The 288,358-nt window shown below is 42.3% G+C and overlaps 1 protein-coding gene across 1 annotated transcript; it reads right to left on the reverse strand.

Annotated features, from left to right (window-relative positions):
• Nucleotides 1-28,182: 28,182 nt before the first annotated feature.
• LOC124774229 (neprilysin-2-like) lies at nucleotides 28,183-227,901 on the reverse strand. Its single transcript, XM_047249464.1, has 15 exons — nucleotides 227,578-227,901; nucleotides 171,480-171,613; nucleotides 164,802-164,882; nucleotides 157,219-157,467; nucleotides 148,940-149,154; nucleotides 147,420-147,596; nucleotides 140,052-140,269; nucleotides 122,658-122,816; nucleotides 116,049-116,192; nucleotides 96,144-96,240; nucleotides 65,588-65,753; nucleotides 61,351-61,469; nucleotides 34,318-34,449; nucleotides 30,764-30,945; nucleotides 28,183-28,669 (listed from the first exon to the last, which is right to left on the reverse strand). The coding sequence occupies exons 1-15, from the start codon at nucleotides 227,607-227,609 to the stop codon at nucleotides 28,507-28,509; spliced, it is 2,268 nt and encodes a 755-aa protein (XP_047105420.1). The 5' UTR covers nucleotides 227,610-227,901; the 3' UTR covers nucleotides 28,183-28,506.
• Nucleotides 227,902-288,358: the final 60,457 nt, after the last annotated feature.

Raw genomic sequence — 288,358 nt, forward strand, 5'->3', positions numbered from 1 at the left:
GCTCGCGTTGGTTGAGATCCAATGACTGTTACCAAAATATGGAATCTGTGGGTTCAGGAGAGTTATACGGAACGCCGTGCTGGATCCCAACGGCCTCGTACCACTAGCAGTCAAGATGACAGGCATCTTATCCACATGGCTGTAACGAATCGTGCAGTCACGTCTCGATCCCTGAGTCAACAGATGGGGACGTTTGCAAGAAAACAACCATCTGCACGAACTATCGACTATCAGCTCGGAGACCATGGCTGCGGTTACCGTTGACGCTGAATCACAGACAGGAGCGCCTGCGATGGTGTACTCTGCGACGAACCTCGGTGCGCGAATGGCAAAACGTCATTTTTTCGGATGAATCCAGGTTCTGTTTACAGCATCATGGTGGTCGCATCCGTATTTGACGACATCGCGGTGAACGCACATTGGAAGCGTGTATTCGTCATCGCCATACTGGCGTATCTCCCGTCGTGATGGTATGGGGTGCCATTGGTTGCACGTCTCGTTCGCATTGACGGCACTTTGAATAGTGGACGTTACATTTCAGATGTATTACGACCCGTGGCTCTACCCATCATCTGATCCCCGCGAAACCCTACATTTCAGCAGGATAATGCACGACCGCATGTTGCAGGTCCTGTACAGGCCTTTCTGGATACAGAAAATGTTCGACTGCTGCCCTGACCAACACATTCTCCAGATCTCTCACCAACTGAAAACGTTTGGTCAATGGTGGCCGAGCAACTGGCTCGTCACAATACTCCAGTCACTACTCTTGATGAACTGTGGTAACGTGTTGAAGCTGCATGGACAGCTGTACCTGTACACGTCATCCAAGCTCTGTTTGACTCAATACCCAGGCGTATCAAGGCCGTTATTACGGCTAGAGGTGGTTGTTCTGGGTACTGATTTCTCAGGACCTATGCACCCAAATTGCGTGAAAATGTAATCACATGTCAGTTCTGGTACAATATATTTGTCCAGTGAATACCCGTTTATCATCTGCATTTCTTCTTGGTGTAGAAATTTTAATGGCCAGTAGTGTACTTAGGAGTGTTGCGCGGACTTGTATGTGTTGGATGAAGAAAGGATAGCAAGGATATTTACGACGAGTACATTGAAAATGAAAGGGATTTTGAAAACTGTCGTTATTTTTGGAGAGAAGAAGTTTCTAGGTAAGACTGCAGCATTGCGCAGACATCAGTAACTATTTTCAGCTATTTAACTTGCTCAGAGCTGAGAGAAAGGTCACACTACCTCCCTGAGTCATGTATTTGATAGCAACTACATAATCTTTGTCGTTCTTTTTATAGAAATTCTCTGTTAACTACGTATCTTTTTCAGAATCATTGTTCACAATGTTAAGCGTGGTACTGTTGAGACGAGTGTTGTGTCTAAAGATAATTCAAAGTATTATTCAGTATTTTTGGATATATATTTCATTCTAAAATCGTTATCTCGGCATATCATTTTGTTGGAACAGTTACTCTCCCCACCCCACTGTTCATCATTACGCATTACCACAAGCAACAGTCTGACTATGTATTTTGAAACAGGAATCTAACTTAGCCGCCGACAGCTTGCTGTCTGCTGTTGTGCTTTCGACAAATCTGCAACAATGTTGTGAAGACGCGAGGTAAGTGGAAATTTTATTTAGGACCAGATAATTGTTTTAATTCCGTTACGCATTTAATGCAGAGTCAAGCTACATTCAGATCAGTGACAGTTCAGTTCAAATTAGGTTCTGTAAAGTTGGTCTAAACATCAAAGAGCAACAAAATGTAGGGAGCTACTTAGTAAGGGAAAATTACTCAAACAGCCAAAGAAATAATTAAATTAAAAACAGGAGAAAAATAATAAAGTAATAAATTGTCGACCTATCTTCCAGGATAGTTCTTTTGATAATACGTAGTCAGATACTGGTCGATTTCTCGAAAGCAAAAACGTCGCGTCACTAATTTTACTAATATTCTACTTTTTTCAGGCAATTAGCTTAAAATTTTGTTTTCAGTTACTGTAATTTTGTATCGTGCGACGGTTACTGATTACTTTATTGCATAAACAGCTGGCATAATAGTGCAGGTTCTGTGTGGATTTCTTTCATTATTGAGTATCTGCATGCACAATAGTTAAGTTTTTATTTTTTGGTGGTCTGGTCGCCGTAGCAATTTTGTTTTTCCAAGAAATAGTGTTTCATCATGTTTAGTGCAACAGAAAGCAACATTAAAGTCTGTCGTAGCAAAAGACAACAGTGGGTGTTGCAAAATAAAGAGTCGGCACAGGATGAGATAAACCACCTTGAGCAGTTAGCAAATACCAGTAGCTTACGTGAGATTGCAGGAAATCCCCAATTATTAATCAGTTTAGCGTCCGTCCCCGGTAGCTGAGTGGTCAGCGCGACAGACTGTCAATCCTAAGCACCCGGGTTCGATTCCCGGCTGGCTCGGAGATTTTCTCAGCTCAGGGACTGGGTGTTGTATTGTCCTAATCATCATCATTTCATTCCCATCGGCGCGCAAGTCGCCGAAGTGGCGTCAAGTCGAAAGACTTGCACCAGGCGAGCGGTCTACCCGACGGGAGGCCCTCGTCACACGACATTTATTTATTTAAGCAGTTTAGCGATCAATAATGAAACAGAACAAACGATGGGTAGTGAACACGGAAATTCTGAAGAGACGTCGGTTGGTGATAAGTCGCCACAGTCTAGAGAAAGCTTACAAAAGTTTCCACAGCTGTGCGGAAGCTAACAACAATTGGTAACAGACACGCCAGCATCAGGTTTTTGTTAATGTCTTTCGAACGAACACAACACACATTACCTTCAGTGAACAATTATATAGAACCATACTGCGCCCATCCTACAAATTTTCTAGAACTAATTCACCAGATGGCTAAGGAAACGGAAGAGGAAAATAGAAAATCGCCTAGGGGAGAAATAATAAAATCACAGGACGAGAATAGGAAATCACAGGAAGAAAACAGTAAATCACCTAGGGAAGAAATTAAAAATGGTGTTCAATCAACAATCAGCAGTTTTGCCACTAGATTACGTGATCTTGAAACAGAACACGAAAACTTGAAAACAAATCAGCGTATTATTAGCTAAATTCAATACTAATTCCGAGTGCGATAGTTACACAGATAAAAGAGAAGAACAAACATCTTAATACAACGGTAAAAGAAATTAGCGAACAAGTGGAAACTTTGACACTAAATTCTGAAGAACGAAAAGAACAGTTAAGCACAATTAAAGAAAAAGTTGATGACCTGAGAACGCAAATGGAACATGGCAAATGACACAATGCCAGTACAGTTTTCACACAGAGCAGAATATCAGTCACTAATAAATTTTATAGAAAACCAAGAGAAAGTTAATCGGGACAATTAACGTTACAGGAACATTATTAATGAAAAAACGGACGAACGTCTTCAAATAAGATTAACCGCGACCATGAAAATGATGTATTTCACCGTGTACATCTTCATAAAACTTCTATCGCATACAAACGTATGTCATTTAGGCGATTTCTCACGAGAACAGTATCACACATCCAGATACGACAATGAATCGCCGATGTGGTGCATTAGAGAACAATCTGGTTCCCACAGAGATGGTAATTTCGATTAAAAACACTTTCTGACAGTAAGTAAATTCTAAGTTTTCAGGAATTATATCAACAAAATTCACACCAAAGCTCGGATTGGTCAGTTTCTATTTTCTTTACCACCAAATTGGCCACTTGAACACAAATTACAATTTCTCTGCGGTTACTTGAAAAATTAACATGCGGCAAGAATGCTCTCAATAGTGAGAGATTGCCAAAGTGTAATTGATTTCTATCGAGCATTTTTGTCAGCCCACTGGCAGCGGGCCACACAAGATCGAGTAAAGCATAACATTATAACGTTACGGAAGTTTCTGACTTCTCGTGCCCAGCAAAATACTTTGAAGACACGGTACGTATACATTAGTACTTATTAAAACCATAGAGTCCGTCAGAGCTAATTCGCATTTGTTTAACAGTTACGTACACATTTGAGACATGCGATTTTGGCCAGCAGATATAAATATGACTTAGAAGTATTTCATATATTGCTCCAGGAATTGGAATTGGACAATGATAACGTCTTAACGAAAAGGCACAATAAGAATCACAACAGGAAGTATGATAAGCTTGACGCTTGTGTACCGTGTGAAAACCAAAATTATGAGAAGCCGTACAACAAACACAAACACAGAAACTATTACAAACGTGATAACTGACATCGTCCGTATGACGAATAATTCTTGCTGTTGAATAATGAACTCTGTGATAGAAGTAATTTCCGGATCTCTATGTACGCAATACCAGTCATCACAGAAACTACGGTAATAAGAACAGCCATAACCATGCACATGATAACAACCGAAATAGTCGGAGACAGTACCCTCACTCAGTTGGTAATCACACAAATTTTGAGTACACTTCGGGCAGATCGAATCCGCAAAATGCATGGCACAACTACAGTTCAAATGGCTCTGAGCACTGTGGGACTTAACATCTGAGGTCATCAGTCCCCTAGAACTTAGAACTACTTAAACCTAACTAACCTAAGGACATCACACACATCCATGCCCGAAGCAGTACTCGAACCTGAGACCGTAGCGGTCGCGCGGTACCAGACTGAAGAGCCTAGAACCGCTCGGCCACACCGGCCGGAGCACAACTACAGTTATGACTACAGTTATCCAAAAAGCAACCAACATAGTCAACACAATCACAGTAATTAATGTCATAAATCACAATCGGCGACGGATAGAAATAGGTGAAATTAGATCACCAAATCCACGAGATAATCAATGACGGGGAATAAATACAAGGGAATGACTCGCAACTCCGTCAGCAAGCAATTCCGTAGATCACACAAAACACGTCGCTGCCTAAACTTTGAACTTCGTGTGTTTTGAAGACGTTAGAGACATGTTACTGGAAGAAACTGATGAAAAACGAAACTCTGTAGTACATCCAATAATAAACATTTCCGTAGGCGACACTATACTTTCCGCTGTCCTTGACTCTGGTAGCCCTATTCCTGCGGTCAGTGACATTATATTTCACAAATTAATGACAACAACAGACTGTCCGACTCTACTTTTACGTAAGATAGAAATATAAGGAGCGATTTCCGGAACAAGTGTTCACGTGATGCATCAAACCAATTTAGGCTTTTTGTGTTAAGGCTATAAATTTTCGATGAATTTCTTGATTGTTCCTCCTTTGTCCGCTGAAGTAATACTTGGAGTAGATTTTCTAAACAAATATGAAGCTGTTTTGAATTTCAATGACGCCGAAGTAGGAATGGAAGTGGAAGGTAAGTCAGTATCATAAACATTTCAAGACTGGATCTTGAAACAAGATGATGAAATAAACTGTTTATGTTTTTTAATAGGTAAGGAATCGAAAATTCCATCCGAGTACTTTCATAATGACGCAAGTCGTGCACATACATTTCACGAGGAAGTGAACCTGGAAACCGATGTACATAGGCTCATTCAGGAAAAGGTGGACAGAGTAGAGCAATGTTCAGAATCTGAAAGAAAGGATCTTCTTGACTTTTGCGCACACATTCCATTATCTATACACGTCGTACATGAACAATTAAGGGTTTTCAATATAAATTCCAGGTCAACGAGCAGAATAAGTTTTACATTAAACCATACATCATTCCAGCTTGCAACGGAGAAAAGAGGAAGACAGAAACTCAGTCTATGCTTGAACAGGAAATCATAGAATCTGTGGTCAGTTTATATAACAGTCCCCTTACATATTGTGGAGAACAAAGATAGCTCGATTAGATTTGTATTAGATTATAGGCAGATTAACACTATCATTTCAACAGAAACAGGCAGATCACAAACTTTAGAAGAATTCTTGCAAAATTTCTATGGTGTGCAAATTTTAATTTCTGTAGACCTCATTGTATGTTTGTGGCAAGTACAGTTACACCCAAATTGTAGAAAAAATACTCATATCTTACGTTTTGGTGAGCGCTGCTAGTTTCGCAAATTACCTTTTGGCCTCAATATATCGTCAGCTGCCTTTATTCGTCGTTTGAACACTATTTTTCCTGACTACTTGAAAAGACACATAACATTCTATGTTGATTATATTCTTATAGCTTAAAAGCCTTGGTCAAAACATAACCGTATTGTGAGAAACTTTCCTTAGTTTAGCAAATTTTTGTCGCCGTTTTATAAATATGAAAATTCTGGCGGCTCCTAATTATGCTCTTTTACTGGAGAAAACACCATACCTCCCTGGGATTCAGAATTTGAAAGATGCACTTCTTAATGCTCCAATACTTGCTCGTCCTGACTTATCATGAAGCTTTTGCTTATCAACGGACTCATCAAAAATTGGACTTGGCGTCACCTATTCCAAGAATTTGAAGAGAATGGTGTAACTGAACTGAAAAGTATTGTTCCGGTATAACTACAAGTGCCAGCACGACGATGAAGAACGGAAGAGCAGAGGAGGCTGCGAGACGACGTCAGCCAATAGCACGCTGAATAGGACGACACTAAAACGGGGGAGGCATCTATACGAGAGGATATAAGCACCGCGCCGCGTAGCCGCGGCCGCAGTTGAAGACGAACAGACATACAACGCAACAGCAGTGACGTATGAACTTATGTTTTGTTTGCATTGAAATTGTATGTACCAAAAGACATTGATTATTTACATGTCACCATTTGCTTGCGACACTCTTTCGTGAATACGCGAAGTTAAGTATTGCCAATTTAACTTACTGTAGTAAACTCCATTGATATGATATAATTTAATTGTTGTCTAGCGATCTGATAAAACAGCTTCCTAGGCATCCTGTATTAGACGAGTGGGCAAGATACTACAAGTATAGCTTTTGGCAGTCGTGTCTCGTCTAAATCTGAAAGAAATTATTCATTAACCGAGTTGGAAGCATTGACAGTTATTTGGGCATTTTTTAAATTTCGGTTCTTCGAGTACTCCAGTTTTTAATTGCATCCAAACTAAACCGTGATCGTTTGAAACGATGGGCTTTGTATTTACAAGAGGTTAACTTCTCTGTTGTTCACATTCCTAGTACTCAAAATGTTAATGAAGTGACTCTAGATACGTTTGTACAGAAGTAATGCATCTTTACCTATGAATTTTTGTTTCGAAAGCTACCACTCATTGAAGTTTTACTAATGTAGTAACTTAAGTACTTTTTCATTCTAATAAAGCACTGTTTTGAAAAGATGGTTCAAATGGCTCTGAGCACTATGGGACTTAACTTCTGAAGTCATCAGTCCCCTAGAACTTAGAACTATTTAAACCTAACTAACCAACGGACATCACACACATCCATGCCTGAGGTAGGATTAGAACCTGCGACCGTTGCGGTGGCGCGGCTCCGGACTGTAGCGCCTAGAACCGCTCGGTGACTCAGGCCGGCACCGTTTTGAAAATATCTATAAAGATTAAAGAAAGACACAATTTAATGGTATAATGCTGCATTTTGCGTCTTAATCTTTTCTTAGTAATAACGGTAAATTGCCACTGTCGTATACATATACGTCACTTCAAAATTTCGCGCATTTGGCAGGTGGCTGCTCAGACAGAATGCGCAGTGAAGAGGTTAATTATGGATACGCTATGCATCTACCGGGAAGTAAACCTTTTCTGTTTTCATTTTATATATCATGTTCCTTATGATCAAATTTAGGAGCAAGTCTCCACGGTCATGGAGCGAGTCAGTGCATGAAATTATAACAAAAAAATCACTCTGAGCACTATAGGACTTAACTGCTGAGGTCATCAGTCCCCTAGAACTTAGAACTTCTTAAACCTAACCAACCTAAGGACATCACACACATCCATACCCGAGGCAGGATTCGAACCTGCGACCGTAGTGGTCGCGCGGTTCCAGACTGTAGCGCCTAGAACCGCTCGGCCACAACGGCCGTCAAATTATAACAAAAGAGTAGTAATAGATGACATGAAACGTATGATAATTATGAATCCTATGGAGACGACAAGACACAAGTTTAAATAAATAAAATCAACGACTTAACACAACATTTAGCTTAATTTTTTTGTATTTTTCCTGGAGTTCCTTGACAGAAAAGGAAGTGATTCAGGAGGAAAGTCTACAATATAAAAATGTAAGTACGTGGATTATTGCTAAGTATTTTTGAATTCCTGGTGCAGCTTACTGAAAATGGATGCAACAGCATACTGCACACCTTTCTGCTCAAGAGTCAATGAGTTCTCTTCCAAATGCAGATTGGATTTCTGCTTAGTGTTAACTGAGTGAAAGCGCTTGACTCTTGGGAATAATCTGAAATTGTTAACAAACATACAACACAGAAAATATGCGTTCAGAGGCCAATGTCAGAATTTTCATACTACAGAACAGGAATCGAGAGAGGTTCCCGAACTTACACCAGATATTGGTCGAACCGCCCTTTTTCTGAGATAAAAATATCCTTTTTGAATCAGAAGAGTTACCCCAAAAAAGAATACCTTGCTTGAGCTGCCACTTATTTCAGAAAATGTTCTAATGGTAAATGAAGAAGTATATGATTTTTGAAGAAGTTCCTGAACATGGGCTTTCCAGGACACCTTATTATCTGTCGTACCTCAAGGAGTTTGAATTGTTCAGTCTCACTAATCATATGCCCATTCCATGTAACCACAATGTCAGTTTTTGTTGAATTGTGTGTAAGAATCTGTAACACTGATTTTTTCTGTGATTATCATCAATTTATCTTCTGCAGGCCACGAACTTACTTAATTTCTTGGATATTCACTGTGATTCGGTGTCCTCTTGTGGAAGCGGGTGTAATCCCGGCAGTCTGCGTCTTGCCAACACAATATTCCGATGTCTTAACTCGGCGTCTTCATCAAGTGTTCACCTGCGGCTGGTCTACAAGCGGACGTGAACCATAAGTATGCCTGGACGGTGTCTGGTGTTCCCTACCCCGTCCGCGACCGCTGCGGCCGTTCCTGGTGGTGCTGTTTACCTCTAGGCGTTCCGTCTTTCATCCTTGCCCATTTCCGCTGTTTTCCTCGGTGGCGGCCGTGCCAAGGCGTTCCCCACGAGGTCTGCGCCCGCTAGGCACGTTCCCAGTACTATCGACAAGCTGCAGACGTTTCTTATGCCGATGGCGACCGCTCCGGCATTCTGCCGTGCCGCTGTCATGCCCCTGGCCTTTTGGCTTGGGCGCGCCCCTACAAGGTGCGCTTCCCGCCGAATCAAGCTGCTGTGGGAATTGCATACTCTGTCCGCGCACACCGCAGCAGTCTCTCGCTGTGGTGGCCGCCGTCTGCAGTTCTGTACTGTGTCTGCTCCCAGGTTGTGTGGTGTCTGAGGTTGCGGGTTGTTGATGTTGTCCTCTCTCTTGTCCTTGAGAGCTACAGTTAGTTGCCGCCTGGGGCTGCATAAGATCCCGTCCATAACGCCCAAGGTTGTCTGAGGTTCGTTACCAGAGAGGGGAACTTTTTCTGTTGCTTCTTTAGTAATTCTACATCCGGATTCAGCGCCGTCCTGAGCTGGTATACTGCTTCTCCGTTGGTCATGTTTTCTGTCATCTAGATTTCAATAGATTCAGTAATTCGGCACGAAGAGCCAGAGGTAGGAGTAGTCTAAAGTAATCAGGATCACAGAACTCTAGACACAGAAAGCTAATTAAAATCCTAAATTGATCTCAGAGATGTTTGGGGAAAATATAAGTGTATATCGGAAGAATAGGCAGTATAGTAGTCGCTGAAGACAGGAAATTCATATTAGCTGAGATACAAATTTCCTACCTCTGGACCGAGCGAGGTGGCGCAGTGATTAGACATTGGACTCGCATTCGGGAGGACGACAGTTCAATCCCGCGTCCGGCCATCCTGATTTAGCTTTTCCGTGATTTCCCTAAATCACTCCAGGCAAATGCCGGGATCGTTCCTCTGAAAGGGCACGGCCGACTTCCTTCCCCATCCTTCCCTACTCCGATGAGACCGATGACCACGCTGTCTGGTCTCCTTCCCAAGCAACCAACCAACCACCAACCTACCTCTGGCTTTTCGTTGTGAATACTTCGGCAGTTAACCACTAGGATATTAATACTCTCGTCTGTGGGGCGTTCCTTTGGATGTTACACTAACAGTTCCTCGCCTCCTACAATTTTCGTTCTCTGTACTGTATGGGGAGTCGCTTTATCTTGTGTGCACTCCCCACACACAGTCAAGTACATGGGTAGCAGCCGCTGATGCGCAGTGCATGCCAGACTCTCTTAGGAGGGCTGTTGAGTTCTCAACTCTTTGGTGCAAGTGTAGCGCCTAGCATCCCAGAATGTCATAGAATTTTCATAGTTTCTGGTCCTATTGCGTTTGCCTACTCCTGACACAGTACAAAACAGGTTTCTCAAAATGTGAAGTGAATCTCACTGGCCCATTTTCACTTTCAGTGGAAGACAGACCTTCGAACTTTCTGGTTATGAGGCTGGGCATACAGCGCTGAGTTCTTCGTGTTCCCCGTTTCCCTTCACACGCCACTCACAGTCAAGTGGAGGAGTGGTGGTACACTATGTGATGAAGAGTGTCCGGACACCACCAACACCATATGTTTTTCGTATTAAGTGCACAGTGCTGCACCTGCTACCAGGTACTCCATATCAGCGACCTCAGTAGCCATTAGACAACGAGAGAGAGCGGAATGGGGCACTCCGTGGAACTCACGGACATCGAATGTGATCAGGTGATGGGTGTGACTTGTGTCATACGTCTGTACGCGAGATTTCCACACTACTAAACATCCTTAGGTCCACCGTTTCCGATGTGACAGTGAAGTGGAAACATGAAGGGACACGTACAGCACAAAAGCGAACAGGTCGACCTCGTCTGTTGACTGATTGAGAGCGCCTGCCTTTGAAGAGGATCGTAATGTGTAATAGCTAGACATCTGTCGAGACCATCACACAGGAATTCCAAACTGCATCAGGATCGACAGCAAGTACTGTGACAGTTAGGCGGGAGGTGAGAATAGTTAGATTTCATGGTCGAGTGGCTGCTCATAAGCCACACATCATGCCGGTAAATGCCAAAGGACGCCTCGCTTGCTCTAAGCACTGCATGACTGAACAGTGTAAAAACGTTGTGTGGAGTAACGAATCACGGTACACAATGTGGCGATCCGATGGCAGGGCGTGGGTATCGCGAATTCCCGGTGAACGTCATCTGCCAGACTGTGTAGTGCTAACAGTAAAATTCTGAGGCAGCGGTGTTATGGTGTGGTCGTGTTTTACATGGAGGGGACTTGCACCTCTTGTTTTGCGTGGCACTATCACTGCACTGACGTTTTAAGCACCTTCTTGCTTCCCACTGTTGAAGATCAATTCGGGGATGGCGATTGCATCTTTCAGCACGATCGAGTACCTGTTCGTAATGCACGGCCTGTGGACCAGATGTTACACAACAACAACATGCCTTTAATGGACTGGCCTCCACAATGTCCTCATCTGAATTCTACAGAACACCTTTGAGATGTTTTGAAACGCCGACTTCGTCCCAGGCCTCACTGATCCTCATCGATACCCCTCCTCAGTGCAGGACTGTAAAGAATGGGCTGCCATTCCCAAAGAAACCTTCCAGCACCTGCTTGAACGTATTCCTGCGAGAGTGGAAGCTGTGATCAAGGCTAAGGGTGGCCCAACACCATATTGAATTCCAGCGTTACCGATGGAGGGTCCCACGAACTTGTAATTCATTTTCAGCCAGGTGTCCGGGTACTATTGATCGCTTAGTGTACATCCCCACTTCCTGTAGGTGAGACCTTATCCACAGTACGTGAGGTATCTTTGGTATATCCGATACATTAGCGTCGGGCGCTCTTCGAGCACATCCATTCGCAGCAGCTTGTAACGGTTTAACAGTAGTCAGCGCGAATTCTAGCTGTTCATGGACGTCAACCGACTCATCCACAGCATCCACAGTGGAGCTGCATTTTGGCTGGTGCAATGTCTCACAGAACAATAATACTGAAATATTCGCCAGAAGATGATGGGAACGAAATTCATCGAAACGTTGCGACAAGACGACGCCACCACTCGGCTGATAAGCTGAGAAGAATTCATCAGTGGAATACGCCGAGAAAGACTACAATCGCAAATATTGAAATAAGCCCGCTAATTCTCTTTTCATTCCTAAATCACTTAAGCTAAAAGTGCTGCTAATTACCGTTAAAATCTGAAGCTGTTAGAAAAACTTGAGTTAAAAGTCGCTAATTTTCTGATTTTTTTTTAGATGATAGTCGCTAAAAGCTCCAAAATACCGTTAATTTACGATAAAAGGAGATAAAATGCACTCCTGTTGAGGCAGAAAGGTAATTATTATCCTGTATGTTAGTTATAGTGAGTACAACAGTAAATCACAGAAATAGACTTGCTACGAAATACGTTATACGCTACAGCCATAATTTCCGAAAATTCTCATAAATTGACAGTCGCTTGTGTTTCTGTACATAGAAATCCGGAATGAACAATTCTTTGAACGAGGATACTATATTTAAAATTGCATAAACTACAAATGTTGAGTACTACTGATGCTATAGGATGAAATACGTTTTCCGCAGTACAAATCGTACGAAAATACAGAACTTATCGCTACAACAGCACGAGGTTTGATATAATCAACACGAAAAACATTTCTAAATTTTTCTTGATGTTTCTGCACCTACGTTTTAGGGGTGAAACTATCTGACATGTCATTTCTATCAGGACACAAAGCAATTAAGGTAAATTCGTTTGTTTATGTAAATATATGATAATAAACCTGCGAATAGGTCAGATTTTGCCCTCATCTGGTTTCGAGTAACCTTTTACACTAGCGTTCCGAAGCTGAACACAGTAATGTTGGTATGTCCCACAAAATCTTCGCAAAATGTGGGACACAACACAGTACGTCGTCAGCTGTAGGCGGCTAACAGTGTGCTAGTAAATATTGCTGAAAATCGTATGGCTCACCAGTCAGACTAATATTATCGCTCTAATGATCTATGTGTCCAACAGCTACATAAACAGAATTGGAACTAGTGCATTCTGTAAAACCGACAGCAATGATAGACTGAAACTGAATTATGTTGCAAGGTTCAACCATTATAACTGTGCCGGCACTGAGTGGTCACGAGTTGCGGCGACTCGAGTTGCCGCGCCGCCTCGTTAGGACCTGCTGCGGCGCCTCTGCTGCCGGGCGCCCCCCGCCGCTGCCGTCTGCGGGATGTCGGCGAGTTGGCTCGCCTTGCCGCAGCACGCCGCTCGCCGCACCGCCCTGTCAACGTCTTGGTCGGTATCGGTGTCGACGACGCTGCCATTCAACTTGGATATGTTTTTATAAGTCTTTGAGAAACATTTCCTGTTGGTAGTGGAACCTGTTGGGCGCTGCTGAAAGACTAGGCCGATTTACTTTAGTGGGAGCTGGGTCTGCTTATTGTATCGGTGCTACTTAATGCAAGCAAATTTGTGGCAGATAGTCGTTCAAAAGAATGTCACACCCACTTCCTCCCAGCCCTTCTACTCACTAGTTGTGTTACGTTACCCTCACCAAATCCGCCGTGAAATACCACACAACCATCATCTCCATGAATTTGTACTTTGAATAGTCTGAAAACGTCCATCTCCATTAAACAATTGAGAATCAGTTTTTTGAAACCAAAAAGGTACATTCTATAGTGATGTCATTGAACGTAATGAATACACAAACCTGCAATTTCATTCGCTTTGATCTGCTCCCAAGTACGCTCAAGATACGGCAGTTTTACACCGGTAAAGTTGTTATGTCTATATCCTTTCTACCTTTACTTAACAAATTTATTGTTATTCAATGTCCCTTTATCTAGTGCAAAGGACACTATGACATTGCCTATTTTTGCCGTTAAGTGTGTCCGACGTACGCCGCAAGTGGTTATGGAAGGCAGCGGTAATGCACCCATGTTGTTGTTGTGCAGCTCTCCATGCTACCCAATCCTGTGCAAGCTTCTTCATCTCTCAGCAACTACTGCAACCTACATCCTTCTGAATCTGCTTAGTGTATTCATCTCTTGGTCTCCCTCTACGATTTTTACCCTCCACGCTGCCCTCCAATACTAAATTGGTGATCCCTTGATGCCTCAGAACATGTCCTACCAACCGATCCCTTCTTCTAGTCAAGTTGTGCCACAAACTTCTCTTCTCCCCAATCCTATTCAAGACCTCCTCGTTACTTATGTGATCTACCCATCTAATCTTCAGCATTCTTCTGTACCACCACATTTCTAAAGCTTCTATTCTCTTCTTGTCCAAACTAGTTATCGTCCATGTTTCACTTCCATACATGGCTACACTCCATACACATATTTTCAGAAACGACTTCCTGACATTAAATCTTTACTCGATGTTAACAAATTTCTCTTCTTCAGAAACGCTTTCCTTGCCATTGCCAGTCTACATTTTATATCCTCTCTACTTCGACCATCATCAGTTACTTTGCTCCCCAAATAGCAAAACTCCTTTACTACTTTAAGTGTCTCATTTCCTAATCTAATTCCCTCAGCATTACCCGATATCCAGGTCCCATCTCCTTAAATTCCCAACTTTTTGCACTTTCTTCAGTTTTAATCTACAGTTCATAACCAACAGATTGTGGTAAGAGTCCACATCTGCCCCTGGAAACGTCTTACAATTTAAAACCTGGTTTCTAACTCTCTGTCTTACCATTATATAATCTATCTGAAACCTGTCAGTATCTCCAGGCTTATTCCATGTATACAACCTTCTTTAATGATTCTTGAACCAAGTGTTAGCTATGATTGAGTTGTGCTCTGTGCAAAATTCTACCAGGCGGCTTCCTCTTTCATTCCTCCCCCCCCCCCCCCCCCCAATCTATATTCATCTACTACGCTTCCATCTCTCCCTTTTCCTACTACCGAATTCCAGTCACCCATGACTATTAAATTTTCGTCTGCCTTCACTATCTGAATAATTCCTTTTATTTCATCCTACATTGTACTACTGTAGTAGGCGTGGGATTCGTGTCTGTCTTGGCCACAATAATGCGTTCACTATGCTGTTTGTAGTAGCTTACCCGCACTCCTATTTTTTATTCATTATTAAACCTACTCCTGCATTACCCCTATTTGATTTTGTATTTATAACCCTGTATTCACCTGACCAAAAGTCTTGTTCCTCCTGCCACCGAACTTCACTAATTCCCACTATATCTAACTTTAACCTATCCATTTCTCTTTTTAAATTTTCTAACCTACCTGCCCGATTAAGGGATCTGACATTTCACGCTCCGATCCGTAGAACGCCAGTTTTCTTTCTCCTGATACCGACGTCCTCTTGAGTAGTCCCCGCCCGGAGATCCGAATGAGCGACTATTTTACCTCCGGAATATTTTACCCAAGAGGATGCCATCATCATTTAACCATACAGTAAAGCTGCATGCCCTCGGGAAATATTACGGCTGTAGTATCCCCTTGCTTTCAGCCGTTCGCAGTACCAGCACAGCAAGGTTGGTGTTACAAGACCAGATCAGTCAATCATCCAGACTGTTGCCCCTGCAACTACTGAAAAGGCTGCTGCCCCTCTTCAGGAACCACACGTTTGTCTGGCCTCTCAATAGATACCCCTCCGTTGTGGTTGCACCTACGGTACGGCTATCTCTATCGCTGAGGCACTCAAGCATCCCCATCAACAGCAAGGTCCATGGTTTATGGGGGGCGGGGGTATATATGCAACCATATCGGCAGCATATTGGCGAGGCATTCGTCTTCATGGACGACAATTCGCGCCCCCATCGTGCACATCTTGTGAATGACTTCCTTCAGGATGACGACCTCGCTCGACTAGTTCTACGCCGGCCGGAGTGGCCGTGCGGTTCTGGGCGCTACAGTCTGGAGCCGAGCGACCACTACGGTCGCAGGTTCGAATCCTGCCTCGGGCATGGATGTGTGTGATGTCCTTAGGTTAGTTAGGTTTAATTAGTTCTCAGTTCTAGGCGACTAATGACCTCAGAAGTTGAGTCGCATAGTGCTCAGAACCATTTGAACCATTTGACTAGTTCTACAGACACGAACCCTATCGAACATGTCTGGGACAGATTGAAAAGGACTGTTTATGGACGACGTGACCCACCAACCACTCTGAGGGATCTACTCCGATTCGCCGTTGAGGAATGGAACAATATGGACCAACAGTGCCTTGATGAACTTCTGGATAGTATGCCACGAAGAATAGAGGCATGCATAATGCAAGAGGACGTGCTACTAGGTATTAGAGGTACCGGTGTGTACGGCAATCTGGACCACCACCTCTGAAGGTATCGCTGTATGGTGGTAAAACATGGAATATGTGGTTTTCACGAGCAATAAAAAAGGCGGAAATGATGTTTATGTTGACCTCTATTCCAGTTGTCTGTATAGGTTCCGGAACTCTCGGAACCGAGGTGATACAAAACTTTTTTTGATGTGTGTAGATAAAATAATTTCTTCTGATCGTGTCGCATCCATAAGGCATCGTATTCGTGGTGTAAGGTTTTCGTAGTAGGAGTCTTAGTAGAGGTAGTTTTCTCTCCTACTAAATAAAACCCCACTCCGACCCTGTACTGAAAGCATTTTGATACAAGTTTACATTTTTATCACTCAAAGGTGGAGCATCTCCATAAAACATCTTGCCATGGAGGCGTCCGAAAGAAGAGAAGTGATTAGTAAAAAACTGTTAACAAATGTTCAGTAAACGAATTGAAATTACTGACATCATATTGATTGTATACCAAATAATCTATTATTCCGTTAGGTTTATCTTCCTAAAAGTCATGAGGAAGACAGAGACAATTTAAAAGAAAAATCAGTTTTGGTACGCTACGACTTGTGGTTCCGGTAATGGCGTCAGGTATCCGGAGAGTGAGACCTGAAATGCCGCATTGCGTACCACTTATTAGCACTGCCTGACTGTAGCTCTATGCTCTGGGCGCTACCGAATGGTCCTTGATCTTAGCAAGAGGAAATTATTGCTATCGGATTTGGAACTCTACAGCCACTGTGACCTGTCTTCTGCAAAAACTCGATTGCACTCGTGATGTGTTTCCTGGGACAGTTAGTTGCTAGCTTCTTGAGTGAAAGAAAGTGTGATGGCATTACTCATGAAAGGTGTATATTTGCTTTCTGGGGCAAATAGCGACCTACCAGCTTCTTCACAGTAGTGGGTCTGCCGATGTGAACAGAGCTTGGGACTTACCGTCGTGTGACATACCAGTAGTATTTCTTGTAACCATAGAGACAAAAATTTCGGTACAGTTGCCCAAGCTATTGGACAAACGTGGATGGTGAAGCACTTGGATCGACAATCTTCCCAGGTCAACAGCATCTGTATCCTCACTCTCAATCTCGTTCGTGCTTGTGAACTGGCTACACTGGCCATCCGGTATTAGAATGGTAAAACCTCCTCACATTCAGATCTTTCACACACTACATTGCCTCCTACAACAACTATTACAATGAAGCTCCAGCTTTAGAGTTTCACTTCAAATTTTGTCCACATATACTCATTCATTCTCACTTATTACCAACTTACGATCTACCTGCTTATCTGTTTCTATAGCATTTATATTTTACATAAAACAATTTTATTCCCATTACATACGCTACTGTTCTATTAATAGTTTTGTCTAACCTACCGCTATACACAAATATTCTTCGTGAACATGTAACCTCCCTCTTCCCAATCGGGCTACTGGTCTGCTATATAATTGATCGTGATCGCGTATGCCTAATTTAATTTTACAGTCAGCAAGGCTATCGTTACTGAAGGAAAATAATACCTGTCGGTGGGGAAACGGTAATGAGACCCCTCTGGAGGAAGAATCTATTCTAAAACTAAAGTAAATACTGATGATAATTTTGAAAAGGGTGAAAATAGTGCAGTCGCTCATGAACCACACGGGGGAAAAGGATACCGCGTAATATTTTTATTCCACAGTACAACAGTTCAACAGAAAATCAATGAATCAGAAAGCACTGAGTTTGCAGTTACTTATTCTGAAATACTAAATTTTGAAGGTAAGGTTAAATGAAGTTACTGGTTAAATAAATGACTGGCTAACTGAAACTTTGTTTCGTAAAAAGTGACTTTCAGTAACGTCCATGCAAAATTATGAAAAATGCAAGCACTTTGCTTTTGATTACTGAACGACTGAATACACAATTACATCGATTACTTATTAAATATAGTTTTTGTAATACAACTTACAGCTTCAGAATCATAAGTACAGTACAAGTTATCAACGGATATTAAACGTCGAAAATTTTTGGAAGCTGCAGAAGATATTTTATCTGAATTTTCGCTACTACAACCCTTTCTCATGTAAGTAACGCAACGTAAAGATGAACATGACGTATTACTGATCGGTAATTACAAACATTCAGCTCGTGTCTCGTACTTAAGGTGTGTGGATGTGTTGGACCGATCTCAGGTACGTTCTGCGTCACTGGCTTACTTCTACCGTTCCTTCTTCTGCTTTCTTTACCCAGTTCTATTGCCCCTCCGGAATGGCTGCTGGAAAGTGAGACAGTGCTTCCGGTTCACCTTGAAATGGCCGGATTCTGCTTATGTGGACAACAGTGTTTCAGGTGAGGAGTTGTATTGGAACGTTACCTGCTATAGTTGTTTCGACTTCCTGTCATGATCCATGGTATTCATGGTACCGCCGAATGAACTTCTTTGTTTTCCCTTTCGGAACGTAACGGTTACATAACATAACCCGCCGTCCAGTGCGATAGCTTGCTAATTTCGGTTTTTTATTGTGAGTATTTTCCTGTGTTCCTGTTTTTTTCACTTAATCTCATATCGCTTGTAGCCTTTTAGCAATGTTCCCAACAGAGGATACACTCTCAGATGGAGTAGGTCGACATAATTAAAAAGCTGAGACCATTTTTCTACCCAAAACAACCTTGTAAGGTGAAATACCTGCGTTCTAAAGGATTGTTGTATTTTACACACTTATGAAATATTGTAATATTGTGTCCCAGTTACTGTGGCTACTATTCACACCGTAGCTCAACGTTCTATGCGCCCTCCCTCTTCTTATGTTTACTTACGTCCGAAGAGCATTGGTACGTAACTTCTTGACACGGCTTAGTCAACATAACTACTTTAACAGTTCAGAAACAAAAACTGTGCCTTGGTCGGTTGTTATGGCTTTGCTGTGAAGAATTCCAACAGCCAACGGTTAACGAAAGAGTGAGCCACCGTATCCGCTTGTTTGTTTGTTAGCTCGGCCAGGGCATTGTGACCATCAAACTGCTATCGATATAAACCTGTTCCGGCAATGGCAGCGTCTGCTGGCGAGGAATGACTGCTACTCAAACACACGCGCGGTTCATGTAGTGTATCAGTGAGCGTGCTGACCGTGTGTAGAATGGGGAAGGCACGCGATCTATCTGAGTTTGACATGGCATATTGCGATGGCCTGGAGATTCAGCACGAGCGTCTCATCAGGTGTTCGAGGAGTGCTGTGAGGAGTGTCTCCAACATGTGACGAAACCACGTCCAGAAGTTTTGGGGTTGGGCAGCCACCCCTCATAACAGATGTCAGACATCGTAGTCTGGGCAGACTGGCAAACCAGGACAGGCAGCGAACTGTGACGGAGCTAACACCAGCCTTTATGCTGGGCACAGTACAAGTGTGTCTGAACAAACAGTGCACCGAACACTCCTAATGATGGGCCTCCATAGCCGACGACTCATGCATGTGCCAACGTTAACACTATGAAATCGGCTGCTACAGCTGAAATGGGCACATGACCATCGGCACTGAACGTTGGATGGTGCAGTGGAGAGAGTTGCATAGTCCGGTCAATCCCGATACCTTCTTCATCAAGCCAATGGGAGGGCGCGAATCCGTCGTCTCCCAAGGCAACAACTCCTTGATACCTATATTGCGGGACGGAGACAAGCTGGTGGCCACACCATTGTGCTCTGGAGTACATTCGCATGGGCGTCCATGAGATCAGTGGAGCTCGTAGAGCTGGTGCAGGACACCATGACGGCTAAGCAGTATCACACGCTGGTTGTAGACCACGTACACCTCTGCATGACGATCATGTTTCCCGACGGCAGTGGTCAGTGGCGTTTTCTCAGCAAGATAATGCACCATGTCACATGTGCAGGAATGTGATGGAGGGGTTGAAGAAACACATTGGCGAGTTATAATTGATGTGCTCCCACCGCCCCTCCCCCCCCCCCTCGCTCCAAATGTCCATATGTGGACTCGATCGAACACATGTGGGATGTGACTGAACTTGGCATCAGAGCTCATCGCCCTTCTCCCCGTAACTTACGGGACTTAGGTAACTTGTGTGTGCAGATTTGGTGCCATCTCCCTTCAGCGACCTACCATTGCTTCTATGCCACGACGCGTCGTCAGTGTGACCCGTGCCAAAGGTGGACGTACCGGCTACTAGGTAACTGGTCATAATGTTCAGTGTATACTATTCGGACCATCAGTTTCATGACGTGCTCCGTCTCTGAAAATTTACGACAAAGTGCTTCTTGCTGTGCGACACAATGAATTCCTTACAAATTGTCTGTTGATCACTGTAGTTTACTGTGCAACAGTTCTACAGGCCTATTTGTGCCCTGGCACCTCTCGTCCTTTCTCAGTGGTAATGAGACTAACATCTTCCAATGCCTGCCAACGGCTTCAGTCGCTTCTTCAACAGTTCTCAGTAAGTAGATCCCTCATGTTGCGTCTTTCATTGCCACCGTATCTAATGCTTCTTCTGTCACATTCAAACTGCAGTCGATACCACGAATATAAATCACAAATTGTGTGGTGTCGGAAATGTCGATCGACATGTCCAAAGAAATCGAGAATGCAAGGAACTTGCTGGCATTGTCAATTAATTGCCATGATAGATATGCGGCAAGTTATTCTTTGTCAAGATTGACTAATTTTGGAAAACTTCTCTACCTCCAAGGACGTTACAATTTCCGCTGCCCCAACAATCCAATCTTTAACCAACTCGCCATCGCTGAAAGGTTTACTATATCTGTCAACTTCGAGCTGTATTTTGTAGCTTGCTTTCAATACCGTGGCGCTACGTTTGTTGCCGGATAAAAATAAGAAACAGTAGAAGGAACTGTAAACACAATGGAGTTCTACAAGCAAATACGTAAATATACAAACAGCATGAAGACAATGATTTTCACCTTGATATCGGCTCGCTGTGCAGCAATGCACCTTCTTATTTCCGCCAACTAGTTTTCTCCTTCATCGTTAGGAATATCTCTAAATTCCTTGTGCATTGTGTTTTAATCCCGTTGTATAGCATATCTGCGGTTACTTGTGATTATGTGGCTGCATATTAGACGCTAAGAGCTTTCATCCCTCTCTTTGGAAAAGCACTGTAATTCCCGATACGTCGCTAGACTGCCTCTTTTTGAGTGTATTTGACAGTGCAACCGCAACTGTTCTTTTACATTTCGTTTAAACCACAATCAAAAAGCGAGGAATACACAGAAATGGGACTTCGAAAAGTACCACACCGTATGGCAGAAGAAACAGTACCGCATCGCTGTACTGCGTCAAACGCCACGTGGTACCAAGTACCTCCACGAAGGACCGCCCAGTGCCGAGACAGACCGAGCCTTGGCCCACACATCGTGCAAGAGTGCCGTTTGCCAGGCCGTGGCGGGTCCTGTTATAAAAGCTCTATTGCGTGTTTAAAGACTGCGTCGTCATATGTATCCTGATCTGCATCAGTACATTAACAGAAATAGAAAAAAAATCACACAAACGGCATGAATAAAATTAACCAATACTCTGACAGCCCATGGGCATGGGTGTGTGTGTTGTTTTTAGCATAATTTAGTGTAAGTAGTTTGTAAGTCTAGGGACCGATGACCTCAGTAGTTTGGTCCCTTACGAATTCAAAAGCACACACTCTGCCACATGTAGATAGAACAGTGTAGCTCACCTACACACCAGAAGAATATCATAGCTACATGCAGAATGAAAAGTATTTTGATAAGAAATATGTAAGTAGCAGTAATCCATGTATGTGTATTCATATTTATTCATCTACATAATATGGATTTTGATATGTCTACCATAATAACCTATTACAGTAGTAATTACATTTATATTTTCCATTAAAAATTAAATGTTTCGTTAGGAATCCACACTAGTATAGCATGCATCTACTTCATAAACACAGTTGTCGGTTAATAGATCCTCTACATACCTCTCAAAGAAATTGTACGGTAGATATCTCACTGACAAGAGTACATTATTTCGAGTATATAGATTTATACCGGTATGTTTGAAGCTATTTTTGGACTTAATTTATCTAGCACATTCTAAGTCTATATTATTCTTGTTAATATTTTTAATTCTTTAAAATGTGGCTGCAACGACTCTCTGTAATTACTGTTGTTACTACTCTTGTCTCCGCATATACACTGTTTTCACATCATTTGAGTTGCCAGACAGGATATGCCCTTAATTTAAGTGAGAGTGGAAGAAAGCATAAAATGAAGACTCAAGCCGTCCCTTAGTGACACACCATTTTAATTTGTGTAGCATCTAAATCATATGTGATAGTTTAATTCACCACAGGTGCATGTGTGCATCCCATTTCAGTTGAGGGTCCAAACGAATGCTTAGCAGTGTGACAGATACACACTCATTTACTTTTTCACTTAGGCCCAGTTTGTGGAGAAGAAACTGTATTGTTCAGTTTTTTTATTTCACCCACTGTCTCACTGTCCACCTCATCCCCTCACCTCTGTGTGTACACCTCCTCCTCCCCCCCCCTTTCTGCTTGTCCATCTCCTGTGCAAGCAACCACCCTCAGGGCATGTCTTCCTCCCCCCTTCCTTCAGCCCATATCATCCCACTCCTATCTCTGTCCATCTCCCCCTTCCCTCTAATCTGTCCATTCTGCCGACTTAAAACTCTTCAATTACTATAGAGATTCATTGGGGAGACATATTGTAGCAGCACATACACATATACAGATGACCATCCAGCAGTTTTGTGCTGGTGACGGAAAGGAATCCCCTTACCACCTATCGACCTTATGACCAGAATGGGGCACATTGTAGAGCACGCATTGCTGTCTGTGGTGATCATACACTCTATTAAGAACCGTTTCCCCCATTTGTATTATCCAGGGCACAATCATAAATTGTACTGGCGTTAGTGTAATTATTTTTTTTATAATCAAAGGAGTCAGTTCTAATCGTCTTATTGCGTAATTCTTGCAGTTACTTTGTGTACTATACCGTAGCAATCCTTTTTACGTACGGACCAAGTTTCATCGAGCCACGTAACTTGGCAGTGTCACATCATAGTAAGGTTTTACACACCATTATAGTTACAGGAACACTGCACAAATACAACTTCACACAGTCATCCCTCTAAAAACTATTAAGGCCAACTGGCAATTTCTTAAAATATGTTAATCATGGGGAAACACACTTTCTAGACATGGAATTAGTGCAAAGGAAATGATTCACAAGGCTCGGTATGCTTTTACGTATTCGTGGTAGAATGTTCCTAAGCTCTAAAATAAAACAAATTATTGAAATTATGTGCGCAATTTTATGTTAACTTCATAAAACGGTGAGGCCACTGCATCAGTAATGGAAATACCAACAATACTATCAGGAGAAGCACCACCAGCACTAGCGACAGCAGTACTTGAACTACAGGCTGGAACCAAGGAGCACAAGAGGGGGGGACCAGAAATAAGATCGCAGCTCACTCCGTCCACAGATCCACAGGTACGGCGTGAGAATTCTTTGTTCACAGACCAAAAGAGTGAACTCCCTCTGCATAATTACTCTTCAACAAATCAGTTAGCCAAGGAAAAGGGACCAATCAGAAGCAAAGAGTTTCAAGGAAAAAACTGGATCTGAAGATAACAAACAGGATGAAAATGCCCTACTTACTTAAAAAGGAAAAAGGAGAAGAAGAAGTGTTCGTAACCTGAGTTTCAAGAAATTCGTTTCACTAATAGAACACTACATAATGTAGGTTTCTTGAATACTGATATAGAGTCTCTCAACTACTAATCAATAAACTTGAACATTGGCTGGAATACTTAAACCACAGTATGCTTTCAGTAAATGAGCACTGGTCTAGCCATGAAGAACTAAATTCAAGTAGCCACATCATTATGACTGGCAACCAGCTACAGTAGAACAAGTGCTTAACATGATGGCTATCTGCCTATGTCAAAAATCAAAGATCGTTAATGCAAAATTTGAAGCTGCACCTGCAACGTTGCCGAAATAGTAAATTATATTGTTTCGGTAAACTACCACCTGAATTACAAAGATATTTGTTTGTGGAACTGCTGGAGGAACCAGTCCTCTTGGTACTCAAAGATTACACAATATTTAGTAGTGCAAATATGAACTTAGGGCTTATGAACAGAAATGGGAACCATTTGCTAAATACGTTAAGGCTTCTTAACTTCTGCCGTGTAGTTGACAAATCCAAAAAGCAGATGATACGCCTAGATAATATATTATGTAATTTCTTCGAAGTTCTCTGTTGCACTTCTCTATAGAGGTTGCTAGTATATTATGATTCTGGAAACATGTCTCCCGATATCTCTTGACATATGCCGTCATACCTGCGAGATAAGGAGTACTCCAGACATGGACGCAATAGTGTCTTACATGTGCTGTCCATTACCAATACATTACTCATCAGCAGAACTGTCACAGTAAATCACAGTTTTCCATTTGACAACCCCGTTACTGGTATCATGATTTTGTCCCCCTTCATACCTACTGCTAGTATCACCATTAAGTACTTTAATGACATAACATGGTCCTGAAGTTTATGGCTGATAATTAAATATGATATTACTGGGCTTTTGTACAAATGCCTTATCTTGCCTAGATAATAATGATAGTCGTGGACAGCACGACGACGTTTTCTGTCTATTCATGAAGCGTATCTAACACATCAGCCCCAGTGACAAGTGACATTCCATTAACGAAGTGAAAATATGGTTATGCCTTCTGAGGATTATCTTCAACGAGACCAGCAGATGGGAATATATGGTATGATCAAATCCCTCACTAATTACAGGCAATACTGATTACATCACACATTTAAAAATATTCCAGCGTCTTCATGATGCATTAGCTACTCTCGAATATGGCAAAATTCCTAACTGGACAGTTTTCACCTTCCTGAAGAATGAACGTCTCGTACTTAAATTTTCACACAAGTCCTCCTGCCACATACCTGGAGAGTGACTGATATATCTGTAATCTCATAATTGTTGCGCAGCCTCCCCACATAATTCATACACATAGTACCGAAAAACTGAGATGGTATACGGTGTAAGCTTTTTTGTTCATTGCATATGAAAGGTAGCAAAAACTGTCATTTATTGATATATAATTCTGTCTGCTCTCTGGTGAAATGCTCGAATAACACATGCAGAGAAAATAAATGCCTATGGAAATTTCACACACTGGTACTATCCTTGGTTTTCGCTGCCGGCTCTCAAAATCGACTTGACTCAATATTTTGTGGACCCACTGTCTCTCATTTTCAGGAAAGCAGCTGCTGAGTCTCAGTGAAAACTAATCCTGAGGCCGGACTTATACACAGCGCATGCGTCATGCACCACAGTTGCTTACCCCCCTGACTGGCTCTTTATGCCGCCCCTAGTACCACTCCGACGCCATTCGTATATGGCAGTGCAGTAGTATTCTTAAACTCTCGGGCCGGCGGAACCTAAGATCTCTGTGTTTTGATGCTAGGTAAAACAGGGTTCCACTTCCTGCTAAGACAAAATCCCTTGTCACCATTGATCAAATTGTCTGTGAACATAGACTCAACCAAATCCTTACAAACACTGTTCCCAAAAACGTATCGTTGAATTTCATCCCATGTATCTGGTTTAAATAACTTTCCGCTACTGTCGACTTCTCCAGCTGTTGACCCCCTTGTGACGGCGATTTTCTTTGCACATATCCGGAACAGCAAAAATACACAGGTCTACGTAAGCTTTCCCCATTCACACAGAATTTTGTGTGTGCAATACCTACTAAGTCTCAAATCATCCTTAATAGAGTCAAGCAGTGCCCTAACCTTGACGGGTGGACGGTACACACACTTAATGTAAAATCTCCTCAAAATTATTTCAGTGTTAAAGGATAGCCTATACTTGCATCACAAAGGAACAAAGCCCACAGATCTACGCTCCGCTGCAGGCATTTCTGGCGGTGGTCCAGACACCATATTTGCATCTCACGGTACACATTTTCCTTTACACAGCCACAAGTCTCAAACTTCTTGTGTTAGACTGTCTGTGTCGGAAATAATATACGCTCTGCGTACTAGAGTTCTAAACACGCTATGGCATTGGTACGATGGGTGGAAATTCTTTGTATGCAGTTAACTATCAGTATTCGTCGGTTTTTAGTAGACACTATGTCCCAGAGTATAACCATGATTTTTGTAAACGAGTATGTCCCAAAACGATACCTTCTCGTCAGTTCCGGGCTCCATGACCTATTTAGTTCTTGTATGGAGACAGTTGAATTGTCCATAAATCGGTTACAGCATCACGTCCGTGGGGCTAGTCCAAAAATTAACTATCATACTGTCTCCTCGAGCACATTTGTTGCAAAGCTCATTGTCCTATCCTCGAAACCACCCATAGACATTTAGGATTTACTTATAAATTTCCATGTGGTAGCTCTATTCACATATGTCACTTTGGAAGAGTGCTAGAGTGTGATTAGGGAACACTCGATGAGCAATTAGTGCAGCTTTGTAGTCATGTGTTGACATCGACATGTTTTTCATTAAATGGTACTGTTCAGAATGACAGGGTTGCTACAGGTAGTCCTTAATCTTCTATAGGTCAAAATTTATTTATGGAATACTTCAAGGATACGGCATAGGGGACTTCAGCTTTGCAACCAGTGCACATCTTGAGGTACGTTGACGATATCTTTATCGTCTTGCCCCAAAGACACGATGTTCTTAGATGATTTGTCTTCAGTCTACCTCCCAGCATTAAATTTAAAACGGAGTTTGAAGGTGACGGGAAGCATCGATTTTTTGGACGTGTGGGTTTAACCGAAAACATGATGGTACTCTGTCACGTAGCGTTTATCATAAATCGACAAATTCTGATCGTTATCTCCATAAAATGACACTTCCACCAGCCGTACCAACGCCGTGGTGTCCTTAAAACTCTAGTACGCAGAGCATACGGCGTTCTCGAGTCACCAGTTTTAACCTAGGAATTTGCAGCATTTGGCGGCTGTGTTTAAATAAAATGGATACTCTGAGAAGAAGGTTCATCAGGCTATGCAGTTTGAGCCATCCCTGGAGATGAATGAGGAGGAAGACAGATGTGTGGCACATATTCAGTATGCCTCGACATAGATCTCACTTTAAGGATATCTCATATTATGAATGTGTTCCGCCTACCTATCAAGATTGGGGCACTACTCGGCTTTATAAAGGATGATTTAGGACTTTGAAATCCTGGCAAACCCAAAATTCTGGGTCATTTGGGGAAAGCTTACATCGGCCGGTCGATTTGCACAGTTAAGGAGAGTGGAGAATTGTTGAAATGAAAGATTTAGGAAGAATACTGAGATACCCTGATATTTTATGGTACGTCTGTATTTTGAAGAGTGTTCATAAAAAGGTAATTGAAATTAGGTCAACAGAAAATTTCATTAATTGAAACAAAGGTTTTCTCTTAGCGGGATGTGGAACGCTATGATATCCAGCATCGAAACACAATGTTCTTTGGTGTGATCGGCTTGAGTGTTTGAGGTTCGTCTTCGAGTGCAACGTATTTTTGGCGCCAGTGTTACACTAAGGGTGGCGCCAAAAGTCCGGTCTTGAGAGCATCGCTTGTGGTGGGCGATGCGTGCCTCGTGTAGAGTTCGGGGACGACATTTGCGGGTTTAGCACTAGTTTTCAACTGTTCTCAGGAGCAGCAGCGTCTCACCTGAAGATGGCGGTCATTAAACCGTATGTGTGACAACACATTGTTATTGGTGTAGTTTTTCCACTGATATAATTCCACTAAATGAATGTGGAGTATTAGTAAGATAGACTGCAGTAGCTACAATAATTGATTAACACTTAGGATAAAACTAATGGCTTCTGCACACAGGTTTATTTATCTACTCCAAACAGGAGCAGGTAATTATGGTGTAAACACGCAGACACACACAGACGGAAATTCGATTGAGCGTGTGCTGAAACCATAGGATCTGGACGATCCTATTTCAGTGCAGCTGCTCCTCTCTTTCGAGTCTGCTATCTCACAGGCCCCACACAGTGAAGGCCCCACAGACAGTTCTGCAGCTGGGGTGTGAGCCAATAGATTTCCTCTCGCTCTGTTGTTATTCGTGTGTGGCTGGCAGCGGCTCCAGCCGGTTGTCAGCATCAGGCTTCCGACAGTCCGGCACCTCTGCTGGACTCTTCACCACACCTGGCACTTCTCCAGCGGGTTCATGCGGGAGCCGAGAGGACATGCAAAGTCCTCGGCAAACTCGGGCCGGTTGCTGAGTGGACCCAGTACTCGGAAGTTGTCTGGGGAGTGAACTCCAGTGGTGATGAACTCTATCATCGTCTTAGTACGGTACCTGTGAACGGAACGAAGAGGACACTGTCACTTATTTTCTTTTATTAGTGTTTTCTTACTCCTAATTTGGGATGTGAGTTACCACTCTTTAAGTGAGAGACGTGATACGCCAAGTACAGGCAAAAAAAATTAAAATTAAGCTACAACTTCATTAATTAAGAGGAATTTAACTATAACTTTTGTTAAAAAGATATTTACACAACTAAATTCATTTATATATAAATATTTTTTGAATACTGTCACTCTGCATAACAAAACAGCTATTCCATTAGTGTACGAGCTCGTAGATGGCGTACATACATTACACAAGCGTAAATTCACACTGCTCGTACTTATGAATTCAAAGGCAAAAAATGTGTATTGCACAAAAACACAGACACGCTGGTGAACATACATAAATACCATGAAAACACACATGCACACAGCAGTCTAAGGACTGGTCTGTTGGAACTCTCCACACTAATGTATCCTGTGCAAGCCTATTCATTTCATCTCTGAATAACGTCCACAGCCTACAGTCCCTGAACCGACTTGCTTAATGGACCATTGGTCTCTGTGTGAAATATTTACCACCCACCGTGGTACGATATACACAGTTATTATTAAGTATCTTCTGTGAATGACTGTGAGAAAACTGCAAGACACACGGGAAAATGACGCGTAACGTTAGATAGAGCATCTTTGCCAAGTTTTGACTTGTAGAAGGTGCCATAGAGCAGGTATATCAGAACAGGTAGATAATTTATCCACTTCATGTTGTCGCATTAAGTTAGTTCGCACCTACAGACAGGCAACCCACTGAAGAGATTTCCAGAACAAGGTCCTGTCGCGCCATCGAGTACAATTCGTGTAAGGGACTCGAACTAACTTCAGGCATATACTGAAGTTATCTGCATCGTAAATGATGCTCATATTGAGCACCTGTCCACTGAAACGTGTCTGTTTCCCTGCGCCTGGTAGTTTTCATGCAGGCGTCCTCTGAAACCGCGGCGGTGTTTATCAGTAACTCATTATTGTACGCCAATACTCTGTAATGCACTGTGATGAGTGTGGCAGAGAGTACATACACACCATACCATGAGTTAGGGTTACTTTCCGTTCCATTCACGTTTCGATTGTGTACAGAATTGAATAGAATGACAGCTTAAACGGTTCTGTCAACACTGCATTCAGTCTAATCTTATTTTGTGTGTCCTTATGGGACTGATGCATGAAGCTGCATTCTGGCAGTACTGCATTATTGATAATGGCATTATCCTTGCAAAGATTGAGTTTACTATTAATGTCACAACGTCACTGATATACAACACGAACTGAATGGGCCCCAACACAGTCCCCTGGTGCGTAACTCAGACTAGTTCTACTTCTGTTGACGACCCTCCACCCAAGATAGCTTGCTGCATCCTCGCTAGCTACTGAAGCTGCTTTAATCATGTGGAGTGACTCCACAATTCGTTGCCCCACAGCGCCAGTGCTGTCTAACTACATCTACATCTACATCTACATCGATACTCCGCAAGCCACCCAACGGTGTGTGGCGGAGGGCACTTCACGTGCCACTGTCATTACCTCCCTTTCCTGTTCCAATCGCGTATGGTTCGTGGCAAGAACGACTGTCTGAAAGCCTCCGTGCGCGCTCTAATCTCTCTAATTTTACATTCGTGATCTCCTCGGGAGGTATAAGTAGGGGGAAGCAATATATTCGATACCTCATCCAGAAACGCACCCTCTCGAAACCTGGCGAGCAAGCTACACCGCGATGCAGAGCGCCTCTCTTGCAGAGTCTGCCACTTGAGTTTATTAAACATCTCCGTAACGCTATCACGGTTACCAAATAACCCGGTGACGAAACGCGCCGCTCTTCTTTGGATCTTCTCTATCTCCTCCGTCAACCCGACCTGGTACGGATCCCACACTGATGAGCAATACTCAAGTATAGGTCGAACGAGTGTTTTGTAAGCCACCTCCTTCGTTGATGGACTACATTTTCTAAGCACTCTCCCAATGAATCTCAACCTGGTACCCGCCTTACCAACAACTAAAAGAGACACGGTACACACAGAGTGAGTTTGAGGTCGGGGTACCCTATACTGACTTGCAGCACCAGTTCTGTGCGGCAGACACCCAAAACATCTGCCGCGGGGAGAGTCCGGACAGCGCGGGCAGGCGCGGCTCCGGGCGGCCGCTGCGGCGCTCCAGCGCGAGGTAGGCGCCGTACGCCAGCACAAGGCCGCCGTTGTCCGCAGTGTTCCGCTCCAGCGTGTTGACCCCGTTCAGCTGCAAGCAAAGCGTCACGTCACGTGTGTCATCTGCTCCTGCTCCTCATCTTTCGATGCGCCAAAGAAACTGGTATAGGTATGCATACTCAAATACAGAGATATGTAAATAGGCAGAATACGGCACTGCGGTCGCCAACGCCTATTGAAGCCAACAAGTGTCTGAGACTGTTGCTTAATCGGTTACTGCTGCTACAATGGCAGGGTGTCGAAAATTACGTGAGACTGAACGTCGTGGTTTAGTCGGCGCATGAGCGATGGGACACAGCGTCTCCGAGGTAGCGATGAAATGGGGATTTTCCCGTGCGACCATTTCACAAGTGTGCCGTGAATATCAGGAATCCGGCAAATCATCAAGTCTCCGACATCGCTGCGGCCGGAAAAAGATCGTGCATGAACAGGACCACGAGAACTGAATAGAATCGTTCAACGTGACAGAAGTGCAACCCTTCGGCAAACTGCTACAGATTTCAGTACTTGGCCATCAACAAGTGTCAGCGTGTGAACCATTCAACCGAACACCATCGATATGGGCTTTCGGAACCGAAGACCCACTCGTGTACCCTTGATGACTCTACGACACATAGTTCACGCCTCGCCTCGGCCCGTCAAAACTTACATTGGACTGTTGATGACTGGAAACATGTTGCCGGGTCGGACGAGTCTCGTCTCGTATTGAATCGAGCGGATGAACGTGTACGGGTATGGAGACAACCTCACGAATCCAATGACCCTGCATGTCAGCAGGGGACTATTCAAGCAGGTGGAGGTTCTGTATTGTTGTGGAGCGTGTTTAGTTGGGGTGATATGGGACCTCTGATACTTCTTGATACGACTCTGACAGGTGACACGTACGTAAGCATCCTGTCTGATCATCTGCATCCACTCGTGTCCATTGAGCATTCCAACAGTTCAATGCGAGACCCCACACGTCCGGAATACCTGCAGACTGTCTCCAGGAACATTATTCTGAGATAAAACACTTCCGCTGGCCACCAGACTCCCCACACATGAACATTATTGAGCATATCTGGGATGCCTTGCAATGTGCTGTTCAGAAGAGCTCTCCAACCCACCGTAATCTTACGGACAAGTCTGCAGGATTCATGGTGTCAACTCCCTCCAGCACTACTTCAGACATTAGTCGAGTCCTTGCCACATCGTGTTTCGGCACTTCTGCGTGCTCGCCGGGGACCTACATAATATGAGGCAGGTTTTGCAGTTTCTTCAGCTTTTCAGTGTATATATTTTTTCTAGTCAGGAATCCGTCTCTGCAGTCGCAGGGTGAATCTTAATGCAAGCTGCTAACTGCAGAGACGGATTCCTGACTAGAAATGGAGCAAAAACGTCCTATGAACATGTGTCCATAAATGCAACGTAGCAACGGTGGAGGGTGCTGACCACGGACGTGAGTTCCTTGTGTGTTGCAGGCTGTGGACTGACGCAGCGTTCTGCAAGCAGCAGAATGGTGCGATATTTATGTGGGAAACAAGCAGAGGTGGTGTCCGGGTATCGCCAAGTAGATGGAAATGGTCGAGAAACAGCACAGCTATACTGAACCAAGTACCTCATAGACACCAACAATATCACACAACATTTAAAGCCCCTTTTGAGCGTTTGTGTGATCATACGTCCTTTCACACAGACGAACGTGTGGCGAACGGGCAGACTGTGCATAAACTAGATTTGCACGACAGGGTTCTACAGAATATTGAGATAAACCCCTGGCAACAAGCTGTAAATCAAAGTACTATTACGTATATACTGCATGACAACCGCCACTGTCCCTATCCCCCGCAACAAGTGCAAGGATGCATTTCCCTCTACAGGAAGGATATTGTCGGTGTTTTTTCCACTAGACCATCCCAATTATGGAATTTCTGTCATCAGCCCTCGTTACCGACGAACCAACCTTACGAGAACTAGCATCATTTGGCCGCGCAATCATCATCTGTGGGCTACAGATAATCCTCGAGTATGCAGCTCTGTACTGTGTACTGTGAGACCTTGTGTCATTGCACGCACACCGTCCATTTCCAGACACCTGTTCACGTGACCTCACCTTTTCTCCTCAATTTCCAGTCAGGATTCTGTCCCTGCTGTTTGTCGTTTTACTGACGTTCGCCTCGTATATTTAAGAACGGACTGTTACTCAGTTAAATGCTGCAGTACTACAGGATGTACAATAGCCACATCATGTGAGATTCATAAAGTAGAATGTCTCATATGAGATCCAGCTTCATCAGCACAAGGATTAGTTAAATGGAGAGAATGAATCATGTTAGATGAAATGCATCTCCGCAAGTGATTAATCATATTGGTCAGCTATAGGGTGGGTAAAATACATCTTCATTGAAGTGGAGATTAGTCAAATAGTGCAGACAAATGAGCCAAGTCACAATGATCTTCCCCAAAGTTGTCTGTGAAATGGTGCAGTCAATGCAACACAAAAAAATTCATACTCACCACATGGAAGTCAGTGAAATGGGGGCTATCACATGACCTAAATGAGAAGCATCTTCATCAGGAAGGTGATTAGTCGAATGGTATTAGTGAAATGTGCCACTTCTTCTGAATGATAGTTGATCAAGTAGGGCAAACAGATGTGCCAGTTAAAATTACTTCTCACTGTAATGATTAGTCAAATTGCGAAGTCAGCTGTGGAAGATAAGGTACATCTCCGCCAGAATGGTGATTACCTAAAAGAGATAGTCAAATACGCTAGGTAAGTTGCACATTCATGGTGTTAAGTCCAGATTGGGAATCGAATGTGTCAGATGAAATCCAGATTCATTAAAATCATTAATCAAATGAGACAATCATTTGTGGTACATAAAATGTGTCGTTACCAGATGGTGATTAGTCAAACTGTGCCAGTCAATACTGCAAGTCAAGGTCACTGGCTAAATGAAGCACTCGGCTGTGCCAGATGACATATATCTTCATTTGTATGGCAATTAGTCTAATGAAAGTAGTCAGATGTGCCAGATGAGGTCCATCTTCATCAAAATGTAGTTAATACAATGGAGTAGCCAGCTGTGCCAAGTGAAATCCATTTTCATTGAAATGATTTGTCAAATGGGGCACACAAATCAGGGTCCTACTGCATCCTCACCAAAATTGTTATTAGCGAAATGGGACTCTTTGCTGTCTCACTTTAGATGTACATTCATCAGAATGGTGATTAGTCAAAAGTGCAACATTATCTGAATTTTCATCACAATGCCAATTCGTCAAACAGGGGCAACTAAGATTTACAAAATTTATTTCAAGAATGAGAGCAGTATGGCTATTTCTTTCCTGAAAAGACGATGGATAGTAAGATTTTTAGAGAATGAAGGAAGTAGGAGGAAACAGCAAAAGTAATACTCACATGTAAGCCTGTTTGCTCTTCGGTATAGTTCCCATACTGTGAGATCAAGCACTCAGCTTTCTTGAGGAACTTGTCGCGGGTCACAGGGTCCCACCAGTCCACCAGGTTGCCATTCTTGTCAAACTGACGACCCTGAAAATTGTTGAAACATTAAAGATATTTAAAAATGCTTATAACATACCATTTTTTCCGATTTTTAGACAGTTGCATTACTTCATCCCCTTCTCCCTTCCTGTTCCTCTTTCTGGCTCGTGCACTGGAGAATCGACTGGAAAACCTCGATATCATCTCGAACCTCTTTGATTTTGTTTTCATGGTTGTTCTGTGAGGTATACATAAGACGAAGAAGTATAATTGTTGACATTTATAGAAAAATACAGCTGCGGAGTCTTGACTGCATGCTGCACAAAGTCTCTACTGTAACATAGGCCACTGGAGCTGTCTGAGAATATCCACAGTTCTTTCCCACTTTCTAAGACAACCTGTGAGAAAACACACTGCTCTCCTATCGATCTTCTCCATTTTGTCTATCTGTCCTATTTGGTATGGGTCCCAGACAGAAGCAGCATTACTATATTACGTCACTGGTCAAATATGGGTTTTATAAGCTACGTGCATGGATGGACTGTACTTCTTGAGGACATCTTAAAGTGTATCCCAGTGTCGTCCACTGTGACAGCGTCTTTGACTGTTAACCAAAAATATCGTGGGTCCAAGTTCCATTTCGGCCACGTTTTAAGGTTTGGGTAAAAACCATTAGCAATGGGGACTGAAGGTTTCTTGCATAAAGGGTCACCCTCGTTCTATCACCAGCCTCGTCAAAGTGGGCAGAGGAGCTTGCAGTATTTGAGGGAATCCTCCTGTCCTTCGGATGGGAAACTGCCCTTAGAAGACTGAGCAATGAACAGCAGCATTAGGATGCAGAAGACAATGCTGAATAACAATCGAGAAGGTAACATTCTAAGATCTTGAGCCCGGGATGTCAGAAGTATGAATACGGTATAAAAGATAGAAAATTAGAAAATGTATTTGCAGAAGCGCAATACAGATAAAGAGATGGCCAGTAATGTGAAATGAAAGAAGTTAATGATTTCTGGTCAGACGAATGTAAGGTAATATCAAAAACAGTAGAAAAAGGTGTAACTCGAGTAGCATTTGCTATGAGTAGGAAAGCAGGCCAGAGAATGAGTAACTGTGAAAAATCCTGGGGATTATTCTCATTAGAGTATACAGGAAACCATCGCGAACAGTACTCGTGCAGGTACAAACGCCAATGTCACAAACAGGAGACACAGAGATGGAGAAAGTATATGATGGAATTTAAAAGGTACCGGTGGCTCAGATGGTTGTCTAATAATGTAGGATGGTTCAAATGGCTCTGAGCACTATGGGACCTAACATCTATGGTCATCAGTCCGCTAGAACTTAGAACTACTTAAACCTAAGGTCAGCACACAACACCCAGTCATCACGAGGCAGGGAAAATCCCTGACCCCGCCGGGAATCGAACCCGGGAACCCGGCCGCGGGAAGCGAAAACGCTACCGCACGACCACGAGCTGCGGATGTAGGATGATTGGTGCACTTTGGTAGAGGAAGGAACTGAAGACAAAGTTATGAGAGAGTATGGGGTAAGTAGTAGAAATAGAAGAGTGGAAAGACGTAGATTTCTGAAGTAAACTTCCCTTAGTAATAGCGAAAATACTGTTTAAAACTCAGAAGAGGAGGTTGTGTTCCTGGAAAAGACATAGGGACACAGAGGACATCGAGAGATACCAGCCGAAGTACAGACAGCATAGTGAGAAACAGATTCCAGATTCAGATATGCTACTGTACGGTGTATCCAAGAGCAAACACAGACTGAGACCAGAACTTAGTAACGACGAAACGTAGGCTTAAGTTTAAGGAAGAATCAGCATTAAAATAAGTGTGTACTTAAGCATTATTATGAGTGTTTGAAGTTCTCTAAGTCTGAAGATACTGCGATAACGAGTACCACAATATGCAGATACGTAGAAGAGAAATAGACGTCTCTAGAGACAACAATCACGGAGTTTGAATAGGAACAAGGAAGGTAACTGAGGAGAAACCTTGAGTAACAGAAAAAAATGCTTCAGTTGATCAGGGAAAGAAGGAAGTACATAAATGCTCAGGAGAAGAAAGGAATAGAGCAGTGTAAGTCCTTCAGAGTGAAATAAATGGAAGTGTCTGGAAGCTAAGGGGAAATGACAGCAGGAAAAACATGAAGCATTAGTCCTCGGATGGACAGTTGCATCATACAGAAAAATCAAAATAACCTCTTGTAAGATTAAAAGCAAAGGAGTCAAGATTGCAACTACACGAGGAATCCCACTGTTAAACGCAGAGCGAGAAACGCAAAACTAAACAACTATTAAAGTTATTGTGTAGAATGTATGAGACTGGAGACATACCATCAGACGTTCAGAAAAATATCATCAATGCAATTCTAAAGATACCAACGGCAAATAAATGCTAGAATTATTGCACAGACAGCCTAACAACCCATTCATTCAAACTTCACACAAGAATAATACACAGAAGAATGGAAGTGAACACAGGATCTCTTATGTCACAGCCAGTTTGGCATTAGAAAACTTGATTAGTTAGTTACAGTACTTGTTTCATAGATCAGATTCAAGACAAACGTTATGATGAGCTATGTGTCAACAGAACAAACGGAGGACACTTATACACATCTTCCAAATAAAATAAAAACAGTAGCAGTTGTATGGCTATAGGATTGCACTTTAAATTTCATTTCCCTCTTTGGTACAGAAGCAGTAGTCAAGGGGAAACATGTTTAATTTACATTTTAATCGCTACTCCCATGTGTTAGACATTTTGTTTCCATGTATAGACTGGCAAAGCGTTATGTAGCTCCATATTTCACCCCTTTTTGTGCTGAAGCTTGATTTATTAAAGGGTAACGCGCATCTCTTCTTCTTCTAATATTATTCTCAACCTTAGATGGATTGTTGATAACAAACTTCCTATGTGAAGAAATTTACTGCGAGGCTGCAGTTAACACTCGCTGCTGCTTTAAAAGATACCTGCAAGATGTGTGTGAACTCTGCTTAATTCTAATTACTTTCTTCTACACAACACTTCTTACCTAAGCAAAGAGTTACCTCACAATATCACCTCATAAAATATCAATGAACGGAAATATGCAAAATATGTTAACTTATTGACTTTGATATTCCAAAAGTTGACAGTGATTCTAATGGAAAAAGTAGCCAAACGTGAAAGTTTTTGCAGGTCTGCTACATGGTTTTTCCAGTTTAAGTTTTCATCAATACGCACACAGAAAAACCTTCAATTTTCTAGCCTGTTTGGTATTCGTTTTGGTTTACTATGGTAAAAAGAGGTGGGGTATTTTTGGAGGTAGAAATCTCGATGAACCGAGTTTTCGAAATTTAACGCTTGCCTGTTAGTGCAAAGCCATTTAGTAACCTTCATAGAAACATTATTTACTATTTTTTCTGTTGGTTCTTCTTCGCTCAGTTTCACAATAATACTTGTATCATTTGCAAATAGGACTAATTCTTTCTCCTGATCCAAATAAAGTGACAGATCAATAACACTCGCAGAGCAAGAAGAGTACTGGGCTGGTGATCGAACCTGTGGATTCCCTTTGTATTTCTCCCCCTGTAGGTGATATGGGGTCGTCGTCGTCGGCTGATACTCTTATCCGAGTTTTCATCTCCCTCCTGAGATTTCCTTTGTCACGGTTGAGCCGTGAAAATGGTGGACTGGTTACTCGGAGCGACGATCAAGGTTTATAGATTTTTCTTATACTGATCCTTCTAGCGTTTAAGAGGGGCATCTCGCGACATTTTACCTGTGCTGACTTCACTGTACATCATTTGACATGGAAGTTTGTCAGCTCTCATCTGCTGCACATGCCCAAACCATCTTAGTTGGTGCCCAATAATGAAAGCTTCTATACTATTCATTTTCGCTTTCTCAAGAACGGTGGTATTCGATATTTCATGATGTATCTCAGGTTCTGTTGGTTGAAGCGTTCTAGTTTCTTCAGATCGCGAAGGTCTAATGTCGAGGTTTCGCAACCATAGAGCAGCGCTGAGATGGCAAATGTTTTATACATCATCAATTTGGAGTATAGTGTTAGGTCTTTATTCAGGAAGACTCGTTATCTGAGACGACCGAATGCTACGTGGGCAGCACGTATTCTATTCTCCACGTCTTTTTCAGATGAGCAATTAGATGACAATAGGCTTCCTAGATAAAGGATATGGGCCACTTGTTCCAAGGGTGTATCAGAAATAGATATGCTGAAATCGGAAAGGGACGAGCCAGGAGCTGGCTGTGCGAGCACCTTTGTCTTTTGAATATTGATGGAAAGACCAAATCTTCTGCTGAAACAATTAACAGACTGCGCCATCTCTGCAGGTGAATGAGCTGGAAAGACATTGTCATTCGCATACTGCAGCTCTGCTACGCGAGTGGTACTTGTGAATTTTTCTGAATGGAGTCTGGACTGGTTAAATAATCCTCCATCCAACCCGTACTTTAGTTGTATCCCAGCGTTGTTCACAGATGTCTCATAAAGCGTAGCTGCCACGTACAAGGCAAATAATGCTGGTGCAAGAACGCATGTTTGTTTGAGGCCAGTCGTTATTGGGAATTCATTAGACGTTTCATTCTGGCAGATGAAATATCCAGTGATGTCTTCATGGAGAGCTTTAATCAGGCCAACAAAACGTTCAGAGCTGCCGAAACATTTTAAGACCATCCACATGGCTTCTCTGGGAACTGTATCAAAGGCCTTTTCTAGACCGTAAAAAAACGATAGTAAAGGCTTTTGTTGGTATCTGCACTTCTCCTGCAGTTGTTGTGCACAGAAAATCACGTCAATCGTCCCTCTTGATGGGCGAAACCCGCATTGAGACTCAGGAAGCACAGTCTCTGAAAGGTTCTGAAGGCGATTAGGAAGGATACTGGCAAAAATTTTACCAGCGACAGAGAGCAAGGGTAATCCAGTAGTTACCACAGATGCTTCTATTGCCTTTCTTGAAGATAGTGACAATTGTGGAATTCTTCATGTCGGCTGGTATCTTGAGGGTTTCCCACACTAATAGTATGAGTGAGAAGAGCCTAGTTTTAAGAGGCAAGCCGCCACCCTGAATAAGTTCCAACGGGATGTTGTCAGGCCCACGAGCTTTTCCTGGTTTCATACTATCGAGTGCCTTGCTGAATTCTTGAAAAGTTGGAGGATCAACCATTCAGGGTTGTGGAGGATGCTGTAGGACATGTTTGAGAAGGTCTCCAGTGGCAGTAGAAGTGCGGTTAAGCAGTGAGCTAAGTGCTCTTTCCAACGATTTAAGATGTCCTGACTTTCAGTGAGCATGGTGGTGTTGTCAGCAGCTTTCAGTTTCCTGATGAGGAGTGGATGGATCCATAAAGCTCTTTAATTCCAGTATAGAAGCCACGCAGGTTCCTGTCATCGCTGCAGTCTCTTTGATGATGTTCTTTAATGCTGCCTATTGTTCGACATCATCTGTGATTGCTGTAGATTTATAGAGTTGTTCTGACAGCTCGTCTTGGAAGTGTGAGCGAACGTCTTTGTTCTGCAGGTTATTGATGCTGAATTTTCTGCGCTGTGGGTTTTAGAAGCGAGATCGTAGCTTGCGGTACTTTGGTAGCCTCAGATGGCTAACTAAGAGTTTATGATCAGTCCAGCAATCATCGATATTTCGAGCTGTTTTTGTGATGAGAATGCCCTTCTTGTCACGCTATCGAGGGATGACATAGTCCATAAGATGCCATTGTTTGGAGCGTAGGTGTATCCATGTGGTCTTATAGCGGTTAGGCGAGCGGAATTGCGTATTGCTGATGAAGAACTCGTGCTCAGCACATAGACCAAGAAGTAATAGCCCATTTGCATTGCAGTTTCCGACCCCTTGTTTACCCATCATGTCTCTCCAAAAACGATTGTCCTTTCTCACTCTGCTGTTGAAGTCCCCCAGTAGGATTAATTATCTTTACCAGGTATCTTAGAGAGAGTAATGTTCGACTGGTGTTGGAACTGATTCTTCGAATCTTCATCGCTATCTAAAGTAGGAGAATATGCAAAGACGAAGGTGATGAAGCTGTCTGAACCAAGGGGTATTCTAAGAGTGATGAGCCTTTCTTTAATTGAAACAGGTGTAAGTCGATGTGCATTCACTATTTTTGTTTTTACAGCAAGTCCTACACCGTGGCTGCGTGGCTCTCCTGATCCTTCCCTTTCCAGAAGACGGTGTACCCTGAACTTGCCTCACTGATATGTCCTTCACCTGTTAGTCTAATCTCACTCAAGGCAGCTAAATCTATATCTAGCCTAGCAAATTCATGGCTGATAAGAGCGGTTCTTCTTTCTTGCCTGCCATTGTTCACGTCCAGTAGGGTCTTGACATTCCATGTTCCTATTGTCATTATCATTTCATTCTTCTTTGGTTTTCGTCTGCAATATAGGGAGTGATCTTCTGGGTGTAGATTTCCAGTCCGGTTCAAGTGTGAGTTCCGATGTTTAGCCCACATTTTCTAGGGCCTTCCCCATTCAGAGTGGACAGCGGTCGTCCTAAATAGGCCTCCCCAGTCGCAGATGCAGGACCGAATCCCCGAGTACTCGCACGGGTTCTCAGAGAGGCGACAATCACACACCTGCCGCCAATGTGCAGGTCCAGACTAGTAGCTTTCAGCCTCACTCAAAGCCTGCTACCACCGTCCTTACCCCATCGACATTGTAAAGAAAATGTCTGGAGAAATTGCCATTTGTGTGGTTTTTTTGAAGGAGGATTACAGCTTGCGAGGAAGTGACCCACACTCTATGATTCTGTGACAGTTCATCACGGAACATATGTATGAGACATGTGACTTCCGGTACCAGAACTGCAACGGACTGCCGCGAGCTTAATGACGGCTGAGCGGTGCCTTTTCAGCCAGTCCATCTGGGATGACCTCTTCCGTCTCCACGATCGTTGAGAGCCTGGGAGATAAAAGATCCTTCTTCCGCTCGCTCCGCCGTTGGGTCGAGGGCAGGATAGTAGAGGGAAAAGTGAAAGACACCCTTGGACCTCGAAACCAAATACCGCTGGGGTCGGAAGAACCAAGAGTTGGCCATGGGAGGCCCATAGGAAAGAAAACAGAAGAACCTGACACAAGTAAGTGAAGTAGTGCCAGCCTTAGCTAAGGGTCCATGTGGTTACCGCCCACATACACCCAAGACGGGAGTCCCTTGGGGAATACGCCTTGCCTGGAATCTCACGAACTAATCCGTCTGGCATGGGTGACCCAACCAGGAGAGTAGCTCCCGCCAGCTTAGCTCAGTGGATCACTGAGACACGCAAACCTCCCCACCAACGTTAAGGTGGTAGTCCATGGAGAGGTCACTCCTTATATTATTCGGTCAGCGTGGAGTGACTCTTTGCATACAGTTTTTTAAAATAAGATCTAAACTAGGCATTCGCTGAACAATATGTTCCTTAAACACTTAACTTCTTTAATAGATTGTCATGACATTTGGAAGCGTTTGATAAGTCATAGGTGTTTCCAGTTGCTAATATTTCATCATTTAAATTTCTTTATGTGCTCAGAAAATTTATCAACAGCTTACTCACTATAATGGCACTTCCGAATTCCAGAGTGTGACTAGCAAAGTACCCCAGTATTACACATGTTAATGACAACCTTGAAATATATTACCTTCTCAAAAATTTGAGAAGGAGATGTTGAGAGTGACAATTGGTGGTATTTATTGACACCTGTGAAGTCATCCTTTTTATGGAGAGATTTAACAGTGGGGTACTCCTTCTTTCTGTGTGAGCACCCTGCAATTTTAATGATTATTTGCGTAAGTGAAGGCAAATGAAGGTAAGGGCAGCAGAAGAGTATTTCTGACGTCACACTTTTTAATTGAAGCAAAACTTAAGAGAAATGACGACCACGTCATATGATTGTTAGACCTAGAAAAACTGCCCGACAATGTAAAATAATGCAAGAAGTTCAAAATTCTGATGAAATTAAGAGTAAGCTAAACCGAAAAAAGAGTAAATGGATGGCCAAGAACCAAGTACTCACATTAAAACGGGTTTAAGAAAGAGATGAAGTAGTTCTCCCTTTCTGTTCAACCTAAATCGAAGAACAATGACGGAAACGGCATGGCTCTAGGAGTAGAATTAAAATTGAGGGCGAAAGAGTATCAGCTATCAGGTTCACTGGCGACACTTCCAGACTCTGTGGAAGCATGGGAGAATTATACGGCATACTGCATGGAAGCAACACTCACTTAGCACAGAACTGAAATTGAGAGTATACTTCAGAAGGACGAGAGTGATGAGGAGTAACTGAAATGAGATCAGAAAAAAACACCAAAATTAGGGCCCAGAAAGTGGACGAAATTAAGGAACTCTGCTACCGTGGAAGCAAATAAAGGCACGCCAGACGAAGCAATGAGGACATAGGCAGCAAACTAGGCACGCAAAGATGGCGTTCCTGACCACATCAGCCTTAATTTAAGGAAGAAAGTTTTAAGAATATACATTTGGAGCACAGAATTGTATGAAAGGAAATAATGTACTGTGGAAAAACGGGAAAAGAAGTCAATCGAAACGTTTTAAATGTGATGCCGCAGAACGATGTTGAAAGTTAGGTGGACTGGTGAGATATGAAATGGAAATATATAATGACGTCGAATAACTTTTCACATGAATGACGTAAGTGCAAATGACAGCCCCACCAATGAACTGCCTTTTCATACCTTGTATTCGTGATACTACCGCCATCTTTATATGTACATGTCGCTATCCCATGAGTTCTGCCACCTCAGCGGATACTGAATGGCTAAAAGAAGTTAAGCGAAATATAGAGCAGCCTGTCAGTGTTTTAGAGTCTGGGTCATACGTCAGTAAAAGTGTGGCTGTGGAAAATATTCTGGTTAAACGTAGAAGGTTTTGCTACATCCAGTACTGGTGACTAATCAGATGACAGTACGGAGTTAGAAACAAAAGATTCTAGGATTGGGAGCCACTGTATGGAGTCGAAGCAATAATGATAAAAAAAACTGCTTTTAGCTGCAAAGAAAAATAAAAGTGTGAGGCTTGTCACTGACTCTCGAAAAAAGGATGAAATTATAGTGACATAGAGTGATATGCCAGGAAATAAGGAAGAACTATTGAAATGTTTGAGTGGAGTTAAGTTCTTATTCTCACTACATGTAACTTATGCACATCACAATATTCCTCCGGAGAGGTACGCTAGAAAATACACAGCATTTTTATATGAGGTACAGGGTTATTAGTTTGTGTAGTCCTCTTTGGCTTCAATATTTCTGTTTCTCTGTTCACCAGAGCCATGGACCATGTATTAGGAGGAGCGCTTTCCTATAAAATTACGGTCCACGTAGAAGACATTCTTCTGACCAGCTGATATGGGGAAGAACATTGTGATTCAATAGAAGAGGTAGAGCAGGCAATAGATTAGGGCGTAATGAAAGTAAACTTAACAAAATAAGAAACTCTGAAGAAGTAAATAAGATTTTTGAGTCAAGTAATAAGTGAGAAAGAAATGGTATGATTATTTGGATTTTATCGAAAAATTTTCCCAGATCTAGGACTCAATGTTGTCTCTTTAACGCAGCTGTTGAAAATGAATGAACCGTGGGTCTGCACAAGGGATTCCAAGGATGCATTCAATAACGTGAAAAATAGGCTACTGAGTAGTGAAGGAATTGGCACATTTCATCAAAATATTAGAGGCATTAGAGATAAAGTAAGTGAACTACTAATAGATGTTGACTCTGAAATCATTTGTATGTCAGAGCACTACTTAAATAATTTGACAATTCAGAGGCTTTCTTTACCCGGATATATATTAGCTGCCTGATTTTCAAGGAGTTTCTTGTGGGGTGGAGGAGTGGCTATGTATATAAAAAACAGTATGCTATTTGAGTCCGTAGACGTATCACGGCACTGCACTGAACAGATATTTGAATGTTGTGTAGGGGCAATTAAATTTAGTGAAACTAAACTTTTAATTGTTGTTGTTTATAGGTCCACTTACTCTGACTTCAGAGCATTTCTGCTCAAGCTACAGATGGTTCTTGATTCACTTTGTAGCAAGTACCAGAAATTAGTTATATGTGGTGACTTCACTGTAAATTCTTTGCATGATGGTGCAAGAAAAAGAATGTTGGTAGATCTCCTAAATTCGTATGATCAGATGCAGACTGTGTTTTTTCCAACTAGGGTGCAGTGTAACAGTAGCACAGCGGTATACAATATTTTTAATCATTCTTCATTACTAGATCGGCATTCTGTTAGTAAAAGGGTGAATGGCCTGTAACGACAATTATACGTATAATAATTTTTTTCTTTATGAATTTAGATAAATTAATAATAGCAATGTGTTGAATTTCTTTTTCGATTCTTTTCGTGTCATGTTAAAGAAACTGTGAGTAACTTTTGAAACGAATATTATTATTTATGTTAGATTTCAAATAATGTGGTAATCAAAGGAAAGTGTATTTAATGTTAAAACTATTGTAAGATGTGAAAATTGTAATTTATACACTTGGTCCATACGTAGGTAATGCATTAGGATATGTGTAGTAGAAAACCTGTGGTGAATACCCTACCTGTAGGGGAGCGGGAAAAGGTGGAGGTAGGCGAGGCGGGAAAACGCACACTGGGCGCGGTTCGGCACAACGGGCACAATAACAGTCGGAGGCGAGCAACAGTCGGAAGTACACGTATTGTACCGAGGAGGCTACCCAGGAAAAGTGGATTCCATTGAGCCTCGGATGGACCGATTCCGACGACTACTTGGCATGGCTATATTCTGAGGCACAAAATTGGAAAAATTGCGACGCTAAGAAGATGGAAAGTGCCGATGTTGTGTGAGCCTTAGCCGTGCTTGTATGTGTGCCGTGCTGCCCGCTATCTCGCTGCCCGCCATCCGCCGCACCGACTTGCACAGGTCAAACATTTATTTCATCTTTAGAAGTGTATCTGTGTGGACCAGTGTCGAAACTGTTTCTAACGGTTCAATAATAATGTGACTTTTACCAGAATTGCTTTAGCCATGACTTATCCTGATCACTGACCTAGACAGGATCCTTACCTCGTATTGTGCAATCCGAGTATCCTAAACTGAAAGTTTAATGTTAAAGTTAATGAGAATTATCAGCAGATTAATCTATGCCAAAAAGGGATCTAAAGTTCTGTGTGTTGTTGCAAATGTTGGTAAAGAACAAAAGAGTTTTTTTTTTTAATTGAGTTAGCGATGTTATTTAATTAATTTGAGACAGAAATAATGACAGTTAAATTATTCAGAAGTAAGACAAGAGAATAGTTATCCATAGGTTGGTAATTTTGAGTGTTAATTTGCCTTCAGTACTTAACAGTTTCAGTATAACGACTATAACAGTTTCAGGGCCCCCCCCCCTTTTTGCTCTTGTCTATTCGTTCAAACCTTGATGTGTACTGATCAAATTTAACCAGTAAAGCTAAATTCTATATTAATCCTAAATGTATTAGTGTTTTTCCATTATTCATAGTGATATTGTGTGTGTACTTTTAAGATTGTCGACGCTAGGGCAATCTATGCCCGATTTCAGTCTGCTCAACATACAAAATGTAGTTCGTAGTAATCATTGCTGTGGGGTGTTGTGTAAATGTAGCTCGTCCAAATTAGTACCAAAAAGAGAAAACTTTAGTTCAGTGGATTTTTCGGGTTCCAAACTTTGCCATATAACGCATCATTACTACGTGTTACTATGCTTGTACATGCACCCACTTGTACAAGGAAAAACTCACTAATTGCCTAAGTAGGCTGGCGACCGAATTGTTAATTATAGGTAGTATCTACTGTGTGTACTTCTTGTCCATGCGAAAGAGCAATTATACTTTACATTTGCTTGATGCTTCACTGTAGTTATTGACTGAAGATAAGTCCGATCTTGCTTCTATTAGGTACACGCGGTCAACTAATGTACTAAAATCCTTATTTATAAGGTGAAGCCCGTGAACTTATTACAGTACAGGCTTTATATAGCTAACCTACGTCCGATTAGGGCGGTAGTGTTACAGGCCTTTCAGACCATGGTGCACAAATTTTAACACTAAAAGGCTTTTGTACTCAAACAAATGTCGCATGTAATTACAAACTATGTAGCAAATTTGATCCGACGGCAATAGCGAGTTTTTTAAACTTTGTCAAGGAACAAGAGTGGCAGGATGTTTAACTGTGTGCCTGACTAGAGGAATAAGAATATCATGTAGAACAAAGTGGGAATTATATCAAAATGTTAGAAGTAGCCACAATCACACTACAGTAGCCCATTACAAACATTACAAACAGTATTCTAAGGTGCTTAAAAATGTTATTAGTAAGTCAAAGAGTATGTGGTATGCAAATAGAATAGCTACTTCACAGGATAAAGTTAAAACCATATGGTCTGTTGTGAAGGAAGTATCTGGTCAGCAGCACAAGATCGACGATATCAAGTAACTTCGTAGTAAAAATATTTCTGTTACTGATAAATCAGGTATATGTGCAGTATTTAACAATCATTTTCTGAGCATTGCTGCTCAATTAAATAAAAATTAAGATTCTACAGGGAATCATACAACTTTCTTGGCAAATGCCTTTCCGAGATTGATGTCTGAATACTCCTCTGTGATATAGACAAGGGGGAGATTGAGTCAATAATTAAGTCCTTGAAGACTAAGGACTCTCATGGTTATGATGGAGTGCCTAGCAGAATAATAAAGTACTGTGCTGCACATGTTAGCCCCGTATTTAGCCATATTTGTAATTTTTCCTTTAGGAATGCTCAGTTTCCTGAACGATTAAAGTACTCAGTAGTAAAGCCGCGTTATAAAAAGGGAGAAAGGGATAATGTATACGATTTTAGATCTGTTTCTATGCCATCAGTGTTTGCTAAGGTTATTGAAAAGGCTGTGTATATAAGGATAATGGATAATTTTATGTCACACAATTTGCTGTCAAAAGTACAGGTCGGCTTTAGAGGTCGTTGAACAAAAGAATATGCCATATTCTCTTTTATCTATGAGATAATGGATGAGTTAAACAAAAGGTTTCTAATGCTAGCCATATTTTTTGATTTAAGTAAGGTGTTTGATTCTGTTGATCACAAAACATTGCTCCATAAATTGGACTATTATGGAAAACGGGGAGTAACTCACAATTGGTTCACCTCTTTCTTCAGCAACAGACAGCAAAAGGTCATTATTTACAATGTTGAGAATGTGATTCTTGAGTTTCTCCCGGCGTATTTGATAATCAAAATATCCACGGGTATGCTGCCGGTCTATAGTGTCCAACGGGCACAATATTTCGGCGATCATACATGTCGCCATCAACAGGTGAACTGACGGACTGAGCTCCTGTGAACGTGCCGGCACGGAGATCCGTACGCTATGGCTGCTCAGAGGGAACTGCGTTCGGTCGCGGCGGCGGCCGATTTAAATAACCTTCGCCCGCGGCGCGCTCCCTCCGCCGTCCGCGCCCCGCGCCACGGTCGCGCGGTGGAACAGATTGCGACGGCGTCTGAGATGACGTCGGTGTGATGGCTCTGTCCGCCGTGGTCGTCACAACTATACGTTTGCTCGATTTACTCTTGATTAACCCAATCGCTGGTTCCCAAGCCTTGCTAAGATTATAGCCACAGTCACGGTTTATGAGGTCGTCATTGGTGCGAATTTCGATGGCCTCTCTAACAACGCTGTCCCAGTATCTCGACGTCTGTACCAGAATCCTCGTGCGGTCATACTCCATGGCGTGATTTTCCGACAAACAATGTTCAGCGACCGCCGACTTGCTCGGATACATCAGTCGGGTTTGTCTCTGGTGTTCACGGCATCGATCCTCGACGGTACGCATCGTCTGACCAATATACGACTTGCCACATTGACACGGAATCTGGTACACGCCGGCCTTCCTCAAACCGAGGTCATCTTTGGCGCACCCCACCAGTGCACGAGTTTTATTTGGAGGACAAAATACAGTTCCGACCCGGTGTTTCTTCAGAATGCGGGCGATTTTCACCGAGAGTGCGCCTGTGTATGGAATAAATGCAGTGCCTACCTCCTCCCTCGTGACTTCATCCATCTCAACAGGTTGTGCTGCAATGGTTGGGCGGAGAGCACGTTGAATCTGCCACTCTGAGTACCCATTTTTTCGAAATACAGTTCTCAGATGTTCCAATTCCTGGGGTAGACTCTCTGCGTCAGAGATAGTGCGCGCCCTATGTACTAGAGTTTTAAGTACCCCATTCCTCTGTGAAGGGTGGTGGCAGTGTGTGTAGTCTTCCGATACACCCCATGACCTAGGGTGCCGTCAGCCCTTCTCTTGACCAAGACGTCATCTGGCCACATGGTATGGATAAACTCCTTGACTTCCTTACACGTCTACACTCCATACACCCCAACATCAAATTCACTATGGAGACTGAATCGGAGGGTAAATTACCTTTCCTTGAAGTCTTGGTCATGAGAAGGGCTGACGGCACCCTAGGTCATGGGGTGTATCGGAGGACTACGCACACTGATCTGTATTTGCACGCAGACAGCTGCCACCACCCTTGGCTGTTGTGTGGGAATTCTAAAAATTTGAGTTATACTTGTTGGGCTGTAAGCCCTCAATATATACTGATCAGAAGACATTGGGGTTCTTGGAGTGTTGTGGATTGAGACATAGCTGACTGACAACAATTTGGCACCAGCATTATGTACATAAAGGTGGAGGAGAATGTAGTGGCAGATTCCTTGCCAAAGGTATTGAAGAGGCTTATAATCATAGTAAGGGAACAGACAAGGATTTACACATGTTTTATTTATAGGGAGATCCGGTTTGGAAACTGACATAGATACGGCTACGAGAGCGGTGTGCTGACCACATGCACCTCCATATCCGCATCCAGTGACGTCTACGGGCTGAGGATGACACGGCGGTCGGTCAGTGCCGTTGGTCCTTCACGGCCTGTTAGAGAGGAGTTTAGTTCAGCTTTTTTATTTACAGGGAATAAAGAAGGTGTTCATGAGAGAAATTTCCACGTATATCATAAGGGAACAGAATGCCAATGATAATTTGAGGATGGCGAAGAGATATTAGAACCATCCAAAGGTTAAAACATATTGTGAGCTGCACAGTTGGATATTATTTAGGTGGATCTGAGAGGATGTAGAAGATCTGTGCTTGTGTTTCCTGATGAGTATATGGGCCAAATGATTGATTATGTACATGAGAGTCATGGAAATTATACATTACATGGCTAAAATGTGTATAGTTAAACGACTAGAACTTGTTATTTTTAATAACTTATTGATGTGGGTGAAGAGTCGTTAGAGACGTGTGACCAGTGCCAGTGATGTAAATCATAAATCATGCCTACACAAGGTCTAAGTCACAGTGTAATGTCTCCTGGGCCTAATTAACTATTAGCAGTCGATGTGTTCGTTCACGTACGGGTATCATGTGGGGTGGTACTTGTCTTAGTTATTATAGATTCATTTTCAAAGTAGGTAAGGTAATATGTTATAAACAAGGAACTGGTAAACAAGTTACGACATGAATGCATTCACTCAGTAGGAAAGTGCGTGGCATTGTTGTCTGACTAGGGAATACAGTTCGTCTGGAAAATGTTTAAGGATAGCTTGGAAAGAAATTAGTAAGACATATCGTAATTTTGGCATAATTTGCACATTGGAACGTGTGTTAAGCAATAATGAGGGAATTAAACCAATTATGCAGAACATACCATCATAAAAAGCATTCAGTCCTGGCCAGCTATTTTCCTGTCTTTGAGAAACCCGTTAATAACCTGTGGCACAAAGCTACAGGATTTGTGCCATCTGAACTTATTTTAAAAGAGAATCCAAGTAATGTCTTTGTGGAGAAAGCAGACATTAGCTAAGAAAAGGAGGAAAAATGAAGCAAGAAAGAGAAAAGGAGACGTGACGGGAAGGTAAAGTCTGTCTCTACTGAAGCCGGAGACTTGGGTTTGGTAAAGAGCAACTAAATATGCAAGTCAGTAGATGGTGAAGTAAAGAAATTCTAGGTGATTTACCGAAGTCACTTTGAGGTAGTAAGTAAATCAGATGACAGTGGTTATACAGGCTGAAAAGTATTTAAACCGACAAACTCTGGGAGCTTGCAGGGGACACAAAACAAATATTTTTTCCCTAATGTCATTTTTTCCTGTGAGGATTATTTAAACCGGTGGAGGGCGTATTGCGCTCTTCAGTTGTTAGAGGCCGTATTACTATCTTCAATTGTAGGCAACTGCTGTTCACAAATGTAGCAGTGCATCGTCTCTGTTTACTAATGGAGCGATACACCTGGAGTGAGTAGACTGATATGGTTGGTGCGTACTGCATAGCGCACCACAACGGACGAGCTGCCCAGCGGGTTTATCAACAACAATACGTATCCCGGATAATACGACCTTTGCTGCTGTGTACCAACGTCTGCTTGAGACCGAGTCATTTAGCAGATTACCTGGACAAGGACTCCGTCGCACGGTAAGAACGCTGCAATTTGAGGAAGCTGTCTTGCAGCATGTGGAACGCGATCTTTCAATCAGCACTCGTGCAATTGCACGTAACATGGGGACGAATCAGACGAATGTAAGAACAGACCTTCGAGAGCAGTTGTTACGTGCATTTCACTTACAGTGTGTCCTCAACCTGGAACCAGTTGATTGTCCACCCAGAGCGCAGTTCCTCTACCGGTTTAAATACTCCTCATAGGAAAAAATGACATTAGAGGAAAATATTTGTTTTGATGTCCCCCTACAATCTCCCAGAGTTTGTCGGTTTAAATACTTTTCACCCTGTAGGTCGAAATACACTGAAGAGACACATGTCATGGGATAGCGATATCCACATATACAGATTGCAGTGTATCACGGTCACAAGGTATGAAAGGGCAGCGCATTGGTGGATCTGTCAATTGTACTCAGGTAATTCACAAGAAAAGATTTCTGACGTCATTAAGGCCGCACGACGGGAGTTCACAAACTTTGAATTCAAAACAGTTGTGGAGCTAGGCGCATGGAACATTTCATTTCGGAAATCGTTAGGGAATTCAGTCTTCAGAGATCCAAAGCGTCAAGGATGCGCCGAGAATATCAAATTTCAGCCACTACTTCTCAACACAGTTAACACAGTGACCGATGACCTTCTTTTAGCGACTGAGGGCAGCGACGTTTGTCCAGAGTTTCCAGTGCTAAATAGACACGCAACATTACGTGAAATAACCGCAGACTGTGGTACGTACGACGAATGTATCAGTTAGGACAGTAGGGCGAAATTTCAGTTGACTGGGCTATGTCAGCAGACGACTGACGCGAGTCCCTTTCCTAACAGTACGATATTGCCTGCAGCGCCTCTCCTGGCCTTGTGAACATATCGGTTAGAATCTCGACGACTTGTGACCTGATCAGTTAAGATGCGATTTCAGTTGGTAAAAGCTGCCAGTACGGTTTAGTGTGGAACAGACACCATGAAACGATGGGGGCAAGTTATTAACAAGGCACTGTGCTAGCTGGTTGTGGCTCCATAATAGCGTCGAATGTGTTTACATGAAATGTACTGGGTCCTCTAGTCCTCTGAAGCGATCGTAGACTGGAGACGTTCATGTTCCGCTACTTGAAGACCATTTGCATCCATTCATGGACTTGTCATGTCACCAGGCCACAATAGTTCATGATTGATCTGAAGAACGTTCTGCACAATTCGAGCCAATGATATGCCACCCAGATTGCCCAGCCCGAATCCCATCAAACATTTATGGGACAAAATCAAGCGGTCAGTTTGTGCACCAAATCCTGCACTGGCAACACCTTCGCGATTATGGACATCTGTAGAGCCAGCATGGTTCAATATTCTTGCAGGGGACTTCTAACACTTGTTGAGACCATGCCACGTCGAATCGCTGCACTATACCAGGCGGAATATCCAACACAATATTAGGAGGTATTCCTTGACTCTTGTCACCTCATTATATCCGTCATCAGGGAAAGAGCTCTGGCTCAGAAAGATAATGGACTTCAAGACTCATACACAGACAGTTAGAATTTCTAGAGAATCTGCCACTCTATAGTAAATAAGCTGCTAGCCATCCAAAATGAAACACAAAGAAGGACTGAAGATATCATGACCAACTTGATTTTGGAGACAATAGGTTGTACAAAGATCACATGACTGAAAATACAGCCCCATGTGGAGTGAGGAGAATGATGAAATCAGCATTGAGTGTTGCCGACATCGCTAGCTGTAACTGCTGCTACGCTCCACGGCTGCATGATCACATATGGCGCGCAATGTTCAAGACTTCTTCGTCACCTATTGGGTAGCACTGGAAAAGTATCTGTATTATGGAACACTGATCAGTCAAAAAATTTCTAGAACGGGGCATTCTAGTGTGCTTATGTCGTCAAGCAGCGAAGGTATGGGAGGACAACAGGCTCCACCACTTCAGAGACGTAACGCTGGCTGATCTTGTGTACTAGCAATCCGTACTCGGGGCGGAGGTTGCAGGAATGGAATCCAATAGCACCCCAAACCATAACACTGGGTGCAGGGCCAGTATGACGATCCATAAGGCAACAGTTCAACAGTCTCTCACCATTTTATCTCCAGACTCTAATCCGAGCATCTTGGTGGTGCAAGGAGAATCGGGATTCATCGGTAAAAACAATGTCGTTCCATTCGGTTGTCCACGTCCGTCGTTCATCGCACCATTGCCGGTTCAGAAGCCTGTGGCTTTGACTTGGTGGCAACCGCAGCAACGGACCTCGCGAACAGTCCACTCCGCTACAAACGACCTCGAATGATACTCGTGGCCACTGTTTTCTGCACAAGACCGAGTTTGTTGTGATATGGTCCGTGATGTGGCAGAGTGGCAGAGGGACCCATCACTGCCATACGCACAATATGCCTGTTACCCCGTGTAGCCGTGTAGTGGGGCAACGACGTGGGTGCAGTCGGTCCCTTCGGTCCGTCGTTCCCTCCTGCATCCAGCGGTTACGGATCCGCTTTGCGGTCAGTTCATCGGATGCTTGCAATGTACACAGCTGCTTGATCCCGTCCGACAAGATCATCGATTTCTCTGAAGGGTAATCCGCAATTCCTGTAGCCAACTTTTCTCCCTCAGTCGAACTCGAAACGTGCGCCGCGCGGGGTAGCCGTGCGGTCTCGGGCGCCTTGACACTGTTCGCGCAGCTCCCCCGTTGGAGATTCGAGTCCTCCCTCGGGTATGGATGTATGTGTTGTCCTTAGCGTGTGTTACTTTAAGTTAGTTTAATTAGTGTGTAAGCCTAGGGACCGATGACCTCAGCACTTTGGTCCCATAGAACCTTAACAAAAATTTCCATTTTCCGAAACGTGCTCGAAAGGCGCCTGCTGTCTTCTACGAGAAATAATGAAGCTGCTCAAGCAAACCAACAGCACGAAAGAACAATTCCGGTACGTTCACATTTCAGTCAGTTGCCCCTTTACATAGCGCTTGCAGGTGGTGCTACTGGCGCCCGTGATGTGCGCCTGCGCTTAAATGCTAATTACGTGCATCTCTTGTCGCCGCAATAGCATGCCGCGAATTTTACTTGTCTTGGATGATTCCTTCGGGGTGTTGTATTCTAGGTGGCCAGCATTGCACGTACTAAGCAAATAAAGATGAGGTGTTTCGAACGTTCTAGACACACGATTTAGAGATACTTCTGTCGAAATTAGAAAGCGAGACGCAGTTTGAGTGGAAAGAAACCCGTTGGTAACAGAGGGCTGGACCTGACAGCGAAGGAGGAAAGACGTAGTGATTTTGGAAAAGTATCTGTATTATGGAACACAGATCAGTCACAAAATTTCTACAACGGGGCATTCGAGTGTGCTTATGTGTGTCCTACTGGTGTGACTCTAAGTTATGAATATTCAGAAAAGTGAAGTGTCTGACATCACAGTCAGAGAAAATGTTACTAATGGGGATAGCGTCCCCATGTTCGAGGCAGATCACGACGGGTGTACACTGGGACATAACACGGTGGCAGCTCAACTTCAGCGGCGCAATAAGCTTTGCGGTCAGTTCATCGGATGTTTGCAATGTACAAGTATGTACACTCACTCACAATTGATTATAATTGGTGCTAAAAAGTTAAATGAAGTATGGTTGTTACTATGGATTCACATGTAGTTAGTTCAGAGCAAAGCTTATGTCGTGGTACTGCATCAAGTCTCGAATTCATACTGGTAAGTAGGTCTACACTATTTACCTTACTGTGTATACACTCAGTATTGTGGCAGATAATCGCAGATGGTCTCCTGACCACGACTGAGTGTGGAAATTTAACAGTAGTGGGGAATATTGGAGGATCGATGTTCTCTGCAGTATTAGAACTATGCTGGTGCTAATAGTATTAAGTCCCAAGTGGCAGCATATTTTCTTTGATATCCCATGGATTCGCTAATTCATCAGAGTAATGTTGGGAAGACACATACTTTGAACTGATGACTTCTGTGAAGGCTCTGTATATTCTGATGTGATGCATATTTATCATTGATCTGGAATTGATATTTATGTAGACCAGCTTTATTTGAGGGCACTGTTCCTCAACAGTGTAGTACGTTTTTTACAAGGTACGTCAGGTACTTATTTTCCGGTCGTCCAACTTATTCCCAGGCCCATAAATTAGCTCAGAGGTGGCGTATGCATTAGTAGGTGGACAGCGATGGCAGGCCAGGTGAGGTGAGTGAGTGAGTTTTAGGAGGCTGCAGCACCGAGGAAGCTGACCGAGCAGAGAAACTCAAAGGGGCGTCTGTGGCAGTACGCACTGGGCCAGACGCTGCTGCTTTTTGTACTTTTCAGCTCTCTTGGAACAAACCCGATGCACAATGATTCACTGACTGATGAATTACGTCACAGGTTGTCATGCAGCCAGCAACAGCAGAGCACCACAGTCAGCACAAGCCACAACAGCAATTCTCGAAACCATTTTCGTGTTAATTCACTCTGTTCTTTCAAAATTGTTTATGCGGCTCGATTTATGTGGGTAAATTGGGTAAATATTTCATGGATCTTCTGTATGTTCAGTCATGTTTCTTCTAGGCTCTGTGCAACACTTCCATGCTTTCACTCCCGACCTACCTTGAGACTGCATTTTTAAATGTGTCGTCAGTGCACCACCACTCCCATCCGAGGACAGCGTCCTAAACCTTGTCACTTACTTCCTTCTAGTTTGTCTTATGTAAAGCTATTGATAATCATTCCAGTTCACGTAATACACTCTTTAGTCACGTCAGTTGTCGCATGTCTTTTGCAGTTCCGTGGTGTAACCAGTTTCGAAAAGTACCCACAGACTGAAAGCCAATACTAACAGTAGCTATCCTGAAGCGGTGTCACTGTTTTCGGAATGCACGCCACTAAACGTTAACGACCCAATTCTTTTATTATTCTGATGCATCACTGGTCGATTACTTTTTCTGTATTTAATTTCCTTCTACATATTGATGATGTAACTGTTTCCGTACCCGTTTGCTCGATCTGTCAGCATGATCACTTGAATTTCTTTCTCAATCTATTCCTCATTAAAGGGTAACTTTAACATTCTTTATATCGTAGACCAGAAACTCCTTCTTCAGGGATCATATGATTCAGCATTTGTGACAACGTCAGTATTGAATGGTATCCTGTGTGTAGCTGTTTTGTGTCCCTGGTCGTTGTTAGTAATCACAGGGTCCAGCAGGGTTACGCTTTTCTCTCTTTCAAGCTCGACAGTCAAGTCAGTCGAAAGCTGTAAGGCGCCTATATCCTAGCAATTTTTTGTATTTTACTCACAATAAATCGGTATAACAGAATAACGTCATTTCACTCACAATAAACCTGTATAATAGAATAATGTCATTGACGTATCTTTCATAATACATGTGCGGTTTCCTGTTTTTTGTCGTGATTTACGCTAAAAAATTCGTTCTCCAAGTATTTATAAACATTTCTGCTATTGATATGTGCTGTCCGTTCTGTCGGACATGTGTTGTCTGTTCTGTAGAGCATGTTCGCCAGAACGGACGTCACAGCAGCAAAAAAAGTATATTACAAGAAATTAGGACTTCAGCCATTGAAATAACTCAGTGGTGAAGTTGAAAATTTGTGCCGGACCGGGACTCGAACCCAGATGCCCCACTTCTCTAGAACATTTGCTCGTATATATACATATATTCTGTTAAAAATTATTTTTATGAACTAGGCATATCTGAAAAATATCTGTGTGCTGTGGATGTAGTCTTCATCGTACATGAGTATGATTGAATCGCCTTTGTCTGCCTTGGTGATAATTGCTATATGAGTAATACCTTGTTAACGTTAGCAGCTATTTTTATCTTCCCACTTCTATTAAGCTTTGCCAAGTCAAACTTGCTTTGAACTTCCTCAGTCATGTTATTAACTAATTTTGCGTTCATTTCTGGAATGATATTATACTGTACCCATTTATGTTGCAAAGCCAACTCAACACTCTTCCAGTTCATGCTAGTTAGCTCCAAAACACTTTTGAAGAATTGGTGTACCTCGTTTTGTATGTTTCCCGATGTCCTATGATTAGTGCGCTAATACCGCCCAGAACTGTTCTCCATGCCATTTCCTAATATTATTCTCTTCTTCAATCAACATTTACTCAATATTTTGGAAACTGATAACATATGTAAAAATGTCGTTAATTACCTAACTGAAACTGTAGTCTAAATGCTTTCTGATTGCAAAAGGATTTACGTTTTTTCACGAATCTTGCACATGTTGAATAGTATATATGAAAGTAACGTCATAAGCTGAACACCTGTCATTGAATTTAGTGTTCAAAACACTTTGTATAAGAATACTTTCAATTTAAAAATAATTGTCAACTCATGCTCAGCGTTACCTGGAAGCAACTCATTAACAAACGGAATATACTGAAGTACAGATTTATATCAGGAAAAAATATGGGAGGAATATCTGAAGTATATTTAGCGATAAAACAGAACATCATAAAAGCTACAGAGCGAAATATACCAGTTTTCTGAGAAAGTAGTGAACCTTATTAACATAAACTTGAGGAAATCTGAGTCAGCGTTGCTACATAAAAGATTAAAATCTAAAAAGATACCGAAAATGGTGAATCCATCTTTATTATGCTGATGGAACCAGTTTTTATATCCTGTCACAGTACTCAGAAAAATATCGTGCGTCATGTCGAAATTTCTGATGAAGACGTTGGGTGACAATTCTTGTCTGAACTTTGAGGAGTTCGAGTAATAAAAAGAAATCCAAGACGGCCAGATCCTAATGTCTCCATATCTGACGAATTTCAGGTAAATATTTTGCTGCTTAAGAAATTAATTCCATGACAGCAAGTCGTTGAATTTCGATGGTGGCCATATTGCAGAACTATCTTGTGGTAATGCGATAGAATTTAATATCACAACGTACAATATACAGTCTAAATATTATGGTACAGCAGTCGTTTTTATTATCTTATTTGCTTCTTTTATATTTGGGAAGCATCTGATGATTCCAGACACTTACATCTACGTCTACATCGTGCAGCTCATTGCAAAATGCTTGGTAGATGGTACTTTGCATTCTACCACGTATCTGCCTTTCTTCTTCCTCCATTAGCATATGGAGTGCGGCAAGAATGACTGCTTCAACGCTTATACGCGCACTGCATAGTTTTAATCTCGGCTCTACAATCTCTACGAGAGTGATACATAAGGAGTTCCATTACATTCCTAGATTTATGGCGTAATGCTGCTTCTCGAAACTTTGCAAGTATCGTAAGTCTCTTCAGATGTTACGGGATCTCTGTGGGTCAGACAAACCTGTGATCGCCTGTGCTGCCCTTCTTTGTATACGACCAATATCCCCTGTTAGTCCTATCTGGAATGAGTCCTTACACATTTGAGTGATATTCTAGGATGGGTCACGGAAATGTTTTGTAAATAATCTGTAGACTTACTTCATTTCTCTATTATTCTGTTAATGAACAGAAGTCTATCACCTTCTTTAACCGTGCGGTTAAAGGCGCTGCAGTCTGGAACCGCAAGACCGCTACGGTCGCAGGTTCGAATCCTGCCTCGGGCATGGATGTTTGTGATGTCCTTAGGTTAGTTAGGTTTAACTAGTTCTAAGTTCTAGGGGACTAATGACCTCAGAAGTTGAGTCCCATAGTGCTCAGAGCCATTTGAGCCACCTTCTTTACCTACAACTGAGCGTATATGACCATTCGTTGTCACATTTTCAGAAACTGTCGCATCTAGGTATTTGTATGTGGTGAATGATTCCAACTGATAATGTAGTCACTGTTTACGATATTTCTACGGTTTCTGAACTTTTTTTTTCACTCGCTGTTATTCTTTTTGACCCACCATCCAATTCTTAGGACGGGTGTTTATTTGCCTCTTGTCCCCCGGCTCCACAACCTCCCGCCACACCGCTGCCTGTGTACCGCCCCGTGGAGGCGGTTTCAAAGTTTTTGTTCTTATTCTCTTTCTTTGTTTTTCATTTATTTGATTTATTTTTTGTTTCTTTTCTCTCATTACTTTTCTCTGTTACATCTTTGTATTTTATTTTTCTTGTAGCCTTTTGTCTGCAGCAATGGAGATAAATTTTCTAATTAACAATGTTTAGAAAATGAAATATAATAGATTGTGTTGGGATAGAAAAGAAAAATAGAAAGATAGGAAAGATAATAGAAAGAGAAACGTCCTTCACCTAATGTTTGTGGCAGTGAGTGCCTTGGAATTTAATTTAAGCCGCTGACCGCCGTTCACATCACAGTAAGTAATCACTAATGCCATTTACTGTGAAATCTATCTAACACCTAAAACATTTACAGTACTTCTCGACGTTAATATAGGTGGTAGACCTTGTTGTGACAGATTTGTGCTTATAGGTTTAAGTACTGTTAATTATTTATATTGTATTATCTTTTTCACGATATCAGAAGCTATATCTGACTCGTTTCCAGCCGTATCATGATCAGAGTTGTCATCGGTTTCCCTGTTAGGGTCTTGATTTACCGTGTCGATATCAACCTGTTGTCACACATAGGCTCTTTTTCTGTACTGTCTAGTTATGATACATTCAGTTTAAGTAGCTTTTGACATTTCGTCAGTGAGTGCCTTAATTTTTGTCCATTGGTCTTTGTCTGTGAGCATTACATGTGTGCAGTGTTCTATATCTGTGAGATCCGTGTGTCACATTTGTCAATCATCCGCGGAAAAAGACGACGTCTTCTAGGAGACCTTCTTCTCAACATGTTGTCTGCCACAGTCTGACAAGGTTTAAGTACGTGGTTTAAGTATGTGGGATAAGGGCAGCGTCCTGTTACATAATGTACCATACCGCGGCTGCCATTGATATGTTTGAATGTTAGCCTATCCCTTATATTCGGAGAGAGGTAATATGGTCTTCCCACTCAGCTTGCCATGTGACCAGCGACGAATTTTGAAATTGGCGTTAGGTGTTAATCGGTACACCAGTGATCCTCACCTGGTCATGCCTTCTCGTCTGCCCTGTATCTTACTGCAACGTCTGTCGGGTTGATTCCCAGCACCACATACGGTGTTATCACTTAAGAAGTGCCGCAAATATCAGACAGTCTGCATAGGACGCTCCAGCCGATGTCCCGTTCGTTGACAGGCTTTGCCTATGGGCCCAAGTAATGGCAGCAAAACTGAATACTTAGTCGAAGAAAGCAATGTGGTATATCCGTGTGACTAACAGTGGATGTCTGCGATGTTCTGAGTTTAGCCTTGTCCACTAATGCAGTATTTTTTCTGCTTTCCTTGTGATAGTTATATGTTCATGGAGATTTAGCTTTTCATCTATGTGAACCCAAAGATAGCTTGCACTGAATGCCTGATATAGGTTTGCGTCCCATATTTTAACTATTGGGTTCCTTTGTAGGGATCCTTTCAGTAACGTGTACGTTGTTTTACTGTCAGTTATCTTGAGTTTGTTATGTTGCAGCTCTGTGCTATTGTTCTCAGTGTTCCATTTTGATCTTTCTTCTAACTGGGACCTGGTGTTAGCAGATACAACGATCAACAAGTCATCTACGTGTGTGACAAGTCCATCTGTCACGCCAGTCTGCCTCCATAATTGGAGGAGGGGCCCTATCGTGATGGACCAGAGCCACAGATCGACCCTTGTGGGCAGCCTTTGGTAAATCGTTTGATTAGTTTCCGGCTGTACATCTGCCATTCGACCACTCTGTTATTACTGTAGTATAGTAGACTGTGGTGGAGTGTGTTGGGTACCTCCAGATGTCTTAGTCTCTGAAACGTGGCAGGCCACCAAAGATTATGAGAGGCGCCTGCAATGTCGATCATAACTGCTATTGCATACTGTGCTCTGGTGACATAATCAATTTGTAGTGCCTTGTTAATGGCGTCATCAGTTGATTTCCCACCTCTGAAACCAATCTGTGTTGAGCGTGTCAGTGTCTACGACGTCGTCAGTTAGGAGCTTGTGCATCAGAAATTCTGCTGTGTGTCTACATCCCTTTGTCATCGCGTCGTCACCCTGTCGTAGCGTTCCCAGAACTAATAGGATCTTGATTTTTTTCAGTGATGAATTTATATGGTTCCCTCCCCATGTTTCATTGTAACTGTCACGCTGCTTGTCGGTCCTAATGTTGCCTCCGTGACTTAAATTGTTTCTGTTTGTATCGGTCCTTTGCGAGCTTATACGCCTCTAGTCTTACATGCCTGTCTCTACCTGTTACGGATCGTTGATATAGCCGTCTCGTTCTTCTGGTCTCCCGTTTTAGTGTTGTTAGTTCATTTGACCGTGGTGCTAGTGTAGGATATGTGTAGTGAGTTCCATAAGTGTGTGCACTCTGTAGTCTGTACTCCCATCAATGTTCTGTATGTTTTGTCAACTGCACTATTTTACGTTTCAAAACATTGAAGCAACGCTTGTTGTACGCACCTAGTATTAAAGGAATTTAGGAAGTAGTTACCTCTCCGATGAAGCCGGCTGTGATCCTGTCGCCAATTAGGATGCCGATGGCGCCGTAGTTCATGTACTTGGGACGGTCAGCGCTGAAGAAGACACCCTGGAGGATACCCGCAGGAATCTCTGTGGAACCCACACATACTCTCGTCATTACACATACTGCCGGTCTCTGCAAAGTCTCGTACACTAGCAACTGGTAATTAATCACTAAGACTTAATTCCCAAGCCCAGATGTTGCTCATGGAAGTAGATTGCAGACTTTTTAGGGGAAAATCATTCGAAAACTGATTATTGCTCAACAAGCGATGAAGACATGCATGTTGGTATCTGCTGGGGGAGACTGGGAGACAAATAGATTGATCAAGGGACTGGCTAGAGTGGCAGACGTGGTATGATAACCTGCAATGACGCGAATGAAATGGAGGAAGAAGTGTGGTTGAAGATGTGGCCAGGAAGGGGTATCAGATGCAGTTCTTCAGTACTCCTTCTTCTACTTAAAAGTCTGGATTCCTTGTATCTATGGGCCTCACTGGTGATTCCAGTATGATGATTCGTCGTGGGAATCTCCTTTTTTTAACATCTATTTTCGTATGTCCATAATATATGGGTTGTTTTCCTTCCACAGTAATGGAACATAAGGCATCCATTACCTTGCTGATGACATCATTTCGTACGCTTTTCTACTTGGATATCCCTGCATACTGCCTCCAAAAGTTCGTTTCAGTTGCCACCAATTTTTTCAGTAATTGTGTTTAAACTGTCCGTACTTCTGATTCATACGTCATAAAGCTTTTAATAATTCTATTGAAGTTGTTTTTCTTTTACTCCATTTCTGATCTGTTGATCGCATAAAATACCATTTAATGTTATAATAATAAAATTCTCAGCATTTATTCTAGTCTACCACCTGACGTGATTGTTACTCTTATATGTTTGCATTTTCCAGTATAAGTACTTGCCCTCTTCCTTCTTCCAGTGTCAATTCTTGAATTCTACCTTTTACTACCATGTAGTTTGTTTGATTCATGTTGACCTGAATGTCCTATTTTTTAACACTTCTTTTAATTTCGTGGTGATATATTCAAAACCTTCCTCATCTTATCCCAAAATTAGCTGGTCATCAGCAAATAGTTGTGTATATATGCTACTACCATTTATTGTGAATCCCACGTTCTTACGATTCCTCTTCCAATTTTCCAACACTTTCTCTCTACATATTTCATAAAGTGTCTGTGACAGGTTGCATTCCTGATGTGATCCCTTTGTAACATTAAATACAGGTCAGAGAAAGTTTTATAATTTTATTCTTACTGTAGAATTTTCATATACGTTTTCAATTGCTTTAATTACGGCATGATTAATACTAGATGATTTTAAAACCTTCGACAAACTGCATAAATGTGACGTTTACTATGTCTACAGATACTAATTGAAGAGGCTAATTCCGAATATGTTTCTTTTCAAGTGTTTGTTGCAAATAAAATATATCGTCTATAGTGAATCTTACAGGTCTTAAGCTAGCTTGTTCTTCGGCCTCCATTTCCTTAACTTCTATTTCTCGCGCATTGCCCTTAGCCCTAATATGTGTCAGTTGTACACTGCTGACAATTAAAACTGCTACACCTCGAAGATGACGTGCTACAGACGCGAAATTTAACCGACAGGAAGAAGCTGCTGTGATATGCAAACGATTAGTTTTTCAGAGCATTCACACAAGGTTGGCGCCGGTGGCGACACCTACAACGTGCTGACATGAGGAAAGTTTCCAACCGATTTCTCATACACAAACACCAGTTGACCGGCGTTGCCTGCTGAAACGTTGTTGTGATGCCTCGTGTAGGGAGGAGAAATGCGTACCATCACGTTTCCGACTTTGATAAAGGTCGAATTGTAACCTATCGCGATTGCGGTTTATCATATCGCAACATTGCTGCTCGCGTTGGTCGATATCCAATGACTGTTAGCAGAAAATGAAATCGGTGGGTTCAGGAGGGTAATACGGAACGCCGTGTTGGATCCCAACGGCCTCGTATCACTAGCAGTCGAGATGACAGGCATCTTATCCGCATGGCTGTAACGGATCGTGCAGCCACGTCTCCATCCCAGAGTCAGCAGATGGGGAGGTTTGCAATAGTACAATCATCTGCACGAACAGTTCGACGACGTTTGCAGCAGCATGGACTGTCAGCTCGGAGACCACGGCTGCGGTTACCCTTGACGCTGCATCACAGACAGGAGCGCCTGCGATGGTGTACTCAACGACGAACCTGGGTGCAAGAATGGCAAAACGTCATTTTTCGGATGAATCCAGGTTCTGTTTACAGCATCATGATGGTCGCATCCGTGTATGGCGACATCGCGGTGAACGCTCATTGGAAGCGTGTATTCGTCATCGTCATACTGGCGTATTACGCGGCGTGATGGTATGGGGTGCCATTGGTTACACGTCTCGGTCACCTCTTGTTAGCATTGACGGCACTTTGAACAGTGGACGTTACATTTCAGATGTGTTACGACCCGTGGCTCTACCCTTCATTCGATCCCTGCGAAATCCTACATTTCAGCAGGATAATGCACGGACGCATGTTGCAGGTCCTGTACGGGCCTTTCTGGATACAGAAAATGTTCGACTGCTGCCCTGGCCAGCACATTCTCCAGCTCACCAATTGAAAACGTCTGGTCAATGGTGGCCGAGCGACAGGTTCGTCACAATACGCCAGTCACTACTCTTGATGAACTGTGGTATCGTGTTGAAGCTGCATGAGCAGCTGTAACGGTACACGCCTGCAAGCTCTATTTGGCTCAATGCCCAGGCGTATCAAGGCCGTTATTAAGGCCAGAGGTGGTTGTTGTGGGTACTGATTTCTCAGGGTCTATGCACTCAAATTGCGTGAAAATGTAATCACATGTCAGTTCGAGTATAATATATTTGTCCAATGAATACCCGTTTATCATCTGCATTTCTACTTGGTGTAGCAATTTTAATGGCCAGTTGTGCATATCTGCGTATTCCTCGTTACTGTAGTGATGAAGTTACGTCCAAAACTCGTGTATCACAACAGTCGTGAGTGGCGCTCTGACTCAAGTGTGTTTTCGTGTCCTTTCTGATTACAACTCAACGTCTCGATAATGTAAATAAGGTCCACACCACGGCCCAGCACAGGACGTTCACACAGAATCACATCAGTAGTGGCTGGTAGCCGTATACTCATAAGTGTCTCGCAAACGTTTCGTTTGGAGACCTATGATTAATCAGTCTTTTCTGCTTCTAGTATCACTTACTTTCAGTTCTGTGCGATTACGCCATTAATTATGACATACCTTGTACATTACCAAGTGGAGAACACAGAACAAAAAACCATAAAAGCTGAAGCCCACCATGAGACATCAAACATCAAAATTCAGCAAAGTAAGTTGAACAGTGATTTGGGAGTGAAGATAATTTGTTGGGAATCATTGAGGAAAAAAGAGAATGAAAGTTGACGTTTATCTCACATTGCCACTGAGTAACAAAAGCTGGCTCAGCAGGGAAAGGAAGTAATATTGTGGTCTACAGCAATGCAGTACATGAAAGTTGTTTGTGATAATACGAATCTGCCTGACTAGAGCACAGGGCACAAAAAGAGTTTCAAAAGGAGTTTCTATAGAGGGAATGATTACAAATCTTTGGTTTGGAAACATGACATATTGCAGTAGTAATATTTGTACACTCACACCTTACGTCGGTATGATACTGTAAATGTTGCAACAAATTAAATGTATGTCAACACTTTGGATAAAGTGATGTTATTTTAATCGTACCGTATTCCGTGAGCTCTTTGGTAGTTAATAATTGTTGGTTAATAACGCTACCTTCCGCTTTTTTAAACTGTTTCATTTCAGTGTCAGGCCCATCATCAGAAAACTAACTTTCGCAATTACGTCAATGTTCTCATCAGAAGCATACCGTCAGCTCCAGAAACATGTTCCAGTGAACGGTACTTTGTCTTATTGTAGTAAGTATGCTTTTCCTGACGCTCTGTAAGCTGTTGTAATGCAAGCACCAGACGTATTCAAAATAAATCAGTGTGGCTCGTAAAGTATTTTATTACCATTCTTCATGTCACCCACTTCAGTAGGTAACGAAAGATGTAAACTAAAAGTTAGATGTGATCTAATTCTGAACTCCGGCTTAGAGCTAGAACCGTCAGATTTTGGCACCACTCCTTTAGTTCTGTCGGCAATTGAAGCACCTCACTCACCTATGGAGTTCTCGGCGGGGTCGTACGCGGCGTTGACGTCCGTCGTCTTGTGGATGATCCACTCGGTCTTGTTGATGGGCTGCCGCAGCTGGCTGAAGGTGTAGTTGGTCAGAAACTTGGTCACGTTGAGCATGCTCTCCAGGTACAAGGTCGGGTTGATCTCCAGCTACAAAGGTACATTCGTGGACAAAACATACGGCGAGGCACTAAGAAAATACTATCTCACAATGAGAGAGGTGTGCACACTGGTCGAAGGAAGAAAATGGGACTGCCCACTTTCTGGAAATCCTACACGGAAACCTCAGTGTAGGGCCTGAGAGGAACATTGTTAGCGAAAGTTCATTCTGGTAGCATTCCGCATGGTCTATGGCACGTTTATGACACAGTCTTAGAATTCACCAAATTACTTAATCAGAAAGTTTTCTAGAGTGTATAGGGAAACCATGATGGTTACAGAGTCAGTCCCAGGCAGCTCTCTAGGAATCTCCGTGTGTATGGGATGTGAAAACTGTACGGCCACATCTGAAAATGGCAAAGTTTACGAATGAAAGATGGTAGGGTTCTGACTACAGAAAGACTGGGAATTTATAAGAGTACCCAATACAAATTTTTCCTACTGTATCCAGGGCTACCGTAATGCCCAGACGGAGGATTGGAAATGTTATTCCCCAATTCACCAATCTCTCGACTGAAAAGTTCTAAGTAAACTTGTCTAAGAGACTGGTGCTCCATTTCCATGTGAACACATAATAAATTAACACTTTGGACCTGACGGTTATGAGACTTTATTAAATAGTGGGCAGACGTGGAGCATCGTGTGTCCAGCTTACGTAAGTAACACCAGTCCCATAGCCTTTCCACACAAAACACTCACCTGCAGTGTACTGGTCAGGCTTTTCCTGTCCATTGACCGGACTTGTCACCTGGTTAGCTCAGCAGTAAGGGTAAAAAACTTTCATTGAGAAGTTCCTCAGTACTGGAGGTCTAGTGCGATATTTTGAAACCCAGAGTTCAATGGCACATCATTAGACCTCGAGCAGAGGAGGTTAGAACAGCAAACTGGAAAGATGCAGGAATTTGTGGTCAGTAAAAGAGGAGGGGGTGGCGGTAATATTTGTGCTCACCTTTTGAAAATATTGTAATCTAGTAAGGTACTTCATATTTGAAAAAATTGAAATAATATTTTTATCGTTAATTCTTTTGCAGATTCCTTAAATATTTTAAAATTTTCAGTTAAACTTAAGCCATAAATGTAAGTCTCAATAGTAGGTGTGACTTTTCGCAGTCAATGTCATATTCAATGTTTTCAGCTTAAGGCTTAACTTACACATCAGTACCTCTTTAAAACTATGTTGTGAATAAAAATAATTAAGGATATTTGTAATTTTAAATTTTTTGTGGTGGTCATAAAGTATCACCCCTTTAGCAACACGCGTTCCTGAGAGTTCGTTGGCAACGCTTAGAGTGTGCTAAAAGGTATTTTCAAGTTCTGGACCCTTGTGTTGAACCAGTGGTGGACATAAAGAATACGCTTCTGTCGACTGACCATGTGAGGGTGTGGGAGGCTGACAAAAGTACCCTAGAAATCACAAGAGAAGACAAAATTCAAAAGCGTGTTACAGCCCATGCCAACAGACAGTTGCAGTTTATCTAATTCTGTGTATCGGCTTCGTACTGCAGCGTCGGTATTACTCCCCTGCTGATTGCAACATAATGTCGAAGTACAGGAGGCGCGTTACACTGACGCATGAGAAAGACCGAAAAAGCGCAAGGTCTCATTTATCAATAAGCACTACATAAACAACACATCGAGAAGCGAGGAATATTTAATTTTGTGTGCGAAATCTTTAAAATCTTGTTTGTTACGATAGACGAAAACGATATAACCTAAGTGAAGGCGAAGATATTTGTGCTAGAAAGAAAAATCAGTTACTCAGGCTCTGGAAGGAGCTCGCAACGAAAGTTAAAGCTACTTTCATTGAATAGTAAGTTATATAGCGGAAAATGAAGAGATTATTGCGCAGGTAAGAAGCAGTTGAGCCGATACATAGCAGAGTACGAAAATAGCAGGGAGCGGTAATTTAGATCAATGATAACGAACAACATATACAGCTAATCCGTATTTGAAATGAAGTAGAACAGGAATATGAGCTGTTAATATCGGCAATAGTAGACGCTCAGAAGATTGTTCTTGAACTGCATCTCTTCAGTCCACTTTAGACTGTAAAGCACGTATACCTAATAGAGGACGACGTCACGCAGAGGAGGTTCCTGTCGCCCTTACATCAGACAGTGGTTGTCAACTAGTGAGAACCATTTATCTGGATATTTTCAGTGCCAGGAACTTCTTAAGCTATGTGCTAAGCGGCCCATTAGTAGAAGATAATGTACCTAAGCTGTACTGGATAATACAGCTGCTGTCGAATGTGGACGGGACTAAGCATTTGATTGTGTACATTGCAACTGACAAGAAGCTACTTGTAACAGTTGACCTAAGACGTCAGGAGTTTGGTATCACGTAATATAAATTTAAGAGTTAAGAAGCCCTTTCTGAAGGTATTTGTTTGGAGTGGAGCATAGTATGGAAGTAAAATGTGGACCACAGTGAGTTCAGACAAGAAGAGAGTAGAAAGTCTGAAATGTGATGCTCTAGAGAACTAACACATGAGGAGGTACTGAATGCAGTTGGGGAGAAAAGAAACTGATGGCACTGTTTGCCTAAAAGAAGGGACACATTCCGAAGTATCAAGGAACCGTAAATATGTAATCGAAGAAAGTGTGGGAAGTAAAAATTGCAGAGGGAGACAAAAGCTTGAATACAGTAAACAAGTTCACTTGTATTAAGACTGTGTTAACTATGCAGAGAGGAAGACTCTTGTAGAGGACTAACTAGGTTGAAGAGCTGCATGAAACTAGTCTTTAGACTGTAGAAAACAACGAGAACAACATCTAGAACAACATATGTCCACCTCTATGTTGCCTGCATTATTGTTCTACAACAGTACAAAATAAGTGTAACTAAAATAATTTGCTAAGCAGACACTGCAGAGTCAACTAACTGTAGCAAACACATAAATTAACGTTCATACCTCAAATAATATTCTAATATCAGGAGCTGACAGTGTATGTGCCACAAATTGACAGCTCAAATTAAGTGCCACTAGGCTATTTCTGCGACTAAATTGTCTGTATTATTGTTATATAAAAGCAGAAAACACATGTGACTAAAATAAATTTCTAGCAGGCAAATCAGTATTTGGCTTAAATGAGGCTTTCATCACCTAACCAAGAACTTTTCTAGGGGTGAAGAAGACAGTGCATCATGTTCTACACTAGAAACATTTTGAATTTACTGAATGGCTAATACACCCACGTTGTTTGCTTGTTCCTACTACTGTTTCAACTTACATTTCAAGGGGAACTTGGCATCAACAATAGTTCTCACTTCATTCGACTGTGCAAGGCATAATCGATCCTCAAATTAAAATTCACAGTGTTACTTCCTGATTTAAATTGTCTGTACTCTCTGCCAAAATTAAAGTCTCGCTTACTGTCGCTACTGATCTCACTTGCACATTATGCTGCACCTGGCTGCGAGCTAACATCCGAAAGATGTTCGGGCTCACATGCGGTTCCTCTTCGTCGAAATGTCTTGGATCAAACTCGTCTAGGGGTTGAACCGTACGTGTCACATTACACGCCCCAAATTAGACACTTGTGATCCTTTTTTAAAATTGTCGGGCTGATGGCAAGTTTGCAAAATACAAAGTTAACATATAATAACAGTAATAATAATATGGGGAACCAAATTAACGACCCATAAATGATGTAGGCCACACAGTTGCGATTTGGTTAGAATAATGTTTGTTCAGAAAGCAAACTAATAACGAAAGTGGTCGTATTTAGAGTCACTGTTACACTCGAGCGCATATCCATTTGACACAGTTCGATTATTCGCAATCTCATCGCGAAAAACAAGTTATCTACGCGAAAAGTTAGAGTTGACATCAGGTGCGCGGCTGCTCACTACTCAAAAGTCCCGCGATACCACATAGCGCGAAATTTTCTAAGTCGTTTCACTTTCTAACTGCCTAAAGACCGACTGTCCGCTTTCGCGTCTCAATCCGAACTGTACCCTTTGATGTCTCCAGTTGAAAAGTTCGCTTTCGCGTCTGCACCATCACTCCCTCTGCCCTTCTCCGGCTTCGTTTCCCCGCGCGCCGAATATCCTCGCTCAACTGACTAGGGCAGTTCCCTTTCCTGAAGCCGTCCATCTGACTGGCTGCAGCGTATTGTACGTCATTTTACATTTTAACCTATTTAAATAATCAAAGCTTGACCACTTTCACGTTCTAAATAATGTAACAATAATATTCATTGTTAAATTCTTTTACATAAAATCAATACAATTTGCTTCTTAACTTTGAATGTCACGGCCAGTAGCCTTGGACTAATGTGCTTTCTGATAAATAAATAAAGAACAAAAGTAACTATTATGCACTAAATTTCACAACAAATATTCTATTCCCTAATGATTCAATAAGATGTCATACTGTCATCGTTCAATGTGTTTCGTGTAGAGGAAATGATGAGCTGACGCTTAACTGTAAGTACTTGTAATTTAAATTTGCTATATCTTTTAAACAAATAAATTATAGAGTTGATATTTACAACTTTTGTCATTTTAATGATGCACTTCTATATGAAATGTCGATCATTAAGATCAACCAAAGCGTTCAGACTTTAGCACTCAGGTCTTTATCACAAAACCTGTTAATTTCACTTTAACAGTAAATCCTAAACTATTATAGAAATGATCAATATTTAAGTTTTATTGGAATCACCATGAAAATTTATGGAGGACGTCAGATTAAAGTTGCTGTGGCTTCATTCCCTACATTACTACAGAATTAAATAGTTTTCATAAATGTTTCACTTTATGGCCGATCTTAGATCCGCCGTATTTAACGCTTCTACGTCTCCTCGGCCACAAGCGCCGTCTACTGGATTTGCCTATGACGTAGGTTCTTGTCTGTCTCACCCGCACACTACAATGCTTATACCTCAACAGGCAATAGACGCCTGTGAGTTTCCCCGTCTCGTGGTGAACCTGCGCCCTTTGTGGCATGCAGTCCTGGACGACAGGGTTCGTTTCACAATTCCTGTAGGCTTTCTCTTTCGGCCATATAATTAAATGAGAGCGCCATGCTCGTTAAATCACATGGCGTTGTCAGCAGTTTGATCTTTGTTCACCCTTTGGTGATAGGCACAGTGAAACCAAAAATTAAATATTCTCTAGTATGTACTTTCTTCATTATTGTTCTTTGTCAGTTCAGATACATTTGGCTCACTTATTGGCACTACAGTTGTAACATAGGGGTTGATTTACACTTTGCATCGGTAACAGTTCGATCTTTGTTCCACACCTCACCGAAGGCTCAAGTGACCACTAAATGAAATATAATAATGTTATACTCACATCTATACTCTCTGCATTATTCACCATAATTCACGTGACTCGCTTATTGACACTATAGGTTTAACTTACAAGTTAAGCTGCACTTGATTTCCACGATAGTTCGGTCTTCCTACTCACCTTGGTGAAAGATACAAAGGACCCTAAAATTAAATATGGCACTGCTACTTACACACTTTACAAACAATATCAAATACTTCTGATATAATTGCAACTAATGTGCATAGGTGGTTTGGCAATTCGACTTACCTGGATCTTGTCGAAATTTGACATGCTTGAAGACTGCATCATGTATTCCTTGAAAATACAAGTCTCGACTTTTCAGAGAGGTTGCACATGCATTTATGTCGCCTCCGTGAAATATGACACTCTTGGAGATTGCATCAATTCACATGCAGACATCAGCAATTGCATTGTTCACAAAGACTTTGCTTTTTCCTTGGTAGTCTTGTTGGGCACATACGACTAAATGTGATGCTAGGTAATCACATATCTCATTTTTATTAAAAATTCCAGCAAATTCTTGCATTACAACCATATAAAGCAGCTAAAACTGTGTACCTAATTTTGCTGCAGTATCCCAGGCAGTTAATTTTAGGGAACTTACTACACAGGAAATTAATAAATATGAATGTCAAATACACTGCACATTTGCTTCATCAATATTATAGACCGTCCTCCTTCCTAACTATTCCTGGCAGTCCACAAGCACACAGTTGCCTCCCACCCTCCTCCCTGACAGCTACCTGATACACGTACAGTGTGGGGCGGCGGGTGGAAAATTAGTTGCATTATTTCTATTTGTTACCGTTCACAGCACAGGCTCTCTACTACAATGTTGGCAACCAGAAAGTGATTAGCAAAAACGTGATTAGAGTTCACTGTGCCCACATTGATGGAGAATAAAAGTTGTTGATTATTTAAGTTCATTATTCTGAGGATTTAGGATGATGTCTGGGATTTATAGAAAATGCAGTTTACTATAATAATTATCACTGTATTCTGAAAACGATAAAGCGTAAAATTCCAGACAAATGATTACCCATATCAGCTATTGCACTATCGGAGTTGTTCAGAGTCTATTGCGCGGATCCTATTGTCCCTAGATAACGAACCTGTTCAATAATCGTTATCGATGTAAATGTTCAAAGTGAATGCTCGGCAAAATCTGATGTTAACACCCATCAAACGCCACACTAGTAATGGCAGAAAATTTGCCCTGCAGCGACACGTGAAAATACGACATGCGCAAACAGAGATTAAATCACTGGATTCGTTCCGTTATTAACTCTTTACCCCAAAGCGAACTCATTGTTAAGTGCATATTGAGTTACGTAATAGGGCCTCCAAGGCTGTTCCTGCCAACTGTACCAACGCGACGCGGCTTGCGACACGGAGTGCGTTCTGATATGAATCTCGAAGAGAACTGGGGCCTTCAACTCGCACGCTCTTTTTTATATAGCCACGGTGCGGACCGCTGAAGGCGCAGCCGACAAAATTTGCCTTTTTGACTAGCCGCTGGGCTAACAAAACACCACTTCAAGTTAATAAATAAGGCCAATGAAGCTCTCGATTTAATTGTGCGATCAACACTCAGTTAAGTATCTAGAATAAATTTCTAATGTGGCTAGGTTAAATACTTTTGGCGAGAGAATTATTTTAGTCGCGCTGCACGCAATAGATGGGCTCTGAACTTGCCATTTGGAGAGATGCTACAGCTATAGTTTTATAGCTACCTTTTGGAAACTTCTCAAATCTTAGTTATTATAGCGAATCTCCATTCTACCTAAATCTAAACATCCTAGCTTTATCTAATCACTTACTTAATCTATCTTGCTTCCGAACTTTTAGGACACAAAAACAGAAAATCATGAATTTCAACCAAAATATGACTTTATGAGATCCAGCATGCAGTGCCCATTAAATTACAATTAAAAAGGAATCGAAATATAAATTTTGAAGTTTCTAGCTCCTTCCTGTTGCGCCGATGATTTTTAGATAAAACGTCGAAATTTCGAAAAAGTTACTAAACTGAAACTTAACACATTATCATTTTAGCATCATTCCTGACATGCTATTAACTTTTCAGATTGTTTATTTTATTTTTAAGGTATTGTGCAACATTCGTGACGTCATAGCTAGTTACAGCGGAATAGGCTGGCACACAATGGAAAGCATATGAATTCTATATGGCGTGAGTAATCTGCTTCCCTACAACAGCCCACACCTTTTTAATAGGACAAATAAGACATGTGTAATGTTCAGTGCATCACCAAGTCTCGAATTATCGAACACTTCGACGACCAAACATATGTACAAATCTCAGCACAAATCACCAGTTACGTAACAAGGTCACCTCCCATTATGTCTCTTAAATTTAGAAAAGGTCTCAACTCATCCATCAGTTGTCTGGATGAGCATACCTACACGTCTTAGCATAGTCTGCCTGACATCACATGCATTTGCTCCACCGTCCAACCCGCCTCACACTCCTCGCCACATCCAAGTGATATCATTGGTACTATGCTAACGTAAGTCTGTGTGCTTAGCTGGCGAGGTGCCAGAAGACTGAGAACTCGTTGACACCTTCAAACTTGCACTTGTCTTACTTCTCATATTAAAGACAAGTGAGCAGCTTGTAAAGGGTGCCCATAAAGTAAGTACCCATTTTGCGGAAAACGTTCATGTGGGTTATTTCTGTTGCAGGTACCGTGAAGAGACAGCACAATGTTAACAGTTGCCGAAATAATCACAATTCTGGAACATCGTTTACGAGGCGAAACCAATGCTGAGGTCCAGAGACTGTTTGAGAGAAAGTATCGAAAGGATGCCCCTACAGGACTTACCACTCGGAAGCTCGTTAACAAATTCCGGCGTATAGGATCTGTAGCTGATGAGAGGTCAGCCCACAATCTGTGCAGCGTGTGAGGGAAGCTATCGAAAGAAGTCGAACGGCATCTACCTGCCGGCTGAGTTGTGAGCTATCCATGCCGAAATCCACAGTGGGAAAAATGCACCCTTAAAAAGAAGGCGTATCATATCTATGTGCTTCACCAGCTAGAGTATGAAGACGATGCGGCACAAGTAGCCATGTGTCATCATCTGTTCAAGGCTGTAGCTGAGGAGGACCTGATTAATAATGTTATGTTCAGCGACGAGGCAACATTTCATGTCTGTGGCGTCGTCAACAAGCACAGTTGCCAGATCTGGGCAGAGGAGCAACCCCCTGAATTCACTGATTGGCAAAGGGATGTGTGGCTTGGTCTCATGAAAGATAAGATCTATAGGCCGTTTATGTTTGCTGGAAGGACGATTACCGGAGCAAACCAATTGGTCATGCTGCTACTGTTGTTCTTGGAGCCACAGTTGCAACAGGATGGTATCACTGCCTCTGTCATGTGTCGAAAAAATGGGGCTCCACCCCACTATGCAAACATTGTTTGGGACTACCTGAACGAGTCCTTTCCTAACAGGTAGATGGCAAGAGTTGCAGGTCGCATGTGGGCTGTTCGCTCCCTGGATCTCAATCCCGTGGACTTTTTTGCGTGGGTTTCATCAAGAGCTGAGTTTATGCTACCAGGTTGCCACATTTGAATAAACTGAAACGGTGAATACGAGATGCACGCTTGCTAATAACCCCTCAAATGTTACAGCGCGTATTCCACGCAACTACAAGGCGATGGGAACAGTGTGTTGCGAATGAAGGTGGACACGTTGAATAGTATTACCTACTCTTTATTTTGTTGTAGCATATCTGGAAAATGAATAGGGATACTCACATTATGGGTACCCTATGTCTGAAGTTGATGGCAGATGGTGGAGGAGGCAGCTGTGTACTAGTGTCCCGCCAAAATTAATTAGAAAACTGTGTGTCAGTAATATTAAGGAGGGAAATGTGTGATGTCTTTAACAGTTATCTACGTGGTAAATTCTCCATAATGAGCTGCCAGGATACGGTAGCAACTTTATGAAGATAACTCTTATATTCAATGTAAGGTCTTGCAGGGATTATTAACAAATGAGATCTATGATTAGGTAATGTCAACCCATGACTTCTGTGTGCAAGAAGACTATCAAGGAAAGAGGAATGTGGTTGTAAACAAAAGACATGCTGATATCTGTGCATGTGCACTGATCCAATCTCCAAGTGTGTCGTTTTCCATTGGGTTGATACAGATGAAGTGTTATTTCTCACACAAGTCTACACTTGCGCATGCAAAGAATAGCTGATGAAACCTCGAAGGCTGTCTTATTACGCTGTGTGCACTCAAATGAATCTGCGCTTTCCCAGACAAGTCGAGACTGCCACATTGAAGGAATAGATGATGCAATCTCCAAATGTGCCAATTTCTCCAACACTGGTGTAAGTCAAAGTATGAGACGAAGTGTGTAAGTCATTTTTAATAATATTAAAATTTTTGTATTAATTTTCAGGTGAACTTAGCGTGTAAGTTACATCAATAGTGCTAATAGATAAGCTACAGTTGTTTTGTACTGATACAGAAAAGTAATAATTGCAGCTTAGATGTGGACAATACATTTTCATATTTAAATTGAAAGTCCATACAGTATTGTGCCAAGAGTGAACTAAGGAGAGTTTAATGTCTATGTTGCAACAGTAGTGCTGATAAGGGAGCCATGTGTGTACGTACTGGAACAGAACCATAATACAACAACTAAGATGCGGAAATACTTAATTTGAGGGTTCATTGTGACTTACAGCAAGTGGGGGTACAAGGATCGATATTGGCTTGCATGCCTCAGCGATACAGATAGCCGTACCGTAGGTGCGACCACAACGGAGGGGTATCTGTTGAGAGGCCAGACAAACGTGTGGTTCCTGAAGAGGGGCAGCAGCCTTTTCAGTAGTTGCAAGGGCAACAGTCTGGATGATTGACTGATCTGGACTTGTAACAATAACCAAAACAGCCTTGCTGCGTTGGTACTGCGAACGGCTGAAAGCAAGGGGAAACTACAGCCGTAATTTTTCCCGAGGGCATGCAGCTTTACTGTATGATTACATGATGATGGCGTCCTCTTGGGTAAAATATTCTGGAGGTAAAATAGTCCCCCATTCGGATCTCCGGGCGGGGACTAATCAAGAGGATGTCGTTATCAGGAGTAAGAAAACTGGCGTTCTACGGATCGGAGCGTGGAATGTCAGATCCCTTAATCGGGCAGGTAGGTTAGAAAATTTAAAAAGAGGAAATGGAGAGGTTGAAGTTAGATATAGTGGGAATTAGTGAAGTTCGGTGGCAGGAGGAACAAGACTTCTGGTCAGGTGACTACAGGGTTATAAACACAAAATCAAATAGGGGTAATGCAGGAGTAGGTTTAATAATGAATAGGAAAATAGGAATGCGGGTAAGATATTACAAACAGCATAGTGAACGCATTATTGTGGCCAAGGTAGATACGAAGCCCACACCTACTACAGTAGTACAAGTTTATAGGCCAACTAGCTCTGCAGATGACGAAGAAATCGAAGAAATGTATGATGAAATAAAAGAAATTATTCAGATTGTGAAGGGAGACGAAAATTTATTAGTCGTGGGTGACTCGAATTCGAGTGTAGGAAAAGGGAGAGAAGGAAACGTTGTAGGTGTATATGGATTGGGGGACAGAAATGAAAGAGGAAGCCGACTGGTAGAATTTTGCACAGAGCACAACTTAGTCATAGCTGACACTTGGTTTAAGAATCATCAGAGAAGGTTGTATACATGGAAGAACCCTGGAGATACTAAAAGGTATCAGATAGATTATATAACGGTAAGACAGAGATTTAGGATCCAGGTTTTAAATTGTAAGACATTTCCAGGGGCAGATGTGGACTCTGATCACAATCTATTGGTTATGACCTGTAGATTAAAACTGAAGAAACTGCAAAAAGGTGGGAATTTAAGGAGATGGGACCTGGATAAACTGAAAGAACCAGAGGTTGTACTGAGTTTCAGGGAGAGCATAAGGGAACAACTGACAGGAACGGGGGAAAGAAATACAGTAGAAGAAGAATGGGTAGCTTTGAGGAATGAAGTAGTGAAGGCAGCAGAGGATGAAGTAGGTAAAAAGAGGAGGGCTAGTAGAAATCCTTGGGTAACAGAAGAAATATTGAATTTAATTGATGAAAGGAGAAAATATAAAAATGCAGTAAATGAAGCAGACAAAAAGGAATACAAACGTCTCAAAAATGATAGTGGCAGGAAGTGCAAAATGGCTATGCAGGGATGGCTAGAGGACAAATGTAAGGATGTAGAGGCTTATCTCACTAGGGGTAAGATAGATACTGCCTACAGGAAAATTAAAGAGACCTTTGGACATAAGTGAACCACTTGTGTGAATATCAAGAGCTCAGACGGAAACCCAGTTCTAAGCAAAGAAGGGAAAGCAGAAAGGTGGAAGGAGTATATAGAGGGTCTATACAAGGGCGATGTACTTGAGGACAATATTATGGAAATGGAAGAGGATGTAGATGAAGATGAAATGGGAGATACGATACTGCGTGAAGAGTTTGACAGAGCACTAAAAGACCTAAGTCGAAACAAGGCCCCGGGAGTAGACAACATTCCATTGGAACTACTGACAGCCTTGGGTGAGCCAGTCCTGACAAAACTCTACCATCTAGTGAGCAAGATGTATGAAACAGGCGAAATACCCTCAGACTTCAAGATGAATATAACAATTCCAATCCCAAAGAAAGCAGGTGTTGACAGATGTGAAAATTACCGAACAATCAGTTTAATAAGCCACAGCTGCAAAATACTAACACGAATTCTTTACAGACGAATGGAAAAACTAGTAGAAGCTGACCTCGGGGAAGATCAGTTTGGATTCCATAGAAACACTGGAACACGTGAGGCAATACTGACCTTACGACTTATCTTAGAACAAAGATTAAGGAAAGGCAAACCTACGTTTCTAGCATTTGTAGACTTAGAGAAAGCTTTTGACAATGTTGACTGGAATACTCTCTTTCAAATTCTAAAGGTGGCAGGGGTAAAATACAGGGAGCGAAATGCTATTTACAATTTGTACAGAAACCAGATGGCAGTTATAAGAGTCGAGGGACATGAAAGGGAAGCAGTGGTTTGGAAGGGAGTAAGACAGGGTTGTAGCCTCTCCCCGATATTATTCAAGCTGTATATTGAGCAAGCAGTAAAGGAAACAAAACAAAAATTCGGAGTAGGAATTAAAATCCACGGAGAAGAAATAAAAACTTTAAGGTTCGCCGATGATATTGTAATTCTGTCAGAGACAGCAAAGGACTTGGAAGAGCAGTTGAATGCAATGGACAGTGTCTTGAAAGGAGGATATAAGATGAACATCAACAAAAGCAAAACGTGGATAATGGAATGTAGTCGAATAAGTTGGGTGATGCTGAGGGAATTAGATTAGGAAATGAGACACTTAAAGTAGTAAAGGAGTTTTACTATTTGGGGAACAAAATAACTGATGATGGTCGAAGTAGAGAGGATATAAAATGTAGACTGGCAATGGCAAGGAAAGCGTTTCTGAAGAAGAGAAATTTGTTAACATCGAGTATAGATTTAAGTGTCAGGAAGTCATTTCTGAAAGTATTTGTATGGAGTGTAGCCATGTATGGAAGTGAAACATGGACGATAAATAGTTTGGACAAGAAGAGAATAGAAGCTTTCGAAATGTGGTGGTACAGAAGAATGCTGAAGATTAGATGGGTAGATCACATAACTAATGAGGAAGTATTGAATAGGATTGGGGAGAAGAGAAGTTTGTGGCACAACTTGACCAGAAGAAGGGATCGGTTGGTAGGACATGTTCTGAGGCATCAAGGGATCACCAATTGAGTATTGGAGGGCAGCGTGGAGGGTAAAAATCGCAGAGGGAGACCAAGAAATGAATACACTAAGCAGATTTAGAAGGATGTAGGTTGCAGTAGGTACTGGGAGATGAAGAGGCTTGCACAGGATAGAGTAGCATGAAGAGCTGCATCAAACCAGTCTCAGGACTGAAGACCACAACAACAACAACAACAACAAATCAACAGTGCCAATAAGCAAGTCATGTGTATTTTGATAAATAATTTTGACAATTTAGCTGTGGAAATAACACTGTGTTAGTTATTTTGAGGATTCGTTTTGTCTTGTGTCTATACGAAATTGGTACTACTGTTGACGCCAAATGTTCATTAATGTGTAAATTACAGCAATAACGCCAATAAGCCAGCCAAGGTTCCATGATTGCTCTGCTGTCCAGTTAGTAACATATCCTACAAGGTCCTAGTGTATAACGTGACTGATTCCTTTCTTCACCTCTAAAATTGCCTCATTTGTGCTTAGGGAAACTTCTGGCTTGCTTAGCATATTACTTTAGCAACATGTGTTTTTGTTGTTACAGAACGTTAATATAAACAAACTAGGATGTGGTAATAGTACTGTGGCATTCAGTATCAGGGTCCATTGTGCCTAATAGCCAATCGGGCTTACATACTGAACTTTACCTATCGCCAAGGAGGTTACAGAGAAAGATATGGTCACATTTGGAGTGTATAATTATCGGCTGTTGGTAAAACCTGGGTTATGATTGGCTGTTTCATTAGCTTGTTTCTGGGTGATCTGTGTGTGTGTGTGTGTGTGTGTGTGTGTGTGTGTGTGTGTATGTGTGTGCGTGTGTGTGTGTGTGTGTGTGTGTGTGTGTGTGTGTGTTTGTGTGTGTGTGTGTGTGTTTTCTGCTGATGAAATTGTGTAACTGCTGACTAGGTAGTGGATATTGGGTACATACTGGTTAGTTTTCTTTTTTTATTGCCAGTAAAATACTGGGCTATCATTGGCGAACAAGGGAGGGAAGGGGTGGGGAAGGGGAAGCGTCCAAGGTTTGGAGGGCATAAGATGCGAGGCGAACTAACAGTTTAATAAGTCATGGCTGCAAAATACTAACGCGAATTCTTTACAGATGAATGGAAAAGCTAGTGGAAGCCGACCTCGGAGAAGATCAGTTTGGATTCCGTAGAGATATTGGAACACGTGAGGCAATACTGACCCTACGACTTATCTTAGAAGCTAGATTAAGGAAAGGCAAACCTACGTTTCTAGCATCTGTAGACTGAAAGCTTTTGACAACGCCGACTCGCACACTCTCTTTCAAATTCTGAAGGTGTCAGGGGTGAAATACAGGAAGTGAAAGGCTATTTACAATTTGTACAGAAACCAGATGGCAGTTATAAGAGTCGAGGGGCATGAAAGGGAAGCAGTGGCAGGGAAGGGAGTGAGACAGGGCTGTAGCCTCTCCCTGATGTTATTCAATCTGTATATTGAGCAAGCAGCGAAGGAAACAAATGAAAATTTCGGAGCAGATATTAAAATCTATGGAGAAGAAATAAAAGCTTTGAGCTTCGCCGATGAGATTGTAATTCTGTCAGAGACAGCAAAGGACTCGGAAGAGCAGTTGAACGAAATGGATAGTGTCTTGAAAGGAGGATATAAGATAAACATCAACAAAAGCAAAACGAGGCTAATGGAATGTAGTCGAATTAAGTCCAGTGATGCTGAGGGAATTAGATTACGAAATGGTACTTAAAGTATTAACGAAGTTTTGCTATTTGGGGAGCAAAATAACTGATGATGGTCGAAGTAGCGTGGATATAAAATGTAGACCGGCAATGGCAAGGATAGCGTCTCTGAAGAAGAGAAATTTGTTAACGTCAAGTATAGATAGTGTCAGGAAGTCGTTTCTGAAAGTGTTTGTATGGAGCGTAGCCATGTATGGAAGTGAAACATGGACGATAAATAGTTTGGACAAGAAGAGAATTGAAGCTTTCGAAATGTGGTGCTACAGAAGAGTGCTGAAGATTAGATGGGTAGATCACATAACTAATGAGGAGGTATTGAATAGGGTTGAAAAGAAGAGAAGTTGGGAGCACAACTAGAAGAAGGGATCGGTTGGTAGGACATGTTTTGAGGCATCAAGGGATCACCAATTTAGTATTGGAGGCCAGCGTGGAGGGTAAAAACCGTAGACGGAGACCAAGAGAGGAATACACTAAGCAGATTCAGAAGGATGTAGGTTGCAGTAGGTACTGCGAGATGACGAAGCTTGCACAGGATAGAGTGGGATGGAGGGCTGCATCAAACCAGTCTCAGGACTGAAGACCAAAACAACAGCAAAGATGCGAGGGAGGAGAGGATGGAAGCCATTCAGAGATCGGAATTTCTTGATGTCGGTGCCTGAGACTAAACTAGCAGAATAAGATGGCATCCAGCTGCACAACCGCCCAACAGAGGCTTTCTTGCTGTGGTGGCGGAGAACTGCCGTGCCACCAAGCGGTGACTGCTTCAACTCAACGCAATTTCACGTGCGCCTCCTCCTCTAAGCAGACCACCCAATATTCAAAGGTCAAATGTGTCCTTGTAAGTACACTGCTCTCCTGCGAATATCACGAAATTCCAAACTTTCGTTCGTTGTGAAAGCACAATGAATCGGAAACTGGAGAAGATGTGGTGATGCACAAGGGAAAAACTGCATCACGTAATTGAAGATGTTGGAACCCATACAGAAGGAATTCAATGTTTTAGAATTTGACACCTGTTGTTCGGCCGTCACACTGCAGAGAAGATTTTGCCAGCCACACATATAAGCTCCCGAAATGCCGGCGTCTTTCGTAAATGACATTGACGGTTTGAAAAAAATAGAATGTTTATTCAAAGTAAAAGTGCTTGCCAGCAGTGTCAATCAGCACAAAAACCGTGCGAAAATTTTCTTGTATAACTCGTCAAGTAGTGAAAATATTTGCACTGCATGACAAGTTTTATAAGAGACATAATAATGAAATTAATAGGTTGGTCAGAAAGTAATGTAGCTAATATGATAGCTGAGAAGAAAACGGTGTGTAGACAAATGAAAATGACATGCGTTGCAGAAGCAGAGATATTAGTCAACCAAAAAAGACACTGTAATTAAATACGGAGGAATGGTAAACTTATAGCAACCCATAATTGTAACTTAAAACATAAGAATAACAATAAGCGATGAAATGTAGTACTTGGGTCGTAGCTACTGAACACGGTTACAGTACAAAATTACTACATTTTGCTGTAGCGAATGACGTAATTATTGATAGAGACCCAAGCAAATCATTTCAAGCCACCCTTAAGAAAAAATTGACAGGGCACTGTTTTCGTTACTTCCACATAAGAAACCAAGACTAATTAGGTTGAATCCCCAACTACCACCAGTCAGTGTCCTAATAAAACTCCACAAAAAGAGCAAAAGGATGCGTATTGTTATTGATATAAGAGTGGGTCAAATGTAACAGTTAAATAGATTTTGTATGAAAGAAACTATCGAGGTCATTCATATTTCCAATTAACTATAACTCATAAAGTAGTGATCTTTTGCGAGTGAAACTAAAGTTATGATGATCAATGAAGGCGTACTACTAGCATCATTTGTCGTAGTAAATCTATAGACTAATGTGCCAATAGATGTAACTTTTAAAGTAATGAGAAGAAAATTTAAAATGCAATGGCAGCATGGGTGTGAGTGAACTAATAGAGTTAGTGTTAATTAATAGAATTAATAGAAAACTAATAGAATTAGTGTGAATAATAGAATTTATTGAACTATTGGAATTCAGCCTAAGTTTTAATTACTTTGAATCTGATTAGAAAGTGAACCAGCCGAAGCATGATTTGGCAATCTATTGCCTCTCTGGATTATTAGCGGACGTATTCATCAATAATATATAGAGAGAGAGGTGCTTCAGAACATACAACATACCTTTATAGTAATAAAAGTTAAGGAGGAGGATCTGCATCCCCTGCGCATGACTTTTATTCCGCAGCATCTCAGTATTAAACACACTTTAGCGAAAAAGTACGAAAGGAAAACTAACATCTTGGGCTTAACAGTAAGAAGAGAAAAGAATAAGTTGAAATTTTCAATTTATCTTAAGCCAATACACTCAGATGCAGTAATAAGGTACGACTCCAACCACCCACCACAACATAAAAAGACGTATTTCTCAACTGTAGCAGCAGGTTTTTTTCCCACGGCACGAGCGTTGGCACTTTTTTCCCTCTTCTCTTCAAATTGCTACCCTCATTGGCGTTTCGTCCACTATCACCTGATGGATCGTGTTAGTGCGTAGTCTTACCCAGACGTACGGATAACATCACAGCCCAGCATCCTGTGATCCACTTACTAGATAACTAACATGTTGACGGAGGTGACACTAGAACTTTTGGTCTGGTCACCACGTTGGTGCGGGCGTGGAGGGGTCCCATCTCTTTTTTTTTTTTTAAAAAAAAAAAAAACGCTCACTTACGTTAGCTCCAGATATCAGAAGGGGGTCGTGTTTTCTAGAGAATGTGTGAGTGTGTATGCTAACGTGTTTTTACTGTTAAAGCCTAATTCTATATTGTTTTTACGGAACGTTTGCGCGACTCTGTAAGAGATAGGACCTAATTGCTTTCATTCCGGGAAAGAGTAATTTCGTGCACTAAATTGGACTTCTTTTTGAGAATTTTACTATAAATGTCATCAATAATTTCACGTTTGTATCCATTTTTACCGCTATATCTTTTAGCATGCTCTTTTCTTTTTCGATTTCAACATTTGCTAACGGAATTTTACTCATTCGGCTAACCATGCTGTCAAAGAAAGAGGTTTTGTACCTATTGAAATGCATAGAACCAATGGATATAATAGCATCAGAAGTTGTAGTTTTTCTAAAAATGTCGAAACAATGCCTGCCATTCATATTTTTTACAGTTATATCTAGACGATCAATTATGTCCTACTTTGTTGCCCATTTGTGAACACTATTTTATGATGGAGGTTATTGAAAATACTTAACAGTGTAGCTAACCTATTATTCCTTTCTTTGCATGATATGATGGTGTCGTCTACGTATCGAAAGTAGTAAAGGATTAAGTCATTTAGCTCTGGGCGTTGTGTAAAGGCCAAAATTTCAATGTGGTTCAAAAAGATATTAGATAGTGTCCCTGATAAGCAACATCCCATGGCTAACCCGTCTTGTTGTTGGAAGATCTCACTCTAGAATTGAAAGTAATTGTAAGAGAGAACCAACTTGAGCTACTGGATGAACTCTTCAATTTCTCTTACTGACATTCGTTTAGACTTGAGGAAATTCTTCTTGACAATGTTAATAGTTTCTGTAATAGGTACATTGGTGTACAAATTAGTAACGTCCAGGCATACCCATTTATAACCCTCGGGAATTTTTATGTCTTTGCTTCTGTCTACTAAATAATATTTCTTCGCAGAGAAGCATTTCTCTAAACTACAATTAGTGACCAAGATTTCATTTAGTTTAGCACATAACCTATAGACAGCGGTACCAATATAGCTAACAATAGGTCTAATAGGAACATTATCTTTTTTTATTTTAGGTCGTCCTCTTAGTGTTGGGGCATGGGGGTTCATGATTTTAAAGGTTTTGGACGTTCTATCATCAAATAAAACGAAAGACTCTTGTACATTACGTTTGATCACTTTGGCAAAATATTTAGTGGGGTCGTGATTCATCTTAGAAATGCCCCCATAGCTTGATTTGTAATGGGTCGTCCTCACTAGAGTTCCACTAGAATCGAATTTACTATTATCGATTCTTACCAGCAACGCTTCCTATAACCTTTGACTCTATGGTTTCATCTTTGACCACACGTCGATGTTTGCAAATCGCCCCAGTCTGTGTCGCCTGCGCACCATGAGCTGTTGCATAACGGTATATCGAGCATAAAACGTAGTGTGTTGATGTCTTCTTGAAATTCCATCATTTAACCCATTGATTTGTATTTTAGATTTGATTCACGGATCCAGTTATATGGCTCCTTCCGTGTATAGTGATTTTATTACTATGACGTATGATGAGTGATATATTTTACTCTATAACACCCAAATTATGATCCTTCTCGATTATGCATCATATTGTAGTAATATATTAGAGAAGTGCTTGAAAAGTTATAGATAGCGTGAGAGTTAGACTCTAGTGTATAAATATCTCACCCAATACAAAAAAATTGTGATTCTTCATAAAGGTTTTTCATACTGTTCACTGTGTCCAAATACTTCCGACACCTCTCTGGCATATTGGGCAGCAAGGTGACGCATTATTTGCATTTCGTCTGTCAACCTCTTCCTATATGGATCGTAGTAGATGTGTGTATTAACTGTTAATATCACGGCAACGCCCGATGTAGATACAAGTGATAGGATGGGCAATACTTAGTAGTTTACACTAAGGTGTAGGTAGTCATCGACACCTATGTTACGGGGTTGTTATCTGAAGTTCATATATTTTATATCTTTAGTTTTGACTCGTATATGTTGAGTATTTGTGCTTGGTTCGCATCAGATTTTTATTATTTGAACTTAATCTAACCACTGTGTCCCCGTAGAATTGGCCTCTGATACATTTGAGCCCAGTGAGTCTTTACACCTATATGGTAACGTCGGAGATGTCTTAGACTTACTTCTGATAACATTTTCCTGTTAGTTGTTCGTATAAACTGACTACACTTAAGTTATAAGGGGGCGTCTACCACAGTGAGTATGCGGTTAGCTGGTACTTGTTGTTGTTGTTGTGGTCTTCAGTCCTGAGACTGGTTTGATGCAGCTCTTCATGCTACTCTATCCTGTGCAAGCTTTTTCATCTCCCAGTACCTACTGCAACCTACATCCTTCTGAATCTGCTTAGTGTATTCATCTCTTGGTCTCCCTCTACGATTTTTACCCTCCACGCTGCCCTCCAATACTAAATTGGTGATCCCTTGATGCCTCAGAACATGTCCTACCAACCGATCCCTTCTTCTGGTCAAGTTGTGCCACAAACTTCTCTTCTCCCCAATCCTATTCAATACTTCCTCATTAGTTATGTGATCTACCCATCTAATCTTCAGCATTCTTCTGTACCACCACATTTCGAAAGCTTCTATTCTCTTCTTGTCCAAACTATTTATCGTCCATGTTTCACTTCCATACATGGCTACACTCCATACAAATACTTTCAGAAAAGACTTCCTGACACTTAAATCTATACTCGATGTTAACAAATTTCTCTTCTTCAGAAACGCTTTCCTTGCCATTGCCAGTCTACATTTTATATCCTCTCTACTTCGACCATTATCAGTTATTTTGCTCCCCGAATACCAAAACTCCTTTACTACTTTAAGTGTCTCATTTCCTAATCTAATTCCCTCAGCATCACCCAACTTGATTCGACTACATTCCATTATCCTCGTTTTGCTTTTGTTGATGTTCATCTTATATCCTCCTTTCAAGACACTGTCCATTGCATTCAACTGCTCTTCCAAGTCCTTTGCTGTCTCTGACAGAATTACAATGTCATCGGCGAACCTCAAAGTTTTTATTTCTTCTCCATGAATTTTAATACCTACTCCGAATTTTTCTTTTGTTTCCTTTACTGCTTGCTCAATATACAGATTGAACAACATTGGGGAGAGGCTACAACCCTGTCTTATTCCCTTCCCAACCACTGCTTCCCTTTCATGTCCCTCGACTCTTATAACTGCCATCTGGTTTCTGTACAAATTGTAAATAGCCTTTCGCTCCCTGTATTTTACCCTTGCCACCTTTAGAATTTGAAAGAGAGTATTCCAGTCAACATTGTCAAAAGCTTTCTACAAATGCTAGAAATCTTTCTTCTAAGATAAGTCGTAAGGTCAGTATTGCCTCACGTGTTCCAGTGTTTCTACGGAATCCAAACTGATCTTCCCCGAGGTTGGCTTCTACTAGCTTTTCCATTCGTCTGTAAAGAATTCGTGTTAGTATTTTGCAGCTGTGGCTTATTAAACTGATTGTTCGGTAATTTTCACATCTGTCAACACCTGCTTTCTTTGGGATTGGAATTATTATATTCTTCTTGAAGTCTGAGGGTATTTCGCCTGTTTCATACATCTTGCTCACCAGATGGTAGAGTTTTGTCAGGACTGGCTCTCCCACTGCCGTCAGTAGTTCCAATGGAATATTGTCTACTCCGGGGGCCTTGTTTCGACTCAGGTCTTTCAGTGCTCTGTCAAACTCTTCACGCAGTATCATATATCCCATTTCATCTTCATCTACATCCTCTTCCATTTCCATAATATTGTCCTCAAGTACATCGCCCTTGTATAGACCCTCTATGTACTCCTTCCACCTTTCTGCTTTCCCTTCTTTGCTTAGAACTGGGTTTCCATCTGAGCTCTTGATATTCATACAAGTTGTTCTCTTATCTCCAAAGGTCTCTTTAATTTTCCTGTAGGCGGTATCTATCTTACCCCTAGTGAGATAGGCCTCTACATCCTTGCATTTGTCCTCTAGCCATCCCTGCTTAGCCATTTTGCACTTCCTGCCACTATCATTTTTGAGACGTTTGTATTCCTTTTTGCCTGTTTCACTTACTGCATTTTTATATTTTCTCCTTTCATCAATTAAATTCAATATTTCTTCTGTTACCCAAGGATTTCTACTAGCCCTCGTCTTTTTACCTACTTGATCCTCTGCTGCCTTCACTACTTCATCCCTCAAAGCTACCCCTTCTTCTTCTACTGTATTTATTTCCCCCATTCCTGTCAATTGCTCCCTTATGCTCTCCCTGAATCTCTGTACAACCTCTGGTTCTTTTAGTTTATCCAGGTCCCATCTCCTTAAATTCCCACATTTTTGCAGTTTCTTCAGTTTTAATCTACAGGTCATAACCAATAGATTGTGATCAGAGTCCACATCTGCCCCTGGAAATGTCTTACAATTTAAAACCTGGTTCCTAAATCTCTGTCTTACCATTATATAATCTATCTGATACCTTTTAGTATCTCCAGGGTTCTTCCATGTATATAACCTTCTTTCATGATTCTTAAACCAAGTGTTAGTTATGATTATGTTGTGCTCTGTGCAAAATTCTACCAGGCGGCTTCCTCTTTCATTTCTGTCCCCCAATCCATATTCACCTACTATGTTTCCTTCTCTCCCTTTTCCTACACTCGAATTCCAGTCACCCATGACTATTAAATTTTCGTCTCCCTTCAAAATCTGAATAATTTCTTTTATTTCATCATACATTTCTTCAATTTCTTCATCATCTGCAGAGTTAGTTGGCATATAAACTTGTACTACTGTAGTAGGTGTGGGCTTCGTATCTATCTTGGCCACAATAATGCGTTCACTATGCTGTTTGTAGTAGCTTACCCGCATTCCTATTTTCCTATTCATTATTAAACCTACTCCTGCATTACCCCTATTTGATTTTGTGTTTATAACCCTGTAGTCACCTGACCAGAAGTCTTGTTCCTCCTGCCACCGAACTTCACTAATTCCCACTATATCTAACTTCAACCTATCCATTTCCCTTTTTAAATTATCTAACCTACCTGTCCGATTAAGGGATCTGACATTCCACGCTCCAATCCGTAGAACGCCGGTTTTCTTTCTCCTGATAACGACATCCTCTTGAGTAGTCCCCGCCCGGAGATCCGAATGGGGGACTATTTTACCTCCGGAATATTTTACCCAAGAGGACGCCATCATCATGTAATCATACAGTAAAGCTGCATGCCCTCGGGAAAAATTACGGCTGTAGTTTCCCCTTGCTTTCAGCCGTTCGCAGTACCAGCACAGCAAGGCCGTTTTGGTTATTTTTACAAGGCCACATCAGTCAATCATCCAGACTGTTGCCGTTGCAACTACTGAAAAGGCTGCTGCCCCTCTTCAGGAACCACACGTTTGTCTGGCCTCTCAACAGATACCCCTCCGTTGTGGTTGCACCTACGGTACGGCTATCTGTATCGCTGAGGCACGCAAGCCTCCCCACCAACGGCAAGGTCCATGGTTCATGGGGGGGGGGGGGGGAGCTGGTACTTAGGATGGATGATACAGTTTACAACACAGCGCTATAGGTGTAACCCTGTCAAGATTTAATGATATCATTATGCATAAAAAGGCAGTGACATATTTTTAACTTGTTGGTCCAGGTCATCAGTGGTGTACCAGCAAAATTATACTCTCATTGATATTGTTAGGTCAATGTTGCCATGCATCTTCAAATGAGATACTTACAATACTTGAATACTGATGATCAGAAGGTCTCTAATATTGCACTTTGGAATTTTGCGTACTATACTTAGATGGTATTTTGATATTTGCCAATATGTCACATTTGGGTCAATACATTTTTTCCTCTCCTGTGGAGGTTGTCCACTTTCATAACTTGCAAATGTGTTCAACATCATTTTCTAACCCCTTTGGATTATTGTAATGTTGATCTGTTGTTGTTGCACTCTTGAATTGCCAATTAACCAATTTTTACTTGATGTAACATTGCGTTTCCTTGACATTTAGCTGATGGGTATAAATTCGTTATTGTTTGATTTTAGCTAGTTAAATATTTTGAAAAGGCTTTAGGTACTGTGACATTTAGACCCATGCAGACAGTTCCCAACTCACTAAGGTCATTAGACAGAATATGACACTGGATGATGTACTTAAGATCCTACACTCGGCCTTAATGCAACCTTGAGATTGGTTTGACATGGTTATAGGTGGTATCCTTAATCAGGGATGGTATACCTTTCATTTTGAGGTTTATCTTCGGACTTATAGGTGGCCTCCTAAATTTTTCTTTTTCTCCTTTTTATTCGTTCGATTCCACTTGGAATAAAGCTACATAATTGTATAGGACTTATATGTAGGGAGGTAGACATTTTTTGATATACAGAGTTCGAGAATCTTCTTTGTCACTATGACTATATGAGGCAGCTACTGTCATTGCATTAATCCAATCAGTATAGTGCGAAGGGGTCTTACATAGGGGTTCTAATGTAGTACCCACGGGACCAGTTGTTTGATTTTTATAGTACGATTGTATTGGTTTAATTCGTGAATGCAATTGGGTTTTAAGACAAACTTTTTTATGCTTATCGTTAACATTATGGCAGCTATTTATCGTACCACACAACACGACCTACGCTACACATACGTAACTTATGTATCCTGACATGATTATGTCACACTTTATTGTATTTTATTTTATTATTTATTTATATCAGTTAATTATTTAAAAAAATATTCTTCCAGTGGGCATATGATTGAATGCAGTACATTTGATTGTTGTATTGCATGGCCTATTACAATTGTGTGGTACGGATTTACGAATAATAGCGTATACATATGTTCATCTATTATGCTATATTAGAGTAAAACAGTGAAAACTATTAACATGACAGTGGCAGAAACATATTTGCCCTAATATCACATGTACTTTTAATGATATACAATATGTTCTTTTGAGCCACTTACATAGTTAACATGATACCTGTCAATTGTTAACGTATTTCTATATTTTTATAATAGTACATTTGTTCCACTCGTTGTACAGGGGCCTGAAGATGGCATCAATGTAATGGCGAAACGGGTAGCACATAACAGGTTCATAAAATAAATTTCTACAATACATACGGCTGTTGGTAAATTATTGCATCAATAAATTTAGTGGATTACTCCTACTGCCTTTCTTGAATTTAGGCGTGACCTGTACAACTCTCCAGTCTCTGGGTACGGATCTTTCGTCGAGCGAGTGGTTGTGTATGGTTGTTACGTATGGAGCCATTGCATCAGCAGACTCTGAAACCTACCTAAATGGTATACAATCTGGACCTGAAGCCTTGCTTTTATTAAGTAATTCCAGTTGGTTCACTACTCTGATAATATCTACTTCTAAGTTAATGATGTTGACAGCTGTTCTTGATTCGAATTCTGAATTATTTGCTTCGCCTTCTTTGATGAAGGAATTTCGGAAGACTGTTTAGTAACTCTGCTTTAGCAGTGCAGTCATGGATAGTACTTCCACTGTTATCGCAGAGAGAGGGCATTGTGTCTTACCGCTGTGTTTCCAGAAAACGTTTCGTTGTGAAAACGTTATAAGCATGCATTGAAGTCCGAGCTAAATTTGGTGCTTTTGTAAAATATCACCAACCTTGGAGCTTTCGCGTTCGTTTAAATTTAGCATGGTTATTTCGTTATTTTTGCAAGAGTCTACGGACCTGTTTTATGAAAAGCCTACCCGTCCCCTTTCTCACCAGACAGCCATGGTATGGTATTAACTTGATACATGAATGTGGTGGTCGGGGGGGGGGGGCGGGGTGCCACCGAGGACATTGCCGAAATGGGGGTCTTAGCCGCAGCAGTTTCGTGCTCGCACTACATGACGGCTTGAAAAAGGAGAACTGAAAAAGCATAAGGTACCTGCGCTGCTTCGGATCACCTTCAAATTCCGTTCGGTGGATTTGAACGGTCCTTAGTGGTTCCACCTTGTACACAAGAGCAAACATAGCTGTCGCACTGCATTCCAGAGGAGTGAAATCATGTTCAATGTGGTTGCTAGCGCACGATTGCTACATAGAAGGAGACAAGGGTAGAACAGTCAGGGAGACGTCAGCAACACCTACGAACGTGAAGAATGCCTTATTGTTGCTCACTGCACTTCAAACGGTCGTTTTCGACCGCTAAATGTGTGCAAATCAACGTCCCAAGAAAAGCGGTGGTTTCATTGACGCCATTTTTGCCACCCCTTGAGACATTTTCGTGTCGATTCTGAGCGGCGGTGGATCTGAAATGTTTTCCTCGGCTCTTTTCTTTTTTAGTCATCAGTCTTCTGTTTTGTCTGATGCGGCCCGCCACCCTCTCTAATGTGAACCTCTTCATCTCAGCCTAGAAATTGCAACCTACGTACTCAATTATTTGCTGGATGCATGAAAATCTCTGACTTCTTCTACAGTTTTTGCCCTTTACAGTTCCCTCTAGTACCATGGAAGTCATTCACTCATGTCTTAACACATGCCCTATCATCCTGTCCCTACTCCTTATCAGTGTTTTCCAAATGTTCCTTTCCTCCCCGATTCTGCGCAGAACCTCATTCCTTACCTTATCAGTCCACCTAATTTTCAACATTCGCCTATAGCACCACATCTCAAATTCTTCGATTCTCTTCTGTTCCGGTTTCCCGACAGTCCATGTTTCACTACCATACAATGCTGTACTCCAAACGTACATTCTCAGAAATTTCTTCCTGAAATAAAGGCCGATATTTGCTATTAATAGACATCTGTTGGCCAGGAATGCCATTTTTACCATTACTTGTATGCTTTTGATGTCCTCCTTGCTCCGCCCATCACTCGTCATTGTACTGCCTAGGTAGCAGAATTCCTTAACTTCATCTATTTTGTGACCATGATTCCTGATGTTAAGTGGCTTGCTGTACTCATTTCTACTACTACTCATTAGCTTCGTCTTTCTTCGATTTACTCTCAATCCACACTCTGCACTCATTAGGCAGATCATTCCGTTCAGCAGATCATATAATTCTTCATCACTTGCACTCAAGATAGCAAAATGATCAGTGAATGTATCACTGATACCGTTTCAACTTCAATTTTAATTTCACTCCTGAATCTTTCTTTTATTTCCATCATTGTTTCCTCGATGTACAGATTGAACAGTAGGGGCGACAGGCTATATCCTTGTCTTACCCCCTATTTAATACCAGCACTTCGTTCTTGGTTGCCCACTCTTTTTATTGCCTCTTGTCTGTTGTACATAGTGTACATGACCCGATAAATCGACTCCTGTTTCTTCTGTCACATCAGACAAATCTTGCCCGTCATAGAGGCTCTCCGTGTATTCTTTCCACCTATCCGCTCTCTCCTCTGCATTTAATAGTCGAATTCCCGTTTCACTCTTAATGTTATCACCATTGCTTTCAATGTCACGGAAATTGTTTTGACTTTCCTGTAAGCGGAGTTTGTCCTTCCGACAGTCATTTCTTTTTCAATGTCTCCACATTTTTCCTGCAGCCATTCCGTCTTAGCTTCCCTGTACTTCCTGTTTATTTCATTCCTTAGCAACTTGTATTTCTGTATTCCTCAGTTTCCCGGAGCATTTTAGTACTTCCTCCTTTCATCGATCAATTGAAGCATTTCTTCCGTTACCCATGGTTTCTTCGCAGTTACCTTCTTTGTACTTACGTTTACCTTCTCAAATTCTGTGGTGGCCCGTTTTAGAGATGTCCATTCCTCTTCAACTGCCTACTGAGCTGTTCCTTGTTGGTGTATCTATAACCTTAGAGAACTTCAATCGTATCTCGTCATTCCTTAGTACTTCTTTGCGTATTGATTCATCCTGGCTAATGCCGCAAACTTCAGCCTACTCCTCATCATTACTATATTGTGATCTGAGCCTAGATCTGCTCCTGGGTACACCTTACAATTTACTATCTGATTTCGAAATCTCTATCTCACCATGATGTAATCTAACAGAAATCTTGCCTTATCACCCGGTCTTTTTCAAGTATACCTACTCCTCTTGTGATTCTTAAACAGATTATTCGCTGTTAGCAGCTGAAACGTGTTGCAGAACTCAATTATCTTTCCTCCTCTCTCATTCCTTGTCCCAAGCCTCTATTCTCCTGTAAACTTTTTCCCTACTCCTTCCCATAAAACAGCATTCCAGTCTCCCATGACTATTATATTTTCATCCCCATTTACATACTGTATTACCCTTTTAGTATCCTCATATACGTCCTCTATCTCTTCATCTTCAGCTTGCGACGTCGGCATGTATACCTGAACTATCGTTGTCTGTGCTGGTTTGCTGTCGATTATGATAAAAACCACCCTGTCACTGTACTGTTCACAGTAACACACTCTCTCCCTTCCCCTACCTTCGTATTCATAACGAATCCTAATCCCTTTATACCCTCTACTCGTTTGGCCAGAAATCCTCGTCTTCTTTCCAATTCACTTCACTGACCTCTTCTGTATCTAGATTGAGCCCTTGCATTTCCCTTTTCAGATTTTCTAGTTTCCTTACCACATTCAGGCTTCTGACATTCCACGCCACGACTCGTGAAACGTTATCATTTCGTTGATTATTCAGTATTTTTCTCATGGTAACCTCTCCCATAGTAGTCCCCTCCCGGAGATCCGAATGGGGGACTACTCCGGAATCTTTTGCCAATGAAGAGATCATCATGACAGTTCTTCGATTACAGGCCACATGTCCTGTGAATACACGTTACGTGTCTTTAATGCAGTGGTTTCCATTGCCTTCTGCATCCTCATGCCGTTATCGATGCTGATTCTTCCACCTTTAGGGGCAGTTTCCCACCCCTAGGACAAGAGAGTGCCCTGAACCTCTGTCTGCTCCTCCTCCTTCATTGTCAATGCCGTCGGCAGAATGGGGTGACTTCTTATGCCTGAAGTCTTAGGCCACCAATGCTGATTATTAAACAAAACTTAAGTAGCGGCGGGATTCGAACCCGGGTCACATGAGAAAACTGCGTGATTTGAAGGCTGGGCATCACGATCCTGTAACTCCATCGCAGAGTCGTCAAAATAATGGGTGAATGTGCGTAAGAGGGGCTGTGGCGACCTTCCACCGTGTGACACGTCCACGGCGGCGTTGGCCAGCAATGTGGGGAAATTTCGTGACAGTGGGACATCGTCAACCCATTTTACACGTTACATGAGCGTCTGAGCTCTAGCTCTTTTATCGCAGATGTCGACACGTTGTTGTTTGAAGCGTCTTCGATCTCTAGGGTCCGTCGCAGGACGCCACGCTTTTCCATCACCAAGGAGGTAGTCTGTACATACCTTTGAACACAATTTGAGACTCATGCATCACAGTGGAAGAATATTTCCGGGTTTAAAAAAAGTAACTTGTTAATTCTGCTGTGCAGTGTACTTCACAGTGATTGGTTTGTAATGGATAGGCGAAGGAGGGGTGGGGAGATGGCAAAGAAGAGGAAACTAGGAGCATGACTACAGCATTAGTCAAGGCAAGATCAAAGTTCAAAGGGAACTGATCCCTGCCCCTTAATGTTGACATCGCAAAGGCTAAAGGTCATACTTTTCCCAGAATCCTCATTACCTTCCTGCTGCTACAAGAACCGAATAAATGCTGCAAATCGTGAGACACATTAAATATTATGTATACTCGTTTCGAAGAAGGCTGTCAAGACTTTAAATATGACGACAGCCTTCGATTCCGCAGCACATTATCAACTGATGAAACTGTGCAAAAAGTGAATGAACTGATTATATTACAAAAATATTGAATTTCGAACAAAAAGCGCAGCGAATGCAAGTTGCTCAGAAGTAGTTATATGTAGTCAACTACAAGTCTGAACTACTGTAACGTGTCATAACAGGTGACAAAACGTGTTTACAGAGATGACGCATTCTGTGTCACTAAGAACGAAAAAGCTTCGACAAGTGCAGTCAGATGTGAAGGTTATGCCCGATGTGTTCTTGGATTTTTATGTCAAAGTACAACACGAGTTCGTGCCATAGTGTCTAACGATATGTAGTACTGCCGATAACTTTAACGACATAAGCGTGAATGAATCCAAAAAAATCACAGGTATTTGTGTCGAAACTATTCATGGGTTTTGCACGACAGTAAGTCACCTGCTCACAGTTAGTTTGCTTGTTCGTGAAGTTCTGGTAAAAAACAAGGTGTAATGATGCCACAATCTCCATATTTGCCATACATGACCAGTCTTAAAGGGCTGTCGCTACGCAAGGCATAGACTAGATTAACAAAGCGCCGCTGAGACAGCTAAATGCTGTCGGAAAGATCGACTTCAAGAAATGGTGCGGGGATAGGACAATGGTTTGGCATAAGTGTATAATATTTATTATTGTTTGAATACACCTAATGTAGACCTATCTCCTTGAAATCTGAAATTGAACTGTATTTCAAAATGGCTCTGAGCACTATGGGACTTAACATCGGAGGTCGTCAGTCCCTTAGAACTTAGAACTACTTAAACCTAACTAACCTAAGGACATCACACACATTCCTACCCGAGGCAGGATTCGAACCTGCGACCGTCGCGGCCTCGCGGTTCCGGACTGTAGCGCCTAGAACCGCTCGGCCACTCTGGCCGGCGAACTGTATTTCTTTAGAGCCTTACTCTCGTGTTTTGGACCTCTAGGACAGTGAGAGGTATAGAGATTAGTTGAAAAGTTCAAAGGGTAGTGCACAACGGCGTGTCAGTTTGCGCTCTGGCATATTGTAAACGGACTCGTTGCTGCTTACCTTCTCGTAGAAGTGGTCCAGCTTCCTGTCGTCCAGTAGCTCGTCTGGGTAGGCGATGTGGGCGACCATCGACTTGGCTTTCTCGAGTGCCTTCTTCCTGCACATCACATCACACCAAATTACATCATACAGTGTCAGTACATGCAAGGTGTTTGTAGGTATGACTGACATAAGGAAGGACAAAATAAATTTTTTTGTAAGAGATTGGGCGTACCTATATCTATCGTCATCCACATACGTATTCAGCAATCCACCGTACGGTGCGTGGAGGAGGGTTCCTTGCAAACGTTTTCCTTCATCCCTTTCCTGTTCCATCCCCAATTGAAATGAGCTAATTTCATTGAAACTCCCCCAGGAAAACTAAATAGACTATTCGTCTTCCCCAGAAACTACTTTAAGGTAACTTTCCTGTGAATTTTTTGGAAAAATACTAACAAGTTTTATAAAGTTTCAGCCGTCACGCCATTGAGTTAGTAGACTGTTCTGTCTGGCGCCACAGGCTCAAAGATAGTATCGACTATCCCTTTTGCGGCCCCATTGCCAATATCTTACAGGAAGAGTTGGTATCTGTGGGCTGTGTCCTTAGAAGGTGTACCGGAGTACTTTACCAGGTCAGCGTCAGCTGCAAACAGCAGGCCGACATCCAGTCAGTTGGTTGGCCACATTCAAGTCGGAAGACCTCTCGTGGTCTGGCTGCCCTCTTCTACCTGGCTTTTTTCGGCACCGCTCAGTAACCGCCGCGACGCACCGTGGATGCATGGAGCTGCTTGATGATGAAGGGGAGTAACATTCTCTAATCAACGTGGTGATTTGTGTCATTGTCTACCTACCCTCCTAACTATTTTCTGGTTTGTACCCGAACCTCAGAGTTTTACTCGGTCGGCTCTTTGGTGGTAAATATAGGCTGTAGTATTGTACTAAGACACTAGTTGCCGTTTGAAATTTTGTCCCGCTATTATATTGCCTGGTTTGCACCCGATCATTAATATTGTAATGAATCAGCTCCTGGTCGTAAATACAGCCGGAACAGTTGTACTAAGGCACAGGTTGCCGTTAAACAAAACAGCGGTCTTGTGGTTAAATTTAGATGTTAACCGTTTCAATTCTTTGATTGTAATTGCAATAGCCGTAATCCGAACAAACTGTTGTGCTATGCTATACACTTCTGTGTTTATTGGTGTATTTTTAGCTGGATCTTGTGGTTCCGCCGAGTGAGTTCTCTTGTAGTAAGTGTTCACGAGTAAAGTCTTAAGACGTTCCTTCAGAGCGGTCTTAATAACTGACAAGCAGTTAACTTTGAAAATATTAAGAGCCAAGTGTCATCAGGGCTTTAGTCAAAATAAGATTGGCAAAAGGGACGGGGTTGGATCCAGTCGCACCTTAGTTATCGACTAAAATTAAGAGGTTGGTTGCTTTGAAGTAAGCCTTATCATCGTCATATTGTTTCCTAATCTGTTTAACTTTCAAGCACAGGTACGCGTCTTAACCCTGAACCTCTCCACATGCAGCTTTCAAACTAAAAGTTACGTCATCTGTTTTGAGTAACTGAATCACTCTTGTCACCAGTGGTCCTTATATAGTTTTCGTGTGTTGCAAAAAGGCATTCAATAAGAGAAACCCTGTCCAGCGGGGTAGTAAAACACCAGTGTTTCACCCGATAACGGACGGGCTGCAGGTCCGGTCGTCTTGTAATTATTGTAATATTGTTTCCTGATTCGATTTCTCTTGTAAAGTTTACTCATTGGAATTCTTACATGTTAGTAGGATACAAACCGTAGGACAGTACGACGGTTACTTAGTGGATATTTTGATATACAGTTGATCACTTTAGTTCTTACACTGACTTAACAGCAGTGCTGTTTGCGAGAATAAGTAAATTTAATTTCTTATTTGTCGCCCCACACTTCGAAGCTATGCATTGAACATCTTACTTAGACGCTTGAAACTGTAAGTAAAAATTTACGATATGTTTATCTAAAAGACAGACTACTATCATGTTATTTCAGGCAGAAGTTTTTATTCTATAAATATTTTCATATGAAAATCAAAATTAACGTTAGTTTCTATAACTAATCACTGTGTACTTTCCTTCCTGTTGGTAGCACGTTAGTGTGTGTAGCCCAATTTTCTCCAAATAGTTTCAGACAGATTTTTTGTGCATAAAACGTGTGGCTGATAAAATTTAAGCCTCGGGAAATTCACTTGAAAGATACTTATGATCTATAACTCACCTCTGTAGTTCCTGATACATTCCAGTCCCATAGTCTTGTTCGTTTACACGTCATCACCTTCTCTCTTACTTTCCTTGTTTGTCCTTGTCACTCTGGCCTCTAGGACCGAACTGTCAACTTTGGCCACTCTCATGGAATCAATTGCTGCCAGTGACTGTCTCCTATTGAACCCAGAAGACATTCCTAGCAAAACTAGAAAATCACATCTGCTAACTACCCCATCAGTAAAATTAATTCCAGCATCTAACACACCTAATCTCACAGTCTCGAATGCAATAAACATTGTTCTTGGCAGGCGTTGCCATATAAAACTCTTGAAAAAGCGTCGTGACAATAGTTTACTGTTACTTAGATCCATGTTTCTGGGGTTAATTGCTTCTATCACTGCAAATGGCAGGGAGTGATGGTGAACACCAACTTCACCAGTTTCAAGTTCTTTCCCGTATCCACATCTGATGGAGTCCACCTAACATGCTGTTGTTTTATAAATAATTTTCCACAATCTATACTTCCTGGCAAAATAAACCGAGTGCCGTAAAACATAAATTTTTCAGTACCAAAATCGTTTTTCAGGTATAATTACTTTCGAGAATGACAAACTAGCGAAAAGTGAAACTACAGAAAAGCTTACAAGCAAAACAACACTCGAAACCACAAGGGAAAATATATAGGCATCACATAGCGTGTTTCCTGGCTGGCTGCCAACACGACAAACAGTTGTATAGCACATCGTTCTTAATTGGGAGTGTAATTTCATATGTCAAAGCACCGGAAACATGGTTGTGGCTGCATACCGAGAGATGTTTAAATCTCCTTCTAAACAAAGTCCCGATATCCAATTATTGCTTAAAAGGTCTAAAAGTTGATATAAGTTGAAAAACAGAAAACTGATTTTTGAAGAGGATTTATCAGCAATTGACCTTAAGCGCTCGGCCTGTTTCACGTAGCTTTTCAACGTTAAAAGAAGTGATACTGTCAGGCAGCAGACGACTGATACAATATTCGAAGGTTACAGGGTTGTTTATCCTATGCATCTGCATTAGCTTCAGTTTTTCCGCATTTAGGGGAAGCTGCCACTAATCGACCAGAATAGGAGTTTTGTCGACGTCACCCTGGATCCTCCCGCCGTGGCTCTACAGCGACACAACCGCTGCACGGTAACGCGGCATCAGCAGTCGCAGACAGCTGTTCGCCCTGCCTGTCAGGTCGTTTCTGTGTACAGAGAAAAAGACCGGACTATCGTACGATAGCTTTGTCTCTGACGAACATTCGCCAATCAAGAAAATATACTAGGTTTTGCTGTTTAAAAGCTCTTTCAGCCACTTAGATATCTGATAACTTATTCGATATGCTCGGACCTTCATTGGCTACCTGCAATGTGGCGGTGTGTCCAAAACTTTCTGGAAATGTTGGAATGCAGAATCTGCCCTCTGCTCTTCAGCCACGGTTTGCAGGATATCATGAGAGAAAAGCTCGATGTGTTTCGTACGATCGATACCTTGTATATACTTCTTTATTTGCGGATGCAAGCGTTTTTCCCCTTCAATAAAATTTGTTATATTCGAGTTTGAATATGCTCAAGAATTATGCAGCAAACCAACGTTAAACTTGTTATGTGATTTTTCAAATGTTGTTATGCGTTCCATTGATCAATATCATGGTAACCGTTATGATGTGGCACATGTAAAGTATATAAGAAATGCACAAATGAATGAATGTTTTTTATTTGCTTTTTTGTTTTTTTGTTTTTGAAGTTTAAAAATTTGTTACCTGCCTCATATCCTTAAATGGCACAAAACGATGCATGTATTATACCTATAGATCTATTTATTTCTATTCAAGAATTCATCTTCACTATAGAAAGAGTTGTCAAGGAGATATGATTTCAGTTTATTTTTAAAACTATAACTGCTGTCTGTCAAACATCTTATTTCTTCTGGTGATTCATCGAAAAGTTTTACAGCAGCATATTTTATCCCTTTATGTGCCAAAGATAGGTTAAGTAGAGAGTAGTGTAAGTCTTTCTTTCTTCTGGTATTATAATCGTGGATGTCACTGTTGCCGGCCGGTGTGGCCGAGCGGTTCTAGGTGCTTCAGTCTGGAACCGCGTGACCGCTACGGTCGCAGGTTCGAATCCTGCCTCGGGCATGGATGTGTGTGATGTCCTTAGGTTAGTTAGGTTTAAGTAGTTCTAAGTTCTATGGGACTGATGACCTCAGAAGTTAAGTCCCATAGTGCTCAGAGCCCTTTTTGATGTCATTGTTGTTTATAAACTGGTCCATGTTGTACGGAACAAATTTTATTACCGAGTACACGTACCGTGAGGCTGCTGTAAGAATTCATAAACTTTGGAAGAGATGCCTACAAAACGGGCGACTGTGACACTCACACATTATTCCAACCACTTTCTTTTGAGCAATGAATACTTTCTGCCTTATTGTTGAGCTGCCCCAAAATATTATTCCGTAGGACATCAGAGAGTGAAAGTATCCAAAGTATGTTAGGTTGATAATTTCTGTATCCTCAAAATTAGGAACTATTCTATATGCAAAGGTTGCTGAACCTAGTCGCTGCTGAAGACCCAAAATATCAATTTTCCAGTTAAGATTCCCATCTATATGTAGACCCAAAACTTGGTATGCTCTATCCTAGCTACTCACTAAGTTGATTTGTTATATTTATTGTAGGAACTCAGTAGAAAATTGGACGTACTCTATGTTTTCAAAGTTGAGAGCAAGCCCATTCCCAGAAAACCAATTAGTAACTTCCCCAAAGACGTTATTTCAATCATTTTCTATTGGAGTGTCTTTTCCTGTTTTAATAATGATGCTTGTATCATCAGCAAACAGTGTCAGATTAGCTTCTTGTTTCAGATAAGAAGGGAGGTCATTGACATATATCAAGAACAGAACGGACCCATGTAAAACCCTGTGGAACACCTAATGTAATTTCATCGCAGTTAGATGAAGTGGGAAACTTCCTCAAATCACTTACACTATGTAAATATAGGTTTGACCATTGTTTTGCCCTTCTTAAATACTGGAGACACCTGTCCTTCAGTTTTCCGGTCGATTACGACGTGGTACTGGACTAGATATTTTGCAGATGTGCAACGGCACATGCCTAGGTTAGAGAGCTCGATAACAGAGAGAAAGCTCCTGCTGCAGTGCACTTGAGCATCGCAACAGCACGGCGCCCGCCAGACTCCACCGCCCTCGTGCCGGTGGGTTCTCCGCTGGCAAACGAAAGCAGGTGCAATTAAGCATAGTGGCATATGTGACATTATTGCCAGCAGTAGCAAGACAAACCAGCTTTGGAATGTGCTGGTCATTGGATCAGATCAAGGACCCATCGGCCCACGACCACCATAGTGTCAGCTTCCACTTGCAGCGGCGCTGTACCGTGCTGCTGCGAATAAAGTTCCACTCAGTTTGTGGTGAGTCGCTTCTAACATGCACACCTCCTTGAACTCAGTGAAATGCAGTTCCCATCCGGAAGAAGCTATAGAAAAATCAACTTCACACTTAGCAACCACAAGTCGCACTAGAAATTGTTTTGTCAGTGGAAGATTAAGAATAGTTAAATGAAAGTCTGATGTGCATAAAATTTCTCCATATTACGGTAAGCTTGAATACACCACTTACTAACAAGCCTTATTCTGAGCTGTACGAAGTCTGAAAAGTCCACATGCACATATAATTCATTCTCGCAGCCAGTTTATGGAAATTGTTAGTTATATTTCACAGAAAGTCTTAAGTCAGTTTCATGACCAACACTGCAAGACTGCCAAAAACCGGTGATGTTCTGTTGCAATATATCACAAATTAAAATTTAGAAGAACAGTATTTAAATCTTAGCTATAATAGCAGTAACAAAGACGCAATTTGCTCCGACGACGATTCTCATACTCGGCAATAGGCGCACGTCTAGAACAGACCGACAAGATAGAAGAGGAGGTGGCTGAACCGCTATTGCCATAAAAACAAACATCACACACCATATTGAAACACTTCCACCACTTCAGTCACTACAAGCAACCGCCGTCACCGTTCACAACGCCATAGAAAATAAAGCAATAATCGCAGCTTACATCAGTCCGAATAAACAACTAATTAAAGAACACCTCACTACATTTTTCACCGTTTCCCTAAGATTCTAAAGTTAGGAGACTTTAACGCGAAACATGAATCCTGGAACTTTATCAAGACGAACAGAAAAGGACAGTTATATGACGCACAAGCCGAACTAGAATGTACAGTCCACGTTCCACACCAGCCTACAAGAATTCCGAATGTTCAAAATCAAACTTCAGATGTCCTTGACATTGTACTAACCAAGAATATAAATCTCAATTCACAGCTACGAACCATCAATGACCTGTCATCCGATCATCAACTTGTCCTTGGCCTCATCCAACGAGCAGCTCTACAAATATCACTTCCACAACAAATACAGATCAACTGGGACCAAACAGCAGATATTTAACAGACAACATCGCTCCGACAATGAACTGAGACAACAAAAACAGTATCAACATTGCAATAGAAGTTCTCACCAGGAAAATTAAAACAGTGGCAAAAAGAGCATCCACAATACAAAGAAGAACTTAAAATACAACGGAACAGATACAGAAGACGCTGGCAACAATTTCATAATCCTCGTGACAAACAAGAAATGAAAAGACTTTCAAGAGAACTACACCGACGAGTAATAGAATGGCGGCAACAATTATGGGAAGACAAAATGGCAGATTTCCAAATACAAACACACACAGCTATCAACGGACCCGGCGGATTAATATTTGACGCGCTAGCAAAAGCTCAATTATTTGCCGACGGGTACAATATACAAATGTCCCTACCACATAATGAACAAGAAAACCCACACAATAGAGACAACGAAGCCGACAGAATCCAACACGTCTTACAACAGTTTCGAAATACACCGTCAACAGAAAGACCTCTACTCACTACACCAGCAGAAATAAAGAATCTAATATCGAAAACAAAAAATACAGCACCAGGCACCGATCAAATATCTAATACTCATCTAAAACATCTACCACGTAAAGCAATAGTTCTACTAACAGGAATAATTAACAGCTGTCTACTACTGGAATACTTTCAAGACAATTGGAAAACCGCGAAAATAGTACCGATCCCAAAACCGGGCAAAAACCCTGCGGAAGCAATAAATCACAGACCGATAAGTTTACTTCCAACACTTGGCAAAGTACCTGAAAGAATCATCTTAAAACGCCTACAACCATACCTCATTGAACACAATGTAATGCACCCACAACAATTCGGTTTTCCTTCAACATTATCATCAGAGCTACAGCTAATCCGCATCACAGAATACATCCAGCACAATTTCAACCTCAGCATATACACAACAGACGTCTTCTTCGACATTTCCAAAACATACTACAAAGTATGGAAGGAAAATACAATAGCTAGACTACACCAAACAACACCGATTCCAGATTGTTACATAAAAATGATTGACGGTTTTTTACAAAATAGACGATTCTTCGTTACAATACAAGGGAAGAGATCAACTACCAAAATACCCGTAGCCGGAATCCCGCAAGGATCGGTCCTATCACCTATACTATTCAATCTCTACATCAACGATCTACCTACTTTACCACACGTAACCCTAAGCCTCTGTGCAGAAGACGCAGCCTTCTTGACATCCGGACGAAATATCGACCTAATCACAACAAGAGCACAACGACAAATCGATATCATGAAAGAATGGGCACATCAGAACAAGATTAGTTTTAACGCCACTACAACAGCAGCAGTATTTTTTACGAAGAAGATATTACCGAGACTGAGAACGCAATTACAGGTCGCAGATCAACCCAAATCGTGGAGGTCGTAAACAAAATATTTGGGAATACATTTGGACAAATCTCTAACATTCAAAGATAACACCACAGAAAGAAAAAGAGCCGCACAGAAAATGATGAATACGCTAATTCCGTTTTTCAAAAGCAAAGAGTTAAACACTAAAACAAAACTCCAATTATACAAATCCACGATCCAGCCAGCAATACTATATGGAGCGGCAGCATGGGGCACTACATGCAGAACTAACATTTAACAGCTGCAGATACTTCAAAATACATGCCTGAGGTGGTCCCTCGCGGTACCTCGCTGGACGAGGGTAGCAGAAATGCACGAACAGTTACAAGAGAAGACAATTGCAGAAAAATTTCAAGATTACGCACAAAAAATATTCCAAAAATTTGACACATGCCGAAAATATACCCCCCAAACTCAGAACCGTCGCAACAATAGTACCCCAACCATGGCACACGTACAAAGTACCCAAATCAATAGTTCCAGGATAATTACGAACAAAATAACTGAAATAGACAATTAACTTCACTACCAAGACCATCAACCAGAACAAGAAACTTCAAGAAATTAAGCGCCAAAATTTCCCTAGAAAATAAAATATGAAAAAATTACAGAAGAACAAAGGACCCCAAAGTGAGAGCCCAGTCCCTTCTGAATGTTTTTTTAAACAAAGCCGTGAAAAACTTGCCCTTTCCTAAATATAAAAAAACAAGTAGCGATCGCCGAAGGCGGGTACATTTCGGACAAAAAAAAAACATAATCAGTCTTACGTAACAAAATGTTCACTTTCGCTAGTAACCAACATGCAACGCACAGTTTCGTGATTAAAAATGTCAGCAGAAATGTATTAAATCGAACTCTTCTTTCACACCTTGTGGCACTTCTCAAACGTTTTGGAACCGAAATATTACAATAGTAATAATTTTTATTGGACCACCGAGCAATAGGACTGATCGCGACATCCAAGCCCTAACTCTCCTTATCTCTCTACACAAAATACGAGAGAGTATGCTAATTTCTGATTGCCAGCAAAACATCACAGCCAATCGGAAAGCAGCATCAAACCCGGTGAATCCTGCGCAAATACAATATGTAATCAAAAGTATCCGCACATCTCGCTGAAAAAGACTTACAAGTTCGTGGCGCCCTCCATCGGTAACGAAGGAATTCAGTATGGTGTTCGCCCACCCTTAGCCTTGATAACAGCTTCCACTCTCGCAGGCACACGTTCAATCAGATGCTGGAAGGTTTCTTGGGGAATGGCAGCTCATTCTTCACGGAGCGCTGCACTGAGGAGTGGTATCGATGTCGGTCGGTGAGGCCTGGCACGAACTCGGCGTTCGAAAACGTTCCAAAGGTGTTCTACAGGATTCAGGTCAGGACTCTGTGCAGGCCAGTACATTACAGGGATGGTAATGTCATGTAACCACTCGGCCACAAGCCGTGCACTATGAACAGGTGCTCGATCGTGCTGAAAGGTGCACTCGCCATCCCCGAATTACTCTTCAACGGTGAAAAGCAAGAAGATGCTTAAAAAATCAATGTAGGCTTGTTCTGTGATAGTGCCACGCAAAACAGCAAGTCCCCTCCATGAAAAACACGACCACACCACAACAGCACCGCCTCCGAATTTTACTGTTGCCACTACACGCGTTGGCACATGACGTTCACCTGGCATTCGCCATACCCACATCCTACCATCGGATCGCCACATTGTGTACCATGATTCGTCACTCAACACAGTGTTTTTCCACTGTTCAATCGTCCAACCTTTACGCTCCTTACACCAAGCGAGGCGTCATTTGGCATTTACCGGCTTGATGTGTGGCTTATGAGCAGCCGCTCGACCATGAAATACAAGTTTTCTTACCTCCTGCCTAACTGTCATACCACTTTCAGTGGATCCTGATGCAGTTTGGAATTCCTGTGTCTGGATAGATGTCTGCCTATTACACATTACGCCCCTCTTGAACTGTCGGTGGTCTCTGTCAGTCAACAGACGAAGTCGGCGTGTACGCTTTTGTGCTGTACGTGTCCCTTCACGTTTTCACTTCACTACCACATCGGAAACAGTGGACCTAGGGATGTTTAGGAGTGTGGAAATCACGCATACAGACAATCGAGACAAGTGACACCCAATCACCTGACCACGTTCGAAGTCCGTGACTTCCGCGGATCGCCCTATTCTGATCTCTCACGATGTCTAATGACTACTGAGGTCGCTGATATGGATTATATGGCAGTAGGTGGCAGCAAAATGCACCTAATATGAAAAGCGTGTGGTTTTGGGGGTCTCTGGATACTTTTGGTCTCATAGTGTGTACAGAACCATTCAAAATTTGTCACTGAATCAGAAAGTCAGTAAATTAAATCAAATAAATTTTGAAACCCACAAATATGAAATTAACTCCCTCTTAACAAAACTATTTTACCGAAATTTTAATCTCATTTCCTCAGTACCATAAACTGACGAAATACAAGGTGTACAACTTTGCTTCCACCATTTTTCCCCAACATTTGAGGCTTTAATGAAACAAATTGGTTTCACATGTATCATTCAAAGTATTTTCCATCGCTGGTCACTACTTTCTCCAATCTTTCGGGCAGTGTACGAATCCCGCGTCGAAAACATTGTTCATCTTTGGAAGCGATCCACGAATCGATCGAAGTTGTGACTTCTTCATGAGATCGGAAGTGTTGGTCTGCCAGGCCACGCGCCATTGATCTAAACAGGTGATAGTCAGAGGGAGCAACGTCTGGAGAATACGGCGGGTGGCGTAGGACTTCCCATTTTAACGTTTCCAAGTACGTTTTGACCTCTTTTGCAACATGGGGTCGAGCGTTGTCGTCCTGCGAAATCACTTTATCGTGCCACTTGCTGTATTGTGGCCCTTTGTGTTTTAATGCTCTGCTCAAACGCATTAATTGCGTTCGATAACGAGCACCTGTGATTTTCTCGCTTGGTTTTAACACCTCATAGTACACGACACCGAGTTCGTCCCACAAAATGCAGAGCATGAACTTGGAGCCGTGAATATTCGGTTTGGCCATCGACGTGGAAGCATGGCCGGGGTATCCCCATGATTTTCTGCGTTTAGAGTTATCGTAATGAACCCAGTTTTCGTCCCCAATCACAATGTGATGCAGAAGGCCCTTCTGTTTTTGCCTCTGAAGCAACTGTTCACAAACACACAAACGTCGTGCATTGTCTCTTGGTTTCAGCTCACACGGGACCCACTGTCCTTCTTTCTGAATCATGCCCATAGCCTTGAGACATTTTGAAATGGCTTGCTGTGTCACTCTCATTAATCGTACCAATTCTTCTTGAGTTTCACGAGAGTGTTCACTCAGCAATGTCTCCAATTCTGCATCTTCGGAAACATTCTCTCTTCCACCACTATGCCGGTCTAAGATGTTAAAGAAGCGTTGAAACCATTCACGACACGTTCTTTCACTAATAGCGTCCTTGCCATATGTACCTGAGAGCATTCGATGAGACTCAGCCGTTGTTTTCTTCATACTGAAACAGTAACTACTCCCGCAAATGACGAGAATTAAGCTCGTAAACTGACATTTTGAATCAAGAACAGCTTTATGATGCAGACACACATCGATTAAAAAAAATTGTTCAAATGGCTCTGAGCACTATGGGACTTAACTTCTGAGGTTATCAGTCCCCTAGAACTTAGAACTACTTAAACCTTACTAATATTAGGACATCACACACATCCATGCCCGAGGCAGGATTCGAACCCGCGACCGCAGTGGTCACGCGGTACCAGACTGTAGCGCCTAGAACCGCTCGGCCACCCCGGCCGGCACATCGATTAATGTTTGAATGAGGTTATGTTGAACGAGGTCCAAGCCTACTGCCTGACGTCAGCGATCTGTTTCTTTCAACCGCTACTTACCGTTGTAGCCAGCTATCGGCAAACATCGGAAGAAAAGTTGTACACCTTGTAGTTTATAAGTTTCTCCGGTACCAATGACAGACACACATGTCATTCTCGAACATTCCTCAAGAGACCAGTTAATTCAATGTGTAGCATAAAATGTACATAAAACATTATTTCATAGTCACACCTTCACTCACTCTGATAACTAAGCACAATTATAATAGTAAGTAGCAAACAATTAGAAAATTACACAAACAGCTAGTGATATCTACCAGATCACATAGGAACTACGTACACTCGGGCATCCCGTCCTGCCAGTGACTCATACTGCAAGTCTATTCAAATCTGTTATGCCCGATCTCAGGAAGAACGGTGTAAGGCCCTAAGCCTCACACTGTCTCTCTATCTGCTAATGCATAGTTTGTCTAGCCGTCACACTAAATCGCCACACTCGTCGCCTACAGAAAAAGGTTAAGAACTTTATATAGAACTGTAACACCAGCTTGAACCAGTACATTTTTTGTGTGTGCTTTTAGAAATAATAAATTGTTGCTATGATACACTCGTTCAAAGAACTCAATTTTCATCAGATATATACCCAGACCGGGTCCTAGCCCACTCGGCAGCAGCTGGCCGAGGCACAGCCAGCGACAGGAAAGTAACCGATTTTGTAAACTACTGGCCATTAAAATTGCTACACCAAGAAGAAATGCAGATGATAAACGGGTTTTTATTTGACAAATATATTATACTAGAACTGACATGTGATTACATTTTCACGTAATTTGGGTGCATATATCCTCAGAAATCAGTACCCAGAACAAATAACGGCCTTGATACGCCTGGGAATTGAGTCAGAGCTCGGATGGAGTGTACAAGTACAGCTGCCCATGCAGCTTCAACACGATACCACAGTTCATCAAGAGTAGTGACTGGTGTATTGTGACGAGCCAGTTGCTCGGTCACCATTGACCAGACGTTTTCAATTGGTGAGAGATCTGGAGAATGTGCTGGCCAGGGCACCGGTCGAACATTTTGTGTATCCAGAAAGGCCCATACAGGACCTGCAACATTCGGTCACGCATTATCCTGCTCAAATGTAGAGTTTCGCAGGGCTCGAATGAAGGGTAGAGCCACATCTGAAATGTAACGTCCACTGTTCAAAGTGCCGTCAATGCGAACAAGAGGTGACTGAGACGTGTAACCAATGGCACCCCATACCATCACGCCGGGTGATACGCCAGTATGGCGATGACGAATACACGCTTCCAATGAGCGGTCACCACGATGTCGCCAAAGGCGGATGCGACCATCATGATGCTGTAAACAGAATCTGGATTCATCCGAAAAAATGACGTCTTGCCATTCGTGCACCCAGGTTCGTCGTTGAGTACACCATCGTAGGCACTCCTGTCTGTGATGCAGCGTCAAGGGTAACCGCAGCCATGGTCTCCGAGCTGATAGTCCATGCTGTTGCAAACGTCGTCGAACTGTTTGTGCAGGTGGTTGTTGTCTTGCAAACGTCCCTATCCGTTGACTCAGGGATCGAGACGTAGCTTCACGATCCAATACAGCCATGTTGATAAGATGCCCGTCATCTCGACTGCTGGTGATACGAGGCCGTTGGGATCCAGAACGGCATTCCGTATTACCCTCCTGAACCCATCGATTCCATATTCTGCTAATAGTCATTGGATCTCGACCAACGCGAGCAGCAATGTCGCGATACGATAAACCACAATCGCGATAGGCTACAATCAGACCTTTATCAAAGTCGGAAACGTGATGGTACGCATTTCTCCTCCTTACACGAGGCATCACAACAACGTTTCAGCAGGCAACGCTGGTCAACCGCTGTTTGTGTATGAGAAATCGGTTGGAAAAGTTCGTCATGTCAGCACGTTGTAGGTGTCGCCACATGTGCCAACCTTGTGTGAATGTTCTGAAAAGTTAATCATTTGTATGTCACAGCATCTTCTTCCTGCCGGTTAAATTTCGCGTCTGTAGCATGTTATCTTCGTTGTCTAGCAATTTTAATGGCCAGTAGTGTAACATTTTGTGAACTCCTAACCAGAAGCAAATAGCATACTTTCATCTGTGTGCTTTGGTAGTTTACTTTCTTGAGTTTTTGCGTATTAATTTAGTATTTAACAGTCGCAGTTCTCGCTTTCTTGTTTGCGTCGAAAAGCAGACCGATTTTGTGACATATTAGAAGTTTCAGATCAGGAGTGAATTATTTAGTGTCACATGTGTGCTTTGGTAGTTCAATTTTTGAATCTCTGTATGTTAATCTAATTTATTGGACACAGTTGGTGTCCACAGTAGAGTTCCATAGCGTGTGTCGATTATCCTTGTTTGTCTCTGTAGTTTAGTTTTCCACAGTCTTTAGTATGGATAGGGACTATTATGGCTGCATACGGATGCCAGCCGAGATGGTAGCACTTCACTGTCAGCTCCAGGCTGTGATGGCTTCCGTTACACAGCTTGAAGCTTCAGTGGGTGGGCACCACTATTGTAAGCTGGTTGTGCAGATCCAATGACATCCAGCAAGTCTGAGTCCGCCAATCGGTAAGCACTGGTACGCGGCTCAGTGGCTCCTCGCACTGAGATTGGTCACTCATCCGTAGTCAAGGAGTCAAGGATAGGTCGCCTTGGGGCGTGGCTGGGGGTGAAAGAGCTCCCAGGGGGTCGCACGTAAGGCACCCCCTGTTAGTCTGACAAACAGGTTCCAGGTGCTGTCCGTGGCTAACACTGTCATTCAGCCATATGCAGTCGCTTGTCCAGAGGGTATCTCTCAGCTTGCAACATCTGGGCAATCACAGAGGGTGGGATTATTGGTTGTTGGGAGCTTCAATGTTAGGCATGTTATGAGGCCCATTTAGGGACATGGTTGCCTAGTAGGGGATGAAATCCAATGTGCTCTCCATATGCATACCGGACGTGGAAAGGGTCCTTCCGGATGTCATGAACAGCACAGGGTGCAACCAGCTGCAGGTGGTAGCTCACATCGGTACCAATGATGTGTGTTGCTTTGCATTGGAAGAGATCCTCTCTGGTTTCAACCAGCAAACAAAACTGGTAAATGCTGCCAGTCTCGCCTATCCAGATGAAAGCAGAGCTCACAATTTGCAAGATTGTCTACAGGAACGAATGCGGACATTTGGTACAGAGCCGAGTGGACGGTCCGAATCAGAGGCTCACGTGGTTCAGCGACTGTGTAGCCTGCAGATTCCTCGCCATTCGTCACGGAGTGGTAGTGTTTGGGTTCTGCTAAGTAGGTTAGGAGTACACTGCACGCTGGAGATGGCTACATTGGTAGCAGGGGCTGGGTGGCATGGACTAACCGGCTTTTTTAGGTTCGAGCGTCTCGGTGAAATACTAAACGGACCTCAGTCTCGAAGGATGCTGGTCCAACATAGGAAGAACGTTCTTACAGGAACCATCGGTATAACAGGTGTAAATTGTCGCAGTTGTGTTGGGAACGTACCTTAGCTCCAACCGCTAATACAAAGCACTCACGCTCAAATCGTTATAAGCATTGAAAACTGGCTAAAGCCGGAGATAAGTTCAGCCGAGATCTTTTCGAAAAACGTAGTGGTGTTCCGAAGGGATAGGCAAACACAGTTGGCGGTGGTGTGTTTGTTGCTGTTAGAAGTAGTTTATCTTGTCGCGAAACTGAATCAGACAGTTCTTTGAGTTAGTGATCTTGGTAACCAGATTAAAATAACAACTGGATCCTTTTTCCGACTTGATATCTTCTTAGTTATATGACTGGATTCGTAATTTTCTGTCAGAGATGTCACTGTTCCTTATCTATGTAAGCGATTTAGGAGCCAATTTGAGCAGCCGTCTTAGGTATATTGCAGATAATGCTGTCGTTTATCGTCTCGTAAACTCATCATAAGATCAAAACAAATTGGAAAACGATTTACAAAAGATATCTGAACAGTACGTAAATTGGCAATTGATCCTAAATAATGAAAACTGTGCGGTCATCCAAATGAGTGCTAAAAGAATCCGTTAAACTTAGGTTACACGATAAATCAGTCTAATGTAAAGGCCGTAACTCCAACTAAATATCTATGAATTACAATTAAGAACAAGTTAAATTGGAAGGGACATACAGAATATGTTGTGGGGAAGGCTAACCAAAGAATGCGTTTTATTGGCAGAACTCTTAGCCGTTACAACAGGTCTACTGAAGAGACTGCGTACGCTACGCTTGTCAAAAATGACTCTGAGTACTATGGGACTTAACATCAGTCCCCTAGAACTTAGAACTACTTAAACCTAACTAAACTAAGGACATCAGATTCATCCATGCCCCAGGCAGGATTCGAACCTGCGACCGTAGCGGTTGCGCGGTTCCAGACTGACGCGCCTAGAACCGCTCGGCCACATGGGTCGGCTACGCTTGTCCGTCCTCTTTTGGAGTACTGCTGCGCGGTCTGGGATCCTTACCAGATAGTATTAACAGAGGCAGTTCAAAGCAGAACAGCAATTTTTGTATTATCGCGAAATAGGATAGACATTGTGACGGACATGATGCAGGGTTTGGGATGAACACCATTAAAAGAAAGGCATTTTTCGTTGCGCGGAATCTTCTGACGAAATTTCAATCACCAACTTTCTTCTTCGAAAGTGAAAATATTTTGTTGGCGTCGACCTACATAGGGAGAAATGATCGTCATAACAAAATAAGGGAAATCAGAGCTCTTACGAAAACATATAGGTGTTCGTTTTTGTAATACGTACTTCCCATATAAGGTTGACCTCTGCATCTACTGGGCACTCATTTGCTGTTGGCCTCCTGATGCACACGAAGTGTTAGTAGCAGCAAATGAAAATTATAAAAAAACGCACCACGGAGGAATTATTCGAACGGGACGGAAATCGGTAGATGTGGTGTACACGAGAAGACAAACAAATTATTACAATATCAGAAAAATTTATTGAGAGAAAAAGATTTACAAATTGAGCAAGTCAATAACGGGTTGACTCACCTCTGGCCTTCATTCAAGCATTTATTCTGTTTGGCACTGACTGACAGAATTGTTGGATGTCCTCCTGAGGAATATCGCGACAAATTTTATCCAATTGGTGCTTTAGGTGGTCAAACTCCAGAGCTGGCTGAAGGGACCTGTCCGTAAACCTCCAAACGTTCTCAACTGGGGAGAGATCTGGAGACCTTTGTGGCCAAGGCTGGGATTGGCAAGCACAAGGACAAAAAGTGGAAACTCTATCCGTGTGCGGGCGAGTATTATCTTGCTGCAGTGTAAGCCCAGGATGGCTTGCCATTAAGGGCAACAAAAAGAGGTGAAAACTATCGTCAACGTATCACTGTACTGTAAGGGGTCCAAGGGTGACAGCCAAAGGAGTCCTTCTGTGAAAGGAAATGGTGATCCAGACCATCACTCCTTGCTGTCAGGTCTTATGTCGGGTAACAGCAGGTTGTAATCCCATTGCTGTCTGGGGTGTCTCTACACATGACTTAGCAGATCATTGGGTCTCATTTCGAAGTGGTACTCAACACTGAAGATAATTCTGTTTCAGTCAATGAGATTTGAGGCCGAAGACGTGTCTGAAAGAGCTCCACACGGCAGTGGGATACCAACGTGAGTGGTGCCCGCTATATGGCCAACAACCAGAAGGGATGGTATGGAGTATCATTTCCTTTCCTTATGCAAGAAGAGACAGGCAGAGTTAGAACTAAAATGGATGTTGATGTTGATTTAGTCATCGACTGGTTTCGAGCTATGCCTATTCTCAAACCAACCAGTGCTTCAAATGGCTCTGAGGACAACGGGACTTAACTTCTAAGGTCATCAGTCCCCTAGAACTTAGAACTACTTAAACCTAGCTAACCTAAGGACATCACACACATCCATGCCGGAGGCACGATTCGAACCTGCGACCGTAGCGGTCGCGCGGTTCCAGACTGTAGCGCCTAGAACCGCTCGGCCACTCTGGCCGGCAAACCAACCAGTGATTACCAAATAAAATGTTCGTCAAAATAGCAGTAAACAAAGTGTATGCATATGCCTATAGTTCCAACTAACGTTCGCTAACGAGTCACAATTTAAAAATGAGTTGCTGTCTCACTATACCCATTACGCTGGAGTTATACCATTGCTTTTCATAGCGGACCGCGCTGGTTCTCATCCGTGGCACCTTCACGGCAAAGCTGTACGTTTTGTTACCTTTCATGGCAAGACATCCCAGTCTTTCATTTCATCAATAGAATGCCCACCCACACACGGCGGGAGTTTGTGCTACTTGTCATCGTACTTGCCACATCCTATCTGGGTCAGCAAGTCTGCTGGACCTCTCCCCAGTTGAGAACGTTGGAACACTATGGGCAGCGCCCTCAAACCAACTCGGGATTTTGACGATCTAGCGCGCCAATTGGACAAAATTTGGTACGATGTATCTCAAGAGAACAGCGAACAACTATCTCAATAAAAATCAAGCCAAACAACTGCTTACATAAGGTCACGGTGTGGACCAACCCGCAAATGACTTGCTCTGTTTGTGAAGCTCTTTCTCTTGAATCATCCAATTTTTCTTAAGTTGTAATCATTTGTTTGTTCATGCAGATCAGATCTATGGATTTCTAATATGGATAATTCCTTCTTGTTGCATTTTTTTGTGTATTTGCTTCAAAGGAAACAAGTACGAATTTGTACCTACTAGGTTGATTACAATTGAAAATATGAGTATCAATCAGTCTCGTTGCATATGTTCATGATAGCTGTAATTACGTCGTCGATTTATCCCTGTTAAGGAGATTTTTTGATGAAGAATACAAGACCTTTTTTCTGGAATCACGGTATCTGCCCTCTAAAGAAGTATACGGAATATTTTATCAAGTAGCCTGTGTGACGGCTCGTATGTATATTTCACGTTTCAGTGCTTCACGTGTGTCACTGGAGACCTGAGAAGTTATCTGAAATACAGCAACTATTGAAATGCGAAACAGTCACTAGCGTAAATGTCTCCAGTTTCAAACTACCTGAGTGTTAATGTTGGTCATCGGTAATTAAATTCCTCTTAAAATTTCCTTCTTCGCTGTACTGCGAAGTCATCGTAAAGTATCAACAATGGAAATGGAAATTAGCGTTTGGCGTCATTGGCCGTGAGGTCCTTTACGGGGCAGGTCCGGCCGACTTGGTGAAGGTCATATTACATTTGACATCACATTGGGCGACCTGCGCGCCGGATGGGGAACAAATGGTGATGAAGACAACACAACACCCAGTCGCTGAGCGGAGAAAAATCCCCGACTCAGCCGGGAATCGAACCCGGGCCCGTAGGACGGCAGTGCGTCACGCTGACCACTCAGCTATCGGAGCGGACAGTATCAAAAATAACAATAAAGCTAGGCAAATCTGGAGCTTCTACTCCATGTGACGTCCGCCAGCCCTACGCATTTCACACTTGGATGTGAATTCAGAAACCTAATTTTTTTTTCCTACAGAACTTTCTCACTTCATCAAAGACAATGCGCAGATCATGCAAAATAATCTCCTCCGAACACCCAAGATGTGCCTCGCCTCCCTAACTATACAGTGCTGTATTCTGCGTGCCGCTTATGAGCGCCTAAAAGTTGTAACGTTGCGTTCATAAGTTACGTTACCTGTTCTTCTCTTTCACTCGCACCAGTGTAAACGCTTTTTCACAGATGCAAGCGAATGCCAGCGAACACTGACAAGCTGCGTATTGTCTGAGGTCCCTCGTTCCTTGTGCCCGCTTCCATTCGCTCCGGTGTAAACCGGGCTTTATCTGGGCGCATCACGGCTCTTCGCAGAGTGGTGCTTTCCATTTCCGTCAGAGCGGCTGTTTCCTGGTGGAACATCAGTAAAGGCACCCGGGCGTCAGAGCGGCGGCGGCAGGCGCGGCGCACAGTACCTGGTGCCCTCGTCCATCCAGTCCAGCTGGCGCAGGGTGCGGAGGAACTCGCGGCGGATGTCGCCCACCATCTCGAGCGCCGCCTCCTTGGCCGCCTTGTTGAAGTACCTGCGCACGTATATGGCGCCCACAGACAGCCCCAGGCTGAAAAACCAGAGGTACCTACCGTAGTCTCACACTGGCCACTCCGAGTGAAACGCGTGCGCGTGAGCGGTGAAACTGCAGTGGAACATCTACAGGGGTTGGGATTCTATTTCAACTATACGCCCATAATACATCCACTACAGTCATTTTTGAAAGGGCATTGTTCCAATATTGACGAAACAATTGAAGAGCGGTACCAAGTTCTATATACGTAGATACATCTTTCTGCATGAAATGAGCTTTATTCCACATACTGTACATGTGTTTCTCCGACTTTGTTACAGAGACACCATGGACATCATTTTTCAAAGGGCTTTACTCCTGGAATAATGCTCTTTCAGTGGCGATCGTCTTCGCATTCTATCTACATGGGATAGGTAAAATAATGTGAACAGTGGTACTAATGGAATGGTTGTGTATGATGGTCAACAATGCAGATAAGGCACGTATCGTGCTGGACTGTGCGTGTTCAGTACGGACTAGATATCAATGCAGATTGTTTACGAGAAGTGCACACTTCGTATTTGCATTCAGAAGCTGACGTCGACGTGCAATGAAAGACCTAACAGAGTTCCAAAGAGGGCAGACTCTGTGGGCCCGATTAGCTGGCGATTCAGTGACCAAGACTACCAACTTATTGAATGTTTCAAAAGCAACTGTTTCGACAGTCATGTCAGCCTACACAAAACTTGAAAATACATCATAGTGTAAACGTACTAGTGGGCGCAAATCAAAACTGCATGATACAGATCGTCATACACTAGGACGAGTTCTTTTGCTTGTGCCTTTGTCCCGCAGTTTTCGCAGGGTCGGCATGGTTACAATCGGATTTGGCATGGTTGGTTTGATGAGGTGGCAGGATGCCATTCCTGCCACCACCCGTACGCCCCGGGACAGAATCATTGTACCCCAGCTGTCTGCATCTAGTGTAAATCATGAAATAGTGTGGGCGTGTTTCAAATGTCGGCGATACCTGTAACTGAGGCGGGACGTGGGGACCAGCCCAGTATTCACCTAGTTGGATGTGGAAAACCGCCTAAAAACCACATCTAGGCTGACAGGAACACCGGCCGTCGTCGTTAAGCCACCGGGCGTATTCGATCCGGGTCCGGCGCGCCTACACGGGACCAGGAAGCAGCTCATTAGCGCTCTCGGCTAACCTGGCGGGCACATACGCTAACACGAATTGTGTCAAAACACCACAAAACTATGGCGGTTAATGTGACTGCAGAGCTCAACAGCCATCTTAGAGACCTCATACCTATCGAAACTGTCCGCCGAGAGCTCCATAAAGCGAATAATCATGGACGAGCTGCTATATCGAAACCATTAGTGACAACAACCAACGCAAAGAAGCGTAAAACATGATGTCAGAAGCATAAACCCTGGATGGCTTATCAGTGGAAACACGTCATATTGTCCGACGAGTCATCGTTTTCCTTGTATCCAACGCTGGACTGAATTTACGTCAGGAGAATGCCAAAAGAAGCCTACAATCCTGATTGTTTGATACCGATAGTTAAGCTTGGAGGTGGAAGTGTGATGGTGTGGCAGCCATATCATGGTATTCTTCTGGTCCCATCATTAGTCTCAAAGGCCGTGTTACAGCAAACGATTATGTGAACATTTCAGGTGATCAGGTGCACCCCACGATTCAAATGTTGTTCTCCAACAGTGATGCCATATTTGAGGACGATAATGCACCTGTTCACACAGCCAGGACAGTACAATCGTGGTATGAGGAGCATGCAACTGAACTGCAGCGTCTTCCCTGTCCAGGCAGTCTTGAAGATTATCGAACCCTTGTGGGCGATATTGGAGTGCCGACTCCGGAGCAGATTTTCGCCTCGATCATCGCTACAGGATTTAGAAGAGCTTCTGATCGAAGAGTGGCATGACGTTCCACTGGAGACTATACAATCATTATATACCAGTATTCCAGGAAGAATCGCAGCTGTATTACCGGCAAAGGGGGTTCTAACCCCTTTAATAGTTAACCATTCCTAAGCAAGTACAGGTGTTCACATTATTTTGCCTATCCCCTGTAACGCATACCTGATTCACCTTTCGCTTTTCGTAATTAAAGTGGTGTTATTTCCTAGCAGTGTTGTGAGATGTTAAATGTCGTCAAATATTGAGCTGGACGAAGTGAAAGTGCCAAAAACATTTTGTTTCCCCAAGTGTATGTTGCTTATAATTCTGAAAAGTCTTTCATGGGAACAGTGACTATAAATAGGAACAAACTGCAAGACATATAACGTTTACTTGATTATATTCCTCATGAATTTCAGGTATGTCTCTGATGGTTTGATGAAATGTGTGTAACAGTGCTGTTCGTAGTCATGATCTTCAAACAATTTTGAAAATGCTTTGATTTGGATTACGTTACTGTGAAAATGTATTAGTAAAAAAATAACAAGTTCAAACACTGCTAACACCGTAACTTCACCGTGAAAATAAATTACTTCCTCAAGAAAACGACCTTATTCCAAGATTTTGCAGTTACTTTTTTCAGAGTGACTGAAAAACTTACCAACTGCAATAATGGCAAAATTCACATTCCATTATTTCCTTTAAATACGAGTTCGAAAGCCCATCCTGTTACATTCCATATACTCACTCCCAGAATGTTTTCCTTGGTTCCTGAAATTTCAAGATTTTGCTTAAAGTCCCTCGAAATTACAGACCAGCAGTAGTTCAGGAGGGAGTAAGACTGAGTTGTAACCTCTCCCCAATATTATTCAGTGTCTACACTGAGCAAGCTGTATAGACGACAAAGCAGAAATTTGGGAAGGGAATTAAAGTTCAGGCAGAAAAAACAATTTTAAGTTGTGCCAATGATAATATGATTGTGCCCAGAAAATGAGAAGAAATCTGGTAATTAAAGCTCAGGGGTAAGTGATGAAAACTTCTGAGGTTAGCAGCTGATGCAATAATTCTGTCAGAGGCGCCAAAGTATTCTAAAGAGTAACTGAATGGTGGAGACAGAGGTTTTGAGATGAATGTAAGTAAAGCAAAAGCAATGGCATGCAGTCGAATTAAGCGATGATCAGAGAATTAGACAGAAAATTCTACACTAAAAGTTGTAAACGAGTGTTGCATTTAGGCAGAAAAATATCTGATTATGGTCTACGAAGAATGGAGACTGGTAATAGAAACAAAAGCGAATCTGAAAAGAGAAATTAGTGCTCTTCGAATGTAAGTCTGTTGACGAGGTATTTCTCTGGAGTGTAGCGTTATACAGGTGTGAAACACGGACGACAGGCAGTTCAGGTGAAACTTGACTAAAAGAAGGTCTGGTGGACAGGGCACATCCTGAAGCAACAAGGAATCATCAATTTGGTAATGGAGGGAAGTGTGGCGAGGCGGTAAATGCGCTACAGGGAGACGAAGCTCCGAACAAAGTAAGCAGTTTCGCATGGATGTCGGTTGTAGAAGCGTACAGGCACCGACAGGCCCCACAGAGCGGCCTAGCGTCGACAGCTTCTGCAAAGAAGTCTCTCGACAAAAGACCAAAACAACAGCAACGAAAACAACAAGAAGAAATGATGAGTTTCCACAGTTCAGGATCAATAATTACAGAATCTATAAACAGTACATTTTTAAAATGTCTCTAAGAGTAGCAACGCTAGAAGTTATATGACAAAATACAAGTGGTTTTTAATGGGGAAAGAATTCATTTAATGGAAATAGTAAGAAAGTATTAAAAACGCCCTTGTAAAATCCCAAGTCATAATTAAAATGAAATATTAATATGATTCAACTTACAAACTGTTAAACACGGCTTTCTTACCTTCTAACACATCATCAACATACATAATAATAACTTAAAAATATCAAATATCCAATTAGTAGATAAAAACCTAAATGTCAGGGTGACGATAATTTCCACAAACCAGGCTATAACACTCCAACATGACGGCTGGCGGTCCCGCTGCTAGCTGGGCGGTCTAACGCGCTGCTTCCCGAGTGGGAAATTGTGCCGGTCCCGAGCACGAGTCCGCGCTGAGGATTTGTGTCGATGGTCTGGTGTGATGGCCAGCCTGTGGAAGGTTTTTAAGGCGGTTTTCCATCCACCTCGGCGAATGCGAGCTGGTTCTCCGTATTCCGCCTCAGTTACAGTACGTCGGCGACTGCTGCGCAAACAGTCTCGACGCATGCGTACACAATAATTACTCTATCATGAAAACATTTGGGGTTACACTCGTCTGGTATGAGACATTCCCCAGGGGGGGGGGGGGGGGGGGGGGGGAGCGAGAGGGGGCGGGAGGGCGGTCCACTGGGGGAGGGATCCATTGGGGGGCTAACCGCACAATAACCCTGGGGTCGGTGTGGGGCGGCGGTTGGGTTGGTGGACTGCTGTGGGGTTGTGAACCACTGAGGGCTACGGCGGAACGAAGCCTCTCCGTCGTTTCTAGGTGCCCAGTTCAATACACAATACACACTTTCGCCTTTTACTGATGGCAAGTGCTACCTGTTTTGTTGTTATTGATTTGCTTTTATAGGGTTTGACCGAAAAGAAAATTAAAAAAAATACAGAATAAAAGTATTAGCTACTTTTATGAAAGAGAAATATCGTTACTGGCAGATACTACCTGACTTCAAATCCCTCGGTACTTGATGTACAGGGAGCTTTCGTTGCATATAATGTTTCACCAAATATTTCGCTGTAGCCAACATGAAATTTTCCTGCAAATCAGTTAACTTTCTTTGTAAAGCCCATAGAGATTGCGAGAATTCACACCGGCTTATGTATAGTACACTGAGAAAATAAGGCATGGACCACCTCTGAGTGTCTCGCTATAAAATATGTAGTGCGTTTTCATCTATGATGTCTAATTCTTCCTTGGTATTATATTGTCGCAATATGCAGTAATTTCCTCTTTTCCTAGTTTCTTAGCTAAGTTTTTGGGTGATACCAATATTGTCACTATTCTTTTATTTTTGGAGCTTTGGAAAGAAGGGTCGTTGATTTTGAAAAATCATGTATTGATGATGTTATCTTTCTAGTTTCCTTGGTTTTGAATTATAGTGCACGAATATAAAACAATCCATTTTCTTTACGAAATTTCACGAGTGGTGTTGTCGAAAGCCGCCCATCACCTGTAACGTTTGTTTCTTTTGAGCAGTAGTTAGTCTATTCTTTAAACTGGCTGAGTCGTCTTATTAAATTTTAAAGTTTTGGCTGATCAGATCATGCCGTCAAAATTATAGATATAATCTTTCCTAGAGTCAATTAGACATATTAGTTTTATAGCACACTTTTGAGGTTTATTGGACGCACAGAATTTGAACCTATTTTTGAATCCTAAAAGAATTGCACCAATGCAAACGTTTTCTCCCAGGTTCATCGAGCACTTGTCGTCTGGAGATGAATGAGTCGAATAGCTGTGATATTGGGGAGAAAACGTCATTTTTTTGTCTCTTCTCTTGCAATCGCATAGTGAAATCTCAAAACTATCAAAAAGTAGGAAATCTGTTATAATTCATTACTGCTCTGAATATTTTCTGTAACGTCCCATCAGCAGAATACATATATCGAATGTCCTCGTTGTTTGATGACAGCTGCGTACACTAAAAGCTCAAAAATGCTCTCATTACAATATATTAACATTGTTCATATCACTGTGGTTGGTATTACACAGATCCCTCATTTTTCCTAATTTTTCATTAGTGTGAAGAAGACTTTTGTTAATAAAATCATCGGTTATTAGTAATGACCATACATCGAGAGGTTTTAGTTCATGCCTGATTCGAGCTGTTTTTAGTCCTGGTAAATGAGGAATCATGCTACGCTATTATATCGAGTTTGCTTGTTGGAAAACGACATTTCCACCCACCTGGAACATCTATTTTTTCCATAAAATTCGTTACTCTGTTTTGAGATTTCTTAGATTTGCAGTTTTGACATTGTTGTCATTGTTTCGCGTCACAAGTAATCTATGCCCGAAAGTTCATTCTGTTCAAATAAGCTTTCATGATGGGTACCAATTATATTAGTACCAGAGTCGATAATGACGTCACTATTGGCTTCACAGTTTTTAATTTCATTCTCCAGCAATTGCCCAACTGCCTCAGCAAATTTCGGATGGTCAGCAACAACATCGGTCGTATACAAAAGGAAACAAGAATTTGTTGGGATCAAAAATATTAACATAGCCAGAGACAAGTGTATTGTGAGACGGGATCGAGAGTTCGGCGTGAACTAAGTTAGAAACGAACAGATTGACGCACGTGCCAGCAGTGAAGGTATGCCTAGACTTTCCGACTCTACGTCTACTGAGAATCCGGAGATGGCGTTTGTCTCCGGCTTCCTAAGGATCTATGAGAAGACATGGCTGCTGCGGTTGGGTGTTGACTAAGATGAATAAAGCCACGAATGTTGTGGTTTTGGGTATCTACAGGTGGATGCTTGTTTATACAAGAGGCAGTAAACTTACATAGTTGTAGTTGCAAGGCACTCACCGTCTAGTGACGATGCTGAGGCACTCCTTCCAGCGGAACTCGCGCTCCCTCCTGCCAGTGAGGGCTGCCTGGTATTCGAACTGGCGTCCCCGCAGCTCCTGCGTCATGTACGGCACCGCAGCCATGGCCGCCCGCCACATCACGTAGTTGGCCGCCACCCTGCGCGATGCACAATTCTCCGGTCACACGCACGCACCCTGGTAGCCTACAGCTTAAGCCTGACGTGTGTTCTCGCAGTCTTTCACAGTGACATTACAGAATAAAATCTACTCCGTTTTCAAGCCAATCCTCTCTGAAGTAAACTCTAAAGTGACCTACACCTTGTCTGCAGCACGGTTGTCAGGTAAAGGGTATCATAGTGTCAGCCGCCAGTGGATCGGTGTTCCAATGGAAGGAAGACGGGAGCGATGATGTGGAACGCGGCGACACGTGGCCTGTACTAGCTTCTCACAGCAAGCATTTCCGCGTACGCGTCATGTTGGTCCTCTGCGGAAGATTCCACACGCTGCTGTCGTCCATGTTAAAGCTGAAAACCAAGGCTGTTACAGCACTCGGTCGGCTTTTACTCGTGACGTCAACAGCGAAGTCGGTTTTCGAAAGCTCAGATGTTTTGTTCCAAGTGACGCGGCTTGAAAACCAAGATTTCATATAGCGTAACACATACCGTACTGACACTCATTGCTGCAAAATCTGTTCTTACTGTAGAGATTACTAAGCATCTGTTGTACAAAATGAGCGAGATATGCAAAACATAATGATTCGTGTGTACATTATCTCATTATGAAGTTCTATAAAACGAGCCAAACACAAACGCGTTATTAAACATACGAACATACACTATCTGATCAAACGAGTGCCAATACATGTGTAAGAGTGTTCCCCAGAAAATAATGCTCCACATTTTTTTTTGCTTCAACGATTCTTTATTGAACATGAGGACACACACACGAAAGAAGGGTGTTCTATGTACACACCCTATTATTCCACGTAATCTCCACCCTTTTCTCCGGCCTTCCTCCAGGGCGAAACATGGGTGTGTATGCCCCGTCGCCGGCCGGAGTGGCCGTGTGGTTCTAAGCGCTACAGTCTGGAACCGAGCGACCGCTACGGTCGCAGGTTCGAATCCTGCCTTGGGCATGGATGTGTGTGATGTCCTTAGGTTAGTTAGGTTTAAGTAGTTCTAAGTTCTAGGGGACTGATGACCTCAGATGTTAAGTCGCATAGTGCTCAGAGCCATTTGAACCACTTTTTTATCCCCCGTCGGTACGAATCCTTATCCTGGTGGCAGAGGTAGTGCTTCACTGTGTGCACCTCCTTTGATGATTGACAGATGCAGCGCCAACTGCCGAGTTGTAATGTGCCTGCCCTTGCGAATGCCAACATCAGCTCGCTGCGACATCTCAGGTGACACCCGTCGATGGCATTCCCGACTGCTGCAAATCGTGGAGCTCCGCCTAACCGCCTTCTGGTGACCTCACCCTCTGTGCCGAGTGACTAACTGCATTTCTGTCGACAGCAGATGCTCCATAGACTTTGCATAAGCGTTTGTGAATATTCCCCACAGTTTCTTGCTCTGCAGCGAGAAAATCAATGACGGCACGTCACTTGTAACGTACAACACCCACAGACGCCATTTTGAAACTGTCCTGCTGCTGCGCTATCTGTCGGAAGTGACGGAAACTTGGCACACTCACTCACGAGGCTTCAAATAACAAATGGTTCAAATGGCTCTGAGCACTATGGGACTTAACATCTATGGTCATCAGTCCCCTAGAACTTAGAACTACTTAAACCTAACCTAAGGACATCATACAACACCCAGTCATCACGAGGCAGAGAAAATCCCTGACCCCGCCGGCAAATAACACGTAACGTTTCGCATTCGTAGCAATGCTTAGTTGAGAAAAAAAATGGTGCATTACTTTTCGGGAAACCCTCGTGATGCGGAACATATCATTCAATTTAACGAAAGGTGGGCCGGCTAGTATAAAAGGAGGCTGTGAGTACTTTGTTGCCAGTAGAGAAGCAGCAGCAGAGTAGCTTTGCCACCACAGATCAAGTCCTTCGAACGTGTCACCTGAGTAATAAATCCGTCAAGGACATTTCAGCTCCTGTAATGTTATCCAAGTCGACTGTTGGTGACGTAATCGTGAAATGGAAGTGCAAAGGAAGAATCACAGACAAATCAAATATAGCCATTCTGACAGGAACTGTTGAGCAGTGTGGACATTGTTGTGAAGAGACCCATTAAACTGGCTGGGTTGATCACTTGTGAGTTACAAATCGTTGCCAGCAGTCGAGCAAGTTTAACAACTCCAAGTGGGGAGTTGGAAAGAGAGGGGTACAATAGTCACGCGCCTCCACACGTATCTGTAGTCAATGCTAGGCGACATCTGAGGTGTTGTAAAGAGTGATGCTGCTGCACAGTGGATGATTTGAGACGAGGGATTTGGAGCGAAGGACCGCTCTGTATCCTGTGTCAATCCGACGGTAGGGTTTGCGTTTGCCGTATGCTTGGAGAACGTCACCTGCCGTCATGTATGGCGCCAACAATGAAAACGAAGGAGGTGGTGTTATTGCATGGGTGTGATTTCGTGGTTAGGTTGTGATCTCAAAAAGCAATTGGGACCTGAAGCCATGCGTTTGCGGATATGTGTCAGGGTGTGGGCAACAAGGTTCTAAATCAGTCAGTGTTACTGGTAAGTCTTTTCGCCAGTTTGAGAAAATGCCATGCCTCGAGAACAAACTGAGCAGTAAGTGCTCCAATGTTAACGTGTCTCAAACGATTCTTCCCACCTTTTCGATTTAACGGTCGAAATTTCATCTTTATAAACTCAAAGGAAAACGAACAGTCGCCCCTTAAAAGAGCTTACTAATCGCTTTGGGGAGGTGTAAATGGTGCAGAAATGGTGGGAGGCCGTGACGTGACCATTAACCACCGAAGTCACTCCTGACATTGACGTGGTATGTATATGCAAGTTGGTCGCACGGAATGGCTCTGAGCACCAAGGGACTTAACATCTGAGGTCATCAGTCCCCTACAACTTAGAACTACTTAAAACTAACTAACGTAAGGACATCACACACATCCATGCCCGAGGCAGGATTCGAACCTCCGACCGTATCAGTCACGCGGTTCCGGACTGAAGCGCCTAGAACCGCTGGGCCACCGCGGCCGGCCGTACGGAATGAGAACAGTGGAATGGTGACGGGGTCCCAGAAAGGCGCTGCCGTGTCTGTACGTCCCCACGGCCACACCGTGAGTGAAGGTCCCCGATTTGTTCTCGTATCAACACAGAATGTCTACTTTATCTACAATCAATGGCGTTTCACTCGCAGCCAGCGTAAGAACATGAGTTAGACAGCGTAAGAACAGCGGCTGTTACAAGATCGTGACCATCTGGGACCACAGCCTAATGTCACGCTTCGTCAATGACAGACGATTTCAAAGCCGACAGGAACCGCTGCTGTCAGCAAAAGCAGGTCACTGAGAAGGTAACTGCAATAAATGGACACTAGGCGTCGGGCACTTCGCAAAGCGACATTTCTCACAACGGTACGGAAACCTGCACGTCTCCAGCGGGCCGAACGATACAGAAACTGGACGGCAGCTAACGGCAGGTGTCTAGTGTCGTCCGGCGAGTCGCCATTTCGCCTCTCTTCAAACGTGTATCGGAAAGACAGATCTGACACTGTAAGAGGTGGTGTCTTCATTGCAGTTGACAAAAATAGCGTGTCTACTGAGGTCGAAGTAGAGTGTGATTGTGAAGTTATCTGGGCACGTTTAACAGGGCTAGGAGAAATAAAGTTAATTGTTGGGTGTTATTACCGGCCACAGGTTCCACCGCGACAGTTCTAGAATCATTCAAAGGGAGTCTACACTCTGTATCGCAGAAGTACCCGAATCATGCTATATTAGTCGGAAGCGACTTCAACCTACCTAGTATAGACTGGGATGTCTATGGGTTCATTACAGGTGGTACAGATATGCCGTCGTGTGAATTACTTTTGAACACATTATCCGAAAACTGACTTGAGCAGCTAAATCGACAGCCAACGCGTAATGGAAATATTTTAGATGTGGTAGCCACGAACAGACGAGACCTAATCGACGGGGTCAGTGGTGAGACAGGGATTAGTGATCATGATGTTGTCATTACGACTATGGTTACGAAAATTAAAAAGTCGGTCACGAAGGCTAGGAGAGTATTCTTACCAGAAAGAGCAGATAAGCAGTTATTAGCATCCCACTTGGTAAATGAATCGACTTCATTTACTTCCGGTACGATGGACGTGGTAGAATTATGGGCAAATTTTAAACACATTGTAAATCACGCATTGGTCAAGTATCTGCCGAAAAATTGGGTTACGGACGGAAAAGACCCACCGTGGTTTAACAGCGCAATTCGGAGAATGCTCATGAAGCAAAGATAGTTGAACTCGCGGTACAAGAAAGATCGGGAGAATGAGGACAGGCAAAAGTTAGTAGAGATTCGTGCTGCTGTAAAAAGAGCGGTGCGCGAAGCATACAACCACTACCACCGTCATACCTTAGCAAAAGATCTTGCTGAAAACCCAAGGAAATTCCGGTCTTACGTAAAATTGGTAAGCGGGTCGAAGGCTTCCATCCAGTCACTCACTGACCAGTCTGGCCTGGAAACGGAAGACAGCAAAACGAAAGCTGAAATTTTAAATTTTGCATTTGAGAAATCTTTCACGCAGGAAGATCGTACAAACATACCGCCGTTTGAGTCTCGTACGTATTCCCCTATGGAGAACATAGTGATAGACATCCCTGGGGTTGTGAAGCAGCTGAATGGGTTGAAAATAAATAAATCGCCAGGTCCTGATGGGATTCCAATTCGGTTTTGCAGAGAGTACTCTGCTGCATTGGCTCCTTACTTAGCTTGCATTTATCGCGAATCTCTTGCCCAACGTAAAGCCTCGAGCGACTGGAAAAAAGCGCAGGTGACGCCTGTATGTGAGAATGGTAGAAGGACGGATCCTCAAAATTACAGACCAATATCCTTAACATCGGTTTGTTGAAGGATTCTCGAACGTATTCTCAGTTGGAATATAATGAACTTCCTTGAGACAGAGAAGTTGCTGTCCATGCATCAGCATGGCTTAAGAAAGCATCGCTCTTGCGAAACGCAACTCGCCCTTTTTTCACATGATATCTTGCGAACCATGGATGAAGGGCATCAGACGGATGCCATATTCCTTGACTTCCGGAAAGCGCTTGACTTGGTGCCCCTCTGCAGACTCCTAACGAAGATACGAGCATATGGGATTGGTTCCCAAATATTTGAGTGGCTCGAAGGCTTCTTAAGTAATAGAACCCAGTACGTTGTCCTCGATGGTGAGTGTTCATCGGAGTGCCCCAGGGAAGTGTGGTTGTCCGCTGTTATTTTCTATCTACATAAATGATCTTTTGGATAAGATGGATAGCAATGTGTGGCTGTTTGCTGATGATGCTGTGGTGTTCGAGAAGGCGTCGTCGTTGAGTGACGGTAGTAGGATACAAGATGACTTAGGCAGGACTTGTGATGGCAGCTATCTTTAAATATAGATAAATGTAAATTAATGCAGATGAATAGGTAAAAGAATCCCGTAATGTTTGAATACTCCATTAGTAGCGTAGCACTTGACAAAGTCACTACGATTAAATATTTGGGCGTAACATTGCAGAGCGATATGAAGTGGGACAAGCACGTAATGGCAGTTGTGGGGAAGGCGGATAGTCGTTTTCGGTTCATTGGCAGAATTTTGGGAAGATGTGGTTCATCTGTAAAGGAGACCGCTTATAAAACACTAATACGACCTATTCTTGAGTACTGTTCGAGCGTTTGGTATCACTATCAGGTCGTATTGTGGGAGGACATAGAAGCAATTCAGAGGCTGGCTGCTAGATTTGTTATTGGTAGGTTTGATCATCACCCGAGTGTTACGGAAATACTTCAGGAACTCGGGTGGGAGTCTCTGGAGGAAAGGACGCGTTCTTTTCGTGAATCGCTACTGAGGAAATTTAGAGAACCAGCATTTGAGGCTGACTGCAGTACAATTTTACTGCCGCCAACTTACATTTCGCGGAAAGATCACAAAGATAAGAGAGATTAGGACTCGTACAGAGGCATATATGCAGTCATTTTTCCCTCGTTCTGTTTGGGAGTGGAACAGGGAGAGAAGATTCTAGTTGTGGTACGAGGTACTCTCCGCCACGCACCGTATGGTGGATTGCGGAGTATGTATGTAGATGTAGATGAAATCACGTGAGGTACCGAGTGCGCTGACCGCTGCACGTCACGTTCAAACTGTGCTGTGTGGGGAAGCAGTTCAGGCCCGAGGTGGTCCTGTGATACATTGTGGGTGTTTCCTGTACCGTGACTTTGCCTCACCCCGGTCAGGTCACTGTGAACATTAAGTTTATTTCAACGTTGTCGGTGGCAAAGTGTTGCCCTTTGTTCTACATTTCAGCTTGAGTCTGCTGTGGATACACCAATCTGCTAAAGTGATAACAGCGATGTTTATAAAGCCGCATGCAATTGTTCCTCAGACACACGGCTTCATCTCTATTAGCCCGTTAGGTCAACCGATCGTAAGCGCATATCAAACGTCTGAGGCTGTTTGCGACAGCAGGAGAAACATAAATGAGAACACTTCTGCAGTTTGTTGGTTCTGTAGTTATGATAATCAACGAGTAGCTTGAGCTTTGTGTGGCATACTCGTAAGTCCCCGAGTGTAGTATACTATACTCCGCATCCTGAAAGTTCAAAAATTCCCACTAGATAGCAGCACGTTCCTGGGTGGTTGCTACTGGGTTTAAAATGTGCTGACATCTGTGGCCATTACTGTAACTATGTAGAAAGCCGTTTCAACGTTTCCATTGTATTTGTAGCGAAAATGGCGAGTGCAGACAGAAGCAGACACGCCGATATGGTGATTTTCCAAGTAAGCACACAGTAAATAACTTTTCACAAGGCTGAAAAAATTATGTTGCCTTTATTAATGTTTGAACATTGTCTCAGTTAAGAATAATAAGTATACAATTTAAAAATTCGAGCAACAGGGACGTCATAACAATGAAGTATAGTGTACTATACTTCAGGCTTCAATGTAGTAACGCCTTCTCGTACATTTCAAACTACTACTACTACATTCTCTCTGTCTCTCTCACAGATGAACATACTTAGCAATAGAGTAATACATTCAAGAAATTAACATTTTAAATTTGTAATTAATCTGTAAATAACATGTTTTCAAAATTAGATGAGGAAGTGGTGGAATACTTATTGTCACTGGACAACACTGACGTTGATCTTTCTGATTTGGATGATGATGACAAATATACTCCTGGTAATACAATACATATTAATAGTGATATAGAAGAAGATGAAGATTCCAATGATACTTCGTCACATGAGGTAAATATGCTTAACAATGTTTTCTTTATATATCTGTACTTAATGTTGTTCATTTTTAACAGAACTACTGAAATTGCAAAACGTTATGTGTTTAGTTGCAGTAACAGTAACATATATTTGTCAATATGCATCTTAGAGGAAACATTACGTTTATTACATTGTATCTATGATGCTACATAAGTTATAAACAACGGGGAAACTACGTAGATATCTCTATGTTTACCCTCATTTCAGAGAAAACAAGTCAGACATATACTTTGCTGCATGGTAAGTCTCTTGGAACAACTGCAGAAGAGGTCATGAGTTGGTTTGCTGTAAATATGGTGATGGCCTGCTTACAGTATCCTATAATAAGGATGTATTGGCAAAAACAGTGGGAGATACCTGATATAACAGAGGCTATGGCTAGGGATAGGTATTTTCAGTCAAGGAATTCCCTAAAAGTGGTATTTAATGACATACCTGAAAATGAAAGATAGAAGTATTGATTGTAGAAAGTGCATCCATTCCTGGAAAAGGTCAGAGGAGGTTGTTTTCTACAACCCAGATCTCTCCACATTGCTGTTGATGAAATGATGGTTGCATTTCAAGGCCACTGTGGTTTCAAACAGTATGTAAGAGGAAAACTAAATCCAGTTGGTATTAAAGTGTTTGTTTAGGCCAATCCCAACAGAACAGTATGTGATTTTGTCAGTTACCAAGGCAAAACATCATTTCCTCAGGAGTTGCTTGTACATGGCATTTGTGCTGCTTCTATCTTGCTGCCCACAAGATCATTACATCCTGGCCCTATAATTTACCATGACAGATTTTTTACATCTGTGAAATGAGCTGATTTGCTGCTTGAGAAAGGCCTTTGGTCTACAGGGGCCATTATGAATAACCGAATTCCCAAGCAGATCCGGCTAAAGCCAGATAAGAATCTTCAGAACGAAGGATGAGGCTCATTCACATGCTGGTCAGAAGTGATCAAAAGTTGGCAGTTACAAAATTGACGGACAGCAAAAGTGTTGTAATGCTTTCCACTGCACAAGGTATTGAACCTAGTGACACATGCAGAGACGTTCCAAGGAAGAGAGCAAATATTTACATATTGAGAAAGCCAGTGTAATTAAAAACTATAATCAGAACATGGGTGGTGTGGATATGGCAGATAGACTCAATTCCTACTGCCCAATGCGTGCAAGGACCAAGAAATGGACACTAAGAACAATATGCCATTTCACAGATATTGTAGTTTGTAATTCTCGGCTTCAGTACAAAGAGGAACAGAAGAAATCCAACACTCCAGCAAAGATTTTACTACTGAGAGCTTTTAAGATAATGCTTGTACAGCAGCTTCTGAATCGAAACTAAACAGTAGGTAATCAAGAGCAACAAGATACTCATGATGGCAATGCAAGACAAGAAGAACCTGAGACGAGTGCACCAAAAAGAAGGAAACCAATGACACCGCCACCTCCAGAAACCCAAAAGCAAACAGAGTGCTTGCGTGAGATAATTGAGACAAAAATATTTCAAAAATGTCGTAGAGAGAACTGTAAAAAGCTTTGTTGAGCAAAATGTGTTACTTGCAAAGTGTTTTTATGCTTCGATGCACAGCGAAACTTCTTTGCTGCATTTCACAACAGTTGATATGTGTATTTGTGGAAGTTGTACTTTGTAATTTACCACCGAAATAAAAACTGCTGTATTCCTTCTAGATGGTGTCAAACATTATTTTACACTATTATAAATGAAAACTAACAACATCCTTAATCTACATATTCCTGAATCTACATATTACAATTTATGAATAGCTTTGATTATCCTGAGACCCAAAGTATAGTATATCATACTTGCATTTATGCCCAAATGACCAAAGTAGGATTTTTTTACTACTTTTTTCAGTTTCAGTTATTTTTCCCACGTTTCATATATGTTTTTTTTAAAATATTTTAGAAAACATCTCAGTACTCAGGAGGATACCAGAAGAAACATATGGCTCTTTTTCTCACCGAGTTGGGGTTGTGGTGAAGGCTAGAGGCGATGTTACACAGTATTAGCGTCATGTGGCTGTGAGTGACAAATTTTCTGGATGATCTAGTTATGTTGATGATGAATGTTGAAGCTAGCAATCTGTACAGTATAAAAAACGAATATCAGTTAACTGTGATTAAGACTGGGGTTAAATACCAGTCTCCAGAGACACTTGATGCAGATGCCGAATTACAACGTCGAAATATCATATTGTGAAGACGCGGACTGCCAACAGCACACTCAGTTCTACGATATGTGACTCATGATATCAGCAAACAGAAGATCGAAGTGACCACTGACTGCAAAATAGACTTTACACCTTGTTTCATTGTTGGTAAATATGTCTGAGGATAATGCAGCTAGCCGAGCTCCCACATTCCAGGTGGAAGGTCCCGTGATCCAGATGTGGCACCCCTAAATTCTCGAGTTGTGTTGTGGTGTGACTGGTGTGTCTGTAGAACCGCCATCTGCCTCTGAGCTCCAGTCGAGTTGATGCTGGTGACCAGACAGACAGTTCACTGTGCGTACAATGGATTCAGTTTCTAATGAATGTTCTGGTGTGAAAGCTGAGGAGAGGAGACAGGTAACAAAGATGACCAATTCCACATTTAAAAATCTATTCATGCATGACGATACTAACACAGAAAAGACTGACTGTTGCGCAGACCGACAAATAACCGATGTTGGTATTAGCACTTCCGGTACTGTAAAACAATTAAAAGTACTTAAAGTGAAGAAGACACCAGGCTGTAACTAAACACCTGTTAGATTTTACATTGGAAACATTGTGTAATTAACTCCTGTGCCAGCTCTTACTTATGAAGAATGTTTTTCATTCCGTAATAACAGCCCCTTGGGACTTGAAAAGAGCGCAGGTCACTCTTGTCTACAAAAAGGGTTGAAGACAGGGTGCACGGAATTACAGACCTATATCCAGGGTTATGTAGCTTAGCTTCAGCTCAGAAATTACTACGTTTCTGTAGGGAAACAAGCAGTGAATTTTCCTTTTTTAATCCGGTTCTTACTGGGAAAGGTTGTGAGTATGTTCCACAGTTCGTACTACCACTCCTGATTAATCAATTCAGTGAGTTTATTTAGAAATCGCAATTCCTTCAAGGTTTCACAGAGATTGTCTCAGTGAATACTGTCGTAAGTGCTACGAAAACCTATGAACACTACCTGTATTTTGGTATCTCCTTCCAAATATTTCGCAGGAATTTGCCTAAGAGCAGGCACGTTGCCATTAGTTGAATAATTAGGACAAAATCCAGCCTGATATTGTCTCATGACATTTTCTGCAAATTTCAAAGTTTTAAACAAGGCTGCATGATCAGCGAGCGTCTGCAAAGTAAAGCAATAACAGCCCTCGGTCGCAGAAATTAAGTCTTTTGACTTGGTTTCGACCCTACTATGACTGCCTTCATCAGAAGTAAAACACTCAAAGTGGCCTCTAACACAAGTACAGAAATTATGGGAAATTTTTTTATGTAAGAGTAAGTGCTGGCTAACAGAACAAGAAAGAAAGAGTACTTACATGTCATGTATAATTTGAAGTGATATAGCTTTCGTTGCAAAATTTTTAAAAAGAATATATGGAAGGCAAGCAACTATGGGTTGCTCACTCATGTCAAGCCCCAGGTAGCAACAGACTGAGGCGCCCGCGTTAGCAACTGCGCGCAGGTGAATATTACACCAAGAGTGCCATCTAGTAGCCGCAAATACAAACTGGCTACTTAACATTCAAAATATGGACAGGCGAATATTATTATGAACATTATTTAATACATGAAGTAAAAGGTAATATTTTTCTTGACAATAGCAGACAAGGTAACATTTTGTCTACATAAGAGCTTAGAAGTACAGTTTAAAGGTTGAAAATGACATTATAGAATTACAAACGGGGCTCAATGACAGCACGTAGAGTAACATTATGACATGAAACGCAGCCAGTATAAGCCATTAGATAGACAAAAATTATGAGTAGACTTAGGTAAAAGAAACAATTCGGTAACTGCTTGAAGTAACACGAAGTCAAATATCAAGTAACGATTTTATGCCGTTGAAGAAGTTTTTATAGCGTAATTGAAGCTGATCATTAAAAATGAGGCCATCATTTCGAGAAATATGTTTAGAAATTTCTAACTCTTCAAGAATATCTAATCAACGCTCTTTCTTCTCGGTGTACAAAATGTTGATGTCGTGAACAGCTTTAGCGCTAGTGCCATTTTTTCTTAAAAGATGATTGTAAAGGTACGTGCTGATTGTCCTATGTAGTAAGAAGAGCAGATGGTGCAGAAAATCTTATAGACGCCAGAGTCTTCCAAAGGGGAACGAGTCGATTTTAAATTACGAATACATTTTTTAAAAACTGTTATTGGTTGAAAAGGTACATTACAGTAGTATTTATTACGAAGAAGGTGCTGAACATGATAGGAGATGGGCACCAAGAAAGGAACAGAAAAATCATTTTTTAGCTTGGCTTCAATGATAGAGCTGGCGAGTGAAGTAACACTTTTAACAGTTTTCTTTTTAAGGATGTCATCCACTATGCCAGCTTCACATTCGCTATTAACTATTATCGTTTTGATTAAATTAATTTCTTCGTCGAATTTTTCTTTCGAGAGTGGAATAGAAGTAGCTCTACGAGTAGCACAGTGAAAGAAAGCGTTTTTATGAGATTGTGGTTGCATGGAAGATGCAGGTACGATCTGAGCGATATATGTTTCTTTACGACAAACATTGAATGAGATTTTATTTTCTTCTACTGTGAGCTACAAGTCAAGGAAGTTTACCTGACGGCCCTCGTTTTCGAGTACACTGGTGAAGGATATTTTCTCGTGAAGTTCATTAAACAGATTGTGCACCGGCGCAGGGGTGTTAAATGATATTCACATCTCCCTGTTCTCAGGTGAAATATAGTTTGTGGTATACTTGGTAGCAGTTGGTTCCATCTGAACAGAGTTGGGTCTCATAGTGAATTCATGTAAACAATGTCAGATTGCGTTGTAAAAGGCCTTAATTCAGGGGAGAATTTGTATAGCTTCCACTCCAATGTATACTTTGCCAATCACACACAATCCCTTTTCTGATTTGTGTTCGTCATTTTTTTGTGTACGATTTATCAGCTCGTTGTTGTTATAAAAGGATTAATAGAGCTTCTCATTAATTAAATACGCCACTGTTCTCATTCATACCTCCTCGATCATTCACTGTTTTTATTTTATTGTGGTGGTACATGGATACACCAGCAATTACAGGTCCAATCTTATCAAATTAATTAGTTTCATTATTAATTTGAGTTCTGAAAGTGACCAGAGACATGGGCAACAAAAGTGCCATGAGTAAATTCACTAATTTGATCCATAGAAATTAATGGTGTACCTCACGATCTTAAGGTTATTGAGAAGATAATACCTTTCTTCATGAAAAGATAATAACATTTAGTATCTCTCTGACGTATTTGTGATTAAAGCAAGCAACGTCTTGCAGTCTCTCACAGATGTCTTCACAGCGAGCCACATTTCTCCACGCCTTCTTTATGATCTGCATTTTGTAGTACATCGAACGGTTGTTTATTTCTGATTCGAACTCTTTAGTTTTTCCTCACCTTTTAATTTTATCACACGAAATCCTGTGTTTCCATTCTTTGTTTTCTCTTCAAACCTGAACTTTTCTGCGACTAGTTTTGCTCTCACCGCCGGCCAGTGTGGCCGAGCGGTTCTAGGGGCCCCAGTCTGGCACCGCGCGTACACTACGGTCGCAGGTTCGAATCCTTCCTCGGGCATGGATGTGTGTGATGTCCTTAGGTTAGTTAGGTTTAAGTAGTTCTAAGTGCTAGGGGACTGATGACCACTGATGTTACGTCCCATAGTGCTCAGAGCCATTTGAACCATTTGAACTGTTTGATTGTGCTTCATGTTTATCATAACACGATCTATGTGGCCCGCGGAGGGGTTTTGTGTGGCCCGCCAAGACATTTACAAAAATCATAGGAAAAACAAAATTTCCCGCGAGTGTTTACGCTACTTGGTAATGCGTACTACCGACAGATGTTTCTACAGTCACGCAAACAACCGATCTGCATGTGGGCACGGTGGATTATGGGAGCACTACCATCAGCCACCACGGGCACGTAAAATAGCACGGTGCATCCTGCTATAGGCGCAAATTTATGCTCCACGCGGTGGCTGATTGGAGCGCTGTATTTCTCCCGCTCCGAGTGAATAGTACGACGTTCAGAGCAATTTTCTTCTTTTTCGGGTGGTTTACTTGTGTTTTGTCTGTGCAGCAGTACAACGTAATATTTTTTTTTTTTTTACGAGTACTTCAGTGCAGTCATGATTCCTAAGAAGAAGCGTAAAGTCGGTGATAAGTGCCGTCTGTTTAATGAAGACTGGACGACCAAATACTTCTTTACTGATGCAGGAAATAAAGCCGCATGTTTACTGTGCCATGATACAGTTGCCGTATTCAAGGAGTACAATATGAAACATCACGAAACAAAACACAGTGACTTTGGCTGCAAACTTTCAGATGAAGAACGAAAAATAAAAGCAGCGGAGTTCGTGAAACGCTTGAAGAAGCAACAAGCGTTATTTACGAAGCAAACACCGCTTCAAAATAGTGCTACAGAACCAAGTTTCACGGTCGCCTGTAACCTTAGTAAACAAAACAAACCTTTTTCTGATGGCGAGTTTATTAAACAGTGCATAGTAGAGTGTGCAAGTGTATTGTGTCCTGAGGTTAAAACCAAATTTGAGAGCATTTCGTTGTCAAAGAGGACTATAGCGCGACGCATTGATTTAATAAGTGACGAACTTTAACACCTGCTAAAGACTGTGACCGAAGATTTTGTTTGTTTTTCACTGGCAATGGACGAAAGCACAGATATTGAAGACACTGCACAAGTACTCATCTTTATCCGTGGAATTAATGAACATTTCGTCATCACCGAGGAATTACTTGGTATAGTATCCATGAAAGATAGAACCACTGGTCAGGACTTGTTAGAATGTGTTGTTAATTGTGTGGAAACTAGTAGCTTATCCTGGAACAAAACGGTAAGCATTACAACAGATGGGGCCAGAGCTTTCTGTGGGAAAAATATAAGTATGGTGAAACTTTTAAAAAACAAGTTACAAGCCGAAGACACAGACAGTGATATTTTGGATTTTCATTGTATTTTACATACACTAGACTTAAAGCATGTGGTAGATCCTGTTGTTGGTGTTGTGTACACAATCAGAGCAAGGGCACTCCATCACAGACAGTTCAAATCTCTTCTTGACGAGGTGGGGGCAGAACATGAAGATGTAATCTACGATAACAGTGTGAGGTGGTTGAGCTTGGGCAAAGTATTAAAAAGAGTCTAGGCATTACAGGATGAAGTAATTTTATTTCTGGACAATAAGGAGATATCTCATGATTTTGTTGCAAAAATAGGATGTGAAGAGTGTAGATATGAGATGATGTTTGCAGCTGATATTTTTGAAAAACCGAATGAGCTGAATGTGACATTGCAGGGAAAGGTGTTGTTTGCTCATGAAATGTGGACACATGTCAAAGCATTTAAAACAAAACTATGTCTGATTGCAAGGCAAGCAAATGAAGGCAAATTTTGTCATTTCCCTTTACTAGGGAAACAGAAAGTACCTGGAAGTGTTAAGATTAGGAATTATCTGCAGAGTTTAGAGGCTGAGTTTAATACGAGATTTCAGGATTTTAAGAAAATTGAGCCTCAATTTAATGTTTTGTCGTATCCCATCACTGCTGATATTGACACTGCAACACAGGAGCTGCAACTTGAACTGACTGACATGTAGGCAGATCACGCAGTGAAAGAAATGTTTAGTGCTGTAACTTTAGTTGACGTTTATAAATATTTGTCAGCTGAAAAATGTCCATGTATCAAGAAATTTGCAGGCAAGATGTTCTCCATGTTTGGATCGATGTATATTTGCGAACAAAGTTTTTCTTGCTCGAAAAATCAACAAGAGCAAATACCGAAGCTGTTTAACAGGCAGTAATTTGCAGGCTGTGATGAGAATATCAATTAGCAATCTGACTCCTGATTTCAAAAAAATTTTGCAAATTGTGATAGGATGCATTTGTCAAATTAAACTTGTTTTAAAATTTAATGTACTTGGAGATGATATTAAATTAGCAAAATAAATGAAATTGAACACAACTATCTTATTTGAGGATGTCAGAAGGAAAGAGGTACAAGTGACTTCAGTCTTATCAAAATTATAAGAAGTATACTTATACCCGCTTTCTTCTGACTCTTTCATTTATATCTAATGATTTTTATGATATTTTTATGAAATGTAAAGCTAACTAATCAGTGCATTTTAATGCTTTCACTGCTGCACCCAAAATTGCAACTCTGTGTGTGATATGTGATTAGAAATAAAGAAAACTCGCATTTTCATAAAGTTTTTGGGAATACTGCATATATATATATATATATATATATATATATATATACTGCCAGTATATATACGGCATTAGAAGTGAAAGGTTTATAAGGTACGGCCCTCCACTAACCTCTGTGTTTATAATGTGGCCCCCTAGCCAAAACAATTGCCCACCCCTGTCCTAGATGAACTTCCTTATATGGGAATGTTGTTGAGTAGATAATCATGTTCTTTATAGCGGCACGTGGAACCATCCTGAAGCCGTTATCGTTGGTTTCTTCTTGCTTGCTTTACTTCCCTATCGTCGGAGACCCGTCACTTTCTTTTTCCTACTTTTGCGTTACAATAAACTATGAATACATGGATGTTCCTTTTTGGGTCTTATTTATAAACACGATCTGGTTATTCATAAAAATCTTCGTTTTCGCCATCTGTCTTGTCTTCAGTAGGGGCATGGACATTGGTAAAGGTTGTCACAGCTTTTCTCCTTGATTGTAATGTATGACAAACGTTTGCTCAATGCTTCGAACTCTCTTATTTCGTTCACCGTGCTCTTACTGACTGCAATACCCATCCCAAATTGTCTACGATCCTCCTCCATATCCCATCTGCTTCGCATACCCTTTTGCCTATCTAGTTTCCTATATTGCCGCTACAGCCATTTTATAATGTTACATTTCGGATGCAACAGTCACAGCAGCCCCAGGGCAGTAGAGAACGTTCCAGGCATCTATGATGAAACAGTTTATCCTTTTACGTAGCTGCGTTTGTCTTCCAGTTAACCTATGCGATGTCTGAAACTGATTTATTGGCTTTCTAACCCGATAAACTTTTTCTAGTGTAGTGTTTTCAAGCCGATGGCCAACCTTCATCTGGCAGATCCGAGAACTCTTCTGTTGGACTTGCCATTCCCTGGACGAGAGGATCAGACTTTAGGAGCCAGTCATTGGCCCTCACCCTGTTCGACAAAGAACAGGATTCATTGGCTTCACATACAAATGACATGTCTGAAAAAGCTTTATTTGTGTTTGGAAGGATATACCTATTCGACAGCAGTGTATCCCTAAAGACCTAGTATTCACTCACGTACTCTCCTTCCTCCTCATATGAGCTTCGGACTGCCTGTGACACTGTCTTGTCTCATCGATAGAGGAGCTGACTGTGTTTCGACGTTTCCCGCTTCCTAAACTGGTGAAGTACGTGTTGGAAGGGAAACCAGGAGATGGAAAAGAATTGGAGGGAGGCGGAACACAAAGTCAATGAAGTGCTGTGAAGCACACTTTGTCTGACTCCTATGATGAAACCTGTAAAGTTATGTTAGACTTGTCACTAGCTATGCTACCGAAGAAATAGCTCTTAGCTTCCAAGGGACATACAAGCTCTCTAGCCCACATCGTCAGTGCTGCGATGAGGCAGTTCCTAATACGCAAATGGAATAGGAAAAGCCTGCTAATACAGATATGTTGTACCCTCCGTGATGCACTGTACAATTGTGTGCCCAGAGGCAGGAAGAACTCGGACAGTGCGAGACGTACCTTTTGGGAGTGTGGCTGAGCAGGGCTTCGAGGCTCTTGAGGTAGGAGGGCACGGCCACGACGAGCACCTCGTCGCCGGAAACGGTGACGTGCGGCGGCAGCAGCGCCCGCAGGCACTCCAGCCACGGCACCGACGGGTGGTCGCGCTGCAGCTGCTCCACGGTGCGCGGGTTGTACAGTCGCGTCTGGTCCTGTCGAGCCTCCTTCGGCAGCGACATCTGTGGACCAATGGCGACCGTGTCAGGAGCACTACTCTTGTGCCCACTTCACCCTATCAGACTTCAAGAAAATTGTAGCAATTACAGGTGTACAAAACATGTGTTACCTACAGATTAAAACTTAAGTAATTGCACAAAATTGAAGGAGATGGAATTTGGAACAGTCTAAAGAACTACTAATTGTGGATAATTTCAAAGGGAGCATGAAGCAACAACTGATTGAAATGGAGGAAAATAATGCAAGACAATTGGGTAGCTTTGAAGGATGATATAGAGAAAGAAGTGGACAATCAAATACACAAGAAGGCAACGTTCAGTACAAATACTCGGTTAACACATGTGATACTGAACCTGATAGACGAAACGAGAAAATATAAAAATGAAGCCAACTAAGCACGCAAAAGGTGAAAACGGCACAGAAAACAGGAATCTAAGCCATAGAGAAAAATGGCTAATCAAGAACACAGCGTAAGAACTGTCGCCGCAAAATGATCCAACTGACAAGCACCGGCGACGAGTGTCACACCCTGTCAAAGACAGTCGACTTTAATCCCATCAGCAATTGCTGCTGCCAGTGAAGACAGGTCCTCTGAACCAGTGGATGAGCAAATCTTGCAAAGGGATCTCCATGAAATTGACGTTTGAAGCCTCTACTTCGCAATAGGTCACTGCTCACAGCGCCACGTGAATCTGCGTAAGCTCAGTGGCGTAAAGTGTGGTCCGCTGAGTCGCAGTTTCGCCTCTTTTTTCAAATGGGGCCAGGCGTCGTGTGAAGCGACGGTCCGAGAGGTGTTTCACGCGCAGTCTATGGAGTGTGGAGTCGGGGTTGGAAATTCGAATCACGACGCTTATTTCAGCATTCTCGTTGACCAAGTTCTACCATTCCTTCTACATCTCAGAATTTTTCTAAATGTTTTCTTAGTTAACAATGCCCAAAATACATAAAGGAAACCACGATGGATGTGTTCGAAACTTTTCTGCCGCACATCCAGAAATAGTGTGGTGAGCTTCACACGGATCCAACAAGAAAATCTACTATTTGTGGATACCCCAGGACGTGAATTTAAACTCTAGTAAGTTGTTTACTGCACTAAGTGTTTACACTATTACTAATTATAAATAAGTAAGACTGTAATGACTGTTGTCTTATAGAATTAACTTGTACATCTCTTGTAAGTAAATGAACCATACAAGGTTTTACTTACTTACTCCATAGGCTTTACATGCATTATAATAATTCTAGGTTGTCTCTTCGGGTTTCCTACCGCATGCTAACATCAAAATGACTTGATAATTCGGCGAGCCACCTGTCACCCTTGAGGGGTGACGCTGCTACTGCTGCTGCTGCTGTTGCTGAGTCCCACTGAAAACAGTGCCAAGGAGGGAAACCCTCGTCCTACATTGGGCTTCTACCCTACAACACTGCCGCCAGCTATGTATCGCACTCAAACTCTATTTTCAGTCAAACGAAGGACGCGGCTTGAAATTTGACGAGACTGTGATATTTGTCGGTACGTGCGGATTCTGGGACACTGTTAACAAGGAGGCAAGTGAAATTACTTTGGCAGACAATTTCCGTAATAGGGACAAGGGTTTCCCCCTTCCTGTCACTTAGAACCCTGTATCACTTCTTCTTATGGCTTCTTGACACTGCGTGGTTCTTTACCTTCTTAACAATTCCCTTCCATTCTGCCCTCTCGTTTACTCTCCCTTTCCATCCTCTGGTTCAAATGGCTCTGAGCACTATGGGACTTAACATCTGAGGTCATCAGTCCCCTAGAACGTAGAACTACTTAAACCTAACTAACCTCACACACATCCATGCCCGAGGCAAGATTCGAACTTGCGACCGTAGCTATCTCGTGGTTCCAGACTGAAGCGTCTAGAACCTCTCGGCCATAGCGGCCGGCATCCTCTGGTTTCTGGGGTGTGATGTTTTCTTCCACGTCGTCCAGCCATCGTTTACGTGGTCTACCTTTTAATTCTCTTCCTGTCGGTTTCCACTGGAAGACCTTCTCTATAGTTACTGTGTTCTCCATCCTCACCTCATGTCCCAGACAGGCATTCTATTACTTCTAATTAGCCTTACAATATCAGCTCCTTATTTGAGACGATGCAGCTTATAATTGGTCCTTGCTGTCGAGGTACAATCATTATTTTGGAACCATCCATAAATTTTCCGTAGTTTTCTTCTTTCAAATTCGGAGTTCTTTTCCATCCTTGTTGATTAGTATGCACGCTTCACATCCATATGTAACAACTGCCCTAATTATAATCTTATATATAATCAATTTTAGCTGTTAGTTTGCCATTCTAGACGTCATTAGCTTTCCAGAGTACGATAATAACTATTACCCTTAAAATGCGAGTTTTTGTGTCAGTACACATGGAACCTACTTTGTTAATATTAGCCACTAGGTACTCAAAATCCTCGACATACTGAAAATTAAAACCTACTGCTGGCCAATTGTCCAAGTTATTGACCCCTGTCCTACGGAGTTTCATGTATTTAGTTCTTGATTCATTAATTTCTGGTCCTATATGCTAAGAGCCTTCTTTCAGTTCTACCACTACTCTCTCTAATGACATCCTTCGTCTACTAACAACTGCATCGTCATGCGTATATGCAGCCAGCTGTCTGATCCTTATTCCTATGTGTCCAAATATTTGCAATTTTCGTATAATTGCTCCGAAGTTCAAGCTGTAACTCCTTTATCGATAATGAAACAGCCGGTTAATTTCCCATCCGCTCTCACCATTGCCTTGGTACCTGCCAAGATTGTCTTAGTAATAGAAATATATTTGGATGGTATGCCAAGGAGTATTACACTACAGGCCATTAAAATTGCTACACCAAGAAGAAATGCAGATGATAAACTGGTATTCATTGGACAAATATATTATACTAGAACTGACATGTGATCACATGTTCACGCAATTTGGTTGCATAGATCCTGAGAAATCAGTACCCACAACAACCTCCTCTGGCCGTAATAACGGCCTTGATACGCCTGGGCATTGAGTCAAACAGAGCTTCGATGGCGTGTACAAGTACAGCTGCCCATGCAGCTTCAACACGATACCACAGTTCATCAAGAGTAGTTACTGGCGTATTGTGACGAGCCAGTTCCTCGGCCACCAATTACCAGACATTTCAATTGGTGACAGATCTGGAGAATGTGTTGGCCAGGGCAGCAGTCGAAGATTTTCTGAATCCAGAAAGGCCCATACAGGACCTGCAGAATGCGGTCGTGAATTATCCTGCTGAAATGTAGGGTTTCGCAGGGATCGAATTAAAGGTGGATCCACAGGTCGTAACACATGTAACGTCCACTGTTCAAAGTGCCGTCAATGCGAACAAGAGGTGACCGAGACGTGTAACCAATGGCACCCCATATCATCAGGCCGGGTGATGACGAACACACGCTTCCAATGAGCGGTCACCGCGATGTCGCCAAACACGGATGCGACCATCATGATGTTGTAAACAGAACCTGGATTCATCCGAAAAATGACGTTTTGCCATTCTTGCACCCAGGTTCGTCGTTGAATAAACCATCGCAGGCGCTCCTGTCTGTGATGCACCGTCAAGGGTAACCGCAGCCATGGTCTCCGAGCTGATAGTCCATGCTGTCGCAAACGTCGTCGAACTATTCGTGCAGATGGTTGTTGTCTTGCAAACCTCCCCATCTGTTGACTCAGGGATCGAGACGTGACTGCACTATCGGTTACAACCATGCGGATAAGATGCCTGTCATCTCGACTGCTAGTGATGAGAGGCTGTTGGGACCCAGCACGGCGTTCCGTTTTACCCTCATGAACCCACAGATTCCATTTCTGCTAACAGTCATTAGATCTCGACCAACGCGAGCAGCAATGTCGCGATACGATAAACTGCAATCGCGATAGGCTGCAATCCGACCTTTACCAAAGTCGGAAACGTGATGGTAGCATTTCTCCTCCTTACACGAAGCATCACAGCAACTTTTCACCAGGCATCGCCGGTCAACTGCTGTTTGTGTATGAGAAATAGGTTGGAAACTTTCCTCGTGTCAGCACGTTGTAGGTGTTGCCACCGGCGTCAACCTTGTGTGAATGCTCTGAAAAGCTAATCATTTGTATATCACAGCATCTTCCTCCTGTCGGTTAAAATTCGCTTCTGTAGCACGTCATCTTCATGGTGTAGCAATTTTAATGGCCAGTAGTGTATATCTTCTAACATGTCTTACCTATTTATACTCCGAAGAACTGGTTGAATTCCACGTAGATACTGTTGATTACTACATTATATTCAAACATATTCAAATATATTTGGTCAACGGGTTGAACCTTTCAGCCTATATCCACACACACTCAATCACCCATTTTTTCCTCTATTTGTCTCTGTACGCATATTTGGTCCACAGTTGGTCCACTGGCCCTGTAGCAACATTGATAATCAACCAATATATCTCCTACATATGCAGCTTGTCTATTATATAGGATTTTGGATAAAAACTTATGTGTCACATTCAACAGAGGGATCACTATGCTGTTAGAGCAACATACCTTGTCACGTTTGCTATATACGGACTGGATTACACCTATAGTCCAGTCTTCTGGAATTCTTTCTTGATTCCCGATTAAAGAGAAAAGTTTATCTACCGTTTGCGTGAAGTAATGCTTCGTCCCTTTAGCGGTTCGGCAATTATTCCGCCATTTCCTGGAGATCTGTGATTTTTTTCACAATTCACCACCATCTGTGATTCTTCTGTTTTCAGTTCTACTGTACGGTATAACTCTTGCAGTCATCCTCCAGCATTTCTTTGAAATATATTCACCATATGTTCATTACTTTCTCCTTTTCTGTCAGCACGTTTCCATCTTCATCCTTGCACCCTATTGTTTTAATCTGTATCGTTGTGTTCCTTCTTTTAACTTCTCATAAAACTTTACACTATCATAACTATTATAATGGTCTTTCACGTCTTCTATCTTTCTTTTTAAGGCTTTTCTTTTCTTTCTTCTGCATACCCTCGCCTTTTGTACCCTCTTTTCAATATGCACAGCCTGGTTAACTCTTGTATTTCGCTGGTGACATTTTAGTCTTGCTTATTTCTTCTGTTGCACAACCTGTCTACATTCTGGAAGATTGGGTACCTAAACCCAGTGATAGGGGGGATCAAGGCAGAGGAGAGCGGGAGAAATGGTAATCTGAACAACAAGAGGCTGAGCCGAGTGCCAGCATCCCTGCCTTGGAAGTAATGTTGCTGGGAATAACTTAAGAGAAAGAACCGAACTGTCCTCCCAAAGACAAAATGAGTTAAAGAGTAAGGATGTGACAAGGACTGTTAAATTTGGTACATGCCTCCCTGCTGCCAGGAGCAATGAACTGCGTAGCTGAAGAAGTGTTGAATTATGGATCAGGGTAGAAGAAACTTTCTACGCCCATTTTGGCAAGGAAAGCTTGCTTGATTAAATGAACACTAATGATCTGAGATTTGCCAAGTTCGCAGCTTCCAATCGTCTTAAAGCAGTAATCAGGTGGTTCTGAAGTAAAAATTACTCACAAAATGATCTGGAAAATTCCAGGAACGAATGAGACAAAGAAAATTGACCATATATTGCTATCCAAGCGATGGGCAAATGACACAGAAAATGTACGCACGTTTCAGGGAGGAAGTTAAGACTTGGTACACTACCTCATAGCTACAAAAGTGAGGTAGAGGATTTCTATGTCATGTAAAGGGAAAACTAGGGGAATTAGCATTCTCTGAAAGGAGCCTAATTAGTACGTAATCTAGATCGGAAATCTTGCTTTTATTAAGTGATTTAATGTGCTTCACTACTCCGAGCATATCTACCTCTAAGTTACTCATGTTGGCATCTGTTGAGAGCTCTATTGTGATCTCTTCTTTTCATGATGTCGATATGTACTCCTACTCAACAATTGCTGGTTTCTATTTGCCTTAGCTTCGTTTTAGGATAATCCTATTATTGAACCGTTCTAAGTAAGTCACTCTCTGCCCTTCTTTCCTATTTTAAAGAAATCCTACTTTCGATAAACCGTCATCTGCTGCTGTTAATATCACTCTATATGTCTGTTCGATCAGAAATCCTTGTCTTTTGATTTTACTATACTTGCACCCACTGTTTCTTGATTGAATCTTTGCAATTTTAAGATTACCTTGCCTACCACATTCCATGCCTCGAATCGTAGAATGTTGCCCTTTTTCTAGTTATTCCATCTTTTTCTAATAGCTACACCCCCTTGCAGTCCTCTCTGACAGACGAATGGGTAGCTAATCTAGAACCTTTGACATTTGAAAGATCATTGCTACCCTTTTTCATTTACAGACCTACGCCATAAGAGTACGCAGTGTTTGTTTATGATGTAGTGGCTGCCGTAACCTTCTGCATCTTTATGTTATGGGAAATTGGTGATTCTTTCGCTTTTGTGTATAGTTTCCCACATAAAGGGCCACAGTGTGCCTCACACATTTCGCTGTTCCTCTCTCCTCTCTGACGAGGCCTTTGGCAGAACTGCGGTGACTCCTTACGCCATAAATATTCAGCCAGCATTGTCGATGACTATAACTCATAATTGAAGCAGTGACTGCGCTCAAACCGAGGACCCGGTTTTGATTAGTACTCAAGTCACTACCGCCAGACCACAGTGACCACCGTGTGGCTGTGTTTACACGAGGGCAGCGCCGTCACCGCCTCCACCGCCTGCTGCCGTGTGGCGCGCTCTCCAGTCTCGTGTCTCTTACTGCCACAGCCCGTCGTTGTCCTCAGAGAATCACAGTGAGTGACTTGAAGTAATGTATATTTACAGTTCCCTCTACGAATTAATACCTGCAACAGGACTCAAAGTTTCACATACCTCTCTGGAACACAGTATTTAGTACATGGACATTGGTCCGACGACACATCATCAGCGTTCATATTCGGTGTCTGTGTTCCTGAAAAACGAGTGGGTCCATGGTTCCAATGTGAAGACTCAACTTATTATGTTGTCATGATTTTCTAACGTACGATACTGCAACCTTGATTTTAATGGAAACTCTTCAAAGTTGTTTCTGAGTTAGGAATTATTCAGACCTGTTTGAGGTTGGCATGACTGTGAATCAAACTGTACCCTTAACCACCTAATGTGCCATATACTCACGTTGGCCAGAGCTATCTCAAACTCGAGGGACTGCCTGAGCTCGCGCTCAGCGCGTGTCCTCTCGGCGCCCAGCAGAACTGCCAGATCGACCTGGTACTGGTAGTAGGCGTCCACCCGCTTGTCCGAGAGACCCTTCAGCAGGAACTCGCGGCTCAGACCCAGCGATGCCTGGTCCAGCTGCAGAGACACAAGGGAAAGGGTTACCACGTATTACAGTTAGAGGAAGGGAGACGGACAGCTGGAGAGAGGAGGTGGCATGGAGAAAGAGGTAATTAAATAAAGGGTGACCGAGTGAGAGAGTGAGTGAGAGAGAGAGAGAGAGAGAGAGAGAGAGAGAGAGAGAGAGAGAGAGAGGAGGGAGAGGAGGATGAAGTAAGAGACAGTGAGGCAGAGTGAGGGTATAGATGGAATATCATTAACGTAAGAGTGATATAAAGGACGAGACAAGAGAAGCTGACAGAAAGAAAAACAGAGAGAGAGAGAGAGAGAGATGATAATGGAACACACTGACAGGAAGTGGTAGATGAAAGAAACAGAGAAAGAGAAAGAGAGAGAGATGACAAGGAAGAGACAAACACACGGATTGGTATTCATAGGAAGAATGAGGGTGCAGGTGAAAGAAACCGAGAGAGAGAAAGGGAGAGAGAGGGGAGAGAGACAGAGAGAGAGAGAAAAAAAGGACAGGCGGTGAGAGTAAGAGAAGAGAATAAATCGACAGGGAGAGAAAGAACAAATGCTACAGGGATGAAGGGATGAATACTGAAAGAAAGTAGCATAGGAAGAGCGATAGAAAAAAAAAAACAGAGCGAAAGGAAGGAACAGACACAGCGAGACAGATTAAGAGAGACAGAGAGAGAGAGATAGAGAACGAAAAACAGGAAGGGAGGAAGGAAGATGAGGTTAAACGTCCCGTCGACATAGAGATCATTAGAGACAGAGCACAATCTCAGATTGCGTCAAGCATGGGGAGGAAATCAGCTGCCCCATCACAGGAACCATCCCAGCATTGGCTTGGAGTGATTTGGGAAAATCATGGAAAACCTAAACCTGTATAGCTGGACAGGGATTGAACCATCGTCCTCCCGAATGCAATCCAGTGTGCTAACCACTGCGCCACCTTGCTTGGTGAGAACAGAACGAGAGAGATAGAGAGTGACAGAAGGAAAGTGACGAAGTGTGGAGGAAATTAAGGAAAGAGAGCGAGATTAAGAGAAAGGAGGATAGTGAGATGAAAAGAGAGAAAAAGAGTCAAAGAGTAAGAGGGGGGGGGGGGGGGGGAGGGTGATACTGAGCTGACAGAGCAACACAGTGGGACACACACACATACATAGACAGTCGACAATCCTTGCTCATATGGCTCACATGAATAGAACTTTGAGAAGTACACATTTAGTTCGACCCCTATGTGAAATACAGTTTATCATCTACTAGGCAGGTTGAATCCAATTCTCAGACATTCTGACGATACTTTATCATCTCTAGACACAAATACATTGGACTGCAGTGTTTGGGGTACTTACATGCATGTAACGTTGCGTGGAGTTGCGCACATCACGTTTCACTTGGAACTTAATGAAGTAATCGATGCTGAAGCCGGCTCTGCGGAAGCGGTAGATGCTGTGCAGCCAATCAAAGCTCGTCTCGTCCCAAGAGTCGCCCTCTACAGCAGGCCAGCCGCCTAGCTCGTCCTTCAGGACCCTCTGGAGTGGCTCCAGGCCGCGGGACTCGATCCGTTCTGATGGCACCCGCAGGGTATCGTCAAACAATTGGACCTGTAATGTACTTTCCAGCGACCATCTCGTACTCCATATCGCACATCTGAGGATTAACTAGAGACCATTTACTGGAAAACTTCATGTGAACAAGGAGACGTTGGAATACTGGACTCAAACTGTGGTACACTGATCATAGAAATGTAGTACACAATAAAATCAGTGTCTTTGTTAGGAAACGGTCAGTTTCCATGCAAGAGGCCATTCTGTTCTTACTCTATGGCACTATACACAGTAAATTCCCATGGAATGAAGGTGTTCAGATGGTTTCTCCATAGATATTTGCCAAGATATCTAGTGGAGGTGTCCCAGTTTGTTCCCTCATTGACAGCTGCTAAGGTGTATTGAGGAGGTATTCCAACTGGTCCCACTATGACAGATATCACAGTGTGTAAAGATGTATGAAGAGGGTCTTAAAGTGGTCCATCTTCATACCTAGAGGAGCTGGTCCAAGTGATCTTCAAGAAAAACTACCATGGTATCCATACTAGGCATCCAAAACGAACTCTCCCCCTCGTGCTCCACGTCCCAGAGAGTGGGTTCCATCGCTTGCTCTCCTGATGTCTAGGGGTGGTGATCTACATTAGCTTTAGGAAGGCTGTCATAGTACCTACAGATGGTGTTCCAAGTAGTCTCCAAAGGACAGCTCTTATAGTACATAAAGGAGGCGTTCAAAGTAACATCAAGGATGGCTGCTCTGGTATCTAATGGAAGTGTTCGGAATCTCATGTTGCAATGTATATAGAAGAGGAGTTCAAAATGGTTCCCAAGAATGTCTCCCATGGTATCTACAGGTGGTTTTCCACATGACACTCACACATGACTGACTTAATATCTACAACAGATGTACCTAGTAATAGAGACTGTGGGTGCACAGTAGATTTTCAAAGCACTCAGAAAGGTAAATAAAGCCTTGTAAAAGACTCGATGCTTCTTCTGAACTGAGGTAGGTCGTCAATGCCAGTCAAGTTAGTTTACTGGATGCCGCTGCGTGGATTGTAGGTACAGTATAACGAGTCTGTGGCTGTATGATAGGAGACCCTTCACCACCAGTAACAAAGCGACCGTATGGGTGTTTATGTGACCAATACACAAATCTGTGCCTACTTAGACACGCATTCTGAATATCGTCTGTTGCGGCGAAATACATCGTTCATGCCATATAATCACTTATCTGCCTGGAACAGCTGCTCATTCCCGTCTGTGTGCTACTGTAGCACATCGCTGAGTGGAAACTGCAAGGTCTGCCTTGCAAGCTTGGACTGGAGTTGGTCGGTGAGAAAACCAGGCGGCACAATTTGATTCACGAGGACTCGTGGTCTACACACGAAGACATTCTCTTCTTACTGCTGATGTGGTGACTGGACGTGCCAATCTGCCTCGTACTACAGACGTTTTGCCTTGTAATAGTGAAATGGCGTTTTCATCCCACTTCTTTTTGAATAGTGGTGCGAGTTTTACGGGTTCTGCACATATCCACTGTATTTATGTGGTAATACATTATGTGGTTTTGCAGATCATGGAGAATTAGGTTTCTGTCCGTGATACATTTTATACATTTTACGTGTGTTTAACGTGGAAAACGTTAGGTATTTGTTTCCACTTTCAACTTGTTTAAAACATGCAGGGACCAATATCCAATTTTATCAGTAATCCAAGGTTTCAAGTGACTTATCTTATTGCCCTTACATTTGAAAAATAACGATTCAGGCATTAGTGCTGTAGTGAAGTGACTATTTTTTCTGTTGTATCTAGTGATAATATAAGGGAGCATAGTTCGTTGAATGTATTTGCTCATGAAATATCTTCCTTGCACTCAAATATTGGTCATTATATGACGTTCCAGAATAAATGGAATTTTTTCGGCCTTATGATCAAACTTACACCTCATCTACCAAACTGTCACTAACAAATATGTGGGCCCCTTACACATAGATGATCAAATATTTGCAGTCATGTAGAAATGCGACCACGAGCTCAATGGATCTCTTAAAATTCTTTGAAATAATTCTTTTGAATAATCAAACTGTGAGTTATTATCGTGAACACAAGAACAGAATGAAACTTATGTGTGTAGAGAAGTATCCCACGTTATGCAATATCTTATACTTTTGGACGCTAATGGCTAGCGATAGGTGTATCGCATTTTTCTTTTAAAATAAATTCTGAAGACTTTGGGCCCTATTCGAAACTACACGACCGCGTAAAAAATTCAACTCCACGGAACTATCATAGAAATAATTAGGAATATTAATTACATAAAACAAAAATCGGTAAGAAAACAGTAATAGTGTAAGTTAACGGTGTAACTTACATTTAGCATTGACCCATACACCTATATGTGTTCACTCAAGAACCACATTCTCGAAACGTATTTATATTTCAAGCTGATTTGATGTATCCTACTTACATGGTTACTGCAGATCTATTAAATATACGCACCAAAAAAAGTTTTGCAATCATCCCAGTTCCCAGAACTGATAGACGCTGACTGTGGATATTGTATCGCTCACACAGTCCGTTTAACTGTTCAGAGATGTCAATAAACCCGCCCAAAAATGTAAACAACCATGTATGAGCAGCGCCTATTAGACTGAGGGGATTCGACAGCCGATCAGTTCCAGTCATTTCACCGGGAAGGAGGTACAAGGCTCGTGTTGTCTGTATTTCAACCATGCCTAGACGGTCAATACCGCGGTTCGATCGCGTCCGCATTGTTACTTTGTGCCAGGAAGGGATCTCAACAAGGGAAGTGTCCAGGCGTCTCGGAGTGAACCAAAGCGATGTTGTTCCGACACGGAGGAGATACAGAGAGACAGGAACTGTCCATCACACGCTTCGCTCAGGCCGCCCAGGGGCTACTACTGCAGTGGATGACCGCTCCCTACGGATTATGGATCCGAGGAACCCTGACAGCAACGCCACCAAGTTGAATAATGCTTTTCGTGCAACCACAGGACGTCGAGCTACGATTCAAACAGTGCGCAATAGGCTGCATGATGCGCAGCTTCACTCCCGACGTCCGTGGCCAGGTCCATCTTTGCAACCACGACACCATGCAGCGCGATACAGATGGGCCCCAACAACATGCCCCCATCGTGCACATCTTGAGAATGACTTCCTTCAGGATAACGGCATAGCTCAAGTAGAGTGGCCAGCATATTCTCCAGACAAGAACCCTATCGAACAGATGGAAAAGGGCTGTATATGCCCGATGTGACCCACCAACCACTCTGAGGGATCTACGCCGAATCGCCGTTGAGGAGTAGGACAATCTAGACCAACAGTGCTTTGTGAATAGTATGCCACGACGAATACAGGCACGTATCAATGCAAGAGGACATGCTACTGGGTATTAAAGGTACCGGTGTGTACAGAAATCTAGAACAAAACCTTTGAAGGTCTCGCTGTATTGTGGTACAATATGCAATGTGTGGGTTTCATGAGCAGTAAAAAGGACGGAAATGATGTTTATGGTGATCTCTACTCTAATTTTCTGTTCAGGTTCCGAAACTCTAGGAACCGAGGTGATGCAAAACTTTTTTTGGTGTGTGTAAAATTTTCGGCTTGTGTGTTGCTGTTCAACTTGGAGACACATGTAAGCAGAGGCGGAGATGTCAAGAGGATTTCTGCGACCACAGTAGCTCAGGATTTTTCAGATTACTACGAGATATAGCGAACAGTTAGCTGAAATATTTGCATTCCACAAATTGTAACTGTAAGGTGCAATTTCTTTATATACATAGTAAATGTACGAGTTCTACAGCGAGTATTCTAATTTCAGTTTTTCCTTGGTTAATACTTATTAACCCCAAATTTTTATGCCCCTATGCTTAGCGAAAGTCCATATCAATTCGAAACAAATATTTTCAGTCAGGTTACCTCTATTTACAAGTGGCTATGATCACATGCATGTCAGTCACACTTCAGGTTTAAATAAAACCAGAAGTGGAAGGCTTCCACTCTCTTAAGCCTCGTTATTGCTCAGTTAGCTTCTGCATGCATATTACGTTCCGTACTCACACTACTGGCCATTAAAATTGCTACACCAAGAAGACATGCAAATGATAAACGGGTATTCATTGGACACATATATTATACTAGAACTGACATGTGATTACATTTTCATGCAATTTGGATGCATAGATCCTGAGAAATCAGTACCCAGAACAACCACCTCTGGCCGTAATAACTACGTTGATATTCCTGGGCATTGACTCAAACAGAGCTTGGATGGCGTGTACAGGTCCATCTGTCCATTCAGCTTCAACACACCACAGTTCATCAAGAGTAGTGACTGGCGTATTGTGACGAGCTAGTTGCTCGGTCACCATTGACCAGAAGTTTTCAGTTGGTGAGAGATCTGGAGAATGTGCTGGCCAGGGCACCAGGCGAACATTTTGTGTATCCAGAAAGGCCCGTACAGGACCTGCAACATTCGGTCATGCATTATCCTGCTCAAATGTAGAGTTTCGCAGGGCTCGAATGAAGGGTAGAGCCACGGGTCGTAACACATCTGAAATTTAACGTCCACGGTTCAAACTGCCGTCAATGCGAACAAGAGGTGACCGAGACGTGTAACCAATGGCACCACACTCCATCACGCCTGGTGATACGCCAGTATGGCGATGACGAATACACGCTTCCAATGAGCGGTCACCGCGATGTCGCCAAACACGGATACGACCATCATGATACTGTAAACAGAACCTAGATTCATCCGAAAAAATGCTGCTGCAAACGTCGTGAACTGTTCGTGCAGATGGTTGTTGTCTTGCAAACCTCCTCGTCTGTTGACTCAGGGATCGAGATGTGGCTGCACGATCCGTTACAGCCATGCGGATAAGATTCCTGTCATCTCGACTGTTAGTGATACGACAGCGTTGGGATCCAGCTCGGCGTTCCGTATTACCCTCGTGAACCCATTGATTTCATATTCTGCTAACAGTCATTGGATCTCTACCAACGCAAGCAGCAACGTCGCGATACGATAAACCGCAATCGCGATAGGCTACAATCCGACCTTTATCAAAGTCGGAAACGTGATGGTACACAATTCTCCTCCTTACACGAGGCATCATAATAACGTTTCATCAGGCAACGCCGGTGAACTGCTGTTTGTGTATGAGAAATCAGTTGGAAACTTTCCTCATGTCAGCACGTTGTAGGTGTCACCACCGGCGCCAACCTTGTGTGGATGCTGTGAAAAGCTAGTCATTTGCATATCACAGCATCTTCTTCCTGTCGGCTGAATTTCGCGTCTGTAGCACGTCATCTTTGTGGTGTAACAATTTTTATGGCCAGTAGTGTAATATAAGGAGCGATCAAAATGATTCCGTTCGAAGGCCATACAGTCTAACATCGGCATGCCAATCAGGCAAAATCGCCGCAAGGAATGAGGCAATCATCCCACCGACGTCCCAGGTTGAACATAAAGCTCAGTGAAGAAGCCCATAACTGCCTGCTACACATCCTCGTCCAGCAGGAATCTTCGACCCTCCAGGGCCTTATTTACAGGACCGATGGAGTGTTAATCGCATGCCGAGAGATCAGAACTACTAAGCAGGCGCTCGAGTGCCTCTCGCTTGAGTTGCATGAGGCTGATCAACCAGCGTGCTCTGTCGAATCGAGACCGGTGTGGAACGTGGCGCACCATTCAAGAATGGTAGTTTTCGAAAGACATGGTGCCGCATACACCGTCTACGTTCTCCTATGAATGCCTACCGATATTTTTCCTTCGACAGCCAAGAAGAGAATTATAGCACATTGGACTTGTGTGGACGCATTTGGTAATAATGTCGCCATAGTTCGCGGGTCCACATCTCGGAAAGACACTAATGCCACACTGATCCCATGCCTACAAGTTGGTGTTTATATAACAGAATCGCAGTCGCGCCCTCAAAAGGAAACCTTCTGATGATTCCTTACGCATTGCTGTATTTCATTTTAATTTTCGTTAGATGAGTTCCCTCAGTCCTTTTTCGAAATTCGTCTGTGTCCTATTACACACTGAATCTCTTCTGACACCTCAAGAAAGCAGCCTTCGCTGTAACGAAGACATAAACCTCAATATTGGTTGTTTTGGTAGGGGAGAAGTGTAAAGGAACATTTAAAAAAAAGCATCCTACATACACGTCCCCTGTTCTCATCATCTTCTCGATAGCACCAGAAGCTGTTGAGATCATTGGTGGTAGAAAAGTGAGGCACGGTTTTTTTTACTCTTATTTCGTTCCCACAAAGGAAGCAGACTGGCCGAAGAATATTAAACCTCCTTGGCTGTACAGTTTATTAAAATTTTAACTAATTAAACCAAGCTTTGAAAGGAGAAAACATAAATAGACTGTATTCTATAAAACAGGTGATCTGATGACAAAACTGCGATGGCAAGTCAATAAGTAAATGCATTTTCTCTTCCTCTCCACACTTCTTGAGCACAGACTCAAAAATCGCACGATATTTTCACTCTTGCTCTTGTGCTTTAGCCATTCTGACTAGTGAATACTGCAGTTAGTAATGGCAGTCATTTCACAGCATTCTATTACAAGTGCCCCGTTGTCCGTGTGCACCATGGAAGAAATGAGGGGAGTAGGTTCTTTCTTGTACTCCAAAGGAACCGAAGTTAAAGAAACTACTCTCAGTATGCAGCTACAGTATGGTGAGAGCTGTCCCACAATTAACGAAAGAAAAATTATGAGTAGATAACAGTGGGTTTGCAGTTAGATGTTTGTGATGAAGAGCGTTCGGGTAGGCGATGAGTTTTGCAAATGAACAGTACCATTGGGGTAGCTGTGCGCATGATTATTCATAATCCTAGCGCCACAGTCGATGAAACAGCAATTCAACTCTTACAAAAGTCGTCAAATTGCGAAACTGTCGTCAAGTCTGTATCTTTTGCGTACCATATCAACTGACAGACAAACAGAAACTAGAAGGTTGAAATCGTTTTTATGTTGTTTTGAAGAGGTTGTTCAGTGGCGTAGTAACCGTTGGTGAGACAGTGTCCATCACTACGGAACACAGAGAAAGCGGCTGTGCATAGGCATCCACCTTTGACGAGTGCAGACCAATTTAGAAACCTAGTTTCTACAGGAAATTTGAAGACAACAGTGTTTTGAGATGTGAAAGGTCCACTGATGACTCATTGCACTCCTAAAAGTAAACAGTGAACAGTGAAAGTTACTGTGAGCTACGGCGCGATCTGAAACCCAAAATCAAAATGCAGAGGAGAGAGAAGTTCTCAAAACGTGTGATTTTGCTTGAGGAGAATACGCGCCCTCATATGGCTGGGAAAGTAATCCAGTCCATTCAAAATTTTGAGCTGCTGGAACATTGTAAGATCCTTACTGAGTTCTAAGTGATTTTCACCTTTTTCGTCAATCTTCATGTTTTCGACAGTTGATGAGATTGCAGAGGTGGTTCAAGAGTGGATGAGCACAAAGCCCAAAACTTTACTTAAGATGGAATTAGCAAGCCTATCAAGAGATCCACCAAGTGCATAGAAGTTGAGAGATTACCGAAACAAGTGATGTTACAAAGTTGTTTTTTGAATTAGACAGTTCCCTTTACAAAACTGTCTTCACTTTTTGCCTCTCTCTAGTAGTTATGGCATATATGTTCTGTTGGATGGTGGTAATGTCCCTTCGGTAAGGTGGCTGGAAAGCGCAAATCAGAGGCTTCAGGACCAGCTCCAAGCAGACAAGTGGATAGAATTGGATCATGAGGATGAAATTGGAAGTGATACGTAGGTGGAGAGCTAATATAACGGGAAATCTGTCGGGTCTTATTTTAAGGGCTTCAGTAGCGGGACAGGGTGTGATTGTGCATGTGAGGGTGTTGGTGGAGGATTTGAGACACAGTGGAATGTAGGGTGGTAGTCGGATCAAAAAGGGCGTGTAAGAGGTGAGAAAGTAAAATAGTGCTCAGTCACTTCAAAGATTAACTCTTGCACCTGAGTAGCAAGTGAAATCGTATCAAAATACAGCACTTGGACTCTGGCAGCGGATAATTCTTGCTGGAATAAGACTTACTCTTGTTTGTGCAAGCGGTGTGGAGGTTGCGTGCCAGCTGTAAGCTCCTGGGGACCACTGCTTGGGTCTCCTCCTCTTCTATGGCGTTGCGCAGCTTCTCCTGGAGCTCTTCTCTCAGTGCCAAGAAGGTGCTCACCACTGACTTGTCATCCGGGATGTTAGTGGTGCGCAGGTAGTTGCCACACGCATACTGGTAGAAGTCGTCACAGGGTTCGACTGATGGGTCCAGTTTGCTGAGCACCTCGGACGCTACCCAGGGAGACATTACACTGTTAATCACTTGCTGACCTTGCATCACTTTACACAGATTTACTGAGTGGGACAGCAGTAAGTTTTAGAGAGGGCCACTTTCCTGAGTGGAAAGGTATGGTATGTATATTTTAGAACAATTCAATAATTAATATATTTTAAGCATGTTGTGCACTGTACTTATACAGCTGTTCGTAGTTCAGGTAATGCCTTAATAATACTGCTCATGAAAAGATCATCAGTCGACATGTGCTTGCACCTTTGGGCATTTCTTTTGCACACATCAAAACAGTTTTGGAGCATGTCACACTATGTCTAAATTAACAGTACAGTTCTGCTTTTCTGCCTCTTTCACACACACACACACACACACACACTTTTATACACACACACATATGCCCACAAGTAGGAATACAATGGCAATTAGGAATACAGTTTGTCCTTCAATGTGGTCTTTGACCTTGAAAAACCTTATGTAGTCAACGACGATGAACTGTTGGACTGATGCTAAATGTATAAGATCATAATCCCTTTCTCGCCTCCCTACTATTCTATACTCCTTTCCCCTCTCCCTATCCTCTCTCTACCCTCCTCTATCTATCTCACACCCTCCTCTAATCACAAGCCAGTATTATATAAGCAGTAAAAACGAAGTAGCCACCCACAGTCCAATATTTTACATGCCATTACAGCGAAACAGCCAATAAGAGCGTATCACACCTCATTCTGTGAACTTCTCACTTAGTAACGAGTAGAGTTCAGTATTTATATTCCACTTGATTTAAGCTGCAATGGACTCTCAAATTACATTCATACACACTTAAATTTTCGGTATTATTTATTAAAATACATGTGGCTCACTTATTGACGCTAATGATCTAACTAACAGTTTAAGGTACACTTTCGAGCGTGTTATGGTCAATCTTAGTACACCGCTTGGTGCAAGGAGTAAGAGACCCTCAAATTAAGAGCCAGAGTCTTATAACCACTTTTAAAATGTCTGTCGTACTTATCAAAATCTGTAAAGACATTAACATCAATGATGTAAATTTCGGGTTATGAGGTACATAAAACGTGAATGTGGACTCTCAAATTAAGTACTGTAATGGTACTTCCACATCTAAATTGTCTGTATTACACTGTTCTATAAAAGACCAACAGGCCTTTTAACATTAGACAGTATGGTCTTTCTGTGCTAGTAGTGTGAACGGCTGAAAGCATGGGAAACGACAGCTGTCACTTCTCCCAAGGACATGCCGTTGTATTGTATAGTTAAATCATAATGACATCATCCTGTGCAAAATATTCCGGACGTAAAATAGTCCCCACATGGATCTCCAGGTGGGAACTACTCAGGAAGATAGCGTCATCAGGGAAAACAACATTAACATTTTGTGAATGAGATTGTGGAATGTTGTTACTCTTAATCAGCCAGTTATGTTAGGAAATCTAAATACAGAAACAAATAGTTTGAAGCTAAGCATAGTAAGGAGTAGTGAAGTTCACTGCCAGGATGAACAGGACTTCTGCTCAGGTGAGTGCAGGGTTACAAATACAAAATCAAACACAAGTAATTCAGGAGCAAGAGTAACAATGAATAAGAAATTAGATATGTTGAGTAGGGTACTAAGAACAGGTAGTGAACACATTATTGTAGCAAAATACACACACCCAGTTTTATATGTTATAGAACTCTGCAGATAATGAATAAACTAAAGTAATATACGGGTGATCTGTATTGTGACGGGTGACTGGGATTCGGGAGTAGAAGGAGGAACAGAAGGAAACGTAGTAGGTGGATATGGACGAGGGGGAAGGAATGAAAGAATAAGCCACCTGGTAGTATTTTTTGCGGAGAATAATATAATCATCACTAACAACTGATTTAAGAATAATGATTGAAGGCTGTCTACATTGAAGAGACCTGGTGAGCTTGGAAGGTTTCAAACTGATTATATAATGTTAAGACAAAGAATTCGGAAATAAATTTTAAACTGTATGACTGCCAGAAGCCACGTGTGCTGTGAAGACTACCAGTTGCAAGTCATGTGCTCCGAGAGCGTGCAATTGAGAGTGACGCTAACTAAAATGCCCCAGATCAAGTAAAATGATAAATTAATCCCGTGAAGATAATAGGCTACTTGAAAAACCAACCGCTCCGCACAATGGACACGTAATCCGATAAGATCTTGACCTCGTCAGGGACCTCGCCTATTGCTTTTGGTTGGAGGACCTGGGCATTTCAGTGCAATTATTTACTTCAATTGTTGCTGAATGATAGCATTTCATCTGATGGACATAACATCTATAAGAACACTATGCAATTTACTCTCAACACATTAACGTCGATATTACAAACGCCGGCCGCGGTGGTCTAGCGGTTCTAGGCGCTCAGTCCGGAACCGCGCGACTGCTACGGTCGCAGGTTCGAATCCTGCCTCGGGCATGGATGTGTGTGATGTCCTTAGGTTAGTTAGGTTTAAGTTCTAGGGGACTGATGACCACAGATGTTAAGTCCCATAGTGCTCAGAGCCATTTGAACCATTTGATATTACAAACAACTTGAGGGTGAATTTTACATGAATAAAATAAATCAATGACCAGAAAAAAGAATGGTTACTGGGTTCGTCACCAGTTTGATGCTGGACAACAGTACAGACACAAATGGTACACGAAATACTTTTGCAGCTGTGATTGTAAAACTTTTTGACTACACAAAAGGGAAGAGTATGAATATGAACAGAGCACACAAAAGATCAACAAATAGAGGACGAAACAGAAAGCTTCATCACCAGGTGGGTGAACTCCAATGAATTAACTCAATACCGAAACTAAACGTGAGTGGCTGTACAGAGAAAGATCGCTTTTGAATCTAGACTTAGGTTGCAGAAAACATACATTCTCGAGCATGAGGCGCAAAGGTCAGTATATGGAAACTGAACATGGAAAACGGGAATGATCTCCTCTCCGTTCATTACATCGCGATCACTAAGTCGAAATGTCTACTGTAGATACTGCCTTACTGTGACTGCGGTTGAGATGGCGCCAGGGGAGGCACCGTGCACAATGCTGCAGTGGTTGCTATCTGTTGCTGGCCTGGGCCGATGTTGTGTGATCGCGAATGGTGGATCTCATCATCTGCACGATTACCGATCGCGGATGCCAGTAAGTTCGAAGCAGAACTTGGAAATCTTGGCACAAGGCCGAAGTCAAGAGAAACGTGTACGAGCGTGGAATCAGAAACAGAACGGACGGGAGAATTTGAATCACACTCAGACTGAGACTCGTAACGAGAATGGCTCTTTCAATTTTGACAGGAAGTGCCCAATTGCTCCTCCAATGAGCCTTCTGGAAGTCGTTCATTAGATCCGACCATCTAAAAGATATATCAGCCAATGATATTGCGGTTCATAGAAACTAGAACAATGTGTCGCCCCGTTTCCACGGCCAGACTTGTATTTCCGAAATTCTAGAGACTTTGTAAAGCTACACAGATTCTTCCCACAGAAAGGAAAGAGATGGGAAATTTCATAGACCCATGTGCAACCTTATATTTTGCTTCTGGAAACGGCGCTGGAGACCAGAACACTGGGGGATTACGGCCAGCGGACAACTGAGAACGCCACCAACAGTTTTCAAGTACGCAGACTTCTCGCCCTCTCCACCGCTGGTTTCCCTTCTGCCACATAGGACGCCAGTCGACCGTTCCACTGGCCATTGTTCTAGGTACCTGCGAGATAATCCATGACATGCTTCTCCGGTTGCTAGTGTGGTCAGCTAACGTGAAACCAGCACTTTTAGTGACAGGCAGCCACTCAAGAGCGTGCGAAACGTTCCACAAGTCTCTGTCCACAGCAAAGAGAAGTTCCCATTATCTAGACCAGATGCATCAAACGTACTACAAGAATTAACGTTACAGTAGGTACAGAAACATTTGTTACTTACTTTGCTACAAGCTACGCCCTAAACACTCACGTAATCCGCGTGCAAAACAAGTGAGGAGTCGACAATCAAAACTATAATCGGAAAATAAATAGAGCAAAAGTCTCTTGCACGCAAATTTGAGGAGGAAATCCTGAAATAGGCCGCTGCCTCACAAGATATTTGCAGGGAAAGATGTGGTCTCTGACTATAATTTATTGGCTATGGAAAAAATGGAAATGAGAGTTTGGCGTCATTGGCCGGGAGGCCCCTGACGAGGCAGATCCGGCCGCCTTGGTGCAGATCTTATTGCATTCGACGCCACATTCGGAGACCCGCGAGCCGGATGGGGATGAAATGATGATGAAGACAACACAACACCCAGTCTCTCAGCGGAGAAAATTCCCGATCCAGCCGGGAATCGAACCCGGGCCCCTTAGGACGGCAGTCCCTCACTCTGTCCATTCAGCTACCGGGGCGGACATTTATGGGACATGAACAATAGATTAAAACTGATTTATTTACAAAAAGGTAGGAAATTAAATAGATGGGATCTGGATAATTCGAAGAAACCAGACGTTTCTGAGAGTTTCAAAGAGATCATTGACTGTAAAAGAGGAAAGGTTTACAGTAATGACGAATGGGTTGGTTTCAATCAAATAGTTAAAAAGTTAAGAATTAATAGAAATCGTTAGATACCACAGAAGGTATTGGTTTCGTAAAAAACGCAGCAATTGAAGCAGATGTCTAAACAATGAGGTTAACAGGAAGAGCAAAATGTCTAAACAGGATTGCCTGGAGGACAAATGCTAATCTATAGAAGCATTAATAAGTAGGGAAAAGATGAATACCGTCTGCAGGGAAATGAATGTGGACTTGGAGGAAAGAGAAGTAGCCTTATGTTTATCGAGAGCTCAGATGTAAAACAAGTACTAATCAGAGAATGGAAAGTTGAAAGGTGGAACGAATATACAGAGGGACTATTCAAGGGGAAAGAACTTGGAGGCAATGTTATTGAAACGAGAAAAGAATTGGATCTAGATGAGATGGGGAGAGAAGAATTTGATAGAACACTGAAAGATCTGAGCCGAACAAGAACCATGGAGTACATAAAATTCCTTCTGAACTACTAATGAAATGAGAGTGTGGCATTGTTGGTTGGGAGGCCCCATCCGACAAAGTGCGGCCACCGAGTGGTAGCCTTATTTCAGTCGACGACACAGTGGGCGACCTGCGTGTCGGTGATGAGGATGAAATGATGATGAGGACAACATAACACCCAGTACAAGAGAGGGAAAAATCTCCAACCGGGCAAGGAATCGAACCCGGGCCCGCTGCATAGTATGCATGCACTTTATCACTCAGCTAAGCAGGCGGATTCTGACCTAATATACTTGGGAGAGCAGTCATCACAAAAGTATTCCGTCTTGCGCACAAGATATATGAGACAGGTGAAATACTCTCTCACTTTGAGAAGAATGTAATAATTTCAATTCCAAAGAGAGCAGGTGCTGACAAGAGTGAGTATTACCAAACTGCCAGTTTAATAAGTAATGGTTGTAACATATTAATACGAATTATTTAGAGAAGAACTGAAAAATTGCTAGAAAGCTACATCAGGGAAGATCAGTTAAAGAGAAATGTTGGAACACGCGAGGAAATTTGACCATACAATTTATTGAAGGTAGTTTAAGGAATAACTAACCTACGTTTATAACATTTGCAGCTATGGAGAAATATTTTGAAAATTTTGAGTGGAATACACTTTTTAAACTTCCGAAGGCATGAGGGAGCGCAAAGTTATTTGCAGCTAGTGCAGAAACCAAATAGCAGTTCAAGACATGAAACGGACGCAGGGTTAGAGAAAGGAGTGAGACAGAGTTCTAGCCTATCCCTCATGATATTCAACCTGTACCCTGAGCAATCTGTAACTGAAAGCAGGAAACAAATTGGAGTAGGAATTTTAGTTCAAGAGCAACAAATAAAAGTTTTAAGTTTTTCGATGTCATTGTAGTTTTGTCAGAAACAGGAAAGGACTTCGAAGTGCAGTTTAACGGAATGGACAGTATACTGAAAGGGGGATGTAACATGAACATTAACATAAGCAGTAAAAGAGCGATTTTATCAGAATCTGAAATGGCAAACTTACCGAAAACTTTTCACTCAATCACTTAAAATTGTCTGTATTATTTATCAAAATACCAAATGATTTCTCCTGTGTCAGTACAAAGCACACATGGCTCTTTTACTCTGACTACTGATTTCACTTAAAGTTTAAGATAGACTTGTCGACGGGAATAGTTCAATTTTTATACAACACTTTAAAGAAACCAAAAATTGTCCGCATTTTTTACCAAAATATGTACCGATGTCTTCTATAGTTGTACAAAGCACACGTGGGTCGCTTATTGCTACTACTGATCTATGTTATAGGTTAAGATACACTTAGTAATGATCGACTCACTTAAGCCAACATCCAGTGGAAGCTGCGTGACATTTGGGTGAAACAGCGCACGTAACAGTAGTTTTAACAGCTGGTTTCAATACATATTCACATACATAAGAAACTAGAGTTACTATACATTCAACTACACACTGTAAACTGCTTTTCAGAGTCAGAGAAAGATTGTAGTGGCCTCATACTGTGGTAAAAACTTTATTTTGCAGAACAAAACGCTTACCGTTTTTCGTGTCATCAAGGATTGCTTTGAATGAGATCCTCTGACTAAGAATACGTACACATGTATCACTTCATTACGTCTCCTAAATCTGGTACAAGTCTCGACTCGGCTGGGGTGGGAGGGGGGGGGGGGGGCGTGTTGGTGTTGTTTGAGGGAAGAGACCAAACAGCGAGGTCATCTGTCTCCTCGGATTAGGGACGGACGGGGAAAGAAGTCGGCCTTTCAAAGAAACCATAACGGCATTTGCCTGGAGCGATTTAGGGAAATCACGGAAAACCTAAATCAGGATGGCCGGAAGCGGAATTGAACCGTCGTCCTCCCGAATGCGAGTCCAGTGTGCTAACCACTGCGCCACCTCCCACGGTTCGGCGGCGAGTTTGCTAACTACATATACATGTAAGCACATTCTCCCTGGCGTCACACATTGTGCAGCGAGGAGGGAGGTGGAGGGGTGAAAGGGCGCTAGTGATTAGACTTGCTGTCATCTGCTCAAGCATATTAAAAAGAGTAGGTGAAGCAATCCTCAAGCATTTCATATTCTGTCTAATGGACAAATGCATGTTTACTTTCTCAGACAAGTCGAGACTTGTTCACATGTTCCCGCTCCCCACTACTGACAGCATCAGTTCTGTCATGAGATCACTGATGTGGCCAGGTGCAGTGGTTGTAAGTTGTGTTTACTCTTACTAAGTTTACAACTGCAAGCAGTAGGGAAAGAACACGAATACTAACCTGCACGGACACATCCTGGCGTGAGGCAGACGTTCTGCAGGCTCTGGTTGACGGACCCGGATGCCGACACCTGGGCAGCCCCTGTAGACACGTTCTGTCTGGACTCAAACGCCACCAGCATTGTCGCGTCTGCATGGCAACAGTCAGTTAAGTGCAAGCATTATCAATCCTGCAGCCCGCAAGGTGCAAGGCGAATATCTGTAGCGAGAGACAGATTGCTGCCAATTCCCGGACCCACCACGAGACCACGACGTGAGTTCTCAGAAGCAGGCAATAGTCACAAGAGCTTACAAATATTGAAGAGTTACGTAATCACCCAAAGCCACCGATCACAAATAAAAGGGAGATTAGGGCTTGACGTCTCGTCGAATAAGAGTGTACAGAACATCAGACTGGGTTTGTAACTCGATTGAGGATGTCCAAGAAAATACAACACAGCATGTCATTCTTAACGGAAAGCAATTTTCAGATGTGAAAGAAACTTCGGGCGTACCCTCAGGGGGTGTTATAGAACAATTATTGTTCACTCTACATGCAGATAACCTACTGGATAATGCTGTTTGCAATTGATGATATTGCACACAGAGGAGTTGGACCTCTAGAAAACTGAAGTGAAATTCAGAAAGATATAAAAGGGGTCGATGTTTGGTTCAGAGATTATCACTCGATCCACAACGCAAGTAACTATAACATATTACCCATAAATACAACGAAACACCCGTTGCTTTACACGATTGATAAACTACCTCTGGAAGCATTCATATCCATCAAACTTCTATGAGAGACCGATACAGGCAGACTGGAATAATCCTAGGAATTATGTTCCACATGCGAAGGAGGTACCTTACGCAACACTCATTCGACCGGAACTTCATCATCGCTGCTGATTCCGTCCCACTCATTTTCTAGGATTGATGCAGTTGAGAGAGTACATCCAAAGAGGAGCAGTGCATGTCGTGACAGATTCATCTAGTAAGCTTGAAAGCGCGAAAAATAGAACATCCCAAGTATCACGTGCGACCACAGAATGCACGGAAATAATACTCATTGGTACAGAGAGAACCCTCCGCCTCACACCATAAAGTGGCTGGGAAGTAGACATGCAGCTGTGGGAGTAAGTTAGAGGAGATTAGGGGAGGAACATAAGCATGGATTGGCGAGGATGGGGAAGGACATCAGCTGTGCTCATTCAGATGGTGTACCGTGGCGTTGCCTTAAACTATTCGCAGAAACCATGGACACAGAATTCTAGACGGGTCCACACCCACCTCACCCTTCCTCCTCCCCCTCCCCACCCCCCCCCCCCCCCACCCCTATGCACGCTCATTATTCTAGCTGGACTGTCGGTAGCACTCTGGAACTCAACAGCGATTCCTGCTGCTGGTCTCCTACGATATTTTACAACTGCCTTATGCGACGCTCGATGGTACTCGGTCAGTACACGATGTCTGAGTGATCTTCTTTCAGTAGGAGTAGTTTCTTCAGATTGCCTTTCACAATAATAACATCACAAACAGATCACTTGGGCAGCTTTAGAAGTTTTGGAATGTCCTTGATAGATATGTTACCCAAGTGTCATTCAATGACTAGTCCACGTAAGAAGTCACTGGGCTCTATAGACCGACCAGTGCTGCTGTTGCTGTTTCTTTCCTGACAGCACAATATTCTCCACTCCCTTCTATTCTCGCGATTCATGTCATCTAGAGGTCATTTCCGCATTACATATGCATGTCGTGATGCTTTTGATCAAATAGTGTAACTCCATTTACAATAATCCAAGTTGACCCTGTGTCTGTGTCATATAAAGTTTGGCCAACAGCTACTGGATGCCGTGAAAATAGTATGTTGTTCCATCTAAGAGAGCACACTGTCTTCAGTATCTCGGCTGATACGAGAGTGAAGGAGGTTAACCATTCAACACATGTGTCCCCTTTGCGTATTCTCATTTACTGTAAACTTCGATTCGATATCGCGAGCCGTTCACGAAACCATAATGAAGAGTGAACAAGAAGTTTTAGGACGATACAGTCCCTCCCCTCCTTTCCACCCACAAACAGCATGTCGCTGTGGGCTTTATAATGTTATGTGAATTTTTTTTTCTTTACTTATATGGCAACGTATCTATTATGAAGTTTCGTATGTAATGAACTTCTGAAAGTTTTGAGACATTTGTGACCAACACGGTGCCAATGTACCGAACTTGCGATGTGTTAGTGAAATTTCGTTACAGTTCTCTCACAACATGTGAATATGTATCTGAAACTATGTAGATTGTTTGAAGGCCTAGATAAAACATAGGTATGTCAACAGCGGCGGCTGCTGTGTAAGAGTGCATGAGCACGTGAACACCAAACTTTTGATGCCTTGTGGATTTATTGGTTATTTTTCTTTGAATGCTGTTAAACATAATGCAGATGCAATAATCTGAAATATACGGCACTAAAATCTACAGCGCTATACCACATTGACAGCGCTCTAGAAGCCATGAAACTTGGATTCAGGGACACGAGCACACTGTCAGTTGTGCACATTTTAAGGAGCTTCTGCGCATGCGCGACTGGCAATGACGTAATTACCTTATGGGTCAAATACATGCTGATCAGATAAACAATGTGCACAGGTTGTGGCGTGCACAGCTAGGCCTTACCACTCAACTACAAGTCTAATTCAATGCCACTAGATGGTAGCACACTACATTCGCTTGGAAATTGGCGTCAATCCCATTACGTATTAGCACATTCGTCAGATATGCTAATTTACTCGACATACAGTAAAATTAAATCGGACGTCTGTATATGTTACAGTTATAATGACAGAATAATCTTTTTCGTGGGCTTCTGAATGAGTCACAGTATCTTAAGTTTTTGATTTTATTATACAGTAATCCTTTTGTATTCTTAACAGGAGAGTGCACCAGTTTAGTTGGTTTCATTTACCCGTAGCCAGGTGACTATGTTGGTAGACATTAAGGCGTTTCTACCAGAATTTAATAATTTCCAGTTTGTGTTGTAGTTGGTTGGGTACTGTGTGGGTAACAGTACGGACAGGAAACAGTTTCAAGGCGAACTCTGTTCAATCGATTTTAAGAGGTAGCAGAAAACTTAGTTACCAGGATAAGTTAGCCACGATGGAGCATCGGTACTCAGCTTGACAGCGTATATGGAGAGTTTGTGAGGAAACATAACGAACAAATGGACAGGAACAGACATAACCTCTCCAGATCAACAGACTGCATAAAATTTTGCGGGGCGTTTGACTTAGCTTTACATGGTCACGATGAAACGGAAGATTCAGGAAACTCAAGAGTGTTTCGTGGGCTTGTAAATTTAGTAAGTGCAATTGACAGCTCAATGAAGGAACAACAAGAGAAGGAGAAATAATAACGCAATAAATTTTAAGTGCGCCTTATTTGGCTGTAATGGTGGACGAAACAACAGATGTATCTATCACGCAACTGTTGGTGATTGTGTATTGATACGAACTTCATGGTTCTGTTGTGGAGAGATATTGGGGCTTCCTAAGCCCTGACAGACAGGATGCTGAGACGTTATTTAAGGCGATGATTCTGAATCGCAAAAGCATGCAGATAGAAAGAAGGAAAAGGTGATCGCACAATGCTATGATGGTGCTGCTGTTATGAGCGGAGGCATTAACGATGTTCAGGCAAGGATTAAGCAAGTGCTCATTATATTCACTGCTATGCACATCAATTTAATCTGGTCTTGCAAAAAGCTCCATCTATAAACAAATCTGCTACAATATTTTTTCTAAAACACTCTGGCTTTGCAGCTTTTTTTCCCAATCATCACACAAGACAAATGTGCTAGACACAGTAGGGCAGATGCAACATGACTGTTTAATATTCGGACAGTCAAAGGGAAACAAGGAGAGTCTGAGTGGTGTATAAGAAATTACCGTCTCTGATCGTGCAGATGATGAAAACAGACGAGAAAGTTCGAAAGAGCCTGAGTTCTTATTTTGGCTACAATTTTTTATGGGATCATGCCACGTGCAGGCATGCTCCTCAGGAAACTTACAACATTGGAATCTTTAAACATTAAGCCCTGAGCAGTATTTATTGAGTTTAAAGGTGTAGTTACAGGAATAAGAAATAATGCCACTGAAGAAATTTCTTCATCTTGTGAAGAACAAATTCAGAAGTAAAGAAAATCAGAAAATAAAGTAACAGATGCGAAGGAATTTTGTGATGCCATAATAAGCGACATGACTGAAAGATTTTCATTCATGAATCACCTTGTGGCATCAAAGTTGCTAGATGTGAGCTCAGTTTCTCTATTTTCGACAAATTTTCCTGATGGAGAACTTGGCATTACTGTTGAAACGTACCCATGGTTATCGAAGACGCTACTCAGAACAGAGCTAGAAGTACCGTACTTGAATCTGAACGTTGTATCTCAGCAATGAAAAGGAGAAAGACCTTTCTTCGAAACACAGTGACAGAGTACAGGCTTTCGATAGTGGCAATGCCTGTAATTGAGAAAAAGGTTTGTCAGTTATACTAAAGACTTCAATCATAGAATGATCGAGACATTCTAAAAATAAACACATGGATTTTCTTTATAAATAGGCAATGTCAGACATGGTGCTGTATAATTTTCTCTGTTTAATGTGCACCTACAGTGCAGCGTAACGTGTATTAATATTAACTTTTGTGTGGACTATACGGAAGAATAGGGCATTTCATAGGAAGAGATTACGCCGTTTTCGTGCTTCATGAACTGAGACTTACAAGGGGAGGCCACGACGTTTGCAACTTCGCACACTCGTAGAACTCCATGAGGACAACAAAACGTGTAAGCAGTAGCGCGTACTTCTCAAGCGTTATTGAGAAAATCGAAAGATAATTTCGGTCGTACAATATATATACCTGCGAGTGGCCATTTTTACCAGGAAGAGGCGGCAGCCGAGTGGTTAGCGTTCAAGCCACGTAATTGCTGGATCGATGGATCGAGTCCCGTTCGTCATCTTCGTTTTTTTTTTCTATTTTCAACAGTCATTTTCTTTACATTACAATTGATATAATGCGAAAAATACGTGTAATCGGATGAACGTTTATTAAATTTACACTGTTATTTGGCTGTCTACAAATTTTTACTATCACACTATCACTATAATATTCATAATTATCGACTAGTAAACGACCAAACACATAAAAAGATAATGAAAATGTATGCTTGTCCGTGATTTGAGAAATCCCTTATACCTAGACGGAGCCTGAAACAACCTGTTACCTGCAAGTTTTGACCGGCACACACGGCTTGCGAAATATGTTCAATTAATCGTCGGTTTCGACATTACAAGTTGCTGGATGGTATTTTTCGTCAAAACATGGAAAACATAAAGTTATGACTATTATATTATTTCTAATAATAAAAATTTGTAGACTGCCAAATAACATTGTAAATTTAATAAAAGTTCATCCGATTACACGTATTTTTCCCATTATATCAATTGTAATATAAATAGTAAAGAAAGTGACTGTGTTGAAAATTAAAAAAAAAACTGACGATCGGGACTCGATCCAGCGATTACGGTGCTTCAACGCTAACCACTCGGCTGTCGCAGCTTCATGGTAAAAATGGCCACGCGCAGGTATATATTTGACGACCGAAATTCTCTTCCGGTTTTCTCAATAACGCTTGAGAAGTACGTGCTACTGCTTACACATTTTGTTGTCCTCACGGAGTAATACGAGTGTACGAAGTTTACAGTAAATTTGAGTTCCAAACGTCGTGGCCTCCCCTTGTTAGTGAGTGATAAGACTTTACTAATATTAATATTTGGTTGACGAGACGGAGAGAAGTGAAAGCTTATACATAATATCGTTCGTGCCATAAACTGCACTTAATTATGTACAGAACAATAAAATTTCACACAAGCCAGTCTTTCTTTCGTTGGACAAGTTAAACACATTATTATTGTTATTATTATTATTGACAGTGGCTGCAGTTCTGTACATTTCTTCATCATCATAATGGTTATACAGCAGATGGTATTTTACACATTCACGTTGATTTTAATCTAAAAATTTGTGAACACTAAAACGTATACTTACGATCCGCCACTGCCTGCCAGAGTTGGGAATGACTCGCTAGGCTTATAGCCAGACGGTAACGGGAGAGAGCTTTCGCTGTGAGACTAGTGTGCTGTCAGATGGAGTATTGGCAGGAGCAGTCGGAACTGAATTGTGCACACATAGGTTTGCTTAAGTTAACCCGCCAGGTTAGCCGAGAGTGCTAATGCGCTGATTCCTGGACTCGGGTAGGCGCGCCGGGCCCAGATAGAATCTGCCTGGCGGCTTAACGACGGAGGCCGGTGTGCCGGCCAGCCTTGATGTGGTTTTTAGGCGGTTTTCCACATCCCACTAAGTGAATACCGGTCTGATACCCACGTCCCGCCTCAGTTACACGGCTCGCAGACATCTAACCACATTCGCACTATTCCATGAATTACACCAGAGACAGACAGTTTGGCTACACTATTTCCACCCTGGGGGGGGGGGGGTACGGAGTGGCGGCAGGAAAGGCATCCAGCCACACCTTCCATTACCCTTGCCAAATCCGATTAACCATGCCGACCCTGCGTCATTGCAGGACAACGGCACAAGCGAAAGAAAGAAAGGGTTGCTTAAGTCAGTTTTGGTTCTGGCAGCCATACCGGGCTGGTGCTGCCGCCTGGTGACGACCACGACCACTGAGACGGCGAGCGCAACCGCAGCTAGGAGCGCCACTGTCTGTGTCAGCACCAACCTGCGCTCCGCCGCGGTGCGGCGGCGCCACCACGTAGGCTGCCTGTGGCAAACAGAGAGAGAGATTGGAGGGGGAAAAGTCAGTCACAACTGAGACACGTCACCACACGACACAGATATGGACCACGACAATGGAGCATCGGTCTTTGTTCTTTTGATTATGAGTAGGGCTGTGACAGTAACAACAAAATTTTGTCATTAGAGCTAAGTGCCAAATACTAGAACAAAATATTGGTTCTGATTTTAAAAAGTAGAAAACAGTAAAACGTTTTCATTATAATGTTATACACCATTTACATTTCACTCTTAGAAAATATTGTTAAAACTTATTATAATTTTTTTTGAAAAAAACTATATACCATTTAGAAAAATAGTTGTCAACGTCAGACCTGTTGTGCAATAACCAAAGTGGCACTGGAGAAAATTAGTGGAAGATATTAAATCAGACAAAATGCAGTCTGATTTCAAACTATAATACAACTACAGACATCAGTTTTAAAGGATGTTACAAAATGTATCAAAATAACTTGCAGAAAATGTTAACCTTAACATCATGAGATGTTTATCATTGCTGTGTCATGATCACATTTTCTTATTTATTTCTTAAGTTACCAAATATTTGACTACAATACGCTTTAGTTATTCTTAAGAAATAGTTGGCATACAGGCCAGTAATCATTTGCACTTGATCCATCCTGAAACGTGCTCCTCTTCCTCATGGTCTTCTGCCTTCGAATTTGCCATGCATGGTGGTATATTTAAAATTTTGCCTTCTGTTCTCAGTATATGCCCAAGGACTTTGCAAGTATGTTTGGCTGGCGTGAGAGGGTATACTTTCCTGATGTTAATTTCTCCTGTAATGGAAGCTTTGTTTCTTTGTCATACAATAACATCTTCCGCCAACATGACATCTCCAAGGCATCTGTTCAGCTAATGTCAGTAGTTTTCACTGCCCAGGTACAGCTGCTGTACCAGAACACAGGGAACATCAAGGATGGCACCTACTGTATTGCCCGACTCCAGCCGATCTTAATGATATTAACCAGTATGGCATGGCAAAAGACAATTCGTCACTTACTTTCTTTCTTTATCACATTTCCCTGTCACTGATAGGCGATTCTACATACACACAGTCATCCAATACCTCCATTTCCTTTAAGCAATCAGTAAGTTGGTATGACTGAAGCCTTGGCGATTAATAAACTTCAGGTTTGTTGGTTGAATGATTAAAGGAACAAAACTACTAGGTCATCAGTCCCTTTTTCGTCGAATGGACAGGTCTATATTACCACAGATCAGAGATGATCTACCCTGCAAAACCCATGGATAGAAAACCTTGAGGTCTATCAAAAGCCAATGAAGCGGATATAATAGACAAAAATAAGAAAAGGAGACAGAGGAAGAAAGGCAGGCAAGGTGCCCCCTCCTGGAAGCAGCTGGAAACCCCTGAAAGCAGAATGCAATGATGGGATATACATCCCCAGCCACTGCCACTTACCAGAGGTATGGTTTGAGTCTTATCTAACAGGAAGCAAAGAGTGCCGTTGCAAAATACCTGTGCAGTAAGCAGTCAGTCTTCATCTGATTGGGAATTAAGTAGATGTAGTGTTCCTCAAGGTTGCATCTTGGGTCCATTGCTTTTTCTTCTGTACATTAATGACCTCTCGTCTGTTACATTGGCAGATGCTAAGTTTGTTTTGTTTGCAGATGATACAACCATTGCAATAAGTAGCAAATCAATTACAGATATAGAAATAGCTGCTAATCAAATTTTCACTGACATTAATTGATGGTTTAAAAGCTAAGTCCCTGTCATTAAACTTTGAAAGACCCACTATATGCGGCTCAGAACCTGTATGAGATTTCCTTCCAGCATGTGTATAACATATGAAGACCTGCAGATCAAAGAGGTTGACAGTGTTAAATTTCTGGGATTACAACTCGATAGTAAATTCAGTTGAGAAGGGCATATAACAGAATTGCTTAAGCGCCTAAAGAAGTCTCTATTTGTAGTGAGAATGATGCCACTTGTAGGAGATATAAATACAAAAAACTTGCTTACTTTGCTTACTTTCATTCTATTATGTCAGACAGGATCAAATTCTGGGGTAACTGATCAAACCGATCAAAAGTTTTCAGGGGGGAGCAAAAGCATGTATAAGAATCATTTGGGGTGTAAATTCAAGATCATGAAGAAACTTGTTCAAGGAACTTTGTATTCTAACCACTGCTTCTCAGTATATTTATTGCTTAATGAAATTTGTTGCAAGTAATAAATCTCTATTTCCAACCAATAGCTCAGTATATAGTACCAGTACTAGGAATAATAACAATCGACATAAAGACCTAAAATCGCTTACCTTGGCCCAAAAAGGGGTCCAATATTCAGGAACACACATTTTCAATAAATTGCCAGCAACCGTTAAAAGCTTGGTTTCAGATAAAGCACGGTTTTAACAGAGTTTGAAAGACTTTTTGACAGGCAACTCCTTCTATTCTATAGATGAATATCTTAACAGGGACTGTTAAATCAGCTTGCCACCCAGAGTGGCCGCACCGTTTGAGGATGCATGTCATGGACTGGGCAGCCCCTCCAGCCAGTGGTTCGAGTCCTCCCATGGCCATGTGTGTGTGTGTGTGTGTGTGTGAGTGTGTGTGTGTGTGTGTGTGTGTGTGTGTGTGTGTGTGTGTTGTTCTTAGCATAAGGTAGTTTAAGTAAGGTTAAGTTGTGTGTAAGTCTCGGGACTGATGGCCCTCACGGTTTGGTCCCTTAGGAATTCACACACACTTAACAAACAAACAAACACACACACACACACACACACACACACACACACACACACATTGTTAGATTTCAGTTTTGACAGCACTTGGTCACAACAGTCACGAATCGGTATGTTGCGTGTGTTAATAAACTAATAGTGTATAACAACGTTTCCTATTGACAGCATGTTAATTCTGTAAATATTAGCTGTTCCAGTTTATCGCATTGTATTCACCTATTTCGACAATCTCCTGATAAGTGATCAGGGTAGTAAGTATTGTATTAAAATGTTCTATGTTTTTATGTTACACTTCCTGACGTGTTCCACACACACGAGAAGCATCTCATTTTTTGGGTCTACGGAAAGAAAACTGAATCTAATGTAATGGCACTCAGAAATGGCCTAGGAAAAACTAGCAACGTGAGTGCAGCAAGAGAAGCAAAGAGAGACAAAAGATGAACAAGTCTAACAGACCATGTAAGAGGTGGGAAGAAAAGGAAAAGAGCAGGTAGGATGAGGACCAGGCTGTACAACCGAGCCTAGACAGCTGGAGCCTGGTGTAGGCAGGAACCAACAGAGTTTTCTACCCAACCCTCAATGGGTCAGTACAGTTAAGTGGCCCTCCTTTAAAAATAATGGTAAAATAAATGAACAAAATGTAGAACTAAGTCAACCGCTGAGGCATCTTCCTCTAACACTAGGGTAACGAGTCAGGGGGATTAAGAGTCCACCACAGGGCAGCAAGGGTGGGACAGTCCAGCAAAATCTGGACTACCATCAGACAGGAACAATAACGGTGCGGTCGGTCGGTCCTCGTGATGGAGGAGATGACCGTGAGTTACTCAAGTATGGCTGATGTGGAGCTGGAAAACAACGAAGAGCCCTTGGTAGAAGCCTGTTGGTGATTTTAGAGCGAGCCATTCCGTATTTCAGATTCGTAAAACTTGATCGCATAATACCAATCAGAGATCTGTCTGTGGAACACCCATCTAAAGAGTTCGTTTATTAGCAGCCAGTTTGGCCAAGCTATTAGGCTATCAGGATCCCAACATGGCTTGGGATCCAGACGAAGGTCACTAACCATCCACTTTGTCGGAGGAAATACAGGGAATCCTGGATAGCCACAACCAAGCGATGGTGAGGACAACTCTGGTCAAGAGCTTGTGAACCGCTGAAGGAGTTGCTGCACATGAGAAAGGACCTAACGGTGCAAGAATGGATATGCTGAAGAGGACTAAAGATGGCTAGCAATTCTGCAGTGGCTACACTACAGCTATGTGGCAAGGAACGCATTTCAGTACGTCCTGCATGAATACAAGCAAAGTGCACATGACCAGCAAACATCGAGCCAAAAGTACAGATTACCTCTGAACCACAGGATGCACCAAGGATGGAGAAAATTTGGTGGAAGTGGGCCTTGGGAGGGACCAAGTCTATCGAACTTTGCAACAGGTGAACATGAAGCTGTGGCTGAGGGATGCACCAAAGGGCATAGAGGTGAGATGGAAGAGGAAACAACTGCAAAACAGAAAGGACAGACCAGACACGGATTACGATCATAATCCCTGATTAGGGCTTTCACTGTGGGACACAGATTTCTGTGTTTGGAAAGAGAAGATGGTAGTTCAGATGCATAGGAGAACTGAAAACGTGTGTAGCATAATTGACAAGCTGTTGTTAGTGCCTGATCCACAGTAAATGGACCCCAGCCTCCATGAATAGACTGTTCACAGGGTTAGTTCGAAAGTCTCAGGCCGCAAGTAGAATCTCACAGCGGTGCATCGGATCCAGTATCTGCAATGCTGATGGCAATTTCAAATAATATACCAGATTCCCATAATCAAGGTGAGTTTGTATCAGGCAGCGAAATGTATTAATGTGCAGTCAGCACTTTCGCTTAAGCTGGCGAAGGTGGGGAATCCCTGTCAACTGAGAATCGAAGACAAGTCCTAAAAAGAGATACGTTTTCACCACAATGAGTAGTTGTCGTCGAGGTAAAGTTCTGGTTGTGGGTGAACAGTACGATGTTGACAGAAGTGCATGGCGTGAGTTTTGGTGGATGAAAACCGAAAGCCTTGGGTGAGGACCCATGCCTGCGCCTTTCGTATGGAACGTTGCATTTGATATTCAGCCACACCCACACTAGAAGAGCACCTATAGAGGCAAAAGTAGTCATCATTCAACGAGGGTGTTGCTGAGGGCCCTACAGCTGCTTCTAGACCAATTACGGCTGCTAGAAAGAGAGGGACACTCACTACAGAGCCCTTCTCTTGGATATTGTGGGTACTATGGAAAGCTCCAACTCGAAACCAGAATGTACAGTGTAAGAGGAAGTTCTAGGTAAAAATCTGGAGCGGACCCCAGAGACCCCACTTGTGTAATGTATCAAGGATGTTGTGTTGCCAACTGTGTCATAAGCCTTTTGCCAGTCGAAGAAGACGGCTATTGCTGAATGGAGTATTATGACTCAGGGTGTCATGTGGTAAAAGATAATTGCTTTCGCTACACCTGCAGTTTTAGAACATGAAGGGCAGGGTGATAGTTCTCAGACACTGAGGCTCAAGAATAATGCAGACCAAAATGGTCTGCGACAACGTCTGGATCAGTGTAGACATTGCCATTCAAGGTAATACCGGATAGACCTACAGATAACTGATACCTGTAGACACATCTGATCTTCGCCCAAACCTGCAAAAGAGGTGGACATACCATTCCTAGCATTCTTGCTTCCATCATTTTATTAAGTGGCGGACCTGGGCATAGAGCAGTTTAAAGGCTCGATCGATGGGTGCCATTTATGGCGTTGGAGAGCCTACCTACGATCTTTAATGGCCTTTGCGATTTCTGATGACCACCAAGGTACTGTTTTCCATCAAGGCGGGCCAGAAGAGCATGGGGTCACTAAATCAGATGCCAAAAGAATGTCTGTACTTGTGTCCTAGACTGTCTCATGAATATCTCCATGTGGCAGGGAGCCAAGGGCGACAGCAGAGGCGAAAGCACCGAAAGCACCCCAGTCAGCACAGTTGAGAGTCCATAGGGGCTGGCTTGCATGGAGTGACGCTGAGAGGTAAACAGGAAGGTTGGAAAGTGTTCACTGCCACACACAGTTATCGTGGACTCTCCAGTGGATGGATGGGAGATGACAAGCTCTGTAAATGGGAAGATTCTGTACGCCATACTGAAGTGTGTGGATGTACTATTATTCAAGAGGCGAAGTCAAGTTGTGCCAATAAGTTTTTGAGGTCTTTACTGTGGCTAGTAATCGCATTCCATACCACAAAGGGTTATGGTCGTTGAAATCACCCAAGATTAAGAAAGACTGGGAACACTGAGAAACCAATTCAAAAATTATGTTCTGAGACCCATCACCACCAGAAGGGAGGTAACGTTTGCAGATGGTAATATCGTGAAATGCCCTTAACTGAACAGCCGCATCCTCAAAACGAGTATTTTGTGACATTTTACGAGTTCCTAACCACGAGCGAATTACATAGTTTCGTGTGTGTCCTTTGTTAGTTTAGTTTCTTGGGTTACTGCGTGTTAATTTAATATTTGATAGGCACTATTGTCGCGCTTTTCCTCTGCATCGGAAAGTAAACTGATTTTGTGGCATATTACACGTTCCTGATCAGAAGCGAAGTATATAGTCTCGCCAGTGTGCTTTGGTAGATCAGTTTTTTTTAATCTCTGAGTATTAATCTATTTTATTTGACACGGTTCTTGCGTTTTCGCCAGTGTGTACAGTACAGTTCCACAATACATGTCGCTAGTCCGTTTCTCTGTGTAGTATAGTTTTCCACGGTCTTTGGTATGGGTATGGACTTTAATTGCTGTGTGTGGATGCGAGCCGAGTTGGCAACACTTTGTTCTCTGCTGCAGGTTGTGATGGCTTCGATTACACAGCTTCAAGCAGCAGTGGATGGGCGTCACTGTTGAGGGCTGGCTGTGGGGATCCAATGGACGTCCAGCATGTCTTAGTCCTCCGATCGGTCCACACCAATGGCCAGTTCAGTTATTGCTCAAACTGAGGTTGACCCGTCACCAGTGGTCAGGTGGAGATCACCTCAGGGCGGGGCAGGAAGTGAAAGACTTCCCAGGGGCCTGCACGTAAGGCTTCCCTAGTTAGTCTGACAAACAGGTTCCAGGTGTTGTCTGTGGCTGACACTGACACTCAGCCAGATGCAATCGCCCGCCTTGTTTCAGAGGAAACCTCTCAGCCTGCCAGACCCAGGCAGTCATAGAGGGTGGTATTACTGGTAGTTGAGAGCTCCAATTCGAAGCTTTTACCGACTTCCCAGCTCTGCTGATAGACTTGCTGAAAGGTTCAAAGGTAACTTGAGTTTAATTTCAAACACGTAGCGGCTTCACATTGTTATATTTGGTGGTGATATGGAATAAAACGAGCATATAAGGTATTTGTGGGGAAGGCGAATGACCGACTTTGTTTTATCCGGAGAGTTTTAAGAAACTGTGGTTCATCTCTGAAGGAGACCACAATACAGCGACTCATTGTCGAGTACTGTTCGTGTGTTTGGAATCCCCACCGGATCGGATTAAAAGAAAAAATCGAATCTTATCAAAAACATGCTGCTAGATTTGTTGCCGTTAAGCTCGACCAACATGCAAGTATTACAGAGATCCTTCGGCACTCAAATGGGAATCCCTGGAGACGTTCTCTTCGAGGCCTTTTGAGAAAATGAGAGAACCAGCAGTTCAAGCTGACTGTCGAAAGATCATACTACCGCAGCAGTACATTTCACGTGAGGATCTCGAACATAAGATAAGAGAAATTCTGTTATGGAGGCATACAGGCAGTAGTTCTTTCCTCACTCTATTTTCAAGTGGAACAGAAAGGGAAATGACTAGTAGTGTTACAATGTACCCTCCCCCAGGCACCGTATAGTGGCTTTTGGAGTATGCTCGTAGGTATGTATGTAAATGGAGATGTGTGGTTTCAATGCTGACATGTTTTTTGAGTGTGATATTCAGTTCTGCAGTGACCTTAGCACCTATTATCCTCTCATTTTTCGCAGATACTCTACAATGAGGGTCCGTTACGATCATTCAGCACACAGTTTCATCCTCGTTCTGGCTTAGTGGATCGTGTTTTCATTGAATGCAGATTAGCACATTGATAAGGTGTCTCTTGAATCACCATACACTTTGGCTCCCATGGTTACAATAGCACCCACTATACAAGCACCAACAATGTACCTACACTTGAATTTACTTAGCTGTGACAGTTTTCTGATCAGAAATGGCATATGCAATGCATTGATGACACTGCACAGGTGCTATCCGTGGTCAAATATAACAGCGCGACCACCAGTATCTGCATTTAAGTTCAGGCACGCATTTCTAGCGGTGTTTCCATATTTTTCTTCAACCCTTCTATATCAGCTACAGTATAAGCAGTGTCTCTACACTACATATCTTGGCTTAGCCTTCGACTTACCGAAAAAGTATAAATACTCTACTACTTCGAATCCAACACTTTTGTGTAAAATATGGTCAGTTTTAACTAGACGACTTTTGAAGTTATCTGGTAGTTGTTGTGCTAAAGCTGAGAGAATAACACGGATCAGGGCATTAACAAGACGTAAAAGAAGCAAGGATAATACAACAAGCATAAGTAGCCAAAAAACTTGTTTTTTTTTCGCTGTAAATACTGCATTTCACTCACATTGATTTCCTTATTGCCACTTACACCTACTCTTTGTGCTGTATGTTTAAGAACTATTTGTTTTTGTAAATACGTTTGGATTAAAGGACACCACTCACTGAAAAACCAAAGCATCCATGTCTCAATAGGCACTTACAAAAAGGAAGAAAACTTGCTAGCTTTCAATGTTTTACGAGCTAGAGTAAAATACAAATGTTCACACACACACACACACACACACGAACATGCCTATACCCCTACATGGAGCCACCTGGACTAACAGTGCATATTTGCACGTGGGCTGGTTGCGGAGGAGGTAATTTTGGGGAAAATGGGTAGAGGTAGATTGAGGTGGAAGGCAGGAAGAAGGAATGAGAGCGGGTGCTTGTCGACTCAAAAGGAGGGAGCCAGTTTTCCAACGAGGGAAGAGAAGGGAGAGGTGGCAGGTTTATGGGCTAGGCATGCGATATACGGTTGTAGGAGCCAGTGGGGAGCGGTGCACGCTGGAGGTGAAGTCGGGACATGAAGTGGAAGGGCGTGACAGAAGAAAGGATTGGGAAAATGTTGGGTGCAGGATGCAGGGACAGTGTGTTAAATGGGATTGAGGTTAGCAGTATTATGGGAGCGAAGGATGTATTGTTAAGAATAACCGCCATCTGTGTAGTTCACAGAAGCTAGCGGTGGAAGGAAATATCCAGATGGCCTGGAATGTGGAGCACCCATTGAAATTGTGAATGTTGTGCTCAGCTCTATTTTGGGCCACCAAGTGGTTAACTTTATTGTTCTGTAACCCTCTGACAGTGGCCATTCATCTTGGTGGACAGTTGGACAACTGGTGGCAGTCATACTGACATAAAAAGCTGTGCATCGATTGCAGCAGAGTTGGTATATGATATGACTTCTTTCACAGCTGGCCCCGCCACTAGCTGGATAGGATAAGCCTGTGATGGGACTGGAGTAAGAGCTGCAGGGTGGTTGGATTGAGCATGTTTTGCAACTTTGTCTACCACAGGGATATGATTGCTGTGGCAGGTGGTTCGGAATGGCAAGTTGGGCTAGAAAGTTGTGTAGGTTGGAGGATTGGAAAGATCTTGGGTTGGATTTACCTCATATCAGAGCATGCTAAGAGATAATGAATGCACTGGTGAAGGATATGGTTCAGTTGTTTAAATCCAGGGTGGTAACAGGTGATTAGGAGGGCACTCATTTCTAGCTGATTCTTTGGGCTAGTGGTAGGACTGGGTGTGTGAGGATATGTCATCGGAAATCTGTTTGTGGATTAGGTTTGTGATGTATTGCTTGTCTGTGATGGCCTTCATGGTGACTTCAGCATACTAGGAATGGGAATTTTCGTCACTGCAGACACTTATCCACGGGTGGCTGGGTAGTATGGGAGGGATGTTTTGGTGTGGTATAAATGGCAGCTGCCGAAATGCAGGTACTGTTCACGGTCATTAGGTTTAATGTGGACAGAAGTGTGGATGAAGCCAACAGAGAGGTAAATGTCAATGTCCAGGAACACAAGGTGAATCAGATTGGGAGGGAAGGCGTTGAGGTTATGAACGCATATGGATAGAGTGTCTCAGTCCTGAGTTCAAATCATGAAGAAATCACCAATGAACCAGAACCACACCAGGAGTTGGGACGTTTGGGAAAATAGGAAGGTTTCCTTTAGATTGCCCATCACATACAATGGGCTGGCCGGGATTGTAGCGTTTGTGCATGAAGGTTGATGATTGAGGGACATCCTGACCTAGATCCTTTCCACCACTCCTATCGTAGTATTTCATCGTCAACCCAACCTACACAACATTCTAAGACAACTGTATGCCACTCCCTCTCCCAGCAGTTTGCCATAGGGTGCATATCGATGCGTCAGGAAAAAAGAAGAAAAAAAAGCGTGTGGGATCTGCTCAATCCACCCACTCAAAACTTCCTACTCCATATGTCTATCTTTTCAGAGATGGTTGCGGGACTTAGCTGTTCAATACATAATGTCAAATCAAACGCCTTTCAGCTGTCTAATTTGCAAATTTTTTTTTATTGAGCTACCAGTTTCAGTGTTAGGTTATGCCACCTTCAGGCCTCCTAACGCACGTGTTATATAAAGAATGAGATGGTATATTTCGGGTCTGAGAGGTTTAGGAAAGGTAGTGTTTGATAGTGGCAATGCCATGGGCATGAGGGATGTTGGTGTTTAGGGAGGGGGATGAACACTGGCGAGTAGAGTTCCAGGAGGTAAGTGGGTCGGGGCGGCTTCAGTTCCAGTCAAAATACGGGCCAGATGTGAAAGACTGGTATCTGTGGATTCCGACTTGAAACAGTGATCACTTCACACATCATCTGCCGCCTATTCTGAAAGCTGTTAAAAACACGAACGCAATAACGATGTTATTGTAACCCTGTTCGAAAAGCAGTCTTGGTTCTACAGGCACACACATGTATCGCTAATGATATCCATGTTAAATATTATACTGCTTTATAAATCGAAGAATGGTATTGATTTCGAAGGAAGTGATCTTCCACACAAATGCCACAACATTGAATAGAGACGGTGGTTATGGGGTGTGTTCTAACAGACAGGAAGTGTAGGTGTATGTCGCCAGCGGCGTAAGCTCGTAATAACATTTCCCTTATCATGGGGTTTAGGAAGTGATTCGGCTAAGGAACATGATACTTTGCCGATATCTGCAACTCTCGCATGCCGTTGCTAGATATTTCCCGCGCCAATAAACAGTATTTGTAACACATTCTACCTCAGTACCATGTAGACAGTGTCACAGAGGTTCCACGATCTATTCATGGGGTTATAGATGAGGGAGGATGATGGTTGATTGAGAATGATCACATTCAGTAGTTGGTGTGTTATGTCAGGAATCACTTAAAAAATCCAATGCTGGATTGACGTCATAAGAAATGTACAAAATCTTATGACCAAGACACTAGGTTTCTGGATATATAGTGTGATGCTTTGTGGTAGAAATGGTGTCAGAGATTTGGAATCAAATCTACGAATTAAGACACACTTGCATTGGATCCTATGGAGATGTCTTTTAATGATCATATTCGAGGCACTCTCACATCTCAAAACGAGTCACCATTTTTCAACTTACCTGCTAAGCACCCCATACAGTAAAATATCACCTTGGTTTTTGACAGTTCCTCAGTCTGTACCCCACCCTCCCTGCAGCTTTGTGCATGAGATCATCCCAACTTAAGTCGGAACTGAGCGGACGTCGGAGAGCTCGATGTCTACAATCTTCAGCATCATGTGGAGAAATAGGGTAAGTTGAGTTAATGTGACAGGACAGCATTCTGACCACTCGACGGAAATGGGACTACATTATTGTTGCTCCACCAACTGTTAAGACCAGCACCAAACGAAGCTTTCTACTGCAACACGAGGCAGTTGAAAAGACAGTACAAGCAGTTACGCTGGTGTTTCTTATCGGGAAATTTAGGAACTGTAAGGAGAACGAGGCTTTTGCTGCTGCATTTCTGTACATTTCAAAACTACACTCATGCTCATAAATTAATGTGGTGCCATACAACATGGCGCTACACAAAACTGGCGCTAATAGCATATGCACATAGGGAACACACACGACACAAATCTGTCAGTCCACTGTATTGGTGATAAGTTGAGAAAGCCGTCCCTAAACACATGTGCTACAAAACGCCACTGTTTCCTGCGCATGTACCCCAAAATCAATATGGGAAATGATCACCATGCATACGTACACAGGCCGCACAACGGGTTGGCTTACTCTGGATCAGGTGGTCGAGCAGCTGCTGGGGTATAGCCTTCCATTCTTGCACCAGTGCCTGTTGGAGCTCCTGAAGTGTCCTAGGGTTTTGAAGACATGCAGCGATACGTCGACCGAGAGCATCCTAGACGTGCTCAGTGGGCTTTAGGTCTGGAGAACAAGCAGACCACTCCATTCGCGTAATATCTTCCGTTTCAAGGTACTCCTCCACGATGGCAGCTCGGTGGGGCCGTGCGTTATCATCCATCAGGAGGAAGATGGAACCCACTGCACCCCTGAAAAGGCGTGGTGCAAAATGACGTCCTGATACACCTGACCTGTCCTCTGTCAAGGACATGTGTACGTGCACCAATCATAATCCCACCCCACACCATCAAGACACGACGTCCATACAGGTCAATTTCAAGGACATTAAGGGATTGGTAACTGGTTCCTGGTTCACGCCAGATAAAAACACGGCGAGAATCACTGTTCGGACTATACCTGCACTCGTCCATGAATATAACATGGGACCACTGTTCCAATGACCAAGTACTGTGTTCTTGACACAAGGCTTTACGGGCCTTCCTGTGACCGGGGGTCAGTGGAATGTACTTTGCAGGTCTCCGGGCAAATAAACCACGTCTTTTCAGTCATCTGTAGACTGTGTGTCTGGAGACAACTGTTCCAATGGCTGTGGTAAGGTCCCGAGCAAGGCTACCTGCAGTACTCCGTGGCCGTCTGCGGGCACTGATGATGAGATATCGATCTTCTTGTGGTGTTGTACACTGTGGACATCCCGTACTGCAGCGCCTGGACACGTTGCCTGTCTGCTGGAATCTTTGCCACAATCTTGATATCATACTTTGTGGCACACGGAGGGCCCTTGCTACGACCTGTTGTGTTTGACCAGTCTCCAGTCGCCTTAGTATTCTACCCCTCATAACGTCATCAATATGTGTTCTTTGCACCATTTTCAGCCGGCCAGTGTGGCCGTGCGGTTCTAGGCGCTTCAGTGTGGAACAGCGTGGCCGCTATGGTCGCAGATTCAAATCCTGCCTCGGACATGGATGTGTGTGATGTCCTTAGGTTAGTTAGGTTTAAGTAGTTATAAGTTCTAGGGGACTGATGACCTCAGCTGTTAAGTCCCATAGTACTCAGAGCCAGAGAGGGCCACCATTTTCAACACACAGTCACCATTAGAATGTCTGGAAACATCTGCACACTGTGTATCACTGTGTATGTGGACTGCTGCCACCGCCATCGTGCGACGACCGCAGGACAATGCACCGCATGGTCATACCCCGAGGTGATTTAAACCCACAAACTGCTCACCAGAGCGTTGTTTCACTATCTATCACCATTGTCCTTAATTAATGAGCATGAGTGTACGTGCAGGTACTGCAGTCCAAAGCGGAAGTTAGAAGTGTAGTTGGAGCAGTTTATTACTCTGAGATTTATTCCACCTGACTACCATTATGGCTAAACTGAATGCTGTAATGTGATATAACATGAACCACATACTATTATTAACGTATAGGTGCCAGTGGTTAGTCACTTGAGAGCCTTGGTGCCACATAGATTGTATTAAATCGGGCGTCCAGCGTGCCAACGTCCACCTAACGTTTGTCACACGTGTCGTAAGGACCACAGGCCACGACCTTTAAATTTCTCGAAGACGTTTGGCTCTCAAAGATAGTCCTGCTCCCGCGCTCTCGGTATTACTCACTGTAACCAATCTCGGGAAGCAACAAATCAGCCAAGTAATATTGTAGTGAAAACTGGTGTTGCAGCAAATAAGAACACGGACCTACCATGATAAATAAAATACAATTCTCAGGCGCAGGCTCCAATAAAGCACATATTACAACTGCAAGAGATTGCTATTGCAGTACCAGCTAACGTCTTCCCTTATGCGCCTTATGATGACTGATCTCTCATCTATGTTCATAGATTATTTTCACAATGAATCAGACTCTGTCCTTCAGAAATATGCAATATACGTTAGCCCCTTGTAGAATAATCGGTCTTCTCTTTATGTACATAGAATTTAGATACTGGTTTCACTCAGAGTTAAACAATTAATTTTGAATTGCCAAATGGGACTTGTAATGATGCAACTAGAACAAACGCTTGCATAAACATTACCACATTACACATTGAATTTAGATTCGTTTAACTGCACTCAGTTCTATGGCCATCTTGCATACAGTAAAATCTTGAAGACTTATCAGAAATTCACACCAGCGCCGAGCCACGAAAGAAATCACTTACCCAATGACAATGAGAGTGCATCTTGGTTGTGATACACGGCTCTACCGTTGTGCTAACATTCAACACAATTCCAATGAGACTTCGTATCATACAATCAAAATCACATCCTCACATATGCTTCTACTAGCGTGTCAAATTGCATAATAACCTGTCGCTACTCTACTGCTGTTTCAGACACTCGGAGCAGTGCCGGGAAAGCCATTTGTACTGTTGAAGTACTTACTGATCAAATAAAGTTAGCATTTCATCAGAGTGGTCAGATATGGGTCTGTCCCTCATGAGGAGACCAGAGCAATTCTTCAGAGCGAAAGGGCCAGCGCGAAAACTAGCGCTCCGCTCCTCATTATTCATACCTCCCCGCCAATGAGTAATCACGCCGTACCTCATTTTATAAACCAATGAAAGAAAATAGCATTACATGTTTTATATTACATTTAAAATATATTTTTCTTCGCCAGAAGGGTTAAGAACAAGTGGGACTTCATAAGAGAACGCAGGTTTTCTCGGCGAATCTTGATAAAATCTCAGGTTGACAGCCTAGTCAATGCGTCGATGACCGGCAACGTTACAGAAAGTTTCTTACTTGCCATTTTCAGGCGAAGTGTCGGGTTCATGTTTCGTCCGGATCTTTATAGCCACTGGACCATGGGCTTCTCTGCATCTTCAGTGCCGGTGGGGCCAACCAGGTGGGAGAGGAATCGGTGCGGCGACGGGTGGTGGGGGGGCAGCCGCGGACGCCGGTCTTGGAGTCTCGTGTCGGTGTGGCCTGTTTATTCCATCCATCGCCACCGACCTGCCTCCATCGATGAGCTCTCGTCTTATTCTTGATAATGTTGTGTTCCACGTGGCGTTGAGCTGGAAGCCACTATCCACGTTGTCCAGGTTATCACTGACCCGTATCTCCACTGCCTCTAACAACAGAGTCCCAGAAACCTTTCGCTCTACGCAGTCTCTGGGTTTCTTCAAACTGAAAGGTGTGTTCTTCATTGAGGCTGTGCTCTGCGACTGCGGATTTTTCCTTTCGTCCGAGGTGAACGCTTCTCACATGTTCAGAGATGGGTTGAGTGATGCAACGCTGTGTCTGTCCGATATATTGTTGTCCACATTCACAGTGAACGCTGTAGACACCTGGCGTTCTTAGACCCAAGGTGGCCTTCATTGAGCCCAGCATATTCCTGATTTTTGCTGGAGGCTGGAATATTGTTTTTATCTTGTTCTTCTCCAGTATCCTGGCAGTCTTGGCCGTGGGGTCCTGCGTACAGGAGAAACGTCGGACCTTTGCTGTTCTCTTCTTCCTGATGCTCCTTCTTCTTCTTGCTCATCTTGAGAGCGCGTCTAATCTGCGTTCCGGTGTAGCCGTTCTCCTGGAAGGCTTTCTTCAGGTGCTGAATCTCAGTAGTTAAACTGTCCTTGCCGCATTTGTCGTCAGCTCTGCGGACAATGGTAGTAAGCACGGATTTCCATTGTACAGGTAAGTATTCCATGTACAGGTTGGCGATACATGGTTCCAATGGGGATCCCATAGCGAGTCCATCCACCTGTTGGTAAAGCTTGCCCCCACATTGGAAATACGTGGTCGTGAGTGCATGGTGGAATAATTCCACTGTGTCTTCATCGAAATGATTCTCCAGTAGTTTCAAAGAGACCTCTAGCGGTACCCTCGTGAAGAGGGATGTAACGTCAAAGCCGATCATAATATCATTTCATATCCATGACGTGTATATAAATATGTTGTGCATTTTGACAACCTTTTCTTTTCAGCGTGTACCATTTTTACACCTTGATATAAGTTTATCAGTTACATGTTTAAGCATGTTGTAAATAATTGCGTAAAACAAGTTACTTCGGTTACATTTGTGTCTTTCTAATTAAACAATTTTGTTTCAGACTTTCTATTATGGTTCTGCTACAGCAGTGATTCAGCGCCGATTCTATTACGTTAAGTTAATAATTTTAATATGATGACTCTTTTCCTCCCGTCACTAAGCAAAACTGAATCTCAATAGAAATTATTTGCTTCATTTTTCGTTAATAAACCACTTTTTCCAGCTACTACTGAACATTTCGAGGATAAATCATTTTTGTGTTGCATCTTAGAGCAAGTAAGGTCATTTGCTTGCTTTACAAGATATGTCTTTTGAATCTAGTATCTATTTTGCTGTTGTGACTAACTACAATATGGTCATACAATTCTGACTCCACACACAGGCAAGTTAACATCTGACATTTGACGATACTGATCTTGTGTTGGTACCTGCTATTTTATGTTCGATGATCATCATGTAGACATTGGTAACACTTTTGGGAAATGAAATAATTATTTTATAATGATAAGGAAGTACTTGTGATAATCACAGGCTCATTACTCAATGATTGAATGTATAATACGTTTTGAGAACGAAACTGAATATGCAGTCGTAAGAAATGTCATTCTTTACTAACTTGACTGGAGCCCAAGTCACTTATACTGTATCAGAAGGAACTGCACGTATACTCACATACATTTTTTCTTAAATATCTCCCACAGACATTGGATTATATGAACTTCATAATTTGATTGTTAACCTATAGTTTTACTGTACATGTAAATGTATCTTCGAGAATTGCTACTTTTCTATAGTATGCTAAATTTAATGACATGTAACTAATATATACATATATATATATATATATATATATATATATATATATATATATATATATATATATATATATCAATTCTGGAATCTACGTTTAATTCTATCATTTCATTAAGATATGTATGTCATTCAATGATGTTATAAGCCACATACTTTTTATGTTTTGGATTAAGACATGAACTTTATGGTAAGTTGTGTACAGTACCTCTAGGGATGGGATTTGTATTGAACTAGTTTGTCATTATGTGATTGACCTAAACTTCATATTTTCAACAGTTCTTCAGCGAACTTGTCACACTTGTGTAATTGTCTGTGGTCATGCACATTTGAGTCATTTACTGAGCACTGAGTTTATGTGCCTATTCACATAATGTTGACTTTTACATTCAAGTGCACAAAACTCACTATTATGCATTTATTCAATATCATTGATTTCTGTTATTGTGTCATATAAGAGACTTCTGATGTCCTATGTCAATTAGGAGAACCTGTTTCCTCAAAGGGATACGATGTCAATGCTTTTATGAACATCATGGATTCCTTTGTACTCAACAAGGTATACATGAGCGTAATACTATTACTAAAGACTCTGTACTGCACCTTTATCTGACACAGGGAAACATTTTGGTCTTGTTGTCAGTGTGTGTAATGTGTGTGTAACGAGTCACTGAGTCTGCTTACACCTCAAACTTATGTGTCGCCAAATGAAAACATTAATATTCTAAAGCATGTGTTTATTTTCATGGTTTTCTGTTGCCAGATGAAGTTAGTTGAACTGTATATAACATTTTGTTGTCAAATGAACTACCAATGTCAGGTAGCTTTGAGTTCTCACCAGCAAAATGATACTTGTATATTTATTTTCTCTCTCTTTGCGCTGTGTGCAATTCTATGTAATACCTGTGTGTAATCAACCGAAAGAGTTTTTTACACTCTTGGAGAACTATAAATAAAGTTTTGTTACCCTGTCAAATGAGGTGCTATCAGTGAGTGCTTACAGACTCAAAATGATATCTGTATATAATTTTTTTCTTGACTCTATTGTACAGCTTATCAATTTCGTATTATGTACATAACTTACACAATGTTACGCTTATGTTTATGTATTCTACCGCTTTTTTAAAATATCTGCTGCTATTCTTCTCAATTTTGTTACGTAAGAATTTTGCGTTTGCTCCTTGCCAGCATGTTAGGCAAGTGTCACCCCCCAAAAGTTCTTAAAAGTGATGGTGGGGATTGTGAAAGTTGGACGTGTAAGATTATGCTGTGTACACACGCAAACTCTGAGTCTGAGATGTTATTATGACAAGTAGTAGCGAGCGAGCAGTTGTCGAGGGGAGTCGGAAGTGGTCGGACGCAGCATGCGCTGGGGAGAAGCCGCGCGACATGAGAGGTCGCAGGCTGACGTCATAGAGCTAGTAGTGGAGGAGGAGACATTCGTATTAGCTGAGAAGTTTTGGTAATTTGCCTTTTCTCTGCGTGCAGTTGTTGGTTACTTGCGCACTGGAGAGATTTTGTCACATTTGTGTAAGGATACAATCAGAGTAAAATTCGTATCTTTGCTGTGGCCAGAAACGTGTTTATTGAGTACAGACATTGTGGAATAATTAAAAGTCTTTGTAAAGTTTGTCAGCATTTAAATCATCAATTTTCTGAATATAGTACCTTAAAAGTTTTGATTGATTTCTTCAGTTTTGATTCACATCATTTAAGGTTAGTTGAGCAAACCCCTCGTGATCACTCTATTTCTATGAATAAAAATGTGGCAGTAATTGTTTCAATTAGTGACAAATAGTGAGTGTTGTGACGAATACAGGGATTAGCGACTACAAGGCAGTTGCTGCTAGGCTGAATACCGTAACACCTACAACCATCAAAAAGAAACACAAAGTATATCTATGTGAAAAAGCTGATAAAAATGCTCTTAAAGCTTTTTTAAGAGACAGTCTTCACTCCTTCCGCTCTGATCATGTAAGTGTAGAAAAGTTGTGGAATGTACTCAAAGAGATAGTATCAACAGCAACTGAGAGGCATATAGCATATAAATTAATAAGTGATGGTACTGATCCCCCATGGCACACAAAACGGGTCATATCGTTGTTGCAGAAGCAATGAAAAAAGCGTGCCAACTTTAAAAGAACACAAAATCCCCAAGATTGGTAAAGTTTTACAGAAGTCGGAAATGTAGCGCGTACTTCATTGCGAGATGCTTTTAATAATTTTCACAACGAAATTCTGTCTCGAAATCTGGCAGAAATCCCAAAGAGATTCATAAATAACACCCGTGGTAAGACGCAATCAATACCTTCACTACGAGATAACAAAGGTGAAGTCACTGATGACAGTGCCACTAAAGTAGAGTTATTAAACACGGTGTTCCGAAACTCCTTCACCAATGAAGACGAAGTAAACATTCCTGAATTCCAATCAAGAACAACTGCCAAGATGAGAAACACAGAAGTAGATATCCTCGGTGTAACAAAGCAGCTTAAATCACTTAATAAAGGTAAGGCCTCCGGTCCAGATTGTATACCAGTCAGGTTCCTCTTAGAGTATGCTGATAAAATAGCTCCAGTTTAGCAATTATATACAACCACTCGCTTACAGAAAGATCCGTACCTAAAGACTGGAAAATTGCTCAAGTCACACAAAATACCCAAAAAGGGAAGTAGGAGTAATCCGCTGAATTACAGGCCTATATCACTAACGTCGATTTGCAGTAGGGTTTTAGAACATATACTGTATTCGAACGTTATGAAGTGCCTCGAAGAAAACGATTTATTGACATATAGTCAGCACGGATTCAGAAAATATCGTTCTTGTGAAACACAACTAGCTCTTTATACTCATGAAATAATAAGTGCTATCGACAGGGGAGGTCAAATTGATTCCATATTTTTAGATTTCCAGAAGGCTTTCGACACCGTTCCTGACAAGCGTCTTCCAACCAAACTGCGTGCCTACGGAGTCTCGCCTCAGTTGTGCTACTGGATTCGTGATTTCCTGTCACAAAGATCACAGTTAGTAGTAATAGAAAGTTATCGAGTAAAACAGAAGTAATATCCGGCATACCCTAAGGAAGTGTTATAGGCCCTCTACTGTTCCTGATCTATATTAACGATATAGGATACAATTTTAGTCGCCGTGTTCGATTGTTTTCTAATGATGCTGTCATTTACCGTCTTTAAAGTCGTCAGATGACCAAAATGAATTGCAAAATGATTTATATAAGATATCTGTATGGTGCGAAAACTGGCATTTGACCCTGAATAAAGACAAGTCTGCAGTTATTCACACGAGTACTAAAAGAAATCCGCTAAATTTCGATTACGCGAAATGTCACACAAATCTGAAGGCTGTAAATTCAACTAAATACTTAGGGATTACAATTACAAATAACCTAAATTGGAACGATCACATAGATAATATTGTGGGTAGAGTAAACCAAAACTGCGATTCATTGGCAGAACATTTAGAAGGTGCAACAGGTCTACGAAAGATACTGCTTACACCACGCTTGTCCGCCCTATTCTGGAATATTACTGTGTGGTGTGGGATCCGCATCAAGTGGGACTGACGGATGACATTGAAAAAGTACAAAGAAGGGCAGCTCGTTTTGCGTTATCGCGAAATAGAGGAGATAGTGTCACAGACAGGATAGTTGAATTGGAGTGGCAATCATTAAAACAAAGGTGTTTTTCGTTGCGACGGGATCTTCTCAGTTTTCTCCTCCGATTGCGAAAACATTCTGTTAGCACCCACCTACATAGGGAGGAATGATCATCACGATAAAATAAGAGAAATCAGGGTTAGCACAGAAAAATTTAAGTGTTCGTTTTTCCCGCGAGCCGTTCGAGAGTGGAACGTTAGAGAGATAGCATGAAGGTGGTTGATTGAACCCTCTGACAGGCACTTTATTGTGAATAGCAGAGTAATCACGTAGATGTACATGCAGTCTCTGCACTGCACTCTGCTTGGATTGCAGTATTGCTTGTTGAAATGTTTTTGCATGTTGCCGATCACGCAGCTGCAGCGGCAAGACGAGGTAAGTTGTCTGCTACGTACAGGAGCGTTGCAGAACAGTCGTTAGGAGACGTTAGCTGATATTTTAAAACTCGCAGTCAGATGGTTGAGAATTGATTTCTTTATTGTTCGTGGGAGCGTAATTATATGTCCGGTTTCTTTTCCTGTTATGTTTACAATCAGAATTCGACTATTGTCAGAGACGTAAAGGCAAACCCATGTTGCTGTACGTCCTTTACGGTTGTCCATCCGTTTCAATGTAACGACTTGGTAGTTTGCGGACTACAATCTCTTACCTCTAAGTGATACGTTTAGCTGTCTCCATCCCCCCTGAAAGTTTGTGATATTATCACGGAATTGCTCTCTCTGTGTGTGTGCAGATACTTTTGATTGGCCGGTGTAGTGGTGGAGTCTGCTGCGGCTCGCGCAGAGGTGAGCGGTCGGAGAGGGGGCGGAGCCGGCGACTGCGGACGCTGGGGTCCTCAGCGCCGCTGCGCAGGTCACAGGTCGGCTGCCTTGGACTACGGACGCAGGCGCGCCGCGGCTGCCGTGTGTCCTCCTCCTCCTTCCACTCCCACTTCTGTTTCTGTCTTTTTGGTCCGTCACGCAGCGTCCGCACACGTGTAGAAGTTGAGTCTTGAAGCTCCATACGATCCTCAGACCGCCTTTCAGATTTTAACGAAACCAATATAATGGCGCGAATTATTAAGAATGGAAACTTCGGGCGGAGAGGGGGCGGAGCCGGCGACTGCGGACGCTGGGGTCCTCAGCGCCGCTGCGCAGGTCACAGGTCGGCTGCCTTGGACTACGGACGCAGACGCGCCGCGGCTGCCGTGTGTCCTCCTCCTCCTTCCACTCCCACTTCTGTTTCTGTCTTTTTGGTCCGTCACGCAGCGTCCGCACACGTGTAGAAGTTGAGTCTTGAAGCTCCATACGATCCTCAGACCGCCTTTCAGATTTTAACGAAACCAATATAATGGCGCGAATTATTAAGAATGGAAACTTCGGGCAAGATCCGTTTGGGTCATACTTTCTTCTCAGCTACTGCTTGTCTTCTGTGTCCTTCGATTCATAACTGCTGTCCGCATTCTGCAGAAGTTGTTCAAATGGGCCTGAGCACTATGGGACTTAACTTCTGAGGTCATCAGCCCCCTTGAACTTAGAACTACTTAAACCTAACTAACCTAAGAACATCACACACATCCATGCCCGAGGCAGGATTCGAACCTGCGACCGTAGCGGACGCGCGGTTCTAGACTGAAGCGCCTAGAACCGATCGGCTACTCTGGCCGGCGCAGAAGTTGTAAATAAACTTTCGCTCCCTATACGTTCATCACCGCCTCTGTCAACATTGTCATTTTTTTTTAAATCCACAAGTTCAAAAATGGTTCAAATGGCTCTGAGAACTATGGAACTTAACTTCTGAGGTCATCAGTACCCTAGAACTTAGAACTACTTAAACCTAACTAACCTAAGGACATCACACACATCCATGCCCGAGGCAGGATTCGAAACTGCGACCTTAGCGGTCGCGCGGTTCCAGACTGTAGCGCGTAGAACCGCTCGGCCACTCCGGAAGGCAATCCACAAGTGCTACGACCATAGGCTTACGTTTCTCTTATCTACCCCGTATCGTATGTTCCAGCAATAGTGTTGCCTCGTACGAACGTACATTCTCTGGAACCCGGTATGCTCTTCTCGACCGTGGAATTCCACCTGTTTTTCGAGTTCTTCTGTAAATAATTCGTGTCATTATTTAGCGGCCATATTTTATTAAGCTTATGGTTCGCTAGTATTCACACTTGTTGGCAACTGCCTTGTTTAGAAGTGAAATTATTACATTCCTCTTCAAGTATGAGTGTGTTTCCCTATCTCCCAGCCGGCCGCTGTGGCCGTGCGGTGCTAGGCGCTTCAGTCCGGAACCGCGCTGATGCCACGGTCGCAGCTTCGAATCCTGCCTCGGGCACGTATGTGTGTGATGTCGTTAGGTTTAGGTAGTTCTAAGTCTAGGGGACTGATGACCTCAGATGTTAAGTCCCATAGTGCTTAGAGCCATTTGAACCATTTTTGAGCCCTATATCATATATAACCCTATATCATATATCCAGCACACCATAAAGAATAAATCTGTCGTCGCGGACCTCCCAAGAATCTCAGTAAGTCTGAGGGAATATTGTCTACTCCCGCTTCCTTGTTTCCACTTAGTTCTATCACTGCTGTGTGAAATTCTTTTCACAATATCATATCCCCAATTTCATATTCATCTGCATTTTCTCCCCGTTCTATGATATTGACTTCAAGTTGTTTCCCTTGTACACATCTTCTATACATTCCTTCCACCTTTCAGCTACCCCTTCCTTGCTCAATAGTGGCTCGACATCTGAGCTCTTCAAATTTGTTGACTCATAATTAGGAGAAGGCTGTATGTGCCACCAATGTGTTGAGCTGTAGGTCCCCATGCTATAACTAGTTGGGGAAGTCAGTTGAAAGGCAGTAAGAAGACAGTGGCATACGGTTTTTAGTACGAGAATGCCTCGTAGAAAGACCACTACTTGGCGTTGGAAACAACCTTTGGTCTGATGACAGCTTCACTGTACCAAGTAGAACTAAACCTTTTTAATAAAAGACTTAAATTTGTTAGCACTAAGAGGTCGCTATGGTGTACACCAAAGTGTAACAGAAATGTTCACGCAACTTAAGTGGATATCGTTGGAAGAAAGAGGAAGTACTTCCTTCGTGCTAAAGCGTGTTGAGTACATTTAGAGGACCCGTACTTGAAGAAGACTACGTGACCTTTATGTTGTCACCATCACGTAAATGGAATAGAGAACATGGAAATTAGATGTGAGAGATTAAGGTACGTACAGACAATCATTTTACCATCTCTGAGACAGCAAGTGGATTAGGATAAAGTCACAGATGTCGGTGCAAAGTAACCTCCACTATATACTGTAACGTTGGCGGTATATGTCTGGAAGTTCTAAGAATAACTAACACTACAGAAGTGTCACAGTCTACGGAGACGGAAGGTTGTTTTAGTATTCCTACTAAATAAATCTTCCAAAACGCGAAAAGCAAATACGATTGAGGGATAAACAATAGTCAAAATTTTCTAATTAGCATTAAAGTATTTCATGAAGGTATTAAAAATGGAAAACAAACGCTAAACTGCAATTAGGCTATGAGCAGTAATAGTGAAGCTAAGAGGAAGTCAAGTACAGAACAATCTTATCTGAGAAACAGAAAGAAATATCGAAAAAAATGTTGGAAAGAAAGAAATGAGGATAATACCAACTGAACAAAATGAATATTTTTATATGATTCACAGTTTCCGCGTTTGATGAAGATACTTAACAAAAACAACTAGTTTGAAATGGGTTAAGTACTCTAAAACAAAGAAGAGATAACTGAAAGAAAATACAAATTGCTGTACCAATAAGACAAAAGATTTTGATGTATCATAAGGTGACCATGGTATTTGCAGAAATAAAAAATAAAGTTCCTATTACAGAGGAAAAATTTTATCATAAATGTCAGAACACTACAGTCCTGCATAAAATCTTTGACACATAATATACACGCATTTCAGAATGAAACTCGTAAAAACAGAGGAAAACTGGAAAATATAGCTTGTACTAATATATTGAAATCATCCATTGGTGTCCACCTCACACGCTGCAGATTTTATCTGCCTATAAAAGAAGAAAAAAATGTTCATACTGGTTCAATGAAAGCACCCTCTACAGTCTACTCCACACAATGTGCCACTAAAAGAAGAAGATGTAGCGTGTTCTTCTTAAGAAATTGGTCAGTAAGTAGGATGTGCAGTAATCTAGTTGCAAAGACTTTCTTTGCTGCACTACAAAGAGCCTATCACATGTATCGAAAGGAAAATCAAAATTAATGTTCGCAATGAAACAATGAAAACACCTCTTGGAATCAACTGCACGCGATATTACTAAAGGAAACATACCTCTCTTATTATGACGAAATGGTTCCGCAAATTATTTTAATCCGAAAAATTTATTCTGTTATCTGAGGTATTGCAGGTGTTACTAGCCGTTACTTCCTCACCGTTTCAACAATGCAGTACTTACGTAACACGAATTTCAGTTTCTTCTGACTGGTTCACTCATGTTACAAAATCGTCATCAGTGTTGTTCTCACCGGTGCCTGGCTTCTGGTACTATGTCAAGCAGAGCTCGAGTTTTCCCGAAAGAAGGAAGCAAGGTACAGAGCTTAGCGTCTGCCTACGCCGTAAGCGTTAGGGGCAGAACACCATCTCGGATTACGGGAGAATGGCAACGAAATCGGCCATGCCATTTGCACTGAATTCGTCCCGGCAGTTTCCTGGGGTAGAGTTAGGCAAATCACGGAAAATCTCGATGGCCGAACCCGAATTTGAACCCTCGTCCTCCCGAGATTCCTCGGTATGCCACATAGTATGAAGGACCAAAGCAGGGAGATCATAGTCACGTAAAAGAACTGTCGCATGATCTCAAGTACAGCCCAACAGTAAAGGGTTAATTTTATGTTAATATGTTAATGTGTCTATGTTTTTATGTATTTGACGATGTGGATATGTAAAGCGAAAGGAGACGCGGCGTAAATGGTGCCGGACGGAGAATCCTCGGGTGACAGCCATCAGCTGCAGCTGAGAACCTGGCCCCTGACTGGACAAAGGTAGCCATTTGTAAAAAAGAGAACTACTGTTGAAACGGCTACAAGAGCTGTTCGTGTGTTGTTTCAAAATTGTTGCGCTGCGTTTTTTCTGTAAGGTCAGAATAGCAGGGATGTGAACCACTGGCCATGAACTCCAAATATATTTTGAGTTGAGATATCGAGTCTGATCGGATAGGAGGCACTAGTACCTGATGGGCGAGTCAAATGTGACGGTACTTTCCAGTCGGAATAAACCAGTGATAGACTTTGGTTTGCAGAAGACGTTTTAGCTACCTTTTCACAGAGCTCTGGTCAGAGGAAAGTCACGATTAACTTTTTGTAAGAGAGCAGTACCCAAACATGGATTGCTGAGTGTTGGTATTCCTCCCACAGAAGCACATATTTCTGTCTTATGAACTGGAACTCAGCTTCAGCAAATCTACATCTACAGCTACATTTATACTCCGCAAGCCACCCAACGGTGTGTGGCGGAGGGCACTTTACGTGCCACTGTCATTACCTCCCTTTCCTGTGCCAGTCGCGTATGGTTCGCGGGAAGAACGACTGCCGGAAAGTCTCCGTGCGCGCTCGAATCTCTCTAATTTTACATTCGTGATCTCCTCGGGAGGTATAAGTAGGGGGAATCAATATATTCGATACCTCATCCAGAAACGCACCCTCTCGAAACGTGGAGAGCGCCTCTCTTGCAGAGTCTGCCACCTGAGTTTGCTAAACATCTCCGTAACGCTATCACGCTTACCAAATAACCCTGTGACGAAACGCGCCGCTCTTCTTGGGATCTTCTCTATCTCCTCCGTCAACCCGATCTGGTACGGATACCACACTGATGAGCAATACTCAAGTATAGGTCGAACGAGTGTTTTGTAAGCCACCTCCTTTGTTGATGGACTACATTTTCTAAGGACTCTCCCGATGAATCTCAACCTGGCACCCGCCTTACCAACAATTAAATTTATGTGATCATTCCACTTCAAATCGTTCCGCACGCATACTCCCAGATATTTTACAGAAGTAACTGCTACCAGTGTTTGTTCCGCTATCATATAATCATACAATAAAGGATCCTTCTTTTTATGTATTCGCAATACATTACATTTGTCTATGTTGAGGGTCAGTTGCCACTCCCTGCACCAAGCGCCTATCCGCTGCAGATTTTCCTGCATTTCGCTGCAATTTTCTAATGCTGCAACTTCTCTGTATACTACAGCATCATCCGCGGAAAGCCGCATGGAACTTGCGACACTATCTACTAGGTCATTTATATATATTGTGAAAAGCAATGGTCCCATAACACTCCCCTGTGGTACGCCGGAGGTTAGTTTAACGTCTGTAGACGTCTCTCCATTGCGAACATGCTGTGTTCTGTTTGCTAAAAACTCTTCAATCCAGCCACACAGCTGGTCTGATATTCCGTAGGCTCTTCCTTTGTTTATCAGGCGACAGTGCGGAACTGTATCGAACGCTTTCCGAAAGTCGAGGAAAATGGCATCTACCTGCGAGCCTGTATCTAATATTTTCTGGGTCTCATGAACAAATAAAGCGAAATAAATCGACGACCCAATTGAGAATGAAGGTCTGCATTTCATTATTATGACACAGAAGTCTATCTAATTATTTCATAGCTACGTATTAGTTTGACATCGGAAAAACGTCGTGAGTTTTTCTGCCAGTCACACTTAAAACAATACAGACTCAATACTGCTTTAAGTATGCCTGCCAGAGAAGCTAACGACGTTTTTACGATGTGTGGCGACTCGGTTTGCTGTCCAAACTAGCTCTGGCACCAGTATCAATAGTCACTTCCCTTGTGACTTGTCTTTGGTTTTCCTGGCTAAGGTGTGGAGGCTCGGCGCGGGAGGAGTGGGTTGCGAACGGCATGTGACAGAAAGAGGAGGGGTGAAGCAGCAGCGCCTGGCGGCCGGGTTTGGTTGGGCCGATTTGGGTTTGACAACGCATGTATCCAGCCGGATCGCCGAGTGACTTCTCGAATGTTGGCAGCCGCTAAAGGAGGCGACGAAGGTCGCGCTCTGGAGCTCTGGTGACGAGGGCCTCCTCCTATTATTTGAAAAGGAGTTAAAAGGATAACTGACGGTTGGGAGAGTTCACCGTAACATATTGCCTATTGATATTCTGGCCTTGTGGTTTTATTGTTTAAAGGAAAACTGGCGCAATATTATTGTGTCTTGTTCGATGAATAAGATGTATTTGTTTGTTCTGCAGTGTACCTTGAATTGAGACTGGTCAATAAATGTTAGTGTGTTTTCTTTGAAGCCATGTGATTCTGTTAATTGGTGAAGCGCTTGTGTGTACCCGCTTGCGGTGCAATGTTAAGAAATGAAGTAGTAACACCGGTGAGTGGTACTGTACCCGATGACAATGTCATGGTACTGTATAAGGTACTGGGCATCAATTTGAAATCTAATTGTGATTTAGTAAAACGTATTTATTGTAACCTACGTTGATGTGTTTTAGTCATAATTTAATTACATAGGGCTCCTACTGAGTGACAGATTTAGGAACCAGGTTTTAAATTGTAAGACATTTCCAGGGGCAGGTGAGGACTCTGATAACAATCTATTTGTTATGAGCTGTTGATTAAAACTGAAGAAACTGCAAAAAGGTGGGAATTTAAGGAGTTGGGACCTGGATAAACTGAAAGAACCGGAAGTTGTACAGAGTTTCAGGGAGAGCATAAGGGAACAATTGACAGGAATGGGGGAAAGAAATACAGTAGAAGAAGAATGGGTAGGTTTGAGAGATGAAATAGTGAAGGCAGCAGAGGATCAAATAGGTAAAAAGCCGAGGGCTAGTAGAAACCCTTGGGTAACAGAAGAAATATTGAATTTAATTGGTGAAAGGAGAAAATATAAAAATGCAGTAAATGAAGATGCCAAAAAGGAATACAAACGCCTCAAAACTGAGATCGACATGAAGTGCAAAATGGCTAAGCGGGGATGGCTAGAGGACAAATGTAAGGATGTAGAGGCTTATCTCACTAGGGGTAAGATAGATACTGCCTACAGGAAAATTAAAGAGACCTTTGGAGAAAGGAGAACCACTTGCATGAATATCAAGAGCTTTGATGGAAACCCAGTTCTAAGGAAAGAAGAGAAAGCAGAAGGGTGAAAGGAGTACATAGAGGGTCTATACAAGAGCGATGTACTTGAGGACAATATTATGGAAATGGAAGAGGATGTAGATGAAGATGAAATGGGAGATATGATATTGCGTGAAGAGTTTGACAGAACACTGAAAGACCTGAGGCGGAACAAGGCCCCCGGAGTAGACAACATTCCTTTAGAACTACTGGCAACCTTGGGAGAGCCAGTCCTGACAAAACTCTGCCATCTGGTGAGCAAGACGTATGAGACAGGCGAAATACCCTCAGACTTCAAGAAGAATATAATAATCCCAATCCCAAAGAAAGCACGTGTTGACAGATGTGAAAATTACACAACTATCAGTTTAATAAGTCACAGTTGCAACGCGAATTCTTTGCAGACGAATGGAAAAACTGTTAGAAGCCGATCTCGGGGAAGATCAGTTTGGATTTCGTAGAAATGTTGGAACACGTGAGGCAATACTGACCCTACGACTTATCGTAGAAGAAAGATTAATGAAAGGTAGACCTACGTTTCTAGCATTTGTAGACTTAGAAAAAGCTTTTGACAATGTTTATTAGAATACTCTCTTTGAAATTTTGAAGGTGGCAGGGGTAAAATACGGATAGCGAAAGGCTATTTACAATTTGTACAGAAAGCAGATGGCAGTTATAAGAGTCGAGGGGTATGAAAGGGAAGCAGTGGTTGGGAAGGGAGTGAGACAGGGTTGTAGCCTATCCCTGATGTTATTCAATCTGTATATTGAGTAAGCAATAAAGGAAACAAAAGAAAAGTTCAGAGTAGGTATTAAAATCCATGGAGAAGAAATAAAAAGTTTGAGGTTCGCCGATGACATTATAATTCTGTCAGAGACAGCAAAGGACTTGGAAGAGCAGTTGAACGGAATGGACAGTGTCTTGAAAGGAGGGTATGAGATCAACATCAACAAAAGCAAAATGAGGGTGATGAAATGCAGTCGAATTAAGTCGGGTGATGCTGAGGGAATTAGATTAGGAAATGAGACACTTAAAGTAGTAAAGAAGTTTTAATATTTGGGGAGCAAAATAACTGATGACAGTCGAAGTAGAGAGGATATAAAATGTTGACTGCCAAAGGCAAGAAAAGCGTTTCTGAAGAAGAAAAATTTGTTAACATAGCGTATAGATTTAAATGTCAGAAAGTCGTTTCTGAAAGTATTTGTACGGAGTGTAGCCATGTATGGAAGTGAAACGTGGACGATAAATAGCTTACACAAGGAGAGAATAGTAGCTTTCGAATTGTGGTGCTAAAGAAGAATGCTGAAGATTAAATGGCTAGATCACATAACTAATGAGGAGGTATTGAATAGAATTGCGGAGAAGAGGAGCTTGTGGCACAACTTGACTAGAAGGAGGGATCGGTTGGTAGGACATGTTCTGAGACATCGAGGGATTGCCACTTTAGTATTGGAGGGCAGCGTGGAGGGTAAAAATCGTAGAGGGAGACCAAGAGATGAATACACTAAGCAGATTCAGAAGGATGTAGGCTGCAGTAGGTACTGGGAGATGATGAAGCTTGCACAGGATAGAGTAGCATAGAGAGGTGCGTCAAACCAGTGTCAGGACTGAAGACCACAACAACAACAACTACTGAGTTACATTTTCTGCTTTGCTTAAGCTCACCCTAATTAGTGTTTCTTAAGACGTTTTAGCAATACTTACTCACGCCTGAGGGGCTTTAACTGCAACTGCTCTGTTTGTACCTGCACCTTGTCAGTTGCATGTACTCGCTTATCAATCTTAGCGAGTTTCCCCTGATCTGCTTAAAAGCCCTATATATATATATATATATATATATATATATATATATATATATATATATATATATATATATATATTATTTTGGCTTTAACTATTTGTTTTACCTGAGGATACGAGTTGTATTTATCTTGCTAAAGCGAGTCTCATCATTTGTTAGTGTATATTCTGTTATTGTTTGAGGATAGTGTCTCGCGTGTGATTTATGTTCACAGTTGATTGCGAAACAGGCAAGTGTACCTTGGTGTCTGCAGCCGTGACTTCTGAGCCGCGACCTTGGCGGCATCCTGCCCAACACCCGAGGTCTAAGCTACTGCCGCGGGAGCGGTTTGCCGCGTCGTCTGTCACATCTAGCAAAAGATGAGTAGTTGTGTTGTTCGCTGGGGCTACACCTGGGTTGAGCGACTGCCGCCAGGGTTGTAGGCTGCGGAGTTTAGCTGGATTAACTCATAAAGTTTTGTAAATTATAACCAAACTTTTGATCCTCTTACTGTTTATAAAAGGTGAGTGTTCAAATTCTCTGCTACCTGTTCTTCATAAAATCGGATGTGCTCTGTAATGGTAAATGTAGTTTCCCTTGACTGAACGATTAAAACTTGATTCTTATTGTTCAAAAACTCAGATACTTGATGTTCATTGAATACTGTTTCCTTTTGCTTGTATTGGTAAATTTCAGTAGTTTGTCACTTTATATGTCACTATAATTCTGATGGTTTCCATGTCATAATTGAATTACATAGGGCTACTACTGACAAGAGTACCTCCCCATCGCACCCCCCTCAGATGAAGTTATAAGTTGGCACAGTGAATAGGTCTTGAAAAACAGAACACAGATTAATCGAGAAAACAGGAAGAAGTTGTGTGGAACTATGAGAAAAATAAGCGAAATATACAAACTGAGTAGTCCCTGAGCAAGATAGGCAACATCAAGGAGAGTGTGAGCTCAGAAGCGCCGTGGTCCCGTCGTTAGCATGAGCAGCTGCGGAACGAGAGTTACTTGGTTCAAGTCTTCCCTCGATTGAAAAGTTTAATTTTTTATTTTCAGACAATTATTATCTGTCCGTCCGTCCGTCCGATGCGAGGTAACTGCGCCGTAGTATGGGGACGCTACACCTAAAAAAATATCGAAACACACGACGTAAGTCGACTACAGCGCACGGAAGAGAGAGTATTCCTGCTAACGAGGCTCCCTGGCTGGCAGTTGACTGTTCGCTACTTTGGACGAGAGTGCATGAAATACGTGAGATGTTTTCCGTGAGCAATATGAATCCAGCAAATATAGCTCACGACTTCAATAATAAGATCAATGAATATTTTCCGAGCTGTAAGGAATCGCAAAGTTTCTTAAGTGATCGAACGATAGTCGAACATTTGTATGATTATTTCCTACATTTGTTGATAAACAGTACGTGTGGTGATGACTGTACCTTGCTGATTGCTGCGGGGCTGTATGTACCAGATGATGAGATTGTTGACGATCCGTACGAAGAAGACGAAGAGGAAATACTGCGACTTCAATCTGATGGTATTTCTTTGGGTTACATGAAGGAAATGCTCCAATACAGGTTACTGTCCAAACCAATTAAAAGACGCAAATATAGATTATGGAGTGAAGTAACAAATAAATTTAAGAAATTTAAAGGGACGGAGGAAAAAAGCACAACTAAATATTACAAGGAAGTCGTGGAGCGAGGTGGAACCCGAAGAAAGAAGTTCAGTGAACTAGAAAACCATGTATACCGACAATTTATTAAAGCCAGAAATGAATCAAGTGCAGTACATGATACAGACCTACAGATTTGGGGACTGCATTACGCTAAACAAATCGGCCTGGACTTCAAGACTTCATCTCATTGGCTTGTCGCGTTCAAAAGAAAATACAAAATTACGAGCAGGAAGATTACGAAATATGTAAGCAAGAACTATGCGAATAAACTGGAAGAACTTTTAGAGGGTTCCACGACGTTTGTTACAGAAACTAACGTCAGGTTTCAACAGTATGAAGACGCATATATCAGCAACACAGATCAGTCCGGTTTTAACTATGAAATGAAATCGAGCCGCACGTTATTGTTAGTTGAAGAAGGCGACACGGAATGTACTGTAGACCAGCTGCATGCCACTTCACATAGTTATACCATACAAAATGCTCTGAACAAAACAGGTTTCCTTTTCCCTACATTTTATTTATGTTTGCAGGAAAAAAATGATGTATTTGGGCCGCAAGTTCAGCAACAGGTGAATAGGGTACTTGCGCAAACGCCGAATGTCATTGTGAATTGCAGTGCGTCTGGAAAAATGGAGAAAAGACTAGTGAAAGACTTTAATGAGGGTGTTGAAACGGTACAGTAGTTTCCGCTCTATAAGCAGCAGGTTTCGCTGCTCGCTCGCACCGGGAAATAGAAACAGAGACGTTATTACACGACGCGGCCGGCCGCGGGTGCAACAGAACCCATGTGGACAGGTGGAAAGAAATGTGTCAGGCTTCATAATACGTATTTATATGTGTCGTGTATTATGCATTTCTTGTACGTGAATGTGAATCTGCACATGAACTTTCCTAATCCTCCTCACACCTTTCCGTAAAGCGTGGCCAAATCTTTGTTGGGAAGTAGTTCTGTAGTACAGTAGTGCCAACCTTACTCCTGGGTAGGGGATCAGAGAGTCAGCACAGGCAGGTAAAAGTCAAAGACTTTCCAATGTCACAAGATTTGGGGTGGAGAGGTTGGTCACGGCCAAGTGGTTCGACCACCCCCTCCACCGGGGCCCAGGAAGACCTCCGGGTGCCCGCCATATTCGGGGTGTTACAGAAGACGGGTAAGTGAGCAGACGTGCCCTCAGTGCGTCTGTCTCAATGTTCACGCATGAAGAGAGGTATTTGAATATTTGTACTAAGTCTTTTATTTCCAGCTTCGGATTGTGTAAGGAAATGAATGATCTCGTTAATTTAGGAAATTTAACCCCCTGTGTTAATATATCTGGTCTCCAGTTTTCCCGTTATTCTCCTTACATAGTGGATGTCCTATGTAAAATATTGGGAGACTTTGGTGGTATACATTTGGTCAACGCAATTCCGTCTTGCCCGTATAAATGTGTGTGCAGATTAGTATATAATATACCTGAGCTATAAGTTGTAAAATTGTAGTATCCGTAAGCTAGAACAATTGCTGCACTCGCTGTAAAATCGAGTGATAATATTTAAAATAAACACATAATCAATTGTCATCAATCTTTAACATACCTTAAAAATCACATAGGAGTCCAGTTAAAGGAATTCATTTAAAAATAGAAGATATGGAATGTAGGGACCCACACATTAGCGTGTGAGCCCTCCAGCCCCTTGCCTAGTATCTCACAGAAAGGGCACGCTCTCTAGGTAGAGCTCTCAAGCTCCCCTCCCCAGTTATCCGTTGCGCAATTTTGATTCAGGGCTTGACGACATCAACTTTTATCGGGCGTCCCTAGGCGAGGAGGTTAGACGCTAAACTTTCAGAGTGATTGCCCCTTACGCGGGCAAGGATTTTGCCTTGCTCCTTGACAGTTATACAGGGCAGAAGGATCAGGCATTGTACAATTTTAGTGTGGGAGTAGACGTGATTACCATTCCTCCAGGTTGTACACCTCTTGTGCAACAGTTAGATGTGTTTGTTTTTCGGAAAGTGAAATACTTTGTGAAAAGATTCTATGATTTTGCGAAGCTGCACAGGTACACAGAGCAGTATTGTTTATGTGATCGTGTGTCAATTATCAAAGTTCAGGCACTCACACATAATCAACTTCGCTCTCCAAAATTCCAGGACATGTTCAGATTTGCTTGGACATATGCAGGATTTGACGGTCTACACACGGAAAAATTTGAAAACGTTAAAAAAATATGTTTTGACAGAGCACAGGGAAAACTGTGCGACTGTGAAAGTGTTGCATTCATTTGTTCCAGTTTATGTGACAAACTCCTATGTTTTCACCACTTTTTTGGGAGTGATTATCACATCCACAAGAAAACCTAAATTGGGCAAGGTAGAAGAATCTTTTTACCCATTCGCCAAGTGTACAAGTTAGGTGGGTCGACAACATATTCCTGTCATGTGAATATATCAGGCTTGTTTTCCTGTGGAGGAATCGGTTGACCTTTGACCTTGCGATCAAATGTTTTCGGTTCCCATTAGAGAGGCACGTCCTTTCGTCTACTAATCGCACGGTTTTGCGGTGCGGTCACAAAACACAGACACTAAACTTATTACAGTGAACAGAGACGTCAATGAACGAACGGACAGATCATAACTTGCGAAAATAAAGAAAGTTAACTTTCGACTCGAGGGAAGACTTAAACCAAGGAACCTCTCGTCCCGCAATCGCTCACGCTAACCACGGGACCACGGCGCCCCCCTGAGCTCACATTATCCTTGATGTTGCCTATCATGCGCACGGACTACTCAGTTTGTTTATTTTGCTTATTTTTTTTCGTAGTTCCACACAACTTCTTCCTGTTTTCTCGATTGATCTGTGTTCCCTTGTGAGTGAAATTTTCTGCTTTACTTAAGTTAACCTTAACTAGTGTTTCTTAAGGTATTTCATCAGTACTTATTCATGCGTAAGAGGGCTTAACTGCAACTGCTCCATTTGTACCTGCACCTTGATAGTTGCGCGTACTCGCTACTCGCTTATCTTCTTACCTAGTCAGAGGCGTACGTAGTAGTTGTGTACCACAAAATCCGTTTTAATTATCTCCGTCAATCTTAGTGAATTTCCCCTGATCTGATTAAAAGCCTAGTGAAGGCATATACATACAGGGCTATTACAAATGAATGAAGCGATTTCATAAATTCACTGTAGCTCCATTCATTGACATATGGTCACGACACACTACAGATACGTAGAAAAACTCATAAAGTTTTGTTCGGCTGAAGCCGCACTTCAGGTTTCTGCCGCCAGAGCGCTCGAGAGCGCAGTGAGACAAAATGGCGACAGGAGCCGAGAAAGCGTATGTCGTGCTTGAAATGCACTCACATCTGTCAGTCATAACAGTGCAACGACACTTCAGGACGAAGTTCAACAAAGATCCACCAACTGCTAACTCCATTCGGCGATGGTATGCGCAGTTTAAAGCTTCTGGATGCCTCTGTAAGGGGAAATCAACGGGTCGGCCTGCAGTGAGCGAAGAAACGGTTGAACGCGTGCGGGCAAGTTTCACGCGTAGCCCGCGGAAATCGACGAATAAAGCAAGCAGGGAGCTAAACGTACCACAGCCGACGGTTTGGAAAATCTTACGGAAAAGGCTAAAGCAGAAGCCTTACCGTATACAATTGCTACAAGCCCTGACACCCGATGACAAAGTCAAACGCTTTGAATTTTCGGCGCGGTTGCAACAGCTCGTGGAAGAGGATGCGTTCAGTGCGAAACTTGTTTTCAATGTTTTCAGTGATGAAGGAACATTTTTTCTTAGTGGTGAAGTGACCAGACACAACGTGCGAATCTGGGCGGTAGAGAATCCTCACGCATTCGTGCAGCAAATTCGTAATTCACCAAAAGTTAACGTATTTTGCGCAATCTCACGGTTTAAAGTTTACGGACCCTTTTTCTTCTGCGAAAAAAACGTTACAGGACACGTATATCTGGACATGCTGAAAAATTGGCTCATGCCACAACTGGAGGCCGACAGCACCGACTTCATCTTTCAACAGGATGGTGCTCCACCGCACTTCCATCATGATGTTCGGCATTTCTTAAACAGGAGATTGGAAAACCGATGGATCGGTCGTGGTGGAGATCATGATCAGCAATTCATGTCATGGCCTCCACGCTCTCCCAACTTAACCCCATGCGATTTCTTTCTGTGGGGTTATGTGAAAGATTCAGTATTTAAACCTCTTCTGCCAAGATACGTGCCAGAACTGCGAGCTCGCATCAACGATGCTTTCGAACTCATTGATGGGAACATGCTGCGCCGAGTGTGGGAGGAACTTGATTATCGGCTTGATGTCTGCCGAATCACTAAAGGGGCACATATCGAACATTTGTGAATGCCTAAAAAAACTTTTTGAGTTTTTGTATGTGTGTGCAAAGCATTGCGAAAATATCTCAAATAATAAAGTTATTGTAGAGCTGTGAAATCGCTTCAATCATTTGTAATAACCCTGTATATATATATATATATATATATATATATATATATATATATATATATATATATATATATATATATATGGTTTTTGTTTTACCTGAGGTAAAGAGTTGTATTTATCTAGCTAAATCGAGTCTCATCAAGTGTTAGCGTATATTCTGTTCTGGTTTGAGGGTACTATTTCACGTGCGATTTATGTTCACACTTGATTGCGAAACAGGCACACTTTTGCTATATGTGACAGACTATACGGCAAAGCGCTCCCGCGGGACCTTGGGTGTTGTTATTAATCTGGAATTTAATTGATCAGTATGTTTTTTCTTAAACAAATGTTAATTTGGTGAAAAAGACGAACTATCTGACGGGTCTCTCTTCCACGTGTTGATGTTTGATCCTTTTCTATCCTGCATATGTTACCTGGGTTTTACTACGTTAATACGAAACAATAAAACAGACTTTTGTGTCATATTAATGAAATGCAGTCCTTTATTCTCAATTGGACCGTGGATTTGCTGAAACAGGCTTCCAGTTGATAAATCGAAAACATTTGCTTCTGTGAAAGGACTACCAACGTGTAGAACCAAAATAGAAGGATCACAGTAACGAAAACGAGTTGTAGCACGGTCTCAAGTAGAGTCCAACACTAAATGGTTAATTTTCTGCTAATATGTTAATGGGTTTTATGTTTTCATGTATCTGGTATTGTAGATATTTAAAGAAAAAGAAGAAGCGTCATTAAATCTGCCGAGCGAAGATTCCTCAGCTGACAGCTGCCACCTGCAGCATATACGTATGTGAATGTGTGTGTGTGTCTGTGTGTGTGTGTGCGTGTGTGTGTGTGTATCTTCCAGGCAGATTCAATTGGTTTTAAATGGCTCTGGGCACTATGGGATGTAACTGCTGAATTCATCAGTCCCCTAGAACTTAGAACTACTTAAACCTAACTAGCCTAAGGACATCACACACATCCATGCCTGAGGCAGGATTCGAACCTGCGACCGTAGCGGTCGCGCGGTTACAGACTGTAGCGCTTAGAAACTTGGTTTTACTTCAGAGAGAAAGAGAGTAATACAGCTACGTACAACTGAGACTTTTATAGCTACTCAACAACATGAAGTATTCTTCACTATAATTCCAGTCAAATTAGTGACTGTGGAACGTAGGAAACTGGCATGCAATGTAGTACCTACATTACTTAACATACCAAATAAGCCACCACAAGTGTAGCTGAAGGGGAAAACCACACAGATGTGTAAAAAAAGTCAAAACAGTAAAAACAACCCCTGTACAAAAGAAATCAAATCCCCAATTGTTGCTACATCTGAGCCACAAACCGCTAGTACCTTCAACAATTTCGCTTTTGAAACGAAACTCATAACATTTACGAAACTGTTCATATATTAAGAAGTCAAGTGAAATTTAAGAAAACGCGAATCTTATGACTTCACAGAAAATTATTGTCTGTCAAGGAAAGTGCCGATCATAATGAGAACAGACCACAACAGTAATATATGCTTCTGATGCACGAAATATGTGTATAAATATTATCTTGTTATTAGCAGAATAAACGGCAATTATATACGTATTCGCAAGTATTTTTTCACAAATAAGTTGTACTTCGTCATTGAATCAGTGGGGTTCGACTGTTTTTTACATTTCACAATCATTCTTGTCTCTTGATAATTTACTAATGCATGGATTACAAAAAGATAACGATTATTTCGTTAATTGCGTAGAAAAATAACTGAAAACAAACACTAAATCTACGTCTGGCTTTCTCATTCCTAGGGCTGCCAGTGTTGTTCCGGCTGTCAGACGATGACAACTTCCACAGCGGTGAGCACCCACTGTGCACACATAGCACTACCACGTGACAGGGGGGCACATGTGCATTGACTAGGATCTTTGGCCAGGTGCGCGGAGCAGCTATCTTCGACCTCCGATGTTCACGTCAATTATCGTCTGTGCAGCCGCCTCCAGTGACACTGCCTCCTGGAACGCTGGAGTGAAACTGAATATGGTACAAAACGTCGCAAAATCGGCAGATAACACTGTAATTCTCCCCGTACTCGATGAACAGAACTGCTGGAGATCGCCCGAGTAGAATACCAAATGAGCAGAATCCCCGTGAGGAAAATTGCAGAGTTGAAGGTTGTATTCCAGCCGTAAAGCTTCACAGTGTGGGATCTCTAGAAGACCGCCTACTCGCTGACCTTCGAAACCACCTGCCAAGGCGAATTGAGATCACGATCATTCGTAATTATCCTCGTCTTCTCGTCGAAAAATAACGTACAATCCACTTCTTTGCTGCTTTTAGACATTAATGCTCGTTTTTGAGAAAATGATTGCACATTTAAGAAAATTGGCAAAACCGTCCCCAATAAAAGCTCTCAATATTTAATTTTGGACTGCATCTTGCAATTCAGGGAGCATCATTAATAACCAATAGCTTCCATACGTAAGAAAATTAATAAAACCCTGCAGAGCAGTAATTTATTTTTTGTAGCGTCCTGACGAACCACCTTCAGGAGCTAACTGCAGCTGTGGCCGACAGACAAATATTGCTTGTGACCCTCTTATTTCTTTTTGAAATTCATTTTCTTGCTCATTACACTCTCAGCTCATCTCGTCAGGTTTTCCTGCAATTTCAAACTTGTTGCAACGTTTACGCCTCTTCCTAATTACATGGTTGGTCGTTAAAATTGCAAAGCCATGTGTTTGGCACCAACGGAACGTCAAATTGGCGTAAAGTGTGCATCACACTTCTATATGTAAATCATTTACATTTCAGCAGTACCGCGTAAAGTAGGTAGAAGTACTGCCATCTGCATTCTGTATAAAAGAAAAGATGGTGCTGAGAGTTTTAGAATTAAAAATCGTATTTGAATGGTGTTTGTTTATGAGAAGATCGCCTCCGGCAAGAAGGAGGCACGTCCACCATTAAGTGTCGGAACTCTAATACAACAGGTTCGTGGCCTTTTGAGAGCAGGGCCAAGAGTATCGAGATAGGGGCCATTAATGAATTAACTGGGAGAAGTACTGAATGCTCCAGCCACTCCTTTTCCTATCGGCTGCCCAGGTGTAAAAGCACATCGCTCAGCCTGCGACTCTATAGACTATCTGATCACCACTACGTAATGCGGAATTAACCAGTGTAAGACGAGGTGTGACTATTGCGTTGCCAGCTTTCAGTATCATGGCAGAAACTGACATCACTACACGTCGTCCCAAACGTGTAGGAGCGTACAAGTCTCTGTGTTGGGACAACCGCCTTACATGCTGTACACTTCGGACAGGTGCAATCCCCAAACTGGTAGCTATCTTTGTACGTGGACGGAACTGGTACCGAACTTGCTGCTTAGGCTGCAACATGGCGGCCTGCATTCCCTGCAGCTAAGATGCAAACCACTGTTGTCACCAGGAGGCAAACAGCACCTGCAGTACGTCACATCACCGGGGGGGGGGGGGGGGGGGGGGGGCAGCGCCTGTCCCATCGTCTGCTATCTTGGAGTTTCCACCGACGAACGATTCAGGTGGCGATCTCAGAATTTGAGTGGAAGGTGATTTGGCGGCTGAGGAACAACTGCCCAGTGCTCCGTCTTTCCTCAGTGCTGGCATCACATGGGGAGATCACCCTGTACAAACATCTCATGTGACTGTTCTTGGTTGTATGGGGCAACGCCGCCGTCACCCACATCGGACCCCCACGGAGGATCTAAAACCTGGCACTGCAGGCAGCGCTTCACCTCCCGTGGAGATATCCGAAACAAATGCTTCGTCAACCGACAGATGGGGAACCGTTGCGACACCGCTACGTGGAGATGGCAGGATGACTCTGCGACTACTGTGCAAAGTTAGCCAGTGACAAAAGCTGTGCCCTGTGACATAACAAAAGTATAGGAGAACTTGGAGTGGGCGCCGGATCCCAGAACTGCTACGAGGCGTCCGCCAGTCACCAGGCGTTGGTCACTGAACTCCGCGACCAGCTCCTGTGGCGTCAGGCCACGAGCACTGAGATCAGGCCACAAGCCACGGACATCGGCCGCAGCCGGCTGTCGCCCATGCTCGATCAGCACCCGCCAGCAGCAGCAAGAGTTCCGTGACTCCGTTCCAGGGCCAGTCTCTGATAAGCCACTCCGACTTGACTGACTTCTGCGCCGTCGACGAATTCGCCGCACCCCGGCCATTCCCCTGTTCCATATGCTTTGCAGTGGCGCACAGCGGCAGCCCTTCCTCGATTTCAGCGCCTGGGACCGGCATGTAAACGCTGGCCCAGCCGAGAACGACACGTTCTGGAAGAGCAGGGCCACACGCAGCGCCTGCCGTGTGTCAGTCGGGTATCCTCGCTGTGAAATCTGCTGGCACCGGCCCGTGAAGGAGGGAGCTATGCCTTTCTGCCCTGCCTCGGCAGGCAACACCGCGCCATCCGCTCGCCCGTGCTTCACACCATCAATCGGACTCCAGGCACCGCCATCGCTGTGCCATTGGAACGACGCGACCTTCCGCGTTAGAGAACACGTGGTAGCCACACGTGACCGCAGAGCGGCCGCATCCTGCAGTCTCAGGTCGCCTCGCATGCCGGAGACTCCAAGGCAGCGCGTGCATGGCGCCCGCCACATGTCGACGCCTGCAGCTACACAATATTACGAAGAAACTGCAGACCGTGCCAGGGAGTGAAGAGCAATCAGATGAGTGTCCAAACTGTACGAATTCGTAAAGAACTAATGAAGAGTTGTTGTATCTTCACCTCTGCCGCTGTCCACATCCCTCAAATTCGGCAGGAGAGTCCAGTCCGCATCCAGTCAGCCTACCCTTCTCACTTTTACAGTCCTGGCACAAACACTTTGCTGTAGGCGCGGAAATCCATCGGCTGACCTGCGTCACTGGGGGATCAAGCTCAACGCGGACGACACAGGGCTCTCGCCTAAGCTGCGCCCAAGCTTCAAACGACGTCCACACCAGTGACCTCACGTCTTCTAAAATCTCATTTTACGACCACGAGGACATAGCACGTCTGATAGAAATGCAAAGAACAGCCCACTATCGCCAATACAACTGACTACGTCCAATTTTTTTGGGAATATGTGGTAAGCTTCTATGGGACCAAACTGCCGAGGTCATCGGCCCCTGCGTTTAAACACTAATTAATCCAACTTAAACTAACTTACGCTAAGGAAAACATACAAAACCATGCCCGAGGGAGGAATCAAACCTCCGACGGGGGGAGCCGCGTGAACCGTGACAAGACGCTTGAGACCACGCGGCTACCCCGCGTGGCCACCACTTCCAGAAAAGCCGATTGTAAACAAGGGCTTTGGTAGACGATGAGCTTCGCACTAAGACTACGACACTTAGACGACTGAAAGTGCATAAAAAAGGGCGACAGAGAAGACAGAGGAAGCTGTCAGCAGAGAAGTATCAGCAACTGACCTGGGTCAGTCAGCAGAGTTCAGGGCCTTCGAACGGGAACTGACAAATCAGTCAGGAACATATCAACCTTTCGGAAACCGCCCACGTCCACTGTTGATGCTGTGATTATGAAGTGGAAACGCGAAGCAACAATCACAACTAAGGAAAGATCAGGCAGACCTAATGTACTCCGGTAACAATGCTGTTAATAATAAATATAAATGATCTAGTACAAAGCGCCGGATGCTCTTTCTACATCTACATCTACATTTATACTCCGCAGGCCACCCAAAGGTGTGTGGCGGAGGGCATTTTACGTGCCACTGACATTACCTCCCTTTCCTGTTCCAGTCGCGTATGGTTCGCGGGAAGAACGACTGTCTGAAAGCCTCCGTGCGCGCTCTAATCTCTCTAATTTTACATTCGTGATCTCCTCGGGAGGTATAAGTAGGGGGAAACAATATATTCGATACCTCATCCAGAAACGCACCCTCTCGAAACCTGGCGAGCAATCTACACCGCGATGCAGAGCGCCTCTCTTGCAGAGTCTGCCACTTGAGTTTATTAAACATCTCCGTAACGCTATCACGGTTACCAAATAACCCTGTGACGAAACGCGCCGCTCTTCTTTGGATCTTCTCTATCTCCTCTGTCAGACCGATCTGGTACGGATCCCACACCGATGAGCAATACTCAAGTATAGGTCGAACGAGAGTTTTGTAAGCCACCTCCTTTGTTGATGGACTACATTTTCTAAGCACTCTCCCAATGAATCTCAACCTGGTACCCGCCTTACCAAAAATTAATTTTATATGATCATTCCACTTCAAATCCTTCCGCACGCATACTCCCAGATATTTTACAGAAGTAACTGCTACCAGTGTTTGTTCCGCTATCATATAATCATACAATAGAGGATCCTTCTTTCTATGTATTCGCAATACATTACGTTTGTCTATGTTAAGGGACAGTTGCCACTCCCTGCACCAAGTACCTATCCGCCGCAGATCTTCCTGCATTTCGCTACAATTTTCTAATGCTGCAACTTCTCTGTATACTACAGCATCATCCGCGAAAAGCCGCATGGAACTTCCGACACTATCTACTAGGTCATTTATATATATTGTGAAAAGCAATGGTCCCATAACACTACCCTGTGGCACGCCAGAGGTTACTTTAACGTCTGTAGACGTCTCTCCATTGATAACAACATGCTGTGTTCTGTTTGCTAAAAACTCTTCAGCCACACAGCTGGTCTGATATTCCTTTGTTTATCAGGCGACAGTGCGGAACTGTATCAAACGCCTTCCGGAAGTCAAGAAAAATAGCATCTACCTAGGAGCCTGTATCTAATATTTTCTGGGTCTCATGAACAGACATGATACTCGAGCAAAAAACATGTTCTAAAATTCTACAACAGATCGACGTCAGAGATATAGGTCTATAGTTTTGCGCATCTGCTCGACGACCCTTCTTGAAGACTGGGACTACCTGTGCTCTTTTCCAATCATTTGGAACCCTCCGTTCCTCTAGAGACTTGCGGTACACGGCTGTTAGAAGGGGGGCAAGTTCTTTCGCGTACTCTGTGTAGAATCGAATTGGTATCCCGTCAGGTCCAGTGGACTTTCCTCTATTGAGTGGTTCCAGTTGCTTTTCTATTCCTTGGACACTTATTTCGATGTCAGCCATTTTTTCGTTTGTGCGAGGATTTAGAGAAGGAATTGTAGTGCGGTCTTCCTCTGTGAAACAGCTTTGGAAAAAGGTGTTTAGTATTTCAGCTTTACGCGTGTCATCCTCTGTTTCAATGCCATCATCATCCCGGAGTGTCTGGATATGCTGTTTCGAGCCACTTACTGATTTAACGTAAGACCAGAACTTCCTAGGATTTTCTGTCAAGTCGGTACATAGAATTTTACTTTCGAATTCACTGAACGCTTCACGCATAGCCCTCCTTACGCTAACTTTGACATCGTTTAGCTTCTGTTTGTCTGAGAGGTTTTGGCTGCGTTTAAACTTGGAATGAAGCTCTCTTTGCTTTCGCAGTAGTTTCCTAACTTTGTTGTTGTACCACGGTGGGTTTTTCCCGTCCCTCACAGTTTTACTCGGCACGTACCTGTCTAAAACGCATTTTACGATTGCCTTGAACTTTTTCCATAAACACTCAACATTGTCAGTGTCGGAACAGAAATTTTCGTTTTGATCTGTTAGGTAGTCTGAAATCTGCCTTCTATTACTCTTGCTAAACAGATAAACATTCCTCCCTTTTTTTATATTCCTATTAACTTCCATATTCAGGGATGCTGCAACGGCCTTATGATCACTGATTCCCTGTTCTGCACTTAAAGAGTCGAAAAGTTCGGGTCTGTTTGTTATCAGTAGGTCCAAGATGTTATCTCCACGAGTCGGTTCTCTGTTTAATTGCTCGAGGTAATTTTCGGATAGTGCACTCAGTATAATGTCACTCGATGCTCTGTCCCTACCACCCGTCCTAAACATCTGAGTGTCCCAGTCTATATCTGGTAAATTGAAATCTCCACCTAAGACTATAACATTAAGGTTATTCGCAGTTGTCTATACCAGACTAGCACCTCCAGAAGATAGTAAGAATGTGCAGAACTTCCAGCAGTGAAATGATGAATTGTGCAGGCTCTGGCAATTGACCCTGAACGTAAATAAATGTAGCATAGGAAATGTACATAGGAAAAGAAATCCACTACTGCACATCTACACTACTGATGACAAACAGCTGGAGACAGCGTCTGCGTAAAATATCTAGGAGCAACTATCCAGAGCGACCTTAAGTGGAATGACCACATAGAAGAGACAGTGGGGAAAGCAGACACCAGACTAAGATTCAGGGGAAGAATCTTAAGGAAGTGTAACTCATCCACGAAAGAAGTGGCTTATAAGGCGCTTGTTCGCCCGTTTCCAGAGTACTGTTCATCTACATGGGTTCCGTATCAGGTAGACGAGATAGAGAAGACCCAACAAAGACCGGCGCGTTGCGTCACGGGATCGTTTAGCTAGCGAGACAGCGTTATGGAGATGCTAAACAAACTGCACTGGCGGACGTAACAAGAGAGGCTTTCTGCATCACGCCGAGATTTACAATTGAAATTTCGGTACAGTACTTTTCAGGAGGAGTCGGAGAACATTTTACTTCCGCCCACATACATCTCACATATTGACCATGACGAAACAATTCGAGAAATTAGAGCCAATACAGAGGCTTACTGACAATCATTTTTCCCACGCACTATTCGGGAGTGGAACAGGGTTGGAGGGATCAGATAGTGTTACCGAAATTATCATCCGCCACACACCATTACGTGGCTTGTGGAGTATGATGTACATCTAGATGTACTGACGGACAGGAACCGGCGAACATTGCAGAAGATAGTTGTAAAAGTCGCATTAGATCAACAGAAGGAGTCACTTTTGAGTTCGAAATGCTAACAACAATCGAGCTAGCACAATCAGTGAGCATAGGGAGTAAAAAAAAAAAAAGGGGTACAATGGCCGGATAGCTTCTCAGACGCCATCCACTTGAGGTGTGTATAGAGTGACACCACTGGAAGGTGAATGACTGGAAAGAGTGATTTAGAATGGTGAATCACGCTGTACACTGTGGCATTCCGAGAGAAGGGTTTGGGTTTGGTGAATCCCTGGAGAATGTTACCTACCATCGAATGCAGTGCCACAGTGAAGGGCGCGTTTCGTCCTTAGCGTGCAATGCCCTTACAGCGCTTACAGAAACGCTAAATGTGGAAGAATATGAACATACACTGAAGCCCCAAAGATACTGGTATAGCCATGAATGTTCAAACACAGAGATATGTACACAGGCACAATACGGCACTGTGGATGGCAATGCCTATATAAGACAACATGTCTGGCACAGTCGTCAACATTTAAATAAGTTTGAACGTGGTGTTATAGTCGGAGCATGATCGATGGGAGACAGCATCTCCGAGGTAGCGATGAAGTGGGGATTATCCCGTACGACCATTTCACGAGTGTGCCATGAATATCACGAATCCGGTAAAACATCAAATCTCCGACATCAGATCGGTTGCAAAAAGATCATGCAAGAACGGGACCAACGACAACTAAAGAGAATCGTTCAACATGACAGAAGTGCAACCCTTACGCAAATTGCTGCAGTTTTCAATGCTGGGCCATCAACAAGCGTTAGCGTGCAAACCATTCAACGAAACGTCATCGATAAGGGCTTTCGGAGCCCAAGGCCCACTCGTGTACCATTGATGACTGCACGACAGACCTACTAAGGAGAATGTCTACATTACGCTTGTCCGTCCGATTTTAGAATACTGCTTCCCGATGTGGGATCCTTACCAGATAGGACTGACGGAGTACATCGAAAAACTTCAAAGAAAGACAGCACGTTTTGTATTTACAATTTTCTACATGTCTCCACATGAGGACATTGTGATTGAAAGGTTGTAATAGCTTAGAAATTTAAGACATTAGTCAACTGTTGTTTTGGTCATCTGACGGTGATTTCACAATACCCCGCGTCCAAGAGAGGCGAAGGCCACTTACAGAAGAAGAAGTTATACATCACCTTAATTCATCTGAAATTGACGATCTATCTGATGATCCTGGCATAATTTTGAACAAGAGGACAATGATGGAGGTATTTTAGACGTTTTGTATCATACGATATATTGTAAGCTGAGCAGGGTAGACGCAAAGCCCGCTAACTGCATGATAAGTGACTCTGAGATAATCACGAAACACTCGTCCCATCCTAACGACAATGCATTGGCAATAACAACGTTGTTGCGTATGAATTTGTTATAGCGCAGTGAACGTAAAGCTGAATAAGAAAAAATCCATTCTAATCGTAATGGACTGAAAGGTAGCTCTGACTGGTCAGATTGGTAAGTCTGATGTCTGTTGACGTTGTTTGTATCCGGACATGGCAGGGCGACAGCCACGCATATTGGGCATTTAGAGGGCTTTGCATCCGAAGGCAACATGCAGTTAGCTGCTTTTGAAACCGAACACGATTTTCGACCGCCGTTTTTGACGGTTTTAGCCAGTTTTGCAACCTGAAAGATGGATTGAATATAAGAAAAACGCACCACAATGAGGCCTTCCTAAAAATAAGACCCTTGATTTGCTTCACTTTAGGACAAGTGTGTCCAGTGTACTGACAAAAATAAAATAGATAAGGCAGGTGCCAGGAAAAGGGGGCATCCCACTAGTGAGAGTCCTAGTACGAGGGCTGTCCAGAAAGTAAGTTACGATTGATCGCAAAATGAAAATCACAGTGAAAATCAGAAATGTTTCATTTGTAACAGTTAACCATACCTTTCAGCTACTTCTCTACGTAGTCGCCGTTCTGACTCAGACATTCGTCGTAGCGTTGTACCAACTTTCCAATACCCTCATCATAGAAGGCAGCCGCCAGTGATTTCCGCCAATTCTCTATGCTAGCCTAAAGCTCGTTGTCTGTGCCAAAATGTTGTCTTCATAGCCAGCGGTTCGTTTGAGCAGAGATGAAACTCAGTGGGAGACAATTACGGGCTGTATTGTGGGTAACCAAACATTTCCAATTGAAACGATGCGGGAACATCTTCATTGCCCCTGCAGAATGAGCCTGAGAATTGTCTTGAAGAAGAAACCGCATGACAGTTATGTAATGTTGGTTGCGTAGCTTCAGGGGGAAATTCTCACCAGGTCCTCGTACTTGGCGGGAGACACTATTTTCTATAACATCTTTACGCGCTCACTAAGAGCTCAGGAACGAAAAGAGCGACATAATTATACCTAGAGTCATACTAGAGACACTGCCCAACACATCTTTGCAAAGCTTTATCGGATTTTCATAGTCGTTTCCATTTCGCGACCGATCGTAACTTACTTTCTGGATAGCCCTCGTACTTCAAAACGAGCCATTGTGGAAGTTCGACCTGAAGATGAAGTTCGTTTGGACAACGCTGGGCATCTTCCAGTGGTAAATGACAAAAAATCATTTGACAGATGCAAGAAACCGGGTTGCAAAGGGAAAACCAAATTTTATTGTGTAAAATTTAGCATTCACTTATGTATGAGTAGGAAAAAAAATTGTTTCTTTGATTATCATTCTTCACAAATGTAAAACCATGGCTTATATATAAAATCATTAAGTAAGGTTTGTGTAATTTATGTATTTTGCTGAAATAAATCAAATAAAATACTGTGACTTTTTGACTTGTACTGCACCCACTTGAACACAATGTCCTCATTTGGGGAAGCGTTGTATCCCCCCTTGGGGGGGGGGGGGGGAGGACAATTCGGAATATTTTATGTATCTGAAACATCATAATTTAATTCGAAGAACTGGACAGCGAAGCCATGATTTTTTTTTCAGGAAAAAAATAATTCGTGACGGAAACGGTTAAGGATACAGAGAAGAATTGCGCTTCTATTCTAACCGAACCCCGCCGATTCAACGTGTGACAGCTATTTCTGCTAATTTCCAAGTGTCCGAATCGTGTGAAATCGAGCCTTTTGAACTACGGAACTAAAAGTTATCAGCTGTTGCACTAGCTGTGTTAGTTTTATGGTACACAATAATGTTTTGCGTACCTAGAAAGGGAAAACTTGGACGCTCTCAGAGCTACAGAAAACGTGCTACTATCCCAGTCACTTTTACGACGGCCACCTCGAATACTGGCAATTAAGCATTGGTAATAAATACACACGATATCCCTGTTACTACTTTTGATGATTTTTATAATATTTTGTTCTTGAACTGACCGTGCGTAACCTAACAGAATATTGTTAATTTAACGCAACAAATTCCTGTTGCATTTCACTCCCGAGTGCTCTGTGAATAACGGGGCTCGATTTGCAGTAGTTCCGGTACACAGTAAAGAAATTTTACACTCAACGAACTGCTCTCCCTACCCGCCTACCTTGTAGTTTTATCAGCACCACAGTAGGTTGGTGTAACCTTATCGTATGACGATCCCTCTGAAAAAGATACGAAGACTATGAAATTTTTGGTCGCCAGTTCTGAAGTTCAATTTAACTTGATTCTTTCAGAAGCTATTGAATTGTTACTGAAATGAATTAACGTTATTACTATTAATTTCCAGTTTCCTGTTTTGAATCAATACGGAAGATCAATATGGAAGCAAGTGGTGAAATTCTCATCTAGCTCAATGGATATCATCTTTAATATCAACAGTTATGTGTTAATGAAACTTGTATGACTGAAAATTAAGTGAAAAGATCTCCAGATTATGAAGCTTTAAGAGAACCAGCAATGCGACCAGATAATTTTATATCCATACGAAAAAACACAAAGCTGCGCTTTACAAGTATGTACTCTTGCAACAGTCTTTCATTTTCGTGATTCTGAAATTATTTTATGTGATCATTTGACCATTCAGATTGACTCAAAATTATTTCAAGAAATTGACAAGGAACTCAGGACGCAGTTTGTGACTTCAGGAGAATGACTTTCACAAACACTTTAAATATTACACTCATTAATTAAACGTGACGCTTGCGACTGTAATGTCCATTACACTTTTGACTACGTGTATCAACTAAACAAGCTTTCCTCGATTATTGCAGTGTTAGTCGTGCTGCAGATGACAGATGACGATTGGAGAATGATAACTGGGTGGGCTCTTCACATTTCCCGCTAGAAGGAATTAATTTCCTACCACCACGCTACTTGCAGTAGCCATTTTCTTTGAAGTTGCAATCGCTCCAATTTCCACCTCAGATAAATATTGGATATTCTTGCTGTTTAAAACCCGCAATTTCTGGAGACGGCTTTAGGATGCAAATGACGCGGCCACTCCAACTTTGACTCGCATAAGCACCGTTTTTGCACTCACAGAATTTGCCATTCCGCCTCTTACTGCCTTATTTTCGCTTCATTGCGTTCTGTCACTCGCGCCACTAGATCCAATGTCGTACAAAAACAGTGTGTTGAAAACCCAAAGGCGATCCCCAGATTTCTTTGACACGTAATCGATTCGGATTTCCGGTTTCGAATTATCTACGAATACTACAGTCGACGCGTTTACAAAAACATTTCTGCTGTTACTTCTATTTTCTATAAATACTATCTACTACTTTATTCGCTATTTACAGATTTTCGAAGACCTTTAACATAGCTTGTAGGCATCGATATTTTTATGTGCCGATTTTTGATAATCAAAGTTTAATTGAAAATTTTTTATTAAACTTTTGGATGAAATTTAGGCTACTCGTTACAGTATCACATTTCCCTGGTACCCTCAGTACAAAAGCCTTCTGCCAAATGAGCACTCGCCCTCCAGAACAACGTTCTGGATGCTGTGACTGAAGAAGTCTTCGAGCCACTCACATATCTAGGAAAACTGTTCCGTATGCTCGCAACTTCGTTTACAATTTGCAGTGGGGTACCGTGTGAAACGCTCTCAAGAAATCTAGGAGTACGGCATCTGCCTGTCGAACTTCAACCGTCGTCCTGGGTCCAAAGAACGTCGTACAGGAAAAGGGCAACCTTAGTTTCGCACGAGCGGTGCTTTCTAAGTAATTGCTGTTTTGTGGGCGAAGCTTTACCCTCTGAACGAAATTTTGTGCTCATGAATTCTAAAAAATGGTTCAAATGGCTCTGAGCACTATGCGACTTAAATTCTGAGGTCATCAGTTGCCTATACCTTAGAACTAATTAAACCTAACTAACCTAAGGACATCACACACATCCATGCCCGAGGCAGGATTCGAACCTGCGACCGGAGTGGTCGCTCGGCTCCAGACTGTAGCGCCTAGAACCGCAAGGCCACTCCTGCCGGCTCATGAATTCTGCAGCTAACTGATGTTAAGGATATTAGCCTGTAATGAGTCCTTTTACTCTTCTTACACTCCTGGAAATGGAAAAAAGAACACATTGACACCGGTGTGTCAGACCCACCATACTTGCTCCGGACACTGCGAGAGGGCTGTACAAGCAATGATCACACGCACGGCACAGCGGACACACCAGGAACCGCGGTGTTGGCCGTCGAATGGCGCTAGCTGCGCAGCATTTGTGCACCGCCGCCGTCAGTGTCAGCCAGTTTGCCGTGGCATACGGAGCTCCATCGCAGTCTTTAACACTGGTAGCATGCCGCGACAGCGTGGACGTGAACCGTATGTGCAGTTGACGGACTTTGAGCGAGGGCGTATAGTGGGCATGCGGGAGGCCGGGTGGACGTACCGCCGAATTGCTCAAGACGTGGGGCGTGAGGTCTCCACAGTACATCGATGTTGTCGCCAGTGGTCGGCGGAAGGTGCACGTGTCCGTCGACCTGGGACCGGACCGTAGCGACGCACGGATGCACGCCAAGACCGTAGGATCCTGCGCAGTGCCGTAGGGGAACGCACCGCCACTTCCCAGCAAATTAGGGACACTGTTGCTCCCGGGGTATCGGCGAGGACCATTCGCAACCGTCTCCATGAAGCTGGGCTACGGTCCCGCACACCGTTAGGCCGTCTTCCGCTCACGCCCCAACATCGTGCAGCCCGCCTCCAGTGGTGTCGCGACAGGCGTGAATGGAGGGACGAATGGAGACGTGTCGTCTTCAGCGATGAGAGTCGCTTCTGCCTTGGTGCCAATGATGGTCGTATGCGTGTTTGGCGCCGTGCAGGTGAGCGCCACAATCAAGACTGCATACGACCGAGGCACACAGGGCCAACACCCGGCATCATGGTGTGGGGAGCGATCTCCTACACTGGCCGTACACCACTGGTGATCGTCGAGGGGACACTGAATAGTGCACGGTACATCCAAACTGTCATCGAACCCATCGTTCTACCATTCCTAGACCGGCAAGGGAACTTACTGTTCCAACAGGACAATACACGTCCGCATGTATCCCGTGCCACCCAACGTGCTCTAGAAGGTTTAAGTCAACTACCCTGGCCAGCAAGATCTCCGGATCTGTCCCCCATTGAGCATGTTTGGGACTGGATGAAGCGTCGCCTCACGCGGTCTGCACGTCCAGCACGAACGCTGGTCCAACAGAGGCGCCAGGTGGAAATGGCATGGCAAGCCGTTCCACAGGACTACATCCAGCATCTCTACGATCGTCTCCATGGGAGAATAGCAGCCTGCATTGCTGCGAAAGGTGGATATACACTGTACTAGTGCCGACATTGTGCATGCTCTGTTGCCTGTGTCTAAGTGCCTGTGGTTCTGTCAGTGTGATCATGTGATGTATCTGACCCCAGGAATGTGTCAATAAAGTTTCCCCTTCCTGGGACAATGAATTCACGGTGTTCTTATTTCAACTTCCAGGAGTGTATATACAACCAAATAAATTTACACTATCTGATCAAAAGTGGACGTTAATACGAGGTAAAAAAATGAAATAATAGTGTGACATTGTTGGCCGGGAGGTCCCATCCGCGGAAGTTCCGCCGCCGGGTTGCAAGTTTTATTTCAGATGACGCCACAGTGGACGACTTGCGTGTTGGTGATGATGATGAGAACAACACAATACCCAGTCCACGAGCAGAGAAAATCTCCAACCCGACCAGGAATAGTGTGGGGGAGGGACGAGTTGATGAGGGGATACCTAATTAATTAATTTATTAGGTATCAGTCTGATATTAAAATTGGTGCAGTATCGGAGAGGCGTAGGGTGGGGGGAGCGTCCACTGTTTTGAATAAATTAAGTCTCGTGGTATGTACTTTGCTATAATAGTTTAAAGTCGCCTCCAACTAGTACACCATGGCCTGAGTATTTACGCATTTAATGGTCTGGTTCATCAGTCTGCTAACCACATCTGTATTGGAAGTTACAATTACAATAACTTGTAATTATATTAAAAATCAAGGAAGATAAAACAATAATTATCGGGGTTGCCCATGACACCATAATTCTCCCAGGTGCAACAGATGACTCTGGAGAGACGTTAACTCGAACGGTTAGTGTATTGGAAAGAGGTCGTAAGATGAACGTCAACAAAAGTAATGGAATGCAGTCGAATTTAGTCAGATGATGCTGACATAATTAGATTACGATGTGAGAAACTAACTATGGATGTGTTTCGATATTTAGGCAGCAAGAAGATTCACTATTTCCGAAATAGGGAGAATACAAAATGCTAACTGACGACGGTAAGAAAAGTATTTTATAAAAAGAGCAATTTGTTAACATGCAGTACATCGTGGCGACCACAACCACAGATCAGACATCAAAAGCCTTTGAAAGTCATGCAGGTGAACTACCTACGAAATCTTGTTGCTGGGTGCTAAGGTACTGGTGGCATAGCGGGCGTGCTACACTTTGCCACAGCAGGCCCTGTCACAATATAGCTACCAGTCAGATGCTGGAGCACAATCACAGGTGTTTCCGGGTCGCAAGACGGTGCTGCCGAAGAAAGTAGAGAAGGAAGGCCTACTCTATAGGCTGTCCTCTTCGGGCACTCTGGAGTACTCCAAGGTCCCGAGCTCGGTGTGGGTCACCCTGACCTGTAATTGATGGCCTCTGCAGCGCCAGAGGCGCCCAGCTGACGTCAGACCGCCGCGGCCTTCCATTGCTATTCTACGCACCGCCGCGAGCCGACCTGCCGAGTACAGAACCTCATCACTTACTGAGCCCTTTGATACCGCGCTCACCGCGATACTGGTACGACACACCTCACCACACCTTGCACACGCCGTTCAGGGACAGAAATGATCCCACTGACTAATAATGTTGTCCGAAGCGCAGGTACCAATCCAATTGATCACATTTTGTTCAAAATGGTTCAAGTGGCTCTGAGCACTATGAGACTTAACATCTGAGGTCATCAGTCCCCTAGAACTTAGAACTACTTAAACCTAACTAACCTAAGGACATCACACACATCCATGCCGGAGTCAGGATTCGAACCTGCGACCGTAGCAGCCGCACGGTTCCTGACTGAAGCGCCTAGAACGGCTCGGCCACAACGGCCGGCTCGAATTTTGTATTTCAGGCTAGTCGCACTGAATAATCAGTGATAACAAGCAACAGAGCACTATCTGAACTGAGCACGTGGTGACTAATGGAAATTTGTTCCTAGCCGGTACCCGAACCCGGATTTAGCACTTATCTTGAGCAGTCGCAAGCCATCTGAACATTCATCCGAGCATGACTCGGACTTTCACTGGCACTGATGTACCCATCAAGGAATCTCACGAAAGCCAGATAATTCGACTCCATCTCTGCCACAGAAATTCCATTATGTTGGCGTCTAGGAGGCTAATTAATATCATTTTATGCCGTCACATGTCGACTGATTCTGTCCTCATCGAGCAACTTCTATAATTTCAATAAATATAAATAAAGTGGCATTAATCCAAGTATCGATGATTGATTACATAAGTAATACAAGAGTTTTGTTGATCGCCGAACATGAAGAAAGTCTTTATACAAGTTTTCTTAGAAAAATTGGCTATGAACGTAAATTTTAATAGTTAAGTAGTAATTACCAAACGACGTAGCTATCTAAAAAACAATAACAAAGTTTTTAAAAACGCAGTTTTATATTATACAGGGCCATCTCGTTTTTGATGTGTTAGATGTGAAAAATCTGGCACAATCTCCTCTGCTGATATGGTTATTATTAATGTTAACATTACTTATTATTAATATTATTTAATGTTACTGTTATTTCTGTTATTTGTTATGTTTCATAGTTTACTACATTGTGAAAAGTGATAAACCAAAATGCGCGTAATTAGTACTCGAAGAATTCCTTTTAACTTCGTTTCTATGAATCAGCTTGTGAACGACGTGCAGTTGTCTCACTTCTGCCAAAGCGAACTGCAGGAAAACTAAATGTATTTCAGTATGTTCCCATTGTAATTCCATCATGAAATTTGGCACACACATAAACAAAAAGTGTAAGACTGATATTCATTTGCTCAACCGGAAACTTTTGAGTTATGAAATTATAAGTAATTAAAAAAATTCGGTTTGGGAACGTTTAACATTTGCATGAGTATGGTGACGTATCAGATTATTTAAAACTTATAAGAAACTGAATAAAACGATACAAATTTCTAATCTATAAATCAAGCACTTTTTGAGATTTTGCTCTTTTAGGGTTTGAAAATATAACGAAAATCCGACCGTTTTCGAAAATTTAAATTGTAATCACTCAAAATGAGATTGTTAAAGTCCTTTAGTTTAGGATTCTACCATCTTTTTATAAGCAGATTAAAGTGACAAAAAGCTACAAAACTCTAAATGACTAAAGTTAAAATTCACGTTTTTATGTTTTAATTTCACACAGAATAACCCTGCAAACTCTTAAGAATTTTTACAACTCATAACAGATGGCTGTATGGCCTGCGTGAAAAAGTAATCTTTCATTTTTTGAATAAATGAACTTCACTTCTGACACATACGGACAAATGTAGATTTTGCATACCTGTCAGGTGGAGACATGTAGTCACTATAAACAGCCTGTGACGACTTTTAACATTACTTTGCTTGTAATTTCCTGCTTAGTTCACATGTTGTCATATGTAGTTCACAACATTTTGATGTATAGCCAAGAAACACTGTGATCTATACAAAAAAAAATTATAAATAAACTTTTCCAAATATAAGCTGTCAAGATCATTGGTAAGTTACGAATCCACCTCTATTATAGCAATACAAAAATAGAATTAAACAAAAAATTTTATGAAATTATTGCACGTTTAGCTGTTGTCTAAAATAATGTACGGAAAGCATTATGTAGAAATCGAACAGCGCGTTGGTGTTAGTTTTACTATGCAGTAAGAGAAATCACAAGAAACTGAAGATTACTCACTTTATAATGGTATGCGTAGCGCTGTTCGCCATCGTGGTTGGAGGAAAAAAAGCCCTGAGCAATTAATTATTACGGAAAATCGACCCCTTTCGGCTTTTTATCACTGCTTGTCTGTGTATAATTTATTTCCACTGCGTTCCGGTACAGGATTTTCGGTTTTCGGTTCAGAAGCGCGGAACGTCGATTTTAGAAGCACAGAGCAACGACGGGCGATTCGTACAGTACCGTCGAAGGACTCCGATACGAGTGCAAGAGACGCGACCGTTCCACGTGGCACCACAGTCAGTTACTCTCACTGCCGCTGCTTGGCGGCTGTTGTCGAGCACTGAGGTGGAAAGGCGGCGGCACAACAGGTCGTGAGCGCGCTGTCACGTGGGTGGAAGAGAAGCGCGAGGCGAGGCAAAGAGTGGCCAGTTTAGCTTCTTTCCCGCTGATCTGCTTAATCTCACTGGCGTGCTCACGAGAAAAAGTAATTATTCGCACCTAAAGGGATTTGAAGATTATTATTTCCTTGTTGCTGGTTATTTTTGTAATATGAAGTCCATCTAGTTGGTTGACGGGTAGATAATTTTTTCTTCTGCTCCTTTTCTATCTTCTACAACACGAGGAACATAAGTCCTAGAGAAAAAATAAATAGAATCTTTTTTGTAGGTATTTTGATGTACTTCAGTTTCGTGCTTGGAAAAATTTTCGTCAGACGCCGCCGTTTTAGAGATATCCAAGTAAAACGTAGAAAAGCCACCTTTACAGCCGTCCTATCCCCGCGCTCACAGCCCACCTGTCAGGACTCTTGGCTCGTTGTTCATGACACTCCCGCTACCACTGTACAAATATTTACTACTACACGAGTATTTTCCCAATTTTCCCTCGTTGACTGGACTAATTAATAGAAAGTATTTACGATTCTTTTAGCCATACAATGTCACAAAATTCCAACACTGTTCAAGTACAACATGTCTATACAGCCCAGTATCTCAAAATACCAGTGGATGAAACTGTTTCAACGTTTAGACTTGGAACAAAAGTCTGCTGACATTTCTGATACAAATGAATGGAGATGAAAGCATTGCAGAAACATTGTAGCAGAAAAACTTTGACACTTTTGATGGAGATTTAAATCGCTCCGTGATTCCCCAGTATTTAGCATCCATAAACTGCATAATATGCGACAGTCCACTTCAGATGTTTCAAATCAGTTAAAACGGCTTTAACTATTTCTTTGGGAAGCAGAAACTTAAGTTTCCACAGAATGAGTATAAAATGGGGATACGGTAATAGAGTCATACCTACCTTCTGAGCTGACTACATCAGACTGATTCCAGTCCGCTACTTTACTTTGAAGAAATGACTCAACTGATGCCTGCAAAGGTATTTTTTGAGCGGTTGGCTCCATGATAGTTCCTAGGAAGAACCAATAAACATGCGAAATATCCAATGTTGGAATGTTATGACATTGTATGGGTAAACATATCATTAATACTGTGTGTATTAAAGAAGGGAAAGAAGGAAAATTAAGGAAAATATTCGTGTAGAGGCCATTTTTTGTACAGTGGTAGAGGGAGGGTCATGAACAACAAGTCCTGACAGGGGGCTGTGAACTTGAAGGTGAGACAGCGTGTAAAGATGGCTTTTCTACGTTTTTCTTGCATATAACAGCGGCATCTAGTGAAAGTTCTTCCCAGTACAAAATTGAGGTACATTACTTATCCTACATTCATTTCTTCTCTAGGACTAATGTTTTTCGTGTTGTAGGGGATGGAAGAATCGCAGATAATTAAAAATAGTGCTTATGGGATATATTTGATGTACGAGGTCTGTTCAAAAAATTTAGAAACATTCATAATTTCGCACCAATGGTGCGTTTGAGCGAAATGCGGTTGGCATCCCTGCACACTCCTGTGTTCAACATGTAACTCCGGAAAGTTTCATTGTTTTACAGTACGTCTGTTAACTTCGCTCAGTCCTGTATTGACTACAACATTGTGTCGCACAGTTTGCGAATTTCGAGATGGCAGAGTTACAGAGACACACCAAATCGTGCAGGAAGCCTACGGTGGTGAGTGGTTAATCCGTGCTCAGCGTTACAGATGGTTCACACGGTTTAAAAATGGCCGGACGTGTAGCGACAACGCTCATGTTAGGACCGTCAATGAAATTGTCCTTACCAATCAAAGACTGACTGTCCAGAGACTGCAGAAGAATGTAACATTTCAGTCGGGTCATGTCATGAAATCCTGACACAGCATCTTGGAATGCATCGTGTTGCGGTCAAGTTCGTCCCATGGCTCATGAGTCAAGACCAGAAAAACCTTCGCCTCGCAATCTTTGAAGAGCTTTTGTATCGCGCATGTGAGAACGAGATGTTCCTTAAGAGACTGATAACTGGTGATGGAACCTGGGTCTACGGCTATGATGTTAAGACCCAAGTTCAAACCTCGTAATTTCTCAGCAAAGGTTTTACAAGATCAAAAAACCCTCGTCAGGTCAAGTTAAATGTCAAAGCGATGCTGATAGTTTTCTCTCACTTTAAAGGACAAATTCATCATGAATTCGTGCCATGGGACAAATTGTTAATCGATGGTATTATCGGGACGTGTTGCAACGCCTGCGGAAAAATGTGAGAAGGAAAAGGTCTGAAATGTGGCGAAACTATTCGTGGCTCTTGCATCACGATCAACTACCCGCACATTCATCCCTGTCGGTGCGTGACTATAGAACAAGAAACGAAGTCACTGTGCTTCCCCATCCTCCGTACTTTCCAGGCCTGGCCCCTGCAGACTTTTTTTTTTTATTTCCAAAGTTGAAAACCCCTTTGATAGGACGAAGATTTGCACCGGTAGACGAGATTAAAAAAATTATTAGCAGACGGCACTGCACGCGGTCCAGCAAGAGGCGCACCAAGACTACTTCCGGATATCGAAACGGCGTTGGGAGCTGTGTATCAATTGTGGAGGAGGATATTTCGAAGGAGACCGTGCACAATAAGTAAAAGGTAAGCGAAAAAAAATTGTGTGAGTAAAGGTGTGGAATTTTTTGAAAAGACCATGTACATTGTTAAATAATGTGGCTTAAAAACAAATATTAAATGTTTGTACATCTAAATGCAGTAGAACCGTATTAGGGGGTAAATTGTGTTCTGTCGGTATGAAAGGGCGGAGAATCGAGGACAGAGGATAGGAACGTGAGAGAAGGTCGGATTGCAGTCACGCACTCCCCTCTTTCATAAGTCTGCAAAAGTAAGATCGAGCTTTTTGTACCTTTTTACGTGGTGCGGTAGAGGCAATGGGGAAATACGTGCTCGCTCTTACCTTTGCAGACCTATGAAGGAGGGAAATGCAAGACCACAGTCCCGTGTCCTATCTCCCCGCATGCTTCTAACCGCCACCCGTATCTTTCTACCCTGTTACAGACCCAGCAGAATTTATCCTTCAGTACGGTTCTACTGCACTTACATGTGCTACACACATGTAACATTTTTGCTTAACACAGATTATTTGACAAAAAACATCAGTGTTATATTTATTCATTTACTGACATATTTTACGCCCGCATTGGAGCACTAAAATCAAACGTTATACAACAGAGTCTACAATGAATAAATTTAGATCTTAGCAGTCAACAATTTCTTACTTTCGCAAAACCTCTTCATTCGAAGTGATCTGGTGACCATTTTTCTGCATGTATGACGTACTTCTTCGTTTGAGGTGTTTTGAATTTCAGTCGTATCTATTTGTTCTTCGGCAACATCTTCTCTTCTCTGTGTTAATTTGATGTTTGTTAATGTTCATTTCATTTACGTCCATTTGTACGTCCTCAGACCAGTTGTTTTTTGTCTTACTGTTCCGAAAGTAGTCAAAAAGTTGTTTCAGGAGTCTAGTATTCGGTAAGCAAGAAATGTGGCCAAAAATGCAACACTTCCTTTCTCCTATTTTTCAGTTGTTGCTTCAGTGTTTAGTTTAAATAATGTTTTACCTGCATACCTTGCTTCCAGTTTAACAACGGATTATTGGAAGACATCGTTTTTTGTACATTGGATACGCTACACTTTCGATATTCTACTGTTTATTGATGCTCTTTAATAGGCATTTCAAGTAATAGGTATATTATTGAAATACTATTTTAAATAATTTTTCCATTTCCTGCAAAATGGAAACTATTAGTCCAGAGAAAACATGAATAAGACTCTCCTTGGAGGAAATTTAATGTAGTGTAATTTTTTTCCAGATATTTAATAAAAACTTTAAAAAGTGACATTTACAGCCCTCTTCCCCTCCCTCACCACCATGCTCACCACTACATCGATCAGTATTTTTGGTATGTCGTCCATAACACTCCTTCCTACCACTGAACAAAAATTTGCTACTACGCAAATTTTTTCGCTCAGTGGACTATTATAGTCTTTGGGCTAAAAGTAGAAGAATGAAGGTAGTCTAGGTAAGGTAATCTTCAAGAATATGCGTTTTCTAATGTGTAATCCGAAAAACTGAGAAATTACGTAGAATTAAATATTTAAAAGTTCCACAGACTGGTTAGTACTAGCCTATTAACTGTAAAGACACTACTGCTAGTATGGCGGGCCGAAGATTGTTATTTCACTGATTGATTAGCTACATTGAGCAAACAGAAGGGCGCGACTGGGATTTGACGAGTTATGTTTTTATGACGTACACTTATATTTTGATGTTTTTGCGCTTTAATTAATGTAATTGTCAAATGAGCGCATTTTGTTGTTGAAATAGTCAGACAAGACCATATTTTAATCGGAAAAGCGTACAGCTCGCGACTTAACACAGACATGACTTTCAACATTGAGGACGGTCTTTTTTATCAATTGATAATGTTTTTTTATCAGCTGAGGAGTGCTGTATTCTCTGCCTAGGTACGCCGAGCGTGACATATAGGCATTCTATAACCTATGACATAACATTTATATTAGCACCAGAAGATACAACTCAAAAGTTGCGAAACCGGTTGTGTAAGTTTATAAGCGACCTGAACAAATACAGCTACAGCCGACCATTGGACATATCATACAGTTTCATTTTAACAATTTTAACGCCGTTTCTTTAAAAAAGCGTTCACTGTACAAAGTGTCAAGCAATCATGTATAGCTATTTTAGCTGTGATTACCCCAATTTTAAAGCTATCTTGATTTACGTGATTTTGCCGGATTCAATAGTTTCCTTTTTCAAATGAACGTAACTTGAAAATGCTTTCAGAACTGCGTTTTAAGGTATAATTTGTAGGTGTCACATCAGGGAAACGATTAGTAGCTCTTTTGAACTATTACCTAAATAAAATACCAATCTAAAGCAAAATTACATATTTAGGTCTGCCAAAGTAGTATGAATTTGTGGCCTACCCCTTCCACCACACAGGCCCTCTGATCATGGTAATTATGTCCCTGTAATTGCTTCGTTTATGACGCTTTCATTATGGTACATACGAAGTCACATTTCCTCTCTTACAATTTCACCCCCCCCCCCCCCCAAAAATAGTCTATGTTCTGCAGTAGTACTTTAAATGCATTTAAAATGCGACTATAGACAGAATATTTATCATTTATTTAAGTGGTAAGCACTAAATTATACTTAATGGCTAATATTTTGTATTTATCATTTATTCTCGTGGAATATTACCATGATTAAATTAACGCAATTATTTAATAAGACTTCACTCTTTCAAAATATAAAGAAAAGAATTTAACGTGTTATATCATTTCAGATGAACTGGGGAAACAACATAATCTCGGTCACATTAAGTACTGGAACTTCTATCTTACCATATGTGCGACAAAACGTTTTAAAACATCCACGGATTCTATTCGTCGTTTAACCCTCATGTAAACAAATGCATGTCATGTCATAAAAATTGAAACACTTATGTGACACAAAATACTTATTATATCATATAGAATTGATGGTTATCCTCTCAATATATGAAAAAAACTGTACTCCTGAACCAAAGTGGGAGGAAACGCCCGTCTTTGCTCCACCTGCTGGCGCCTATGGATGTACTGTTCTTACGTCACTAAAAATGAAACTCCGGGTGATTCGAAAGTCTATCGCATTGAAATCGTTCAAATTTTGGTAATTACTATCTTGTTTAATCAGTTTTTCTTTTATTTCAAATTTTAGTGATCTCAGTTGTTAGAGTTTCGCTCCATATATGTCGAGAGACGTCTGGTAAAAGTTTTCGGTGCTAAGTTACACTTTCACCTGAATGGGGTGTCAGGTGCACAGAAAGCGGGAAGGAGGATTTTGTCCCAACGTCGAGGAGGGACGTAACGGGGTGTGGATGTTATTTGTGGGCCACGCAAGTGCGTGCAGAAAGTCACCAGCTGTGATACAAATTACTACCAGCAGCGAGAATCGGTGCAAAGATCTTGCGCTTGTGAAACTAACAGCTTCGTCGGTGTTTCTTTCCTCACTCACTTTCCTGACTGTAAAGGAACCTGCAGAAAGACGTCTATTTGCCAACGCCACTTTCACCCTAAATCTACTCCGCTTCACACGTTGTCCCCTAATAACGCCTATCTCAGCAGTTCTACCTAAACTACGAGCAAGAATGGAGGAAAGGAAACTTGGGAGAGGGTATCAAATACATGTAACAACAGAAAAAGATTTTTCCCTGTGGAGTGAAGTGCATGAAAGCCACCAGTAGCCGCGAAGAAATCCGAAATCTGTGTATATCTTCTAGAAATAAAAAGAGAGTACCTTGATACCCTGAGGGGATCACAACATCAAAAAGAGTGCATCAGATGAACATCTCATTGCAGGGACATTCGAGCTACGTTGCAAGTTGTAGAAAGCAGTCCAGAGTTGGAAATACGCTCCGCAATGTCGCTCGTTCGCGCAAGTCCAGAAACTGAAAATACTCGGTGGCAAAAAATTATCGCACCGTAAGGCCACACAGCAATTCACAGAATGGGTCTCCGTCTGCGGGTAGTGTACGTTATGCGGGAGCAACATCGTTTGCGATGTAATTCGGTCAGAAGTGGCACGTTTGAAGGGGCTAGAACTCGCTGGACTAAGCGCCGGATGTCTACGGCTGGGCCACAAACGAAGCGATGATCGTCCGCGTCCCGTTCACGATCAGACACACTCGTTATGCTTGTGGTATCACCGCCAGACACCACACTTGCTAGGTGGTAGCCTTTAAATCGGCCGCGGTCCGTTAGTATACGTCGGACCCGCGTGTCGCCACTATCAGTGATTGCAGACCGAGCGCCGCCACACGGCAGGTCTATAGAGACTTCCTAGCACTTGCCCCAGTTGTACAACCGACTTAGCTAGCGATGGTTCACTGACAAAATACGCTCTCATTTGCCGAGACGATAGCATAGCCTTCAGCTACGTCATTTGCTATGACCTAGCAAGGCGCCTTTACCAGTTACTATTGATACTGTAAAACATGTACCGTCAAGAGCGACGTTCACCATTTATGGATTAAAGGTAAGTATTCCACCAGCTACGTCAGTTTTTTCTACAGTCTAATTTCCTTGTCCTGTTCCAGACCTCACGCCAACCTGCGTGAGCTAAAACGCGTGCCTTTCGGCTTCCTCTCATACCGGTGTTGGCTCTCCTGCCAACCCACAACAATGCTATTCATTTTTCGGTTGACACGTACAACACGAGTTCGTCGCGCTACTATAGTGCTACAGCAGTTACGTCACTAGATTTAGCAGAAGTCATGAACACAAGCCAGGCGGCAGAAAGTGCAGCGACATGTACCGATAACAAAGTAGGAAGCCGAAGATCTACTTAACATAGACAACTTATAGACACCTCCGTTGATCCAGATATCCATATGAATCATGAGATATTCGTAAGTTTCCAGAAGTTGTTATTTTATTTAGACGACCAGTTTCGGCTTCTCATTAATGCCATCTTTAGGCCCCTATGCACTCCATGTATAGAGAATCAGATACATCGATGCATGCATGACCGGAGCAATCAATAACTGGATAACGTGAGTTTTTTTGTGGTGTGCGTACTTCGAAGAGTTGACAACAACGGCTGAGATTTGTATTTATTTTTTCGGTATATATAAGTAGAAAGTTTTCGTGTGTAATAAATGTCTCCTCAGTATCAACAGGCATTTCGCGCACAGTGGGTAAATGAAGCTCTACTTGAGGTCTGGCTAACAGAGGTTCTTGGTGAAAGCAGTTAGGAAAGTGTTACAACGAATCGCAAGTACTTATCGATTACAGCAAGGCGGAGTTTGCCGCGGGACTGACGAGGAACAGTAACGGCGGGATAGCAGACACTGTTCTACGCACCGAGTGAGTTGTGATTTTGTCCGTTTGGCACGCTTTTTTTTGTTTTTTATTGTTGTGTGTATCGGAACTACAGAGAGTAGTTACCGGCGTTTGCGAGTGAAGAAACTCAGTAAAAACCTAGCTTAACTAATTGGTTGGGAATTTAATTAGTAATGTATGCCTGTGTGGACCAGAAAAATAGCAGCTGTGACACCGTAATAGTTTAGGTCATTTATGAGGTAAACATTAAAGCATTTAACAAGAAATTAGGACACTCGTTAAGAAACTCACACGAAGCCCTTACAGAACGTGGGGTGATATGAAAGCAGAACTGGAAGCTACCATTATGGTTCAAGGAGATGCTGCTCTTATGAATCTAGAAGGAAGTATCGACCAAAAGTCAGCATCTCCAGAGATGGCAGCGATGAAAACGCAGACAGAAAAGTTCGAAGAGGAGTTAATTTCTACGGTTAACGTACACGGCAGTAAAATTATAGACGAAGAATTAAATGATTTGCTTAGTGGAGTACAAACAGACATTATTGCACAGTGTGAGAGGAACGAATTATAAGAGCATTTGAAATAAGTTCATAATAAAGTACAAACCTTTGACAAACCAATCTCAGATACATTAAAGCAGGTTGAAATATTAAACAAGGGAAAATTATCGAATAAAGCTTTGAGTTCCCAAACAGCATTAACTTGCCTGAGAAGAGAATGCAGGAGTTTGTACAAGAAGTACAGGATACGGTTGAATCTACGAGAATTAAAACCAATTCTTTGGGAGATACTGTAGACCATAGAAAGGATATACATAAAATTTTGGATGCCTTAGAAACTACAATAAGAGAAATTAGAACTATGTTGCTATATCTGGTGAGTTTTTTGAGGACAATCGAATAGGAAAGGGAATAAATTTTTCTAAACAGTTTCCGAAGTTCAAACCGGATGGGGAAGTGCATCCAGTACAGGTTTAAGGGTGTTCTCTAGATCATTATCTAAAAGGTGGGAGCAGCACAGAAAGATAGATTTGATGCTTAGTTATATGGCAGGTGATGAAGCAGAATGGGGAAATGCCCATTCAGAAGGTTTCAACTCCAGTGAGGATTTTCATAAAAGTTTTCAGAGGAAATATTTGTCTCTCATCAGACAATAAAAGTTAATACTCGAATAACTTGACGAAAAGCATTACAATAGTTCTTGGGGTAGTTATAAGAAGTACATGGCGTAGTATCTAGCGAGATCAAAATATTTAGGTAAGCCATTAGAGGCATCACACTTACCAAAAGTGTTAAGACGTCGACTGCCACATTACTTATGTACACAAATTTGGAATAGAGGCTGGTCACCTGTCAATGATTAACTCACTTTTTTAGGTGGATTAGATACCCTCAACAAGGAACGTAATGAAAATGTTAACGATGCTAATCAAAGCAAGGATGACAAATGCAATAGATGATTTCCGAATGCCTTTGTAAAGAAAAGAGAGACTAATTTCTGTCGCCTCACCAGTAGACCTAATATGCCGAGTACGATTAGCAATGAGAATATACAGTTACTGGCACTAGTAGCTACCCCTAGTAATAATGCTGATCCACATACAGGTCAGGAAAAAGAGACTATCCAATGTTGATGCGGTTAAGAAATATATACCCCCAGGAGAACTTACACAGTTAGCAAATTCGGCGGAACAAAGTCCCTTGGAAGTCCGAGTTAATGGATTTGGTATTTGTTCTTCCGTTTCTCCAAAGCCATTCCCTCCCCTTACACTCTTCTGTATTCCGTAACTCTTACTGTTTTATCTTATTTAATAACTAGGATTTCTATTGGTTTTATATGGGAGGTTCTTTATAGGTAGCTGATGGAGATGACAATAGACGGACCGTCTTCTGACGATGACGACTGACAATTCACAATTTTTTGCTTCTTTCATGTGTGGCGATATGACTTGGACGACTGCACGTATTTTCGCGCCATATACAAATTGTGTGCAACATCAGTACCCTGAAAGCTAGGCACGTCACACGTTGTGGGGGAAAACAACGGGAGAAAGTCAGAGCGTGAAATGCAACCGCCTGAAATATGAACTGCTAACATGAGCGTAACGCGTAGAACATAACAGTGCGGTCTACCGAGAAATCGACCAACTGATAGCGCAGATGTGCGATAGTTAAAACAGGCTGGCTTCAGTAGCTAACACGAAAATTAGACTGTATTTAAGTAACACAATGTTCTATCAGTGTCAGAAGACATAAACGATATTTAATCGTCCGGATATTAATACTATTGTATAAATGTTGTATAAAGTAAGTAACAATACCAAAAGGAAATAATCTTCACTACCCTAGCAGCTATTGTCGTCGATATAAATTGCGTTGATTCTTCTAAGTATGATAGTGGCAATTTCAATTGAGGCGAAACAAGCGCTGCGTCGTTGAAAACGTGCAGATGCGGAACTTACTTTCGTTCAATACTACTGGCGCTACGCCTCATAACGCGGCTGTGATAAACATACAGAGGATTGCAAAATAATCTAAGAGTGAAACTAAATATTAAAATAACTATTCAAAATTTCGTCAGTATATTTTAATTACATTAATATTAACACTGTTAACTGTCCGATTAACCAGATGAAGATGTTAGGAAAAATATACGCTCTTGTTTTTGTTGTGGTCTTCAGTCCTGAGACTGGGTTGATGCAGCTCTCCATGCTACTCTATCCTGTGCAAGCTTCTTCATCTCCCAGTACCTACTGCAACCTACATCCTTCTGAATCTGCTTAGTGTATTCATCTCTTGGTCTCCCACTACGATTTTTACCCTCCACGCTGCCCTCCAATACTAAATTGGTGATCCCTTGATGCCTCAGAACATGTCCTACCAACCGATCCCTTCTTCTGGTCAAGTTGTGCCACAAACTTCTCTTCTCCACAATCCTATTCAATACTTCCTCATTAGTTATGTGATCTACCCATCTAATCTTCAGCATTCTTCTGTAGCACCACATTTCAAAAGCTTCTATTCTCTTCTTGTCCAAACTATTTACCGTCCATGTTTCACTTCCATACATGGCTACACTCCATACAAATACTTTCAGAAATGACTTCCTGACACTTAAAGCTATACTCGATGTAAACAAATTTCTCTTCGTCAGAAACGCTTTCCTTGCCATTGCCAGTCTACATTTTATATCCTCTCTACTTCGACCATCATCAGTTATTTTGCTCCCCAAATAGCAAAACTCCTTTACTACTTTAAGTGTCTCATTTCTTAATCTAATTCCCTCAGCATCACCCGACTTAATTCGACTACATTCCATTATCCTCGTTTTGCTTTTGTTGATGTTGATCTCATACCCTCATTTCAAGACACTGTCAATTCCTTTCAACTGCTCTCCCAAGTCCTTTGCTGTCTCTGACAGAATTACAATGTCATCGGCGAACCTCAAAGTTTTTATTTCTTCTCCATGGATTTTAATACCTACTCCGAATTTTTCTTTTGTTTCCTTTACTGCTTGCTCAATATACAGATTGAATAACATCGGGGACAGGCTACAACCCTGTCTTACTCCCTTCCCAACCACTGCTTCCCTTTCATGTCCCTCGACTCTTATAACTGCCATCTGGTTTTTGTACAAATTGCAAATAGCCTTTCGCTCCCTGTATTTTACCTCTGCCACCTTTAGAATTTGAAAGAGAGTTTCCAGTCAACATTGTCAAAAGCTTTCTCTATGTCTACAAATGCTAGAAACGTAGGTTTGCCTTTCCTTAATCTTGCTTCTAAGATAAGTCGTAAGGTTCAGTATTGCCTCACGTGTTCCAGTATTTCTACGGAATCCAAACTGATCTTCCCCGAGGTCGGCTTCTACCAGTTTTTCCATTCGTCTGCAAAGAATTCGTGTTAGTATTTTGCAGCTGTGGCTTATTAAACTGATTGTTCGGTAATTTTCACACCTGTCAACACCTGCTTTCTTAGGGATTGGAATTATTATATTCTTCTTGAAGTCTGAGGGTATTTCGCCTGTTTCATACATCTTGCTCACCAGATGGCAGAGTTTTGTCAGGACTGGCTCTCCCAAGGCCATCAGTAGTTGTCTACTCCGGGGGCCTTGTTTCGACTCAGGTCTTTCAGTGCTCTGTCAAACTCTTCACGCAGTAACGTATCTCCCATTTCATCTTCATCTACATCCTCTTCCATTTCCATAATATTGTCCTCAAGTACATCGCCCTTGTATATACCCTCTATATACTCCTTCCACCTTTCTGCTTTCCCTTCTTTGCTTAGAACCGGGTTTGCATCTGAGCTCTTGATGTTCATGCAAGTGGTTCTCTTATCTCCAAAGGTCTCTTCAATTTTTCTGTAGGCAGTATCTTACCCCTAGTGAGATAAGCCTTTACATTCTTACATTTGTCCTCTAGCCATCCCTGCTTAGCCATTTTGTACTTCCTGTCGATCTCATTTTTGAGACGTTTGTATTCCTTTTTGCCTGCTTCATTTACTGCATTTTTATATTTTCTCCTTTCATCAATTAAATTCAATATTTCTTCTGTTACCCAAGGATTTCTACTAGCCCTCGTCTTTTTACCTACTTGATCCTCTGCTGCCTTCACTACTTCATCCCTCAAAGCTACCCATTCTTCTTCTACTGTATTTCTTTCCCCCATTCCTGTCAATTGTTCCCTTATGCTCTCCCTGAAACTCTGTACAACCTCTGGTTCTTTCAGTTTATCCAGGTCCCATCTCCTTAAATTCCCACCTTTTTTGCATTTTTTTCAGTTTTAATCTACAAGTCATTACCAATAGATTGTGGTCAGAGTTCACATCTGCCCCTGGAAATGTCTTACAATTTAAAACCTGGTTCCTAAATCTCTGTCTTACCATTATCTAATCTATCTGATACCTTTTAGTATCTCCAGGGTTCTTCCATGTATACAACCTTCTTTCATGATTCTTAAACCAAGTGTCAGCTATGACTAAGTTGTGCTCTGTGCAAAATTCTACCAGGCGGCTTCCTCTTTCATTTCTTAGCCCCAATTCACTATCTGAATAATTTCTTTTATTTCTTCATACATTTCTTCAATTTCTTCGTCATCTGCAGAGCTAGTTGGCATATAAACTTGTACTACTGTAGCAGGTGTGGGCTGCGTATCTATCTTGGCCACAATAATGCGTTCACTATGCTGTTTGTAGTAGCTTACCCGCATTCCTATTTTCCTATTCATTATTAACCCTACTCCTGCATGACCCCTATTTGATTTTGTGTTTATAACCCTGTAGTCACCTGACCAGAAGTCTTGTTCCTCCTGCCACCGAACTTCACTAATTCCCACTATATCTAAGTTTAACCTATCCATTTCCCTTTTTAAATTTTCTAACCTACCTGCCCGATTAAGGGATCTGACATTCCACACTCCGATCCGTAGAACGCCAGTTTTCTGTCTCCTGATAACGACATCCTCTTGAGTAGTCCCCGCCCGGAGATCCCAATGGGGGACTATTTTACCTCCGGAATATTTTACCCAAGAGGACGCCATCATCATTTAATCATACAGTAAAGCTGCATGCATACGCTCTTAAGAATAAAATAAATGACGTGAAATAGTAAAACTAGAAACCCAAAAAATGGCCAGAACGGGTAAATGTATCTCATAACTAAAACGTTGCAAGTCTCAACATGATCACAGCAATAATTTGGTTAAAAATCTGCGTTTTTATGAAAAGGTCGAGCCGCTAAATATTAGACTCGGAAAGCTGAAAATTCATAATTAGCTCAGTTTCTAATATGTGATACCAATAAGCTCTCTCTGTTAAATTCTATGTTATTTATTGAAAACCAAATTTGGACTGAAGTCATCGCTTTTCATTGTACATTAAGTATCATTTTTATTTGTAGTAGAAATTTCTAATTACAGCACTCGATTACATTCATGCTATAACATAGATGTGCCAGTTTTCATGACATGATTGTAAATAACAGTGGTTACAAGGAATCTTAAAGGAGCAGGCCGGGGGCCATGTTCTATTGTCGGTTCCGTCCTACAGAGGTGCCAAGTGGATGACGCCTCCGCACTGTGTCAGGAACCGTCTGGAAGCGCTCTTGGTGCTAAGAAAACATGATTATTCAGTGAATCGTTTATTTTGACCATTTTACGAAGGGCGGTGCACTGTTGGCCGTAGCTGCCTCCAGCTCTGGTAACTGACAGACTCGCGGTGTCGGACGCTGCGCCAGTCCTTGCGCCTGCGACCTAGCGGGACTTCGTTCCTCTTGCGTCGATACGGATGGCTAGCACAGCATGGATGTCTGCTACCGACTGAGGGAGTGTATTAGATTCCACTCCGTGTCTCTTTTTCCCTGCACCACGCAATCCGCAGTGTGGTGTAGGCGGCAGGTATTGAACCCGGCACTGCCGAGCAGCACCAAGATGCGCTTAGGTGTACCCGACGGTGGTCCGCCAGGAGCCCTAGTCGTCGTCTTCCGACCCACACTCAGAGAGCACAGCATCTGGTACTGCATTGGTGCTTGTAGTTTATCAGCTCTCCCATCAGTAGTGGTTGGTGTGACACAGGATGATGAAGTTCTTCAGTGGAGTTCAGCTCTGTGGCACTCCAAGGCTGACTGGTATTGCGCTGGTTGATCTGAGAGAAGAGTTACTAAAGCAACATAGACATGGAACGGAATGTCATCGACACGGACTTCATCGTTGCCATTGGCCTGAACCGTTCTCCCCTACTTGGAGCTGGAGCTTCGAAATTTACAGAGCTCTCCGTAGTTCTGTGACGTCCGGTTAACTAGCGATGACCGTATGTGGCCTCGTTGTTCTGCTACCCTTGCTTTAATTCTCTCTTAGCAGATAGTTAAATTGGTCTATGGGTGTTTTCCCTAGCTGTGTCTATTGCTTCTTGAGACATCCCACCGCGCGAACGAGCGTGCGTGTTATTTTGCTTAGTCGTTGTCCTACTCTGTTTTCCCGCTGCCTGTGCTCTCTGTCACTCAGCTACTGCAGAGTTGCAGACTGTGCTGCCCGTCTGTCTTGCATCACCGTGCTTCCTAGTCCGCTACTAATCGTGGCGTAACCGGCCTATCTCACATCAAATTGGATGAACTCTGTTAAAAATGTTATAACTTGGAACCCGTATTACTCTGTGCCGTAACACATCCCTCCCCTTTGATAAGATTCGACCCGATTTTTCAGTTTCAATTGTTCTTAGTTAGCCTATACATTCTTAAACATTAATTTACATTTCTGCTTGCGCTGAGATACAATGGAATATTAAATCTTATTCGATTCTGCTATGCTTATCTAATTACAGTGAAGTGTTTTCTGCTTCCACCTTATTACTAGGTTCTATCAATTTTACTGGCATTCGGTGCTTTGGTATTTCACTCGAGTGTACCATCTTTCGTTTCAGACAGACGTAGCTTGCACAAATAAATATCAGAACCAAGATTACGTTCATGATTGAAAAACTGTACATAATTGTCTTCTGCCTATGCTTTTCATGATAATGTTTCACACGCTGAACTATTTCGTTTACTGAGATTTGTTGGTTTTCGGAATTTTTCAAGTCGCCTATCAACTGTAATACAGTTGAATCCAACGAGTTGTTTATAAAACTTAGGTTTTTGTGGTATACATTGTGTGGGCGTTTCTCTGGCCAACACAACATCGGTCTCGACACATTAATTATTGTTGTACATGTAATGGTAGCTGGAAGGTGACACAGTCTCTCTACTATCCATTATCCAGTCCCATTTATCAGCAATCCGTTACCTTGTCATTCTAATCGCATAATTGCTGTAGGTTTTCCATTTTCGTAACAAGTAATGATTACTGTTTCTGACGTCAACATAGAATAAGGCCAGTGGTCTCCAATTCTTTTAAACGCATACTTAAAGGATATCAGGCGCGAAGTATTTGTTTCAAAGGGGAAAATGGCAAAATGGAATTAAATAACAAAGAAAGTTGTGAAATTTTAGCAAAAGTTTTGCAAAGCTGTTAAACTGTCCAGTTCCAACAGATAAATTAGAATTTCCTGTGACACCTCAAAATCTAGAGGAAGATTTCCCACCAACAGAGCTAGAAATTGATAAAGTCATCAAAACATTCAAAGACAATAAAGCGAGTGTTAAAGCCTCCATTACAGCAGAATTATTGAAGTGGTCAGAACCAAAATCATAAAGGATCCACAGCTGCTATTTGAGAACATTTGGCAAACTGAAAATATTCCAATTGAATGGAAAACAGCATTAATCCACCTGCTACCTAAAAAGGGAGACAAACAAAATATCAATAATTACCGAGGAATGTCACTTCTGCCAGTGGTATACAAAATTTATCGAAAATTCTCCTGAACAGAGCGGTAGATACTTCAGACACACAACTGGGAGAATATCAGGGTGGTTTTCGAAAGAGAAGATCCTGTGCAGAAATTTTTTTTTACCCATAAGTCAATAATTTGCCACAGAATGTTAACCGGCAAATCAATAATAGTGTCATTTATTGATTTCAAGAAAGCATTTGATTGTATAGACAGAGAAACAATAGATGATGTCATAATAGAATTTGGTGTTAAATCAAAATTAGCAAATATAATTCGTGAAACACTAACACGTACAATATCTAAAGTCAAATTTATGGAAAAAGTATCTCAGCCATTTCAAATAAAAACTGGTGTTAGACAAGGTGATGGTTTAGCACTTTTACTGTTTAATTGTGTTCCAGAAAAATTGTAAAGATCTGGAATTCGGAGCTAAAAAATCGCAAAACTGAACCTACAACTATGGGAAGGAAAACAAATGGAATTAAGGTAAATTCTAATTTACTCTCTGAATCTTACTGTGGATGTTCTCAATATCCTCATTATCTGCTGTCCCAAAAACCATTTTTAATAGCTTTCCTCCTGCATCCAATCAATCTCGCTTCCTTTGTACTGATGCTCGTGGTACAATTTCGGTTACCTGTTGCAACTGAGTCCTCACTTTTTCATACGAGAGTTTCAACTCCTGGTACTCACTTTTCATAACTTCCAACAGTCCTCCTCTATCCCCCTCTTTCAGTATGCTACAAACCCATTTGCAATCTTCTTACTTCTTTTCTCACTTCCCAAACATCAAATGCAAACTGAATTATCCAAGTGTGGCTTGTTAGTAGGACATCTGTTTTTCAACGAACAGGATACCATTGCGCAATGGTTGATTCTGTATTATATCTGCTTTTTAACAATACAGCAGTGCCACGCACAGAAGAATTTTTCTCGCTAGCATCACAGCATATAACATGAGAGAAAGGTAAACATCATCACTCCCCTCCCTCCTTTAAGGAACTAACTAAAGACAAAACAGTATAATAGAAGATAAAATAATACTAATGTAATAACAACAATCATGATGCTTGGATTACATTGAAGAATCCTACTTTACTTACTCCTAGATATAAGTGAAAAAGGTATATCCTTCTTAGGTAGTTGCTTCTTTCGTCCTTCTGATCTTTTGGGATTTGGTTAAAAAGGTTTGTGGCAATAAGTCGACTTCGCCCTCAAATGGTTTGACTCGATTGACGTGCAATATCGAAGTCCTTGTTGGTAGCTGCAATTTTACATTGACCAGTGAAGTCATTGCAACAACTTGGTACGGTCCTTGATACCAAGTCAAAAATTTCTTAATTTTGCCTATTGGAGTATAGGGATTAGTTAATAGTACTCATTCTCCTATTTCATACAGTGGTTGTTTTCTTTCTCTTTGCCAATATGCTCTTGTTTTTCTAATACTTTTGTAATGGCGCGTTTCACCATTTTCCAAACTTCTTTTAACTGTATTGCAAATTCTTCCACTGGTTCACTTTGTGGGCCAAGTTTATGTTGAAGCTCGTCGAAAGGTGATGGCATTTTCCTACCATATACAACTTCGTGCGGCAAGATACCCGGTCCAGAACTAACTTTAACATTGTAGGCACAGACGACTAGATTCAAACAGACATCCCAATTTAAATGCTATGAGTCAACGTGATGGCTCAACATCTTAGCTAATGCACGGTGAACTCGTCGAGTTCGCCTGTTTGCTCGATGATGAAATGGACTGGTCGTAACTTCTTAATTTTGTTGCCCTGGTCTCTGATAATAGTTTCAGGTATACCGTACTTCAGTAGCCAATTATTCACCTTTGCTGCTGCACCATTGTGACCTCCCCTCTCTTCCTTTTCTTCTCTCTCTTTTGTTTTCTCTTTCCTCTCCTATTCAAACAGTAAATCAACTCACACTTGCTTTAAGCATCAAGAACACTTACTATCCATTCCGATAATTCTTTGATAATTATTATTAAGTTAATATCAATAAATCACGGTAAGTGTCACTTATTCCTTCACGCGACTATAACGCGTGATAGCCTACCGTGTATCTCAAACTTCGCACCGACATTTCAAAGTCCGCGCGTGATTTGTTTGTAACAAAGTTTGGCCGGGGTTCTCTATAATATTTTCTAAACCAACTCCGGGTTGTGAATTATCAGTTCTACGTCCATTCATAAAAATTACAAATGACCCGCACTCGATTACGATTTGTCCGCGCAATCGAGCAACTCATAAAGTATCATCTTTCTCAAAGGGAAAAAATATCACGCATAACGCAGCATTGTCTTCTGCTATGTCAAAACACATTTATATCCATCTCATAAAGAATCATTACCTATTGATCCTAAAACATGTTGTACTTAATTAAATTCATTACTCCGTAAATAACTAATAAAATTTAGAAATGATTTACATGTATACTGTGTCAATCACTCAGCAAAGATTTCACAACAACAAAATCTCGACTTGAGATGCCATCATGGGTTACTACCTGTTTTGACTCTCCTACTCTCACGTGATACAAGGTATATCCGACTGTAATGGACATCCCCACGAGATTATATCTTAAAGATTTCGAAGGCTACACGGACGATTACCCGTGTAATGTTACACCATCCTTCTCATCAGGAATAGCTACCATAACCAAATAATGCGAACAATGGTCCAGATTTGTTAAAAGATATTTGTTCCCAGCACGTGTTTTGTTAAAAGCTCTTACAATGTCTAATCCTAAAAAATAAAATGGTCTATCTGCTTCAGGTAGTCATTGTCAATCAATCTTTTGATGACTTAAATCCGACTGTTGCGCGTATGGAACACAGTATTTTACATATTGCGCTACATTGCTGCGACATGTCTTCCACCAGAATCTTTCAGCTACTCATCGGTCTGGATTGTGTTTACCTCTGTGACCTGATTAAACACGGTCGTGAGCCTGGCATAATACTTCCTGTCTCAGCGCTGCGGGAACGACAAAGTGTGTTCCGCACTTTGTAGTTCTGCATAACAAGCCTTCTTGAATTTAAAACTGTGGCGGTGTGCGAAACAATCCGAACACTCTGTCAGCTAGTTGCGCCTTTATCAAGTCCGTCTGATTAAAACCTATTACTTGTAAAGCTGCAACCATTCCGCTTAATTCGTCAGCCTTTTATTTGAAGCTCGCCATTTATGAATCACTTCATAAACGAATTCACTTAATTTCAGTGCCCATCTCGCCAATCGGCTTGATGGATCCTTTAACCCGAGTAACCGTCTGAGAAAAGCGTGGTCCATAACGACTTTGAATTTCCGGCCATACAAATAACAACAAAAGTATGAAATTCAATATATGACAGCTAACATTTGCTTCTCTGTTGTGGAATACTTTGTTTCTATTTTATTTCACTGCCTGGAAGCATACGCCACTGGATGATCATTTCCAGCTATATTTTGACATAATACACATCCCAGCGCCATATTATACATGTCACAGGCCAATATGAATTCACGTTCAGGATCAAGAAACACAAAAGTAGGACCTAACACTAAATTTTTCTTAAGTTCCTCGAAAGCCTCTTGACACTGTAGTAACCATTGGAAACCAACTCCTTTCTTAAGCAACCTGGTTAATGTTTGTGCGATTTCAGCAATCCCCTTTGCAAAGCTACGGTAGTAATTGTATAAATCCTGATAAGACGGCAATTGCTGAGTAGTCTTTAGCGCTGGAAAATCACATACGGCTGATGTAAGACTAGGATCTGTTTTGTCTCCATCTCTTGTAATAATATGACCAAGATACGTTACTTGTGCTTGTGTAAAATGACATTTTTCTACACTTAGTGATACGTGCTGTTTGTAACCCACTAAACACTACATTTAAACTTTTAATATGTTCTTTCATTGTTTTTGAATGTACTATTACATCATCCAGGTAGACCAAAAAAAATTTTAGTTTTTAAACCACAAAGGACACCATCCAGTAACCTTTGAAAAGTAGCAATAGCATTCTTCAAACCAAACGGCATTCTCCAGTATTGGTAATCTCCAGAATCGACTGTGAATGCAGTCTTTTGTCTATCATCCGGAAACACTTCTACTTGGTGGCAACCGCCTCGAATGTCTATCGTTCAAAAATACTTACAGTTTCCTAGGTTGTCTAACGTATCTGTACTGTTAGGAACTGGATATGCATCCATTGTAGTTCGTGCATTTAAAAACCGATAGTCGCAACAAAATCTATATTGTTTTGTACCTTCAACTGATTTTTTGGCAGCGACGACTATATTGCTGGACCAATCACTAACACTATGTTCTATGATACTATCACGCAGCAGCTGGTCAATGAACTCTTCTACTAGTGGTTGTAGATGCTTTGCAGTCCTATATGGCGTCTTATATACTGGCAAATTGTCGCCTGTTGATATACGATGTTGTGTGACGGGTGTTGCTGGTACTGCGCCATTCGAATCAAATAAATCAATATACTGCAACAATAAAGCTTGCATGCCTTCCTGTTCTCCATCCTTCAAGTGACTAACCGTTCATGGACTGTGCGGCTGGTCCCGGCGGAGGTTCAAGTCTTCCCTCGGGCATGGGTGTGTGTGTTTGTCCTTAGGATAATTTAGGTTAAATAGTGTGTAAGCTTATGGACTGATGACCTTACCAGTTAAGTCCCATAGGATTTCACACACGTTTGAACATTTGACTAACCTTATTCCGGCCGTCCTGAGTGGCCGAGCGGTTCTAGGCGCTACAGTCTGGAACCGCGCGACCGCTACGGTCGCAGGTTCGAATCCTGCCTCGGGTATGGATGTGTGTGATATCCTTAGGCTAGTTAGGTTTAAGTAGTTCTAAGTTCTAGGGGACTGATGACATCAGAAGTTAAGTCCCATAGTGCTCAGAGCCATCAGCCAACCTTATTCCGTAGTACATCTGCTTTAACGGATTGTTTGATGCCACCATCACCGTGTGATCCACCGATATCCTCTTTGTCGAGTACCCCTAAGCTCGCTACAAGTAAAGCCTTCTGGAGATCCACTTCATATGCCCCCAAATAATCCACGCTACCGGAATGAATGGCTCTGAGCACTATGGGACTTAACTCCTGAGGTCATCAGTCCCCTAGACTCAGAACTACTTAAACCTAACTAACCTAAGGACATCACACACATTCATGCCCGAGGCAGGATTCGAACCTGCTACCGCAGCAGCAGCGCGGTTCCGGACTGAAGCGCCTAGAATCACTCGTCCACAGCGGCCGGCCTAACCGGAATCATCAATTCCCCATTAACATCTGCTCTGCGAGCAAGACTCCTCCTTATATAACAATTCATTTCATCCAATGTCTCATTGTTCTACAGTGGCTCAACCACACATAATCTTTCCTGTGGAACACTGGCATCTACTGATACCCACCTTCCCTGTTCAAACAGCTCTAAGCGCCATGGGACTTAACTTCTGAGGTCATCAGTCCCCTTAACTTAGAACTACTTAATCCTAACTAACCTAAAGACATCTCACACATCCATGCCCGGGGCAGGATTCGAACCTGCGACCGTGGTAGCCGCGTGATTCGAGACTGAAGCGCCAAGAACCGCTCGGCCACAGTGGCCGGAACTTCCCTATACCAGCAGGTATTTTGTCATGCATAACTATCCTAAATGCATATGTATTCAATTTATTTGGTAACACCTAAGCTAACGGTGCACCTTGCGACATTGTAACATTTACAGCTGTGGTACCATTAGAAAAAAGTTTCCGACAAGTTCGACTGTGCGCTGCAAAACATTAATTTTAGCTTGATGCCTATCCTGGAAGTCAAGTCCAATAATCAGAAAATAACCTTGTGCCACAGACGGCAATACTTCCATTTGCACACAGAATTCCGTATTTCCAATATGGAAAACGAGTCGTGTTCTCTCTAATAACACTACATCATTGTCCCCGACTCCACGTAAATTATACCTTGGAGTCGCGAATCTTGTCCTACCCACGAGGTCTACAATTACACAAAAAAAAAAAATTGCCCCTGTTTCGACCAAAATCTTACACTTCTTACTATTCATAATGCCCATCAAACAACAATCCGTCTCTGCCTTAAATTCTGCTGTATTTTGATTTACTGGGAATGCTTTCCGACGTACGAAACATTGCCCATGCGGTTTAAGGTGTCCCGCCGTTTGCTTCCGCCATACCCACACCCGTAGCGCTGTACCTGGTTGCATTGTGCTCTGACATGTCCCTTGCTTCCACAACGATAGAAAGTTTTTTCTGTAACGAATAACGGTTCCTATGTGCGTCCCCGCATCGCACTATCTACTTCCTGCAAATACGTGGCAATACGCAATGCTGCAGCAATATCATCCGGATCTCCCATCCTAACTCGTCGTAGAAATTCCGCAAGAATACCCCTCAAAAACACATCTAAAGCCCTGTTCTCAGATTCCCACAGGATAACACAATCGGCGTCTGGATTTCCCGTTAATTCGTATGTCTGAGCGTTCACCCGAAGTATTCGATCCGAAAAATTTTCTACTGTTTCAGTTGCTTGCTGAGTTAACCCACTCAACTGTTCTCTACAGAACATAGCACTATTCTGTTTACAATACCTCTGCCGAAAACCTTCAGCTAACTGCTTAAATGAGGTTGCCTTACCAATTGTTTCATGATACATGACGGACGTCTTCGCTTCACCCACAAGGCGTAAATAAGCCATCCGTAACATAACCTCATCTGACCAATTACACATTCTGGCTGTAGCCAAGACATCACTAATAAATACCGTGACATCCTCAGCAATCTTCTCATGGAAAGGTGTAATCAAGTGGGCTACAGAAAAAAATTGCAAAGAGACGCTGCCGTACTGAAGATCTTGTAGCGCCCGAACCTGGCTGTGAATTTGGTGCAGCTTGCAAAGCCTGTAACTGTACCGTTAATCCCTCATGGTGCATTCTCTTCTAGATCTGTTAATTCGGCTATTGCGTCACTGGTAGAAACCGACCTTGTGTCTAGCATTCTTGTGCAGTTTACTACTGTCTTCTAAACCACAATACGTGATAGATCCGTGTGACACTACACACAGAAAACACAACAAACTTAATACTATAATACATAAATAGCAATGAATTACTGTCCACCTTATCCCATAACCACCCTAGATCAAACTCCTTGCACACCTTAACTCTAACACTTTCACGTGACCCAGTCACTGACACAACAAGTCATATGGTTTAAACCAGCTTTACGAATGCTAATGAACATAACTTACAAATACCATTACGCAGAATTACTGTTTCCTCCATTCTACATCCACATATTACTAAAACAATGACAACAACATATGCCTTCTACAAACTCTACCCGTGACATAGACACCAGGACAGGAAAAGAGTTTTTATGATGCTCGCCGTGTTACAGGTGCTGTTGCGAAGACTGGATTCTCGCTACAGTGATCTACTGGAAGCGTTGAGGCGGAGCACCTCCGATCCCCACATTTACACATCTAATTTACAGAGGGGCCGAATGGATAAAGCCTCTGCACGATGTCAGGAATCGTGTGGAAGCACTGGTGGCGCTAAGAAAACAAGATTATTCAGTGAATCGTCTATTGTGACACCTTTACAAAGGGTAGTGCACTGTTGGCCGCAGTTGCCTCCTGCCCTGGTCACGGACAGACTCGCGTTGTCGGACGCTGTGCCAGTCCTTACGCCTGCGTCCTAGCGGGACTTCGTTCCTGTTGCGTCGATACGGATGCCCAGCCAAGCCTGGTAAAGCATGGACAGCTGCTACCGGCTGAGGGAGTGTACTCTATCCCACTCCGTGCCTCTTCTTCCCTGGACCAACCCATCCGCAGTGTGGTGTAGGCGACAGGTATTGAACCCAGTACTCTTAGTAGTGCCGGCCTGGTAGGCCCGGTACCCAGACGCGCTTAGGTGGACCGGACGGTGGTCCACCAGGGACCCTGGTCGTCGTCTTCCGTCCCACACTCGGAGAGCACAGCACCTTGTACTGGTACTGCACTGATGCTGGTAGTTCAATAGGTCTCCCATCAACAGTGGACGGTATGACACAGCATGATGAAGTTCGCCAGTGGAGTTCAGCTCTGCAGTACTGCACGCTGGCTGATACTGCGCTGGTTGATCTGAGAGAACAGTTACTAAAGCAACGTGGTCATCGAACGGAATGTCGTTGATACGGCCTCCATCATTCCCATTAACCTGAACCGTTCTCTCGTGCTTGGAGCTGGGGCTCCGATATTTGAGGGGCTCTCCGTAGTTCTCTGGCGTGTGGTTTACTAGTGATGACCGTATGTGGCCTCGTTATTCTGCTGCCCTTGCTTTGATTCTCTATTAACAGCTAGTTAAATTGGTCTATGAGTGTTTTCCCTAGTCGCGTATATTGCTTATTGTGGCACCCCGCCGCGCGAGCGAGCGCGTGTGTTACAGACTGTGCTGTCTGTCTGTCTTGCATCGCCGTGCTTCCTGGTCCGTCACTAATCGTGGCGTAACCAGCCTATCGGATGCCAAGGTGGGCGAACTCTGTTGAAAATTTTATAACTTGGAACCCGTATTACTCTTTACCGTAACGGCTCTAAAAATTCTAGCCGTCAAAGTTTGAATGTAAATTCGCACCGAAATATCGAAGTGTCCACATTAGTCAGACGGCGGCTTGCGTTGTGCGTCAGAAGACGTTAGAGCTGGACAGACTTTAACGCATTTTCGATAAAAGTATGAAGTGAGCTCGTAAGGAGCGTACACCGCCCAGACTCGCTTAGATTTGACTGTAGTACCTATTTGTGTGCCGCCCGTAATATTGACAAAACCGCGTGGCAAGTGCCGATATAATTTTTCACTTATAGGGCGAGAAATTAACTTTTAGTGATTAGAAGTCAGGAAGACAGCCCATATTACTTGGGACTAACCGTGGAGGTCACCTATGAGCTGTTAATAGTGCTGTTTCCGATACGGCAATTAGTAACAATACTAAGACATATTTTGTGTGTATGAACTTTTACGGAATATATCAGTCAGTTAAAACTAAAAACTTACATTTGTAGTCAAACTAACTGATCCCACTGAGTAAATAGCAAGTAGGAATATTTTCTTTCAGTGAACACGAAGAGTAATGTGGTCTTGCAGACTGAAAATTATGATATGTTCTCCATCGTTTTCTGGCTGACCGCAAAAATGGTTTTCAGTCTCTTGAAGATGACGAATGCAGACATAAAGCATGCACAGACAGTGTAAGAGTATTTTCATAAAGACATAGTGGAATTCCGAACAGTTGATTATTACCCGCGGTGCCACATACGGTTCATCGGCCGTGAGACTAAACAGTGAAGGTGATCGGTACAAAACAGTTAACTCAGTAGTCACCAACAGGATACCGACGAGAAATACGCCGAAACCAGGGCCAGAACCGTGTTAACCCTTAACTAGCAAGGTAACTTTTCTGTAGCGTACACCAGGAGGTGGGCTATCTGGAACCCCTATGTTTAAACCGAAATTTAAGGCAAAAATCATTTGAAATTTTTAATTTATGCTATATATCATTTATTTTTACAATTATTTAAATGTTGTGTAAATACTTCTAGTTTATTTTATTGCACTAAACAAAGCCTGCAGCATTTTACTATTTGTCACATAAAAGCACATAATTTTGTGTGGTTCTTTTCAATACTATACATAAACAGACTGTTATGGTACTGAATTTTATATTCTGAAAAATTATACAATCTCTCTAGCAAATAAATTTTCAAATAATCCTAAATTCCAGGTTTTAAATTTGCGCATAAAAACTCCACCCTCTAGGTCCAAATAAAGTCGATCAAAGTGACATTTACTGCTGGGAACAACATTTTTATCACCACTCAGAACACATTCGATTTTAACAGACACTTTAAGTGTTTCGCTGAAGAAACAGAGAGATCTCCATCACAACTTTCCTGAAATTCTTCCTTTGAACGATACTCTTGTTCGATAGCATAACTGTGACCACTGGCTATTCTAAAATGGTCGTCTTTTTCGTTTATTTCTTGATCTGTATTACTGACGCCTTCCTCCATAGGCCGACTAGCAATCAAACTCGGGAAAGTTAAAAATGATACATTCGTGCCAACACATTTTAACCTATACGGTACTGTGTTGAAGGAAACAGGTACGTAGTTCACGAGGCGCGGTCTAGGATGCTCCAACACCTATCAGTAACACGTGTCTATAGTAAATACAGAAGGTGATAACGTAACTGACAACAAATCATCTTAGGCTTGGCAATTTAAGGAGGGTAGGGGGAGTATAGAAGCATTCCACCACAACTGGCCTTGGAGAGCGAGTTCGAAAATTTTGCGCGTACCTCTTGAGTTAAGGGTTAAGATTTGCTCACGAGTGTGGAAACTAAACTGTGAATGTTAGCCACAGTAACTTTGAACGTGACATAAGAGGTAAGAAGACGATACTACATCGCGGCTACCATTGACGCTTAGGTTAGATGAAGGCGGTGCATAATCTCGGAGTTGAGTGGACCTGCACGTTACCTGAGAGCTACAGCGCACGTCCACCTGTGCCCAGCTTCCCTCCTGGAGCTACTGCAGTAGGCGATACGCGCCGCCATCCTCACCGCCATATAATAACTGCTGCTGCTTGCATTACGTCGCAGTTCGTGGCATAAGGTTTCCTGGAACACCAGGCCGGTATCGCTCTTCGAACTCAAGCAACTTAGTCAAGAATACTTAAAATATTTGTTAACTGTTGGTAATAGGAAATTAAAAATAGAATATACTGATAAGAATGATGTTCAAGTTAAGATGGAACCAGTCTCTGACGTTGAATCTTCATAATTAGTAAACATATAGCGCCGCAAGAGTGGAACTGTAAAAGTGTTGTCTCGTCGTAACTAACATTCAATTTCAACATCGTGACACCATTTACAGTCTTGATAAAGCAGTGACAGTTACGAAACAGTCCACTAACGACGCAACATGGACGTCATATCAACTTAGACGTACTTGAAAATGGCGATTAAGCCGAAACAGACTGTTGTAAGTAAAGATTACTTATTATAAGCAGCTGTTTGGTGTATCTACTCTAACTACCATGTCGTCTTCAGGATTGGAAATTGAAATTAGCGTGGATGGTCCGAAATATTAGGCAAATTTAAATGTTACTGGGAAGTTACAACCAATTTATAATGGTGATGAAAGTGAAGTTGAAGTCAAAAATGAAAAGGTAGAATTAATAGAGTTATCAGATAATGAAATTGAGTTCAATATTTCTGAAATGAAGCCGAGCCAGGGAGTGCTAGAAACTGCTTTAAAACAGATTGAAGCCCTAAAATTCAAGGCAGAGGCACCAAATTGGGTGTTATTACTGTAATTAAATTTTAACTGATTCGTAAGGAATTTAACAATATGTGGAATCCAGTAGTAAATAGACGAGAAGTAATATTGAATCTAGTAATGAAGAAATAATGGATGGAATGAACGCAAAACTAAAAAGATTAAATTATAAAATTGATTCTAACCTCCGTGATCTGGAAGTAAAAATAGGGCAACAACTGACTAAATTGCATAGTATTTTCAAAATCGAAATTACTGATGTTTGTAAAGATTCCAAAGACGCATATGATCATGAAAGGGAGGTTGTCAGAAAGAATAGATATTGAATCCAGACATTTCTCTAATCGGTTTGAGGCCGCAACTAATAAAGTAAATAAATACTCTTCAGAAGAATACTAAGAAAGGAAAATCTGACTGTGTGAAATTATGTGAGGATGCTGATCAAACTTTTTCTGACAGAGTGGAGGCAGTAGAACTGCAAGTAGAAGAACCAAATACAAGTATTACCAAAACAGAAAATAGAGTAATCTCTGCTAGCTCTTGTAATACATGCATAAAGCATGCAGCTTCAGTTGATGCAGATTTTATCACTTATCGTGAGTTTTCATGTTTTGATCCAGAGAAACATATTCATCTGTTAGAGCTCTGGAATGATTTTTTAAGATGCTTTACCAAATGCGCGGTCAGAACGCAAGAAAATTTCTTTCATGACAAGACATTTATCAGGAGATGCTTTGCGATGGTCAGCTGATATAATGAGTAGAGGTAAAACTCTTCATGAATTTAAACTGTATTTCATTATGAGTAGTGGTCACACAAGAAGCAAAACGATGTTTTGAGAGAATTTTGGAGTGGTAAAAAGCTTACTCCGCTTACTCCACCTCGTAAACCAGTTAAAAGTTTCTCTAGAAAGTGGGTTTCACGACTATCCCATCTGACAGAAAAGATGAAGCCAGGAATGATGATCATGGGACTATAAGGTAAGCTGCCTTGATATTGGCAGAAAAGTACTGCAACAACTTAGCACTAGGCTCCTCGACGGAGGAAGATGTAAGTATCCCGCCAATAAGTCAATGCTGAAGATGCCATCTCAGATGCTACCTGAAGGGACTGCGGCCTCACCAAATTGGTCACTTGTCGACCTAGAGGTTGATGAACTCCGTCAGAATATTCCAGAACTTAGGGTCGCTGATTCGTTTCTGGGAGAGAGCACTTCCGACCACGCCCTAGCCGCTTCTTAACAACGCAACGAGCGAATTCACAAGAAGAAGACTCCGCCGCCATCGCATTGGGTCTTGGGCACGGGTACTGCATGGAAGAATACGCTGCCTGGTGCTCTGCTGCAACACAATCCGTCGCCGCATCAGCAGTCACTGGAATCTGCACGCTACGACCCTGCGCTGTCCCGCTGTCGCGTGGAACTGAGCGAGTTTAAACACTGTGTAATACTCTGTGTCTTTAAAGTGTCTCATGTGTCAATAAATGACATAGTGGAACCACCAGTATTTGACTCACACATCATCCACTGAGCCAAGGGAAGAACCCATTCCACCACCCACAAAGTATCGCTTTCCCACCCCTCATCCCTAACAAAATAATGAACTTCGCGCCCCTCTCCATCCCTTCCCTTCCCTCCCCCGTCACTAACGCTCAATATCGAGTGTCATAGAACACCGACCCGCTACATTCTTGGTTCCCTTCTCTCGGCTCAGTCGGTCAGGTGTGATTGAAATATTGGTGGTTCCACTATGTCATTTATTGACACATAAGACAATTTGAAGGAACAGAGTAATACATTGTGTTTTAACTCTCTCAATTCCACATGACAGCGGTACAGTGCTGGGTCGTAGCGTGCAGATGGCTCAAATGGCTCTGAGCACTATGGGACTTAACATCTGTGGTCATCAGTCCCCTAGAACTTTGAACTACTTAAACGTAACTAACCTAAAGACATCACACACATCCATGCCCGAGGCAGGATTCGAAACTGCGACCGTAGCGGTCACGCGGTTCCAGACTGAAGCGCCCAGAACCGCACGGCCACACCGGCCAGCTAGCGTGCAGATTCCAGTGACTGCTGATGCGGCGACGGATCGTGTTGCAGCAGAGCACCAGGCAGCGTATTCTTCCACGCAGTACCCGTGCCCAAGACCCATTGCGGGGGAGGCGCGGTCTTCTCCTTGTGAATATGCTCGTTACGTTATTAACAGGCAGCTAGGACGTGGTCGGGAGTGCTCTTTCCCGGAAACGAATCAGCGACACTAAGGTTTGGAGTATTCTGACTGAGTTCATCAACCTCTAGGTTGTCTAGTGACCCATTTGGTGAGGCCGCAGTACCTTCATCCTCACCAGCCACCTAAGTAAGTACCACACGAACTCCTTTCAGGTAGCATCTGGGATGGCATCTTCAGCATTGACTTATTGGCGCGGTACCGACATCTTCTTCGGTCGAGGAGCCTAGCGGCTACGTCGTTGCACTGAAGTATGACGTCCGCTGACTAACCATCGGTCCATCCGCCCCAGCGACATTTCTTTGTGTCTATTTTCTCCCCTCAAAGGACCACGACCTTATGCTCGTTTGTCGGAGGCATTCGTTCGGTGTTTTCGCCAATGTCGCGAATTTTCTAGGGCGGCGACTGATTCTTCGGTCGTTGATCTATGCTTCTCACATTGGGCAGAAACGTGAACAATTACGACGCACCTACCGGCTTCCTTTGTTTTATCTCTATGCTGGCACGGTCGTGCATTGCCCTGTCGCCCTCCAACGCACCGCCAGACACATCAAGTAAGTAAGTTCAGTGTGATGAGAGTTCCTGGAGCATTGACCGCTACTGTGGGAACTGCGCTGGTCGTTGCTCTCCTTGGGAGCATTGCTCATCTGCTCGGTTGTTGGTCTGTCGAAGTGCTGACTGCTGCGGCGCAAACTCCACCGGCCAATTGCCTCCTTGTTCGACTGCTGCTGCTTCTGAATTTTGTGGCTTAACGTGTCAAAGTCTATAAAATGTTCGCTTAACCTATAATAAGTCTTTACGTATTTTTGTGCCGGATCTCTGCTTCAAACAACCATAAATAAGTATTACGCATAATTATTATATAGCCCACACTAGGAACAACTAAAGGTATTGTAGGTGGTGTACCGAACAGTATTGTAACTGATACTGGAATGGCGATTAGTGCCGTATCTCACAATTTTTATGAACAAATCGTTGAAATAGGATCGATACTTGAATTTCCTGCTCAAAAATGTCGAATCTTGACTGCAGCTGGATACAAATCAAATAGGATAAGTAAGTAGATTTTGTGACTGTGGAAGTAGGAATTGATACAACAGAATGGCCTTTCCTTGTTGTAGAACTCTACTCTTAAATTGACTGATTGGGCTAGATTTATTAAGAGAGAAGGACAGTGCTACTGACTCCCCACAAGGTAAATGTTTTATGAAGTTCAGTGGCATTCATGTCGACATTAGTCTGGATAAGCTGACACTGATCCACAAGAAACGCTATTTTGGATACAAGATCCAGCTGGTACGTGAACAAGATGACACTACCAGGAATGACCCTGTATTTGATCATGAGATGGAAGACCTACAGTCCCTAATTAATAATAAAGTAAATGAAGCTACAGCTATTAACAAGGAACAACAAATAAACTGAGTTGCCGGTTCTGCACATTTATTATCGTCGACTAAATATTAAATAAATAAGATGGCCAGACTCATCTGTTGCACAAGGGATACCTGCAGGACGTAAAGATGGAAGTTTTCGATGAAATAGGTAACCATGTGCTCTGGTAAAAGCATGAAATTTATTCAAGACACAACTGAAAACACTAATAAACTAAACAACTAATAAATGGCTAACGGCAGCTATTCTTCATAACACTCTCGGCTGAGTTATATAACTACATTTACAACTGCGTCTTCGAGACCCCATACATTAATTATGTATGGGTCAGAGGAATGTTTCAAGGGCAACTTCCTCGCACTTATGTACATATCATAGAGATCCTGGACAAATAAAAGAATAAAGAAAAAACACCTTTGTGCAGTGGTTAGCAAATGGTTGTTCCCCTGGATTGAGTGCACTAAGCAAGTGAACGAGAAATCATCGATAAAAGTAAACTGTTAATAACTACACCATAGATGAAATTTTGCAACTAATTTGGAAGTTTTACCCCGAGAATCAGTAACTGTGACATGTAACGTTTCTCACAATCCGTGAACAAGTGGTCCTCACAAACAAAAATTGTGCATAAAATCAGTGTTAAAATTCAGAATAACTAAGCAAATTGGGCAGGATACATTCTATATTTACATGTACATGGACACTCTGCAAGTCACACTTAGGTTCCCGGCAGAGGTTTCATTGTACCACCTTCACAATTCTCTATCATTCCAATCTCATATAGTGCGCGGAAGAAACGAACACCTTTACGTGAGACCTCCGATTTCCCTTATTTTGTTATGGTCATCTTGTATCCCTATGTAGGTCGGAGTCAACAACATATTTTCACATTCGTAGGAGAAAGCTGGTGATTGAAGATAGCGCCGCAACGAGAAACGCCTTTGTTTTAATGATGACCACGCAAAATCCTGTATCATTTCAGTGACACTCTCTCCCCTATATAGCGATGTTACGAAACGTGCTACCCTTCTTTAAACTACAGTCGTAGTGTAGGCAATGTCTTTAGTAGATGTGTTACATTTTCTAAGTATCCTGGCAATAAAACGCAATGTTTGGTTAGCCTTCCCCACAAAATTTTCTATGTGTTTTTTCCTATTTCAGTTGTTCGTCATTGTAATTCCTAGGTATTTAGTTTAATTTACGGCCTTTAGATCTGACTGATTCATCGTGTAACGGTAGTTTAACGGATTTCTTTTAGCACTCATGTGGATGGCCCCACACTTTTGATTATTTAGGGTCAGTTGCCAATTTTTGCACCATTCATATAGCGTTTCTAAATCGTTTTGCGATATATTTTAATCTTCTGATGACTTTACTGGACGATAAACGACAGTGTCACCTGAAAACAACCTACGAAGGCTACTCAGATTGTTTCCCAAATCGTATATATAGATACGGAACAGAAATGGGCCTATAACACTACCTTGGTGAACGCTAGAAATCTGTTCTGAAACATCCTGACAGTTTAAAACTGTGCGCCGGGCCGAGACTCGAACTCGAGACCTTTGCCTTTCGCGGCCAAGAGCTCCACCACATGAGCTACCCATGCACGACTCACAACCCGTCCTCACAGCCTCAATTCTGCCAGTACCTCGTCTCCTACCTTCCAAACTTCACAGAAGCTCTTCTGCGAACCTAGCAAACCAGCACTCCTGTTTTACGCGATGACTTTCCTTCAGTAGCTATGAACTGTGACCTCTCTGACAGAAAATCACGAATCCAGTCAAATAACTGACACGATACTCCATAATCACGCAATTTCATTACAAGCAGCTTTGATGGTACCGTGTCAAAAGCCTTCTGGAAATCTAGAAATACGGAATCAATTTGAAATCCCTTGCCAGTAGCACTAAACACTTTGTGTGAGTGAGGAGCTAGTTGTGTTTCACAAGAACAATGCTTTCTAAATCCGTGTTGACTGTGCGTCGATAGACGGTTTTCTTCGAGGTAATTCATTATTTTCGAACCAATATATGTTCCACAATCATGCTGCATATTGACGTATGATATAGGCCTGTAATTTAGTGGATTACTACTACCACTTTTCTTTAATATTCGTGTCACCTGTGCAACTTTCCAGTCTTTGGGTACGGATCTTTCGTCCAGCGAACGGCTGTAAATGATTGTTGAGTACGGAGCTATTGTATCAGGGTAGTCTGAAAGGAACCCAACTGGTATACTGTCTGGAAAGGAAGACCTGCTTTTGTTATGTGATTTAAGTTGCTTCACTACACCGAGGATATCTACTTCTCACGTTGGCAGCTGTTCTTTATTCGAATTCTGGAATATTTGCTTCGTCTTCTTTGGTGAACGAATTTCGGAAGGCTGTGTTAGTAACTCTGCTTTGACAACACTGTTGTCGATAGTATTTCCATTGCTACCGCGTAGAGTTGCAAGACCACGTGGAATCCCCATCAGATTCTATATTGAATTTGCAGCTGAGTTAGCCCCTCTTTCAACTATAATCTGGCGCAGATCCCTCGAAGACCAAATAGTTTCCAGTAGTAGGAAGAATTCACAGGTCACACCTAATTACTAGAAGAGTGGTAGAAGTAATCCAAAAAACTACCGTCAAATATCCTTGACATAAGTTTCTTGTAGAATCTTGGAACACAGTCTGAGCTCAAACATAATGAGGTATCTCGAACAGAATGACCTCCTCCATGCCAGCCAGCGTGGATTCCGAAAACATCGATCATGTGAAAGCCAACTCGCACATTTCTCACATGAAGTACTGAAAGCTTTAGATCAAGGCAGTCAGATAGGTGCAGTAGTTCTCAATTTCTGAGTCAGTATCACGTCTACGTTTACTATCAAAAGAACGACCATACTGGGTATCAATCGAAATTTGTCACTGGAACGAGGACATTTTGGCAGGGAGGACGCAGCAAGCTGTCTTTGATGCATAGTCATCGACAGAGCTAGAAGTAACTTCGGGTGTGTCCCAGGGATATGTGTTGGGACCTTTGCTGTTGATGTTGCATATTAATGTTTTTGCGGATGATACTAATAGTAACATCAGACTCTTCGCTGATGATGCAATTAACAATAATGAAGTACTGTCTGAAAGAAGCTACACAGATATTCAATCAGATGGTGATAAGATTTCAAAGTTGTGCAAAGATGGGGAACTTGCTTTAAATATTCAGAAATGAAAAATGTACACCACAAGAAACGAAATAAACCTGGTATCGTATGACTATAACATCAACAAGTCAAGCTATAATCGGTCATCTAATACGGATACTTGGTAGGGACATGAACGATCACATAGGCTCAGCCGTGGGTAAAGCAAGTGGCAGACTTCGGTTTGTTGGTGGAATATTAGGAAAATGCAGTCAGTTTACAAAGGAGATAGCTTACAAATTACTAATGCGACCCATTCTACAATATTTCCGAAGTGTGTGGGACCCACGCCAAATAGGACTAACAGGGGATATTCGACGTATACAGAGAAGGGCAATATGGATTGTCATACGTTCGATTGATTCATGGGAGAGTGTGACAGAGATGCTAAAGGAACTGATTAAGCATACCCGTTGCGGATATTTTGAAACCCGTGACTGTTAATTGAATGTAAATACTGTAAATAAAACTGTAACCAGTCACGTTTTTGAATATTTACTTATTAGTCCATGAACCGGTTTTCCAACCTTTTCAGTTTCATTTTCAGATGGTTTTCCGGAAGTTACATATCTATTTGTAGCATAATGCCGCCCTTACTGTTACAAGACAGCACCCGCCATTATGCTACAAACAGATATCTAACTTCCGAAAAACCATCTCAAGATGAACCTGAAAAGGTTCTAAAACCAGTTCATAGAATAATAACTAACTATTCAATAAAGTGACTGAGTGCAGTTTTATGATTTACAAACAGCTAAAGAAACTGAGATGGCAGACTCTTAAAACCATCATGAGGTGGGTTACTTATAGTGCTTCAAGAACTAGCTTTATATGGTGACAGTAGGAATATACTACATCCCCCCACCCCCGTCGCTCTCTTAGGAATCGACAGGAAAAGATTAGATTAATTACAACTCGCGCAGTTGTATTTAAGCAGCAATTCTTGCTGTGCTCTAGACGTGAATGGATAGAAAAAACCCTAACAACTGGTACAATGTAACATCCCGTATGCTATGCATTTGACAGTGATTTACAGAGTACGAATATATATAAGTAGATGCAGATAATACAGCGGATATCATAATAGTATGTAGTCTCACGTCCGTCAGCTGCTGCCAATACGAGACGTCGCTCTGAGACTAAATGCTTTTGTCGCCTTAGAGTGGAAAAGTAATGACCAACTGTTAGTGAGTTGCGTTTCTTAACAACAGAGACTAGCACGGAGCGGTAACATGATGGTTTTATGTGGCGGCTACTGAGCCGCTCTTGAAAAGCGAAAATTACAGATCGATTCCCTATGAAACCAGTTGTACATGTCTAGTATGAATATACAATTGTGAACAGCAACTGATACTCTTACTGAAGCAGACTGAGACAATGTAGTTGTACAGAAAAGTCTGGAGGATGTGTTGTGCTCTTCCTTTAAAGGATGAGAGGATACTGCTAAATTTACGTTAATGGGAGATAATATTGCGTGTATATTCTGTAGGAAAGTAGGTAATACTAACCCTACGACTTATCTTAGGAGATGGGTTAAGGAAAGGCAAACCTACGTTTCTGGCATTTGTAAACTTAGAGAAAGCTTTTCACAACTTTGAGTGGAAAACACTTTTCCAAATTCTGAAGGTATCAGAGATAAAATACAGGGAGCAAAAGGCTATCTATAATTTGTACAAAAAACAGTTGTAAGAGTCGAGGGGCACGAAAGGGAAGCAATGGTTGAGAAGGGAGTGAGACAGGGTGGTAGCCTATGCCCGGTGTTATTCAATGTGTACATTGAACAAGCAGAAAAGGAAACCTAAGAAAAGTTATGAGTAAGAATTAAAATCCAGGGAGAAGAAATAAAAACCTTTGGGTTTGCCGCTGACATTGTAATTCTGTCGGAGACAGGAAAGGACTTGGAAGAACAGTTGAATGGTATGGACAGTGTCTTGAAAGAAGGATATAAGATGAACATCAACAAAAGCAAAGTGAGGATAATGGAATGTAGTCGAATTAAGTCTGGTGATGCTGAGGGAATTAGATTACGAAATGATATAAAGTAGTAGATGAGTCTTGCTGTTTGGGACGTAAAATACTGATGAGGGTCGAAGTAGAGAGGATGTAAAACATATACTGGCGATGGCAAGGAAAGAGTTTCTAACGAAGAGAAATTTGTTACCATTGAGTGTAGAGTTAGGTGTCAGAAAGTCTTTCTGAAAGTATTTGTATGGAGTGTAGCTATTGTAAGGCGTCTGGATTTTATGGACTTTACATGAGCTTGGTCCATAACGACAGTACGATACAGTATGAGATCTTCAGAAAACTACATTATCAACAAAAAGCAATTGCAGTAATTTCATGTACCAAAAACTAGCCAAACAATATCTACCAATGTAAGGACAGAGGCATGGATAAAAAAGTTAAAGTGAAATGCGTTTTGGAGACGAACTGAGCAGGTGGTTAATGCCATTGGAAAACCCCACTTAACAAGAGAATCCTGAGCTTCAGCGCAGAAAGGGATAAGGCCATAACAATACATTATTCCCTTTAATGTAAATTCAGCCAGGATCGAGGATAAGTGACTGCACGGCTTTAACATGGCTAGCGGCGACCCGGAGAGAAAAATAGAAATTCACCTCTAACAAGATGGCGGTTGGCTAAAGCCATACTGGGCGACGCAAATGCGACATGGTGGGGAGATCTCCATTATATAAAAGCATTTTCGGAACTAAAAATTTCTAGATCTCTCTCGTCTCGCAGTAGACTGCACAAGTGTGTGGAAAACAGTTAGGGCATTGAGAGCTTTGCCTCTGTGAAGTGTGGACGATATGCTTCATGTATCATTCCTGTGGGAATTTTTGCGGGCAATGAAATTGTGCACTTCAGTCCAACCCTTGGCGATTGTGCAATAGCCATTATTTCTGCTAGGGAAACATTAACGTCGTACGGAATGCAGGAAGGTGAGACTGAGTGAATTCACTCAAGGCCAGTGTAGAGAATTAGCGTTTCAGGTCCAGCATAGAGACAACGCCATTGCAGAACCTGATTCGTGAAGTACCATCACGCATTAGGCCACAGAAAATGTTGAGTCGAGATTTTGTCCCCTCCAACCTGTGTATGCTTTGACAATTGAATATCAAAAGCTAGGATACTAACCTACCGTCACATTGAGTGAATGAGAGTTTTTCAGTGGTTTAAAAGGTAAATGTATTCTCCACCAACGTAGTGCATTGACCAGCTTCGATATTGTAGAAGTAAATTTAATAGATGAAGATTTTTGATGATCCTTGCCTGTGATAACATTTTCATTTGTAGAGATAATGACTTAATAATTGCCAATTCAATATGTTCGAGACTTAAATATTTTGTTATTGAGTGTTGAAAGTAATTGAACACGATTGTTGTGTGTCACTTGACCCCTGAAAGTACAGTTGATAAATTATATGTAGAATGAAAAAGGGAACTGCTGCTTTGTCTTTCAGGAATAGATACCAAAGTTTCACTTTTATTAAATCATGCTTCTAGTTCCGTTCAAAATGGCTCTGAGCACTATGGGACTTAACATCTGAGGTCATCAGTCCCCTAGAACGTAGAACTACTTAAACCTAACTAACCTAAGGACATCACACACATCCATGCCCGAGGCAGGATTCGAACCTGCGACCGTAGCGGTCACGCGGTTCAAGACTGAAGCGCCTAGAACCGCACGGCCGCACCGGCCGGCTCCAGTTCCGTGACAGCAGCATTTCTAATTAATATTTTATGATCTGTACCTAATGTTAGCTGCCTTACAAGGCCAGATCCATATTTATATAGAATATCTGTTTAACACCCCAGGCTTGAGAAGACAGTTAAGAATTTTTATCCATTTGCGAGCTTATCTTACACCATGTATGGAAGTGAAGCGTGGATGATAAACAGCTTAGATAAGAAGAGAATAGAAGACTTTGAAATGTGGTGCTACAGAATAATTCTGAAGATTAGATGGTTACATAACGTAAGTAATGAGGATGTACTGAATAGAATTGGGGAGAAAAGGAATTCGTGACACAACTTGACTAGAAGAATGGATCGGTTGGTAGGAAACGTTCTGAGGCATCAAGGGATCGCCAATTTAGTACTGGAGGCAAGCATGGAGGTTAAAATTCTTAAAATTCGTAGAGGGAGACCAAGAGGTGAATACACAAGCAGATTCAGAAGGATGTAGGCTGCAGTAGTTACTCGGAGATGAAGAGGCTTGCACAGGACTGGAGAGCTGCATCAAACCAGTCTCTGAACTGAAGACCGCAACAACAAAAGCTGTGTGTACGTCATTCAAATGAAAGAAACCACTCATAGACGTTGGTGGAAGACGCTATGAGTGAAGACATTCAGTGTCGTGTGCTACTGGACGCGGTCACAGTGTTCAGTGAACTGGGGGTGGGGGGGGGGGGGGGGGGGGCAGGGAAGCTACCGCTGCTGCTGCGCTCTGGTCCACCCGGCGATGCGCGGCGGGCAACACAGGCAGCAGTCTGCGGCTGCAGCAAGTTGTGTGGCGGTGGCGTCGTCAGTGGCTGACCTCATCCTGTCTGCTGTGGGTGTGTCGCATAGTTGCGGAGACTGTTTACAATGGTATTAGGCGTGTGCTGGATCATCGACAAATAAATTCTGTTGTTTTTCTCGAATGTGTTTATGGATTCTTCCTAAACTTCTTGGTAGAACAATTCCATATCTAGGGTTGAATAAAAAGTGCACTGTTTTGGTTCTCCTGAATCAGTAGAACAAAAAGGTGTACTTGTTAAACAATTTAATTCTGCTTGAAAGTGGTGGGTCCTTAACGTAGGATAAACTTCGGCAAAACTTTCATGGAGTCAGTACTCTATCATCCGGGGGTTTGAGGGAAAATTATTGGCACACTGTATTTGATCACTTTTCGACGTGACATTTTGTGTTATGGCTCTCGTTATCGATCCCGCAGGTCCCCTTTCGCCTTTAATGTGGGCTCGGCTCCTTTCATTAGTGGTTTCAACACAATTTCACCTGCTAATTTATGGAACAGTATAACGATATATGGGACGTTCAGAGGAATCAAGTTTTCAGAAAAATGGACATAAGGTTCTTGCTGTTTAATTGTTACAGGAAAAAGCCTGCACCATTTTAAAACGATTGAATGGCAGAAGATATTTAGTATACCAGGTGTAGAAGTATGAAACCGGACTTTCGTTGCAATAAATACACGTCTGTTGTTTGAAACTGATAAACAATATTTCATTCAAAATAATCTCCATTGATATTTATACATTTCCCACCTCTCTGGTAGGCTATGAATGCCATGCCAAAAAACAGTTCTTCTTTTGAAGCGAACCAGTCAACGAGCCATTTTCGAACATTTTCATACGAATCGATGCGTTGTTCAGCGAGTGTGTGTCCCAGTGACGCAAATAGATGACAATTGGACGCATCCAAGCCTGAAGAATAGCCCGCATGCCCTAGTATTTCCCAACGGAACGCCTCTATCGTTTCCCTTACCCGTTTTGCTGCGTGTGATGGGGCGTTATCGTGGAGCGGTATGACTTGTGTTGCCTTTTTCCATATTCCGATCGTTTTTCACGTAATTGTCGATTTATTTGCCGTTGGTAGCGATCAGTGTTAACAGTATTAACAGGTTTTAGCAGCTCGTAATAGATGACACCCTTCTAATGCCATCAAACACAGAGCGTTGTCTACTTTTTGGTCTTGCAGTGGATGTCTACGGTTTGCCTGGATTTACCCATCATTTACGACGCTTATGATTCTCAAAATATATCCATTTTCATCAAAAAGACTCTTTTTGTATCTGGCGAGCAGCATTTCACAAGTGGTCTTTCGATTTGCTTTCTGTCTTTCATTCAATTCATGCGGAACTCATTTTCCCCCTTTTTGCGCCTTTCTCATAACTTTCAACGGAAGAGAAACGGCTTTCTGCGTCACATTCAGTTGTTCCGTGAGTTTGGGTATCACCTTCATCCAACAAGGACTGGAAGTCGATCTCTTAGAACTTTTTCGCTGGCTTCCCGCGCTCGTCGTTTCTCGAGTCAAAATGACCACAATTGAATGTTTCGGCACTGTGTTTTCTCAAGAGCATGTTCGCCGAAGCATGTTCGACAAGCATTCGATGCGATTCTGCAGAAAACCAATGCTGTCCGCATATTGTAGTTCGTATGCACAAAATTCGACTTGTTTATGGGATCGAAACAGATACAGATGTATGGAACTTGTGGAACTGTAAGTTGACATTCGTCGTCAGCCGTTACAGGAAGCAGATGGCGCTGCAGCACCATGACTCCCAGCACCATCTATAGGGAAATTCCGATTTCATATTTCTAGACATGGCAATGTGTTCTCATACCGAAGAAGGAGAAATTTGAGTACATTACATATTACTTCGAATAGAAAAGTAAAATTTTGGACTTGATTCTTTTTGCGCTGAATATATTATAGTTGTATTTTCCTCTTTAATCTAGTCTTCAGATGTTACGAGGGCTGTGCAGATAGTAAGTTCCGATCGGTCGCGAAATGTAAACGACTATGAAAATCCGATAAAGCTTTGCAAAGATGTGTTGGGCAGTGTCTCTAGTATGACTCTAGGTATAATTATGTCGCTCTTTTCATTCCTGAGTTCTTAGTGAGCGCGTAAAGATGTTATAGAAAATAGTGTCTCCCGCCAAGTACGAGGGCCTGGTGAGAATTTTCCCCTGAAGCTATGCAACCAGCATTACATAACTGTCGTGCGCTTTCTTCTTCAAGACAATTCTCAGCCTCATTCTGCAGGGGCAATGAAGATGTTCCTGCCTCGTTTCAATTGGAAATGTTTGGTTACCCACAATAAAGCCCGTAATTGTCTCCCACTGAGTTTCATCTCTGCTCAAACGAACCGCTGGCTATGAAGACAACATTTTGGCACAGACAACGAGCTGTAGGCCAGCATAGAGAATTGGCGGAAATCACTGGCGGCTGCCTTCTATGATGAGGGTATTGGAAAGTTGCTACAACGCTAGGACGAATGTCTGAGTCAGGACGGCGACTACGTAGAGAAGTAGCTGAAAGGTGTAGTTAACTGTTACAAATGAAACATTTCTGATTTTCACTGTGATTTTTCATTTTGCGATCAATCGTAACTTACTTTCTGGACAGCCCTCGTATTAAGGAAATGGTAAAAAAAACATATTTGATAAATATATAATTACGATTTTATTCCCTTTGTTTGTTTATAACTAATTCTTGCAGACACGAAGGTATGAAATTCATATGCAAGCCTCCAAGTTTCAATTGTAATTATGACTTTAATAAAAATGGCAAAGATAATGTTAATCAGAACACTGGAGGGAGTTGTGATCTAAATAACAGCAATTTTGTTCGTTCTCAACATCACAAGACAAAAAAATGCATAAAGAAACGGCACAGCATCAATTTTTATTGGATAAACATTTTCAATGATATGCAGTCTATGGTGAACAAAGCGATCAGCTGGGGATCAACTACGAAACTAACCAGAAATAAACGCTTTACCTGACTTCATGCATGTGAATGGCCCATAAACTACGCTACTATCATGAATCTAGCTATTCAATAAAGAAAAATATGGTTCCAAAGAACAGGGCGCTGAGAAGCATATATTGAAACCCTACGCTGCAGCATTGAATACTTTACGTTCCTGCTGGTCAGGGCGGTACACCATGGTGCGTTTGGCGACTGGAGTCTTGGACAGTAGCAATCTGTTATTAATTGTGTACGCCCGAAAAATGCAAGTATGTGTTCTTGTGTTAGGCTAATACGGAATACAGGTACTGCCCTAAGAGCTTCTGAAACACTGGTGGATCCCAACGCAGAGATGGACCAGTTTGCTGGTCTGCCAAACCAATTTGACTCCGTACCACGACTACGAGTGATGGAATATGTCAAATGTTTAGACGGCCGACATGACAAATAAGTACACCCACGCTTCACTCGTTGCGTGCATGATGCTAGAAGCAGTGACTCTGACGGTTCAGATGGCCACTGGCACAGGCTATATAGCAAACGACATAAGTCTCACCATTTAGGTAAAGACCTGCAGTTCTTTACTAGCGAAGTACCAGTACAAGAGAGTCAACGTCTCTTTCTCTCAGCTTTCCTCGCCAGCTCAGTAACCTAGCACATTTACATCTTAGACTACTCCAATTTTAGCCCAAGCCAATCACAAGCTGGAGCGGGGCAGTCGAAGCTGGAAGGCCACCCGTTCCTCTACATACACAGATTTGACCAATCAGTGACTTTAAAAATTAATTGGGAGAGAAGCAAAAAAGATTCAGCATCGTGACGTCTTTGCCATGCGTTTATGCCGTGTCTTTTTCTAATAGCATGACCTAGATGGAACTACAGTCCTCCATAAAAAGATCATTATCTCCTCTGTTGCATCCATTTCGAACTTTTCAAAGAACGGACATAAACTCGCTAAAGGTCTCGTGCCGTCACAAATGTTTTGTACCAGAGCCTGGACGTCTGGGCGCCACTGACATGTCCCATGGAAATTCACAGGACCACACAGTTGTCTCATCGGCTTCCTGCCTAGCAAGGGCACATCCTCTGCTTTATTGCTGGTCATCAATGCTCTGGCCACAGCAGTGTCAACTCCTTGGCGCTAGTCAGCCTACCTGGATGCGGCCACCGACCGACCGGCGCCATCCAACGTGTCTGCACAATGAGACCGAGGCACTCGGCAGTCCGCAACATTTTCAGCCAGGTTCCATAGTAAAACGCTCCCCTCGGCCCTCAGCCACCGTACACTTTTACTGCAGTCGTTTAAATCGACACCCCTCTTCCTTTGAATGCAGGTAAGGCTTACCGCTGTTCCTTCACTAGAGCACAGAAACCTGAGCGTTAACTACTGCCAACCATTTCAGCATATGAATAAAGTTGGATCACATCCAGTATAACAACCAAGTAATAAAAATCAACTACCCTAAGAACATTACGCAGCATAACACAGTATCAGAAGTGAGAGTGCAATACAATCTCTCACATTTTCAAAGAAAAATGTATTCACTTTCGTCTGCTTCCTCTTTCAAAGATGAGGACGATTTTGAGGTCGTGTCGCACGATGGGTTCTTGAAAAAATGTGGATACGTAGGTGGAATGTACAGCAGTGAACCCTCAAATCCTTTTTCTCTCACTTTTGTTACTTGAGGACATTTGGTATAAAGTAGGCCCTACTGCACATTACAGAAGACATGTTCTTTCTTAAGCCATGTTTGTCAAATCTTACATCATATTTCAGAGGGTGCTTAAACATCAGGAAAAAATGAGATACGAGCTCTTAGTCAGCCAGATGATACCATAACCATCAACCAATTTTTTTCTCTTCGTTAGTGAGGTCTCTAAGTTTCTAGTACACTAGAAGTATTAGAATTTAATTTCAGTGATCTCAAATGTGAGAAACGTTTCCTGTGCTACTCTGATGATGTCCATCCAATCACTTGGTGCATAAACGCGCGAAACTTTCCCACCGGCTTTGTCCACTAAACCAAGGTTTCTATCACTGAGTAAGTAAGAATCCCTGATAACAAGAATTTTCTATCAATGGTTCAGACATTGATCCTATAATCTTGAGATAACTTCATTTTGATGATCCTGTTTTGGCTGGTTCAACAACCTTAGTATAAGATACCTTTATAATGTGTAGTGTGCATGTGCTGTAAGATGATGGACTAAAACTGAAGCTAGTTCCTGAGAGCCCCATCCTCTCAGTTTGAGGTGACATGTACACGAGTGATTTTCCCAAATTACCAGAAAATATTTCGCACTTATAGAGGTACAGGTCTCTTTTACAATAAGATGTTGAGGTGGTTATCGTTATGAGGGCTCTTCGCAAGTAAAACGTAATCTAATAAGTTTCATGAGACGTGGTACCTTCATCTACTTCGGAATACTGTTTTGATTGCTATGTTTTAGCTGAATGAATGTTTTTCATAGTCCTTAAAGGAGCTCTCTCTCAGCGTTCTGTTCACAGCATTTAAATTGTAATTCCATTCCATTATTTGCGTGGCTGGTGTCTTTTGACTATGATGTGTAGAAGTGCGAATTAAACTTAGTACTAAACACAATGTAACAGCATTTCCCCTTTACTGGATTTCATGTTCGACTTCACATTTCTCTTACATATACCTCATTCATTTTCCGTATTGTTAAATCAGAATGGAGATGTTTCCTTCCAGGATTCCTTCCTATCTTGAGTGTGATGACTTTGGAAAGATGGGAAGCCATAGGTTCCACAACGTCAGTATCATCAACTTCACTGGCTACCTTCTTGCCACACCCATCCAGTACGCTAAAAATTTCATATTTTCTGGTTCATGTATACAGTCTATTCCCATTAACTTGAAGAACACACAAAAACAGCTTTTACACACTGTTACAGATCTCACTCCAGTCTTTGAGGAATACTCGAAGGTGGCGCATTTCGGAACCATTTCTTTTCGGAAAGTCCCCAAAGGTATACGTTCTGACGACTGTAATGATTAACTTTCCACAAGAAATGAAATGTGTTTTCTCCCTCTCTTTTAACATTGCTAGTAGTCTTTCATTGGATTCAATATGACACCTTATGCACATCTGAAATATTTTTACCCCTGTTCTTAAAACTGTTGTGCTTAATATACATAACATTCTCCTTCTGACTCTGCATACAATGATATTCTGTTTAATTTTATATTTAAAACATATTTAAATTTATTCACACCTTTTGCACTGAGTACTATGCAGTCAGGATAACCCCATCTAAATTTTTTGTCTTCCTTCTTGAGTGTAACATTGTGGAAATACAATGATCACTGTTGTGTTGAACACCTTTTATATGGATCCACAGAAACAATGAAAACAACAGTTCCGGCTTATTCTTGTACTTCCTGTTAGGGTTTCTTGCCTCAGATTTTGTTGCTGATGGCCTCTGTTGGTAGCTTGTGTTTTGCCTCAACGTGTCATAGAATTACATTGTTGTTGTTCTTGTGGTCTTTAGTCCTGAGACGGGTTTGATGCAGCTCTCCATGCTACTCTATCCTGTGCAAGCTTCTTCATCTTCCAGTACCTACTGCAACCTACATCCTTCTGGATCCGCTTAGTGTATTCATCTCTTGGTCTCCCTCTATGATTTTTACCCTCCACGCTGCCCTCCAGTACTAAATTGGTGATCCCTTGATGCCTCAGAACATGTCCTACCAACTAATCCCTTCTCCTAATCAAGTTGTGCCACAAGCTCCTCTTCTCCCCAATTCTATTCAATACCTCCTCATTAGTTATGTAATCTACCCATCTAATCTTCAGCATTATTCTGTAGCTCCACATTTCGGAAGCTTCTACTCCCTTCTTGTCTAAACTATTTATCGTCCATGTTTCATTTCCATACACGGCTACACTCCATACAAATACTTTCAGAAACGACTTCCTGACACATCTATCCTCGATGTTAACAAATTTCTCTTCTTCAGAAACGCTTTTCTTGCCATTGCCAGTTTACATTTTATATCCTCTCTACTTCGACCATCACCAGTTATTTTGCTCCTCAAATAGCAAAACTCCTTTACTACTTTAAGTGTCTCATTTCCTAATCTAATTCCCTCAGCATCACCCGACTTAATTCGACTACATTCCATTATCCTCGTTTTGCTTTTGTTGATGTTCATCTTATACCCTCCTTTCAAGACACTGTCCATTCAGTTCAACTGCTCTTCCAAGTCCTTTGCTGTCTCTGGCAGAATTACAATGTCATCGGCGAACCTCAAAGTTTTAATTTCTTCTCCATGGATTTTAATACCTACTCCGAACTTTTCCTTTGTTTCCTTCACTGCTTGCTCAATATACAGATTGAATAACATCGGTGAGAGGCTACAACCGTGTCTCACTCCCTTCCCAACCACTGCTTCCCTTTCATACCCCTCGACTCTAATAACTGCCATCTGGTTTCTGTACAAACTGTAAATAGTCTTTCGTTCCCTGTATTTTACCCCTGCCACCTTCAGAATTTGAAAGAGAGTATTCCAGTCAACATTGTCAAAAGCTTTCTCTAAGTCTACAAATGCTAGAAACGAAGGTTTGTCTTTCCTTAATCTTCCATCTAAGTCAGTATTGCCTTACGTGTTCCAACAATTCTACGGAATCCAAACTGATCTTCCGCGAGGTCGGTTTCTACCAGTTTTTCCATTCGTCCGTATGGAATTCGCGTTAGTATTTTGCAGCTGTGACTTATTAAACTGATAGTTCGGTAATTTTCACATCTGTCAACATCTGCTTTCTTTGGAATTGGAATTATTATATTCTTCTTGAAGTCTGAGGGAATTCGCCTGTCTCATACGTCTTGCTCACCAGATGGTAGAGTTTTGTCAGGACTGGCTCTCCCAAGGCTGTCAGTAGTTCTAATGGAATGTTGACTACTCCCGGGGCCTTGTTTCGACTTAGGTCTTTCAGTGCTCTGTCAAACTCTTCCCGCAGTATCATATCTCCCATTTCATCTTCATCTACCTCCTCTTCCATTTCCATAATATTGTGCCCAAGAACATCGCTCCTGTATAGACCGTCTATATACTCCTTCCATCTTTCTGCTTTCCCTTCTTTGCTTAGAACTGGGTTTCCATCTCAGCTCTTGATATTCGTGCAAGTGGTTCTCTTTTCTCCAAAGGTATCTTTAATTTTCCTGTAGGCAGTATCTGTCTTACCCCAAGTGAGATAAGCCTCTACATCCTTACATTTGTCCTCTAGCCACCCCTGATTAACCATTTTGCACTTCCTGTCGATCTCATTTTTGAGACGTTTGTATTCCTTTTTGCCTGCTTCACTTACTGCATTTTTGTATTTTCTCCTTCAATCAATTAAATTCAGTATCTCGTCTGCTACTCAAGGATTTCTACTCGTCTTTTTACCTACTTGATCCTCTGTTGCCTTCACTATCTCATTCCTCAAAGCTACCCATTCTTCTTCTACTGTATTTCTTTCCCCCATTCCTGTCAATTGTTCCCTTATGCTCTCCCTGAAACTCTGTGCAACCTCCGGTTCTTTCGGTTTATCCAGATCCCATATCCTTAAATTCCCACCTTTTTGCAGTTTCTTCAGTTTTAATCTACAGTTCATAACCAATAGATTGTGGTCAGAGTCCACATCTGTCCCTGGAAATGTCTTACAATTTAAAACGTGATTCCTAAATCTCTGTCTTACCATTATATAATCTATCTGAAACCTTCTCGTATCTCCAGGGTTCTTCCATGTATACAACCTTCTTTCACGATTCTTGAACCAAGTGTTAGCTATGATTAAGTTATGCTCTGTGCAAAATTCTACCAGACGGCTTCCTCTTGCATTTCTTAGTCCCAATCCATATTCACCTACTACGTTTCCTTCTCTTCCTTTTCCTACTGTCGAATTCCAGTCATCTATGACTATTAAATTTTCATCTCCCTTCACTACCTGAATAATTTCTTTTATCTCATCATACATTTCATCGATTTCTTCATCATCTGCAGAGCTAGTTGGCATATAAACTTGTACTACTGTAGAAGGCGTGGGCTTCCTGTCTATCTTGGCCACAATAATGCGTTCACTATGCTGTTTGTAGTAGCTTACCCGCACTCCTATTTTTTTATTCATTATTAAACCTACTCCTGCATTACCCCTATTTGATTTTGTATTTATAACCCTGTATTCACCTGACCAAAAGTCTTGTTCCTCCTGCCACTGAACTTCACTAATTCCCACTATATCTAACTTTAACCTATCCATTTCCCTTTTTAAATTTTCTAACCTACCTGCCCGATTAAGTGATCTGACATTCCACCCTCCGATCCGTAGAACGCCAGTTTTCTATCTCCTGATGACGACGTCCTCCTGAGTAGTCCCCGCCCGGAGATCCCAATGGGGGACTATTGTACCTCCGGAATATTTTACCCAAGAGGACGCCATCATCATTTAACCATACAGTAAAGCTGCATGCCCTCGGGAAAAATTACGGCTGCAGTTTCCCCTTGCTTTCAGCCGTTCGCAGTACCAGCACAGCAAGGCCGTTTTGGGTAGTGTTACAAGGCCAGGTCAGTCAATCATCCAGACTGTTGCCCCTGCAACTACTGTAAAGGCTGCTGCCCTCTTCAGGAACCACACGTTTGTCTGGCTTCTCAACAGATACCCCTTCGTTGTGGTTGCACCTACGGTACGGCTATCTGTATCGTTGAGGAACGCAACCCTCCCCACCAATTACATTATGAGTATACAACTTTGAGTTGCCTAAAATACTAGCAGTTATGAATTCGGATGTGAAATGTCATCTGATGACAACGGAGAAATTGACGCTGTTATTTCTCATATCAGTGAATCAGCTTAGGACTCTGATGATGATGTCGGAAATTTGAAAATAACTTTTACTGAAACTGGCGACATGTGCCTGTCTTCAAGTAAGTGTATTTAATATACCATTTGTTTATAAAAAAAGAAACAATAAGTAATACATTTTATAAAAGTAACTGCACAATGTGATTGCCGCTAAAACTCAGAAACGAGTCCCGTTACGATCAAGGGATTTATATGGTGGGGTAGCCCTCTATCCCCATCCATGAAAAAGGTTCTTGTTTTTACCTGAAGGGCGTGCTTATGAAGATACAAGGGATGAGAACTTGCACCCGCTAGAAATTTCTAGAACATCCCAAAACATTCGAAAGTATTCGAGAGAGAGCATTCTACAACATTCCAGAATTTTCCACAATGAATCTGGATGTTCGGTAATAGTATGGAACATTCTAAAAGATTAGGGAACATTCGGAAAGATTACGGAATATTCGTGAACATCTCTGAACATACCAGATCATTTTGGAACATTCTAGAACATTCGAATGTTGTGGAATGTTCTGCAACATTGTGGATTATTCGAAGCCTTTTTGGTATGTTTCAGAATTCACCACTGGTGGGTTACCCGTTGGTAGGTGTACATAAAACAAAACCCGTCGGGGGTTACAGCGTCAACGTCAGTTCTTTACCAGTGACGAATGGAGAAACCGAAAAAGTAGTGCAGTGTGTGAATAAAAACGAACAATGAAGTGTCAGTAGTCAAAGCGATCAGTGACTGAATATTAATCAAAAATGAAGTGTGTAAAATGTACTTAGTGTATTTGTTAATAAAAAAATAAAAAAGTTGATTTGATTTATGTTTTAGACACTGTCCAAACATAACAGAAGGGACTTTGCTAGTTCTGAAGCATAACGGCGAAAACAAAAACAACAGCGATAAAACGCAACAGACGAAGAGCGCGAAGCACGTATGAGTTCCCAACGAACGTGCATGAACACTGTGAGAAGCAGAGACACCGAAGAATAAGAAAGGAATGAGCTGAAGGATCAAGAATTGCGACACAGTCTTATAACAAAAGACTGCGAACTCAAGCCAGCCATGAAAATATCACCCTACGAGAAGCGTGTACGAGGGAAAGTAAACAGTGCAACCTAACAAACGAAGCATGCCACTATGACCCCAAGAAAGGACACAAAAAACACAAACACGTCGTAATAGGAAAAATGAATAACATCGGCCAAATTTGCAAGGTGAAGAAATTCAGTAGAGAAACACCAGCATTCTGTTGCACGAATGGAAAAATTCGATTACCACCACTAGAAGGACCTCAGCAGGAATTTTCACATTACATAATCGTGGAAACCGAAGAATCCAACCACTTTCTTGAAAATATAAACGCGTATAACGCCTGTTTCCAATTGACTTCTTTCACTGTCACTTGGATCAACACTAACATAGATAAAATATATTATGTTTTTTTCCATCCAAGGACAAATCTATTGCAACATGGGTGCATTGCTATCACTGCCCAACGAAGATTATAAATTTCTGCAAGTATATTTCATCGGAAATGAAGAAACAGAAATGAATCAACGATGGGAAAATATCAGTGGATTAAGACGAGAAGTAGTCCGAGATGTACAGAGGATCTTACACGAGTACAATCAACTGATTCACATATACAAAACACCACTAGACCGAATGATTTCTGATGAATATAAAGCTATAATTCGCGCCCATAAAATATCACATGGAGAACACAAACAAAACGTCCATTTAAAGCACGTCAGATATAAAAAGTCGCCACCCAGCGCATTGCAGAGATACACCGTTCATATGACGCTCTCCAATTCCATTAATATTTCCGCACGGGTAGGACGGATATTAATTTAATGTGAATCAAAACCAACCTGCAACAGGCGTAGAAACAAACAAAAACGATACTTCCAGGGATTTCTCTGCTTACCGCGTAATGATCAGAGACAATGAAACATGCAATCTCATCCTCAATACTCGTCGTTTATTCCAACAATTCCTGGTGGATATGTAAACAAAAATGAAAGAGAAATGGATGCTTTACATAAGACTGAATCAGAAGCAACTACGCTCGTAGGAATGCATCCACCTTCGGGAGGCAATCATAACTAACAGAAACATTGACAACGTTGTAACAATGGTAATCTTACCCTCATCATACAAAGGAAGTCAGAGACAAAAGCACGAATACACTCAAGATGCTATCATCTACAGAAGAAATATGGACTACCTGATCTCGTCGTAACATTCACATGCAACTCGTAGTGGCCAGATCTCAGAGAACAACTGAGATACAGACAAGCCCCCTCCCCCATCGACACGACGAAATAGCCCGAGATTTCTGACAAAAGCAAATCAAGGGATTTATATGGTGTGGTAGCCCTCTATCCCCATCCATGAAGAAGGTTCTTGTTTTTACCTGAAGGGCGTGCTTATGAAGATACAAAAACAAAAAACCACATCTTTGGAACTGTTAAATTCTGGATGTACATAATCGAATGGCAAAAACGAGGACTGCCTCTCTCACACAATCTCATATGGCCTTCACGATAGAATTCATCCCACGGATATCGACAAAATCATCCAAGCTGAATTTTACGCTCCACAAGAAGATACAGAACTGCACGACATAGTGATGAAAAACAAGCAGGCCATTAAAACCCAATTCGCCATGTATGAGTGATGGAAATGTACAAAAAGAAAGCCGCGCAGGGTTAGCCGAGCGATCTATGGCGCTACAGTCATGGACTGTGCGGCCGGTCCCGGCGGAGGTTCGAGTCCTCCCTGTGGCATGGGTGTGTGTTTGTCCTTAGGATAATTTAGGTTAAGTAGCGTGTAAGCTTATGGACTAATGACCTTAGCAGTTAACACACATTTAAATACAAAAAGAAAACCAAAACCACACTTGGAAGACACACAAACCGGAGTTGCTGGCTGTGCCAAATACAGAAGACGATCAGCCAAATACGGTGGCTTCGCAGCAAAAATACGATTACGAACTAGAAATAGATAATCAGTGGGTAGTACCACATAATACATTACTTTAGAAACTGTTCGAAGCACACATAAAAGTAGAATACTGCAATTCAGTGAAATCCATCAGATATTTCTGTTAGCATGTGAATCAAACGCTCTGACATGGCAGTATTTCAAACAACCAAAAACAGCGAACAAAAACAGAAAAGACGAGATCGTCATGGACCAAATGGGAAGATACATCAACAGTAACGAAGCAGCGTGGCGGATATTCGGTTCCCCCGTACACGAACGCGAACCATCTGTGCAACACGTAGCAGTGCATATGGAGAATGGACAGAGATTTTGCTTCACAAACACACCGCCAGAAATGTTGCAAGCGAAGCACCTCAGAACACAGCATTAGCTGCTTTTTACCAACGGTGCCAAACGGATCCATTCGCGAAAACATTACTATACGTCGACATCCCAGCCTACGAGCTGGTACACAAGAAAAATGCTTCAACGGCGAAAACAAGAAATTCCAGTAGAAGATCATCCAGGAATCATGAAAACTGGCGCACTAGGCCGAGCATACACCGCACATCCGAACAAAGGCAAATGTTTCCATCTCTGGATGTTGCTACACGAAATCGGAGACCAACAACTTTCACAGATCTCCAGATTATTAACGGTTACCTGTTCCAGAAGTACAGAGAAGGACATCAACGCTTAGGACAGAAGGACATCAACGCTTAGGACTACTGGAAACGAAAACCACTGCGAATTAACACTACCAGAAGCCTCACTCACACTCTCAGCTGAACAAATGAGAGACTTATTCGCCATAACTCTAACAAACAACATATAACCCATCGAATCCAAAACAGCTATGGGTCTCCTTCAAAGAGAGTGTGAGTGATGACATACTGTACCAGATCCGATAAGCTCATCCTGAACTGACCATCGAATTCAACTACGACATCTTCACTGCACTACTTTTTCGGTTCCTCCATTCGTCACTGGTAAGGAACTGATGTTGGAACCCACGACAGGTCTTGCTTTATATACGCCTACCAATGGGTAGCCCCGCCAATGGCGAATTCCAGAACATACCAAAAAGGCTTCGAATAATCCACAATGTTGCAGAACATTCCACAACATTCGTGTGTTCTGGAATGTTCCAAAATTATATGGGATGTTCAGAGGTGTTCCCGAATATTTCGCATTTTTTCCGAATGTTCCAGACTATTCCCGAACATACCAGAACATTCTCCTAGAAGTCAAACGTTTAGCAATAAACAGCCAGACTTTAGTGCAAGATAGGATGCAAGCGCCATTAAAATATGCTATCAATGTGCTAAACTTAGACAAACTGCTTTTAATACCTTACTCACAACAAACCACTCCTCAGTGACAATCAAAAGGAAATTTACAGCGTTATCATGTACCCTGTTGACTGTACACTGGCGACATTATTTACTTGGACGCATCAGGTGGCACCAGGAAAACGTTTCTAAGAAGTCTATTGCTGGCGAAAACACGTGCTAATAAGGTGGGCATAATTAGGAGCATGGTATGGGCTTTAGTTCATGGAAATAGGATTACAGAAACAAAGATATCGTGATTTAAAGTTCCACTAAAAGTTTTTTGTCTGTGTCTGAACAAACTAATGTCCAGAACTACTTAACGGATTTTATGAGGCTTTCACTCGCAACTTCAGCTTAGCCAGGGACACCATTTCATCAGAAACGGATGGCGAGAAAACTTATATTCATACGTATTGTAAAATGTATGAATGTATATTCCATATCTCTTCCGAAAGCAATGGACCGATTTCAACCAGACATGATACATGTGTCAATGACTGTCTGGAAAGAACCACTGTGGACGTAAGATCCACCTGCCTGTCAAAGGGGTAGCGGTGGGGGAGAAAAGGAAGCGTATGTCAAGACGCGCCAATACCCAGATTTTATTCAATCAGAGAGCACTTAGTTACCTGGAACGACCTTTACATATAACTTCACACCTATATGAAACATTTTCTCAGTGACATCCCGCACGTAATGATGAAAGGAAAAAAGTTTATCGCTTACTACATTTTCGCTGTTAATTCTCGCATTAGGCATGACATTTGAATTAATTACTTGCTTACTGCTAACTATATTCGCGACACACATTGCATACAGTGTTCACATATACCATAGCTTCAAAATTGTATCGCTGTACGACACATCGTGGTTGGGCAGCTTACGGTGGGGGGGGGGGGGGGGGGGGAGATGGGAAGCACATCACGAACTATGCTTACCTAAACAGACAGACAAGTGAGGCTGCTGATGTTATTGCACGTACAGTAGCTTACTTAATCGCCATCACTCATCACAGCCAATACTACTGATGGGTGAGTGCAGGCACAGGTACCAGCAAGTATGTAAGTAAATATGTAAAACAGCAATCCCATTGTCGTCAGGTTCATAAACCAGGGGAAAAGTCGCTTAGGTTAGATCGGAGATGGCCATCACGAAACGTACTGCATATGGTCCCAGGTTCAACGTGCAATAGCGTGTGGCATGTAAATACTGTGCAGTCAGCAAATGAACTGTTTATGAAGACCAACGTTTCCCAGAATATTTTGTTGTCGACCAACAAAGAAGGTAAAATTGCTTTTGAGAACTAATGCATATATGTTGGTAGAGAAGAATTTGAGTGCTTTATTGGCCTGATTATACTTGCAAGAAGGTACAAAGCTCGCAACGAGGGATTAGTGAATCTATTGAACAAAGAGCACAGCCGACCTATTTTAAATAGCTCTAAGGCTAGGGACCGCAGTACAGAAATATCACGCGGTATTCGGTTCGATGATGCACAGCAGCGGCGACAGAATCGTAACCCTGACACACTGGCTTCTGTAAGGTATATATCTGAACAGTGGGTAAGCACATTATAAGATGCTTACAAACCACGTGAGTGTATTACAACTATTGAACAACTGGTAACATTTAGGGCCAGGTATCCTAGCCGCCAGTATATACCCTCAAAACCTGCGGATGACTGTATATCAACATTTCCTACTCAACAGCTTTTTATCTGCTCTAACAGCAGTTAAAAATTTTAGCACCTTTTTGACTGAAAACCCAGTTGTATATAGGATTATCGAAGTACTGGAAATGATGGGTGAAGAAGACCATTCCGTTATTTTCGTTTGGTGAAATCACACCGCGGGATGACTGGCAATGAAGCCATTGGCCGCCTAGCCAAAGCACCTGTTTTGACGTGGCAGACCACCTGCACCTTCGATCCCAAGTGACGGCTTACCGATACGTCCTAGAAAGACTCGCGACAGAAGACTGGCAACAGCAGTGAGAGCGAACAACAAGATAGAGACGAGAAGTACGCAGTAACTCAACCGTCGGTCCCCTGTTCCACAGAATCTCTCACAAATTAAGAGCCTGAGCACCTCGCCACATATTTAACCATGGTTGTTTCTGTAAACATCCACACAAGCTGCGCACCGCAGAGATTCTGCTCTTGTGAAAAAGAAGAGGGGGCAGATCAGGTTTTCTTTGGATATTCTAGACTACGTGGCACTGCTGAATACTTCTGAAGCTTGGCCATCCGTTGCCACCTAGCGTGGGCGGCTTTGGTAGCAACACAGGTTAACATGCCTTCCCGCGCGATGTTCAGATTTAATGCTGACGCAGCTATCCGCATCTAAGACCAACATATCACTGACACTGACTGCACAAAAGTGTTCTCTGACATTTCATTTTACGTAGTATTGATCTTTTGGGAACTACACTGAAAAGCAAAGGAAACTGGTACACCTGTAAGACCCACGGGAACACGCAGATGTGCCGCATCACGACGTGGCATGGACTCGACTAATGTGTGAAGTAGTCCTCGACGGAATTGACATCTTGATTCCTTCAGGGCTGTCCATAAATCCGTAAGATTACGGCGGGGTGAAGTTCTCTTCTGAGCAGCACGTTGCAGGGCATCCCAGATATGCTCAGTAATGTTCATGTCTGGGGAGTTTAGTGGCCAGTGGTAGTGTTTAAACTCAGAAGATTGGTAATAGAGCCACTCTGTAGCAATTCTGAACGTTTGGGGTGTCGCATTGCCCTACTGGAATTGCCCAAGTCCGTCGAAGTGTACAATGGACATGAATGAGTGCAGATATCAGACAGGATGCTTACGTACGTGTCACCTGTCAGAGTCGCATCTAGACGTAGAAGAGGTCCCATATCACTCCAACGGAACACCCCTCATACCATTACAGAGCTTTCACCAACTTGAACAGTCTCCTGCTTACACGCAGGGACCACGGATTCACGAGGTTGTCTCAAAACCCGTACACGTCCAACCACTATTTTCAATTTGAGATGAGACTCGTCGAACCAGGAAACATGTTTCCTGTCATCAACAGTCCAATGTCGGTGTTGACGGGCCCGGGCGAGGCGCAAAGCTTTGTGTAGTGCGGTCGTCTAAGGTTCACGAGTGGCCCTTCGCCTCCGAAAGCCCATATCGATGTTGTTTCGTTGAATGGTTCACAAGATGACACTTGTTGATGGACCAGCATTGAAATCTGCAGCAATTTGTGGAAGGGTTTCATATCTGTCACGTTGAACGCTTTTCTTCAGTCGTCGTTGGTCCCGTTCTTGTAGAGCCTTTCTCTGCCGTTGTAGCAGTGATGTCGGAGATTTGATAAACTACTGGATTCCTGATATACACGGTACACTCGTGAAATGATCGTACGGGAAAATCCCCACTTCATTGCTGTCTCGGAGATGCTGTGTCCCATTGCTCGTTCAGCGACTATAACACCGCGTTCAAACTCACTTACCGGTAAATCTTGATAACCTGCCATTGTAGTAGCGGTAACCGATCTAACAAATGCAACAGACACTTGTTTTCTATAGGCGTTGCCGACTGCAGCTTCTTGTTCTGCCGATTTACATATCTCTGCATTTGAATATGCATGAGTATACTAGTTTCTTTGGCGCTTCAGTGTATGTACGTTCTATCAGTTCCCGTATATTTTATGTAACTACAAACTTCCAGGAGTATACAACAAAGGACGAGGACCGTGCAATAGAAATAAATCCGGCATTAAGAGTAGTGTTGAAACTGAAAGATAATTTGTTCTGGAAAGAAACATGGCAACACACAATTTTTTCTCTGGTTTGGAGTTGTTAACGAAATTACAATCAAAGAAGTTGACTCCGCTTGGAACAGTAAGAAAACATCACCCTGAACTACTGGCAAAATTTGCCGTAGCAAGGGAAAGAACTGCAGCTTCATGTCTCTTCGGATTCTAGGAATTAACTACGATAGTCTTCTGTTACACAAAAATGGTGATATAGTGACACTGCTGAATACTAAACTTCACAAAGAGGAAACAGGTGAATGTGAAGCAGCAAAAGCTATTACAATACTAGACAATAATCAGCCAAGCTATAGTGAAGCCACAATGGACAAATTACTCAGACTTACACAACAAAGCGAATGACAAGACGATGGCCCATGGTTATTTTTAGGGCTCTGTTCCTCCATTGGTAAAAACAGAAGCCTAATAGCTCCAGCCTGTCTGTGAGAGAGTTGAGACCACATTTGCGCGGGAATGTGTAGAGATATCAAGTTGAAGTCCTTGTCAAACATAGAAGTCTAAGATCCCCTGGCAGCAAAAAATTGTTAAGCTTCTATGCAAATGGAGCCAAAGAACACGGCAATTTATGTCATACAGAGTGTGTGTGTAATTAAGTTTGTGTAGAAAACTCAGAGCACGAGTGCTACTCACACTTGCCCTTAAATCTTGACTGAAAGGAATAAGCTAATCACAAAAAGAGTTTTTGAACTCGAAGCATTTCTGGTACAGATAAACGGTAGTCTGCGCAGCAGAATTCACCTCTCCTGCCTTGTTCCTCAGCACAAGTGTAAGAGGGAACGAAACACGGACGGTGCTCCCTGGCGAACCTTCTGGGGAGAGAAAAATACAGAAAAATGCCGAATATTCTTTTATATTGTCTGTAAACAAGATTCAGGGCTGCTTTGTTTTAAATGTAAGGATTTTTAACATTAACGACCAAGACAATATCTAAAAGCGTTTGTACACGTAGTTTTCCTGTGCAGAGTTCAGTATTGTATGTTTTTATGCCACTTCGTTAAAACAATGAATTGCTGCCAATGCACCTGTGCTAAGACCCCAGCGGTACTAAGTGGAACAAAAGAATCCTGGCAGAAGTTGGGTTAAGTTGACTGTGGCATAGCAACTTGTAGCAGCAGATGTTAGCAGGAAGCCCTCTAGCTTGAACTCTTATGCACTTCCTCGTAGTGAACTTCTGCCAACAGTTCCGCTGCTGTTGCCTAATATCCCTCTTCCACTTCACAGGATGCCGAGAAACGTCTTCCTCATCTGCTCTCTGCTCGATCCCGACTGCAGGCGTCATTGTCAGTGCTACAGAAGCACCACCCCATCTCCTGAATACAACATACAGTCACTGCGAAAACACTTTGTAATATTACATACCTCTTATATTTTAGCTACGAAACCGTAGCACAGCAATGGTGATTCTGGCGCACTTTTGATATCAAACTGATATCAAACTGATTATTATTTGATTAAACTGATCAATAAATAGCCCCTAGCCCTGTGGGAAAACTCCAGCCCATCAGTGTCTTCCCTCCGTCTTTAGGAAATCCCCAGCACTCCTCAACCCTCCCATTTCCCAACCCCTTCCCTCCCCACCACTCTTCCAATAAAAAAAAAAGTTGACAGGAAGAACTGCTCAGTCTGTGTTCAGCTGTTAGTTTGGGAGGATCTCATGACATTAAATGGAAATCGATGTCAATTGCATTGCAGAGGATGTGTTGTTTATATACAAAATTGTATATTCTTTATTTAATCCAGACAGGGCTGTGGGTCTCTTTATTTGGCGGAAAAACTCATCATTCTCAGCTGTTCATTTAATTCTGGATTGTACAAGTGCTGTAAAATAATTCGAAAAACATTACCGAACTGTCAAAAAGTAATTAAACACTCAAAAAGATCGCTTTTTTCCGATCATGTGTGCTATACCGCCATGAAATTGGCGTCAAAAGTAACATAAACACACTGCACGTAACTGCACAGCTACATATCGCTAATGTAGCACTAAATAGAAAGAGACCAGACATATGTGGCAAAACACAGATCTTTCTTATAGTAAACCATACGAGCTGCGAAAAAGCACTGTGCCGTTCGGCGCTAGCAACATGTTCACTCGACAAAGCAGTCAGCAGAACGCTGGGCCACACTACCGACTCAAGCAGGCCTTTGTTTCCTGGAACATTCCTGGAACACCTGGATTGTAGTGGTTGCTTCAAAGGCATTCCTAGAAAAAGCGCCAAAGGATGCTTCATTTCCTGTCATCGCACACAAGCAGGTACTCTGAGGCATTCCTCAGCTTCTCCTACAGTTCTCGGAAGGACATTGTCGACTTTCACTCTTGAAAAATGCTGACAAAAGCAGAAATTGCTTCCTGGGTGGATGGAAAAGTTGTATGGCAAACACCAAGACGTTGACCTTGGGTTTGATGTAGCTAACAGCTTGGTTTTCCAGTATGGACCGGTAAATGCCAGCAAAGAATTCCTGGAATGTTGTCCTTATGAACACCATTTGTCATAGAGTGTTTTCGTCCGCTTCGATGTAGAAAACAATAGTTTTTCCGAGGAGGTCTGGTGAAGACTGACAACAATATTTACCTTGTGAGCAATAACCATCCCAGACGACCTTACACCAGCTTTCATGTAATCGACCACATGATTTTTTTTTTTCTGTGAGGACTGGTGAATGGAGACAAAGACATTTCTGGAAGAAGGAGAACTGATTATTATGTTACTTATAATCCGTCTTGAATGCAAAAATGTTTATTCATATGACCGGTTTCGGTTCCTCTAGAACCGTCTTCAGATCTGCAATTTCGGTTACCGGAGTAACCCCGTCCACGCACAGCAACCTTCACATGCTGCGTAACATTCAATGTGACGCAGCATGTGAAGGTAACCGAAATTGCAGATCTGAAGATGGTTCTATAGGAACCGAAACCGGTCATGTGAATAAACATTTTTGCCGTCAAGACGGATTACAAGTAACATTGTATAACCAGTGATTGCGGTATCCCTTCGGACATTATGTCTGTTTTTGCGAACTGATTACTGTTTAAACTGATTTCTGTTGTACAACAACACCTAATGTGTCTGAAACTGTTGACCAGAGTTTTCTCCCACCTGGAAATTTTTGTGAGACTGTTCACAACACTGCAAAAAAAGGGACCTACAAGTTACCCTCTCAGCTCCCCTGTCTTGCTTCCCTCCCCACCATGAAAATTGATGGTAAACAGTCTGCGCTGAGCTGTTGATGAGGAACGACATGTCTTTATTTCTTTTTTTTTTTCTTTGTTTGGATTTGCAGGTGTTATGCTGTTGGAGAATGTTCCCAAAATTTTGTTGTGTGTGATCACATTGGCATATGGAGATGAGTGGTGTAGTTTACAATACTGCCACAAAACAGCGTTCGAAATTGGTGAGAAATTGGGATGAGCAAGTGTTAGCCTGTTGAAAAATGCCCCCCCCCCCCCCAAACTTTCTTCTGTGTATGTGTGTCCACCATAGTGTGTGGAGACCTATCGCTTAAATGTTGCTGGGTTGAATACCAAGATGTTGGATAATATGCCTCCCCTTCTCCCCCACCTGCAAACTCAAATGTTCTGAGAAGTGTTTTCGAGAT

This window comes from Schistocerca piceifrons, chromosome 2 (assembly GCF_021461385.2).
Source record: "Schistocerca piceifrons isolate TAMUIC-IGC-003096 chromosome 2, iqSchPice1.1, whole genome shotgun sequence".
NCBI lineage: Eukaryota > Metazoa > Arthropoda > Insecta > Orthoptera > Acrididae > Schistocerca > Schistocerca piceifrons.

Bases quoted from the DNA above. Each gene is read 5' to 3' on its own strand.
- LOC124774229 (XM_047249464.1), bottom strand. From the start codon at position 227,609: ATGGCGAACAGCGCTACGCATACCATTATAAA. The intron at 65,754-96,143 runs GTAAGCAGCAAC...GTACCTTTGTAG, and splicing joins TGGACCACTTCTACGAGAAG to CTGGAGATCAACCCGACCTT. The intron at 28,670-30,763 runs GTCAGTATAGGG...TTCCGTTCACAG, and splicing joins GCACAGAACTGGTGCTGCAA to GTACCGTACTAAGACGATGA.